General features: G+C 44.2%; 1 protein-coding gene across 1 annotated transcript; it reads left to right on the top strand.

The window, feature by feature from the left end:
• Positions 1-48,450: 48,450 nt before the first annotated feature.
• On the top strand, positions 48,451-179,234 carry ALKBH5 (alkB homolog 5, RNA demethylase). The gene is made up of 5 exons (XM_086940822.1): positions 48,451-49,533; positions 113,996-114,076; positions 162,971-163,120; positions 170,431-174,525; positions 175,342-179,234. The coding sequence occupies exons 1-4, from the start codon at positions 48,836-48,838 to the stop codon at positions 170,627-170,629; spliced, it is 1,128 nt and encodes a 375-aa protein (XP_086796948.1). The 5' UTR covers positions 48,451-48,835; the 3' UTR covers positions 170,630-174,525; positions 175,342-179,234.
• Positions 179,235-288,358: the final 109,124 nt, after the last annotated feature.

Below are 288,358 nucleotides of genomic sequence, written 5' to 3'. Positions count from 1 at the left end.
ACGCTGCTGTATTGCTGCTTGTGGCCCGAGCCATCATCGAATTGAGGCTGTGAGTGGAGATCACCGCCGCTGGCCCGATCCGCACCGTGCCAAAGGATTTCTTGAAGCTATGAAAGCTGCAAGGTGAACGGGATCATGATCATGGTTCACTGAGAGGAATCTGCCCAAGATGGTCAACGACGGAGAAGGCAGCGCCGGAACCCGTCCTATTACAGTGTAGCCTAACAACTGAGCTGAACGTCATCGGGCCATCCAGTAGGACGTCCGACGAGCGGGGAGAGAGAGAGAGCAAGGCAGCGCGCCCCCCAGGTAAGGCTTGGACTTCGGTCAGGAGCCGCAAATGTGTGTGGCCTGGGGAGGCGTGCAGGAGGAGTACAGTAGTGCTCCGGGCTCTCTCCTGCTGCACTGCATTAGAATCGCTGAGTCCCTAATCGGCCCGTACCGGCCCAGCAGTACCGGGGCCGCCCTTGTAAGCTCATGACCGTTGTCTCTGGTGTTAGGGCCTAGTAGGGGCCCGAGTTGACCGTGCCGATGAGCATACGCATTATTCTTGCATTACGAACTGCCTTATTCTTGCATTTTGAATCGCATTATTCTTGCATTACAAACTACCTTATTCATGCATTACGAACTGCCTGATTCTTGCATTATGAATCGCATTATTCTTGCATTACGAAGTGCATTATTCCTGTGTTACACACTGCATTAGTATGTGCATTAAGGACTGTGTTATTACTACATTACGAACTGCATAGCATTGCATTAGGACTGCACTAGATCATTGTGAACTGCTTATTAATACCGCAAGAACCTATAAGTGATTGCTGGCCTAATAACCGGCAAAGTGAAATATTACGAATACGCATATGTTGAGTTTCTATCATTTAGTCTCATCGTATTCCTTTTGATAAGGATACCGCTATTTTTGTAAAAACCAGTGTGTGTCCATTTGTGGTATTATCACTGTGTTACTGGGAGTGTGGTTGAAAATACTTTACACATTGCCTTGGAGATAAGCCTGGCTGCCCATGCCAAGCTACCAGGGGGTGAGCAGGGCTTATCCAAGAGTGTGTCCCTCCTTTCCCTGACTAGAAGCAAGGGTCCCTATTGTAGCGCTGTTGTCCACGAAAGGACGAAAAAGGTACGCAAAATGCGGAAACCGCCGGGGCACTACAACTCCCAGAAGGACCTGGGTGCTGGCAAACCGGAAGTGGTTGTGGGAACAGAGATATATGCAATCCTCCTGCGTAGCTCCGTGCTTATCAATCTTGCCATCGTTTCAAGAGAGAGAGAGCTTGTGCGCGGACGCTTGCCTTCCCGCTCGGAGGACGCCGGATAAAGTGGTGCGCGGACGCTTGCCTTCCCGCTAGGAGGACGCCGGATAAAGTGGTGCGCGGACGCTTGCCTTCCCGCTAGGAGGACGCCGGATAAAGTGGTGCGCGGACGCTTGCCTTCCCGCTAGGAGGACTCCGCATCGTTTCCTTCTCGAACTTTTAGAGGTAGGAACTTGTAAAGCACGGCCGTGCTAGAGAAACTGTGTTTGTTTATCTCCCTTCGTCCAGAGGTGGAGCACCAGTCCGCTGTTGCCATACTTCGTTTAATACCTCTAGTGACAGTAACTAGTAGATGCCATCGAAGCCACCCCTATAATCCTTTTCAGGGTACCTTGAGGTAAAGGAACTCTTGAGTCTCAGAATTACCGACCCGGTACTACAACACCCAGAATCCTTTTTGGGCATCTCCCCTGTTATTCTTTGTAAGTACGGGTTTCCCTTTAAATCCTTTTATTGTCTACGAACTGCAGGCAGGGAATTAATGGTCTGTTCGCTTGTGTTTTCCCAGTATTGTTGTGACCTGAAGACCTCCTTCCCTAGTGACCAGACCAAGAGGGGTACTTCTCAACAACATCCTCCTTCGTTGTTCTCTCCCTTTTTCCTGGAGTGCCTTCTGTCCCTTGCATGTGTATAGTGCAGGGAGAGTGGGCATTATTTGGGAACTGGGATACTATTCTTCGCGCTGTGGTCCCCGCCGGCCAGTACCTGAAGGTTAGTGGCTTATGGTTTCTCTTCGTGGGATATCTGTGGGTTGCTAACCGCTGCACCTATTTGGACTAAGGTACCTACCTCAGCCAACTAGAGACCCCCAGTTCTAACAATTGACAATGAATCATATGTGACAATTTCTGGTTGTGTCAATTGACAATTTGACAATTGACAATTTTATTAATAAACTGCATGATTACTTAAAATCTTTACAGTATAAGATAAAAATAAAAAATAAAAAAAGAAGCTTTATGAACGTCCCAACTCCCCCCTTCACAAGTCCCATCCACACCTAAAAGTGAAAGTCGGGCGTGGCCAAGATGGCGGGCTGAGAGGTCGCACTTGCCGAGAGCTCCCGGACCCCTGAATTCCTGCACCGCTTGTAACCGCTGATTCCCCCCGGATCACGCGGCGACTGAGCCTGGTGCCCACGGTGGAGGTGTGGAGCGACTGCTGAGCCCGGTTTGCGCCGTCGGGGGTGAGATTCTGACCGGTGAAGCCCGGGTCGGGGCCCGCTGAATGGCCCGTGTGCGAGCCGGAAGCCGCGAGTCTCCCGACCCTCGGAGCATGTCGGAGCGCCCAGCCACCTGTGTGTGAAGCCCGCAGCGGTGCATGAACTGTTGGAGTGGGAGTCAGCAGCGGCTTCGCGAACGGCTCGGAGTTGTCCGACGGCGGCTGTACGGAGCGGAGCAGAGCGGAGGTGAAGAGCGGAGGCGGAGTCGACATCGTCTCACTACGCCAGCCCGTGGATTGAAGAGGCCCGCTGGGAGAGGCCGCTCCGGCCAGTTGTCTGAGCGAAGCAGAGGAACGGGGCTCTCGGGGCAGATCTCCCCCTGAGGCTACGGGCCCCGGCGACCATCGCACCGTGACTTTGCCCACTGGCCGGATTTTTGGATCCCGGATCAGAGACGGAGAGGAGTTCTCCATCTTGGGCGTTGGCCCCTCGACATTACAGAGCGGCCATTTTGTGGTCTCCGGCCGGGCAGCTCGGCCTTCCTGGTGCTCTTTGTGTGGCGCTGCCCCCGACTGGCATATAGCTGCTTTCTTTGCTGGACAGTAAGCTTCAACGTCCTCTACTCAGCTGCAATGTCGAACGCTAGAGGACAGCGACGGGGCGAACGAACCTTGCCGGACATGCTGGGACGCGGCGCCCTACGCAGCGGAGGAACCCAACCCGCCATGACCTCCCCGGCCTCGACCAGGGGAGCAGATAGTGGAGAACCCCCGGTGACGAGATCCTTTCTCGAATCGCTCTTTAGCTCCCTTCGGGAGGACTTTCAAACGCTCAAGCGTGAGGTGGCCGGGGAGGTCCGCGAAGTAAGGAGAGAGATGGAATCCCTGGGGGAACGTGTGAACACAGTGGAGGAAGCGGGTCACTCCAGGGATGAAGAGATCACCCATTTGCAGCAGGAGGTCCTGCGACTGCGGGAGCAACAGATTGAGCTACAAGCCCACGCCGAGGACCTTGAAAATCGGTCCAGGCGGAACAACATACGGGTCCGCGGTGTGCCGTCCGGTGAGGAGGGTGGAGACGTGACTGCATATCTGGTGGCCCTCTTTCGTGCGATCCTGGGAGAGTCGGAGGACTTTCGCATCCGCATAGACCGAACACATCGGGTGGGTCGCCCCCGCAGAGCTACGGCGCCCGCCCCGGACATTCTGGCCTTCCTCCCGGACTTTCCCTTGAAGGAGCGGATCCTCCGAGAAGCACGAGGGCAGCAATCTTTCCGATTCCGGGACCACCCTGTGACCCTGTTTCAGGACTTATCTACAGTCACGCTACAGAAGAGGAAATCATTCAAGATCGCCACTGACTTCCTCCGGGAGCGAGGGACACAGTACTCTTGGGGGCATCCCTTCCGTCTGATATTTCGATGGAACGGTGTTTTACATCAGCTTCGGTCCCTCCAGGATGTCTGCGCGGTGTTGGGCCTCACAGCATCGGATACAGATACCCCGGCTCCGCGGCGGAGGCGAAGCACTAGTGACGGATGGCAGCAAGCTGGAGGGGGGGCCTCTCCTCCGTCGGAGCGTCCAGGCTCGCCCATGATCAGGGCGGACATGGCGGCCGCCATCCAGGAGGCCTCCAGAGTGGCGGCGAACGGCGAAGTGGCCCTGACGGCCTGAACTCACTCCGGGGGGAGTCTACTCTAGCTTATTCCTATTGCAGGTGCGGGGATCCGGGGGGTGGGCTGGGAGGAATGGCGAGTGCTGGAGGAGGTGGCTGGACGTCCACTAGACTGATTTACCACGGCCTTGCCCGTTACGGGCCGGACTGGGACAATGTCTTTTTTGGAAAGTTTGAGTAGCGGGGAATGGGGTTGGGACAGGCGGGCAGATGTTTTGATTCTGGGGCCTAGAGGGGGGGTCAGTTGCGGGGGGTGGTGTAGATTTGGTTGTGTGGGGACAAGGGGGGTTTTTCTAGTTGTGGGGGGTTGGGGTTTGGGGACTGTACTGTGCCAGTGGACGGTTCAAAGTTGCTCTGTTTTGAGGCCTCGAGTGGTGCCTTCTGTGTTTGCCTGCGGGGCTTTGCCTCTTGACATGTGCTCCATTGATCCCCCTCCTTGATGGCTCTTAAGGTGCTTACTCTCAATGTGAAAGGGCTGAATAATCCGGTTAAGAGGCGGGCAGTGTTATCCTTGTTGGAAAACTCACAAGCGGATATCTGCCTGTTGCAGGAGACCCATTTGCTGGCTAAGGACTGCTCGAGGATGCGTACCCCTAAGTTCCCCACGCAGCTGTTCTCCTCTAGCGCCTCCAAGACGGCAGGGGTGGCAATCTTGTTTTCTAGGGGGTTCAGGGGAGAGGTCGTGTGCAAGGTAGCAGAACAGAAAGGGAGACTCCTAGTGTACAGGATCAAGATGGGGGGGTTAGCACTGACTGTTGGCACCATCTACTGCCCCAATGATCATCAGGACCAATTCTTACACAGGGCTCTGGAGGACGTAGCATCCACCTCTGATAGGCACATAGTGTTGGGGGGTGATTTGATCCTGGTTTTCGACGCGGCGATGGACAGGTCTGTGCAGCGGCGCCACCAGTTGGGTGAGCTTTCGGGCTCGATTCGAACTCGACTTGAGGAGCTGGATCTGCATGACATGTGGCGCCACCTCCACCCCACCACCCGCGCATACTCTTACTTCTCACATGCCCATAGATCTTATGCGCGGCTAGATCACCTCCTTGTGTCGGGCCCAATGCTTCCTTTGGCTTCGAGTGTGGACATGGGGGTCCTCTCTCTTTCTGACCACGCTCCGGTGGAGGGCGCTTTCACTCTGCCCCCGGTGGTTCGGCCGAGAGGGGTCTGGCGGCTCCGGGACACGCTTTTGCACAGGCGGTCGGTGGTGGATCAGATCCGGGCGGCCATTTTGGATTTTCAGACCATGAATGATACTGGGGATACTTCTCGTGCGACATGGTGGGCAGCCCTGAAGGCGGTGCTCCGAGGCGAGTTTATAGCGATCTCCTCGGCCGAGAATAGGGACCGACAGCTCAAGAGAGATGAGCTCACCCAGCAGGTGAGGGAGCTGGAGCAGGTTCATCATAGGACAGGGGCCCCCAGGGTGTGGAGGCAGCTGAAGGCGGCATGGAAACTCCTGGCGGCCCTTGACACGGACCGGGCGGAGTATGCGATGCTTCGCCTGAAACACAAATATTACACAGAGGGCGATCGGTGTGGGCGGCTCCTGGCTAACAAGCTTAGGGTGCAACACCAGCAGCACCGAGTGAAGGAACTGGTGGACCCGACCGGTGGTAGGGTCACAGCTGATGAGCAAATAGCGGACGTCTTTCGCAGCTTTTATGCTGACCTCTACACCGGGGAGGCCCCTTCGGCCCGGGCTGAGATGGCCTATCTGGACTCGGTCCCGCTCCCGTCGTTGTCTCAGGATCAGGCTCAGTATCTGGAGCGTGACATCCGTATCGAGGAGGTGATCACGGCGATATCCCGGCTTAAATTGGGCAAGGCCCCGGGTCCGGATGGCTTTATCCCGCTGTTCTATAAAACCTTCTGTCAGGAACTGGCGCCTCTACTGACCCGCCTTTTCAACTCCTTCGCAGAGCCGGGAGCCATCCCCTCCGAATTTCTCCAGGCCACGGTTTCCGTGATTCCGAAGCCGGGTAAGGACAGGTCCGCCTGTGGGTCCTACCGTCCCATTTCGCTGCTGAACACAGATCTGAAAGTGTTCACCAGTATATTAGCTGCACGCCTAGCGTTGCACCTCCCGGGCATAGTTGACTCGGACCAAGCGGGCTTCGTGCCCGGTAGGCAAACAGTAGATAACACAAAGAGGGTGACACACATCCTCGAGAAGGCTTCCAGGATCCCTGGGGAGAGGATGCTCATGTCAATAGATGCGGAGAAGGCTTTCGACAGAGTGCACTGGCCCTACTTAGAGAAGGTCCTGAGCAAATTCGGGATTGGGGAGAAGTTCCGTCATCTGATCTTCAATTGTTACCGGTTCCCTTCTACGGTAGTCCGGGTGAACGGCGGTAGCTCTCGACCCTTCCCCATTGAGCGGGGTACGAGACAGGGGTGCCCACTCTCCCCTTTGCTCTTTGCCCTGTACATGGAGCCTTTTGCTCAGAGGGTTAGGTAGAACCCCGACATTGTCGGTGTCAAGATGGGTGAATTCCATCATGCGATCAGCCTGTACGCGGATGATGTCATTCTGACGCTGGATGCCCCGCGGAGATCGCTGCCGGCCTGTGTAGAGGAACTGAACTTATTCGCCGACGTGGCGGGCTTCAAGGTGAACCTGGGGAAGTCGGCCGCCCTTGACATTTCGCTTACGAACGCCACTAGAGCGGAACTACAGAGGCTTTACCCTCTGAGCTGGTCCAGGGACCGGATCCCGTACTTGGGGATCCTATTGGCGCCCTCCCTCTCGGAGATGGTCACAGCCAATTACGCGGCTCTGGGCGCGAAAATCAGGGAGGAATTGGGCCGGTGGGATAAGGGCACGCTGTCGTTACTGGGTAGGGTGGCCGCGGTGAAGATGACCCTCCTGCCTCAGGTGCTTTACCTCTTCAGAGCGTTGCCGCTCCAGCCCCCCGCGGGGTGGCTTGCGGAGACACAGACTGCCATTGCGCGGTTCGTATGGCAGGGCCGCAGGCCGAGGATCAAGAGAAGCATCGCTATGCTGTCACCGGAATCCGGGGGGCTGGGGATACCGGACTTGCGGAAATATTTCCAGGCCGCGCAGCTCCGCTATCTAGTGGAATGGAGCCGGTGGGAGTCTGATAAGCACTGGCTGTTCCAGGATCAGGCGGTGGCGGGTAGGACGCTGCAGGAAGTACCATTCTTGAAGCGGGCCCATCGACCCCCCAATCTCTATGCGTCTCTGGTAACGCGGGTCCCGCTCCGGACGTGGGACTCGGTGGCTGCCAGGTGCGAGCTTACCACCTTCCCCTCTCCCTTTACGCCGCTCATTGGCAACCCGGACTTCGGCCCCGGGATGGAGCAGGGCGCTTATGAGCGCTGGCGGGTGGCCCGCTGCTGCACTCTGTATCACTTGTACTGCCCTGAGGGAGTTGTCCCCTTCCAGGACCTGAGGAGGGATTATGGCCTCCCGGAAACGGAGCGCATGCGATACATGCAGGCGCGCCACTGGGCATTACAACCCCAAGTGCGCGACGCGGCACACCGGGAAATCACGGCGTATGAGCGTTGGCTAATTACTCGCACGTCGGACGCTAAACTGATCTCAGACCTGTATAAAATGCTGCAGCCCCCCTCCTTTCATATTCACAACCCCGGTCGGGAACGTTGGGAGCGAGAGCTCGGGCGCGTGCTGAGCCATAAAGAATGGGAACACATCTCCTTCCGCGCACGTCACTCGGCCTATCACACGGGTCTTACGGAGACCTTCACTAAAATCTCGACCTACTGGTACCGTACTCCGGAGAAACTGCACGAGATGGACAGGACAATACCAGGGACGTGCTGGCGCAACTGTGGCAATACTGGTACACTAACACACATACTATGGGAATGTCCCCTGCTGGCTCCTTACTGGGAAGAGGTCTTGGGCGAGGTGGACAAATGCTTTGGGATAGAACTGCCTAGATTCCCGGCCTATGTTCTGCTAGGGTTGCCGAATGGGCTGATGTATCCCCTTAGATCTAAGAGAGGTAGACAGATCGCGATTGCGCTGGGGTCAGCGGTGCAGAATATTCTCATACACTGGCGCACTACCACACTTCCCTCTGTAGTTGGTTGGCTGCACAGATTATGGCATGTCCTTGGAATGGAGAAGATGTCCTTAGTAGCCTTGGGGGATACTGATACCTTTGAGGAATTGTGGGAGCCCTTTCACAGCCTGTTATGTTCCGAGTTTCGGGAGATCACCTGCCCTAGATACCTTAGGTTGTTGAGGCTGACGCCGCCACCGGACCCGCCTGCTTGATTGGGTGGGGTCGGTACTGTATAGCGGGGATTTTCGGAGAGTTGCATGTAGCGGAGACTGTAGATATTGGCACAGTACAGGGGGTGGGTTGGGGTTAGGTAGTTGGGGGTTCTGTTTGGTTAGGTAGGTTTTTGGAGCGGGGTTGCTTCTCCTCCCTTCACCCCTCCTTTTTTCCCTTCCCCTCTTCCCCTCCCCCCCTTTTTTTTTCTTTTCCTTTTCTCTTTCGTTCTCTCTTGGTCCCCCCCCCCCTGATTTTCTTTCCTCCCCCCCATCCCGTCCCTCCCTCCCTTTCTCCCCCCCCCCTTGTTGTTTGTATGTGACCACAGGTGCGAAAGCTATGCTCCCGAGTCGGATGGAGCCTCTTGCAAAATTGTAACTGCATTGCTGTACTTGCTGTATAATGCGCATTGATGTGCGGTTCCTGTGGTTTACTTGTTCCTTGCCCCTTTGTGTCCTACCCCACCCTGCTTCAATAAAATACTTTAAACCTAAAAGTGAAAGTCACTTTAAGTTAAATATTAACATATTAGTCCTGATTAGCTGTCCAGAGCAGAGTTCTTTTAAAAGGAGTGATGTATAGGTTGTACCAGTGTTTCCCAACTGATAAGGGGAGGCACATGAATGTTCGGTAGAGTCAATTCATGTACCAAGGGCTGTTGACGAAAGATGGATTCTTCGTGGGTCTTTAAACCAGCCCAGGTTGGATAACTGGGGCTGAAGGCTTCCAGTTACTTTGCAGACAATGCCGTTAAGTGGGAGTCGAGTGCCATTTTTACCTGGTGTATAAATTTCCCAACTCTGGCTATCAAACAGGTCGTGGAGACTGAGAGGCACCAGTCCGAAGCCTCTCTGCAAGTTCAATGAATCATATGTGTGTAAATCAATGTACAAAATATGTTACATAAGACAGCGAGGGTTACAAGGTGTAGGAGCCGCCTAAAAATCTGTCATCTGCGTGTTACATAATGTGCTTTGCAGGAGACATATTAACCCCTTGGCTACATTGATTCAAAGCTGGGATTAGACAAAACAGAGGGGCATATTACCAAGCAATAGCGATAATTATCGCTATTGCTTGGTTAGAGACAAAAATTTACCGCAGCGCTGCGGCGATATTTACCGCAAATAAACCTTAGTATTACCAAGGTTTAACGCAAATGCGGTAAAAATCGCCGCAAAGCATGAATATCGCTGAAAAGTCAGCGATATTCATGCATTAGCGAGCTAATGCTCTTAGCCATGTTATCCACCTCCCATTGGATAACATGGCTAAGAACTGCTCAGGGCAGGTGTTAGCTTTTGGAGATATTCCCGCTTAGCGCGAATATCTCCAAAAGTTGGTAATAGGAGATAGCGATGTTAGCGACTGTTTTCAGTCTCTAACATCTTGGAACGCCCACTTTGCATCTCATTAGTGATAAATATCACTGACATGCAAAGTGGGGCCCAAGATGGTCGCTATCTCCTACTAGCTGTCGCTAACTGGTGTTAGCGGCAGCTAGGTAATAGGGAGATAATTTTATCTCCGCTTTCTTGGCTTTTAAAGCCAAAAAAGCGGAGATAAACCCCCTTGATAATATGCCCCACAGATCTCTCCAGCAAATATACTATTCTCCAGAGCTATCTTACCATTATTATTTTTCCCTGAGATTTCGTTGGCACACAAAGATCTCTGCAGCAGGTACATTCACCTCATAAGATATTTTAAATTACAGACTTTGCAACCAATTAAGCATAATGGATTTACTGCCACATTTCTCATTGCCATGTGCGATTTTATGCACTGTCATGATGTCACTTGCATACTACCTAACTTGGTTAGTTCTCCCATTTCTTTTTTTAGGATTTGTGCCCTGTTAATAAATATATACTAGTTGTCATGAAATTTGCTTCTTTCTAGATGAACTTAAAATGTTATGAAAAAAATATACTTATTTTAAATTATAATTAAAATGTTCTACATTTTGTGCAGATAAAAAAACGTTAAACGTTTATGATTATTTAGTGGTACTAAACTCCTTCTCAGATGTTCTGACCCCCCAGCCCCTCCCCCCATTTGTGTAATATGTGAACTGAAGTTAGCAATTACCCGCCACAGCACAGGTAAAAAACCTTGGGGTGAAACTGGACGCAGACATGTCTATGAAGTCCCAGGTCCAATCTGTGGCCGGCACCTGTTTTGGTCTGCTAAAAATGATGAGAAATTTCCTCCCCCTGCTCCCTATTGTGCACAGGAAGACCGTGGTCCAAGCCTTGATCACGTCACGGCTGGACTATGTTAATGTGCTATACCTGGGCCTCCCTGAATACCTACTTGGCCTTCCACAGGTTGTACAAAATGCGGCGGCTTGGGACGTACTTAGGGTTGGCTCCAGGACACACATGGCCCCTTGCCTAAGGTCCTGCACTGGCTCTCAGTGAAAAACAGGGTCAAGTTTAAAGCTCTGGTGCTAGCCTTTAAGGCTCTTCACAATATTGGAGCACCCTACATTAGGAAAAAAATTCAGCCCTATACTCCATCCAGAATTCTACGTTTGTCGACACAGCATCTGACGATTGTGCCAAAGTTCTTTCGGTCCTGAAAGGGGGGGGGGGGGGGGGGGGGGCGCTCATTCCAAGTGGCAGCAACTAAGTTATGGAATAGCTTGCCGCCCTCTTTGAGACAGATGCAGGAGCTCCTTGGTTTGAGGTGACTCCTGAAGACGTGGCTCTTCCTACAGTAGAGGAGATGCATTCTTGTTTTCCATCTACATTGCTTTGTCAAGGGTTTTTGCGACAGCACCGGGGCACCCCTGGAGTAGCCGCGCGCTCTATAAATACCCCTTAACATTAGCATTATTATGGAGTAAGCCAAAGTAGCCAAACAATGGGAGTCTAGGCGTGCCTGTTTTTATACCTTCCTTGAAAAAAATGTTACAAGGCAATGGCCGTAAAGGCTATGGGGGTGTGCCCTTTAATGATGAAAAATATTTGTATGAAAAAATGTGTCGCCCTTAAAACGACAGTTAATGACCTGTAAATTAAAATCACATTTGTCAGGCATCCAGTTAAGCAGCCTTAACGTCACAGGGGTCCTCATAATCGCCACTCGTCATTCTAACTTATGTAGATACATAATATACAGTGGTCGTTTGATGCAAGGTCAAATGAACCAATGGCCTGAGTAAGCGTTCCTTTCTTCGTGACAGCTCGTTGTTGCGGCCAATGGGACTGCAAAGGGGAGAGGTTGGGCTTTGCTGTTTGAAAGTTAGGTTGAGGTGGAGACAGGGATTTGCAGGCTGCGCTACAGCCAGGCACCCTAAAATAACATGTTTTTCGTTGTTTTGGTGGATAGGGGACTACCTACCTCACTCTGCACCCGAAGCCACTGCTCTCCCCGGCAGGCGAAGGCGGTCCTTCATCATGGACACTTCAGCTCGGTGTTGATCTTGCCCTAGTGCCGATTTGCGGAGCTGAGACATGTGTAGCGGCGGCTCCCTGCTGCAGCCGCCTTTGGGTGATGTGAGCCCCGCAGCATGGCCGCCAGGACAAATACGGACCTACAGGAGAAGCTGCCATCCATGATGCCTTACCATAAAGGTCCATGGCCGGGCACCAGGAGAAAGCTGTCACACGGCAAGAACAGCTACCAAGAAAAGGTGCTACTGCCCCCTCTGCCGCCACTCCACTACCACGATGAGGAAGCATGCCAGGGTGAAGCATGGCATCCGAGGACCAGGCTCCACTTCGTAACAAGTACAGGGAGGGCTACACTTATGGAGCGCAGCTGCAGAAGTGCGGGCCCGGCCAGGAGTGGCTATACCCCAAGGGCGACGTGGAAGAGATTATCACCTGGGTGCACCAGCTGGTCATCCACAAACTGAAGCAGCACCAGGTCATCCTCAAGGGCTTCGATAAAAGCGCCGTCATCAACAATTACCAGCCCAGGGGCTGCATCGTCTCGCACATGGACCCCATCCACATCTTCAAACGACCCATCATTTCCGTGTCCTTCTTCAGCGTCTCGGCAATGTGGTTCAGCTGCAAGTTCCAGTTCAAGCCGACGGAGCACTCTGCCAGGGCCTGTTGTGGTTCCCAATCCGGCCCTGGAGGTAAGATGGTATAAAGAACCACTGCACTCTAGTAAAGAAATATAAACTCACTATACACAGGGGGAGGAAGCATAATTCACCACCTTGATTGATAGGAGAGTATGGCGAGTCACCCTCTGAGGGTCGGATCTCCATGCTTACGCACGGATGAGCGTCACGGATACTCCCCTCAAGTAAAGTGGGGCTTTGGCTGAGGGGTGCCTGGCTTACTTTTCTTGGGATGACATGGTCATAGTTATTGCAAGGTGGGAAAAGTATGACCATATCCATGGCGAATGTACTGTGGGGTTTACCTCCACTATAGAGCCGCACCCAGTTGCTTGGTTGTCATTTCCTGGTAATAAGAATACCATTACTATTTACCTAGAATCGACATGTCATTGTTCACTCACAGCTGACTATTTAGATTTGTTTGAAGTAATGCTGCGGTGATGTTTTGCTCATAGTGGCGATAGAGTGACCTGAAATGACTTGAGATAATTCACCGTACACCAATCATTTGGTGGCCCTACCCCAATATGTTGGGTCACTTGCGATCTGAAAGAGAAACCTTTCCATCGCTCTTTTTGGTGTTGATGTTGAATCATGATCGCCGTTCTTGGATAAGGAACGCAGATTCCTGATATACTAGGGTATGGATGGATACCTTCCTACGGTAAGCAATCTCCTAATTCTCCCATATGGTTCATCAGACTGATTTTTCCAGTTGAAAATGTGATAGCAGGGTCAACATAATAAAGCATTTCATCATGGTTCTATGTTCACACTGGGGCAGAGTTAAAATTCATTGGCAAGTGGTTTTATCAGATAACCCCTCAATTTCGACTTGGTAGAAGAGAAGTGATCCTATTGCTTGGTCGAGGGTGATGGAATCCTCTTTCTTTTTGCCACATGTGCGTGGGTAAGTTGCTCCCTTTGATATATCAGTGGGTCATCAAGCTTCGATCTGAAGGATTGACCGCATCCTTGGTGAGGGGCAACGGTAAGCGATCAAAATCGAGGGACGCATAGTGGTAATTACTGCCTGATTATGCATATTCTCTACCGGCACAACTTTACCATTTGTGGTTGCCAAATCATTGTTAATTGTAGTAATGGTGCGTGTATGCTGAGAGAGTGGCTCAAGATACTCTAGTTAGTTTTCCTTCACTGAAGCAAAACTAATGTTGAAAGCATTAGTTACTGTGTTGTAACGTGAAAGCAACATTGTTCTTTGCAGCTGCAGTGGTATGTTTGGTTATGGGTTAAGCCAGCAAACAAATGTTATTGCATTAAATATATTCCTCTCTGATTATAGACGTTTAGATGCTGAAGGAAGTGGCCCGCTTAGGGTCACCCGGATCACTCACGACCACCTCTCAGCCTTCCGTGTCAAATGAATAGTCGGTAGACAGTAGAAAATACAAACCAATATATGTTGCGGAGCGCGGTCTGCCCAGTCTCTTAGGAGTGCTGCAGAGGGACTGACATAAGCAAACATTGAGATATATTATTTACAATTTAGAACCAATGAAGGCATGCCGATAATGGAATTTTCCAGGCAGATGCAGCTAAACAAAGATGTACAGTAGGATAGGTTTCGACTCTAAGGCCGGGCACACACTTTCCCAAAGTCACTCTGTCCGTGCCCGCCACTAGACTAGTGGGAGAAGACCTCTATCTAGTGGGAAAGGTATGTGCTAATAAGAACAGTGTATTCATTAGCAAAACAAGGCCTTGGAGAAATGAAACTCACCAGAAACCGTTTTTCAGAGAGACAGACATTAGTTTCAATCATGGTTCAAAATGGCGGCTAAACATAAAATGGTGCAGCAAATTCTATCTTACATAGAATAATGCGCAAGCAAAGGTAACGGAAACATTTTCATTCCAACAGACCTACCTTTTAGCATGAGCTAACTATTTTAGGAAATGATCAAAGAAAATATAAAATTTTCAAGGAAAAAGGAGCATCGGTATTAGGAGCAGTTCATATATTCAGTATCAAGGATGGAGGCTTAAAGGAAAGATGTAGTGTCAATAATACCTTCATCAATCTGCATCAAATCATTCATATCCTTTTGCATCATAATCGCAGCATTAGTATCATGAGTTGATATTTTCTGTTTCCGAGTGAGGATATTGACACAATAGGAGCAGCAAGTTGGGAAACATTATAAGCAGAAGCAACATTTAAAAAAGATACCAGCAACTACAGCCAATAAAGTGATGATCTACCAACCCCAGGATGTTAGTGTGTTCCAAAACAACCCCAACAGCGTCCAAGTACTTACTTCTCGGTGTATTTCAGCCGATATTCTATGTAACTTTTGTATAGCTGAATAAACATTGGGAGCGTGATCAGGTATATGAACACAACAGCTTCTGCCAATGACGCGACAGGCCCCTCCCCTATCTGCAAATATAACGTCTAGCACCATCCGGTTCTGCAAAGTGACTAATCTCGCAGCCTGGAGCTCAGCAGTGATATTTGTCATTATCCCTGAAGTTGTATTGATAACCCCCTCAACAACTCTTCTTAATTGATGAACTTGAAGGCTATTAGCCATGGTGCCACAAAAAGGTAGGAGGCCCTTCACAGCGTCTCCAAATTGTTGCATGGTGGTGTCTGTCTGATCTATATCATTTGTATCAACAACCCTTTTGACTCAGGTCAAGAATATACTTCTACGTTGCAGCTGATGAGACTTATGATAATTTGACGGGGCAACACATACAGGGGTAAGAAGGATGGAGAGATAACGTGTGCCTGATCATCCCCTCAGGAGCCAGACGTGGGTTTGTGACCCACAGACAAAATAGACATTATGGGGCAGGATCAAAGGCGGACTATCAGTCGTATTCAGCTTGTAGGTGAAATTACATTTACTCTCCCCCACCTTTATCTCACCAGTCCCCTGGAAACAAAGACTAGCTGTCATATTGACCATTGGCACAGGTATCGTTTTATCTTGGTGATATTTTGCACTCGAAAGGATTGAAAACACTCAGAAGTGTTAAACCATTTGAAATCAGCCATTTTAATGCAAACCCAGGCATTATCCTTTACTCTTTGGTACATTTTAAAACATGACTTTGAAGATAGTGTCACTAGAGTCCCTTGCCTGCTGGTCCTAGGAGGGGTAAACCCTTGATAGAAGCGCAAATATTCATTCGCAGTGTGAGAATCAATGGATGTCATACCCAAAGTAGAAAGTTAATATTGGAAATACACCAGTCGAAACAATTCATACCAACCCTCACAGCTGCCAGTATACGACAGTAGCATTGACAACAAATTATCGCTCTTATGAGTGACCGAAGAGAGCAACCCACAAACGCAACAATTAGTAGTGTTGGACACATTATGAGTATGATGCAACATTTGTATGAATTCATTGTCAGTGTAGGACTGCCTATGCACTTTTTTGTGTGGGGCTAGAGTAACAAAAAGGTGTTATGGGGGGAGTGGTAGTAGTACCTACCAAGGAATGTACAAGAATTTCTCCTCTAGAAACCAAGATATTCCAAATATTGTTGCCAGTGCATGCACAATAATTAGTATGCAAACTATTTTACTCTTTGTCGACCAACCCCTCATTGAACGCGGTGGTGCAAATGGCTGTTCCTCCTCAGTAATAGGCTGACAAAAGGGATGCATGATTAAGCAAGGAGAGAAATGTAACAAAAAGGATAATAAAGGTAAAGTGTTCCCCGTGTCCATCAGAGCCTCACTGGTACAGGCTCCTACTGTTCATCAATACGTTGGCGCTTTTAGGCACCGGCGGTGGAGCTTGCTCTGTCCTAAGCTTGTGCTGCCCACGTTGATCAGGATACAGTACCCCTAAGGGATACCTTTTGAGCTATACTGTCAAAAACAGTGCACAGGGGCGTGGCTTGCACGGCGATGTGAGCGGACGCGCTTTGACGGGGCTCCCGCTGTCGACAGCCTGTATAAGCAATTAAAGCAGAGTCGGGGGCCTTGAACTCACCCCCGGAGCTTTTTGAGGGCGTTGCAGGATTGCGAGCAGGGACTTGCCCGGCGGTCCTGACGGGAGATGGCTGGAGTGCGGTGTTCGGCGGCGGCTGGAGGTCTGGAAGCGGTGACCCGCAATTTTAGAGGCCCCGGCCGCTGCGGACCCCGCTCCTGGCAATCGGAAGGAGAGCGCAAGGGGGTGAGCACTGTCTGTGGACTCCTGAGGTGTCCTTGCTGGCGGATCTGGACTGGTGGGCACCTGTGGGCACACCTCTGACCACGGTGAGCAGTTGACGGGAGAAGGCGGTGGACCCCGGCACAGATCGGGAGAAGAGGACCCGTCAATTTATCGTGCCTGGAGGGCTGTCCCGAGGGTCCGGGTGCCTGGACCTGGTTGCTGCGGGTGCTGTCTTTGCCTCGGCACTGTGGCGTGGAGTGGAAGTGCCCTGCAGGTAGACCCCCTGTGGCACGCAATAAGCAGCGGAGGTGGAGGTGTGGTGCCGAGAGACCCCTGAACCGCTGCGACCCGCCATCTTGGGGCCGCGGAAGCGGTTCGTGTGCGACACAGTACTCCGGAGCCCTCGGGGCGCTGCAGGGCAGGTGCTTGGCGCCATTCGGGAGTTGCTGCGCGGACCACTGGCGGACTGCGACGGATCGGGCCCCAGATGAAGACGGCCCTCGACGTGCTGCAGGGTGGTGCCTGGCCGGTGTGAACAGAAACGAGCCTCCCGCTGGGCCTATGCTGGCCTGACATTGTTGGCTGCTGTGGGCGAGAGCTGGCCTTTAGGAGACTCTCTGACGGCGGGCGCGGCTCTGGGGCATCCAGGTGAGCGGTGTTGGCCCGGTGAGTGTGGCAGAAGAGGACGGTGCAGCCCGCCATCTTCAGTCTGACTGTGTGGGCTATCTGGAGAGGCCTGGCGCCCTGAGCAGTGGAATTGTGGGCGGAGTGGGTGTAAACTGCCTTCCACCCTTCATCGGGTCCCTGGTCGTCGCATGCCCTTGACGGTCGGGTGTTTGGAGTGTGGTGGGGGCGTGCTGCGGGGGTATGGTTTCTCTAGAGGCACCTAACGTGACACCCTGCGACTGGGTGGCATGGACTCTACTCTGGGTGCTTGCTGCAATCTCTCTTGCCTGGAACTGTGGGAGAGAGTCGGTGGGGGTGAGGCTCTGGACTGTAAGGCGGCCGGCTGACCATCTCCCTGGGCCCGGCTGCTGGAGGGTGGACTCCTCGCTAACCTGATCTTTGCCTTGCGGGCGGGGGGGTCCTGCTTTGGCGTAGGGTCAAGATATTTGGCAGTGGGTAGTTGCCCTTGTTCCCTTCCCGGACTTGCCCACAGTGGGCTGGCCTCCTCCCCAAGTCAGTGCGGGATTTGTCTGTGTTGCCTGCTCTGAGGAGAACCCAGTGATGACGCGCTCCAATAAAGGAAGCAAGGCCGACCCGGCCGCGGCACTGAAGGACAATACGGTCATGGCCATGTGGGGCAAAGCGGGGGTGCCAGCTGCTGGAGAGGGCCCATCCCAGGTTGCAGGAGACTCCCCGCCGGTCACCCAGGAGTTCATGTCCACCTTTATGGTTGAATTGAAAGCAGAGATAGGTTCCCTGAGGTCCGAGGTGCACAACTGTGTGAAAGTGCAACGGAAGGAGGTGACGGACCTTGGAGACCGAGTGGATGGGCTAGAACGGAAAATGGATACATGCACGGAGGATCAGGAGCACCTATGGCAGCGCCTGACAGCCCTGGAGGAGCAGAACATCGAGCTCCAAGTGAAGCAGGAGGACTTGGAGAATAGAAGCCGATGCAATAATCTCCGAATCCGGGGCATTCCGCTGGGAGAAGAGGGGGAAGACATCATGGGCTACGTGGCGCAGCTTCTGCATGAGGTCTGGGGGGACGAGAACGCATCACCTCTGACTTTGGATTGAGCGCACCGGGTGGCTGGCCCTGCGGGGAGAGGGGCTTTTGCCGGACATCCTGACCAGGGTCCATTTCTTTACCGAAAAGGAGGCAATCTAGAATAATGCACGCGACAACCCGGACCTGATATATAACGGTCACAAGATTCAAATCTTTCAGGACTTGGCGCCCAATACCTTAAAGCGGAGGCGCGCATTCCGCCCTGTGACCAAAAAGCTGTGCAGTATGGACATTGCATATCAGTGGGGCCACCTGTTCTCGCTTATATTTCAAGGGGAGTCAAAGCGCAGAATTATACAATCCTATATGGAGGCGGCGCAGCTCCTCCACATGTCAACGACCCCTCCGCCGAGCCCGTCTCAGCCCCATAGACAGAAGAGGACACCGGCTGGACCCGATTGGACCACAGTGCATCGGCATCGTCGTGCCTCCCCAGCGGTGGGATCTCACCCACTCAGGCCAAACAAGGCATCATAGCCCACACCAGGTCTCTTGAAGAGGACAAGGGAGAGTTAGACGAGAACCCCCTAACACCTTGAAATATGGGCTGTTTCTTTCTCTATTCCTGTTCCGGGGGAGCTACCCCTGAGCCGGCATGGCTCTGTGCGCGACGGTGCGCGGAGGCTCCTCACTTTCTACCCTGACTCCAACTGTGTGGGCTGTGGGGACAGCGGGAGCTCCTTAGCGGTATGCCCTTTGAGACCGTCACACCCCCCCTTACTTGGTCCGCCCCTTAGGGAGTAACATCCCGGAGAGCGTCCGACCCTGCGGGTGCAGGATGCCCTGTAATGGGGTCAGTGTCCTACGGACTGTTGGCCGAGATTGTTCTGTCTTGATGGATGGCTCTTGTGGCCACTAGTTATCTCTTTACCTCTCTATTCTTCCCTTTGTTTCTTGCTGCTCTTTCTTTCCTTTTTCCTTTCTTCTTGCGGGGTCCAGGGGAGGGTGAGCTGGCCGTGGGTTGGGTATGGAGGGGTGCAGCTCCAGGCCGGTGGTGAGTGTGCTAAGAGTGGAATGGCTGTTGTGGGGGTTATGATAGCTGCTGAGAAACCCCAGCATGGCTGTGAACGCACCTAGTCCTCTGAAGGTCCTGACCCTCAATGTAAAGTGGGCTTAACTCGCCCAACAAGCGCAAGCAGGTATGGCACTATCTTCGTCAGAATCCAGACATCATATTCTTGCAGGAGACCCACCTTTTACAGGCTGACATTACGCGCATGGCACACCCTAGGTACCCTCTTCAGTTCTGGGCTGTGGCTGACACGAAGACTGCGGGAGTGGCGATATTGTGCAGGGCTGGCATCAGGCGGGGGAAGACCGACACTTCCGGGGTGGTGATGGGCGCTTTCTCAGAGTAGGTGTAGAGGTGGGACGTCGCCGTTTCACACTGTGCAACATATACACCCCCAACCAAGCGCAGGAACGATACCTCAGAGACCTCTTGCGAGATCATGTGCTGCTGGGCGGGCCCTCGCTTATTATGGGGGGGGGGATCTAAACATGGTCTGGTGTCCGGAGATGGATCGGAGTGAGGGCTCCTTCAGTGTGCTGGGGCGATGTCCTCGGCGCTACGCAAGCAGATTGCAGACTTAGGGCTGTTGGACGCGTGGCGTTATTTCTCCCCGGGCAAGAGGGAGTACTCATTCTAATCGAATGCCCATCGATCCTACTCTCACATCGATTTTTTGTTTATGTCCCATGATCTTTCCCGTGATGTCTTAGGAGTGGAAATGTCCGATATCTCAATTTCTGACCATGCTCATGTGGAATTGATTCTACAACACCCGGACGCCTGTCTTCCCCGGGAACGGAAATGGTGCTTGCCGCCAAGTATCCTCCGGGATGCAGCGGATGTTGAGGACATACGGAGGGCCATTACCTCCTACTTTGAGAGCAACTACTTGCCTGAGACGCCCTTTCCAGTGGTCTGGGATGCTTTTAAGGCCACAATGCGGAGACCTATTACGTCTCTTTTTATCGCGAGGTCGCGAGAGGCGCGAGCAGTGGAAGACAGGCTGACGGACGACCTGAGGAAAGCGGAGGCACAAGATCAGGGCTGCTCTACTCAGCGGACGAGGCGCCACCTCGCAAATCTTCGAGGCCATCTCAGGATGTTGCGCACGAATAGGGCAGAAAGTTCCCTTTTGGCTTTAAAGCAGAAATACTTTGAAGGGGGGGACAAGGAGGGGAGACTTTTGGCGTGGAGAATGAGGGCCAGAGCTGCTAAAGCTCACATAGCGAACGTTCAACTGCCGAATGGGACCAGGGTCGCGACGGCGAAGGATAAATGCCAGGCCTTTAGAGATTACCATACATCGCTTAAGTCTGCGGAGAAACCGCCTCCTGAGCTGGTGGAGGAAGTGTTAGGGCAGTATGGGGGGGTTACACTGCACCCCTACTTTGCGGAGCTCCTGGAGGATTCGATTACACAGGAGGAGGTAACCTCAGCTATCCGAGAGCTCCACCTAGGGAAAACACCGGGGCCGATGGGCTCCCGCTATCCTTCTATCGCATGTTCCAGGCGCAACTGGGACCCTACCTTCTCCAGCTCTTTTACTGAAGAGCAGGGACCTTCCCCAGATATAGGATTGGCCGAAATTGCTTTAATCTGGAAGCCTGGGAAAGACCCCACACTGGGCTCGTCAAACCAGCCGATAGCTTTATTGAACACCGACTTTAAAATATACACCAAGTTGCTGGCGAGGCGGCTAGACCCCCATATGCCTGGCCAGATAGACCCTGACCAGGTGGGTTTCATACGCGACCGGCAGGGGGCTGATAACGTGCGTAGGGTGGCACATCTTGTAGGGAAGGCCCATCACTGGCAGATCCCGGCCTGCCTCCTCTCGCTAGACGCCGAAAAAGTGTTTGACCGGGTGGACTGGTCTTTCCTCCGGGCGGTCCTCCACAAAATTGGGATCGGCCCAAAGATGGTCACTAGGATAATGGCGCCTTACATTGCACCACAGGATAGGATTCGCGTGAATGGGCAGCTCACGGAGCCGTTTAGTATAGGGCGAGGAACCAGGCAGGGCTGCCCACTCTCGCCTGAGGGAGGGAATGCACACCCGCTCTTGGAACAAGGGCAAACGCGAGTAACCTCTAATGATCCGGGTATTCAGGTGATTAATTTATCTGATGAAATATTGTCTGAGGATATGTTATCTGTATTGAGCAAAGGTCTCAGTGTTTGCCCTACTCCGGTACTGGATATGTCTAATGTCAAAATCGACTTGTATAAGTTCATCCGCAATCTAAAATTAAAAAAGTATTTTTCCTCCAATTCTGTGATTAAAGAAAGAGTAACTAAGCAAACCACTGTGGGCAATCAATCTATCCAAGATATTCATGACACTATGTTATTGCTGTCTATCACAGAAAATGAACATGATCCTCTAACCCTGCACCAGGTTCTTGATGATTTGGAAGTTTGTTCGGATGCCAGTGAAGACAGTGGCTTAAAACCAAAATCTAGGTGGTTCCCCCCAATTACCTGTTGGTAATAATATTGAGGTCTTTAATCGTATTGTCATCAATGAACTGGACAAATGTGAGGTGTCAATAAGGAAACAGAGTAAAAATAATATATATTTCCATAATCTTACTAAGGGAGAACAGTTTGCTTTGAAACAACTTAAAACCAATGATAACATTATTGTACGTGAAGCCGACAAGGGTGGAAATATTGTTGTAATGAAAAAATCAATATACGAGGCAGAAATCTTGAATCAACTCTCCAACACTGTCAATTATTCAAAGCTCTCCAACAATCCAATCTTTGAGATAACACGAATTGTTAATAATGAACTGAAATCTTGGCACACTGGTGGATTACTTAATGATGATGAATATGCTTACTTAAAAATTGACAAACCTCGCTATCCTTGTATTTACACTTTACCAAAAGTGCACAAGGATCTGGAGAGGCCACCAGGTAGGCCCATTGTGTCTGGTATAGGGGGCCCGATGGAAAGGATTGCAGAGTTTGTAGACATTTACCTGCAACCCTTTGTGGTAAATCTGGCCTCCTATATCAGGGATACGAAGCACATTCTCAATATTCTTTCTGATGTGATCTGGGATCCCTCAATGACAATGGTTACACTAGATGTCACTTCGTTATATACGAATATACAGCATGAACAAGGATTGGAAATGTTGAAAAAGTTTCTATATAAAAGACCGGCTGAATTACTGGATCATTCAAATATGCTACTGTCGATGTCTAACCTAATTCTCAAACATAATGTTTTCCTATTTGGTAAAGATTGGTATCGCCAACAATGTGGTGTGGCGATGGGATCCAAATTTGCACCTTCATTAGCCTGCCTTTTTATGGGCGGTTTTGAGGCTGAGCATATTTGGGGGCCTTCTGGATCAAGGTGGCATGAATTCATTGTTTACTTTGGTAGATATATTGATGATTGCTTTATAATTTGGACAGGTTCGGATGAAGATTTGTTGAGCTTTTTTGAGCATGTGAATAATAATGATTACAATATGTCATTTACTATGTCATCAAGCAAAGAAAGAATTATATTTCTTGATGTTGAACTGTTTGTTGAGGAAGGAAAAATCAACAGTGTATTATACAGAAAAAGTACTTCATGTAACTCGACACTTTTTGCCACCAGTGCTCACCCAAAGGCGCAGAAACAGGCAATACCCTATGGGGAGCTATATAGAGCACGTAGAAATTGCAGTAAGGATGAAGACTTTTTGATATGTACACAGGATATGGAATCAAGATTCCTAGCTAGGGGTTATGATCCCGAAACCATCAAAAAAGCTAGGGAAAGATCATTTAAACTTAAGAGACAGAATACATTGAAACCTAAAATAAGAACTAATGACAAAATACAGCCTATACGTATGGTGACCAATTATCATCCATGGTCCCATAGAATATACAATATTCTAAAGAAACACTGGCATCTGTTAACATCAGATCAGGCCATCAGCCAATATATTTCCAAACAACCCTGCATTACATACCGCAGGGGTACTACACTTAGGGGAATAATTAGTCCAAGCTATCCGACTAATACAGGTAGGGGTCGGAATTGGTTGAATGACTTGAACTGTGGCTCTTTCAAATGTGGCCGATGCAGTATGTGTAGACTAGCGGAACAAGGTATTAAGGAATTCCAACACAATAACTCGCCAATCTTTAAAATCCACCAACATATTGATTGTGGCACTAAATATGTTGTATATATTATCAAGTGTAAGTGTTCCAAGATTTATGTAGGTAGTACAATTAGATGTCTTCGAGAACGTATTGCTGAACACTTTAGAGCTTTAAAGAATATCGATGGGCGATATCCGTTAGCAATCCATGCATGTGAATGCCCTAGCCAGGGAACCAGTAAATAATTTTCCTTTTATGGCATTGAAAGTATACCAATTGATGTCAGAGGTGGCAATAGAGAATTGCGTTTGCGTCAGTGTGAAGCACGTTGGATACTTAAATTACGTGCGGTTGAACAGGGAATCAACATTGATTCAGAATTGCAATACTTTTTGGGAAGATAATGTGATCTAACTATATTTCTCCTCAGTGCTAACTGTTATAACAAACTTTATGAGGTGATTTATTACATATGTTTCTTCCCAGTACTGCTTTCTATATGGATCAGGTGATCTCAGGTCTACCTCTAATGTATATATGATGATACACATTGACGTGTATGTGTAAGATCAGTTCATGTATTCACATATATACTTATATGAAGAATGTCAAGCTGATTATGTAAATTTGATTACATCTGTCAAACAGTTATGTTGATAAATTTCCTTCCTCTCCCTTTTTTACTTGGGCTTCCTAACAACTGTCCCCTTTTTTCTGTTTCCACTCTCCTCTAATAATCCTCTTCGACTAAGACTGCCTTAATGCTATCCTCTTGTGTGTAGGTATTACTCACAAACAGCCTTTTGCTGGAAACACAGCAGTACTAATGAGGCTTTGAAGTTGTTTTTTTTTTTAAAAAAACAAATATTAATTTGTTTTTTCTAACAAACATAATTTTCTTGTGTATTACCGTTATTAGTATTACTCTATAATGGTGCCGGTACGAATGTACTATTGTATGATATATTATATACTACCCACGATCGAATTTACGATCCAAATTTTTATTGCGTTTTTTTTTTCGCATAGTAACATACAAAGTACCACAAATACAATATGCTTTCTTTTAAATGCAATCTTGATGGCCGTACACATTTACCGTTATTAGTATTACTCTATAATGGTGCCGGTACGAATGTACTATTGTATGATATATTATATACTACCCACAATCGAATTTACGATCCAAATTTTTATTGCGTTTTTTTTTCGCATAGTAACATACAAAGTACCACAAATACAATATGCTTTCTTTTAAATGCAATCTTGATGGCCGTACACATTATCGGCCGCTTTTTCGGCATTATCCGGGGTGAATTTGGGATGTTGTCGAGTCCTTCCTCGACATCCATGCCCCAGTGTTAGTATTTAGTCCCTAACCAAGATGGCGCGGGTGCAACACGCCGTCCAAACGATACAGATCGCATACGGGAGCTCGAGGTGAGTCTAATATGCACTCTATACAATAAGAGTGGCAGCGTATGGCCTCTATGTCGGTAATTTAATACAATGCTCTCTCCTATTGTGGGTAATAGACCAAACAGACCGGGCATTTATTCTTGTTTATTTAGATGTTCTGCGCACACCGAAGGGGTTTTTATAATATAAAACAGCAGTCAGACTGCACTTTTCGACTGCGGGTGATAGAACTAACATATCGGTCGTTTAGACCTGTGGGTTTAGATGGTATCGAGCACACCCAACGGATTTTAATAATACAAAACAGTGTTTTATTTCGGCATAGCATGATAATATGGCATTGGCACCATTACTTGTTAAGCTTTTTTAAGCTTATATTCGACACCTATAGTGTCAAAATATTTTAAAATTGTTGTCTCCACTAGTAAACAATATCTTGCCTGATATTTTATTTCAGACATACTTGATGGTCTCAAGATATACAGGCTTATTTTGCCTATCGTTTTTACAATGAGATTGACAGACTCTTGAAGACACTAGTGAGGAATAAAATTACGATACCACTCTAAGGGTAAGAGAATTCTTGGTTTTACCCAATGTGGCTACTTTAAAAAAAAAAAAAAGTTGTTATTTTCCAATGGATTTTACATTTGAGTTTAGTTCTTAAATATTCTGTGATCTTTATATAATATTTCACAGTGGATTGCTCTATAGAATTTCCTGATACTCAGCCGCTCTTACATCTGCAAGTGATATCATTCTTTTGGTGAGTTTCAGGCTTGAGTGTAATACAAATTATTAGGTCCTTGGTTACTTATATACATCCTAGTGATGGTACTGACATGCACTCAGTGTGTTTTCACTATACTAACTGGACAGCTTAATTGCTCTGACTAGATTTTCGTCCTAAGGTTCTTCACCTTTGTGTCTTTTCTTTCTCTCTTTGGTTCTATGAGCATGTTCTTATTCATATCACATGGTCTATCCGATGGTTATGTTTTGGAATTTATTTTATTTGCCAATTTTTGGCATGTCTTTGCTTTATCCTTTTCCTTTTCCCTTTTTCCTTTTGACTTATAAGATGGCTTTCCTATTGGTATGAGGCTTTTTCTTGGAATGGCTCACTTAGGTGTAATGTTTGGTGGTGGTTTTCGGTATTTTAATTGGCGTTCTCAACTATTGGGATTTACAATAGGGTATAATTTGTTGTTTCAGCCCTGAGGAAGTCATTGAGTGATGCCCCTTGACGAAACACGTGTTGGCGTTTGGCTGTTGTAAATTATATCAGGACTGTACTGCTGTATCCACAAGTCTTCGTGATCATCTGGAAGAGAAATAAAATAAGGACTTTTTTTCAAACTTGGATACATGGATATGGACTTTCATTGTTTGAATTGATATCATCTGTAAATCAAACAGATACACTCACATACTTTTGTGCTCAGGGAACTCTGCAAAACTTGTCACTCTTCCCTTTGTTATTTGCCTTGGCAATTGAGCCACTGGCGGACATGATTCGTCGGGCTCCGGGCATTCATGGCATCCCTTTAGGTGGCCAGGATCACAAAGTGATGCTCTTCGCTGATGATCTCATCCTTACCCTTAGTAGGCCCCGGGAGTCTTTGCCGGCGGTACACTCTACGCTTTGCCTCTTTGAGCGGGTCTCAGGCCTGAAAATTAATCATAGCAAGTCCTGGGCGCTCAACCTTACCATCCCTAAAACAGAAATCCCCCTTCTAGAATAGATATGCCCCTACCTCTGGACGGAGCACCATATCCGGTATCTTGGCTTGCAGCTGACCCCCTCGCTGGATGACTGGTGACGTGTCAACTGGAGAGAATGCAGCAGATCGGTCCTTGAGGACCTGCGGAGATGGAAATTGCTGGTGCCGTCATGGCTGGGTAGAATCAATGCGATAAAGATGTCCATCCTACCCAAACTTCTTTACCTATTCCAGTGACTTCCCACCCCATCCCGCTGCACAATATAAAAAGTTTGCAGAGAGATTTAACCAACTTTATCTGGGGGGGGGGAGGCCTTGTTTCTCCCAGGCACTCCTTATGGCGCCGCGGGATCGAGGGGGGCTGGCATGTCCTAATTTGGTGGAGTACTACTGGGCTGCCCATCTCCGCTTCGTAATTGAATGGGGTGCCACGGAGAGTGAGAAGGGATGGTTCCATATGGACAGAGCTGTGACTGGACGTACCATCTGGGACTTGGCATGGAAACATAAGGCGAGGCGTTCCCCGAGCGCCTACTGGCGGTACTCACGAAAACGGTGTTGGAGATATGGGACAGGATAGCGGTACATAGGGGCCTTACGACTTTTCCGTCTCCGCACACCCCAATTGAAGGGAACCCGTGGTTTCCTCCAGCCCACCGTACTGGAGCCTTCCATAGGTGGTCTCAGGGCGACTGTAGGGTGCTTACAGATCTCTTTGACGGAGGCGCCCTTAAGACTTTCGCCCACTGTAGGGAGGAATTCCGTCTCCCGCCTGAGGCTGAGATGTAATATGTTCAGCTGAGGCATTGGGTGCTGGCGGATGCGACGTACCAGGCGGCTACTCATGCTTTTACCCCGTTCGAGAGGCTAGCCCGCTCTTTTACGGAATCAAAGGGCTTGATATAAAAAATGTATCAGATTTTGCAACACCCTCAAGCGCCGCCTTCCCATGTCTATCAACAACGATGGCACTCTACTTCGGGGGCGGACATCACGTTGGCGCAGTGGCTCCGTCTGTGCAGTGACATACCTAGAGTGTATCGTAGCATATCGCAACAAGAGAACGCATATAAAATGATGACCCAGTGGTACTATACACCTCAACGACTACACAAAATGTTCTTGACCTCTTCTCCTGAGTGCTGGAGGTGTCGGTCTGCGATTGGGGATTTCCTGCATGTCTGGTGGACCTGTCCATCGCTAGCCTTCTTCTGGAAGGAGGTCCTGAGTCACATTAGGGGGGTCCTGAGGTTTCCTCTGCCTGAGGCCGCTAGCACAATGTTACTGGGTGTCAAACCTGCGGGGCTGCTGGCGCTGACCCGGAGTAATTGGACACTAGCGCTTCAAATGCTGGGAGAAGCCAAGCAGCTCATCGCCCTGTACTGGAAGAAGACGGAAGCACCTCCTATTGCTGCGTGGTTCATAAAACTCTGGCACGTCATTACAATGGAGCTCCTTTCAGCTAGATTGCAGGCTCGCTACATGCGCTTTAAGGCGGTGTGGCAACCCCTGGTGAAATATTTATGCAAAGTAGACCATGCGCTACACATGCCCCCTAAGCTAAGGGCACTGCATTTAGTAGAGGATGCTGTGCTCCCCCTACAACAAACAGGCTTTTGCTATAGCAGCCCTAGTGACCCTGGTATAGAGCTTGGCGGGCGCTACTGTTCTCCCCAAGTTTTGGAGCGATACTCTCCCCCCTGTCTCCTCAACTGTACTCTAGGCCCTCTTCCTCCTCTTTTCTAATTCTTTCACATTACTCTCTTCTACTTTCTTTTCTCCTCTGAGGCCTCTCTCTAGGCACTCTGTTACAGTTCGGACCCTTCTGGCCCGATAGTTTCACCAGTTCTAGTTCTTTGATTTCATTCGGCCCTAGGGACCAGGCTATTTTTGGCAGTGACTGCCCGGTATATCCGGGGTATTTTCAGACGCGGCCGGCCCTATTGGGTTGTAGGCAGAACGCTGCGTATAATGCTACTACTTGTGTGCACTGTCAATGTTTTTTCAGGCACTTTCCCTGACGCGGCCGGCCCTTCTAGGGTTGTAGGCTTATCGCTGTGTGCATGTCACTCCTATGCGTACTACCTGTTCCGGGGGTGAAAATAAAAAAGATTTGAACATAAAAACAGTGCACAAGTCTCACATCACCCAAAGCTAATGTAGTTGGTACTATAGCAAAGTACAAATGACTTCCACAGTCAATCCCTATCTAATCTGACTTCTCCTTTTGTGCACCATTCCTCAACTGAGGACGCAAATTGTATCTGGCAGCCCCAGGCACTGTTGGATCAATAAACAGCAGCTCCTTAATAGCTCGTATTTCGGGAGGGACGGCTGCATTCAGCATTTCATCATTTTCCAAATCTGTTTGGGTCCCAGTCAGCCAGGCATCACTGAAGGGGACAAACTGAGGCACCTTTTTGCACTCAGAATCCCCTACACCATCCCTCACCCACTGATAATTGGGCAGAGGTATCCTGCGGCAATGGGTGGTGTGCACCCAGTTCCTTTGGCCAGCGATCTTCACAGCCTTCCATGTAGATAGGAGGACCTGTTCCGGTCCCTTCCACCGCGGCTCCAAACTCTTCTTCGCTGGAAGTTTCTAATGAGCACGTAATCACTGTGTCCGGTCCACTCTGGTGTAGCTAGCATGGCTTCCCGGGCCTGTTGGTGAATAGAACGCAAACTTTCAGTTAACTGACACAGATAGTCTATCAACAATGGATACTCAATATCGGAGAACCTATAAGGTCGTGGGACGCCCCAGATATTTGCCAGACATCCAAACACGATCTCGTACTGTGACAATCCTGACCTAGAATGTGCTGTTGTTCCTATTGACAAAAGTGCTAATGGTAAAGCATCTGGCCACTGTAACCCTGTGGTCTCCTGAATTTCTGCCAACTTTAGTTGAGAGTACCATTGTACTTCTCAACCAAACCTGCTGACTGTGAGAGATTAGCAGCATGAAATTTGTGTTCGATACCCAAGCCATCACAAATTGGCTGTATTATCTTAACATTAAAATTACTTCTGTTATCACTCCAGATCAAACGAGGCAAAACGAAACGAGAAAAGTACTCCTTCAAGAGTACCTTTGCAGTTGTAACAGCTGTATTATCCTTAGTGGGGTAGGCCTCAACCTATTCACTGAAAACACAGACAACCACCAACCCATACTTCAAATTATTACACTGGTCTAGTTCTATGTAGTCCATCTGGAGTACCTCAAAGGGGAAAGTAGGTGGTGCAAAATTACCGGGTGGTGTAGGGGTAGCTTTTCCAGGATTGTGCATCATGCATATCTAGGCTATCTGGTTTTAGGTTTAAACTTATAATAACTGATAACCCCACCAAAAGGAAAATAACCATCACTGGTGTGAACATATAAACACTGAAAAAACACATTTGCAACAACAAACTAAGTGCCATTCAAAGAAAGGAAAAGATGAGTGAAAGTATTTTTTATTTCTTCCTGAAGGGGCCAATACAATGTAACTTTGTTAGACAAGGTAGCATCAAGAAAGACTGGGCTAACATTATTCTGCTTGAGGTTTGTTGTTTAGATATGTCACTAAAACATTGTCTCTTCTTCCTTCTGCTTTTTTCAGTTTTATGGTCTTTGGTCTAAAGATGCTGTATTTAGAAGCATGTTTTAGGTATTATTTAGTTAATTTATAAACTGTAGAGAATCAGGAAAATCAAAATCATATTTGAAATTTTAGCTACATTTGTTTTCACTAATAGGTAAAATGGCTGGTTTCATAAGGATCTTTCCTAATAAGTGGCATCACATTTACTCACAGGCAGAGAATGGGTGAAGTCCTTTGATACATAAGCCCCCTTTTCTAGTGAGTCAGTATTGATTGTAAGTAAATTGCCAAACACCCCAGTCTTTAAACATTCAATGCAAGATGTAGTGACAGGTATATGTGAAAAGAATGTTGTCACCAAGCATCTGAGATAGTGGTGAAAACATGACACCAGGCGTTTGGTAAACATGGAACACAGTGTCACTTGGAATGCTGCTGAAAAAAAGTTCCTACCAAGTTCAATAAAGATTGAAGTGATATTGTTTGTATTTGCAATAAAGCAGCTACGTATATAAAAAGTTGTATGATTACCTGTCAAAATCGACAGCTGAGCTAAGGGCTTCCCTGTAAGAGATCCTTGTCACTTGTTGGATGGTATGCTGAAAGCATCTTTACAATCTTCAGAGTTAATGAAGAATGCTATTGACTTTGTAGTCCATTCTGGTGCAGTAAAAATATATTTGGTCCTCATATACCCTGTGCACACGCTACTTATATACTTGCTCTATCAGTGCAGAAAGCAAGCAATAATTAAAATTACATTAAAATTCCATAAACACCGGAAAAACAATTTTCCCGTTGTTTTTAATGGCGCAAAAACGTGTAACCATCGATAACCACAGTTTTTTTAGGTATTGGAAAAACTAGAAAAAAACCACCAGAATTTACCAAAAATGGAAACTGAAAACAGGAAAGCCTATGCATATCATACAGTACTTCACTAAATGTGCAGCTGTCTTAGGAATATTGTCATTTTGCCATACCTGTTCTAACAACCTGCAAATACCTTTAGCGCTGATATGGGCTAGGCCATGGGCCATTGTGACCACAGGAAGAACATATGCATCTGGCAACATCCATCTCTGTTTACCTGACCTATCAATCCAACATAGATCATTGATCAATTGTGCTGTACTTTCTTGCCATATTGCTAATATTTCTATTGTGGCCTCACTTTGTATCTCCTTCACATGCTCAGGCGTATCCTCAAACATGGTAACTTCAGGCAACCACCTAGCGGGGCCTGCAACAAGCATTCTCTTCATTTTAGTCTGTGCCATTTCCTTAGCTGTCTGATCAGCAAAAGCATTCCCTCTACCCACATTGTCGGTAACCTTCCTATGGGCGCTACTCTTCACTATTTCCAACTTCTTAGGGAGTGTCAAAGCAGACAAAAGCCTCAATTTAAGTGTACCATGTTGGATCTTTGCGCCATGGCAAGTAAGGAACCCTCTCTTAGCCCAGAATCGCCCAAATTTGTGCACGACCCCGAAGGCATACTGGCTGTCAGTATTAATATTGACAACCAGTCCCTTGCTCAATTCACAAGCTCCAATTAGGGAGGCTAACTCAGCTGTTTGGGCTGACTGATAAGGGGCTTGTGATGTCTCTACAACTGTACGCAATGTGGTGATAGCATAAGCAGCAGTTGTAGTGCCTTCTGGTAATTTGAAACAAGAGCCATCAACATATAGTTCCCCTTGTGGTTCAGATAAGGGAACATCAGTCAAGTCTACCAGTCCTTTTGTCTCTTCTTCCGTCCGGAAGATACAATCATGTTTATCAATTTCATCGTTTTCAGAAGAGAGGGGCAGTAATGTGGCTGGATTCAGAGTGGTACATCTTTTGATTGTGATGTGTTTGGCGAACAATGTTAGTATATAACCCATCAAACGTGCACTGGTGAGGTGCTGTGTCTTAGTCTTATTCAAAAGTGTATCCGCAGCATGGGATACCATGACTGTGAGATCAGTATCAAGCACAAATCCAGCCAATTGTCATATTGAGACAGCCACAGCCATGACTGCTCTTAGACAGCTCGAGAGGGGTCTTGCGACAGGGTCAAGATCAGCAGAGAAATAAGCACACAGCCATTGCTTATCTCCAAATTTTTGTGTTAAAACAGATAGCACACAACCAGTCATCTCGTGAACGTACAACACAACCGGCTTGCCATAGTTGGGAGTGCCAAGCACAGGAGCCGAACAAAGCGCAGCCTTTAATTGCTCAAAAGGCTGCTGACATTCAGGCGTCCACGGCAGGGGCTCATGCACATCTTTAGTGATTTGTTCAAGCAAGGGTTTGGTTAGTAAGGAGTAATTAGGTATCCACTGCCTACAGTTGGAAGTAATACCTATGAAAGAGCGCACATCTTTCTGAGTCTGTGGATGGGCATTTTAACGATGGTACTGAGGCACTCAGGAGTCAATCTCCTACCCTCCTTTGACAGCAGGTGACCTAAATAGGTGACCTAAATAGGTGACCTCCTGTCGTCAATACTGAAATTTGGAAACGGAAACTTTATGTCCGTGCTGTGCCAAATGCAACCACAATTTAACTGTACTATCCCTGCAACCTTGTTCTGTGTCAGACGCCATAACAAGGTTTTTAACATACTGAAGTAATACATTACCTGTAGGAAGCATAAGGGAATCCAATTGGGTCTTTAAAGCTTGACTATAGATACTTGGACTCTCAGTATAGCCCTGAGGAGCTCACAAGAATCTAAAGCTTCTGCCAGCTAGCGTAAAACCAAACAAATACCTGCTGTCTGGATAGATAGAAACACTAAAGAATGCATTGTCAATGACAGAAAAGAATTTGGCAGTGGAAGGAATCATTGAGTAGTAATGTCAGGAACTACAGGAAACTGAGGAACTCCTATGTTATTACCTTCACGCAAATCAAATACAAAACGATAAACATCTTCATGATCATCTGAGGAACCCGAAAGTGTCTTTTTAAGAATGGGAAAAATAGGACTATTACAAACAATCACAGTCGTCTCCTCAACCAAACCTTCTCAATCAAATCCTGTACATTTTACAATAAGGCTCGCTCTCCTGCTTGTGGTATTTTATACTGAGGGCTACGAGGCAAAATAGCATTGTCTTTAACCTGGATTGAAACCAGCGGTATCTGTAACAGTCTCACATCTGTGTCGTCTGTTGCCCACTAAGTAGATGGCACATCTTTAAATTCAACAGGAAGGGGCACATCTTTGGACAGACACGATTTAGAGCATACCACATCCGGACCTATTGTCATGTAAACACCTGCCGGGGAGAAATAAATTGTAGCATGCAATTTCTTCAGTAAATCCAAACACACCAAATTTTCTCCACAATTAGATGTCAGTAAGAATGGTGAATCCACAGTGAAAGGACCAATAGTCAATGCAAGAGGTCTTGAAATGGGGCTTACAACCGGTACACCAGAAAAATCTACAGAAACATTATTATGGCCGGACAGAGCCGCCCCAGGAACCAAAGAACAAGCAATAGAACTGTTTGTTGCACCTGTATCCACCAAAAATTCCTTAGCCAAGCCATGCAAATCCGCAGTAACGTAAGGACTGCGCTGACCTACAGGTATCGGAACTGGTCCAGCACTCTGTCCCTGGCTGTCCTAGCTATAAGACATTCCTGTCACCTCATCTGTGTCATAATCATCATGGTTATACTGTCCGCCCGAGGGTCATCAAAGTAATTATTATAAGAACAACCCTGTGAGGCAGCAGCATGTTGAGCACTGTCCGTTCCACGACCCCGTCCACGAGAACCTCGTCTTCTAGGGACTGCCACCTTCTGCAATAACATGGGACACTCGCTACACCAGTGTCCCTCCTCCTTACAATACCCACACTGATTCTGCCCTAAAGGAGTAGTATTCAGCTGCCTGCTAGTGCGTGGAAGCTGTCGGGCCAAATATACCACGTCCTCTACCATTCCCTCTAGAAACCTACTGCAACAACACCTTTGTCTTCAAATCCTTGTGCTTCTTCTCTGTCCTCTCCTTGTCCTCCTTTTCCCTGTGCTCATAATACTGCATCATATTCAAAATAACAGAAGGGGGAGAGGTGGACCAAGTGCTTTCAGAAGCCTGCAATCGAGCCGCAACCTCCGGAAGCAGATTGGAAACAAATCTATTACCAAACACCCGGATACCTCCTTCAATCGACAAATCCTGCCCACTATAATCCAGAAACACATCTTCAAACCGTATGAAAAAATTCAGACACACTCTAATTTTTCTTCTGGCGACAAGCAGTTAACTTGTTCCAATCAACCTTCGTTGGTGGAATGAGAGAATGCTTATACATGATAATGCGACCTGGCAAAGCAAGTATCTCTGCCCTAAGCTTATCACCGGGCTTCCTTTCCTGATCCCATACTTTGATTTGATCCCATGTACCACCCATTTCTGCAAAATGATCTTGAGCGTGCACTTGCCACCAAATATCAACTGGAACCAATAAATTAAATATCATTTCAATATCTGCAAGTGTCATTACAGTTGAAGAGGGAGCTTCAGTTAATTCTTTATAACATGCAGTAGGATTTTTCCTAGGGTCGGGTAATTGGGTCTTAAGAGACAATACTTCACTTCTTTTCCACGGAGTATAAACCCATTGCTCCTGAAACCTGGCCGCCACTGCCGCTTGAGTAACATTACCATGACCATCTGTTACTTCGAGTATCTCTGGGTGATATATAGAATTAACCTCTCTCATTGGAAACTGAGACACTGTAGTGGGGCTTTTCTCAAGCAGCCTTCCCCTAAAAGCAAACCATGCTGTAACGCTGCCAAAAACTTGACCAGGCTCCATATTACTAACATATACATGGTCTTTAATATCATATAAAATCTGTGGTGCTGCATCTTGAAACACTGCTCCCAAAGGCTAATCAGGGTAGCAGACATATGCTTAAGGGCATGTTGTTGTACAAAGGGCTCATAATCTCTCATCACGTTCCACATATCTTCCACACTATAAATGGGGTTTCGGGTCCACTGTACAGCCTGGTTAGCCACTACAATTTTCTCTGCATCTCCCACTTCAGATCGCACATACGGACACAGGCGCTCTTTAAACTTTGACCAATCTCCATCCTCAAACCCATGCTCAGGCGTCCCATCACTCAAGGAAAACAGAGGATGAAAAACCAGGGAAGGAAAGTTCAAGTTCAGAAATTTATATAGCGCACTACTCACCCAGAGGGTCTCAAGACGCTTGGGGAGGCGAGTGCATTTACTTATCGAATATCCAAGTTTTTAGTTCCTTTCTGAAGAAGAGGTGGTTCTGAGTAAGGCGGAGGTGGGTGGGGAGAGAATTCCAGGTCTTGGCCGCTAAGTAGGAGAAGGATCTTCCCACCATGGTGGATCTGTGGATGCGCGGAATTGCGGCGAGGGCTTGATTGGATGATCGTAGTTGGCGGGTGGGGGTGTAGAAGGACAGTCTCGTGTTGAGGCATTCGGGTCCTAGGTCATAGAGGGCTTTGTGTGCGTGGGTGAGGAGACAGAACATTATTCTCTTGTTGACGGGGAGCCAGTGGAGATCTTTCAGGTGACCGGAAATGTGAGCTTGACGAGGGATGTCAAATATGAGTCTGGCTGATGCGTTTTGGATGCGTTGAAGTTTTTTCTGTAGTTTGGCTGTGGTTCCGGCGTAAAGGGTGTTTCCGTAATCCAGTCGGCTGGTGACCAGTGCGTGGGTGACCGTCTTTCTTGTTTCAGTGGGGATCCAACGGAAGACTTTTTTGAGCATGCGTAGGATGTTGAAGCAGGATGATGAGACGGCATTGGCTTGTCTGGTCATCGAGAGGGAGGAGTCCAGGATGAAGCCCAGGTTACGTGCGTGATCCGTAGGTGTGGGTGCGGTTCCCAGGGCTGGTGGCCACCAAGAGTCATCCCAGGCCGAGGGGGATGAGCCTAAGATGAGGACTTCCGTTTTGTCCGAGTTCAGTTTTAAACGGCTGTTCTTCATCCACTCGGCTACTTCTTTCATTCCTTCGTGTAGGTTAGTTTTGGCGGTGTTCGGGTCTTTGGTGAGGGAGAGGATCAGCAGGGTGTCGTCTGCGTAGGAGATGATGTTGAGGTTGTGTTGGCGCCCGATGGATGCGAAGGGACTCATGTATACGTTGAAGATGGTGGGACTGAGTGATGATCCTTGTGGTACCCCGCAGATGACTTCGGTGGCCTCTGATCTAAAAGGGGGGAGGCGGACTCTCTGGGTTCTTCCGGCGAGGAACGAGATGATCCAGTCCAATGCTTTTCCTTGTATTCCGACGTTGCTGAGGCGTTGTATGAGGGTGGTATGACAGACTGTGCCGAAGGCTATGGAGAGGTCAAGTAGAATGAGGGCAACTGTTTCTCCGTTGTCTATTAGTGTTCGAATGTCGTCTGTTGCTGCGATGAGGGCGGTTTCGGTGCTGTGTTTGGCTCGGAAGCCGGACTGTGAGGGGTCGAGGGATTTGTTGGATTCAAGGAAGGCGGCGAGCTGGCTGTTGACGGCTTTCTCAATGACTTTGGCAGGGAATGGGAGGAGCGAGATGGGGCGGTAGTTCTCAAGTTCAGTGGGGTCTGCTGTGGGTTTCTTCAGAAGGGAGCTGAGTTCGGCATGTTTCCAGCTTTCCGGGAAGGTAGCGAAGTTGAAGGAACAGTTGATGACATCGCGGAGATGGGGTGCGATGATCGAGTCTGCTTTGTTGAAAATGTGGGGCGGACATGGGTCGGTTGGCGATCCTGAGTGGATGGAGTTCATCAGGCGGATGGTGTCTTCGGTGGTGATTGGGTTCGAGGCGTAAAGGTTGTTAGAGTGCGGTGTTGGTTCGGGGGTGGGTGGGGTGGGCTGGTCTTCGGACTGGTTTTTGAAGCTGTTATGTATGTCGGCGATTTTGTTGTGGAAGAATGAGGCTAGAGAGTCGCAGAGGTCTTGGGAGGGAGTGATGTCGTTGGTGCCGGCGGTGGGGTTGGTAAATTCTTTGACGATGTTTAATAGTTCCTTGCTGTTTTGGGCGTTGTTGTCAAGTCGAGCCTTGAATGCTGATTTCTTGGTGGATCGGATGAGTTGGTGGTGTTTGCGGGTGGCGTTCTTGAAGGAGGCCAGGTTGTCAACGGTTGAGTTTTTTTCTCCAGGCTTTCTCGAGGGTACGGCAGAGCTTCTTGGATTTCTTAAGGTCGTCGTTGAACCATGGGGCTTTTTTGCTGCCTTGCTTGATTTGATGGTTTTTCAGGGGTGCTAGTTCGTCGGGGCTGTGGGTAATCCATTGTGTGGTGTTGGTGGCTGCTTGGTTTGTGTCCGATGATTTGGCAGGAGGGTTTTGGTGAAGCGATGTGAAGAGCTGGTCGATGGTAATTTTGTTCCAGTTTCTTCGGGGAATAGGTTGTGGGGGGTTGTGGGTCGTGGTCTTTTTGTAGTTGAAGTGAACGCAGCTGTGGTCCGTCCAATGGAGAGCTGTGGTGTGATCGAAGGAGATGTGTTTGCTGGAGGTGAAGAAAGGTTGAGCGTGTGTCCGGCAAGGTGGGTGAGGGTGTCAACAAGTTGTTTGAGTCCGAGATTGGCCAGGTTGTCCAGAAGGGTGGTGGTATTGCTGTCGCTTTTCTTTTCCAGGTGGAAGTTTTGGTCTCCCAGTAGGATGTAGTTCTCGGAGGGGAGGGCATGTGGACTGATGAAGTCAGTGTGTGACAGGTACCAACGATGCTGAGGGCTGCGTCACAGGAGAAAAAGCTGTCGAGAAAGATGCTGAAACATTGGCCGTGAGGGAGGTGCTAAGAGTCACAGTTGAGGCAGACGGCAAGGAAGCAGAAGGAAGAGAAAGAAGAGAAGGAGCTGATGCAACGGCCGTCGAAAAAGCAGCAGTAGATACAGGAACAGAGACAGTGGAAGCAACAGTAATGGGCAACTGTGAGGGCAATGGAACAGGGGGATATATCTTTTGTGGGGCATACAGGGGTGGGGGTCTATTTTCTAATAACTTTTCTTCTTGGGCCACATAAGATTTGCCAATATGTAATCGAAACCTCCTATCTTCACGATCAATCTCTACCTCTTGTTTCTCTCTCTACAGCTTTCAGAGTGAATGCTTGTATTCTCCCCTTTCGTGCCTCCTTTTCCATCTTTAATATTCTCTGTTTAGCCTCCTTCTGCCACACTTGAAGAGAATCAAACATAGACTGCCTACTTCTATTCGCAAAAACGTTTTCCTGTAAAAAAAACAATTTTTTGTTCCTCAAAAGTGCCCGTCAACGGCCACTGCAACTCGGCATTATTCCCCCATATATTTGTGCCATAATGTACTAAACATAATAGGGCCAATACCATGTTTCACATACATATCGAAATTAGGAATACCTTCTGTAGGCGCCGGCTGAGCTTCTTCCAAACGAGCATCTGCAGAACAACGACGACAACAAGAAACCAAGAATTGACTAATTCCAGGCATTTTCAAAAGGGATCCAAATTTGTTATTTTGCTTGGCAAAGCAATTGCAAGTGCTTTGATCCCAAAGACGGTCCTCAGACCGTATCAAATACAAACCAAAATGGTACCATATCCACAAAAAAACTAAATAAACTCACCTGATATATGCAGGTCAAACAAATGTATTCTCCACTGCCGACTCTTCAGACAAAAAAGTCAGATTCAAGGGTTTCGCCTTTCAGGACTCCAGTCAGGATGACCACTGGGCGAGGCAACATCCGGCAGGACAGAAGGGGCAGTTGTGAGTACAATAACTCTCTCATGCAGGGATCCCTCATCCATCCCTCTGACCCGACGATGGCCCCGACCTCCTCACTCGTCCGCGGGAGAGGATGGGTCACTCACCCGGAGGAGTTCCTGTTCGGGCACCAACTGAAGGAAGGGGCCTGCTTAGGGTCACCCGGTTCACTCACAGCCACCTCTCAGCCTTCCATGCCAAATGAATAGTAGGTCAGGCAGTAGAAAATACAAACCAATATGTGTTTATTCAGGTACACTCAGTCTGCTCAGTCTCTTAGGAATGCTGCTGAGGGACTGACATCAGCAAACATTGAGATACATTATGTACAATTCAGAACCAATGAAGGCATGCCCATATTGGAATTTTCCAGGCAGATGCAGCTAAACAAAGAAGTACAGTAAAATAGGTTTCGTCTCTGAGGCCGGGCACACACTATCTCCTACCCAAGGCGACTCTGTCTGTGCCCGCCACTAGACTAGTGGGAGAAGACCTCGATCTAGTGGGAAAGTTATGTACTTTCCGTAGAAAATGATTGTGTATGTCTGCAAACTTCAATAAACTTTGTTTTAAAAAAATTGAGAGATGTATGCATTGGAGCACGAAAAGGCTTAACCTCCTAAGTTTTAGGCTAACAATTACAAAGTTATTAGTACATCAAAACTGTTTGACCCAACCCACCCCTTAACTTGCCTCCGCCTTCATTCGATCTGCATGAAACCTGAACTACCTGCTCTGAGTGTAAATTCATAATTGCCTTAGACCTTTGATGCAGGTTCCTCAAACTGCGCTAAAGTTATAAGCAGGTGAACATTTTATTACCTGCCAATTGATGGATTGGCACAAAACTTGGCATAAACCAATCCTTCAACGCTTCTGCCTAATTTTGTTCATATGTGGTATTCAATGGCAATATTATCAAATGAATACTTTTTTGATCAGATGAATCTGTGCAAACTTTAAAATACCAAGCAATGGTTAAATGTTGTAAGTCTCTACCAGATTTTGTCCACAGTTTCGAATTGGGACAGTTATTAGAAAATCATTATATATATTTTTAATCCGTCACCCTGCGGTTGATTCCTTGGTTACACACACCTATTCCAGCCAGCTCTTTAAGCCTCTCTGCTTCTGAGGTTGATAACATTGATACCATTAGCATGACAACATTAAACATTCATTAGTTTGCGTCCAGAGCTCATTCACAATGAACTTGCAGTCTTCTGTGATTTTTAAAGATGCACAACTGGGTAAGAGAACAGTTTTTTTTAACTAGATGACTCCTTTTAATGGCAGGTTAGGAAACGGTAGTAACACATGCTTGAAGATAAAATTCTGTTATGAGCAGTATAAGTTGGACAAGTATTGCCTAAAAGCACAAATTACCAGAAGTATAGACAAATTACACCATTTTGTTTCCACACTTAGATATATGGAGTGATTTGAGTCTTTCCCCAGACATGAAATATAAACTCACAAAGAAGAGCTTGGAAACCAGGATGCTGGCATCAGGCAGGTTCCAGGCATGAAGGTTCCAAGCCTTAAGAATATCTCCAGTTCTACAGAACCCTCACTGGGAAATTAACTTGCTCGCCCCCGTGGCGGAGTAAAGTGATCAAACCAAATTAACCTCCAGTAAATCTTCCCATCATTAGAAGCGAACGGCTATGTTGAGCCTTGAACTTGTGTTTCTCGCGGGTCTGCAGTTTAGAGGTATGGTGGCTCCTGTTCAGTCCAAACTGTTTCTGGTACCCAGGAGTGGTCATCACTTCCTGTTACACTCCTTTCCATTTCAGTCCCTGCACATTCACTCCATTGAGTAAGGTATGATGCAAAGTTTCCATAACGAAGGTTGTTTATTCAAATCAAGCGATGCTGGGCAGTAAGGAACCTTTTAGCCTGGGCATATATGGTGGACCCTTGCTGTTTTTTAGGTCTCGCCAAGCGTTGCAGCGCATATGCGCAGCTAACTCCGCGAGGGCTTCTTGGAATCAATACGGTTTCAGAAGCTTTCAGAAGCCCCGCCCATCTTTTTCATTTGTAGGCGTTATCCTCCGTGCAAAACGCTGGCTCACAATTGAAAAGGAAGCTTCTTAGTCCCTCCTGGTTACCGCCCTGTCCACTTTTGGCTCCGCCCACCGGGGCTGGATCTGTTACTCCACGGCGTGACACAGTGTCTTCTAATTACTCAGTGAGCACTTTCTTTTTTCATTCCCACAATGGCGTGGCATGGCGACAGCTTTTTAGGTCTCAATGAGGACTGCGCTTGTTTATTTAATTATGGATTTGCTGCGTGATTTATTTTCACTGCGCTTGTTCTGCCTGCCGTGGCTTATTTATTTAATTATTTAGTCGCGCGATTTGCTGCGCAATTTGCTTTCACGGCGCTTGTTCTGCCTGCCTTGTAGACTTGTTTTTGCACCGCGCTTGTTCTGCCTGCCGTGTAGGCTTGTTTTGTGATGGCTGAGTGGCCCCTGTATCACCAGACACACATTTACGCAGACCTGTGCGCTGTCATCAATCCTCACCAAAGCGTCCTCCTAAGCTGCCAGGTACTACTCGAGCCCAGCGCCCCTTCACCATTTAATTAGACCCACTTGTTTACATTTGAACTGAGGGGTCGGCGCCGCAATTACATTTCCTGTTTATTGAAGTGCTGTGCCTGGGTGTTTACCCGGCAAGGCTGATCCGGTGCTATTCGTCACTTGTACGGCATCTGTCTGTGTGTTTTATAGCCATAAGCTTTATATGTAGGTGCCCAGCTGGGCGGAAACCTCTGGCCCTGCCATGGCAACAGGCGTGGGCTTTTCCTAGGCACCTCCGACCCAGCTCCGGCAGAGGGGAGGGTGACCCTTCCATGTCGCAGAACAGATTGGCTGGGATGTGTGGAATCCTATTGGGCAGAGCGTGTCTGTCTACTGTGTGTGTGTGGTGTTTGCTGTGGGGGTGGGTGGGAGTTTCTGCTGCGTGGGCGAGTCCGTTGGTGTCTGCTGTGTGTGTGTGTATGTGTGCTATGTGTTTATCAGTCTGCAGTGCGTGAACAGCGCACTCAGTCAGTGTTGGGGGACCGGTGCAAAGGACCCCTACCCTCCGCTCCACTAGCTTTACTTATAGCTGTGCTTAAAGTCCTGTGGGTGAATCCTGTGAGAGCATCTCAGCCACCCTGGGGAAGCGTGTATGAGGGCAGATGCCTTTGCTCCCAGCCATGCGCTGAGGTCCCTTAGTTTCCACTATAAAGGGGGCTCCTACAACCCCGAACCCTGCCCTACCTACTCCTATATTACTTCCTCATGCCCACTTTAGGACTTAAGGGTGAGGGAGAGCCATGCATCCGAACCCACTCTGCAATGTTGTTATTTTTTTCATTTATATCACATATGTACGCGATTTCAGGCCAGAACCCTGCAAGGTCAGGGCCGAGGCAGGAACTGAGACTCCATCCTGGGGGATACATGGGATCCGGGGACCCTTTCCACTCCCATTTCTCTTCGCTGTTTTTGCTTGTTTTATTTGTATTATTATTGTTCTTTAATCCCACGTTAGCACAATTCAGCTTCCTGCTTAAAAATGTTGCTTGGAGATGAGCATGTGTGAGGCGCACATGGTTAACGTTTCTGCCTCCGCACAATCAAGGGGCATTTAAACTGAGCCACTGCAGAGGGGAGACTCGCTCGTCTCATAATGTTACCTTGTGTCCAGGGCCACACGGCTGAAGATCCTGCATAACCACTCCTGCAAATAGCACCATATATAGTGTTTTACACCCCATGTTTGGTGTGGGATGAGCACGTAGATTTAGAAGAATGCATGGCAGAAATATACCCACATACTGCTTTTACCAGTGTGCATTTGTTAGCGCACTTAAGGTGTTAAATGCCATTTACACGGTTAGATTATATACCGACATGCGTTTAGTTCAAAGATGTATTTCTCTTGAGCACGTTTATGCTGCCTGGACGAATGTCGTCATGTATGCTTGGTGCCATGTTAAACTTTCCAGCAGGGCTTTAAACACGATTGCTACAGAATTCAAGATGAACGCAGCCTATCACTTCTTTCCAGATAGGCTTCCCTGTCAGCCTTGGAGCAAACATCTAATAATCATGTTTGTCCTCTCATGGGAGATATTCACAAGCTGTAAATTGTCCAGACATCACATAGGTTTTGTGTGTGTATGTTTAAAGTGTCTGATGATCTGAAAGTTCCAGAAAAGTGTATTATTTATCAAAGCAAACATTGCGGGATGTTTCTAGGCAAACCAGACCATCCTCCATTTGCATTTCAATGGCTGCATGGAATACCGCAATGCATGTGCAGTCGGAATTAGGAGAGGAGGGGGTGGGGGGATGGGTGAGGGTCACTAGTATGTTGATTTGTGGAAATTCATGGCAAACGTTAGGTCTAACTGGTCAGGGTATGCAGTGAGCGAGACTCCACTGTCCCTGCCTTTGTATTCTGCTGCCGTGATATCCTGCACTGAGCGTACAGTAAAATCATGGTTTGGACGCCAAAAATATAACCTGTGGCTCAGTGAAGAGCTGGAACTTGCACAGCACCAATTAGGAGTTCACTAGTGACATCTCCTTTTTTCCAAGCTATTTTAATATTTATCAACTTTAATTTCTTCTATCGCCTCTAGTGAAATACTACCCTCTGCCTCCCCTTCTCTTTTCCAACTGCTGTGCTTTGCCTTCCTAAGGCGGGAATGTATGTATTTTTGTTAAACTGCTACTCTTTCTCTGAATATTTGCTCCAATTAAAGCCAGCTTTAAAGCAATTGACCCCCCAGAGATCAAGGGGACTCGGGCTGAAGCAGCCAGATGCAAAAGTGGTGCAGATAAGCCTGACAATGCTTTAGCTTTAATCCATGGTTGCACAGCACCCAGGATAATGTGTTGCATGACTAACCACTTATAAGGTCCCAAAGGCAACACCTATTGGTTATGCCAATGCTTGTTGTCCATGTCATGTCATGAAAAAGTTTCCAGGAGTAAAACAAGGACCCACTGGAGCACCAGCCCTGACAGCCCCCTCTTAAACCTTCTCTGGGACACTGAACGTTCATGAATAGCAGTGTGTGTATGCCTGACATGGTTAATATATTGATGATGTAGTGTCTAGTGTTTTTGCTAGAGGTTTGCTGTTCGTTAGTGTGAGAAGTTGGCCCGATATGCAGCGCTCACTATTCTAGTGAACACTATGCATCGGTCCAAATGACCCTTATGGTGTTTGGTTGTAAGTCAACCTTAGACCAGCTATCCTAGTAGCGTGGATACGAGCAGTCTTCGGGCTAAACTCTAGAGGGCACGTTAAGCCAGCTGTTATACCATCACATACCCCTTGAACACCAAGTGAAAGGACACCACACAAGTGTTATGAAAATAAACAGTGTATTTATTAGGATCACAACAGCCCTGTACTCTTTATGAGGACAGGGTACTAAGCACACAACAAAACTCTTAGGAAAATACTTCAAGTGCACAATCAATACAAGTGCCCGAGGGCACGGAAAGTTTAGTGGTCTCGGGCGGACCCGATAAGGCAAGTCGGAAGCGGTAGGAACTCGGGACCCTTAAATAAGGAGGCTATGCGGGCACCGAAATGCCGAAGTTACCTAGCCCAAGGGCTGCGGCTGCACAAGTCTTTACAGACGTCGGGAGTCCTTGCTGACGAGCCAGGAGCCGGAAGGAAGGAGTTGCTGGCCGGCGACCAGTGGAAATAGTTCGTAGAGATCCAAGCCTGGATCAGAGATGGATGACACCTGAAAGCAGAGGGGACCAAGTTCGTAACTACTAGCCAGTAGTCAGAGGGTACCAGGAGGGCACCGGATGATCGTCACCTCGACTAGGTGAGTGGGCGACGCTAGGCTCTGCAGTCTCACGGACCAGGAGGCGTTGTCGGCGACCAGGATGGAGGTGCGAGCTGTCCCACGAAGGTTGATGCTGTCGGCGTCGCTGGGCCCAGGATTGGGGCAACAAGCCTTGGCAAATTTCAGGGCCACGTGGTGGGCCTAAAATGGCGTCTTGAGTGGACCAGGAGGGTCCGGGGTGCTCCTCTCTCAGAAGGGAGCAAAGGCCAGTCTGGAGCAACCAGACCAGCAGCGTTGTTGTCGGGCGTCGTCAAGAAGGTCACAAGCCAGCGGCTAGTAACCAGACAACGTGCTGAACAGCAAAGAGCAGAAGGGCCCCACCCAGATCGTGGAGATGCTGGGAGGCTGCACTTCGATGCTGGAGCTGCTCAGGGTCGGGGCTTCTCGGACCCCAGAGCACTCACCAGAGGATCCCTCGGCGGTCGTGCTGGTTAAGAAATCGTGCAGGTCTTGATGATGGCCGGTCCCTCGAGGTCTCGTCGCACCCACAGATCTCAGCTGAGCTGACGATGTGGATAGAGGTCAGAGGTGCCAGGGAAGCCGGTTCTCGTCGAGCTGGGCAGTCGGATTCCTGAGGAAGGACTTGCAGCAAACTGCAGAGTTCTTAGATGGTGCCTGCGGACGCAGGGTGACTACTCCTTAGCCACAAGGGAGAAATCTTGAGAAGAGTCGAGAGTTCCTTTCGTAGAAAGTATTCTTGATTCAAAGATGATCTAATTTGGAAGGGTCCCCGCTCCTGCCTTTATCTTAAAGAAAGGGGTGGGTACGCGACTAGGTCCTGCCCTAGGGGTGGGACCAGGAAGGGGGGTGGTTACACCCCTCTCCCATGCCGGACTTTCCCCAGGCCAGGGGATGGTGTGCCCCTGGAACTGGTTCTAGCCGACAGATGCGTAGTGAGCACCGGGGTGCCACTCAGCAGTCACCTTCCTGTAAAGCCCTGCCTACCCAGGATACACAAAACCCTGTCTGGGATGGTGCTAGCACCGCCCCTGACAGGAAACCCTTTGTCCAAGCTCTCCTCGCTGGAAGGACTCCCAGCAGCAGGAGGTCAGACTCGTGTCTGTGGTGGCAGCATCCATTTTGTGGAGCTGAGGCTTTAGTTAACTTTAACCGGGGTTCACAGTTACATACATGTTGTGTCCCTCTAGAAGGGTGGAGTGCTAACCCCGTCGCCAGAATTGGCGAGGGGTTAGTATTCCAATTCGTATGACACCTTACTCGACATGTTTTGATAAAGCAATACCAGAGATAGCATTTAACCGCGAGGATTATAATGCACTTAAGAGTATATGGTATGCGTTATCATGGAACAGCTAAAAGGACTTGGTTCCGCAAGCTGCAAACGGGCTCAGCTCATGCCAGAGCACCATCTCATACGATTCCAAGCACTCTGCCTTCAGGATTGTCAATCCTGCCATAGGAGTGACTGATAGGAATCTGTGTGTCCATTTTTAGGGTTAGATATAGGTATACTATATCTAAAGCAAAGGGTGATCACACCACCTTGCCCCAGCTGTTGTGCAGCCAGTTGTGTCAGATTTAGATGGCCATCCAGGGGTGGCATAATACATGCTTCAGCCCCTGGTAGGCCCTGGGTACACCTATGCTCTGAGTTACAGGGTCTGATAAGGTGGCCCAGTACCAATTGGAAATGTACCTAAGGTACATGGAATCCGTTTTAGAGAGAGAGCAGTAGGCCTGGGGTCCTGATTGGCAGGGTCCCAGGCCAACTAAGTCGGAAAACCAGCAAAACACCAGGCAAAAAGTTGGGGGCAACCATAGTCAGGTATCCACCTTCCTACAGTTAGTACAGCAGGATGCTTAAACATTTAGCTATCGTTGAACATCCTAAACAATTCAGGTCAGACTCCAACCAGTCACATTTCCTGAATGTGTCCCTGTTAACAAAGAATCAATTGTTCAGTGGTCCCTCTGTGATTTTGTAATTCAACAACGTTTTTAAATATTAATTGTTTATTTAGTGTCAGGGAATGGTTATTTCTTTCCCTCAGTAGTCAAAGCCTCAAGTTAGAATAGTAAATTATGCAGTCTTATGACTTCTTTGTATGCATTTCGTCCGATATGCAGGGCACGCATAGTAATGCAGCAACAGACTAGGGAGCTTCTGCAGTTAGAATACCAGTAGGATGGCTCAGTGAGATAAACGTTTGCGGCCATTTAATGGAACATGCTGGAATACAGCAAGGAAAGCTGTGCTTCTGTCTTTCTGGGTTCAGTTGGGTTTTAGTAACTGCTGTTATTTCTAAACTTAGAGATTACAGAAACTTTGGTATAAAGCACTGTGTAGTAAACAGGTTATTTTTATGCACAATTATGGAGCAAGCAGGTAAGTGGACGTACTCGCTGGCGCTTGTTGTTTATAATCAACTAACTTACTATTACAATAACACAATCCTTTTCTTTGATCATGCTATATTGTATTGGTTCGTCGACTGGTCTTGTCGTTACTGTCCAATTGGGACGTGATTCCGCACTCCTTTTTGAATTAGGTGTCAGTAATGTACATTAAACTTTCTTGTGGGTCAGTGGTGCGTAGGTAGGTTACCCTACTGAGCTGTTAGGGTACGTACAATGTCTTCTTCATCGTTTTGAAAACCCATGACAATTGCGCAAAGGTTAGTTTCACCATCCCCATTAAGCACGTTTTTAGGACAACAGGGATATAAGGTTTATATTACATTTCACCATACATCAGCTGGTTACACGACAGGAAAATGGGTTATAAGGCAAAGGTTGCATTTAACAATACATTCTGACACATGGAATGAGGGGTCTAAAACTATGTGAAAACTATGCATATGAAATTGTAGCGAGAATGAATGTATACCAGTTTACTAAACGACTACAGATTAACTGTTTCAGACAAGGATCCCCTGAAGAAGGGCTTTGTGCTTGAAATGCATTGGGAACAATTAAAAATGCATGAAAAATTGTATGGAAATAATACAAGACACAGAAAGTATGACTATTGAAAATACTGAAAATACCTGAAAATAAAATTTCATGAAGCAAACAAACGAACGTTGATTTATTACTCAAGGAAAATTGAAAGGAGCGCGAGGCAGGAGTGATTCTTGATTGCCAGGAACCACACAGGCTACACACTTGTCGTTATCGTGCCAGTGCCTAAGTCTGTTAGCGTGATATGTAAACTGAAGTTAGCACTCTAGCTTTTTCTAAGAGAAATCTCTCGGTTTTGGCCTGTCCCAGTCCATCGTCTACGTCGATTACCCGCCACGGCACAAGCGACGTTTCTTCTGTCACGTATTTCTATGGAGTAAGCCAAAGTATCCAAACAATGGGAGTGTAGGCGCGCCTGTTTTTATACCTTCCTTGAATAAAATGTTACAAGGCAGCGGCCGTAAAGGCTATGGGGGTGTGCCCTTTAATGAAGAAAAATATTTGTATGAAAAATTGTGTCGCCCTTAAAACGACAGTTAATGACCTGTAAATTAAAATCCTGTTTGTCAGGCATCCAGTTAAGCAGCCTTAACGTCACAGGGGTCCTCATAATCGCCACTCGTCATTCTAACTTGTGTAGATACATAATATACTCTGGTGGTTTGATAGAAGGTCGAATGAACCAATGGGTAGAGTCAGCGCTCCTTTCTTCGCCACAGCTCGTTGTCGCGACCAATGGGACTGCGAAGGGGAGAGGTTGGGTCTGGCTGTCTGAAGTTAGGTTGAGGTGGAGACCGGGATTTGCGGGCTGCGCTACAGCCAGCCACCCTAAAATAACCGGGTTTCGTTGTTTTGGTGGATAGGGGACTACCTACCTCACTCTGCCCCCGAAGCCCCTGCTCTCCCGGGCAGGCGAAGGTGGTCCTTCATCATGGACTCTTTAGCTCGATCTTGATCTTGCCCTCGCGCCGATCTGCGGAGCTGAGCCATGCGCGGCAGCGGCTCCCCCTGCTGCAGCCGCCTTTGGGTGATGTGAGCCCCGCAGCATGGCCGCTAGTGGATACACGGACCTACGAGAGAAGCTGCAGTCCATGATGCCTTACCATAAAGGCCCGGAGCCGGGCTCCAAGAGAAAGCTGTCAGACGGCGAGTACAGCGACCATGAGGAGCCGCCACTGCTTGCCCCTCTGCCGCCACTCCACCACCGGGACGAGGAGGCGCGCCTGGTGAAGCACGGCATCCGGCAGATGCGGCTCTTCAGCCCAGAAGAGTGCGCCCGCATCGAGAGCCGCATCGACGAAGTGGTGCACGCCGCCGAGAAGGGGCTCTACAAGGAGCACACCGTGGACCGGGCTCCGCTCCGCAACAAGTACTTTTTCGGGGAGGGCTACACTTACGGAGCGCAGCTGCAGAAGCGCGGGCCCGGCCAGGAGCGGCTGTACCCCAAGGGCGAAGTGGATGAGATTCCCGCCTGGGTGCACCAGCTGGTCATCCGCAAACTGGAGCAGCACCGGGTCATCCCCGAGGGCTTCGTCAACAGCGCCGTCATCAACGATTACCAGCCCGGAGGCTGCATCGTCTCGCACGTGGACCCCATCCACATCTTCGAACGGCCCATCGTGTCCGTGTCCTTCTTCAGCGACTCGGCGCTGTGCTTCGGCTGCAAGTTCCAGTTCAAGCCGATCCGAGTGTCCGAGCCCGTGGTGTTTTTGCCTGTGCGGAGGGGTAGCGTAACAATCCTCAGGTAAGGAAGGATGGGGTTTCTGCCATACTGGTGGAGTGAAAATACCTCTGTGTATGGCGAAAGTGATAGGTAATGTCATTTTAAGTGTCAAAAGGCTAAAACGTTTGCGATCATCGCTATACATCAATGTATGGCCTAATGTAGTCTTTCATTAATATCGAGCCATTTTAAACCCTGAACCTGTAACACTTCTTAATCAGAGCGCGAAATGTAATTATAAGTCTTCTTGGCAGATGGATAGATAGGAGGATGACAGTCCTTGAGGTAAGGTGGTATAAATGCCAACTGCCCTCTAGTAAAGACATATATGCTCACTATCCACAGGGGGAGGAAGCATAATTCACCACCTTGATTGATAGGAGAGTGTGACGAGAGTTACCCTCTGAGGGTCGGTTCTCCATGCTTACGCACGGATGAGCGTCACGGATTCTTCCCTCAAGTTAGGTGGGGCTTTGGCTGAGGGGGGCCTGGCTTACTTTTCTTGGGATGACATGGTCATAGTTATTGCAACGTGGGAAAAGTATGACCGAATCCATGGCGAATGTACTCTGGGGTTTACATCCACTATAGAGTTGCTCCCAGTTGCTTGGTTGTCATTTCCTGGCAATAAGAATACCATTGCTATTTACATAAATAAGGCATGTCCTTGTCCAATCACAGCAGACTATCTAGATTTGTTTGAAGTAACGCTGCAGTGATGTTTTGCTCGTACTGGTAATAGAGTGCTGAGCATTTTGTAGAGCACGATTGGGCTTCGGAGACCTGCTGTTACTTAAGATAATTCACCTTACGCCATCAGTTGGTGGCCCTTTGCCAATCTGTTGGGTCACTTGCGATCTTAAAGAGAAACCTTTCCATCACACTTTTTGCTGTTGACGTTGCATAATGATCCCCGTTCTCGGATAAGGAACGCAGATTCCGGATATATAGGGGTGGACACCTTCCTCCGGTAAGCACTGTCCTAATTTTCCCATATGGTTCTTAAGACTGATTTTTTTCTAGTGAAAACGTGATAGCAGGAGCAACATAAAGGAATTTCATCACCGTTCTACGTTTACACTGGCGCAGAGTTAAAATTCATTGACAAGTGATTTTGGCGGATAACCCCAATTTTGAGCTGGTATAAGAGAAGTGATCCCCTTGCTTGGTCGAGGGTGACGGAATCCTCTTTATTTTTGCCAGATGTGTGTGGGAAAGTTGCTACCTTTGAGATCAGTGGGTCATCAAGCTTGGATCTGAAGGATTGACCGCATCATTGGTGAGGGGCAACGGTTAGCGATCGAAATCGAGGGACACCGAGTGCTAATTATGGTCTAATTATATATATATTCTGTACCGGCATAACTTTACCATTCGTGGTTGCCAAATCATTGTTAATTGTAGTAATGGTGCGTGTTTGCTGAGAGAGTGGCTCAAATTACTCTAGTTTCCCTTCACTGAAGCGAAACTAATGTTGAAAGCATTAGTTACTGTGTTGTAAAGTGAAAGCAACATTGTTCTTTGCAGCTTTTAGCCTAACAATTACAAAGTTATTAGTAAATCAAAACTGTTTGACCCTACTCACCCCTTAACTTGCCTCCACCTCCATTCGATCTGCATGAAACTTGAAGTATCTGCTCTGAGTGTAATTTGATAACTGCCTTAGACCTTTGATGCAGGTTCCTCAAATTGCGCTAAAGTTATAAGCTGTTGAACATTTTATTGCTTGCCACTTGATGGATTGGCACAAAACTCGACATAAACCAATTTGTCAACGCTTATGCCTAATTATGTTCATATGTGGTATTCTATGACAATATTATTATTATTATTATTATCAAATGAATACTTTGTTGTTCAGGTGAATCTGTCCAAACTTTAAATACCAAGCAAAGGGTAAACGTTCTAAGTCTCTACCAGATTTTGTCCACAGTTTCGAATTGGGCCAAAGTTATTAGAAAATAAAAATATTTTTAACCTGTCCACCCTGCGTTTGATTCCTTGGTTACACACACATATTCCAGCCATCTGTTTAAGCCTCTCGGCTTTCTGAGGTTGATAACATCGCTACCATTAGCATGACAACATTAAACATTCATTACTTTGCACCAGGAGACCCTTCACGGTGAACTTGCACTCTTCAGATACCCCTATTCTTTTGGTTTACCTTTATTTTAATACATATGATTCAAAAGTGTTGTCAGGCAATTTGTGTTTATATTTGTAGCGGATCCTCTGACTTTATCACCCTTTAAGGTGAATACTGACACATCACTGATTCTGAACAGCTAGCTTTTAAGATGTGATCCTGACGTCTGACTATTGTCAGCACAGCAGTGATGTCAGTAGTCTGTGCCCATCGTTTCAGACAGAAATATGTCACACAAAAGACTCTCACCCAACCCTACTAGTATTGTACAGGTGATTATCACTCCTGCCACCCTGCCTCTGGTAATACAACAAGACTGTCATCTTTCAGAGATGATTTTGACATGTGTCCCCAGTGCTGCAAAGTTGCCCCAGGTCATTTGTGAGACTTGCAGCCAATCTAGTATTTTCGACACCCACACTACCGTCTGGAATTTGTGCTTTTGATTTTTTTCCATGATAATTGTGCTCTCCCAAATATCTGCTTGGAAAGTGTTCCCTGCTGTCAAACCAAAGCTGGCTGCAGGTGTTGCCAGAAATTGGATCTGTATGGAGATACATTAATGGGGACCCCCACCCCCCAAAACAAAACACATAATTATATCCCTACCAAATGTCCGATGGGGCGTTCAGTGACAGCTGTCAAACTAAGTTTGACCTAGCTATTTGACCGTTGACCGGTGGAGCTACCTGATAGCTATAGAGGAGATGGGCTGGGAACTTCCCCCTCGGCCGTCACTTACCCAGCTGGATTTGGGCAGACTCTCCATCGTCTCTTTATCCTATTTCCCTCCTACCACTTTACCCTACACGCATTCCCTCCTAAGCTCCACTTGCCTCGTGAAATGTTTTTCTAGTAATTGATGTAACTTATGTAATTTTCTAACTTTGTGGAACCTTATGTAAAGCGCTCTGATACCTCCGGGTCTAGCCAGCGCTATATAAAACTCAAACAAATAAGTGTGAAAACCCAAGCAGACAGGATCAAATACATGAACATCCTGGAATGCCTATTGTGGTTTTTAAAGATTCACAACTGGTTTAGAGAACTGTGTTTTTGTTTTGACTTGATGGTTCCTTTTAGCGGTAGGTTGGGAAAAGGCAGTAACGCATGCATTAAAATAAAATTATGTTATGAGCACTCTAAGTTGGACAAGTATTGCCTAAAAGCTCAAATTGCTAAAAGTATACACAAATGACACCATTGCTTTTCCACATTTAGGTATGTCCCGTGATTTGAGTCCTTCACAGGACATGCAATATAAACTTACAAAGAAGAGCTTAGAACCAAGAATCTGGAATCAGGCAGGTTTCAGGCATGAAGGTTGCAAGCAATAAGAATATCTCCAGTTCTACGGGACCCTCGCTGGGAAATTAACTTTCGCGCCTAACTGGCGGAGTAAAGTGATCAAACCAAATTAACCTCCAGTAAATCTTCCCATCATTACGAGCGAACGGCTATGTTGAGCCTTGAACTTTTGTTTCTCGCGGGCCTGCAGTTTAGAGGTATGGTGGCTCCTGTTCAGTCCAAAATGTTCCTGGTACCCAGGAGTGGTCGTCACTTCCTGTTACACTCCTTTCCATTTCAGTCCCTGCACATTCACTCCATTGAGTAAGGTATGATGCAAATTTTCCATAATGAAGGTTGTTCAACACAAGCGTTGCTGGGCAGTAAGGAACCTTTAGCCCCGGGCATCAGTGGTGGCCCCTTGCTCTTTTTCGTCCATGTCATCACATCAAAAAGATACCAAGAGTAAAACAAGGACCCACAGGAGCACCAGCCCTGACAGTCCCCTCTTACACCTTCTTTGGAACTCTGAACGTTCATGAATAGCAGTGTGTTTTGTGCCTGACATGGTTAACATCTCCATGTTGTGTCGTGTGTATTTACTAGAGGTTTGCTGTTCGTTGGTACAGCTGGATGCTTAAACATTTAGCTATCGTTGGACATCCTAAACAATTCAGGTCAGACTCCAACCTGTCACATTTCCTGAATGTGTCGCTCTTAACAAGGCATCAATTGTTCAGTGATCCCTCTGTGATTTTGTAATTCTCCACTTGGTTGCTAGAATCCCTCCCACAACACTTCTTCTCAGGACTTTAGGCGGCATTTCCGTTTCTGTTATCTGAAAAGTGCGCGCGTTTTTCAAGAGGGCTTCAGTATTCTATTGTCACAATGGAGACTCCAAACCTTGTTTTTTGTTGCGTAAGCCTGTTGGTACACTTGTGTGTCCCATCACAAATCGCCTTTTTCCAGTGTGTGATAAAAAGCTTGACTACATAACAAACTGAAACTAATCTTAAGAAATATAAAATATAAATTGTTACATAACAAACAGTCTAGAATTTATAGTATGATCGATGGGTATATTCCCTTGTTCATAATTTCATTTTGTGAAGTCCAACCAATCTGCAGTGAAGTTTCACAATCCAGTGCTGTAAAGGTCACCCAGTACCAAATGGCTGCTGTCGGAGGTAGTGATGTTTGAATTGGACTCTACAGTAGGCAGGTAAGTCCTACGGTAAATGTTGGTAAGGGACTGATGTGGAGACGACAGAATATTCGCATGTCGATCCGATATGAATCCATAGTTAACACTGCTAGGTATTCCTGAATTCAGCAACGATTTTATATATTATTTATTTTGTGTTCGGGAATGGTTAAGTGGAGGTGGGAGTTCCGTTTTCGCAGTGTTTGAATGGCCAGGATGCTGGCTAACCCTGGCTGCTTCCACTTTTCGTGCACATAAGATCATAATGGATGTTTTTGTCTGCTTGCTGCTAGCACCACCTAATTGGAAAGGTCTTGTTTCAGTGTTTTGCTGCAACTTTTTATTTTCACAAGCTTCATGTTTTGCATTCTTGCACCGTTTTTCTTCACAAAAATATATTGTGAAAGCATCATTTTGTGAAATTGCCTTCATAGGAGTCAGGTACGCAATTTTAATGATGCGTACAGTTCTTTCGGTATTTACAGTTTTTTAATTAGGAATCTTCACAGAACTGATAGTGAATGTGAGTTATTTGTTTTTATTATTTTGTTTTTTTTATTTTACTCCCGAGTCTGATGAAATCTTTAGGCTCCTTAAAATAAAGGCAGCATTGTTTGCTGAATTGCAAAAAGGTAGGAAGTTATAATAGGAGCTATGGCGGCTAGCAAGTTGGGTGCACAGCTAGAGCTCCGCATGTTGAAGCTACCTGTCCTTGCAGTACCACCTTCTGAGCATGCTAGTGGTCCTTGACCACCCACAGGCCTGTGTTTTCACACTCTTCTTGCTGAGAGCAAGGCACCAGAATATTTCTTTTCCCCCAATAGTCAAGGCCTCAAGTTAGAATAGTAAATTATGCAGTCTTCTAGACTAGTAGTTGACTTCTTTGTATGCCTTTCGACATATTTACAAAACACGTATAGTAATGCAGCAACAGACTAGAGTTTCTGCATTTAGAATACCAGTAGGATGGCTCAGTGAGATAAACACATGTGTGTGTCCATCTGATGGAACGTGGTGGAATCCAGCAAGGCGAGCTGTGCTTCTGTCTTTCGGAGTTCAGTTGCGTTATAGTAACTGCTGTTGTTATTTCTAAACTTGGAGACTACAGAAACTTTGGGATAAAGCACTGTGTAGTAAATAGGTTATTTGTATTCACAATTGTGTAGCAGGCAGGTGAGTTGACGTACTTGTTGGCGCTTGTTTCTTATCAGCTAACTTGCTATTAAAAGAACAAAATCTTACTCCATGCTGATTTGGTTTGTTGACTGGTCTTGACGTTACCGTGCCATACTCTGTTATAAAGAGACGCACACAAAAACACAATGCAGTGGCATCAATGGGTGTCTTGGTGACCAGGAGCCCACCGTGCTCTCTTTGAGAGCAGGATTCACCCGATTGCTTTGTTTCTCTAGCATACCTTGTGATAAGCTATCTGATGACCAAGAAGTAGAAGGCCGTTTACCATGCTTTGCTGTTCCATTTGTGTGCAAGAGTTTGGTTTACCCAGTGCTTTTGACATCTGTTTGTTTTTCAGGCTCCTCTTCCTTAAATGTTGTCTCTCTGAGTTTACGAGGACGCCATTCACTCCTTGCCCCTATCAGCACAAACTCTTGGGTAATATCTTTAATCTTGCAAGGAGGAGCAGTCGCTATCTCTACTGGTTCCAGTTCGGCTCATGGGATCAGTATCTGCACATCACTCACTGCCTTTTGGCTGTCCGTCATGACAGTGCGAGATCACTATACCCTGAGCTCCAGAGGATAGGTACGAACTGAAGTTTAGATACTTTACCGTTTCATGCATTGACAATTTTAGTTTTGGTGTTAGCCAGGACTTTTTCAATTTACTAGGATTATATGTATAATAATTGGGCTTTCCTGGTAGTCCTCTTTATCCTTTAGTCCGTTATTGTGTCATTCACATTTTTCTTTCGTCCACTACAGCATGAGGCAGTGGGTCATCCTGCTTTAGCCATTGTATAACTTCACTACGAGTGTGCGCATTTTTCCCGTTTTAAAGGGACGCATCCACAGACCACGTGGTTTCTTCACTGCCAGTGACTACTATGCAATTTGCTTGATTTGGGACTCAGCAACTTTCCCAAATATTAATGTTTTATAAAAATCATGACAAAACAAAAAGTGGCAAAACCAAAATAACTGCCCACCACCAGACCTGTTGGTTTTCCCAATGCTTGTTAGCTTCTCTGAACAAACTACCATGCGCAAAGGAAGGGATGGCCTTGCACGTCAGTCCTAAAACTTAGAAAGACAAATAATGAAGATTAGCTCAATACAGTGACGGTAGGTATTCTTAAAAGACAGCTGTGTATGTGTCATCGCAGAAAGAGCTGCAACAGCCACCCAATAGCTAAGAGCATGGTCCCCCATAAGTGAAGAGACTAGTGGACTGCCTAAACTGCAGGCTGGGTGGTTTGATCCAGGGCAGATTTGCAGGTTAATCACTTGCAGCATAAGGGTTCCATCTGGATTACCTGTATGTGTATTTTATTATTTCTGTTGTCGTACGGATCCAACCCTCTTAAACCTACTTTACACAATCCCGATATTGACCTTTGTGCAGGTCATAGAAACTGTCTGTACTGGGGCTCTACAGATATGTACTGCAACTATGCCTGTGCCCTTGTTTGTGGGAATGAAGAAGAGCTCATTAATTCCTCTTGTATACTCTTTTTCTCACCTGGAAGCATCCTCTGTCTTTAATGACGAGCCACAGTTCCTGTACTGGTCACATGCCCACTATGTATCCTTATTTCTGTATTCTCCAGTTAACTGATGTGCAATACTTTACTGAGCACCCTAGGTTGCGATTTGTGGAATTTCCAAGGCCAACTCCTGTTTGTCTTGTTGCTATTTTTCTTATTTTAAGGCATTGAACACTTTATTATAGCGTGTGGTTTATGCACGCCTGTTGTACTATGATTCATATGAAGTTGTAGGGCAGTTAATGCACATCTTGCATTCCTTTTTCTTCTGCGCTTGATCTTGTGTTAGCTTGGGTACCCATAACCAAACACCTCATGAAGGTTAACTCGCCTTATGAGGGTCCAAGCTGCTGAGGTTAAGTGTCTAGTTGTTTTCTGATTCAGTAAACCACGCAGCACAGGTTGCATAAGTGGCTGCTGTGTATGACCACTGAAGAGCAGTTGAGGACATGGGGCTGCTTATAGACGGCGTGGCAAGAACATCTCGCTAGGAGTTCTAGGTGCCTCCGTTTGTTGAGATTGTAAGTTTGATGTTGGCAGTGTCCTACCTGCTTCACCATAACACTGTGTTCTGTTTCCTAACATGATCATGCAAACGCTGTTAAGATGCAGACGGCAAGGATATTGTCAAAAATAGTGCATGTGACACTGCCTGTCGTTTCAGAGTAGCCACCTTTATGGGAGGTTTCGTAACATCTGAAAAGCCTCAGGCCTTTTTACATTTTTTAGGTCTGGTGTTAGCCAATACCTTTTTTGTTTTTAATAACAAATATATATATTATACATGCTCACTTGGCCTTTAGATCTGCCCTCTTCATCCATTGGTCTGCTGCATTGTCTTTCACTCTTGGCTTCCACCCTCCACTGCGTAAAGCATGGGGCACAGGGTCTGCCAACTTCAGCCATTGGTGTATCTAACTTGAGCGTCAGCCTGCTATTCTTGCACAATGAGCAGATCCACACAATAAATCTCCTTCAGTGCCAGGGACTACCAAAAACATTCACAAAGAAAACAAGCACTGGCAAATCAGACAGGCCATCAGCCATGCTTGATTTAATATCGGATTATCCACTTGAAATTACTGAGAATGAAAAAGCTACTAGTAGATTTCTTTAGTACAGATGCAAAACACAACGTGAGGCAGAATTGAGTTTTGGTTCAATTTTCCCCGAGACCTGGGAAAAGCTTTAAGTGCAAGGTTAGAGAGAAGTATTGTACGTTTTATTCTTATACATTGGAATGCCTCTGCATGTGGAAACTCAGACCACTGGTAGACATTTTTTCATATGGTGTGGAGCTCGCGCGGTTCTGGAAAGATGTTCTGATTGTCCTATCTGAAACAACAGGTACAAGATAGGAACATACTGCCGCGTTAATGCTGCTGGGGAAAACGCACTGACCGATGAGAGCAAAACATACCTGTAGGTTCCTAAATGTAGGAATGGTGTTGGCTAAGAGAAACATAGCCATGGCCTGAAAAGCAAGCAGCCCCCGAGCATCATGCCATGGCTATAGGATGTCAAGAAGGGAATCCGGATCTAAAGAGCTGCCATCATGATGCAACACAGATTGCAGTCACATGGCACAGCTCACGCTGAATTGGACACTCTCTTACTAGCAGAAGAGGCCTGAACAGAGGAAAAGTTCCAAAGAAGGTGTTACGTATTCCAACCCAGAAAGCATGCCACAGTAACATATAGTAACATGAAGCACCTCGTTGTTCTCTGCCCCTCCACATTGAAGTCAAGATATCACTGAATAAAAACAGCTCAGAAGGCAGGACGCACGTTGAAACACACATGTAACTGAGGTGGTTGTGTACAGGCTCACAAATGATGAATAGGTAGGTATTGGCAGTTCTGGATCTATAAACAGCATACTTTGGCTCTGTGCACGGGTCATACATGGACATTTTAACATAGTTTGGAATGTCACATAATCCACTAGAAAGCGCTGTCAGGCAGTGCACCATCCAGTGTAGGGGGGGAGGGGGGCGGTCAAGAGACAGTTAACGTTGGTTTACTCAGAGGTACATGTCTACATTTGGAACCAAACCTCAGCTTGGGGAATTCTGCAAAAAGATTAGCACTCAGAGCTTCAGATGCCCTTTTTTACGACCCGTGTATAAAACAGAAGAGCTTTGGTCCACTCTTCCCTGTCTTTCCACAGTTAGGATAGAGCATATTTAATTTGTTTCTGAGATGATTTGGGAGGCCGTGCTAGGTCTTGGCTACGTGGTATGAGAAGCTGCGTCCTCCGCTTCTGTTCTTCTTGATGCGAGGGAGGTGTGCTCTTGCCTGGGACACAGATCGCAGGTGTCTGGTGGATTGGTAGAAGTTGAGGCAGTGGTTGACTTAAGCTGGACCGTTGTTGTAGAGAGCTTTGCAGGCATGGATGAGCTGTTGAACTTGCATCTTTTCTGTACTAGGAGCCCGTGGAGATTGTTGAGGTGTGGAGAGATGTGGTTATTTCGCGGGATGTACAGGATGAATCTGAGTGCGGCGGCGTTCTGGGTGGTTTGGAGTCTGCATAGGACAGGAGTTGAGATTCTGATGTAGAGGGTGTTTCTGTAGTTGAGCCTATTTGTGAGAAGAGCCTGGGTGACAGTTACTCTGGTGTTCTGTGGGATACATTTGAAAATCTTGCATAGCATTCACAGGATGTTAAAAAGCATGATGAGGTGGTGTTGATGTCTCTGCTCATGAAGAGGTTAGTGTCCAGGGTGATCCCAAGGTTCTTGGCATGGTCTGCAGGGCTTGTGGGGGGGGCGAGCTCAGAGGGCCACCAAGAGGCGAACCTGGGGGAAGTGGTTGTTGTCGAACATCAGGACTTTGGTTTTGTCTCTGTTTAGCTGGAGGCAGTTGTTTTTCATCCAAGCAGCCATGTTGCTCAGGCAGATGGTGAAGTTTGCTTTGACGGTGCTGGTTGAGTCAATAAGGGAGAGGATGAGCTGTGTGTTTTCGGTGTATGACACTATGTTGATGCTGCAGGCACTGACTATGTCAGCAAGGGGAGTCCTATAGACTTAGAGTGCTGGGCTGAGTGACCATCCTTGAGGGGCACTGCAGATGAGTTTCTTGGGTTCTGAGGTGTAGGGTGCAAGTCTAACTCCTTGAGTCCTGTCCTTGAGAAAGTAGGATATCCACTTGAGGGCTGGTCTGCAAATACTTAAGAGCTGAAGCTTTCTGATGAGTGACTTGTGGGCGACTGTATTGAAAGCTGCAGAGAGGTTGAGGAGGATGAGTGTGGCTGTTTCTTCTCGGACAAGGATGCCCTGGTGGCCGCAATTAGGTCTGTCTCTGAGTAGCAGTTGGTGCGAAAGCCTCTTTGTGAGCTGTCTAGGAGTTGATGGAGTTGTAGGTGGTCTGCAAGTTCGGTATTGATAGCTTTTACCGTGACTTTAGATGGAAAAGGCAAGAGTAAGATGGGTCTGTAGCTGTTGAGGGTGTTTGAGTCTGCTGTCTGTTTCTTCAATAGTGCGTTGACTTTCCAGAAAGACTGGAAGGTGGTGGTGGTTTTGGATATTTTGATGATGGTGGTTAATGCTCTTCCAAGGTTGTATATGAAGTGGGGTCGTGGGTTTGAGGGGGCTCCTGTGCTTGGCCTGGGATGATGATGGCAGCTGCAGGATTGGAGAACTCCTTGACGATGGTGAAAAGTTCTTTGGTGTTGCTGAAGCTGGCTTAGAGTGTTAGAGTTTGGTCCTTTTCCCAGATGTTTAGCTGCTGTTTTGGCAATGGAGGTATCCAGGCAGTTGGGGGAGTTTGTATCGCTATGCTGCGAGTCAGTTGTGTTGTAGGTCTTAGCAATCTTCTGTTTGAAGAAGTTTGGAGGTCTTTCCAGAGTGCTTGGCCTGGGATGATGATGGCAGCTGCAGGATTGGAGAACTCCTTGACGATGGTGAAAAGTTCTTTGGTGTTGCTGTAGCTGGCTTGGAGTGTTAGAGTTTGGTCCTTTTCCTTTGCATCTTGAAGTTTTGGTGGTAGACTTTGAGGATGGCTTTGTATGTGGATCTTGAAATGGTGTTTTTGTTGAGTCTCAAGGTATTTGCAGTGGCGCTTGGACTTCCTGAGATTATTTGTGTATGAGCTGGGGCGTTTGTGATTTTGTTTGTTTTGCTTCTGGTGGGAGCTGTGCGGTTAGCGCAGTCGGTGGGCCATTTATTGAAGAGTTTGCTGTCAACGTCGAGGTTCCTAGTGTGGTTGGGTGGACGTTCCTGTACACTAATCCAATACTTAATAATATGTTAAACTAGACTGTCTGAGTGCACAGTGGAATCATGAATAATGTAAAACCGTGTATCCATATGCTTTTAACTGGACAAAGATACAGTTTACCTTTGTACAAGGAAAACCCATATAAACTTGTAGTGGCTTCTATTTAATAGGTAGCTTGTTTGAAAAGGGGATTGCATTAAAATCAGTGTACAAAGCGCTATTAATTCTGAAAAGCAAGTGCTCAGCTATAACTTGTCTGGATGCAGCTGTACTGTGCCTAAGTGCAGCCCTCCTTAAATTGGACAGTGTGGGAGATTGACAGCAGTTGCAAAGTTTCACAAAAGATGTAGGTTACATTAGAGAAGTGTTTGTTGGCGTCTTCTGAGTTCCATGTTTACCTGTGTCTGTATTTCACGTGAGAGTTTGAAACAGTATGTAGGATCTATTGGAACATTTAAAAATAAACACCAGCTGTTGACCTGCTCCTGTAACTTGACCATTGCAAAGTGTGACGTCAGTGGGTGAAGAGCGCCTCTTCCTTGTATGTGCAAATTGAAACATTGACTAGCTTAAGAATGTGGATTTACATCCAGATACATTCTTAATTGCAACACATTTTCAGAACTCTGGCTGCATAATGGGAATTTCATTTTTTAGACACCTAAGAAATGTTAGTTGTTAGAAACGTTTTTTAAATAACAGTATGGTCTGGTTTGTGGCTGGGTCTTCTTTGAAAGCTCCAACCACTGTAGAAATTTGAAACCAAGATTTGATGTTTAACCCAGAAATTATTGAATTAAAATTCTGCTCATCTACCTTCTTTTTTTCTATGATAATTTTCTTCAGTCCATCAAAGTATTATTCTTTTTGTATTAACACACATTCACAAAGAGTCATAGTAGTAGGTGGATTGTGGTGGATGTCATGTTGCATTGATTTTTAAAGAGCAAGTAAGCTATTTAAGTTTTTGTACATGTTTCGATCATTTTTCCCCCCCAAATTGTTTTTTTCTTTCTTCTTTAAGCATAAGTGAACAAAGTTTATTTCCTGTTAGGTGCAAGTAGTTTAGCTGAAGTTACTAGCCTTACTGTCCTGCCGTATGCCTGCTCAGCTCCCTCATCTCTGATAAAATGGTGATTGGATCAACATGTTGCGGTTTCTGCTGTTGCACGATTAAAATAGTGGTATACAGGTGTCAGCTAGATTTGACGGGAAGAGTAGTTATTGAGGAAAAACGTGAATGGATCAGCAACTTGGGGGAAGTGAAGGAGGAGCCCGAAGTTATCAAAACTGAAGTTAAAAGTTGCAGGTATCCTATAACCTGTCGTGAGATGCCTCGGATTTAATCAGGACTTTTTTTTTCCTACTAGGTTTTACTGACACTGCAGCTGTTGTTTGAGACACATGATTGTATATTGTGTCTTCGAGAATGCAGCTCTTCAGTAGACGACTGTGCCAGTGATGAATGTGCGCAGGTGGCAGTCAGCAGCACTCTATTTGGGAACCAGCACTTATTTTTCCTCATCCCACATTTCCTCAGAGCGAGAAAAAACACAAATGGGAAAGTAGAACAAGCATTTGCAATGCAATCGGTCTCACCTTTGGGACCTTGTATGTATTTGGCTATGTTGCACATTACCCTGGGTTCTGAAAAATCTACTGTTCTTTAACATTGAGAGAAAGTAAGCACCAAACTGCGTGACATGCCCGGTATGGGAACACCTGGAGAGAAATATTGCCTTTCATCAGGAAATGGTATAGTCCAAAGCTCTACTTTTAAGGTTAAACCAGGTCCTTCGGTGGTCCAATCACTGAAAATACAAGATTTGGGAAAAATATTGTCTACGGGTGCTTGGAAGACAATTTCTATGGACTGGAATCTTGAGAATGCTAAAGTGATTCTGGTATTTTACTGACCCCTGATGGTCGTTTTCTATCAAGACAGTTAAATAGAGGCAGTTGAACAGAAACTAAAGTCCACAAGCGGATGCAGACCAGTCCTAGCGCTAATCTCCAGAGCCCACAAATTACGTATATACTAAAGTATATACAAGAGGTCTCGAATGCTCGACCTATAAACGGATAACTGTCACAAAGGAGAAAGCAGGCACCTGGAAGAGTGAAGAAAGGTGGTGGAAGGGAGTGACTGGTAGTGGATTCAGGACTACGAGCCTTGGTACTCGGCCCGTTCACATTCCTGAGCAGCACGTTGGGTTCCGGCACTCATCATTTTTCAAATTAAACACTTGTCTGAACCTTTATATCTGTCTCGATCTTAGTCCTAATTTTAGTGGGTTGCCTTCTTTTTAGCTTTTCATATTAACCGCCCACAAATCCATATTTTAAAACGTCCATTGATTTCCCTAATTCCCATCCAGTAATATTTACGATCATGTTTTGTGTTCCCCATGTCTGTCTGTAGACCTGCTCACTCCGTGCTTCTTTTCCTGGATATTATCAGTTCTCACCCATTCCTTTTCACTCATCACAATTTTCTTGCCTCCTGTTTTATATAATATATTTTCAGTGTACGCAAGCAGACTGAAGTAACTTATCGTCTTAACTTCTGTTCTTGGCAGCAAAGGCTCTGTGAAACAAAGTAGTATTTCTCGATCGTGCCTATACAGCAGGTAGTGAGTGACTTTACTGCATGATAGACCACATGAGGTGGGGTGGGGTGTGTTGTGTGTTTTAGAAAACCTCTTTCCATAAGCTACACTGCCTTTCCTCATGGCTTTCTCTTCTGTTGCTTTGGACTAGTGAACCCCCTATGTCTTTGCCGAGTTCTCTTTTCTCACAGCATCCTTCACCGCTCTTCTCTCCAGTTAGGGGAAGTGAACGGGGTAGCCATAGACATTTTAGAAGTTTTGTTGTGCATTATTTTTTGATGTTTCTGAACTGCCTGTCTGGGAATGCATCAAATGAGAGACCTATTGCCTTTGTCAGGTCCATTTCCAGTTCGTAACTCGACTTCCCCGCCACCTGTAATTATTCACAGAGCTTTTCTGGTGATGTTGCAAGTTGTCACTTTTCTAATTTTAGAACCTAGCATTTGCGACCCTCCTTCACCCCGCCACCCCAGCACTGGGTTCTTTTATGGTTGTGCAGTCTGATCTGCCATCCAGTTACTAAAGAGCCCAATGATTTGCCCCCCACGTGCACAACTTTGGTGTTGCCTGGGTTGCTGGTAATAATATTCAAGAGTATTTTTAACTCTCCAAAAATAAATAGTCGTACATACTGTAAAAATATACTCTGTACTGGGTGCCTTTTTTAGTCCTCTTTCGATTGAATTTTATATGTTAGCATGTTTCTGCGTTGTAGAAACTCATGTAAGCGGCAGAAGTGCTGAATCAAGTTGCTGTGGAAAAAATTAAATAGTTACTTCAGAATCGGTAGTCCCACCAACACATTCTCGTTTTAATGGAACTAAATCAGTGCCTTTTTGTTAATCTCTTTAGAATCTATTGCATAAGGTAGTTCACTTGTTTCTAACTTGAAGATTTCGTAATGCAACAGAAAGTCTAACTCATGAACAACCCTGTGTGAGCAGAGGTGTTAAAGGACAACTTCCTATAATATTTAACATATTTGAAGATTTAGTTTCTGATCAGTAATGGAGCAGCCTGTTCTCGCGTGACCTTTTTAACAGCTTACGATTCTGAGGTATTTATTTCACATTACAGCAGTGCTGCTGTCTGAGTTTTTGTTGCGCTCTTTGATAACCAAGCTGGTGATTATAACGGATCACAGGTGTAAGCCCAAGTAACTTCAGTAACCTCCTGCACTGGCCTCTGAATCTCTTCAATGGTTCGATGCACAAAGTGCACGATTTACTTGCGGAGATCCATATTGGTTATTCACGAAATTTGAATTTGCACTTGTACAAGGATTTGACCATATGCAAAATTCAACCAGTAAGTCACCATTGTAAGTGAGAGCAATCCTATGGCACTGTTTATTTTTTTTGACGACGCCAACAAACAGGTGGTGAACACCTATAAATTTGCAAGCTTTACAGACACTCTGGGCGATCTTTACAGAGCTGGTGTGCTATTAACATTCCAGGTTCTGGCAGACGACGCCGACTTGCCAGTAGGGCAGTTCTTACTGCACGCCTCTTTAACGAGATCCCTATTGACTCTTTGGGGAGATCTAACGACTGAACCTCCAATGCATTTATTAATACAGTATCTCCATGTTATGGGGGCGGGATCACATATAGTACATTGGCTGGTGACTGCCTTGCTTACGCACACACTGAAACCGATGATATCCCTCCGTGCCCGATGGGAAGCAAGATCGTGGTCAACCCTGGACTGACAAGGAGTTGGACAATGTCCTGGCCAGCCCCATTTATATACCGGGAAGCTCCAAATTCAAATTAATACAAACTTACATCTTACACAGAGCGTATCTCTCTCCCGATAAAATTAACAGATATTTCAAAATCACTACTTCTGAGTGCCCGCTCTGTAGGCGTCCTGATGCGGACCTTCTGCATATGCTAAGGTCCTTTGTTTTGTTTTCCTCCAAAGCTACTGGCACAAAGTCACCACATCCCTAGCGCTCTGCACTGACACATCCCTGCCAACAAAAATGGGAGATTTGTATATTGGGGATTTGCGAGGACCACGAAAAAGAAAGTAACATCACGATTTAGAGACCTAGGATTGATAGTTGCACAATGCTTAATTACAAAGAGACGAAAACATGCAGAACCCCCGGAAATGATTAGCTGGAAAAGATCACTTGCGGTCTGGGCTCAGGCGGAAAGTACAGTACTGCATAGGGAGGAAACGGCAGGGCTGTGCAAGTTTCCCATTGCGCAAAATTGGGACACTATACTCTCAGCCTTCAACAACGAGGGAAATGGGGACGAAAACGATACTCGACCGGTTGACACCTAATATGTACAACAGAGATCCTGGGTCATGGGGGATGCGGTATCAGGGGTTGGGAGTCACCGACTGTTAGAAGCCGCTACATAGTTGTAACCCAAAACGGAGGGCCCCTCACCCCTTCCTACCGGGCTATTCACTGACACACCACTGCCCCTCCGAATTTGAACGAATCCAAGCTCCACCATGGCGAACCACTTCACTGTGAGGGTAGAGATACACTGATCATCGCACAGTCCAGCAAGATTATCACATTTATTTATCAATGGCAGTCCCCTTCTTTTTTCTTTGTTTTCAGTAGGTTGTTGGTAGACGTTCAATAGTTAGTATATGTTTTATTGTTACATTTCCATTTCCTCTATTCTTTTGCGAAACCCCTCTGTTAGGGTATTGAAACAATTGTACATTGACCTCCAGTACGTTACAGACGACATATATACTGTATATCATTGCACTGTTTAGAATACCTCATGCTAATTTATAGAACCAGTGATTTCACTTATGAATTGGCAACAATGGTGCGGAAATCTGGGCAGGCAATCATAACGTGGCATGGTTTACTGCTTGGCGATGCTACTTGTGAGCACTATGACATATCCTGATTACCCTCCTGTAATGTACAGTGATGAACTGCATAGTGATCTAATGAGGTTGTATAACGCAGATTTGTGTTTAAAGGAACCAACTTATGAAAAAGAACATGTATCCATTGCGAAGCAAAGAGGATAAAATCTAGGTAGTATGTTCATGTCCCCGGATACCCAGCCCTCTTCTGTTTCATCAACTCCATGTCCATTGGTACTCAACGTAGGCTGTACACGAGGCAGCACCTCCTGATCCAAGAGCGCAGTTGGCCGCGCCAAAACAATAACCCTATGATTTGCCCATCGTTGCTATATACGTGTATGCTTATGGGGGCACCCCCGGGCCATAAATACCGCTTTCTCTAGTCCCATGCAGAAGTCCAGACCTCGCTTCCAGACCCCCAATAAGGAGGATTTATGGAATTTTTTTAAAGAGGCAAGTCTTCTTTCCAAAATTGGAATAGGATTTGGATATTACTGATCTTTTTTTTTTTTTCTTTTTGAGATGCCTCGTTTTTACGTCAAGCCTACCAGAAGTCTGGTTGAGATGCCTCGTTTTTACGTCAAGCCTACCAGAAGTCTGGTTGCAAAAGACCTTGTGGGCTTACCAAGCACATACAGGGGCTAGGAGCCAACCCATTTCTTACCTGTGGTTCAGTTTGCTGTCACTCATTTGCCTGCTTCTTATTTGTGTTCCAGCTCGCTCGTCTTATGTTTGTCCCTCCCATGAAGCACAGCCTCTTTACCATCTCTTTTGATTGGCTGGCTTCAAGCTTCCATTGCTTGCCTTTCAAGCACGGCTTTTTTTTGGTTTCGACTTGCAATGCAGCTCATGCTCTGCTCGCTTGCCAGACTATTGTCGTCGCTTTTGCTTTGTAAGCATGGGTGGAAGCTCCACCCATGCTTTTCATTGGTGCCCGTCAAAAACGCTCGCTTTTGATAGGAATTAGGAAGGGAGGCATGTTTGTTCCCTTCCTGTCTCCTGTTTGCTGTGCCTGCCCGTACAGCAGATGTGCAAGCGTGCAGCGTCGCTCCATGCATCTACCACAAGCCCGTAATCTTCCCATTTCCGCATATATGCCAACGCTCCCGACTAAAGGTTTACACATCTGTTTATCCAAACCTTTCACTACGGCTTATGTTTTTTTACTTTTCGATGTTTGAGTCGATTGTTTACGGTGATTGAAAACGCGTCTTATATAGCATGTTTCTCATTTGCATTTAGGCTCGTTTTGAATAACTAATCTCAATTACATCTCATGATATTCTAGTCTTTTTTTTTTCTCCATTATCTTGTATTTATTATTTATCTTTGACAGCGGGCCGCCCAACTTCTTTTTTTAAAATGATATTTCATTAAATAATAGCTGCCTGTCAGGTGCACAAGTCGTCACATCAGCTGGAAAGCATTGGAGTTGGGGGGGCATTTGCGATAGTTATTTATTTTTTATTTTTTTATAAACATTTTATTGTGAAACAAGGCAGTTACAATGGCAGGAATACCTTCAGTTATATGGTAACGTTACAATCGCGTCTCTATACTTAGTAGAATAGGTAACACGCATAGTGGCAGTAATACATCTCGATATAGGTCATTTACAATCCTCCCTTCCATCCCAGTTCAAACATCTTCCGTCTCTTTATCCGAACTATCAATATCTCCCTCAGGCAATGGTTCACATATTTCCCCTCTAAAAACGTTCCAAGGAATCCATACCTGCTTCCATTTACGCGGGCGCCCCCTGTTAGCATACACTGAACGTACTGTAATCATTATCAGGTCCATATGTTTACACCAAGCTGATAATGTAGGCCTATCTGCCGTGCCCCATTTCTGTGCAATGTCTCTTAGCAATAATCATTCCTAGTGTTCCCCAAACTTGACCGTGGCGAGTGAGGTCATTCGGGTCCGACACATTAAGGATACATTTTCGCGGTTCAGGCAAGAGGGACACTTTTAGTGTTAGTGAGATGGTGCGCATTACCTGCCGCCTAAATTCAGTTCTCACTGGACAGTCCCATAAAGTAAGAAATAGGGTACCCTCCTCCCCACATCAACGGAGACAGAAGGGGTGTTGCGTGTGCTGAAGCTTATGCAAAGTGGTTCTGGTGTAGTATATGCGATGTAGGATTTTAAGCTGCACTAGTCTAAACTTAGCGGAGATGCCCACTTCCTTAGGAGACGCTAGGGCCTCTAACCATTCAGAATCGTCTAATGCACCCACCTTCTCTACCCATTTTTCACGTAGTTTAAGTGTTGGATCCGGTAGATTGTTAAGGAGCTTCCGGTATGTGAGTGAGGTTGCACTGTGTTGCATATAGCCAGGCTATCTGCTTTAAAATGGATTCCATGTACTCTAGGTGCATAACTAAATTGGCTTGGGTCACCTTATCAGCAGCCCCTGTACAGTGCACTATAGGTGCCCAGGGCATAGGTGCATACAAGGCCTACCAGGGGCTGCAGCATATCTTTTGCCACCCCTGACTGGCTATCCAAATTGACACAACTGGCTGATCACTCAGCTGGGGCAAGGTGGTGTAATCACCCCTTGCTTAGATATAGTATATCTATATCTAAACCTATATCTGGACACCTAAGAACCTATAAGTCACTCCTATGGCAGGCCTTAACAATCCTGGAGGCAGAGTGCTTGGTTTTATGTGAGATGGTGCTCTAGCATGAGCTGAGCCTGTCTGCAGCTGTCGGGACCAACTCCCTTAGCTGTTCCGGGATATTGCCATACCATATACTCTTAAGTGCATTATAATCCTTGCGGTTACTTGCTAACTTTGGTTTGGCTTTATCAAAACATGTCGTGTAAGGTGTCATACGCTTTGCAATACTACCCCCTCGCCAGTCCTGGCGACGGGGATAGCATTCCACCCTTCTAGAGGGAGAAGACATGTTACTTTGCTAAAACGCGGTTAATCCTAACCAGAGCCTCGGCACCACAAAATGGATGCTGCTGCCACAGACACAAGTTTGACCTCCTACTGCTGACCGAAACTTGGCAGGGGAGGCCTGGAACATTGGTTTCCTGTCGCAGGGAGGTGCTACACCTCCCCAGACAGGAGATAGTGGATTGGGGCAGGGTGGGCTGAATGAAACTAAGACACTGCCTGGGGCACACAAGGTGTCCCATGCATAATCCAGTCAAACCGGCTCTGGGGCTCTCCAGCCCCAGTCCCAGCGCGACCCTGGACAAAGGGAAAGGGGTGTAACCACCCCCTTCCTGAGTCTCACCCATAGGAGGGACCTAGCAGGTGATCCAGCCCACAGATTTGGAATAAAGGTGGGAGCAGTGCTAGTGCACGCAGATTATCCTGACTGAAAATTATGAAACGAAACTCCGTACACTTCGACATCCTACTCGACGTAGAAGACTGAAGAATCTCCCTTGTGGTCCAGCAGTGACCACCCTGTGCAAACAGGCACCATCCAGCGTGTCACCGTTTGCTTTGTTGCAGTTCCCGCCGGAACTCGAGCGACAGCGTTCCTGCCTTCCAACAGCCCGATCCAAAGTCCCAGCGAATCGGAAACCCGTGGAGGCGACCTGAAGTGTGGGGCCGGCCATCTTGGAAAAACCACGAAGTGCTGACCGTGCAGCTCCCGAGGCTCCCTCGACGCTGTGCATTGGGGTTTGAGAAGCCCCATCCTTGAGCAGCTTTTGCACCGAAGCTCACCCCTCCACACTCGAGTGCTGCGTGGGGGCCTTTTGCATTTTCCTGCTCAACGCATTGGTCCGGTCGCTTGCCCGTTGGCTAGCGGCCCAAGTACCGACAAACTTTTGAATTTGCTCTGCCAGTCCGGTTGCTCTGGACTGGCCCTCGCTCTCCTGAAAAGGAGCACCCGCTGTGTTCTTCCTGGTTCGAGTAAGAAGCGATCTTCGAATCCTGCGTGGGTTGCGCTTGCCAAGGTTTGTTTGCTCCAATCCGGAAGCCGACACCGCCGACAGCGAGAGCCTGCGTGAGACAGCTCATGATCCACTCCTGGACATCCTCGGTGCCCCAGAGTCCACGTGGCAGCGGAGACCAGCTTCACGACAACCACCTGATTGTGCCCGACATTGCCTCGTTCCTTCCTGGTTCCACCCTGGTCACTGCTGAGTGACCCAGATTCTGTCCCCTCTGCTTTCAGGTACTCTTCATCTTCGATCCACCCTTGGATCGCACCCGACACTTCTCTTCTGGCCGCCTGCAGCATCATCATCTACAGGCTCCATAGATCTACACGACGAAAGCCGACACAACTTTGCACCTGTGCACCCGCTTCCTGTGGGTGAGGTAACACTTGAACGCCGGTGCTCCTGTATTGGTATACACCTCTAGTGTCTTAGTCTAAAGTTTTGTACTTCTAGTCCAGTCGGAAGACTCTTAAAACAGTAACTCGATAACTTTTACGCACCATTGACTTTGCATTGGTGCATATGTGTGCTTTCAGCGCTGCACCCGATTCCCGAGGGCTTTTCCCGACTTCAGCATTGCTAGTCCCGATTGGTCCCAGCGATTCCCCAGGCCCTAGGCCTGACCACTGTTCGATTAGTGATACTTATACCACTTTTTTTTTAATATATGGTTTGCGTGGCCCCCCGGCCTCATCCATAATTGTGCAACTTTTATATGTTTAAATGTGCTTTTGTTTAAACGCTTGTGCCTCTGCACTCATAAAGAGTACAGAGGATTATTCTAGTAATAAATACATATATTTTTATAATATATAACTTGTGTGGTGTCCTTTCATTTGATATTACAGGATTGGGTGTGGTAAAACAGCTGGCTTCATATGCCCTCTTGAGTTAAGGCTGCTTAGTCCATGCTACCCTTAGGATAGCTTGCCTATAAACAGACCCTCCAGGATATAGCGGCATAGATTTGCAAATTTAGCGGCACAATATTAGAAATTTAGCGGCACTAAAGTGGAAATTTAGCGGCATTATTGTGGCACCTTATTTTTTTCGTAATCATTCCTTTTCAGCCTTTAATCATGTATACTGATTTAACAGGGTATTCCACTGTAAAACTGGCATGTTTAAAGTGTCTGCGGCTCTACGGAAGCACAGCTCCAATCTGCACCTCGTGAGAGGGGGCCCCATTTCTCGTTGGGTTGTTCTAGCACTCATGTATGCACCCCTGCCGGGGCACCACTGCTTCCTAGACCCGCCCATTTTAAACAACAGTAATTTCTATCACCCTTTTTTACATTGAAAATATATTGTGAATACAAATATGACCCATAGAGGAAGTCTTGCTTTGCTGCTAGAGCGCTTTACTAAAAAGTAATGCAGCGAATTAAGGGTGGCAATTTAAGTGCCACTCTGTGAGTGGACAAAGACGAGGCAATGCATTTAAAAAAACTATCCTCTTTTCTGAAACCCAATCATCTAAAAGGGGCCTTAAAATATCCCCAGCAGTTCGGAAGCGCTGCTGCAGGGTACATAACTGCCAGGGTTTCAGATTGCTTGCGTGTGCCATTTTCATAAATTCACTGTAAATATGAGTGACTTTCAATGACTATGAGTGACACTTTCTCCTGAACAAAATCAAGCAATGAAGTTAGGGAAAGAGATAAATATCAGAAATTACCCCAATTTGAGCAATTCGAAACTCTAAGAATATCTTGAAACTGCAGCAAAGTACCAGAAATGGAAGGACTCTAGCCTACTGCCTTTGTAACTTGATTCACGTAATTTGTAGCAGGCATAATAATCCTTCGCCCTATTTTATTATATATCACTGAGCTTGAAGTCTGTTGTACAGTCTGGCGAAGTTAGTTACAACGAAGCATGGCTGCGTTGTTAGCATATATGACGTGTGCTTGCTAGTATCAAAATGAAAATGTCCTTTGTTAAAAAGATTCTGACACTTAACATGCAATGGGTCTGTACGATTGGTAACCCCAACAGCAACCAAAAAAAGAATTGCCTCATGATGTGGGATGATGTGATTGGCTCAATGAGTGTGGTGCCAGTGGAACACAGACAGAGGATTTGGCAAAGCGAGATGATTACCTATCCTGGTCCTTTGGAAAGAAATATGAATGACTGATGCAGCACTGGTAAATCTGGAAAAACATATAACTGAAGGTATATTTATGTAGTATAAAGGACAACTATAGTCAGTGGCAGGCGTCTCGTCCTAGGTTGAAGGGGAAACGAGTATATTCTTGAAATGTTTTAAATATATTTTATTTTGATCCAGGACAAAGAGGATGAATACTTTTTGCTTCTCTCACCTACCTCTGAGTACGTGTTAAAAACATAACCTATTTTAACAGCAGAGGAGAGACACTGCCGCACACCCAACTCTTACTACAACAGATAAAACGGCCAAGTACATGTTTTAGTGCTCCCATGTGATTGCTGATTTAGTGCCCGGAGCCACGGCTGGAAACTTAATCCTACAAAAACTTCATTCATTCATTCATAGAATGAGGTGTCTTGCATTCCTCTGGGACCACCGGTAAGAAAGCGCTCCTTCCAAAAGCAGGTGAGATGAAGGATTTGACCTCACTGCGGACGCTGATCTTTTACAGTCTCCCCTGACACGTCATTTTACAGACCCCCACCTACGAATGTGGAATGGAAGCTCCGCCAAGCGCCGGGCCTATATCCGGTGATTAATGATCCTGCACTTCCACAGAGCACCTGGGAGGCTAGAGAAGGCCTGTTCAATGGCAGAAGAGACACGTGGACCCAGCTGGTCCGGGCGCTCGTGCCTTCTGCATGCGTGTCAAAGCCAGCCATGCATCGGTGTTTCCGAATGTTTCCGGTATTTCATTAATGAAGCCTGGCCTCAGCACGCTAATATGGACATACAGGCCCGCCTGCAGAGGATCAGGGATACAAGCGCTGGAACTCTAGAGCAGAGAAGACGTGACAACATAGAAACGGTGGGTTTTGCCAAAGTGGGAGGTTGTGAAAAAGTTTATTAGCCTCAACAAACAGGAGAAATTGGTCAGGAGGAAGCAGGTATTGGACGGCTGGACGGGATCACGTAGTGACGTGTGCACGCACAGCCAATTAACAGGCTTTGTTTGTGTTGCAGACACTTTCTAGCAAATATCGCGGTGATGATTGTAATTATCGCGACCATCGCGCTAAACGGCCGATTTCGCGATTTTTTTCGTGAATCGCGAAACTCTGGAGGGTCTGTATAAATTTGACTTACAACCATCACCATAAGGGATTGTTTGGACTGATACAAGGTGCCCCCAGAATTGGAGACATTCTATATCAGGCCAACTTCTCACACCCCATCATACCAGCTCTTGTTTAATTTAATTTGCTCAATACGGGCCGGGTGATTCCCCCACAACAGGGTCGAGACCAGGGCCGCTACTTGTTTAAAAAATCCTAGCGGGACCGAGTATGGAGTGTTATCAAGTGCATCTAGTTTGAGAAAGGTCTATAACTAGTATACATAACATATAAACAAATAGTGATATTAGAACCCACTATATATAAATGATCATGAACCACTTTGTTTTATTCAAAATTTATTATATTTGTTTGATTTTATAAAGAGTATATACTTTTTGTTTAAAAATTGAATTTTTTTGTATAGAAAGTAACTGATCAGCAATAATTTATCATTGAAGGTGCAAAACATACATATGACAAGACATAAAATTAAACATAAGGAAGATGAATGAACATGATGTAGGCAAAGCGGTAGATACACACTACGCGCGTTTCGACTCGTTAGCCTTCATCAGGTGACCCGTCTTTGACTCTATAATTAAGACACAAAGAATATTCATATAAACATACAGTGCATGAAATGATATAAATGTATATAGTGGGCACATCTATTTAAATTGGTGATATTTGAATTTTCTTTATTTAATTAACATGCATATATATTTCTTATCTATATTATTTACAATTAAAATTTCATATTTTAGTGTACATGTCCTAACATTTCTCAGTCTCAAAAATACGCCACATCAGATAGGTTGAACATTACATGTCATAGAGGTCATGCGTTCTTATCTTGTTCTCTAGATGTAGATATTCTATTGAGGCCACTTGGTATGTGTCACACATTATAACAAGCCTATACCAAAACATGCTCATAACATGCGATATAAAGGAGCCAGGATGTATGACATTAAGCCATATCAGTTAGGTTGAACATTACATTTCATAGAGGTCATGCGTTCATATCTTGTTCTCTGGATGTAGATATTCTATTGGAGTCACTTGGTATGTCTTATATCCTATAACAGGCTTATGCCAAAACATGCTCTTGCCATATGATATAAAGGAGCCAGGATGTATGTCATTAAGCATTTCTGATCCCTATGTACAACCGATATTGTTAGGTGGCTGAGGTAATAAATAAGGAGTAGGTAGCCTAGTAAAAAAAGATTGGGACACATATAGTCATACTGCATTGAAAGTAAGGGGTAGGGGGCATATCAAAGAACATCATGGAGATTGGAACAAATAGTCATCCTGAATTAAGGCCTATTAAAAACACTTAATGTGACATAAAAGAAAAACCGTAATGTACTGGTACTTACAAAAAACAGCTTAAAATGAGTGGACAGCTGGTTAGCTATTATAGCTAGTTGTATATTCAATCTCGTAGCCCTAGTGATATGGTAGGGGAAGTGCTGATGCAGACTTGGTATATGAGCGTATGATTTCCTAAAATAATAAAGACAACGAAAATAGGACCTAATAGGTATATATATAGAATCAAGAATGGTCTAGACAGCGACTCTAGTGGTATAAGAGATCCATGTACCTTAAATGTATATTGATCACACTGCGAAAAATCTCCTGAGTTCTGGAAGTCGATATGGTGCTAATAATGGAAAAGCACTTCTAATATCTTGGCGTTGAGGTTGATAGTTCTAAAAATATAAGGAGCATGGTATTAGAAATGGATAGTGAGGTATACTATCAGATAGACTACTGCAGAATGATGAAATTCAAGGCAAATACCTTAAGGATTGGGCATCTAGAAGAAAAGCCAGATCGATTTTCATGTGGGAATTATAGAGTGATTCTAAGAACACAGAAAGAAAGGGATAGACAGGTGTTACTACTTACTGTCTACGTGAGAGTAATAAGATACTAATGCTCTACTAATGGTATGTGGAGACTATCAATAGTGTGAGCTAGCTAGCGCTGGGTACTGATGGTGATTGATAAAAAATATTTACCCTGACATAATATCATAGCGTTTAAAATAAACAGAAATGTCAGACTATATTTTTTATATATGTATATGGTTATATGGAGTATGTGCTTGTAAGGCAAAGCCATATTACTCCAACACTAGAAACAGCAAATAAAGTCCTAGCATCTACCTAAAGATAGAGAGAATCTAGTCTAATGGGTGATTCCTGACTATCACTGAAATTAACGAGTAGAATGAATGTCTGCTCGAACAAAGCTAACTTGTTGTGGGTAAGACTTGTGCACTCGCCAGTAACAGGACATGGCGAGAAATGCTGCTTCATATTCGGAATAGACTTACTTTATGAGGATAAGTGTGGTCGGTCGTCTGGCTTCTTCAAAGGCTTAGTTGATTAAGGCTCCCGGCGTCTTGTGTCGGAAAACGGGCGGACATAAGGTAGCGCCATATTTAAAGGGGCGTTAATTGGCTATCGGGACATGGACAGAGACGACAGACTAAGAGTAGGACCCGGGAGGTATAGTACTCAAAAACGGACTAATGATGGCTTAGCTGTCCCGGTGTAAGTGAAAAGAACAAACAATGAAAATAGACGAGGGGACATCTAAATAGCGAACTGAGCACAGAGGAATGAAAATTAAGAATTAGATTAGCATTAGCGTAACTACAGTACTCCAGTCGGATATTCAGAAAAATAGAAGACCTAGCATAGAGATCTTGTATTTTGAAAACAATAATGTAAATTACCAAACAAAAAGGGGGGAGGAGGGGGGGGGGGAGGGGGGCCGGGGGCGAGGAGAGAACTTAGGTGCTTTTAAACCTAGTCCAGTATATATACACTGAGCATCTACTTCACTCTCTTCCATGATAGAATGTCAGGGAGGAGGTAGTGGAATGTCCCGGATTGCAGAGTAGGTACTACATGGCATAGATGCATAATGCCAAAGTACTAATCCAGTTACTAAGACATACATTGAAACAAAGATGAAAATTAAAAATAAAATAAAATATAATAAGACACTGGAAGAATGGTGTTCCAATCTGGGTGTTTCAAAGTGTACATATTTTCATGTATATAGATTTAATGCTTAATGAGTATATACATGATGGCTCACTTTATTACAAAATCATATGGCCATTTCCATGAGAGTGATAGCGTACTTATTTTCATATCTGACATTACAGAAAAGCCTGCTCCCACGGAATAACGGCATTGAGTCCTTTATTTACACTGTCCAACATGAAGATATAGTATACTTCACGTTTTTTCCTTATTGCCTCACAGCAGAGCCCTGCTGTGGGCATGATTTTTTCTAGGATAAACCATCTTATATCCTCAGGTTTATGTTGGTGTTCAAGAAAATGGCATACCAAAGGGGCTGTTAGTTTTTTAGTCCTTATTGCCGATCTGTGTTCGGTAAGTCGAACATTCATGGATCGTGCCGTTTCCCCAACGTATGCTTTTTGACAGGGACAGAGTAGCCTACAGGGCTCGACAAATCTGAAAAATTGTACTAGTCCTGCAGGTCTAGTAACTTGGAAAATCCCCTCGACCCAACTGCAACCTTCTTGACCTCTGTCTTTGAAAACGGAGCAAAAGTGACAAGTTAATAAGATTTAAAGGCATCTTTATTGCTTAGTTCCTTTGTGAGCAATAAAAATGCCTTTAAATCTTGTTATCTTGTCACTTTTGCTCCGTTTTCAAAGGCAGAGGAAAAAAGTTAGTTTGTTTCCTACTCGCCAGAAAGGGCGAGTAGGAGCTAAAAATAGCTCGTCCTCATCCATTCTCCCTCGCAAATGCGAGCGGGCGAGTGGATTTGTCGAGCCCTGGCATATATACAATATTTTTAGATTTACAGTTAGTCATACATTTACTTTGGATTGTTACTTTATTGTAGCAGACTGATAGGTTTTCTATAGCTAAGGGGCATGAAACACATGTGCCGCATCTATAGTTGCCTAGGACCGGTGATAGATCCATTATGCTTCGTTGTGACATTTGTTTAGTTAAACGCGTCCGCGATTTAACTATAAGGTCTTTTATGTTTTTGTTTTTTCGATACGCAAACATTGGTTTGTCTAACTGTTCGTTTTTTGACTTATTGATGTTAAGTAAGTGCCAGTTCGAGCATATTATCTGGCGAACTTGTTCATTTAGGGTGGAATGTCTCATGACAAAAACTAGATTTGTATTCTTCTTTTTTGTATTGTTTTCTAGAAGATGTTGGCGGTCATAAAAACGAGCCCGTTTGTATGCATCACGCACAACTTTGTGTGGATAACCACGGTCCAGGAATTTCTTTTTCATATCTTGTGCTCTTATGTCAAAATCTGATAGTTTGGTACAGTTGCGACGAAGTCGCAAGAATTGACCAAATGGGATCGCATTTATTTGTTTCAGAGGGTGGAAGCTGGAGTGGTGTAAAATGGTATTACGAGCTGTAGGCTTTGTGTATAAATCCACATATAGAGTGCCATTATCATGTTTAATCAAGATATCTAGAAATTCGATTTCCTCATTACTGCAGTGTGAGGTAAATCGGAGATTGTGATCACACAGATTGAGCCATTCAATGTATTCTGATAGGGCATCTTCATTGTCATCCCATATGAAGATGACATTGTCTATATATCTAGACCAATTAAGGATGGACTCAAAGAAGGGTGCTTCTTCTTTGAAAACAAAAAGGTGCTCAAAATGGGCAACGTAAATATTTGCTATTGTTGGTGCACATGAAGCGCCCATGCTTACACCCTTTAGTTGTTTATATATGGATCCATGGAACTCAAAGATATTTTCTTTTAGAATGATTTTTAAACAGTCCAGAATGAATTTGGGATTACAGTCAACTTGATATACCTCTATGAACCATTCTACTGCAGTCAAAGCACCTTCACATGGAATGTTGGAATATAGACTCTCTACATCAAGAGTCACTAGCCATTGTTTGTAGTTGTATGGTATTCCTTCTAACGAGTTTATTATTTGACCTGTATCTTTTATGTATCCAGGTATGTTTTCTATATAAGGGCGCAGCATAGCGTCCAGATATTTAGATATGGGCTCTGTGACTGATCCAATGGTGTTAACAATTGGCCTTAATGGAGGGTCTAAGGCGTCTTTATGGGCTATAGGAGTTCCATATACGCAGGGCATTTTAGGGTTCTGCACATTGAGGTACTCATACTCTTTTTTGCAAATAATGTCTTGATTGAATGCTTGAGTGGTAAGGCGGAGTATTTTGGCTTTAGTATTCGCTGTGGTGTTTCTAGTGATCTTTGTATAAAACCTGGAATCAGATAACATTTCTTCAACTTTAGCAATATATTTGTTGGTTTCCATAATAGCTATACCTCCTCCCTTATCACAACTCTTGATGGTCACAGATGTTGAGTTTTTAAGGTCTTGGAGAGCTTGATATTCTTCTGAAGAGATGTTGTAGGGAGTTCTTGGCACATATTGAGCTGCTCTAAGCATTTTGTTATATACAACTTTCTCAAAAATACCAACTTCTGGTGCAATTTCATCAAGGGTTGGTGTAAATATGGATTTAGGTGCTAAGCCTGATTTGTTAATGTCATGGGTATTGGCATTGATTTCAGAAAAAAAGAATTTAAGGCGGATCTTGCGAAGGAAGGACATAAGATCTGTAAATAATTCAAATTTGTTCAACCCTGAGTGGGGAACAAAGGAAAGACCTTTTGATAATAGGGTCAGGCTTGATTGGTTAAGGTTGGTGTCACTGAGATTAAATATAGGTATACATTTTATTGTCTCCAATACCGGGCGTTCCTGGTTTCTAGGAACTGGTTGGGGTTTATCAGTTGAGGGACCTGGTATGGGTGCGCAAATTGTACTGGGGGGTATTGCAATGGTTGTTGGTATTGCATCGGTGATTGATATTGATGATTTTGGTATCGTGGTCTCCATCCTCTCTGTGGATTGCGCCTCCCTAAAAAAGGTCGATTTCCTTGATTGAATCTTGGTGCTTTAGCTCCTCGATAGTCTGAGGAGATTGATCCATCATCACTTTCAGAACCTGATGTATTAGAGAAAGTGGTTGTCTTTTTGTTGTAGTATGGTCTGGTAAATTGTTGATTACCAAAGTCGTCTACATTGCTCTCTTGTGATGACGCATAGAATCCCTCAGCAAGGTAGGGGTAAATTCGCTCCTTGCTAAAATATCTTATATCTTTTTGGAGCTTGTCTGTTTTCCTTTTTGTTAAGTAATCATTATAGGAACTTAGTTCTAGGTCAATATCATCCAAGGCTTTTTTAGCATCAGTTATCGCTGGAGACGACTTAATCTTGCTTTCCAATTCTGCAATTTCTTTTAATAGTTGTATTATGAGATCTTTCGCAGTTTCAACTATTAGCATCATCAGGTCTCGCGAACAGCGATTGGCTATTTGTGACCATTTTATCAGAAAGTCCTTAATGTGGGCAAATAGGCCTGGAATGTTTTTTATTTGTAGGCCTTGGGGAATTATGCCAGCTCTAAGGTATTGTAGCATATATTCTCCGTGTAGCTCTATACGTTTGGTTTTCTTTCTAAGAGCTGTGAGCTTGATCAGTTCCTCATGCGACCCTGTATGATTTGTGGTTCTATTATCAAATGATGCTGACGTGCCAACCATGGACATGAAATCTGCATCACTAAAGCCAAACGTTTGAAAATTGGCCATGTTATCAAGTGCATAAAGAAGTCTTGGCAGTGCCATCATCTTATATAGCGCTGCTCTGCCCAGTAGCGTTAAGGGCAAAGATGCCCAGTGGGTCATATCTCGTCTCAGTCGGTCTAATGGTGGTATCAAATTTTTCTCAAAGAAGTCGACCGCGTTTTTAGTAACATATACCTAAATATTTAAGAGTCGTCACCCAATACTAGTGGGCAGTCAACCGGAAGCAGAGGAGCCAGGCCCTTCAGAACATACAACACTGACTTAGCCCAATTTATGGTGTATCCTGACGCTTTCCCGTGAACGTTACAGAGTGTGAGAAGTCCAGGGATTCCATTTTCTGTGTCCATCAAATACTCCAACATGTCGTCGGCATACAGCGAGAGGCGATCCTCCCAATTCTCCTTCGAACTGATATCCTTCAATAAGGGGGTTCTCGGATTAGGGTAGCCAGAGGTTCCAGAACGAATGCAAACAGCAAGGGTGACAGGGGACAACCCTGGCGTGTCCCTCTGGCCAATGGCACCGTGTGTGATAAATGCCCTTTAGCTGTCACCTGTGCCATTGGGTTAGTATATAAAAGCCTTATCCAGGCCCTAAATTTGGGGCCAAATCCCATTTGTGACAGTACAGTGAAAAGATATTGCCATTCCACCATATCAAATGCCATTTTGGCATCCAATGATAGTATTACCGCCGGGTATGATAATGACGAGGCTCGCACCAACACCCCATGGACTCGCCTGAGATTGAGGGCAGTGTTTCTGTTTGGCATAAAACCCGACTGATCTAGATGGATCAGCTGCTGGAGCTGGGTCATCAACCTGTTGGCTAACAATTTCGCTAGTATGTTAGCTTCCGCGTTTAGCAGTGAAATCCGGCGATATGATGTGCATTCCCATGGGGGCTTGTCGGGCTTTGGAATTGCCACGATTGTCGCAGTACGTTGATCCAATGGGAGTTCCGCAGTCGCCAGACTATCATTAAACATTGCTAACAAAGGTATACTGAGGGCGTCAGACATTATCTTGTACCATTCTATGGGGATGCCATTAGGGCCCATCGCCATCCCAGATTGTATCGCCCCTATAGCCAGTTGTATTTCATCAGCTGTGAGGTCTGCCTCTAGCTTCATGCTAGCTTCATGTGTCAGTGTCTGGGTATCTATGTGGCTTAGTGCTTCCAAAGCAGCTATCTCCTATACTTCCTGCTCCGGAGTATAAACTCCCCGAAAGTATTCTGCGAGTGTGTGTACTATCTCCTGGGGGCGTGAATGAAGTGTTATCTCCCTCGTGCGTAGGGATTGTATTCCCTTGGTGTGTCCCCCTTTCTTGTTCAGCCAGGCCAGCATTTTCCCTGCTTTGTCCCCCACCTTGTATATTCTATGTGTCGTTGTTGTTGTAATACTGTTTATCGTTTGTTTCCGCAGGTGTTCTCCGTGCTGTTGCTGACATATCTGTAGGGCGTGTGCTGTGTCTGATGTAGGGTCCACCATGTGCGTAATGTTCGCCGCGTGCAGGGCCAACTCCAATGTCGATAATTCCTGCTGCTGTGAACGCTTATACCCAGTGATGGAGGCTATTGCCCGACCCGGAGGACTGTCTTGTATGCCTCCCAGAGCACTGAGGGCGACTCTACAGAGGATGTGTTTTCCTCGAAATATTGCCTAGTCGCCACCTTGAGTTCTTTCTTTATACTTGGGATCTTAAAATAGTTGGGATAAATAGGAGATATTCTCTTGCGGGTTGTCTTCTGGCAGGCCAGTGTCAATAATACCGGAGAGTGATCTGATATGCCCCTAGGCTTAATGTCTATATTTTCTACGCATTGTAGTCGGTTCCCCAAGAGCAGGAAATAGTCTATCCGCAATAGACTGTTATGTACCGCGGAGTGAAAAGTATACTGACGAGTCGTGGGGTGTATATGTCTCCAGACATCTATCAGTCCCATTGCCTCGAGGAAGCTCTGGAACCGAGAGAGCCCGGACGGCTGCTTTCTAGTAGGGAATCTATCCCGTGACTCATCTACCGTTGTGTTGAAGTCTCCCCCTATAATTAGATCTCCGTGTGGCAAGGCCAGAACAAATTCTCCCAGTGCAGGCAATGCTATGGAGTGCTGCGCGGGTGGAATGTAGACTGACACTATATTTAAAAGTCGGCCCTCCCATTGTCCCTGTATCGTAGCGAAGCGCCCCTGGTCGTCCACCTTACTTTGTAGTATCATAAACAGTGAGTTTTTTTTTACCAGAATGCCAGTTCCCCTGGAGCCGGACGTGAAATCTGAGTGCACCGCCATTTTGTATCCGCTCCTATCTAGCGCTTGGCATGCCTTCCCCGTGAGGTGTCTCTTGCAGTAGAATTATCGCAGGATTATAGCGTTTTAGGGCCTGCATGACCAGTCACCTAACCCCCTGACATTCCACGTTCGTATTCGCAGGGGGGCTACCAGGGAGTCCCGTGAATCCTCACCGTGCAGGTCCGTTTGTGGGTTGTGTGCCATCAGTGTGGTGTTGAACATGGGGGAGTGACTCTCCCGACCTACACTCAATATAACTGCCATCTTTCGTGCCCCTAGTGTATGTAGTCCTGCACTGCCTGCCTTAATAACCAAAAACTGAAAAACAAAGCCCGTTTCCTCCCAACCAACCCCCTCCCTGCCTCCCTGCTCAACGGACAAAGAACCGCCCGCCACCCCAACTTAGCAGAGTGCTTCTCCCCAACCCAACCCATAGTGCTTGCTCGTTGGGGTAAAAGGTCCGTAAGGCAGTGGCCACCTACGCCACTTCAGGCTCGCCCCTGTCCAAATTCCAGAGCTAGCTGGATGTCCAACTGTTAGTACTGTATTTTGTTCAGTAGGCCGGGAAATCAGAGGTCCTGCCTCTGTTCATGTTCGTCCATTACCAGTCTTGGTGAGCGGTTCAGGTCCTCTCGCTCTGATTCTTGAGATCCTTTGTGAGCTTCTTCCTGATAGTGCCGTTGGGTCTTGTTGGTACGCCGACGTGTTCCCGTCTGCCGCCATCCCTCCAGCCAGTCGTGTGCCGCCTCTGGTGTGTCAAAGAACCATGTTTTACTGTCTGCCACCACTCGGAGCCGGGCCGGGAACAACATGTAATAAGGTAACTCACTCTCCCTCAATGCTTTTTTGACCTCTATAAAGCTCTTCCTGCGCCGGGCCACTTCTGTCGTGTAATCAGGAAAGAAGGCAAGAGTCTAGTTCAGTTCGGTTGAGAAGTTCTCGCCGCCTGAAGGATCGCGTCCCTTTCCCTAAAGTTGAACAGTCTAGCAAGCACCGGCCTTGGGGCTGCTCCCGGTTTAGGTTTACCACCAGGTACCCTATGGGCCCTTTTGACTGAGAAGAAAGTAGATAGTCCCTTGGGTTGCAGTTTGGTTGTGATTAAGTCCTCTATATACAGATCCATGGCTTGCAGTCCTTCTGTTTCCGGAATTCCAAGAATCTGTACGTTGTTCCGTCTAGAGCGCCCTTCCTGGTCATCCAGCGTCTCCTTCAGATGTTTGTTTTCTGTTTCAATCCGAGCCATTGCTATCTGCAACTCAGACGTATCTTCCAACAAAGACTTTGTGACTATTTCTACTTCCTTGATCCTTTCGGTCATCTTGTGAAAGTCCGCCCGTAGCAGAGAAACGTCTGTGGATATTGTCCCTACCATTGTCTGTACGGCCGTTAGAGCCTTCATGATGTCTTCCAATGTGACCTTTTTCGTCTCATCTCCGTCCGGTGTTTTCCCCGTAGAAGGGCGTCCGTCCATGGAGGGCGTATTGTTTTTGTCATACGCATATTTGTCCAACTTGGCCTGTGCTGCGTGGTTCCTTGGACCTGCCCGCCATGTTGCACCCCTCACGCGACCCGCCGCGGCAAGGCAGACTCAGGAAGGGAGAGGTGGTAGCGCCGGGTCAGCAAGTAGAGTGGGAATGTTCGCGTGTCACAATATCAGTAGTGATCAATGGGCAAAGGCTTCCAAGTGGGGTATAGTATTTCTCACTGTCCCTGCCTAAGTTGAAGCTCTAGACACACCAGGGCATGGTGATGATGACACAGTCCCCGCGGACGGAGCCCGGTCAGTCCCTGAGGCGGCGGCCGCGGGGTATCACAGTTATCAGTATGCCAGGCAAGAGAGGGAGGCCCAATGTCGCAGCTCCTCCTTAGTCACAGTCCTGCCCAAGTTAGTACAGTCCACAGGATTTTACAATGGGAGGCCCTGCTGTTTGTCTCTCTCCTGTTGCGTTTTTAACCTTTGTGCCGGCCGATATATGGTGTCTCCCCACTGCCTCAGGGGTTCATTAGCGACACCGGCCCATACGCTGCTGTGCCGTAGGCTCTCGGTCTGAGTTCTCCGGTTTGCGGGGAGCTGTCGCGGCTAAGATCGTTGCCAAGAGCCCCCCGATCTTCTACTGGCGTTGCTGCGATATGGGGAGAGGGAGGGATGTCTGTTTATGCTGATAGCGCCGGGTACAGGCGGCGCGATCAGTCGTGCGGCGCTCACCTCAGGCCCGTCCTCCCGGCTCTATCCCACCTCTTCCTCCACCACCACGGGTCTACCTTAGCCACCGCCTGCACTGGAGCCTCTGCCACCGCCCGCGGACCACAGGTGAGAGCCCTTCAGTTGTTGGCCGTTCGTACCGGCCGAAGCAGGGCGCACTTCCGGTTTCACTGTATCTGGCTTTTCTACACTTCCGCCCGGCACCCAGATCACGGCAGGCTGCGGCTGCGGCCGTCGGGCAGGCCTCCAAAGCTCACCGTTCGCCTTCTCCACTCACAAGTATCGGATCGCCTCCCGAGTCCACCGATCCATGCTGCCTGGTTCTGGACCTTAGCTGCAGCCCCTCGGAGCCTCAAACTATAACGGATTAGTGGTCGGATAGATGTTAGAGGGCGCCTTGCCCACGGAGCTTTTCAGCTATGCGGCCATTACGATCGTCTGCTTGCCACGCCCCCGCATTTGCGATAGTTTAAGCTAATGGCCTTGTAAATGTCTTTTATTTAGGTGTTGCTTTTTAAAACACATAAATAAAAGGCATTCTTATTTACAATGGCAATAGCTCAAACACTTGCAAATGCGAGACCTATTGCATTGGAAATGCTTGTTCTTTTTGGTTAAGCACTTCACAAGAGTGCATATGTTTCCCAGCTGCCACCCTCCTGTACTTCTTACCACCTGCACTCCTTGTTGCCCACTGCCGCCTTTGTGCTTCTCTCCTCGCCTGATTTAATGTTGCTCTCACCTGTTGATTCACCACACCCTCCCTATTGTCTCCCACCCCCTCCTTCTGTCACCCATTGCTTCTTCACCCTGCCTCCACCCTCTGTGGGCCTTTCGTCCCCCTCATCTCTGTGTTGCTTTCTCGCAACCCCACTCTCCTCGGTCACCAATTGCTGTTCATCACTCCACCCTGTGTTGCTTCTCCTCCCACCCGCAGCATTGCTTCCCATCACCAGCAGAAGTCTGTGTTGCCCCATCTGCACCATCTATTTTGCCTCCTTGCACTAGCTTTAAAAAAAATGCTTTTGTGCATTTTTTTTTATTTGCCGATGCAACTCTTTAAAATAACTGCTGCATCATTTCATAGACTCACATGGGCCTTCCTTCAAAATGACCTGGCGTACGCAGCCTAGGTTTTTTTTGTTTTCTTCTTATTTAGCAATGCTGCACAGCATAATTTAAAAAAAAAACACTGACCAAGATAATAGGTCTCAAAAGCGAGACATGGCTAAGACTACTTCTGAAGTTCATAAGCAATCTTCTGAAACGTTGCTTAAAGAGGAGTACTTCTGCAGGAGTACATTTCACAATTTCATTGTGAATTCAACCCATATTTCTTATCTTGGAAGTAATGCAGGGCTTCTACATTTACCAGCAAGAAATGATTTCCTGAATGCTATGTTTCCCCCTAAATGTTTAACTGTAGCATGCATGTGTAAACCTAAAGCAAAATAACTTATTTGTATGTTGTTTCATGCATGACTTGTGCCATTTCTAAGTGCTATAAGTAAACAGCATTACATTTACCCAGCGTATGTTGTTCAGTGAATCCACTTTCAGTCGTTCCAGGTTTTGACCTCTTGAGATACACACCACTGCATGTTTCAGAGGCCAGCATGCGTCTCACTATAATATAAGCCACCCTGGCATTGTCATACTTTTGTTGACGAACATGTGTTCTTGTCTTCCTTAAGTGCTAGAACCTTGCATTACTTAATGGACAGGCAAGCAGTAACGTGAGCTGGCAACAACATCTTCGTAGTTTATATTATCCCTATAAATGCTCATTATTTTTGTTTATATGTTTAAGCAGTGGAATACAGCCAGGTTCTCACTGCTTCTGTGTAGTACTTTGTGTCGACTGAAATGCTGCTCCTAGGTCAGAAATGGCCTGTTTGTTTAGGTTTTGAAATTTAAATTTACCAAATACAATCATCTCTCTTCCGTGTTAAGTCTACCATCGTTTTGTTCTTTCCTTATTCTATCATTCTGCTGATTACAGCACTTTTAGCATAATGTTATTTCATCTGTCCTGTGCATTTTCTTCTCTTCTCTTCTGATTTTGTTTCTTTTGACTTGTAGGGAACTTCTCCAGACGCCTGGGTTATATGGTTACAATATTGTTCTGTATTTTGTTTGTAGTTTGTTGGGGCCACAAACAAGTTGGAGGCAGTATGTTAAGTTTGTGTAACTTATGACTTAGATGAGCTAGATGTTGTTTTTTTTTATCGGTTGGTGGCATATTTTATGCCAGTAACACAATAGGAGCGTTACATTTGCAGCATGAAGGTCCAACTGAATGCACTTTGATGTCAGTCACCAATCAGTCATTGATCGTAAACTTGTTCTTTCCACACTTGTGAGAAAGTATAACTTACACATCAGAGTTAGAGATCTATTTTGATCTAGAAGACCTCCTCTTGGGGCATTACCAAAAGTAAACAAGCACTGGCATATCCATCAGGTCTCGCTTTTGGGACCTTATAAGTGTTTAGCCACAGCTAGTGGCTTTGTTAATGCTCTTTAATCACTCCATCTCGCGGTGATGAAGCGGTCTATGCTTCTCTGAGCGGAGAGTGTCAGCCTCCAGCGCAATAAATTATCAAATACAAACCCGCAAAGGATGGGCCAGACCATAGAGACTATTAACCGCTCTTCCTCGCGGTGATGGAGCTGTTTATGGAGCTAAGTGGAGTGGGGTTATTCATCCGCGGAATGAATGACCGAGCAATGCTATGTTCAGGAGAAAGAGAACTGAAAAAAACTTCACACAGCTGCAATAAGCAGTTTATGTTGGCCGGTGGAAGAAGGGAATCCATCTGAGGGATACACATAGGTAAAATACAGTCAGATGAAGGAAAAAACACTTCATGGTGCTGCTAAAGAGCGGTTTATACTATCTGGAGGAAGTTATCCACTCCCAAAATAAATGATGCTAAGTGTTGCTTTATATCTAGTGTTGCTTTATATCTCAGTGATGAATAGAGCACTTTATATCTGAGTGCTAAAGCGTTTTATGTTGCTCCCTTAGAGGGCAGTGTCAATCACATTGTAAAAATAACGCTGTGTGTGGGTGGTGAACTAGAATGGACTACCCCTTTTTAGGTTTATGTTGTTGAGAGTTGAAAGAAATTTACACAGCAGAATAAGTTAAATGACCATATGGGGACGATACAACGTGGACGTCATATCACGCTCGAAGCGGTTTAAAGTGCTCTGCTGGGTTGGGGTTACTCACTCGCAGCACAAATCATAGTACAATCCGGACAGAAGTTGGGCAGATACCAGAAAGGCACTCGACATTGCGGCAGTGAAGTGGTTTATGCAGCTCTGTTGAGAGAGTTAACCCACATAAATCATAGTACAATCCCAACAGTGGCTCGAGCAGATACAAACCAGAGAAAGCATGGTGCGTTGTGTGTAACCTGACTCACAAGGACTGCAGCTGCCACCCTGCGCGCTGCTGCTCTCTCCCGAGAGCAAAACGCAATCAGAGCGAACATTAAAAAAGAAGGTGGGACATGCACCCACCTTTAGCTATTTGCGTGCTTATATTATTGAAAGACACACGCAAAAGCCGATCCTATGTGTGGGAGGAGTCCAACCCATACGGAGTAGTTTAGAATACTTACAAAAATCTTCGCAGAGCAGTGCATGCGTGCTGGGTCAGGCTCGACCTAAAAAGCACTTTGTAGCATTATTGTGGCGCCACTGATCTGAGAAGGAAACGTGAAATGAGTGAAAACAGACCGGTATCCAGTGTAGCTGTTTAGTGCCCCCAAACTTTTTATTTTTTTATTTAGAAGCAGACACTGGTGTGTTGCTTATTTTGCATTCTAAAATTGAGTTAGAGAGACTTCTAGAAGATACCAAAAAAATATATAATTTACAATGAAAGCCGATTTAGTCAAAAAAACATTTGTATACTACACTATTTAGTTCTCAATGAGTTTGTGTCTCGTCTACCAGACAGCATTTATCTATCTGTTGGCAAATGCCTAATGTTGATGTTACTATAAACTTAGAGTGGACTTTGAGCCATTCCATTGCTTACCTTTGTTTGGCTTTGTTGTCTTTTATTAGCTTACCTTTTATTCATGAATTTCTGGTCTTGTGTTTGTCCCTTCACTGAAGGATACCCTTTTTGCCATCCTTTAGATTGCCTGACTTGTGCCCTTCCATTGCTCACATTTAGAAATCTACTTTATTCTTCTTTAAGGGCTCAGTGAGTGCTTGTTTTTTCTTACCCTTTCTCATGTGCTGTTTTCACCTGATGGAAATATCTGCTCCTGCCTCCAGGTGCTTCCTCTTCACCCACTTCTGGTTGCTTCTTCACCCACCCTGGTTGCTACTTAACCCACTCCTCACCTTGTTCCTTCTCTACTCCTCGCTCTTTGCTCCCTTGCTTCCCTTGAAATACATTCATTTAATTGTTGTGTTTTTTTTTTCGTGGGGCATGCATCTGCCACTCTCTGCTGGGTCTTAGCAAGCGCTTTTGCACACCTCCTTTTCTACCTACCCCCTCAGCAATTTTTTTCCCCCAGAACTTTTTTTTGGGTGGAGGGTCTGGCTGCTGCCGTTTGCTGCCCGATGCTCAGCTACCCAAAAAGGGCTGTACCACACAATTGTTATTTACTGATCTTTTTAAAAGGCATTCGCCAACTTAGACCTGTAAATATTAAAAAAGAAAAAAATACATACGTACATTAGCAGCTGCCTCATTCTGCAGGTGTGAGCATCTGCGGGGACTCATGCACGTGCATATATCTTAAAGCATGCACAGCCTTCAGAATTAACATGGCAGGCAGCGTCGCAACGTCTTTGCACTTTTTTTTTCTCCTCTTACTAGTACTGATCAGCGGCGGTTGAAAGCATTGGTATAACGAATCTGATCTCCACTGTGGTAATCCTCTACCATCATAGACTTCTCCATCCTACTGTATTTTCTTTACATTAATGTCCCGGGCCCCCCTATGATATCCTTCTGATCCCTAAGTAGATTGGTAATCACCACAAACATATTTTCCTCTCTTCCCCCTTCCACCTCCTCATAGAGTAAGTCCTATTGTGTTTTTGTGCTTGTTTGCCTAACCTCGTAAAATTCACCACTAGCAGACTATTGCCTCAACTCCAGGCTGTGACGTGGCTGCCCCTACCCAATAAATGTTCTGCCTTCTCTTCTACCGACCGCTCTTCAGCATTCCTGGTTAAACCTGCTCGCACTGGCAGCCTACAAGAGTATCCACATCAACACAGAACCCAGCAACAGCTTTTTGAGCCTCTGCAGGTCTGAGCACCTACTTCTTCACAACCGTGCTTTGGTACTGAGAGTTCCTGCTATGCTACACCCACTGTCTTGTGCCTCAATCCCAACGAGTGGGCGCCTTCCTCTGCACAGTACTTATTTCCATGGGGACCTTTGTTTTATAAGGTGAGCTACAGGACCTTATCATGGGCTCCTGCACAGTCACACAGCAGCCCCTGTATCTCTGACTCCCATAGATTGTCTGACTTTGGGAAATTGGGGCTGCTTTATAAGCTCCCAAAATTATGGCCATTCAGTACACTGGTTGACTCCTCCCTCTGTAATATTAATTTTAGGTAAGACTATTTAATAAAAAGTATTTAACCAGCTGTTATTAAAACTAAATAGCATTTTCATCTTTTTAGTTTTCTAGAATGCTCATGTCGGCTGATAACGTTTATTTATTGCACTTTGGGGTACCTAATCATGGAGTATGGAATGTGGGCCAAGGACATTCAGTAAGAAATCCTGCTTATTTGCAAACAACCAGCCAAGTCTTGTTGCATTATCAAGCTTATTTTAGCACTTAGCTGTGGGAGTTGCCCTATCCCTCTGCTTGTTGTGTGTTATTCACTGTCCTCAATTACTGTTTTGGCGGCAAGGGAGTTCTCCAGCTCGTGGCTTCTCCCGTAAATAGTTTTTTTTTCTTTTCTTGAAGGAAGACAGTGCTTGGCAGGACTAACCGTTTTATCTGATTCACCTATGCCTGCAAAGCATTCACCTGTTCTACTTTGAATACTAATCCAAATCATAATGGGGCTCCATTTAATACCCTGTACAACATATTTACCACTTTCCCTGATGCCTTGTCTTTGTACGGTTACTTTTTTATAAATTGCTTCACTTTTTTAGCCTTTACAGTGAAATGATGTAGTTATTTGTACATGCAATTTGAAGTCTCTCACCAGGGCCAAAATATGTTGAGATAGATTGACGATGCCTAGAAGCTTACCCTTAAGCAGACTGCTCTGTCCTGTTCCGTCCATTTGGGAAATTGGGGATGTGGGTTTCTGTAATCCAGGGTCCAGTTGGCTGTGTAACATACCGTTTACAAAAACGATCCCATAGCAGTCCTATAACATCATTATTGAATGTCTCTTACTGAAGGAGACGATCGAGAATGAGTAGACCAGTACACAAGTCTCACATGATTCCATTTTCCCTTTGACTGAACACGTTATTTTAAGTCTTAGTTATTTTATTTCTTTTCAGTGATTTTGCTCTATTAAGAAAATTGTGCCTGTGACGTCAAGAAATGCTTGACCATTCAGTGTCTCTTACTGGGTCAAGAAAAAGGCTGTATATCTTTCCCCTAGTTCTATAGGTCTTCTGCTCGTTAATTGTATTGTTGACACCCGATGATCTTGTTGATTTGATATGTGATTAAGTGATGTCCCCTTACTTTCTCAAGTGGGTCTAATAATGAAGTGGTTTCATTATCAGTCTTTGAGGCGAAGCTGAAGCACCGTCACTTGAATTGAGCTGTAGCGTGTGAATGTATAATAGATTTATTTCTCAAAGTATCTCGGCTGCATGACTCCAGGTTCTTATCATAGGCAGGGCGGTTGGAATTGGACGGGATAGTTGCTGGACTTGGTATGGCTCAAGGATACCATAAGAACTTTTAATAGTTATAAGTATCATGATAGATTTTCCATTTCGGGATTATTCACTTTAAAAATAAGGGGACATTTGATTTATGTTTATTAATGGTATATAGAACTTGGACCTGAAGTTTTATATTGGGTTTCAGACAACGATAATTTCACGGTGAAAACTTGGATTGGAAATTGAAAGGAACCGTATATCTGGACGATCGCGAGACTACTTAGAACCCCCTTGTGGGTTGGAAATATCACCACATTGACAGTAGGTTCATTTTTGTTAAATGTAACTGACATATGAACATGATTTGTCCTCAAAAGGCCATCAGAGCTGAATAGCAAGATATTGACTCACTCGCGCTCTTCTTTATTTTAATTACAGATCGCAACACTTGGAAAATATAGGTATTATTTAGTAATTTGTGATACAATTACAGCACGGGGTAGTAATGGGATTGATGAACACCATGTGTGTGACCTACTGACTTGATATTTGATTCTAATGAACTGGCTATTCTAGCCCAGTCATTCGTATTTGCTCCAGTGAATGTTCTCACGTTCATTTATCTCATGGCTCCTTTTCTCATCAATATGTTTGAGCAATAATGTGGCAAGTTCAGTGGCGTTTGGTTATTTTGATTCGTTCTCCGCTCTCTCCGTCGTATATGTTATCTTGATATGTTTTCTCAATTCTGGAGCACCTGTACACATCTTTTAAAGAAATTGAGAATGCTGGACTTCACTTTGTGTTGATTATGATTGGCTAATATTTGTGTAAGATTAACTATGTTGACACTAGCTGATGATGCATTAATAAATACAGTGGAATTCTGTATGCTTGTTTGTACAGCCTTGAGGAAGTCGCAGGATCACGCCCCAATTGTGATGAAACACGTGTTTGCTGTGGCTGAAATCAGCAGTATAAAGCATGAGAAGAGAGAACCAAAAGAAATTGTGTATATTCTGTTTTAAAATTACTGTATATGTTCGTTAATAACAGGGACACCTTGTCATAATTCTAACGTGTGCTTGGGAGAAAAATTAATGTTCTGAGAGCTTTGCTTTGTGGAGGTTAGTGGTTCCCCACACCTTTGAGCACCGTTAACTTAATTCCTTCTACAACGTACAAGTAGTGCAAATCAACCGTGAGGCGCCAAAATCCCTATACATACTACCACGTTCCTTGGGTTTCATATGTTGAAAGTACAGTAGTCTAAATCGAATGATTGAGGGTGCTGTCTTCCTGAGAGACGACATGGAGCGTGGACACAGAGAGCCTGGGAGTGCACACAACAGAAGTAGGTTGAATCCCTTTTAGTCATTTTTGGGGGATTTCAGATCTTCACACTGCAAGAGGCCCGAAGAGCTATCAGGCTGACGCCCTGGTACACCCTGGTCAATTTTGTTTGTTGGACACATTCTGACAAAATTGATACACTTGGACACATTTCACTATCGGTTCGCCTAATTTAGGCACCATTTTCTTCCTTTGCTTGCTTCTTCCTACCCAGCCATTTTGAGGCTTCTGATTTCGTATGAACCAGTGAGACAGAAGAGGTCCTCACCATTGAGATAGAAAGAGGACTAATTGAACTTTTGCAGAGGCCATCTTGGCTTGGGCCAGCACCGCTCTACCGACCTGTCCATTTCAGACAAACGGCTCAAGGTCTTAAAGACCATGCATCCGGTCTTAAACATCGACCGCAGCATCACAGGAAGCCAATGTAGCTGCTTCGTATGTATCACCATGCTCCAGCAGTTGTTTGTAACCATGTAACTGTCACCAAACTACCTACCCCCTACCCTACGCTCTACTCCTCTCCTCTTTTCTACTACTGACCTCTGCCCTCACCTGTCCTGGCCCTAGTCCCCACCCTGTTTACCTGTTAATTTTCCCTCGTCATTTGAGATCTAGCTATTTTGTCTGATGCCCGATGGAGCTTCCTGGCTTAGCTATAGGGGAGACAGGTCGGGGATTCTCTCCTTGGACGTCACCTACCCAGTCGGTCTTTAGCCAGACTTCCTTTTGTCTCTCCTGTCGTCTCTTCCCGCACCCTCCCTCTATTTATGTCTCTCCTTCTCTCCTCTCCCAATGTATTGAGACTGAACTATTTTGTCTGATGCCCGATGGAGCTACCTGGTTTAGCAATTGGGGAGATGGGCCGTGGACTCCCTCCTTGGTCGTCACCTACCCAGTCTGCCTTTAGACAGAATTAATTTCATCTCTCCTTGTTGTCTCTTCCCCTCTCCTCCCTTTCTCACCTTCCCTGTCCCCGCCCCTCTACGTTCCCATGTTTTTTGCCCTCCATGTTCTTTAAATGTTTCCCATTGAGACCCAGCTATTTGGCCAAATCCCGATGGAGCTACCTAATAGCTATAGAGGAGATGGGTTCTGGGACTTCCCCCTCGACTGTCGCCTACCCAGCTGGACTTTGGGCAGACTTTCCTTCGTCTTTCTGCCGTATCTCCCTCCCACCCCTTTACCCTTCCCCCCTTCCCCTCTACCCTTCACTTATCTCACTTTCTATGACCTTATAATTGTTTGTCTAGAAACTATGTAAATTGGAATTGATGTAATCTTGTAATTTTGTGGAACCTCATGTAAAGCACTCCGATACCTCCGGGTCTAGCCAGCGCTATATAAAACTCTTAAAATAAATAAATAAATGTTACCACCTGTAGAGTTCATAAGGTGCAATAGATAGGTCTTTATAACAGCCACTGGAGTAGAAACTTTCATCGGAAAGTGGATTCCAGATTGCTTTTTGGGAAATTCTGAATGTGGCATCTGGACTGTAGTTGGGGGTGACTTGAAATGCGACAGTCTCTGTTGGTTGGGACACTGAAGTTAATAGAGCTGGATTTGCATTGACGTTATGCTAGAGTTGATCCAAATTGGCTTCATGTTGCTGGAAAATATCTTTTGATAAGCTCATCTTGCAGAGATGGAAGATGCTGAAGCTCTGGACTAGAATGTTGTCTTAGAACAGGGAAAGGAACTTTATAGCGTTCAAAACGAGGTGGCTCCTGAGTGACAGTGAAGTGGAGTTCAGGTTTTAGAGAACGGAGAAATCAAAGACAAACCAGTTCAGTTACTGCTAGTCTAGGTTCAAGACTTTGGACAATGCAGCAGAGTTTCAGTAGTATGTGGTAAACCTTCACTTTGAAAGCCAGACCAGAAAGGCTGTAGAATTTGAGGGCCGCAAATCTGAGGCGGAGAGCTTAATTCAATAGATATAAGAAAAGTTGTTGGGCAAAAGTTCTCTCAGAAAATTGTTTAATTCAGTCTTCCAAAAGTCAGATCTAAAATACTTGATCCTATCTTAAAGGCATTCTTTTAAGCATTTGTTCAAACAGTAGTTTTTTTGCTGATACTTAACGCTAGCGAAGTCGCTGTTAGTTAGCTCAATGAAGTTCCGATATAAATATGATTACTTAAGGGAAAGCTAGTCTTTAGGCCCAAAGTTTTAAAGTAAAAATAATTTTATGTCTTACTTTTAGACTTAAAAGTGTAAAAATATTTCATGAGGAGTAAACAAGGGACGTATCTTCCCTGAAAAAAGTAAACAAAAGTCTTTTCCTTACGCCACTATAGAGATCGGGCAGCAACAGTAGACCAGCACCACTTTATGGCACAATGCCACTGAGGTCATTAATCTGGGCATATCACCAGATCACTGCAGAAGAAAAATTTAGACGGATGTGCATCCGTTAACACCTGTTTATCCGTTTACTTTAAATAGGCGGGGTAGAGCTAGTTGGTAGTCTTGATTTTCCATGATGCGTAATATGTGTTGAACAGAACTGCAATAATTCTAACTTTGTATGGTGTTGGAAGTCATGGTGAGAAATTGCTTGTGGAATTGAAAATAAAGTATAAAAAGTGTTTATTGGTTAATACAGTCCGGTTATTTATATTGGACTAGAAGTGCTATAATTACGTGTGAAATAGGTTTAATTTTGATACAAAAACATGTAAAGGTGATGCTATAGATTAGGAGTGGGGAGAATATAAAGATTAAGATGACTAGCCTTTCTATTTAATTCTTTCTACGCTATAGTCTGGGCAACTGGAATTATACGATGACGTGGCATTTTTCAGTTAATTATGTACTCCACACCATCTGTCTCATTTGCAGATTTTAACAAAAAAATTGTTTCTAACTCAAATGGGTTTAAAGTTACTGTGCAGTGAAAGGGCCTTCGAAACAGTTCATTGGTCACCTTTCTATTTCTAATTACTGTATGTGAATGTTAAACTTGTACTAATTAGATGAAACTTTTCCCCGAATTGTATTAAGATGTCGAAATAATAACAACCTTATCAAAAAAGAAGCTGAATTATACCACATATTTCACCTTTTTTGCCACATAATTTAGGGCCTTGCTTTCTGATTCCACTTTAATTCTGAGAAGATTTTGCTGAACAATGCGCTCAAACAGGGAACATATTATCAATCATTAAATATGATATAAATATCTTAATTCAATCTTGAACCAATCTTTGAAAACCGTAAATTCAGAGTCCAGTATAAGTACAAAATGGACACATCATAGGAGAACGCTTTCAGTAGTAGACCAATGCAAGACCGAAAACTAGCAGTCATTAAATCATTTCATGGTTTCCCGTTTCAGTGAGTTGCATCAACATAGCTGCAGCAGCCAGTGGCCTGAATTAATAACTCCGCATAACTTGGTTCTCCTTGTCGTATAATTCCAGTGCATTGACTCGAATTCCCCCAGGATTTCTTTTATTTTGCGGAAATTTCCCATGTAGAATACAATCTTAAGAACTGACTGCCCTTATAGAATTGAAATGGCTTACTTTAGCCCATACGTAATTTTCAGGAAGGTAGTTAGCTGTGTATATATATATATCCAAGGACCTGGACGTGTGTTGTTGATTGCGGCAATTAAAGCTTCGGGGTGCACTGCATTGCTATGTCCTTGCAAGGCCAAGGTGTAAACATATATACCTTTTTTAGTATGTAAGAACTTTAAAAAAAGGAGTAGTCTGTCCCTTTTGATCAAATTACCTTCTTTTCAGTCTATTTTCAGGACTTGTATTGTTTCTGTGCACTATTAAACCTTGCTCTTTTGAACATTTTCTCTAGAAAAAGGCGAGTTATGTGTGGTTATCTTTTTGTAAGAATAATCTATTGTGACTGTCCTAGTCGGCAAAGCTACCAATCTGTAGCAAACGTTTCAATTTCCATAGTCCAAATCCCTGATCAAGCTGCTAAAGGCAGAGTACCTAGATGTTATTCAGAAAGTATTTTGAAGCATAATAAAACTGTCAAGATGTTCTGCTATTTTTATACAATTGAGTTTAGTTTTCTCGAGTAATAGTCTATTTCAGTTGTTAATTCAGGTCAGGGCAGCTATGTCAATGCAGCTTCTTTGAAAAGGGAAACAATGAATGTATTACATTATTTACGCTGCTAGTTTTCTCTTTCTTGAACTGATATACATACTCCTGAAAGCCTTCTCCTATGATGTCTGTTTTGTACTTCTAATTGACTGTGACTTTCAGTTTTCAAAGATGGGTTCAAGATTGAATTAAGATTTTTATACCATATTTAATGATTGATATAATGCTCTTTCTTTGAGGAACTTCGGATCTGGGAAGAGGAAAAGCAGGTGCCATCAGACTGGAAGGTAGGATATCTCTTCAAGGTCCCTATTAAAGGAGACGTAACTAACCATGCAAAGTACAGAAGGATAAATCATCAATCACCCCCCAGCAAAGTGTTAAACAAAGTCATCCTGAACAGAATGAAGGAACAAGTTGACGTTTGGTTGCAAGATCAGCAAACTGGCGTCCGCAAATATAGATCCTACACAGACCCGTTTGCAATACTGTCCATCATAATTGAGCAGGAACAGCCCCCCCCCCCTTCAGTCAGCTTGATCGACTATGAGGAGGCATTCGAACATGTGGGCAGAAAGACCCTTGGGGAACTCCTCCACCACTATAGTGTGCCAGATAAACTTGTAAGAATCATCAGGAACTCTTACAAAGGAATGACCTGCAAGAGAGTCCATGGAGGACAACTCACCGAAGCCTTCAAAGTGAGGACCGGAGTGGGCCAGGGTTGTTTGCTCCCACCTTTTCTATTCCTGCTGGCCATAGACTGGATCATGAAGGCATCCACAGCAAGGAGAAGAAATGGGATCCAGTGGACACCTTGGGTGGAGCTTGACAACCTGGACTTTGCAGATGACCTGGGCCTACTCTCCTCTACCCATCCGCAGATGCAAGAGGAGACCAACAATGTGGCATCCACATCAGCACAACGTGGTCTCAACATTTACAGGGAAAAACCAAGATCCTGAAGGCTAACATGGCCAGCACAACTACAGTCACTCTTGCAGGTGATGCACTGGGAGAGGGGGAGGCCTTCACCTAGCTGGGTAGTGTCATAGATAAGCAGGGTGGCACGTAAGCCAACGTCACAGCAAGAATCAGCTAAGCAAGGGCTGCCTTTCTTCAGTTAAAGAAGATCTGGTGCTCCAAGTACCCAATGCTGCAAACTAAGATCAGGCTTTTTAACACCAACATAAAATCGGTCCTTCTATATTGGGCAAAAACTTGGAGGACAATAGGGACCACCACCAACAAAGTCCAGACCTTCATCGACACCTGCCTGAGAAAAATCCTCCAAATCCACTAGCCAAACGCCAACAGCAGCAATTACCTATGGCAGCAGACTTTCCAACTCCCCGCTCATGAAGAAATCGTGAAAAAATGCTTGCGTTGGGTATGTCCACCCTCTGCAAGCCCGCATCAAACACCACCAAGCAAGTCCTGACTGGAACCCTAGAGGGTAAAGGAATAGAGGAAGGCGAAGAAATACCGGACGCCACGCCTCGAAACTGACTGCAAGGAGATGGGCTACACCTGGAGTCAGATTAAAAGAAAAGCCCAGGGCAGAGAGAGCCTGGGAGTCTGGTTGTTGGCCTGTATCCCAGAAGGGATAGTAGACATAAGTAAGTGTCTCTTTGAGGGCAGTGTTGTCCAAAATGCTTTCTCACAGGATTAAAGTGGCATCATATTGCAAGACACTGGAGGTATTTACTTTTTGAGAAATAAAGCCTAGTGTTACATGTTATAGATCTCCTGGAGTGCCGCCTTCATAGCGCAGTGGTATGCAGTCCTGCTACTATTTCTTAGATATGCTTTCTTTCCCAAGGTATGTTTAGATTTGATATAGGTGTGACTGAATATTGTGTGTCAATGTTATTTCGCAGTGTTAGCTATCCTCTCACTCCTAGTACTAGCGCAAGCTTCATTAGGAAAGGTTTGGAGAAGATGTGTACATCTGTTAAAAATCTAGTCTAGTTTATGATACTTAGAAATTTTTCAAAGACAAGGTGCTGACAGTTGAGTGCATGAGGGTTTGCTACCACCAATACCAGTGAGAAAGCTGCATTATATCCTTTGAAGTTCTCAAAGTGATCCTCGTGTACTTTGCTTGATGGTCAATCATGGCCTCCACTGTCCCGATTTACTCTTGGTAGGGTTTAGGGTTGTATGGGGCTAGGTTTGGGTTATAGGGGGAAGGCTTCATTTTTGGGGATTCTTGTTTGTATGCTACTCCATCTCCTTGCTCCAGCCTACTTCTTCATGCTATGTACTGGTCAATGCGGAGCTTCGGTTGTTGAACCCTTCTGGGCTGAATGGAAAATAAAATTACCCAGTTTCTTATACCATGTATCTTACAGTGGAACAGTTAGACTGCCTACATTTTTACTTTCGATTCAGAGACACAGATGACTTTCTCTCCTTCAAATATCCTTAATTACCCAACAAAACCACATGTATGTGGCTTAACCCCCCAGGCATGACCAATATTAAGGTTGTCTCCCTAAGCAACAAACTGACATCCTGTAAAGTGCTAAAAGATCCCGGACCACTATTCCAGTTTAAGAAGACCTAATTTTCCTACAAGGCAATAGTTTTGTTGTAGGCTAAGTAATCCAGGTGAGACACTGATAGTTTAATGACTTTGCTTGCACGCCTTCATTCAAAAAGAAAAATTAACTAATGACACTGATAGCGGAATACTTATGTCAGAAAGTGATTCTGAATGCAGATGGATCCTTATGAGACTCTAAAAGGATGGCTTCAAGCTTTAGGCCCCATCACAGATAAACCAGATTTTTGGTGTAATAAAACAAAAAACATTCTGTACTTCCCAGGGAAATAAGAATCATCACGGCAAAGGACTTTTTTCCACTGTGGGTGGGACCATGAATGGAATCTTGCCTTGTAATTTTTCACCCAACATATCCCACAAATAAGTGACTAATCTCTGTATGTCGTTTGATCTTAAGGATAGAAGGAGACTTCACAACTCATCCAGGAAAGCCCCCACCATTTATTATCTGGAATTTACCATATTCTGGTGGCTATAGCGCACGTTATGAACACCTCTGCTTCCACAATTACACCTATATTAACTTCAGGCCATGTGTACATCTGAATAACAGGTAGAAAGGGACGGGTTTTAGTATTCAGGAAGAATGGCGCACAAGCAGTATTGACGTAATGTGTGTGTTGCGTAACTTAATGGAATGGTGCAGCAGGAAGGGGACACCCTCACAAACCCCTTAATCTGTATAGAAAACTACACAATTTGCAATTAATATGGAACCTGCACACACATATATAGTCATAGATCTAATGATCTCAATTTTTCTAAGAAGCAATAATACAATCCAGGCGGGGGAATCTTTGTTCTTTATCTTTTCTGTTTTTAATCAAGCGGATGGTGTAGTTGTACAAACAGCCAGCCGACACGTGTTTCGTTGTTGAAAACTGTGTTCAACAATTCTTCAGGGTTCTATGGCTGCATCACAAAACTTTGTTGGGCCTTCTTCCGGTGATAATTCCAACCCGGCGGGGTAACCAAAAAGACTCTTAGCGTTCGAAATGTTGAACACGAGACTGGGAAAGAGACGCCGAGGGGAAAGCCATTTATCTGGAAGAGGCGGGTCTTTCAGGAGGGCACGCACCCGTGCTACACCATGACTCTACCGGTTGTTTTCCTGCCGCATTGATATCGTGATTTCACGTTGAAACTTTACCGATCCTATATATTACCCTACGCGGTTTGGGGATCACTCGGCGTCCATAATATAACTGCCAACATATAGCTGGTACACTTACCTTCAACATTTCGAACGCTAAGAGTCTGTTTGGTTACCCCGCCAGGTTGGAATTATCACCGGAGGAAGGCCCAACAAAGTTTTGTGATCCTGCAATAGAGCCCTGAAGAATTGTTGAACACAGTTTTCAACAACGAAACACGTGTCGGCTGGCTGTTTGTACAATTACACCATTCGCTTGATTAAAAACAGACAAGATAAAGAACAAAGATTCCACCACCTAGATTGCATTATTGCTTCTTAGGAAAATTGTGATCATTGGATGTATGACTATATATGTGTGCGCAGGTTCCATATTAATTACATCTGAATAACGTATAGCTTTAAAAACACAATGAAACTGAATTAGTGGCAGATGAACATACTCTTTAAAATCCTTCGGATCTCGCCCGTCGTTAACTAAAGTTGCAATTTTTGATTTTTGGCTGGCATGTTGAGAGGCGCACACAAACATTGGTCTATTTCAAGTACAGTCAATTAAAGGAAATATGTGGAATATTTTGAACCAGGAATTTGTAAGGCCTTAGTTGAGTCTGCATAGGATAGGTGCCTTTACTTGTTAGAATTTTGCTGTGCCTTACATACTGTTCTGCATTCTGTCCATCAACTGTTGTTTTTGCGTTTGTCACCCCGAGTGGGGCGGGTATGCTCAGACATTAGTCCCGTGCTCTCCACGCCACTGGAGTCAAGCTATCCTGGCTGATAGCCAAAAACCGGTCTAGGATGCTTGATTCCGGTCCAGGGAAGACATGGCTTGGCATTTCGGGCTGGACTGTTCCCATGAGGCACAGGGTCAAGGCTGATTTGCATATGGCCATCTCTGAACTCGGGTGGTGTGGTGACCAAAAAAACGATGGATTTAGGCCCAGATCTCTGTACTGGGGTGAACGTATGACATTGTTCTGCATTCTGTCCATCAACTGTTGTTTTTTCATTTACATACTTCCTATCATGTAGATTAAGTTTGCATCTGTTACCCAATTAATCTGACAATGTATGTGACCACCACCGAGTATCATGTAGATTAAGATAAGGTAAGTGGAACACCTCTTTGAAAATCTGGTGCGAAGCTTGAGTATTGTCAAAATTAACGTTAAGATGAAATATTTTTGTGGAAAGGTCCAATTTGAAGGTGGAATGAGTAAGCCGTCCCTTGATTTAAATCTCAAAAGTGGCAATTTGTTCAGCAGTCTCTAGAATATACTGATGCTTTGGGTAGTATTTACGTGTGGTTTGTGCTCCTTTTTTTGGTGACCGACCGACGGCTGGCTTGCCAGCCGGAAGTCAGAGAATTAATGTCTTCAGTGGGTGCTTTAAACCCGCCTCTCTCCTCGTCTCTCCTCCATTGGTGGCTTCCTAAATGGAGGCCAGCCATTGGAGGAGAGGTGTCCCTCGAAAGAAGCTCCGTCTCTATCGGATTCGGGGGCGTGTTGGTGCTGTTCTTTCCACTTTTAAGCCCCGCCCCTTTTGGGGACTGCAAAACACGCCCCCGAATCCGAAAAATTCAGAAGCTTGTGGCCGCCATTTTTTTCGCAGTGAAGGTGAGCCGTTCCTTTCCTGTCTTCTTCTCCCTTCCTATCCTCTTCTTTTTCTTGTTCTTTTGTACCTGCCGGCCTCTCGCTCGTTCTGCCTGCGGGCGGGGCACAGATGCCCAAGGCTCCCCCTCTAACACCCACCGCAGGATGCCCTCTCACCGGAAAGCAGCATTTCCTCCCACCTCCCGGTAAGTTCTGTTTTTTTTCGGCTTCCTTCGGTGGCTCACCTGTCACCACCAAGTCTCACCGAATTTGCGGGCCTTTTACTCCATGCATTTGTGGCCTCCGTCACCACTCTTGCTCAGAAGACTGGATGCCTCACCTCCTTCTCTCACCCACCGGCAGCCTTCTTCCTCGGTTGTTCAGTTCTCTCCGGGCAGCCAGGGGTTGGCGTACCAGGCACATTGTCTCACTTTGTGGTGTGGCTCACTGGTTAGAGGCGACTGACCCAGAAGCAGAGGACAGCCCGGGACCAGGGTTCAATTCCCGACGCGGCAGGGTCGTGAACCAGGGTCAGCGGACTCGATAATTCTCGCCTCGGTGCCTACTCTAACCAGGGATCACACTCGGCAACTCTGGGCATTAGCTTGCCTCATCTCCACAACGGCCCCCCACAAATGCCGGGGATGCCTGGTTTCACCTTGGAGATACCCAGGAGGGAACATCTCACAGGGAAACCCAGGACGGGTTCCCCAGCGGTCTATAGCGCCAGGACGCCTCCGGGTAGCAGTGCGCTTTACAAGACACACACATTTACTTTCTTTAATGCTGTAACTTTAAGCCTCCACGGCCTCTGGTCACACACTGTCCCTTCGCCTTACTCCCCCTACAGCTGCAGCCTCTCTCTCCTCACTAGCTGCACGGTGGCTGGAGCTGCTACCGGAGACTGCTTGCTTCGTTATGGAGCAGAGTTCATCTTCTTTGGGGTGTGGGAGTGGGCCGCTACTCCGCTCTCTGTCCTCCCCTTAAGCGTCTCTCTTCGCGGACCTGATGTCCCAAACTCAAGGCTCACCTTTCGCCCGATGTCGGATCAGGCATCTCTCACCTCATGGCAGTCTGCGGTGGTGGCCTGCGTCTCAGCAGTCCGACCTCGCATTCATTTTCCTCTGCCATCACAGGGCTTTACATCTCACTGGATGGATTGGCAGCCCAGAAGACTGGATGCCTCACCTCCTTCTCTCACCCACCGGCAGCCTTCTTCCTCAGTTGTTCAGTTCTCTCTGGGCAGCCGGGGGTTGGCGTACCAGGCACATTGTCTCACTTTCCTTAATGCTGTGACTTTACGCCTCCACGGCCTCGGGTCACACACTGTCCCTTCGCCTTACTCCCCCCACCGCTGCAGCATCTCTCTCCTCACTAGCTGCATGGTGGCCGGAGCTGCTACCGGAGACTGCTTGCTTCGTTATGGGGCAGAGTTAATCTACTTCGGGGTGTGGGAGACAAATAGGAGTGCAGACCTGCTCAAAACATGCAACTCCAGACTGTGCTACCATACAGTTCCCTTTCCGACCAAAGACATGCAGAAATGTACACCAATCTATACTCTCTGTAACCTTGAAAGGCCAGAGGACAGAAACAGTTTTACTTTTAAAAAAAATTGCCAAATCTGAAACTACTTTTCACACCGGTCACGTGATCAGCTCCCTCCACATTCACATTATTTACTTGAAGATAAGCTCCTACCAAATCTCTGCTGGGGCCTGGCTAATTTACTGCACAGATAGGGCACGTCTCTTGTAATAAGAGGCGGGATGCACTGGGGTCGGCCATTTATCAGAATTAGCCTTCTTTTCTCAATTCACAGTGAATTATGCGGCCTACACTGCGTCTTCCTCCACAGAGCCCCCATCCCCTTATGGCCGCCGAATGTGGCAGGCAAACAAAATTGACAGTCTCGCCTTATCAATAAGGCGAGGTGGCGCTCTCTGGGGGGGACTTAGCAGCAGGAGTGTGGCATTAGCATGCTTGTCCCACGAATGTTAATCATCGTCAAGCTGCCTCTAACTCCGACATGAGCGAAATCACCAAATTTGTGCACTAAATGAATTGTAACAGGCTCATAAGAGCGTGACATATACGGTGGAGGCAAACAGATGGTTTGTTTACTCCACTTTGCAACTTTATAAACGTTGTAACTCCGGGCCAGTGAGAATTATTTCTTGGCTGCCAGAAGCCGCACGCCTCTTGCATTCTGAATGCAGAGCATGAGTTTCAAAATTGTTTGTCATCACAGCGGAATGAGTAGAAACATGTCACTGCCGTTGGGTGGCATTTGGGACGGCCACGTATCTGCAGGAGCAGTTATTTTTTTCTCCTGGGTGACTTTCCGTGGATGCGGTCGCTTGGGTTTACTCGAAGCTTGGCATGTGCCAGAAAGTGTTTTTAATGCACGAGTCCTGGCACGTTTAATAACCACTGAAATCTCATAAATCATCAGCCAGCAAAGCGCCAACCGCCCCGATACGTGCTCTGGAACAGTTAACTATGACCACGCTTTCTTGCCTTCTGCCCACTAATTTTGCCGTTTTTTCTTGCCTTCTGCCCCCTGATTGTGCCGTTTTTTGTGCCCCTGCCCCTGATGGTATTATCCTTGCCAGTGTTTGTTCGCTGCTCGTATTGCCTTTGCCTGTGTTTCTTTGCTGCAGTTATTTTCTTTGCCAGTGTTTCTTTGCTGCTGGTATTATCTTTGCCAGAGCTGTGTGGGCTGTGAGCTGTGTGGGCTGTGAGAGCTGTGTGGGCTGTGAGAGCTGTGTGGGCTGTGAGAGCTGTGTGGGCTGTGAGAGCTGTGTGGGCTGTGAGAGCTGTGTGGGCTGAGAGCTGTGTGGGCTGAGAGCTGTGTGGGCTGAGAGCTGTGTGGGCTGTGAGAGCTGTGTGGGCTGTGAGAGCTGTGTGGGCTGTGAGAGCTGTGTGGGCTGTGAGAGCTGTGTGGGCTGTGAGAGCTGTGTGAGCTGTGAGAGCTGTGTGGGCTGTGAGAGCTGTGTGGGCTGTGAGAGCTCTGTGGGCTGCGAGCGCCGCGTGGGAAGTGTAAGCTGGGTAAGAAATTTGAGCTGCGAGAGCCGTGTAAGCTGTGAGAGCTGTGTGAGCTGTTTATTTTTAAGAACAATACCCTAGAATAAATTGATTATCTTTGCGTATGTTTTTTTTTATTCGGCTGTTTAATACACATTAGCCTCCGTCGCATCGGTTAACCGTATTGTTTATATTCACTTGGCAGTACCGCTCATAACTCTCTACTAATACTCTCTACTACTCACTCTAATACTGTACTACTTACTCTACAACTCTCTAATACTGCCTACTAGATTTAGTAATGAGAAAACATGCTGTGAGGTACTGACTGTAATACTCTACAAAAAAAGTCTACTACACACAACTTACTACACACTACTACTCACTCTTTACTACTCGCTCTCTAATATTCTCACTACTCATTCTACTAGTTACACGACAAATATCTAATACTCTATACTCACTGTGCTACTCAATATCAACTACTCACTACTACTCACTCTACTACTAAAGTACTTATTCAAAAACTCTCTAATACTCCCTACTCACTTTAGTACACAAATAATACTCTACAGAACTCACTATAACGCTCTATTACACACTACTACACACCCTTTACTACACTCTCTACTACTCACAAATACTCAAACAGTCATTCTATACTACTCACTATCAAATATTATCAATACTCACTCGAATACTTACTATACAACTCAAAAACACTCTACTCACTGTAATACTCAATATCAACTACTAGCTACTACTCACTCTACTAAATAGCATCTAATGTATAGTACTTACTGTAATACTGTATTACACACTCTGCTACACTCTGCTACACTCTACTACTCAACATGTTAGGCGCCATGGAATAATAGAATCTGTGTTGACCATTGGCACAACTTACAGAACAGGCAAACTGAAGGTCAGCATCCTAATTTGATTCATAAGGGCAGAGAGAGTGATCGTTTGTGACTTTTAAAGCAATCGTGAAGGTTGGGCTAGGTTTTTTTTAACCCTCCGCTTTGCTGTTTGTGGATTAGAAGGAATTCAGTAGAATGTTTTTGTTACCATCCAGTTGCAAATTCTTTTTTTTTTTTTGGAAGACCTTTATTGCACATTGTTCATATACACAGCGGTGCGCCTACAACCCACTGCTGGGGCCGGCCGCCATCGGAGTACCACATATATCATACAAGCTTGAGACCATACGCCAGAGGTACGTGTGCCGAAGTCCAGAATTCGTAGCTCATGTAGGCACTACAGTAGATCCATATACAGTAAGTTCAGCACTCCCATTGAGTGCGGTCGTTTCGCCCCCATGTGATCTCGGTCTAATTTTCAGTTTTTATAAAGAAAGATAATGCCAACAAATCCCAACCCCCCCCCCCCCCCCCCCAACTTATCCTGATCATAATAAGTATTCCAAGTCCAAAAGTCATAATGTAATAGGGTAATCAATACTTCAGAGGTCTGACAGGGCATCCCAAGATAGGAAACCTTCACCACCTTCTCAGAACTTCCCAGAAGCCCTAGCGAGGAATAGTAAAGCATACCTGCGTGCCAGTCTCTGCAGACCAAGACACTCCCACTCACACGACCATCGTCTAGCCATTCCACACAATACACAATCTTAACGCCATCTCATAAGGACATCTCACGCAGCTCCATCCCCTCCGTCAGACAAAGCAGTAGCCACCCTCTCGTCGCAGTCGGTTTCAGTCAAAGACAGCATGTAAAGTGTGAACGGAGTCCATACATCCCTCGGGCGGGCCGCAGCAGGCAATTCGTCATAGTAACAGTTCAGTTGGTCCCTGCAATAGGCCATATCCTTCAGCCACAATTGTACCTCAGGCGCTCTCCTCCCTCCCCAAACCATAGCAACCCTCCTCTTGGCCAACTGAAGCGCCAGCACCACCAGTCGGCGCAACGGAGCCGCCACACCAGAAGCGATGCCCAAAAGACACAGGCGCACATCCAGCTTCACCTCAATCGAAGTGATGACAGTTAACCTTTCAGTCACCTCCCTCCAGAAATCGTAGACACGGGGGCACCCCCAGGCCAGGTGTATAAAGTCGGCCTCCTCTGCCCCGCATCGGACACATTGAGCAGTGGACCTAAGGCCATATCTTACCAGTTGGGTAGGTGTATAGTACCATTGTTGCAGAAATTTATAATGTAGAAGGCGGAAGTTGCCCGGAGGGGGATAAACCCCGACTGATCAGGTAAAACCATGACCGGCAGGAGTAGACGCAGTCTTGTGGCTAATACTTTAGCAATGATTTTGACGTCAGTGTTCATAAGCGACAGTGGGCGGTATGACTCACATTTATCCAGAGGTTTACCGGGCTTGGGGAGCGCCACCAAGAGCGCTTCTCTCATGGTCCCTGGAAGCCGTCCGCATTCAAAAGCCTCCTCCAAAACCATTGCCAATCGTGGAATGAGCAAATCTGCAAAAGTTTTATAGAATTCGGCGGGTAAGCCATCTGTGCCAGCCGCCTTTCCGTTCGGGAGTGCTGCAATAGCATCTCTGAATTCGGCCTCAGTGACATGGTGCATTAGGAATTCCTGTTGGCCCCTGGAGAGCCACACTAGGGCCACATCCTCCAAGTACTGCGTTATGTCTGCCTCTTCCGCCGTTTCCCTATGTTCATAGAGTTGTGCATAATGTCTCGAAGCAGGCGAGTATACCACCCGACGTAGTCACCACTTCTCCCTGATCCTCAATTTCCAATACAGTACAGTGCCTTGCCCAAGGATCTCGGATTCTATCAGCAAGCCCCTTACCCGGCCTACCCCCTTCTCCATAGTACCTGGCTGTGGCGCGTTTGGACAGAAATTTCACCTCCTGGTCGGCCAATTCATTATATTCTGTGACCTTCGCCCTAATATCCGCTAACAGTGTGATATCCGCCCCCTCCTCCAGTCGGCGCTCCAGAGCCAACAGCTCCCTTTCTAGTCTGGACATAGAGTCTCTGATGGACGTGAGGACCCCGGACCGCAACCCTATACATGCGCCTCGCACTGAGACCTTAAAGGCCTCCCACACCGTGAGCATGCTATCAACAGATCCCACATTGATCTCAAAAAATTCCTCAATCACCTGCCGCAGGCGTTCACTCAACACTTGATCCGTTAATACTCCAGGGGAGAGTCGCCAAGTAAATGGAGCAGGAGCATGCGTAGGTATCCGCAGCATTAACTCAACAGGAGCATGGTCAGAAAGTGTGCGGGGCAGATGTTCCACATTCAGCACCCATCCGCTCACATCTTGGGTCAATAGCCAATAATCCAGTCTCGACCACGTATCATGCGCTGACGTGTAGCAAGTTCCCTCTCGCCTGCCAGGATTCCGCAGGCGCCAGACATCCAACAGTTGCAATCCATGCATTCCCTCACACACTGCATCCATCGCTCTCTTACAGTCATAGGGCCGGTCGTGCCTCCTGTCCAACTCAGAATCCAGTGTAACATTCCAGTCCCCCCCACAGAGGATAGCCGAAGGCGGTAGGTTATACAGCTTGTTCCAGAGTGCGACGAAAAAATCAGGATCATCTATATTAGGGCCATAGACATTGAGAAGAGTGACCATCGTGCCACACAATTTACCCTGCACAACAATATATCTGCCATCCTGGTCCACCTCCTCATGCAGCACCTCAAACGGAACATTCTTTTTTATCAGAATCATCACCCCACGGGCATAGGAAGAATAGGACGTGGCCCACCTCGCCCCCGCCCACTGTTTGCCCACCATATCTGCTGCCGTGCCCTTGAGATGCGTCTCCTGCAGAAACACCACTTGTGCTCCGTGTCTGTTGAGAAAGGCAAGCATTTGTCGTGTTTTTTGCGGCTTATTCAACCCTCGCACATTCCATGTAACACACTTTAGGTTGCCCCCCCTATCCATCTCGCCAAAGGTGTAAGCAGCCCAGCAGTGATTTCGTCCTCAGCAGCCCCCCCTTATCAGACCATCCCTCCTCCCGCGCCAACCCGGAGACGACACCAGTAATGCTGGTAAGGTTCCCGTATACCCTACTGTGGCCCCACTCGCCTCCCATGAATGTCTCAGACTCATTCTCTTTGATCAGGAATAACAACGACAACCCAACAGGTCTCAACATCCCGTCCCCCAACCCGCCACCCACTTCAGCGCCCCCAATTTGCCAAAGGTTCCCCACGTCCCCCCCCCTTTGCAACCCCCAACAATGCAAACAACCACATTTTGGGGATCTCCCTTATCTGGGGGCGTAGTGGCGCCCCACTCTCGCCAGAACTGACGAGAGCGCAGACCATTGTCGTTAACAACATCCCCAACACCCCCACCCACACCCACGGGCAGAGCATCAGACATGGTATTAATCGTGTAACAGTACATTGCACCGGGCGCCCTCGAAGCGTCCACTCCCAAAGAGCAGTACCAAGAGCCCAGAAGCGCCACTGTATCCAGCGCGGGAACACATAGTGCACAACTGGATCTCAGTCAGCCAAGTCGAACCAGTAGAGAGCCCCCAGTGAGGCGACAAGGTGGCAGCAACAGGAATAGCGGCAGCCTGAGTGTCGCCCTCCCGCAACTTGCAAGGCAACAGTACCAAGTGGATCATGTGCCGAAGCGCCCCTGCAGCTCTCGTTTAGTAAAGAACACACCGTAGTAGAGGCAGCCCAGTGCAATACCACGCAGTTCCCCCTGCACCAGGGCTAGAAGTGCAACTCAATTCAATCCTCCTCTCCCAGTCTTTCGTCATCTCCCTCATGACGCCCCGGCTGTTCCTTAGCACGTTTTTTCAGCTTTTTGGCATAGTCCATGGCCGCCTTGGGTGAGGAGAAGATCTTGTTATCCGAAGGAGGCCCAATCCGAAGGCGCGCAGGGTACAACATGGCATAAGCTATGGTCTCGGCCCTCAGTAACTGTTTCACCGCAGCGAATTCCTTTCTTGCAGTCTGAACAGCCATGGTGAAGTCGGGATAAAACTCCAGCTTATTGCCCTGATATTCAATGGAGCCCTTCTCCCTGGCAAGCCGCAGGATAGTGTCCCGGTCCCTGTAATTCAGGATCCTAGCCACGATAGGCCGCGGCGGCGCACCCGGCGGAGGCTTCTTGGCCAGAGAACGATGTGCACGCTCCACTATGAAGACCCGAGAAAGGTGGTCAGCGCCAAAGATATCGACAATCATGCGTTCCATGTAGTCCTCCTTGCGCCCCACATTTGTGGATTCCGGCAATCCTGTAACGCGAACGTTGTTCCTCCTGGACCTCCCTTCCAACTCCTCATTTTTCGCTTGTATGACCGCCAGAACTCTTTCCATACTGAACACCTTGGACGAGACCATGGCCAGGCCATCCTCCGTGGCTGAAACCCGCTGCTCCACTTCCCCCATCCGTTCGTTCTGGCGGTCAAATTGTGTCGCCATTTGATCAAGACGATGATTGACTGACTCCATAGTGCCCTCAATGGATTGTAGAGTCTTCTGCATTGCCACCAGTGTGGATTCCAAATTAGGCGTACCCCCAGCAGCCCCACCTTGGTCAGAGTCCACGGGCGCCTGGGAGGATGTGTGCGCAGTCTTTTTCGCTTCGAAATTGATTTTAGGCTGGTTTCTTTCGGGCCTGCCCATGGCTGCGATTGAGGTCAAAGCGGTATCGGGCTCAGCTACGCAGGGCAGTGTGTCCAGTGAAGCCTTTCAAAATAATGTTGTAGCCTCCACCTGTCGCTGCACGCCCTGGAGCTCGTCCAGTTCCAGGCCTACAGGCACCCCCAGTCTAGGCCAAATAGATCCTCCACCCCAGCGGGCAAAGCGCGCCAAAACAATGTCAATGCAGCAACACAGTTCAAGTGTAGACAGTTGTGCGCAGAGCCCAAAGGGATGGATCAACAGCACCGGAGGGCCCCCCCACAGCGCCGATGTGAAGACGCTGAAAGAGCGCCAACCGCCAGTGCTCAGTGTTCAGCAGCCATAGAGAAGGGAAGCCCAAGATGGCGGGCGCTCCGCAGGTCCGCGACCTCCAACGCTGTAGGCCCTTCAGGGAACCCGTGTGCCGACAAGCGCTCCTCCAGGTAGCCCAAAGCGCGTTTCCGCCTTTGCTCCTGACCGTCCCAGCCACTCCGTACCCCAGCCGACCCTTCCTCCAGCCCCCCCGGCCCCGGCTCGCGCGGCGCGGGCTAACGCGGCCCAGCACCACCTCCGCAGCACCGAGCTAGCGCAGCGCCTCGCCCCACTCACCGGTACCAGCAGGGCCAAGTCCAGGCCGTCCAGCGCACCGAAGCCGCTCCGGGGGGTCCGCGGTCAGCTCTGCCTCGGCGCTGTAGCGGTCCCAAAGCTCCGCCTCCCAGGCTCCGTTCCCACAGTCAGCTTCGGTGTCCAACGCCCAGGTCTCCTCGAGGTCTCCGCTCCGCAGCCTCCGGGGCCGCCGTCCTCTGCGTCCCCGCCTGGGGTCGGTCCGCTCCAGGCGCCCTCCGCACAGCCACAATTCACTCACAGAGCGTCCCAGGGGGTCACCGACGATAGCGGAGTTAGCTCATCCGGGGTGTGGGACTAGTGCTCTGGGGAAAACAGGATAAATTAGCGGATTTTGTAATGGTCGGGACGGAGCCTCACACAAGTGCGGCCATCTTGTCCTGCGCCCTCTAGCGCCCTCCCCAGTTGCAAATTCTTAAATTGTTCGTTATACCAAATGCTTTGTTTGGATGATAGTGCTGTTGTGAATTGTGCCAATTCTGTGAAAAAACGGGGTGTCTGACCCTAGCTGCTGCTGTTCGCTAGCATGACCTAGGTTCTAGCTTCCAAATTGTAATATGTCGGAAACAATAGATGCTACATCACTTTTATTGCGGCACATTTTTATTCAACAGTTTCACCAATTTAGCTGTTTAACTACTGGCAAAAAATAAAAGTTGTTCATATTTTAGTAGTTGGTTTGGGAAGTTGTAAAGTCACCCAGGGTCTTGGAGTAATCTGAACATGTTGCCATTCTTTGAATAAACGTACTTTCTGATTTCAGTGCCAGACTTTCATATTGAGAAAAACATAAATCTTAAAACATTAAAAAACTAAAAAATGTGTGTAATGTATTTACATATGTCACGGGTGTAAAACTGGGTATACATTTAAATGTAACCAGCCGGTCAAAAAAATTTATTCCTGACATGGTAAGTGCTAATTTGCGTTCTCCGCAGTTTGGGAGAGGAGCATGAGTAAGCACTACTAGTGAACTAGTGCCATCTGGTAGCCTTATATTAGACTTGTCTAGTGCTATTCTAGACTAACTTCTCTTTCAGAGCTGACCACGGATGCATCAGTACAGAAATAGCATTTAAGGAGAGCATCCTGTTCATGACTTCTATGAAGTAACAACTCAGCTCATAAAGTTTAAACTGTGATTTTAGAGAGGATTCCCTTTTTGGGGTTGATCTACATCTTGGACACGTTAGTCTCATAGGCAGAACCAAATTTAAAACCGAAAGGTACATTTTGGGGAAGTTGGAAGTGTGTGCTTCCCTTGGCTGGAACCCCAAGTAAATAAGCTTGAGATGTTACTAAGAACACTGACCATTTGAACTGTTGGCTTAAATAGGATTGATTGTGGCTAAAATTGCGAATTCCCATTGGGCATGTTCTGTTCAAAATATTCTGTTCTACCAGTCTGTTAAAGCGATGAGGTAAAATGGGCCTACCCTTCCGCCAGAAGTTCTTTACTGCTGTATGGTCGAGTAAAATCCGGTACGGTATTTGTCTTTAACCCCTTCGATGCTGACGACGAGCTCAGCTCGTCATCAGCCACGGGTGACGTGTGCGGATGACGAGCTGAGCTCGTCATGTATCGCGGTAATTAGAAAAATGCCGCACAGAGCAAAAATCACTGCAGCAGCGATGCGGTTAAACAAATAACACTTTCCATAATTAAATTGAATATGGATTGATACTTCATTAAATACTGTTATTGTCTGATTTCCTCCATTCTAAGAACTTTATTTTAAATTGTTTTGAAATTAATTTGTGCAGTTCGAGGTTTTTTTTTTTTTTTTTTTAAAGTTGTCTGGTCATTAAAAACCCACGTCTATCCTATTGTGATTCCACTAAATTGCCTTTGCAAAATAAAAACTACTGTCATTTGGTCAAACTGTATATAAAAACAGTATTATCCCAAAATATCACTGCAAAAGAACTGCTGGTTCATTTCTAGTAGTATCTCCAAGTTTAAAACCAACCTGTGGCTTTTTGATGTGGCTCCTCAGTGGCATAAGCTCTATATAAAAACACAAGGAATGTATTCTTGTGCTGGATTTAAGTTGCAAAGTTGTAGCATTCTAGGTGACATTTTTTTTTTATGTGCAGTGAGTAAGCAAAATTTAGTTAAAAATCACTAACATAGATTAGAGATTTCGAATCTTCGAAGTGTGTGCTTTTGGGAGCTAGTAGCTTTTAAGACCCTTTTCATTCATGCGGTTTCTTTTTTATGTTCCCCAGTGGATATGCTGCTGATGAAATTACCCACTGCATTCGACCGCAGGATATCAAAGAAAGAAGAGCTGTCATTATACTACGAAAGTAAGTTTATCTCTACTAAACAGTTTCTGTTCGATTTGTTACAAAAAATGGGCAGACGGTAACTATTGAACTGTCTGCCAGTAAACAGCTATTGTGTACAATGCCAATACTTGGAGTGGGCTTTGGGTCAGACTGTTGCTTCCCATTTTGTGTCTGTCTTGGCAGTCTCATTTGCTTGGTTCTTATTCAATGGCTTTCTTTCCCCTTCTTCCTTGTCTCACCCGAGTAGCATAGCTTCTTTACCAACTTTCTGATTGAATGACTTATATTCTTACGCATTCCACTCCATGAAAGTTTTTGTTTTCTTGCTCTCTTCCCTGTGTGCTGTTCCCCCACACCCCTACTGATCCTGCTTAACTTTTTTTTGTCACTTATTTGCCCACCCCTCTCCATTTTCAACCACATCAGCTCCTCCGAGAAGTGTTCCTCAAATCACCCCCCCCCCTCCCCCCCACTTTCCTGCAGCAGATTAATTCAAAATGTTCTGGATTTTAAGCCCTCGGAAGGAGCACTCCAATTTGTGCCTTATGTAAATTGATTTACCATTTGTTCCTGGGTCACACTGTCTGGTCCATGCCTTCCTGTGTTGTCCAAAGTGTCAGAAGCCACACTTTGAGATGTTTTTTTATAATTGACCCTCACCATTTTCTGTCAATTGCAGCTCCTAGCCCCTGTCTTTCCAGTCCCTGCTTTCTCATATGAGAGCCTGTATTGAGGCTGAAAAAGATTGCATTAAGAGGCAATGGATGCTTGGGATTATGGCCAGAAATATCCTGCCATTCCTCCTCTGTGACTCTCCCACGCCAAGGTTGTGCTTAAGCCATCATCCGTAAAAGCCTATTACTTTTTTCAGAAGTAGTCTGGTAAAAAAGCTTCTTAGGGGAATCTCTCCTCTTCTACTTGGAGGATTGACATCCCGAGCACCCTCCTGAGGCTCTTATTCTTTGCATCACTTTCCACTGGCAGGCTACCTCTTTCTCGTCACCCATACGAAATGCTGTTCTTGACCATCTCAAGTGTCATTTGAAAACAAATTGCAGGGAGAAGTCTCGGCTTGTGTAGGTGGCAACTGCAGACTACAGCTCTCTAGTTGCTGCAGGACAGGTTCCTTGGACTCTGACTTTCTGCTCCATGGTTGGGGTACTGTGTTGCAATTGGTGCCGTAACATGTTTCAGTCCCTTCCACCAGTGTCCCCTCTCTGATGCAGTTCACTTGCTTAGCTATGTCTGCCCTTACTATCGTTCACAAATAGTTCATTACCTTAGACCCATTGGGGCACCAGACTCCTGCAAAGCAAACTTTGGATGGATATGGAGTTGCCACAAATGCATCAATTAAGACCAATTGACATCCAGTGAGCGCTCCTGAGCATCTATTTGCATATTACTTTCCAAATTTGTTTATATATTGTTTCTTTAGTTTCACATGCGTTTTTGGGGAATTGAGAACTAAAAATGGGAAAAATCAGTGCAGTTAGAAAGAGATTCTCTTCTGCATCCCTCAAAGCTCCTCCTTATACTTAAGAACCGGGTTTTAGAACCCAGCAGCGCCAGAGATAACGCTTGAAGTCTTCGGATTCACCTGCCTCGGCAAACAGAGACACGGGACACTTCTTGATGACGTCAAAGACCAAAGTTTATTGGCTGCAACCAGGAACAGAGGTCTACGAAGCATAACATGGGTGGTTCGCTAGAGACTGCACAAATTCAATGAGCGGAGCATAGTCTTTTATGCCAAAAATCACATTCCAGGCTAGCATCGATTACATACAAACTTACCAATCACATGGTGACATTTCAAAAGTAGCGCATGACGACAATCCCATTTTCCGTTGTCCAGCCCACCAGAAATGACCAAGCACATTCCAATATCCTGTTTGATCAGGCCGGACAAACCCATCATAAAACTTCAACCCAATCTGTGATTATGCCATAAAGGAAGGAGCAGAAACAGATGAGAAGCAAGATAGAAGGGTGGGTGCAGTGTACCATAAACTCAGCAATGTCCTGCTCTTTGATCTTTATGTGACCAGCTGCTTAAAAAGTAAGTGGCTCAGCGAGGTCAGCCTCGAGCAAGGGAGTCAGTTCGGCCAGGTCACTCAGAAGTCAGCTAAGGTGTACCTGTCCCAAGGACTCGTTCGGCCACAGTCATCGGCCTATGTGAGGGCAACCACACAAAATGGCTGCCGCACGCAAAATGGAACCCAAGGGTTCAAACGAAATCCCTGAATGCGTAGTGTTCTCATTGATCGATTATTACGAAAACACTCGTACACACCGCACTTGTGATTTGAGGTCCGCTGACACCAAAATCGTCTATTTCCGACGACCTTTATTGAACGGGTTCAGAATCTATGAACCATGGACCCACGAACTACGGAACTACAGACCCTCCCTTTGCCCTTACATAGGCAATAAACTCAAACCCATGTCAGTCTGAATCTAGGTCTATATTCATCAGATCATCGATATGTTGCTGTAGCATCATCCTAGTACTTAGTATCTCTCTCTGGACAGGTCTACTCGCACACGAAGTAGCACGAAGGCCACAAATAGCGGGAGCACACTGTACACAGAGACAGAACAGGAAAAGGATAGCTAAGATCATCCCAATGACCATCAGAATCTTCCATCCCCACGTGGATATCAATCCACAAAACCATCCCATCAACGACCAATCTCCCTTGTCTATATGTACAGAGTCGGAGATCTTATGTAGTCTGGAAATGGCCTGGAAGACTGTCGGAGCGTTGTCTGGAATGAAAACGCAGCAGCTCGATTGAATCAGTTTACATACTCCACCTCTGTCTGCAAGTATGACTTCAAGAGCAACTCTATTCTGAAGTGTCATAAGTCGATCCGACTGGAGCTCAGCAGTCAAGTTACTAAGGGCACCAGCAGTTTTGACTATGGTGGACTCAACCACTCTCGTCAACTGGCGAATGTTCCTGCTGTTAGCCATCGGTCCCCAGAACGGCAGAAAACCCTTAAAAAAATCTCCCAACTCTTGCCCTGCGGTATCTTCCTTACTGAAGACACCTCTAGCAACTCTCATCTTATGGTAATCTGCTGCAGCTGTAAAAGTGGGAGGCAACAGGAAAGAAACAAAACATGTGCCCAAAAAGTCAGGGGGCAACCATGTAGACGCAAATACATATGTCTCAGTGCAGATACTCTTCCCTAACTGAGCTTTCGGATTTTTGCCATTACCCTGCAGACAATAGCGACCCTGATGGGGCACTATCCAAATCGGTGGAGAACTTTTCGCTCGCTGGTTAACACTCAGACTAACTCCATATCCAGTAACGTCCCAACCACTATATGGTTGTCTCTCATCTTTCGGAATAGTCTCATACGAGTTCGTTCCTTTAACAATGTCGTCTATACCCTTAGCCAGAGCACTATTCTTCGGATTATCTTTCGGTGAACGTTGGGGATAGAGACTATGAGCATAAATGAACATCGTTCTATAAGCCCAAATAGAACCATCAAGGCTGAAAGGCAAAACCAAATACCTAATACCTTTATCGGTCGTATGGGGCATTAGGCCACAAATCCAACAATTTGTCGTGTTCATAACTAGCTGGTGTTGGTGTAAAAGTTGAATAAAGGAATTATTAGCAAATTCCAATCTTCTAACTATTTCATGTTCGGGCAGAGGGTGAAAAGAATGAGAAGAAATAGTAGGAGGAGGTATAGGTTGTGTAGTGGGAATGAGCGTCACTTTAAAAGAAAATGTCACATAACCAATTAAAAATATCATTAAGCTCAGTAGCATAAATAAACACAATATTAAAAATCGTTTTCGAGTCATCAATTTGCAAATTCTACTCTTAAAGCTTATTGTCTCATCAGGTCTCTCCATCTCGAAAAACTCCATCCTCAGTAAATATGCTGCTCGCGGTGGTAGGGTGTTCTATGCTAAGGAATGCCTCTGTCAGCCCAGGGCAACTCCCTTAGGCCAACCCGAACCGTCGACCTATTGTCTCAGGCTTGCACTCCAAAGACTTGTCAACCGCGACCCTACAGCTGAACCCGGATGGCGGTTCGAAAAACAAAAAGTAGTTCCTCGGAGGAGAGCTAACCTGCAAACAGAAAAATCATAAAAAACTCGGTCGCAAATTATAACGGTCTTTGCCAGGCAATGTTTGTTCGCGGAACAAGAGTTCAAGTTCAGTAGTGTTCAAACGATTCAATGGAGGCACCGCTTCTTGAAGAATATTGTCACTTTCTTTCTCATTGTTCGTTCCAATCAAACGGGCATCGCTGAACGGCAGAAAACGAGGCACGGTCTCAGTCTCAGAGTCTGGAAGTCCCTTCTGGACCCACCGGTCGTAAGGCAAGGGCAACGAAGCCCTTTTGCAGTGTACGCCGTGGATCCAATTATTTTTGCCGTGCACTTGTACTGCGGAACGTGTAGATAACAAAACAAGGAAAGGTCCTATCCAGCGGGGCTGCTCGTTTTTGGTTCGCTGAAAGTTCTTCACGAACATCCACGCGCCGGGTTCAATGGCGTGACCTGGATCTTCAGAAGGCTGTGGAAGAGTGTCATGAACCTGTTGGTGTAAAACACGCAATTTAGCCGTCAATTCATACAGGTAATCGAGCAACACAGGATGTTCAATCTCACTGAGTTTAGTTGGCCTTGGCACACCCCAAATATTCGCCGGGCGGCCAAAGACGACTTCATATGGACTCAAACCCATTCGCGAATGCACAGTCATTCTAGTGGACAAAAGGGCTAGGGGCAAAGCATCTGGCCATTGCAAACCAGAGCTCGCTTGAATTTTGGCTAACTTTAATTTCAAGGTGCCATTATAGCACTCGACTAAATCAGCTGATTGGGGGTGATTTGCAGCGTGGAACTTTTGCCTTATTCCTAATCCCTCACACACTCTCTTCATCACTTGACCCACAAATTCACTCCCATTGTCACTCCAGATCATTCTCGGCAAACCATACCTAGGGAAGAACTCTTTGATAAGGGCTTTCGCTGTGGACAAGGCAATCCTTCAAAGGTTAAGCTTCCACCCATCTAGAAAAATAGCAAACAACCACTAACACATATTTTAGGTTGTTGCACCTCTCCATGTGGATGAAATCTAGCTGCAAAGCCTCAAACGGATACGTTGGAGGAGCAAAATAACCAGCTGGGGTTGGAGTTCCCTTACCAGGATTGTACATCAAACACACCATACAGTTCTTAACCATATTCTCTGCACATTTGGGAATTCCTGCATTCTGCCAAACCGGAGCCAACAACTTGCAAATCCCTTTCACGCTGATATGTGCCATTCCATGAGCCATTGTAACAACTGGAAGCACATACGCATCAGGTAACAACCATCTTTGATGCTCTGTCAAATCGGTCCAACAACCATTCAAATCCAATCTACCCTTACTGTCTCTCCATTCATTCAACTCTTTCTCTGTAGTTTCAGCTTGGATGGATTTCACACTCTCAATCGTATCTTCACACATACTTCTATCTGGAACCCATCTCGCCGGACCTGCAACATACATTCGGCTCATCACATTTCTCGCAGTTTCTTTCGCGACCTCATCTGCAAACGCATTTCCGCGACCAACATCATCCGTAACTTTCTTATGTGCACTGCATTTCACAATCGCTACTTGCAGTGGCAAAGTAAGTGATTCAAGAAGTTCATTCACTAACTGTCCATGCTGGATTTTCGTCCCATGCGAAGTCAGGAACCCACGCTCTCGCCACAAACGTCCAAAACTATGAGCAACACCAAACGCATACTGACTGTCAGTGTACACATTCACTTGTTTTCCTTTCGCCAACACACACGCTCTCGTTAATGCAATGAACTCTGCTGCTTGCGCTGGATTATGTGGGATAGGTGAAGCTTCAACAATTGTATGCAAAGTCGTAACAGCATATGCCGCAGTGGTGTCACCATTCGGAAACTTGAAGCACGAACCATCAACCCACAAAGTACCATCACACTCTGGACGAGGAGTATTCCTAGGGTCTATCCTCCCTTTCGTTTCTTCCTCGATTCTAAGGAAACAATCATGTTGTTCTTCAACATTATCTGTCTCAGCTGAAATTAGCAACAACGTGGCTGGATTCAACGTGTTGCATCTCTTAATATGCAAATGACTCGCTAACAAGGTCAATTCGTAACCCCACAACCGAGCACTAGTTAAGTGCTGTGTCTTGGTACGATTCAACAAGGTATCCACTGCATGTGGAACCATCACAATCAGTGTATTGTCCATACCCAAACCAGCAGACTGTCGAATCGAAACAGACGCTGCTGCTGTAGCTCTCAAACAACTCGGCAACGCTCTAGCTACCGGATCCAAAGTCGACGAAAAATAAGCACATGGACGCTGCTTATCACCAAACTGATGAGTCAAAACTGACAATGCACATCCCTCTCTCTCGTGGACATACAATGTGAAAGGCTTACTGTAGTCGGGGGTACCCAACACAGGAGCCGAACACAACGCATTGCGTAATTCTGAAAAGCTCTCCTGACATTAGTCAGTCCAAGGAATAGGATTTGGAGTATCCTTAACAGTAAGAGCTATCAAAGGCTTCGCTAACAACGAGAAATTAGGGATCCACTGTCTACAGTACGACGTAATACCCAAAAACGCACGTACTTCTCTCTGTGTCGTAGGCACACTCATTTTCGCGAATTCTTTCTGGGGTCAGTAGTTTCCTTCCCTCCTTCGATAAGAGGTGACCTAAATAGGTTACTTCTTGTCAACAATATTGCAACTTCGAAAGAGAAACCTTGTGAAGACAATCAGACAAATGGCATAGCAACGACCAAGTGGCCTCTCTACAAATCTCTTCATTGTCGGCAGCAACTAACAAGTCGTCAACGTACTTAATAAGAGCAGCACCATCAGGTAAAACCAACAAATCAAGTTGCGTCTTTAGAGCTTGGCTATAGATAGGACTCTCGCAATAGTCTTGAGGAGCGCGCTTAAAGCGGAACCTTCGTCCTCCTAAAGAGAATCCAAAAATATCTCTACTCTCCCCGGCAATCTGGATGCTGAAGAAAGCATTTTTAAAGTCCATCACCGAAAACCACGTGGCTGTAGCCGGGATCAAAGTCAGCAAAGCGGTGATATCAGGCACAACAGGAAATTGCGGAACAACGATCTTATTCACCTCACGGAGATCGATCACGAACCTATATACAGGAGACTGTGAAGAATCTGTTCTCTTCAGAACAGGCAAAACCGGACTATTGCACACATTACCTCTCGTTTCCTCAATCACACCCTTTTCAATCAGATCGTAGATGATCGCCAACAGTGCTCGCTCACCATCGCTCGAGATACGATACTGTTGAATGCGCTGTAACCTAGCATTCGCTTTCAACGTCACAACATATGGCGGAATCTCTAAGAGGCCTACATGGTTCGGACCAGTAGCCCAAAGAGAATCAGGGAGAGAAGACAATTCAGGTGGAAGTCGATCTTTAGATATATACATCGGAGAGATCACTCTCTCACCCAATGTAAGATGTACTCCTGACGGAGAACAATATAGCGTCGCATACGATCTCTTAAACAAGTCCAATCCCAACAAGTTCTCACCACAACCAGTCGTCAGAATAAGGGGTGCTTCGAATTCACGAGGTCCAACAGAAATAGACAACGGAGTAGAAATCTGATTCGTAACCGGAGCGCCAGAAAAACCGACTGAAACATTCTTTAAGCCAGACAAAGGTGCGCCAGGGAGTTTAGAGTGCATGATAGAACTCTTCGCAGCACCAGTATCCAACAGAAAAGGCTCCGACACACCTGATGCAATCACTTCAACATAGGGTCCACTCTGATCTACTGGAACTGAAACAACTCCCTCTCTTTGTCCATGGCTGTCCTAACAATCATTACCATTCACTTCCTCACCTTCGACGTAGTAATCGTCTGCATAGTACTGAGCTGTCCTACCAGACGCACCCTGTTGCTGATCAAAGCTATTCATAGAATTCTGTGGAGGCAAAGAACGCGTATTCTGACCACGACCTCTACCTCTAGGAGCTTGTTGAGCACCTCGACCTCTCACACCAGAAGCACCATTCGTGCGCTGTAACAGAACCGGACAACTACTCTTGAAATGGCCCTCTTCTTTGCAATACGCACACTGATTAGGCCCATACGGAAAACGTTGTTGAGAAGACTCATACCTTTTGCGAGTTTCTCGAATATTGCTGATTCTGCTGATAATCGCGCTGATTATTACGGGGCGGATAAGCTTGTTGTAGAAGAACTTTAGTCTTCAATTCCTTAGTCTTCTTATCCGCTTTCTCTATCTCATCCTTGTTCCTATTTTCATAGTACTGGGCCGTAGCTAAAATCTGCGCTGACGTGGAAACGGCCCAAGCACTCTCAAAATCCTTCAACCTATTGCACAATTCGGGAAGCAAATTATGAACAAATTTGTCGACGAACAATCTCCGACCACCTTCGGTACTCATGTCCTGACCACTGTGGTCTATAAAGGTCTCTTCAAATCGCGTGAAAAATTCGGACACAGTTTCGTCTTTCTTCTGCTTGCACGCAGACAACTTGTCCCAATTAACACGCACTTCGGGCATTAGAGTCTTCATATAATCAATAATTTTACCAGGAATTTCAGTAATCAAATCCTCAGGCTTAGCACCGCCTACTTGTCTATTATCTCTAAGATTAACCCATGTCTCACCTAATTCCTCCGCATGATCCGTATGACGAATCTTACCCCAAATAGGCTGTGGAACAATATTCCCAAACAACATATCTATATCTGCCAAATTCATGATACACAAACCCACTGTCTGAGTTAGCTCCTTATAGTACCCTGCTGGATTTTTGCACGGATCAGGCAAAGTCTGCTTAAGCGCTAAGACTTCAGGACGCTTCCAAGGAGCATGTACCCAGACAAGCTGAAAGTGTGCAGCAATAGGCGGGTTAACAGTTGCATCAGCGGGTCTCCAAACTGGAGGAACCTCACGCATCGGATATTGATGCGCCTTTCTCCTAACTGATGAATCAGGCTCAAACAATCGGTCGGAAGGAGATGCATTCCGTAATGACAACAACGTCACAACTGCTTTCTCAATCTCGAGACCCACAACGGTCCCTTTCGCAAACTCATAACGTATTTGGTACAACTCAGACGGAGCCTGTCCTACTTCTTCTATCCATTGTTCACAAAGGAAAGCACACATCATATCAAAAACGTACAGTTGCTTTGGTGCTTCGCATTGATGGAAAACATCCATAATACCCTCAAGATCATATTGAGTAGGATACGTAATCCATTTACGCGCCATGAGATCCAACACTGTCCGTTCATCAATATTCGGCAATTGACTACGCGATTGTCTACCCAATGATCCCAACAGAGGAGAAAAGTCAGGGCAGCAGTCCTTCGTAGCCGTCGGAAAGCGGAGAACCTCGCAGCAAAGACTTTCGGACCACGACGACATACAGGGGTCGATGAAGTGGCAGGCCTTCCTCCAGAATTTCCACACGAAGCTCCTCACGATTTTCGGGCTTGGACCGGTACCGCTGAAGTCGCCCCACGTGGGCGCCAACTGAAGAACCGGGTTTTAGAACCCAGCAGCGCCAGGGATAACGCTCGAAGTCTTCGGATTCCCCTGCCTCGGCAAACAGAGACACAGGACACTTCTTGATGACGTCAAAGACCAAAGTTTATTGTCTGCAACCAGGAACAGAGGTCTACGAAGCACAACACGGGTGGTTTGCTAGAGACTGCACAAATTCAATGAGCGGAGCATGGTCTTTTATGCCAAAAATCACATTCCAGGCTAGCATCGATTACATACAAACTGACCAATCACATGGTGACATTTCAAAAGTAGCGCATGACGACAATCCCATTTTCCGTTGTCCAGCCCACCAGAAATGACCAAGCACATTCCAATATCCTGTTTGATCAGGCCGGACAAACCCATCATAAAACCTCAACCCAATCAGTGATTATGCCATGAAGGAAGGAGCAGAAACAGATGAGGAGCAAGATAGAAGGGTGGGTTCAGTGTACCATAAACTCAGCAATGTCCTGCTCTTTGATCTTTATCTGACCAGCTGCTTAACAAGGAACTGGCTCAGCGAGGTCAGCCTCGGGCAAGGGAGTCAGTTCGGCCAGGTCACTCAGAAGTCATCCAAGGTGTACGTGTCCCAAGGACTCGTTCGGCCGCAGTCATCTGCCTATGTGAGGGCAACCACACCAAATGGCTGCCGCACACAAAATGGAACCCAAGGGTTCAAACTAAATCCCTGAATACCTAGTGTTCTCATTAATCGATTATTACGAAAACACTCGTACACACCGCACTCGTGATTTGCGGTCCGCTGATACCAAAATCGTCTATTTCCGACGACCTTTATTGAACGGGTTCAGAATCTATGAACCATGGACCCACGAACTACGGAACTACAATACATCCCATTATTCAAAAGAAATGTATCGCACATTTTACAACAAGTTTGTTGTAAATGAAAGTGCTACAAGACATTGTGGATTTCATGCCTTTAAAAAAACTGTCTAAACCTTCACGTTGTAACGCTCAGCGGTCTAAATGCCTTGATATCTTAGTAATGGATAGCCAAGTACACGGAACCCCAAAAATCTTTTTTGTAGCCTTTAAGTGGTAACGTACATTTTTTGTGTGCTTCCTGTTCTCTCAAGCATTCATTTTGTACACTTTCTCAAGGTTTTGGATAGAAGCCTACCAGACAGCGCAGCTGTCTTGTTTGTTAAAAGATGTCTTGGGGACATTCTGGAAGCTGAACTAAGAATGTATTCCACCCATTGCTTACCATTGGCTTTGTGGTTTGTGACTTACATTTGCTTGCTTTTTATTTGCTCTCCTTATTTGTTTAAGGCTGTCCAGTATGTCTTGGTCACTCCCATGGAGCATAGTCTGTTTACTATTTTGTTCCACTAGTGCTTGCTTTCTGTAAACAGGTCTTTAAAATTTGTTCTCATTTTGTCACATTTGCTGTGCATTCAAAGACCGATGTCAAATGTTAGGCTCTGCCTTCCAAGGGAGCTTGGTGTTTACTTTTCTTTCTATTGACGTCAAAGTGAGAGGATTTATTTGACAATCTTAGTGTGTGAAAGGAAAGGATTTTTCTAGAACACAAAAAAATGTAAATGTTTGTAAATGAATTGTACAAATATTTCAGAATATCAGAATCGGGAAAGCACAAATGAAGCACATTTTTTTTTAATTCTAAAGCGTGCTGGAAAGATTTTAACCCCTCCCATGCTCATGACGAGCTGAGCTAGTCATAAGCCACGGCGCTCCGGTGCTCATGGCAAGCTCAGCTCCTCATGGCCCGTGGAACGCTCAAGTGCGGGTAGAATTCCCCTCCTGTGCTGAACGTTCCACGAGAGCCAATGCACCTGTGACGAGCTCAGCTCGTCATGAGCACAGGAGCGCCATGCCTCATGACGAGCTGAGCTCGTCATGAGCATGCGGGCGCTGTGCTTGCCCCTTGCCCCCAGCACAGCAGGTAAATAATCCCCTCAGTGAAGGGGTTAATATGAACAAAACAAATAAATACACTAGATCATTCCATTTCCGCTCCTTATTGTTTGTGTGGTGTTTAGTTTTATCAGTAAAACTGTGTCTATGAAAATGTAATGGTTATTTAAATGGAAAATGCTTTCAGTAATGCAGTGTAATACCACACAATCTACTATGTGCCCCTCTGCTTGCTCTGCGCCCCTCTGCTCGCTCTGTCCCATGATCTGCGCCCCTCTGGCCCATACTCTGCGCCCCTCTGGCCCATACTCTGCGCCCCTCTGGCCCATACTCTGCGCCCCTCTGGCCCCTACTCTGCGCCCCTCTGGCCCCTACTCTGCGCCCCTCTGGCCCATACTCTGCGCCCCTCTGGCCCATACTCTGCGCCCCTCTGGCCCATACTCTGCGCCCCTCTGGCCCATACTCTGCGCCCCTCTGGCCCATACTCTGCGCCCCTCTGGCCCATACTCTGCGCCCCTCTGGCCCATACTCTGTGCCCCACTGCTCGCTCTGGCCGATACTCCTCTCTATGCCCCTCCGCTCTGGACCTTACTCCTCTCTATGCCTCTCTGCTCTGGCCCTTACTCCTCTCTATGCCCCTCTGCTCTATATGATATGCCTCTCTACGCCCCTCTGCTCTATATGATATGCCTCTCTACGCCCCTCTGCTCTATATGATATGCCTCCCTACGCCCCTCTGCCCTATATGATATGCCTCTCTACGCCCCTCTGCCCTATATGATATGCCTCTCTACGCCCCTCTGCTCTATATGATATGCCTCTCTACGCCCCTCTGCTCTATATGATATGCCTCTCTACGCCCCTCTGCTCCATATGATATGCCTCTCTACGCCCCTCTGCTCTATATGATATGCCTCTCTACGCCCCTCTGCTCTATATGATATGCCTCTCTACGCCCCTCCGCTCTGAATGTTACTCCTCTCTACGTCGCTCCACTCCAGACTGACTCTTTGACACTCTACTCCACTCTATGCCCCTTAACCTTTGGCCCCTCTATGCCCCTTAACCTTTGGCCCCTCTATGCCCCTTAACCTTTGGCCCCTCTATGCCCCTTAACCTTTGGCCCCTCTATGCCCCTTAACCTTTGGCCCCTCTATGCCCCTTAACCTTTGGCCCCTCTATGCCCCTTAACCTTTGGCCCCTCTATGCCCCTTAACCTTTGGCCCCTCTATGCCCCTTAACCTTTGGCCCCTCTATGCCCCTTAACCTTTGGCCCCTCTATGCCCCTTAACCTTTGGCCCCTCTATGCCCCTTAACCTTTGGCCCCTCTATGCCCCTTAACTTTATGCCACCCTACTGCATCCTGTGCTACCCCACAAAACGTAACAATGTTCTACGTCCCTATGCTTTCCGCCCATCCACCGCATGCCACTGAACAGCAGCCATGCTGTTGTACAACATGGCTTGGCTAAAAGACATTGGCAAAGCCAATAGCTCTTGCATAGGCAAGACTGTTGGATTTGCCAATGCTTATTTACAGCCAGGCATGTAATTCTGCATTTGTAGGTTTGCACTTGTCACTCTTGGAGCAGTCCATGAGCAGTCTTTGCTTAGTATAGTGAGAGTTGTTTTGTATTGGATACTGGGCCTCGCCTGCAACTGTGCTCAAGAAGGGGTGAGTGCTATGTGCTAGACAACCTTAGGTGAGTGGAAAGTGTTTTTTAGATGGTATCTCCAGAGTGTATTGTAGTGTAGGGCTCACTTGACTATGTGCCTGGGTCCGCTGTTCCAGTAAGTCAGCTTGGGGTCTTAGTTGACTTCGTGCTGTACAGAGTAGATTCCTAGGGGTTACAAAAGTGTCCTGTTTCTATCGAAATACGTAACTATAGAGCAAGTTATTACACTTGAAAACAAGCATTGGCAAAGACAGTAAGCCTTTGGCAAGTTGGTGTGATGGTAGTTTCCCATTTTAAACTTTAAAAATTGTATTATCATTCTTAGAAGTGCCACAAAAATAGAAAGGAAAAAAAGGCCTCCACCTAAACGTTAGATGAGTATAGACACCTCAATTAGCCATGGATCAAATACGAGTTTTGAATAATGCTGGCGTCCAGACTTATTTCTGAAGTATCGCTCTTTATTTCTCAATTACTGAAAACTATTTTTTCAGAATAGTACCCATAGCCACAAATGATATGACCCCAATTATTTTTTAAAGCTTATTAATCTTGAAAGTCATACATTCTCCACTTCCGTATAACACACATCAGCCCCAGTAAACCTAATCCATTGTCGCATTTTGTGTCATAAATAAGGATAGTTGAGAAAAGCAAACCAATTCAAACCTTCATACCCGACTCGGCAGTCACCAATGATACTGTTAATTATCACACATTTGAGGATCAAATAAGTATGGTAATGAGACCCTTCTGGTTTTTGGGGACCAGTTCATATGTAACAATTCACGCTCAAAGTTGTAGGCATCGGGCTAATGCAGTTCATGTAAAATGCACTTTTCTGAAGTGATCCCCGTAAGGCAAGCCTCGAATGGGAATGGGAATGAGAATAAGAATAGGTGGAGGTTAGTGTTAGGGTGAACCAACCTGGGGCGTTGTTTGAAAGTCCATTACTAAAGGGTTGAAGTCCAAGCATACCAGTTTTGCCTTAAGTTCCGACATGAGTTACTTTGTAAGACTGAAACAAAAGAAAGAAGTGATCAAGAGGCCTGATGTTCCAGGAGAGACCCATTCCTACAGTTCTTCCCAGATGGAATAGGAGATAATCTCCTTGGAGAGTATGTCGACGTGGTCTTTTGATGTTTTGTTGTTAAGATAATACGTTATCTGGCACTTCAATGGACACATGCAATGTTATATAGTTTGGAGGAGCTGGAAATGAATGAATCATATAACCCCATATGTCTCCTGTCTGCTTTAGCTGTCTTGCCAGCCTCATGTTATCCAAAAGATTCATAATAAAAGTACATACATTTTTAACCTACATACATTCGCTTTTGCTAACCCCTCTTCATCCATTGGTCTTTTCAAGTGCCCATCACATTTTATGTCCACCGCAGCACACATCATGGGACTGATTTCACCTATTGGCTCTTTTTACTATGAGAGGGATTTTGCTTGTGCACGTAGTCGTAAAGAAAATGGTCCATTTGAGTGCCAGGGTCATTCTCTAACTTTTAAAATTTTTGTGGTAAGTCCTCTCCCTTTTTTCAGTTTTTTCTAACATGGATGCCAACCCACAGCTAACCAAATTTTCACTGTTTGTATTTTTTAAAAGCTTAATGCCTGTTGCGCATTTAATAACAATATGATCACTTGCAAAGGCCCGACCAATTGACTTTGTCAGTGCTTTGTTTGGTTTTATTTATTTATTTTTAAGTCGGGCCTTTAGTGTTTCTCCTCGTTCATGTAACCAAATAAATTCATTATTAAGCAGACTAATACTGGATTATTTAGCAAACTAATACTGGGCAGTGAAAGTATGTCGTCACATACCCGGTTGTAGCGATATCTTGTCCGGGCTGGTGAATTGTGGAGTTATCTATCACAAGACCCTTTTGTATGACTTGATATTAAGTTAACTTGATTTGAAATTGCCTCGCATGTAACGTTTTGAGCCCCAGATATATTTAGACACATACATATTTCACACATAATTACTCTAGATTACCTGTGGCTATCTGCTTTGCACAGCAATCTTTAAAGTAGGATGACGCATGTATTTTTGTATTTGAATTGTGAAAAGGGTGTTGTTGAAGGCTGTTTTCAACTTCAGTCTCTGCTAATCAGTGATTTAACCCCATCAGCGTTGTTTGTTGTACGCAGATGATGCAATAATAATGGATTTAACACCAATTGGGCTGCAAAGAAGATTGAGAGAGCTGGTTAAGTACACAGAGGAGCATTTTTTAAAAATAAACATTTTAAAGAGTAAAGTTATGATTTTTAGCTATCAAGGGTGTAAGGTGAGAGAAAATCTGAGGTGGTTTTTGGAAAGGGAAAACCTTGAAGTTGTGAAATTGTATCCATATTTAGGAAAAATATTCTCAAACAGGTGTTCAGCTAGTAGACATATGGACCATTGCAAAGGGAAAGCAATCTCACAAGCATCGGCAATTAATCGCCTGTATATGCAATGTGGGAACATTTTTCCCACATCATTTCGGTGTACAAAATAAAAATACCGCCGACACTGAACTATGCTAGTGAAACAGTAGATGAGTCTGAATGGGCCAAATTTGAGAAAGTGGAAGGAAAGATTTGGTGCCAAATATGTAATTTGAGTTATGCTGCGCCAATAGCGGCACTTAGGCTCGAATTTGGTCTTCTTTCCACATATGTTATATCAATGGCGGCCTGTTTGAGATGGTGCAATGCTTTGAATAATGGCCCCGATAATTTATTGAGAGCGCCATTGCACAGGGAAATTTTCGTAAATATGAAGGGGAAAAGCGCAATTTTTAGAAACTATATAAAGGCTTTAAGTATGTTCGGTTTAGATGAGGAAGGGGCAGCAGCATTATGTAAAACCTTGTTAAAGCAGATAATTAAGAAGTCAATGTATTTGGTCTCTCGCGAAAGAGATCTGTTACTATGTTCATTGAATGGGAGGATGGACTGTATTGCTGGAAGTTCTATTATAAAGAGCCTCCAGCCATATGTTCTGTGGAACCTGGAACACAGTGTTTGTAGGCTAATTCTGTTGCTAAGATTGAATTTACTACTCCTGAGGGTTGTAACGGGTGCCTGGGAGGGTATTCCCAAAAATTAAAGATATTGTCATCTGTGTAACTGTGGAATACAAGATTTGAATCATGTTTTGATTGTATGTCCCGCACTCCATTCAATACGGCGAAGACATTTAAGGATTGCTTTTTTAAAGTATAATATCTCGACAGCTGAACAGGCCCGTAATTGTCTTCTGTCCCCTCCGTCTGAATTGATGTGTTTTAAAATGTTTCGGTTTTTTAAAGAATTTTTAAATGTATATTAGGTTTGAAATATTTTTAAGTGAGTTGAAAGTCTGAAATACCTCAAAGGTAATTCATCTATTGCTGCTATATCTGTTAAATGAAATTGTACTGAGCACTTGCACTTTTTGTATGACAAGTAAATTGTCGGTTTTAATATTCTGGGGTTAAAATGTTTGCTGCTAGGGGAGTGTTGGTAATAACTCCTCCAAATTTTGCACAGAGCACTTGCACTTTTCTATGTCAATGTATTGCTTTTCCGTTTTCCCTAAACTCTGATTACATCTGGTATTGTTTCCTCTGTATACCTTTTTAAAATCAGGTACTCCTGACGGCCAATAGTGTGTTTTAATGAGAAGTTGTTCATTTAAGTGTATCGAGTATTTATAATATCTCGATGTTAAATCAAATATACTGCTACTAGGGGAGGAGGGAGGCATTTGCCCAATAGGATTGCACAATGCACTTGCACTTTTCGTAGGGGAGCTCTTGGTAGGCACCCCTTAGGAAATTGCCTAGAGCACCTGCACTTTTGTATGATGGGTAGCGCTTTTCTCTCTCCCTAAGGCCCTATTATGATTGTGTTTACCTCTGCTGTGTATCTTTTTTAAACTGGTTTTTCTTGCAGCCCATATTGTCTTGTGTTTTAATTGAAAAAAAGATCTTTTGCATTGATATGTTGAAGGCTGTTTTCAACTTCAGTCTCTGCTAATCAAAGTGATTTAACCCCATCAGCGGTTGAAGTAGCAGTCGTCCCCGCCCCGAAGAACCTGTGGGTCTCAAGAAATAGTACTTGAGCAAAATATCTTGAGGATGAATAGCCCTGACATTATCATTTGAAGCCTTGGGAAATAGGAATTTGTGGCTGTACTTACTCTCCTTCATGCGAAAGGGGAGTGAAGTTGGGGGGTGAGGGTTCTGGCCTAGACAAGTGACTATACTGCTCATCAAGACTCATGATCTTCAGAACTTGTCAGCTGCCCAGGTGTACTGTCATAGGGTTTTTTATAATGATCCTGCAATCGTCTTTTTATTTATTCAAATATATGCATTAGAATGGAAATAAGACTGGTGATTTTATTTTTAAAGCAAACGATGTACCCAAACAATGTTTGTAACATAAAAAGAATGTTTACAGCACTTTTATTAAAAAAATAGTCCATTTATTAAAGCTGACTTTAAATTCTAGTTCTTTAACGTATCCTTTTAATTATGTTTGACGCACAACAATATTTTTTTTTTTTAAAAAGAATGGAGAATCCATTTAAAACCAATATACGTCCTATTTTTAAAGACAGTCATGACGTGCGACTCCAGGTTTGTGACCTTGTATTGCATATATCTTTCAGGAATACACAAGATTTTACAATGTACCTGGGGAAACCGGCATCAGTTGCAGGTTTCCAGGCGTACCTCTAGCAAACTTTTGTGAATACTATTTTTGCATTACCAACTGAACGTGCAATGTGCCTAAAAAATGCCAATTCTCTTCTTAAAAGCTTTATTTTTTCTTCAGAGGCAAATATATTTCCACATGGAGAAACTCCGTTTCTACCCTGGAAAAAGATTTACGCCTACCTTTGTCCGTAATAAATGTTCTATCTTTTCCAGGTGGCAATAGGTTGGAGAGGAATTGGTGAAATCCCTTAAATGTGTAACTTTGTTTAAGTGCATAAATATTTTGCTATTAGACTACCCAGTTCTGTTTTATCTTTTAAGCACTTGACTGTTCACACCCTTCCTAATACCTTGAGTCCAACTTCCATCCTCTGCCTATCCTTTCAAGACGTTCTGCTGAGGATGGAGGATCATATCGTGTAGTGTGTGCAAGAGAACATAAAGAAGTCATTGGAACATTTTTGTGGCATACCTTAAAGGAGTCACCATTGTACCATGTTAATGATTATCATCAGTTTATATCTGTAATTGATTAATAGTGTTTTTTCCGCGGATGTGAATATAACATTTTAATTGATGGAACATGCGCTGGACATAGCAACAAAGACCATGGTAGTCTTTTTTTTTTTTTTTTTTTTTTTTACACCGTTAACGGTTGGTGGGAAAGACAAAATGCCAGAAGTACATAAAAAAATTGTGACACAGTATGTCTAGATTTAACCAAACTTTGCCACAAAAGTACTTGAGCTTAGATGGCACCTCGCAGGGTAGTGGGCTGATCGTCCATCATGCATAGCATTGCAGTTGAAGGACAGGCCTTTAATTTCCGGCTCGTGGAGAGGTCGAGGAAGAAGAAATCTCACATAAGTTTGACCTTCTGATCACCACAGACCTATATCTCTCCATTCTTATAACACTTCCACCATTTGTGGAATTTGTGTGAAACAGGGTCCAGATCTTTTCCATGCTTCCTCTTGTTTTTTTTTTATTATTGCTGTCATTTTCTCCACTACATAAGTATTCCATAGTGTAGACCACCATGGAGCAGTAAGGGGAGAGTCTGGTGTCTTCGAGGTATGGGCTGTAAAAAGGCTAGCAGTTAATAACATTTAGGAAATAAGGATACTAGCCATTGTAGTAAATTAGTGTATGCCCTACGTTTGCAGTTAAGAGTTTAGTATTATTGGGTCCATTTCCAGTTCATTATCGGTAATCTTTTATGTGTGATAGGATTTGGTTCCAAAATGAAGTCACACAAGGGCAGGAGTACAACATGCGCAGCCTTATCCCTGATACAGTGCATCCTTTCAGCATTGGTCAAAAATGTTGCACATATAGACTGGATACCTTCGGGTCAATATTTAGTATTTGTTCTCTTTGAGTTTAGAGCAAGTGGACGTTTTTGCCACTAGTAGCCAGATTGTAGACTATACCCCTTGGTAAACTTTGCAGTTTAATGCTGTTTCCCGATTTATATTGTATATATTCTTATACAGTGCTTTTGGAGTGCTTTGTAATATGTAAAGTGTAGCAATACCCTTTGTAGTTTGTTGTTATAATGAGAAAAACAATTCAGTAGAGGTTATGTCCCGCACAGACTCTTTGATTGTAGGTAGGGTAATAGCTATGTCATTCTGAAAGTATCCGTGGGGGAATATGCCGAGCTCTTCCTGGCAAGGTCGTGCATCTTTGAGTTGGCTATTTCTTTTTTGTAAAACTCACCTAACGTACTAGTTAACAAACTAACTAAATGAAAGTATTACGATAGATGTTCACTATTTGACATACTTCCAACTGATTTGACAAGTTTAAATTCAGGCTTCTACTGCTCCGTGACTAAATGGAATGGAATGTAGAACTACTCGGGCCAAACTGGCAAATCAACTTAGGGCATATGTTTTCTAAATATTTTTGGCCATTCTTCAGCTTTATTAAGTACTACATCCGGTTTAATTTTAGCACATACAGTTTCACTTTTAACTTTGTAAATAAGGGCTCTTAAATCCCAGCATGTGATGTAAATAAGGGCTCATAAATCCCAGCATGTGAAGCTCTGTTGGTTAAATAAAATAATAATAAAACCCAAGACTTGCTGAAGGTGTATTGTGATACCGGACTATTAAACGGCTGTGAATTTACTACATTGCCAAGCCACTAATTAAAATGCAAAATTGTCTCAATCGAGTTTTAGTAACATAATATTTGTTTTACTCCAGTAGACATGACACATTTACCTTTTAAAGCATACCCACCGACTCTTTTTGGTAAGGAGGCTCAGTATATATGCCTGGGTCCAGGATGCCTTTATCTTTTGTGCCAGTGACTCTGAAACGGTGTTGCTGTACATAAGGGTTCTCCAATGCCGGTCCTTGAGGGACGTATTCATGCCAGATTTTCAAGATAACCGCGTTTATCTAAATGTGGCTATGCTTAAAATCTGACATGGATCTGACCCTCCAAGACTGACAGTGAAGAACCTTGCTGTACATAAGCAGGGCAACTGAAAAGAGTCCTACTATGGCAATTTCCATACAAGGATGTTAATAGTGCATGGGGTTAAATGAGGTGAAGTTTCACAAACCTAATTAATTTAAAAAACTGAGATTTTGTGTTGGTCTTAAATATTCCCAACACTACATGTGTTCTTCTAACTCAGTCTTTGCTTAAAAGGATAAGAAGCTATCTTTGTTGTGCTTCTTCTTAGGTTTGCTCTGTATGAAGTAGACCCTAAAGCCTTTTTCCTTCAATCATGCTTATTCATCAGAAACATGCAACACGTCAGCCTTGGTGGTGATCTCCACCTGACACCAGTTTTCTCCACCGCTGCACCTTATACTTCTATGCCTCATCTGTATACATTCTATCTTCCAAGTTCTATAATCAAAAGCCTACTGAAATATAACCCATTCCTGACTCCTCACTAAGAATTATCAGTAAATGTCTTTTACATTCATATAACCAAATCCAATAACCGCTTACCTGACAGTAATACTTAAATGGATACATATTTAATACTTAGTTAAGTAATTAGTGCCATCTGTGAGTGAACCTTTTGGTTGTCCTATGAAATCTTTTTGTGTTTTAAACAAGCCTAAAACTTTTTGTCGTACCACAGTCGCCACTAAACAGCCTTTATGTATACTACCACTCTTCTCAAATTCGTCCTCATTGCAATGGTCCTCCTCATGTTCACATCAGTTCCCCCCTCCACGATCAAAGTTCCCATGAACAGTTTCCATTCGCATCAGCTTTGACCATTTTCGCACCTCCATCTTGTAGGACCTAGTTTTATATGCACCCAGTTGCCCACCTTGCTGACGTCTTCACAACCCAAAACCTGTTATTTTCTCGGGGTATTTCTATTCTTTCAGTTTTACTACGTATGCCAACTTTTCTTTATCCATTACCTTACCTGGGCACCTGTCCATTCATGGTGTAGACACTCCTATGCCTGAGACCCATCCCATAATCGGATTAGATGGTGATTCCTCGGGTAGAAACAAGGAGATGAACTATACATCCACAACATTTTTTTGACTTTTCACTCTATTCCAAAGCATTCTGATGCACCAGCTGTGCACAGTCCTTCACTGTCCTGTTTATCTTTGTATTAATACATTTTCACGAGGATGACAAGCTGAAGTTTTGTAATGCTTACTTCCTTGTTGCTCCATGAACATCTTCATTTCTTCTGATACAAATTCCTACTCACAACCCTCTCTCATGAACATACCTTCAGAGAATTTGATAACATTTTCAGACCTGACGTGTTTCACATAACCTCACTTTGGTCCAATTTTAGAATGAATCTGCCATCTTTATGGCATATTTTCCATCCGGGAAAGGAGTTTATTTTCTGGAAACAATGTTCAATCTTTAGAATATACACAAAATAGTTTGACACAAGCCTGTGCCATACATATCACGAAAAAGAAGAAATAGAGTTAGGGTGAAAGGGGTGTCTTTCAGGCAAAGGAAGCGAGCTAAGACAGGGTACTGTAAGCAAATCAGAAAATAGTAATGACAGTATCGCCTGAAGTGAAGTATACACATTCACATTTACCAATATTGTTAGTGTAACTCCACTTATAAGTGTCGACGTTTCGATCCCTTAAGCTCGACTATACATATGGGATCATCATCAGGACATTTTGATACAACATGCCTGAATGAAAAAGCCTGTTAAGGAGAAAAGAAGAAGAAGACAGAGATTTTTCATTGACTTTAGAGAATTCTGCGCATGTATACCGACTTTGTAACGATTTACCAGTGCGTAACCAAGTGCGTAGTGTTTGTGCCCTGGTGGGAAACATAAAAACAACAGTAATGATACAGTTCTCGGAATCGCGGTGCCATGCGTGAAAAACTGCTCAAGGAAGGTGCTTAGTTTGTTGGAGAGGGAATTTCCAATGTGAGTGATGGTGTCAGGCTTAGTGACTACGGGTAGTGTCCCTAAAGGATTCCTACATAAGGATCGATTTAATCCTACCTCAGTGTGGCGAAACGGACCTCACACGAGGGAGTGGAGGAGGGATGGTCCTATTGCTCAGGTTACAGTATGGGTACTACAAGGGGATGGAAAATAATCAGATTAGGGGTTGTAAATCTGAGGAAGCACAAAAATAGTGGGAAAAGGTTAAATATAAACCTACCACGTAGCTCTTACGTCAAGGAGGTCTTAACGGGGGTCCAGTCGAGAATTAATCAATACAATGAATGATTATGAGGGTCCGTTTAAAACTGCATGATTGGCAGTTCTGGAAACATAAATGGAAACAAAAAATAATAAAATATAATGAGCCCAGTGGGGTGGCGAAGGCAGGGAACCCAAACGCGGTGGTGAGAAAGAGAAAGACATACCATGCTCCGATGTTGCTGTAAACGCGGAGTGGCTTGGGTAATGCAGGCAACAATGGCCATGCACGTGGCTTTCCAACAATGTGGGAATATAGACGCTAAAATAAAACGAGAATCTCATGTCAACGCATGGCTTGTTAGCGTGCCGTCGAACATGCTGATGATTTTGGCAGGAAAGAAACTCACCGAATCTCGCTGGAGACGCGTCTCACCGGGCGCTGCTTGGACAATGCCGGAAGCAGTGGGGCGACTACGGAACGCGGGCAGACTGTGTACAATCTCGCCGGTCACGTGCCTGCTAGAGTGAGCATCATAGTTGATAGTAAAGGCGGGGGCCATATTGGAATGGAAATTGGAAGGCGCTAGAGCTATACATGTGAAGAGGTGCACGTAAATAAAAACAGTGATAAAAATGTGACAGTCCCCAATAGTGACAAGTGTTTAGAAGTTATTAAAATACAATCCCAGGTATTGGAGTTATAATCCCTTTCACTCTGCATACGAGGAATTGCATAGATCACATTGTGACTGTTACAGTTTGTGAAATCCCTCATGCAATTCTATGTCCTTGCCCCATGATGTACGTGGGCCAGACGACCCAAAAAGTAAAGACAAGAATAAGCCAACACCGTAGTCGCATAAGATGTGGAACCCCGAATGCACCCCTTGTCGAACATTTTGCCCAGTTGAACCATACAGCAGATGATCTCCGCTGGACCGTTCTGAAAGCCATCAAACTACCCCAGAGAGGTGGCAACCTGCAACAGATTCTGAACCGTGAGGAACTGAAATCAATCATCCAGTTCAATACAATTCAAAAAGGACTCAATCGTAATGAGGACTGGACTACATTGCTTTGATGTGATCTGGACTGCTTGACAGTAACAGTCCACACCGTCCGAGAACAGAAGTAGAAGTGCATTATATCCTGGTAACGCCACAATCTAGGACTTATGAACTGACTCAAAATATAAGCTAACTATTGTTGGCATCCTCGTATGCAGAGTGAAAGGGATTATAACTCCAATACCTGGGATTGTATTTTAATAACTTCTAAACACTTGTCACTATTGGGGACTGTCACATTTTTATCACTGTTTTTATTTACGTGCACCTCTTCACATGTATAGCTCTAGCGCCTTCCAATTTCCATTCCAATATGGCCCCCGCCTTTACTATCAACTATGATGCTCACTCTAGCAGGCACGTGACCGGCGAGATTGTACACAGTCTGCCCGCGTTCCGTAGTCGCCCCACTGCTTCCGGCATTGTCCAAGCAGCGCCCGGTGAGACGCGTCTCCAGCGAGATTCGGTGAGTTTCTTTCCTGCCAAAATCATCAGCATGTTCGACGGCACGCTAACAAGCCATGCGTTGACATGAGATTCTCGTTTTATTTTAGCGTCTATATTCCCACATTGTTGGAAAGCCACGTGCATGGCCATTGTTGCCTGCATTACCCAAGCCACTCCGCGTTTACAGCAACATCGGAGCATGGTATGTCTTTCTCTTTCTCACCACCGCGTTTGGGTTCCCTGCCTTCGCCACCCCACTGGGCTCATTATATTTTATTATTTTTTGTTTCCATTTATGTTTCCAGAACTGCCAATCATGCAGTTTTAAACGGACCCTCATAATCATTCATTGTATTGATTAATTCTCGACTGGACCCCCGTTAAGACCTCCTTGACGTAAGAGCTACGTGGTAGGTTTATATTTAACCTTTTCCCACTATTTTTGTGCTTCCTCAGATTTACAACCCCTAATCTGATTATTTTCCATCCCCTTGTAGTACCCATACTGTAACCTGAGCAATAGGACCATCCCTCCTCCACTCCCTCGTGTGAGGTCCGTTTCGCCACACTGAGGTAGGATTAAATCGATCCTTATGTAGGAATCCTTTAGGGACACTACCCGTAGTCACTAAGCCTGACACCATCACTCACATTGGAAATTCCCTCTCCAACAAACTAAGCACCTTCCTTGAGCAGTTTTTCACGCATGGCACCGCGATTCCGAGAACTGTATCATTACTGTTGTTTTTATGTTTCCCACCAGGGCACAAACACTACGCACTTGGTTACGCACTGGTAAATCGTTACAAAGTCGGTATACATGCGCAGAATTCTCTAAAGTCAATGAAAAATCTCTGTCTTCTTCTTCTTTTCTCCTTAACAGGCTTTTTCATTCAGGCATGTTGTATCAAAATGTCCTGATGATGATCCCATATGTATAGTCGAGCTTAAGGGATCGAAACGTCGACACTTATAAGTGGAGTTACACTAACAATATTGGTAAATGTGAATGTGTATACTTCACTTCAGGCGATACTGTCATTACTATTTTCTGATTTGCTTACAGTACCCTGTCTTAGCTCGCTTCCTTTGCCTGAAAGACACCCCTTTCACCCTAACTCTATTTCTTCTTTTTCGTGATATGTATGGCACAGGCTTGTGTCAAACTATTTTGTGTATATTCTAAAGATTGAACATTGTTTCCAGAAAATAAACTCCTTTCCCGGCTGGGTTTGGAAATCTTAAATCGTATAGCTTTCCATTGTGTTTCTATACTGCATTATGTTGATTCTTCAAATTAGCTAAGAACCGCTGTTGTTTGATAACTTAGTTATACCCATGGTACTTAGCTATCCGTTGGGTTCCCCCTTGTATTAAATAAAATATTTTCCATCCGACCCTAGTTCATTAAAATGACCACAGATTCCCATTCCTATTTTTTTACATGGACTCTCAGACTTTTATGAGAATAATTATTGGTTCCTTCGCCATGTGTATTTTAATACACCTTGCAGAACTAGAACACCCTCTCACAAATCTCTGTCCAAGTTGTGAATTTGAAAGCCCATTCTTGCCTTCCTGTTCCTTATAGACAAACGACCTTTTCCTTCATAAAGAAAATCCAGTAACCTTGCCAAAGGGACATAGGTACCTGGTACTTGTCTGTCTGCCTGTGTTCTTTTTACACCAGTGTACTCCTATAATTCTGGTCACATGACCTTGTCCTGCAGGTCACTGTTTTTGTCATCTCTCTTGAACCAACCCTTCAATAGTTGTTCTTTCTCTCATCAGAATCTTTGCTTTACCTACTCGTTTCCCCCACTGCTCCTCAGATAGGGCTCCAGCACATTCAGTTTCACCACCCCTTAGTCATCCTTCTATTCCATCACCTATATTTACAGATATAGTAGTAAGGTAATGTGCATTCACTAGGCAGGTTCCTGGCATGTTTGTAATCGCAAATAAATACTCCTGCAATTGGTCTAACCATTGGGTAAATCAGGGGTTGCCCTGCTTGCACCTCCTGTGGTGAAAAGCTGAATCCGCCTATGTGGTCTGGCTTGACTCGAAGTTTGTTCCCTATATGTACATCCAAAGGTATTGTGCTCCTGATCAACATGCTAGGGCTTCTTTCTCTATGACAAAATAAGTCCTGCACACTCTGCTATTACCTTTCAAATACCCCATTACTAAATGCCCCATTGCCTATGTTCAGGCTACGTATTTGATTTTGGCTTGGTCAAATGAAATGTTGTTGATTCAAGCACCAGACTTTACAGTTTAGATAACATTAGAGCCAGGTTTCATAGCATACATTTCAGTGGCATCAAACCTCTTGCACAACATTAGCTGGCTCTGTGGTACCAGGCTCGAGAGCAGGGTGTCTTGTGCGTGATGCCCAAGACACCCTACTTCTTCCAAAAGCATGCTGGTCACCTTTAGATTCAAAGTATTCCCAGCACCTGTGAGGGAAAAAGCGTCCTCAGCACTCCACGGAATCTGCCACCAGCACCAGCGCTGCCGTCATTTTCCAAAACTCTGCGTTTTCCCTCATACTTCGCTTTTTTGATTTGTCCCGGGGCTGCGCCTTCAGCGAGTGAGCACCCAATTCAACGGAGTCTCGTCACTGCATCACCGCCGCGGCAGCTCATCAAAACCGGCCCCCGTGTTCGGCGCCCAGCACTTAGCAGCTAAACAGCCTCAGCAGCCTCGGGGTCAGCGTCCTCCAGCGTCCAGCTTCCAACTTAGCCGACACTCCGGTACGGAGAGAAGAGAAAATACCGCACGATTCTGCTTAATTACTTCCTCGGCTTGTTGAATCTTTCATTTGATAGCCGGGTATTGCACTGGATACTTGAATAAGAAAAGAAACCTATGAGCTGAGTGAGAGTAGAACTCACACGTCCGACACGACTCGGCGTTCGGGCGCCATCTTGCCTCTCCCCTGGTCACCTTTAAAAATGTATATTGTTGCAAGTAGCTTGTGTTTTTTAGGAGACCATTAATTCCTGTCTCGTTTTGGTCCACTGGACTGATGCTGGGAGTGGGAACCACATTCTAAAGATAAATTAAATATGGTATTTTGGTTGGCTATTGGTGCTGACTAGATAGTTTGGACTTGATGACTACATGATAATATGGTGATAAATAAACCACCCATTATCATGACCTCTCGTCATCTGTTCAGGCATCAGTTGACTTGATGAAAGTTTCTCTACCATTCCAGGTCTTTACGTGATCTAGCTACCACTAGATCTTCGTCCTGGCCTCTTCCATGAATGGGACCAGCTCTAAACACTCAAATCCTCGCAAAAATGTGCAGTTTTCAGTCTCTAAATGGCTCAGTAATCAAAAGGTCCTGGAAAAATTCATCTAAATGGATGAGGAGAGAAAATGCACCAGAATGTTCCACAGTTCTCTCCTGATGGCCAACATATTCTATTAGGTTGACGTAATCAGGAAGCCCAGAAAGGTGATGGCCTGACAGGAACTGGGGGAAGGGGCTGACTTCTTACCGCTCACAAACCCAAGTCCGTGAAGCATAGTGAACCATGATCTCAAGTTGAGTAAGCAGATGTTCCAGTAACTGATCTATAAGAAAATTGACATCTAGATACACAATCGCCCTCACTTCCCTTTTTCCTCAAGGACTCTGCCACTGGTCTCTTAAGCTTGGTGCTGAAGAGAGGCTGAAAGGAAGAACCATGAACATGAAAACCTGACTCCACCAAGATAACTGAAGGAAGCCGCTGTATGGACTAAGTATCAGAACTGTAAGGTAGGTATCTTGTAAGTCTAGACTGACTGTAGAAATGGAATTTCTGGTTGGCCGAGGTATGCACCCAAGCCAGGTAGAAACCACCACTCTAGTCAGGGTAAGCGAAGTACACACTAAAAGATAATCCTTGCTCACCCTCTGGTAGCTTGGTATAGAGCAGTCCGGCTTGGAGGCAATGTGTAAAGTATGTATGCAGCACACACAGTAACACAATGAATACACCACAAAAAGACTCCACATAGTTTTATAAAAATAGTTGTCTGTATTAGCAAAATGAGACAAACGATAAAAATCGCATACATTTCTCAAAATATGCACAAATAAAGAATACAAAGAATCACAGTGTTCAGTAGTTCTGGAGTCACTAAGGGACACTCACATTCAAAGCATTTTGATTAAAGTAGGCAAAAATGCAAGATTAGGAAACATTGGAGTGCTGAAGGAACACTTCATTGGATCGAGCTGTCACTGTATCGCTGACCAGTTTACACTACCAGGCGCACACAACAGGTTTTAACAAAATGACCCCGCTACTGAGGCATACTCTGCCAGTGGGAGCACAGAAGCTGCTGGCACCTCCGAGGTCTGCTGTGAATCCGTGCGGGGAGGACGTAGTTGCTGCACTCTGCATTGCCCAGGCAACAAGTTCGAAGGTAATACAGCTAATCCACTCCGAACCCAGCCCGAGGCGCCTTGGTCCGTCCGACTTCTTCACATGAGTCAAAGTATAGACTATCCAAAGATTTAGTGCCTAGTTATGTGTTATGGGGTTACATGGACAAGTGGTTTGCAGCTTCTGAGGTGGCTTTAAAAGTGCACACGGACCCAGAGGAGTTCTGGGGTCGTCGTTTATGGAGATACATGCCCACAGTGGAGAGGAACACTCTTCTTCCACTAGAGGTGCTGACCAAACACGTTGCATTACAAGGAATACCATTTGAACCGTAAGTTTGGGCAGACACCTGAGCAGTACAGACAACGTTTCAGGGCCGGTCACAAACTATCCACACAGAGCTGGACTGATTGCTTAGACTATGCTAGTAAGGCACTGAAGGGCTGGGTGAGTGGCAGCAAAGTAAATGAATATGAAGGGTTGTATAATTTATTTCTGAAGGAGCACATGCTTGATATTTTTTTTACATAGCTGCACCAGCACCTAGTGAATAGTAAGCTTTCGGGGGGGGGGGGGGGGGGGGGGGGGGGGTTCAGGGGTCCAACTAGGAAAAGGAGGGGGGGAGATGAAAAGACAGTTCTCTAAAGTAGTGTGGAGTAACTTAAGTTCTCCAACCCTTACCATCCACAAACCAATGTGCTTGTTGAAAGGTTCATCAAGACCCCGAGGGGCTTGATCACTGGCCCTAGGGAAAAGGTGTGGTACCCTCTTACCATGCCTGTTTGCCTACATGGAGGTTCCACAGAAGGCAGTGGCTTTAGTCCATTTAAACATCTGTTTGGGAACCCTGTTCGAAGACCCCTAAGTTTGGTCAAGGAAGGCTGGGATTAATCTCCCCAGGATGTAGTGACCTACATGCTGGTCTTCAGGACCCAAATGGCTAGGTTATGGAAGCATGCTGCTAGTAACAGAGAAATCAGCCAGGATGTCATGAAGTGGTATGGCGAACATTCTAGCTCTGTGGATTGGCAGCCAGGTCAGAAAGTGTGGGTAATGGAACCAGTGGAGCCCAGCGCTCTCCAGGATCACCTGACTGGCCCCTATGATGTGATTAAGAAGAAGGGGGGAGACCCCTGGGCTAGCCCTCTTTGGGTGGTCGGAGGTCACCATGCTGCTGGTTACAGATGGTGGGGAGGAAGAGCCGAGCGAACCTCTCCATGATCTCTTAGCCTGCGAGGAGAAAGATTGGTCTGTGGAAGGCGTAATCTTTACCCCCACTTCAACTCCTGAACAACAGAGACTGCCATCAAGTATTGGAACAGTATTCCTCTCTGTTCTCACTTATCCCTGGGATACCCACCTGTGTACCGATGATGTGGATACAATGAACAACATCCCTGTCGAGAATAAATCTTACAGGTTGTCAGATAAGGTGAAGTCTAACATTAAGGCTGAAGGGTCTCAAATTCTGTAATCGGATGTGATCAGTCCCTCCTTCAGCCCTTGGTCCAGTCCGTGGTTCTAGTACCCAAAGCTGCCCCAGTGGGGACCACACCTGAACTGAGGTTCTGTGTGGATTATAGGGAGCTGAATTATTTGCCAAAGATGCTCACCCCATTCCCAGGGTTGATGAGCTGATTGATCGTTTAGGGGTGCCTAGTATCTCAGTAACTTTGATCTTACATCAGGGAATTGACAGATTCCCCCCCCCCCCCCCCCTTCCCTAACAGAGGAGAGGTCGGCCTTCTCCTCTCCAAAGGTCCACTACCAGTTCAGAGTGATGCCCTTTGGATTAAAGAATGCCCCTGCCACCTTCCTGAGGCTGATGAACAAGGTCTGTGTTGGTAAGGAGGCCTTCTCTGCTGCTTATCTAGATGATATAGCTGTCCTCAGTAGCAGCTGAAAGGACCACTTTTTTCACCTCCTGCAAGTGTTTTAGGCTCTGCAACAAGCATGCCTGACTGTCAAGGCAAGTAAGTGCCAGATAGGGCAGGGGTCTGTGGTGTACACAGTGCACCTGGTGGGCAGAGGGTAGGTGCAACCCCTTCAGTCCAAGATAGAAACCATCATGCTTTGGCTGCTCCCCAAAATCCAGACTGAATTCAGAGCATTCTTAGGCCTCACTGGGTACTATAGGAGATTGGTCAAGGGAAATGGCACCATTGTTGCCCCGTTGACTGAGCTGACTTCCAAGAAGCAGCCCAGGAATGTGATTTGGACAGAGGAATGCCAAACTGCATTTAACTCCCTGAAGCAAGCCTTGTGCATAGCTCCTGTGCTCAGGACTCCTGACTTCTCCAAGGAGTGTATCGTTCATACAGATGCTTCAGAGCATGGCATTGGTACAGTATTATCCCAACTTAATGATGAGGGCATATACCAACCTGTAGCCTTCATCTTCAGAATGTTACTCCCCAGGGAGCAAAGGAGGAGTGCTTTTGAACGAGAAGCTTTTGCTGTGGTTTGGGCACTGAAGAAGCGGAGACCATACCTGTTCTGCACTCACTTCCTAGCTCAGACTGACCACAGGCCCCTTAGGTGACTCATGCAAATGAGGGGTCAAAATCCAAAACTGTTGAGATGCTCCATTTCCCTACAGGGTATGGATTTTAGGGTGGAACTCGGACCAGGGGTAGACCACTCTAATGCTGATGGTCTATCTAGGTTTTTCCACCTTAGTGAAAAGAGCACCATAGAGACTGGGTAGATCTCACCACTTTCTGCTGAGGGAGGCGGGTAGACTCATGTTAGACCTGGCATCCTTAGGGTTGTTTTCACCCAAACCTTTTGCTTTTAACCTCATTTTGCTGTATCTTTTTGTTGACCATAGAACTCTAAATACTTTACCGCTGCTAATCCGTGCTAAAGTGAATGTGCATCTTCCCTAAACTTGTGCAATTGGTGTATACCTGATTCACATATTTAATTTACTTGTAAGTCCCTTGTAAAGTGGTATACCTTATACCCTGGGCCTGTAAGTTAAATGTTACTAGTTGGCTGTGGCACCGATTGTGCCACCCACAGAAGTAGCCTTTCAAACCTTTCTCAGGCCTGCCACTACAGTGCATGTGTGTGCTGTTTAATGTCATTTTGACTTGGCATTTGAATCGACTTGCCAAGCCTTAAACTCACGTTTTATTACACGTCTCCCCTAAGGTAGGTGCCTATGTAGCCCTAAGGGCAGGGTGCTATGTAAGTAAAAGGTAGGATACTTACTATTGTGTTTTGCTTGTTCTGGTAGTGACAAACAACCGATTTCGTTTTTCACTACTGTGAGGCCCACCCAGCTCTTGGAATTGCCTTATACCTTTTTAAGTAGTAATTCCTGAGGAGTAGCGTTTTGATGTTTCATATGTTTGAATGGGATGGCTAAATCCTACTTACTGGTGAGGTTGGATTTAACTTTACTATTTTTGAAATGCTGCTTTTAGAAAGTGTTTAATAAAGAAAGCAGGAGTTGGGCCAGTGTCTGTCAGCAAGGCTCGACCCCACAAATTGTATTCATGAAGAAGTGCCTGTACTGACGGTCATTTAACACTTTCAAAGACTTTAAATTTCGTAGGCGCACAAATCAATTGATGCGACCCCCATTTACTACTTCTTATATTCTGAAAGAATTAACAGGTCATTTCTATACATGAAAATCATACACAGTAGACGGACACACATTTGGAAACAATCTGTGAATCCTTTAGCAAAAACCTCATACCCGCAAAACATTTCACAGCATATCACATGTAACAAAAAATGTAATTCAATATAATTTCACCTATGTTTAAACATAACAGTACGTCATAGCTCCTGTTTGGAGGGTTTGAAACAGAAGGAGAAAAGAAAAAATGAAATCTGGCACATAACAGGGATATTTTCTTTACGCAATTTACATCATTCGCCCTATAAGCCCAGCTTCACTTTTTTACAATGCTCTCTGGGCTGTGCCCTTATCAATGCGTTTCAAACCGTGAAAGGCTTGAGCGTTCTCCTCAGGACTCCGAACACATGGATGCTCTAAAAGAAAAAATTGGTGTCTTTAATATTTCATACATGCATGTGTGGGATTGAACTTACAATGACTATTAGTTCAATTGGGTTTACCTCCGGCCAAGAAGTTAGTGTTTTGGTCTTCGAATTATTCTCAAAGAAAATGGATCACTAGTCGCTCTATTAAACAATAAAGGTATTTAAGGATGGCCTGCCTTGTCTGTCATGCTCTCTAGCTTTTAATTATTTTCTAAAGATTTAACATGTACTCACTTATCTGTAACCACGCCTGCTAGCCTGTTATTGCTGCATGCCATCTTCTGAGCTCCTTCAAATACAATGAATTCTGTAGAACAACCGAGAGCAAGGAACTAAGTCCCCCCGCCCCCCCCCCCCTCAAAAAGGGTTAGACTTGGCCATCATCTTCCTAGAGTACAGAAGGGAGCACTCTGGAATTGTCAGTTCCTAGGACCCTGGAGAAGTTCTTTACATCTCTGAGGGGAGAGGGTGCAGAGGGTTAGTAAGGGCAGGTGCCAAAACCTGCCATTGTGTGCCCAGGGACAAAAGGGCATCTGACACGGCCTTCTTAACCAAGATGTGGGTGGCCTTCTGGAGGGAGTTATCATGGAGTATGAGTCAAAATTGATGTCCTCATATAGGTCCTTACCAAAGAGCTTTTCTACCAGGATGCTCAGAGCAAGTTTCAGAGAAAGCAACCCACAATCCCTTTGTACCTTAACCAGCCTACACTGTTGACGTTTTAACAGGAACATACCTGCAATCTAGTGGAAATGGAGGAATGATAAACCACCAGCAAGTCATTTTCAGGCAGAAGGGAGAGCCCGGGCCAGTCTCCATGCCTGCTGAGGCAACGATATGCCTCATGCGCCCATTCTTCAACAGAAAACCCACTCTCTTGCACCCCCAGGTTGCTGGAGGGCCACAGCTGCAGTCTCACAGCCAAATCAAAGGGAGCCACTACGAACGTCCACCATTGGAGAAGAATAATGCTGAAAAAAGCATTAAGTGGAACACACCATTCCGATCCGTGGCATTACAATACCAACAGGTAGGGAAGGGAGAGCAGGTCCGCAACCGCCAGGATCCCTAGGAGGCACTTATTCGGCTGCCAGAGCAGGAAGAAAATAGGCTCATTTGGAGAAAACTGCATCAGTTCTGGGCATTCCTGGTTGATAGGCGTTTAGGACCGCTTACCCAGGGTCTGTTCGTCCGTTATAGCGGGGGAGCGCCACCTCACTGAAATGCCCCCAGAGACGAAAAATAAAATTGTATTGAAGTTGATTTATTACTGTTTTATTTTTAGTCATCCTGTCCTGAATGGAGAGTCCGGACAGGGAGGAGTCTGCTGAATGGCGGCAGCAGCAGGGATGAGTTTGGGTTGTCTTTGCACTTGTTTATAGTGCGCATGTCTCTTTGGTCGGCCATCTTGCGACGGCCAGCCAGACTTGCGCACTTTAAACCTCAGCTTGCTTGAGAGTAAGTGCAGGCCTCCAGTTTACCATGGAGCACCTAGACAGGCCGCTCCCTCCGATCAGGGCACTGCTCTCATGCTGGTTAACATGAGAGCAGGCCAGGATTGGCTTGGGAGCTTGCCTCGAGAAGAGATGACGATTGATGATGTTGCAGTCGTAGAAGAAAGGTTTGTAGGTTTTATTTAATTGCTTCTTTTTTGGGGGGGGGTGCGCCACCTGCCTCTCCAGCCTCTGGACATGGCCAGCCGCCACTGATGTTTTCTTTCTCACCACTGCTGTTTGGCAATTGTCTGAATGTTTATTAAGGAGTGTTGCTGTATGTAAGAGGGGGAGTCTTTCAATGTATTTAAGACTGGGCCTTCCCGCACTGTGGAGTGTCCCTTGGCGCTCCTGGGAGTACAGAAAACCAAATTAATCCCCAGAGCATTATGACTGAAGAAAGTTTGAAAACCGAAGTGTTTGCCTCACCGCAGAGTAGCAAGTGTTACGATGATTTGGGGAAATGAATGGAAAACAGGGTGCAAGGACTTTAATAAACCTGTCCAGCATGTGGCAAAATAAAAAGGAATCGACCGGCTTAATGGCGCATGGGGAAAGGCACAGATTGGAATGGAGAATCGCGACTCTTGTTTAATGACTACAATATATATTTTGGTTGGTGAATAAATGAGTGACACAAGTGGGTGTTCCTATGCTTCAAGATCCATTAATTGGCAAGGTTAACTTGCTTGTAGATGAGACAAAATATCACCCTGGAGAAAGAAGTGGAAAAAAATTCTAAATGGAGAGGCCATAAGTGGATAAAACTCTATCGGAAGATAGCCAGCCTTTTACATAAAAGAGCATCCATGGAAGCGGTATTGATTGGAGGCAGTCCAAATATGTGTGCTTAAATCTTTACATTTCTACAGAACTATGATGAAAACTGCAGCGAAAAAAATCGCTCTGGTGCTAAAAATGCGAAAAATACTTAAAGCAGCATTAAATAGTTTATTTTACATTTTTTTTTAGTTTTTAGGAAAGAAGCTATTTGACATATTTAGGATCTCTGTTACTACAGGGCAAATTTCTCTTGCAATATCAATGATATGACAAACCGTAAGTGTCGAAGTTGCTTGTCCGGCACACGTTCTGCCTCAGCTTCACATCTCGGTTCAGTCTTTCTTTGTCGCAATGCCAAGACACCCCACACGTTTGTATGAGACGGCATAAGCATTTTCTGCCTTCAGTTAAAAGGGCTAGGTGTGACTGTTAGGAAGCTGCCCAGAACAAGTTACTCCGAGATTAACTATGGTGCTATCTACGGTACAGCCCAACCTGCAACTCTGCTAAACTGCCATTATCGAGGAGTTTATCTCTGTCGATGCCTGTAATGTTACTACTCTATATTAAAGGCAACTATTGCAACTCAGCCTTGTTGGCCCAAGTCACCCCCCCTCTACCTATCTAATTTTGTCCGCACCTTGGGCATAAAAAAAAATCTGCTGGTTATTTAAAAATCTACTGAAAATGTGCACCTTTCTCAAAAATCTGCATGAACCAAATCTGCTTTTCTGCAGAACAATCTGTATATTTGAATTCCATAGTATTGACTCCCTGCACTCCCCATAACCGTAGTGAGCCTTGTTCAAGGAGCATTTTACCATGGCAGTTGGTTGGTACAGCCTGGTGTCTGTGAAAAGCTACCTGAAAGAAGTTGTCTGCTTTAATTGCCAGGGAAGATTCAGTTTCTTGCACTAGGAGAAAAGTAAAGCTTAACTTGTCTATGCAGTCCAGAATCCCAGCTTAGCTCTGTCCATGGCTACAATATGCTTCATTTTGCAGCCTTACCTTTCACAACCTGGACTGTTCATGCTAACTATGCTCTTTGCTGCTCATGTTTTGTTCTCACTGGATATCTGCAACGAGGGAACCCTATGCCTTTCTTGGGCTTACAGTGTGGATGAAGGATCCTTCAGTCCATGTATCCATAATCCAGATTGATGAGAATTATTTACGGAGGAATATGAAGGACTAGGAATTTTGGAGCTTGTTTAACCACATCCGTGCGGTACGATTTACCACCGGGTGCTGAGCCCTAATGGAAACTGGCGTGGTCATGACGGAACGGTTCCGTCATGAGCACAGCTCAACCGATGCTCATGACTGAACCGTTCCGTCATGAGCATCGAAAGGGTTAAGAGTAGAATGCAATAAAGCCAAATATTTTGCATCACCGCACACAGTGTGCATGCTTTTGGCATGATTCTGAAATAGTTCCATAACTTGTGTCAAAAGGAAGAATGCTATATTTGTATTAAAGATCATATGCGTCAACAAGTTGCATCTTTACAAAGTACTCTGCATAAGAGCGTGAATGCGGGCTAATCTAATCCCTACCCATACTTTCACCCGATGGGCTCTTATCAGTTTATGTACAGCAATGGAAGCACTCTTTTGACATAGCAAGAAGATATTTTTTGTTTAGCATTTATATAGCACATAATCTGCAATTAGTAAGGTATCTCAATGTTTTTGCTAGTATTGTGATGACGTTCCAAAGAAGCAGCTAGCTCCTTCCTCTTCCATTATTGTAATACCATTACAGTGGATTCCACCTAAGTGAAGACGCGTCAAAATGTAAAAAAGAGTTGGGGTCACCCTAAAACCATAACATCTTGCTCGATATATGCTATTCTCCGAAATAAAATTAGTGACACAGACAACCATTAAAAATGCACACATTTGTCATTCATGTGATGGTCATTTTATCACTCCTGGGACCTTAACCCCTTGGATGCAGGTTTATTTCCCACTCTGTGCGGGAGAAATAAACGGCTGGTGGGATTCGGACGGCTCCCAGCCATTGTGCGCACACGCTCACTGTGACGCATGAATGCCGGGAGCCGTCACGAGCATACAAGGGGCTAAAGAGGCTTCAAGGTCATGGAAGGATAAACGTTATCCTATAAAATCATATATATTCATGATGATCCAGTCCCCACAGTGTTGTGCTGACGCCAGGTGCTGGTTCATAGCCTTTGATATTTATAGACCTGTTTCTCTGCAAAACAAAGCATTAGGTTGTTTATATTTCAGCTACTCCCCACGGATGGTTCTGTGGTAAAGGTGTACAGATCCCAAAAACTTCATTTCTGCTGTAAGAGAACCCTTCCTCTCCTGCTAACTCATGTCATACTTTTTCACATAGAATTTACCAAACATCTTTGCCTTGCAACCCTAACCTTTTGATCCTTTTCAAGTCTAATCTCTTCTTCATTCCCCAGATTAACGCTTTTACAAAGAGTGTAATCACACAGCTTTCTCTCTCTGAACCTCATAAAATCATCCCACTTTACACCAACCACAAAGTTCCACTGATTTAGAGTTCTTGTTCTAGCACATTTCAATTATCCATTTACTCAAGTGTCCCAACAAAAGCACCTTACTGGACTCTAAGGATTTCAGAACCCTACCAACAGATTTTGCCTTAACTTTTGTAAGCGGGGCCACTTCAAGACAGCCTTCAAAGCACTCAACTGATCCAAGAAAGGGATTGGAGATGTCTCTTAAGAATTGCCAGGTTAAGCTGCCAGATATCCTTGGGCCATTGGCAAGAGTTTTTGATTTTGTTGAAGATGCTTTTTTGAGAGGCACGAAGGTGGATTTGCTACTCCTGAGACTTTGGTGCCAGAGGGCAATTTGTTTTATGGGTAATGCCAACGCAAGTCTGTTGGTAGGCAAGGGTAGGTCCTCCCTGATGAAGATAGACCCAAAATAAATGAGATGGTGAGGAGAGAAGCTTCTGATGATGCAAAAGGTTTGTTTGGTGATGGATTGGCCAAATCCTTAACTAAGTATGTGAAAACATTTACAATTCTTGATGAGGTGCAATTTTCTATGTACAGCGTTTTTGCGAAAATAAGTTTTTATGGAAGTGCTGGTAGGAGAGAGCAACCTACTGGCCTGGCAGGTTTCAGAGCCCAGTACCAGAACTCAAATTATCAAGGATAAGGTGCATACAGAGGAAACCCTGGCAGTGACCAATTATATTCTTCTAGGGTAAGAAACCAGTGAAGACATGAAGTCCAGGAAAGAGTATATAGCTCTAGTTAGAGGCAAGGACAAGGTGTGTACGAGGGTTGTTTTTGTTTCTATCCCATCAAATGTGGTAGGAAAGTTAAAGTTTTTGAAAAAGCAGCGGGAGACTATAACATCAGATGCATGGGTTTTACAGACAATAAGAGGTTATCTGGTATAGATCGACACAAATCCAGTTCAGTTGGTCGAGGCAAACTAATTGGTGTTCCATACTGAATTAGAAGAGCCAGTTCAGGAGGAGGTGCGGCAGATGTTGGGAGAAGAATGCAATTCTACAGGTGAAGGAAGAAGAGAAAGGGTTTGTAAGTGCTTTATTTCCGGTAGAAAAGAAGTACAAAGGGTGGAGACCAGTAATAATTCTCCGGAATTTTTATCATTATGTACAGTATCGTCATTTCAAAATGAATGAGGTTCATTTGTTGAGCGACTCACTTGAAGATCTCAATTGGATGGTGAAAATAGATTTAAAGGATGCTTATTTCACGATTTATATGGCAGAGGAGAGTCAAAAATATTTACAGTTCTGATGGAAGAATCCTTTGTATCAATGTCAGTGCCTTGCGTTCAGGCTATCAGCAGCACCTTGGTGTTTCAGGAAGGTGATAATCCAATAGTAGGTTATCTATGAAAGAAGGATGAGATTCATAATATATTTGGACGACAGATTATTAATGAATCAAGATATGGCTTAGTTGCTGAAAGAGTTTAAAGTGAAGGTAGATTTGTTGCAAAGCCTGGGTTTTGTGATAAATGTGGACAAGTCTAATGTTGCCGCCTTAGAACTTGGAATTTCAAGTGTTTGTGATGGACACAAAATAGCTGTTTACGTTTGCCGCAAAAGAAGATGAGAAAGCTCAAACAAGAAGTTTATTATATGTCAAAAAGGAATCCTTAAAGTTAAGGGAGTTGGCTTGAGTGATATGCCTTTAATCTTCTTTGATTCAGGTGTTTTTTCCAGACCCGCTTCATTACAGATCCCTTCAACGGTTGAAGGCTCCGAGATTAACAGAAGGTTTTTGGTACGGGGATATGATTTTCTTGATCAAGGAAGCAAAAGAGGAGTTTATTTGGTAGAAGGAAAATATAAAGGTTTGGAAGGGGAAAGCTATTTTTGGAACTAAACCAGATTTTATTTTGGAGAGCGATTCAAGCAATTTTTGGTTGGGGAAGTACATGGCTAAGGAGAAAGACAGGTGATGTTTGGTCTATAACAGAGAGGGAGGAATATATAAATTGTTTAAAGATGCAGGCAGGTTTACTATCTCTATAGGGATTCAAAAAAGACTTGCGGGGGAATGAACAATGTAACAGCAGTAACCTAAATAAACAAGTTGGGAGGAAGCTAATCAAAAAGGTTATCGGAATTAGCAAAGGAGATGTGTACATTTTGTGTGGAACATAAGATAGATTTGAAAGCTGAATATTTGCTATGGAAGATGAATGTAGTAGCAGATTGGTATTCCAGGAATGTGATAGATTACAGCAATTGGAAGTTGAAGGAGAATTTTTTCGAGAAATCATAAAAAGCTTTTGGCCCTTTGGATATGGATTTATGTGCCTCCAGACTGACTTTTTAATTGGCAGAATATGTGAACTGGAGGCCAGATCTCGGAACAATTGCGACTGATGCTTTCTTACACGATTGGAAGGGAATAAGAGGTTATGCTTTTCCTCCTTTCTCGATGATCCAGACAGTGCTGGTCCAAATAAGGATGCAGAGATATCTACTGGTTCTGGTGACTCCTTTTTGGAGGTCTCAACCTTGATTTCCAGCGACAATGGAGTTAGCAGTTGAGGAACCATATTAGAAATGGGTTGTCAAATGTATTTTGTTGGGTGTAGGAGTAGAACATCCTCTAGTGGAATCTCAACCTACTAGTTCAGGATGAATCAAGACTTTCGGAATCAGCTTCTAGCTTACTCGATGAGTTATGGGCTCCAGGAACCTAGGAGAAAGTACACAGGTGCATGGAAGATATGGCTGCGTTGGTGCCTGGAAAAAGATTTGGATCCTGTGGAGGCTGATGTAGAGGTGGCAATTTTTTGGGCACACTTGTTTGAGAGAGGAATTTCTTCTACAACGGCAAATTGTTATAGATTGGCAGTGGCGGCTGGGCATTCTTTGGTTCAAGGTCTTTCAGTGGGAAAAGCTCCTTTGGTACACAGAGTAATGAAGGGTATTCGTTTAAAGAGGCCTCCTATTTCAAAGTGTAAAACTTTGTGTGATGTTGGTTTGGTTTTACAGTTATTTCAAAACTGGCCAAGTAATAAGTATTTGGAGGTGAGAGAGTTATCGTGGAAGCTGGCCACTTTTTTGTGCCTTATTTCTTTTCCAAGGGTTTCGGGTGTTAAAACTTTGGAGGTGTCTAGACCGTTTTTCCTATGGTGTGGTATTTGAAGTTTGTAAACGTTCAAAGATTATGTCTAGATCTATATTCTACCCAAGGTTTGATAACACACCAAAATCTTGTGTGGTACGTTGTGTAAAAGAGTATGAGACACGAATGTTGGATAAGAGTAGGGATGGAGTGGATCGGTTCTTAATTTCATACAGGAGACCTTTTAAAGCGGTAAGTAATGCAAAAATGTGCAAGGTGCTGAAAGCGGTTAAGAAGGAAACTGGTGTGTATATGTCTAAGTTTATGGCTCATTCAGCCACAGGTACGATGGCAAGTAAAGTGTGTTTGATGAGGGGTCGAATTCAGGACATTCTGAAGTCAGCGGATTGGTCCTCGGCTGATACGTTTAGGAAATTTTATTTTAAGGCAGTATATCATGTTCAAAATGTGTTTTGAAAAGCTTTAAATCTGCATAATGCTTGCCTCCTTTCTTGACATAAAATGCAGATTCTTAAAGGTATATTGAATAAAGAATTGAGATTTTTATTAAAGAAAAGTAGGCCAGTATTATCCTACCCACCCTTCCTGTTTTGGATTGAGAGTGGGGAGTGGTAAAGCTTTCATTAAAAAAAAAGAGAAAAATATGACTATTGTAAATAAAATAAAAAAAATTGAGGTTTTTCGTTATTTTGTGTTTTTTTGTAGAATCCTAAGGATTGGGTTCATGTTTTGGTTTTGCTTCATTCTACAGATAATTAGACAAGGATAGAGTTGATATGTAGATTGATTACTACAGAAAGAAGTTTAAACAGATTATATTTGGACTGAACATTATTTTTTGATTGTTATGTTTTTAAGTTCCATTCTAGGAGCTTTAATTGGTTGTTTGCTGCTCAGAATGAGTTAATAAAAGATTATACATTATGCTAGCCTCCTTGTCTTTGATAAAATCTTGATTTTTCTTATTCAAGAAACCTATAAGAATCGTAATTTTAACCACCTCAGGTCCGTGAGGCCTTTGTTTTTACTAATTAGTGCATTCTGCTATGATGGGGCAGAATGTTCTTATTGCCTTATAGTCCACCATATCTGGGCGATAAGGCTATGTTAGAACATTGGAATGTTGAGAGCTCCATTGAATGCAATGGAGTGGCTCTGGCCTTATGATGGCTGGTATAAGCGAGAAGCTCCCAACATTCCAATATTAGTCTTCATGTTTCTCCCTTTAAGCAGGGGTGTGGAATTTATTAAAATATCTACTTGTCCATGGGGCAAGTTGCTTCATAAATCTACTTGTCCTGTAACAAAATCCCCTTGTCCCTTTGGTGCCATGTGGTTCGGCGACAAATTATGGCAGCAATATCCTTATATAAGACCTCTTATATAGCCCCTCTGATTATGCCAGGGCTCATACCATAGTAGCTTTTGAATATTAGCAATCCCTTTAAGTTGCCACGTTTCTGCAGATCTACATACTGGGACTGAAGGTAGTGGTAAGCAATAGTTCCAGGGTTGGAATGCCCTTTAAGTCTGTGCATATCTACTAAGGGTGTTTTTAAGGGTTTTCAAAAAACTCTTCTCTAATCTTTTCCCAGACTGAGAAATGTTGGAAATTTTCTCCTGACAATGGCAGGCATAAACCTTCCAGAGTTGGGAAAAAAGTGGTTGATGGGAAAAGGACCTTGCAAACACTCTGGTTTTCGCACGAGCTATTCTACACATGCATATTTGCTCATGATAAACTGTAGTTCACAAATATTTTCCATGAGTACATTTCTTGTCCTACTTCTATAAATTCTTGTAAATTCACGAAAGCCATATAGCTGCATTTAATGCTAGGACATATACCACAGGTGCACTTTTGAGACTTTCTTTAATAATAGGGCCCCTAATTTGGTCTGGCGTTAACCACAACCTTTTGTGTTTGTTAAAATTCTCTCTCCCTCTCTCTGTATCAGCTGGCTTCACTTTGAGTGGCAGCATAAAGCTCTTTCACAAGGAGTATATTGGCACACAAAGTAGTTTTGTTCAGTGGCAGAAACTAATGTGGCAGTGTCTGCTTTTTTAGACCATTTTTTTTTGTTTGCCAATGTTTGTTATAATGGTAAGGGCCCTTCAGCTCTCACATCAAGAAGGCTTTACAAAAACCATGCCAAAACAAGTCACGTATTGGCAAAACTAAAAAGCTGATCACTAATTTCAGACCTACTGGCTTTGCCAATGCTTGTTTATTTTTGTTTCTCAATCTTATTGAAACTGGTTACACTGATTTTCCAATATGAACATTTTTGCGAAATACTAGCATGCATCAACACATTTTACTAAATGATGCTGCAAAGAAACCGTACCTGAAATTTCACTGTAGTTGGCAAAATATTTTTTTTCCTACTTTCATTTTTTTAGGAACATTTTATATTGAAAGCAAAGACTCATTAATCTTGCTCTCAAGCTTCTGAAAATATTTGCATCTACTCAGAGAGCATTCTGGGAGCATTATGCATAGCCTCATAGGACTAAATTTTGAAACTGTGAGTACAAATTTTTATACTGTAACCACTGTCAGTAGTGCAGTCAGAACTTACATTTACTTAGAGCGCTCACCCTAATAATAAAGGTTTTCAATTAATGAACCATAAATACAAGCTTGAACAGCATTAACATAGGCACACAAATAATAACTTCAGGCAGTGCTCTTCCCTGGCCCTTAATGTGCTACTGCAAACTGGCAGCCAAAGGGTTTGTGCTGCAGGGGGTTGGGCCTACCTGTCCCAAGGACAAAATACACATTAAAACTTGTTGCCCTTGACCCCAAACAATATGTCCTGGGCGTCGGGCTACAGGAATTCCACATCCCTGCCCTTTTTAATTTAGAACATTCTACCCTTAGTGGGTGGAATATACTTGTATCCCTCCTGCCTCAGAATATACCAGTTAATAAAGGCCCTCGCCGCTATAACTCTGGGTCAGGGCCTTTAGAAACCAGCATAGACCTCGGCAGCGGGCTGTAAGGCTATTCAAGAGGCAGAAGAAAAGCCAGCTCTTCAGAATTGCCTTTTAATTGAACTCTACACTAATAAAGTGCATCAGCGAATAATTTCACGCACTGTCAGGCCTCTTCACTCCCTGCTGTTCATTTCTCCACACCCTTTTCTGTTCTGTAGTAACTGAAAGGATACACATAGCATAAAGCACTGTCTTAATAAATAAACCTGCCTACGCTGTTTATTTTACTGGTACAGTGTGGATTTTCATGCACTTCCCCTGACACTGGTGGAGTGCATGTCACCTTTTGGCACTCCAAGTCATATTTGTAGACCATGCAACGTTTGTCTCTTTCTGAACAATGTGTGCTCCTCTCTGACAGTTTGATGGCATTACAATACTGTGTAGGTGTTTTGTTCTCCTCTAGCACACCTTTGGTAAATTGATCGAGAATGGACAACCAATCAAAACTTACAATCACACCGGAAATACATTTGTAAATTGTCATCCTTTCCTATACAAAACTGTATAGGAGGATAAAATAATCCATTCCTGTGTGATTCCTAAATGGAGCGCAGCCACGTGGACCATTGGATAACCCAGTCAGAAAAGCATTTGGGGCTTTGAAACTAGTTCACCTTTTCAATTGGTCCTTAAACACTACCTATTGCAGACCAATGTTATAGCTCAATGCCTTTTTTAGGTCTCGCCTGGCGATGGAGCGCAAAAGCACTATCTCCAGCGAGAGCTATTGTTAGCGACTTGCCTCTCAAGTGGTACAGACCGGACCACGTGCAGGGCTTTGGCGATTGTGGTCTGTGGAGCGCACGTACTGCCACGCGCACATCTCCTGTCCCGCTTTCCATCCCAGGCAAGGCAGCATGCAGTGTCACTTTCGCCCCATTGTTGGAGCGGCCCGCAATAGCTGGTCCGCTCGGCAAATGCACATTGATACTGTGCCTTCATTGGCACAAATGGACAATCTCCCACTCACCCGGTCTGTGGGGGGGATCCTCCTGAACGGTGGCTGGCTGCGGCCAGAGCACTCCAGCTCCTCTACACTTCTGGCTGCACAACGCGGAGCTCTCTCCATAGGCATGGGAGCCCCGCACTGCTATGTGCCACTCTTCTCTGGGTCCCCTCCTAGGACCCGCGACTTCAGTCCCTGCACTTCCTCTCTGGCGCTGGGGCTCTTTCAGCATGGAAGCTCTGGAAGTTGCAGGTACCGCGCATGCGCGGGCAGCCCTCGCCCTCCCAGGTCTCCTTCCCGGGCCGGATGTGAAGCTGCTTTTTGTTTTGCTTTTTCAATCAGGAGACAAGACTTTTAGCCTCAACAAGGTCTGGAAGGCGGCCTGATTAACCCAAGTGAATAGGTAATACATAGTAATAACAAGGGATTTGCGTTTGTAGTGGGACTTCGAGTTGGAGTCCCCAGTGCTGCAGTCATACGAGCCTCCATACCGCCTCCAGGGCTCGTCTGTAATCTTTTACTCTTTACTCTCCTGTTAAGTACGTTCATTGACACCTTTTCTCCGAATGGCCTGTAAGTCCCAGTAGCGAAACCCCATGGTCTCTTGCCACATCTCACTTTGAGGGTGCAGGGATCCCCCTCTGTAAATGGGGGTGGTCTACGTGCTGCGCCTTCCCTTTGCCGCTATGGCCGAGATTCTTACTGTTCTCCTAGCCCTTAATGATTGATACCACTGGCTGTTTTTCTCTCTTTAGGTCTGTCTTTTGCCCTTCACCATAATGTTTGATGTATTTCTGTAGGCCTGGTAGGAATCAAGTTGACAGTTAGTTTTGTATATCTGTTTCTGCCCACGTGAGCACAATGCATTGAATTGTGTGAGATCCTATCTGACGTACCATTGTACTACTTCTCAATGCAGTGCAGAGGCTGGCTATTATGTCCTGCCATGCAATGGCAGGTGATAATATGAGTGATAATGAGTCATTACTTTTGATCTGAACGCACCTCTCACTGGAGAAAGGTACAGGAACTGAGGTAATTTGCACTCATCCTAAGGATGCTATTAGGTTACCTTCCCCCAGGTCATTTATGTTTCTTTCTGCTGCTCAGACTGAGACATGAACAAAGGAAGTCTTGGGTTGTGCTACTTCACATCCTACAGTCTGTTTGGGCCAGGCACAAGAAAGACCAGGGAAGTGCAGGGTGTGAGATAATCACAGAGCGAGGAAGTACTGTTAAGTTTTACATGAAGGTCCAATGCTGGTGTTTGGTTGTTGGTGGAGGAATTAATGAGTACCTGAGTGATGATGGGAAAGCCTGCCCTCTTTTTCACTCAGAACTGCTAGATATGTATCTTGCGCTCGGGTGCAGCTGACTGGTAAATGGTGAAGTAATGTCTCAAATTGTGTGCTTGCTTGATGCTGTTATCTGCTGCACATTTGCAAGCTTTCAGCTGTGGGTAGCGCATATGTTTTACTTTAAAAACTGCACCGTGGCGAGTATTGCAGCAGTTCTAAAAACCAATGCTGTTAGTTATGCTTATCAAATTTTCCTTTCTTTACTTATTGCTTAAAGTAATATATGATGGGGAAACATTCTAGGACGAGGAGATGTACAGATTCCCCTTCTTCGTGTTACTCCTTTCCAGTCACTAGGAAAAGCAGGAGTGAGAGGATGGCTCCTACAGTAGAGAAACCTGTAATGGGAAGTATGAAGGCTCTACAGACCCCAGCTTCTACCAGTCATCTTATGGTATTCAAGCCATTCCATCCTCAAGGTCTAGCTCAGAAGAACGAGTGGTAGAAAACGTTCCATCAGACCAGGGGGGAGCACCTTAAGAAAGAAATTTCACTGGAGATTTTGGGACGGATCAAGGTGAATATGGAATTTGTTGTAGAGTAGCCTTCAAGTACTTCTTCAGATCCAGTGTTGAGGCAGTTCCAAACAGCACCCTTGTTAGACCTTCCCATTCACGAGCATATCGCTGATGTGGTGTCCAGGCAATGGAAGTGCACTGATAAAAACTTCCTTTGCAGTATGGCTGAAGAAAGTATTATTAAAGACCAAACTGATTAAAAAAGAAAAAAAAAGCATTTGCAATGCAATAGGTTTCGCAGTTGTGAAAGTTTGAGCTATTGGCATTGTAAATGGCAATGCCTTTTATTTATGTGTTGGTTTTCAAAACATAAATAAAAGGCATTTTTATGTACAATGCCAATAGCTTAAACTCTCGCAAATGCGAGACCTAGTGCATTGCAAATGCTTGTTAATGTTGACTATTTAGCCTTTGTTTCCACGGTTATCAAGAAGACATGTTTGTGACTCTACTGTTAAACAGTTTTGGGTGAGGAACGTAGTACTCCAGTCTAGACCATGGGGGGGTATTCTGTGGAAGCAATAGTGGTGTAAACAGGACGTTGGGGTGGTAACTGGAAATTCGAACAGCTCCTCAAAAAGAAAGGTATATACTTTTAAAATACAGCTAAAGAAGATATACTGGCTATACAGTACACTCCTGACCAAGCTTATAAATGCCTTTAAATACCACTTCAATATCCGTCATGTAATGCTTTGAGGATATATTAGATCTATGTAGGTTAACGTAGCTGTATCTTAATTTCTACCTACAATTCTTAGACGTGATAAGAAAAATATTAACTTAAACCTAGCATTTGCTGTAACTTCCTCTCTTTCCTGTCTTGCTAACTCACCCTCCATCCCAGAAAGGTACACTTCACCCAAACTTTTCCCACTAGGCTTAATAATACCTGTTATTATTCACATAAGTCATACATGGGTTACTGGCAAGCACAAATGTCTCGCATCCATCAACGTGCCAAAGACTGTCCAATCGAACAGAGCTCTTATCACACCACAGCCAGCTTGTGCGTAGGTGTCTAATATTCCCCAGACACACCCAAGTCCAAATTGCTCCAAATGTTGATTTGTTGAAAGTACTTTGTAACACAGTATATGCGGGGCACATACATGCTTTTCAATCTTACAACATTACGCAGCAAAGCAATATTCTAAAGTATTCCTATTAAAAATGGCATAACTTGCCTACCAAAAGGTGTTTTGTATGGGAATTAACTTCATAAATAGAAGTGAATATTTACAGCAAAAAGAATTTATGGAAGTTGCTGTCCCTTGTTACTTTGGTTAAAACGAGTTGTAGTTTTTAACATTTCCTATTTGTTTGACCAGATAATTGAGTAAGCACTGTAAATACTTAACATTGCAGGACTCGAAAAATGTTATCAGTGCTGCAGGTCCAGTGGCTTGAATGATGTACTCTACCATGTGTAATGCTCTTGCATCTCAAATTTTGGGATCCTTGGCAAATATTTTATTTCACCGTCACTTTTTTTCATTATCACCTACAAGGGCACCTTCAAATATGAGTTCAGCATGTGTGCTGAACAAAAAACTATTCTGTTTGATTTAATAAACGTAACTTTTGCTCCATGTATAATAACGTTTTAGCCCACATGTTGGGTAGCCGATGACCCTGGATTGCATCTTAGTTCCCCAATAGCATTGTCATCAAAGCAGGAATGTTTCTCAGTTCATATTAACCTCTCCTCTTTAGATATATTACCAAATAGTGGAATGGCGCACTGTCATTTCCAGACATTTTCCATTGAACTGGCCCAGACTTTGAGACTGACATTCAATTTGACTGAGAAACTATATAGTGTACAAATGGTATGGGAACCCGGTTGTCTTTTGCATATCACCAAGTAAAGCATTCTCCTTTGTTTTGATCCCTTTACAGTCTTTGTTTCCATCGCACTTAAGAATTACCTAAACAATGCTTTCCTTACTATTGAAATGTATTTTGGAAAATGTGTTCAGTTCATTTACAAACCCGATTGTCAGACATTTCACTTTGTAAAATCTTCTAACTTAGCAATCAGAAAAATATAAAAATGAGCCTCAATTTGTAATAAGACATAAGCTCTTATTTGACCTGTTTTTGCACAGCAAATGTCTCAAGATCAAACAAGATTCAAAGGAATCATTATTACTCATCCACTTTCGCCGGTTGGGGCCAGTGGGCCTATAAATAAAGCTCGCCCTGATAAAATCTGACTCCCCATACCGAATAGATTTCTCGCGATCCACATTGTTGATATTATTTCCAGTGTTCATCTGTTGCTTGTATATTATGCAAGTCTGCTGCAGTAGGTATTTCTTTACGTCTGCACAATCCATGAAATTCTGACATATAAATTAATGTTCACATTGGTGGAGTTTCTCTGGTTTACCACTTATCAGGGTCTGCTAAATCAACCCAATCGAGACTCCCAAAAGCTGTTGTGAGTTTCTTCCTGGCAGACACAAAGATTGTCTTACTGTTAACACTGGCCAGTAGAGACAGTATTTTGCATCACTTAACACACATTTGTCTCCCAGATATCCCTGTAGATGGGGACACATTCAGGAACACATTAAATGCTCGTAACTCCATCACTATTATGATGCAAGTGGTGTGAGCTGAAGCAGGTGTAAGTTGTCCTTTTGGGAAGTTGCTTCTTTGGATATCATTTCCTTTTGCACTGCTGATAAATGTGATAACTATTCTTTTATAAAATTAATGTGAAGGTAAAATTCGTCCTATTTTCCAGAACAAGAACAGAAGCACCAAGGTTGGACATGCATTCACTGACCAGCTCAGTTTCTCCAGAGAACTTTCCTGATCGACTGTCCGGAAACAGGCAGCATATCTTGAAACCAAAGCGATCCCATCGCAAAGCTGACCCTGATGCAGCACACAGGTATGACAAAATCCAATACAGGAATGTGGTTATCTGTCTTCAGTTTTATATTCTTTGCACACAGTGCCCACACCAGATATTGTTAGTGTATTGTATACCTTGGTGTGTAAGGGACACCATAAGCTCCTGCTCTTTCAAAGATTTCCAGTAATGTACACCCTGTTGATTTCTCAGCATTTAAATCTTCTGTGTTTCATCTATAATAATGTTTTCCTTCAAATTGGGTCATAGAACTAAATATAAATGTTCTCTTTTTAACTGTTTATTCAAAAATAAATGCCCTCTTAACAAACGTGTTTGATGCGTTTACTTGCTGTATGGTCTAGCATATGGACTATAAATGTTTTCTTACCAGAATCCTACATTAAACTCTCAATATATTCATAATCATTCCTTTCAGAGTATTCTCCCAGATATCTCAACACCTCTGGAATGTTTCTTCACGTTTGAGGGCTAAAATAAAATCTTCCCAATTATGATTGAGGGTCCAATTCCAATAGTGAGAATAATGGGGCTTCGAACCTGTCGCCCATTCTTCTTAGCTCTGCAAATGCTGGAAAATGAACTGTATGCCAAGTCTATTGTTTGTTTTTTAAAATTCTGTGTCAACCACCGTCCCAATCTTAATTCCGACTGATTGCTTTTTAGGGCGAGCAGACCTAAAAGCAGGCGGAGCCTGCTTTGTCTGCGAAGACAACTGTTGTTGGCGTGTTAGAAGGAATCTGAGACGGAGCCCAAGCGTCGCTGTCTCAGATTCCTCCTCGGGGCCGCGCACAGCACCACACACGCATGCGCATACACAGACACACAAGCGCCCATGCACGCACCCATACATACAGAGAACCCACCCCCGCCGTCGCATACACACACACACACTGCATACACACACTGCATACACACACGCTCCCCCCCCCCCCCCCTCCCTTCACGGCGCTGTGCCCATCTCCTGCCTCGCAAGCACCACACACGCATGCGCATTCACAGAGACACACAAGCGCCCATGCACGCACCCATACATACAGAGAACACATCCCCGCCGTCGCACACAAACACACTGCATACACGCATACACAGAGACACAAGCACGCACGCACCCATACATACAGAGAACACCCCCCCGCCGTCGCATACACACAAGCGCACCAAGACCCCCGCCGCCCCACTCACCAGGTTCTTTGTTCGTGTCCCTCGGCAGCCATCCGGTCATTCTGGGCAACAGGCGGGTGCCGCGCTGAGACGCAGTCACGCAAATCTTCCGGCGGGCACTGGAGCGCGGGGTAGACTCCCGTCTGCTTCCTGTATTTCTCTGGCCCCGCCCCGTCCCAACACAGATTGCCTGGCTTCCTGTTGAAGCCGGGCTGCGGCGTTTCATTATTTTTGTAACATAGTGATGCGCCCTATCTCTGAGCGATTCATGATTCTAATCGTAATGAAAACACAGCATCAGATTAAGGTGCCAGGCAGCACGTCTAATAGAGCATGCCGTTGTTGTACTTTTAAAAGCCACGTACCATGCCTTATTTTATTTACGCTTTGCAAAAGCTTGCATTAGTTATTGGAAAACCGAATAGAACATCTACTGAAAATACGTGTTATAGAACCTCTATTATAATTGTATGTGGTCAGGAGAAATTACAGCTGCGAACAGTGATTTTTAACATTTTTAAATTAGGAAAGTGCTTTTGAATTTAGCTTGTGCTATCACTTTAAGCACGCACGGAATAGGATTTGAGGAAGTTCGAGGAAGCAAAAGATATCAGGGCGCTCTGAGCACCCAGGGTGAGGGAGAGGTTCAGCGAGAACGTAAAGTTTACTCTGTGAGTATTTCTAGAGATCGCCACTCACTCGACATATAGAAGCAACACATTACGGCCACCTTGAATGCAGAAATTGATCTGCTGGGCTATTTCTCCTGGCTCTTGCTTGTTGTGTACTGCTGTTATGTGAAATACATACACATGAAGTTCGACCACATCCCAGGACCTCCGAGGGACAGGTAAGGCCTTTGATAGCTTAACTCTAAGACCGAGAAGGATAGGAGAGGGTCATATGCCTTAGGTGACCACCCAGGATTGTTTCTTAACACCACTGTCTGCAGAGACTAATAGGCGCATGTATGGTACTGAACTGTAGATTAATTGCATTCTTATAGTACTTACGACATCCTTCCCATGCTTTAAATGTGAGGAGTGTAACTGTAAGGCTTTCAATGCAAAATGCTTTAGGCTACAAAATATAAAACTGCAACAAAAACAAGGATTTGCAATGAATAGGTCTCGCTTTTGTGAGTTTAAGCTATTAGCATTGCAAATGACAATGCCTTTTATTTGTTTTAAACACCAACATAAATAAAAGCCATTGTCATTTACAATGCCTATAGCTCAAACTCGTGTAAATGCGAGACCTATTGCATTGTAAATGCTTGTTTTTTTTTTTACTGAATTCTGTGTCTAATTGATGAACCTTCTTTTTTCCCTTTTAATTAATTTTAATAAGAAAATGTTTTTAGTGTAATTTTATGGTTTTCTACGAAAACCGAATAAAGATGGTTTTGATTGAGGGTCAATATCTCTACCCTTCTCGCATATGCCCCATCCCTAAGAACCTCTCCTCATAACATTCTAATGATCCAACAGTGGTTCTGAAGAGAATGCGGACTCTTTGCAGGTGCATCAGTCATCTAGATCACGGCATCACATTCACTAACACTGTTCTCTGTTATCTTCTGCTGTTGAATGCCCCCAAATCTTGTTGGCTCATGGCAAGTCTGAACCTTGCCACACCTCTTCTACCAAGTCCTATATTTTACTTGCTTCTGTATTCTGCAAGTAATACTTTGTGTTGACTCCTACACTGTTCGGAGGAGTCAATAGTGTGTCTAAGAAAACCAGCCCTCCCAACTCCAGAAAGTGTTGGTGGGAGAGTGGTATTCCTAATGTCATCCTAAATGTTGTGACGGCTTATTGAAAAAACCAGCACAAGTATATATTATTCTCTGTAGATGAAACCACTCAAGACATTTCGCTAGATGCTTAGAAAAAGCACTTGGAGGCAAGATGCCCAGATAGGAGCCGAGTTATCTTGAGAAAGGTATGATACTGTTGTGTCCAGTGGTTATTCTGTCTCCTGGATTGTCCCTCAAAATTCCATGGCAAATCAAGGCTGTGGGCAGTTGACTTAAACAGACAAGAGCAATAAAAAATGTATCATCTCCATACATTTCTTAAAGGTTTAAATGTGTGCAACAGCTCTAAAAACTCTCAACCAGTATTAACTTTGGTAATACCAGTTTTAGATGAGGGCCAGCTCGACTTTGAGTGGTTTGGGAGTGTCTAATGAGTGGAACTTCATGACATGGATAAGTAAGTGTGAACATCCTCAATTTTGCTTCATACTGGAATAGCGCTCACTAAAAGGTAAGTACTCTTTCTTTTTCCACCCAATTTTCTGCAAAGGCAAGTTAATTGAGCTTACTTAGACCTCTCTTACAGTGGAGATGTTGCAGAATAGGACGAGGCTATGGAATTTTACTTACCTCCAACATTTCTGGCCTTCCAGTCATTCAGTGTGCTACTGGATGTTTTCTTGCTTGTGCAGCATTTTCTGCCTTAAGGCCGAATCAACTTGTACTCATAGTGTTGATATTCCCTTGTGCACCTGAAACGCTGGTCCATATTAAAGGATGGCAGCATGAAAGTAGCCTTTCTGAAGGTCTACTAAGCACATCCACTTGTTTACCTGTATTGCTGCCAGTTCTAGAGGCCAAGTCACCATCTTGAATTTCTCCGGGAGAGGAAATTGTCACTTCAAACATGATTACTGATTTGATTTTAGATCTATTGGTTCTTTTCAACTCTTTTTTTTAAACAAATGTCTTATTAATATGTTAAAGAAGTATCTACCTTACAAATGCAGGATTATTCAACTGAAAGGAGAGATAGTCGCTGGTTTTCGTCTGAGCTTGTGAAGATAAAGCTTGAGTTATGTTGATTGGAACGTAAATGATGCACATTGTGATCCTGACTCTTACGCTTATAAATGTTCTCAAAGTCAAGGAGTACTACCTTAAAGTAAAATGTGCTAAGAAAATATACTCCTTTAGGTTTACACACATCTCCAACTTAGCTAAGGAACTCTTATCAACTCTTAGAGAGCTTCAAACCCCTACCACCACTCAAAGCGATATCAGACTCCCCTGAAGTTTGTGTGGTCCTATCTATTTAACCAATAAAGAGCAAATGGGTAAGAGTCAACCTTTTTCTTTACAATGTAGATCTGATGATTGTAGTGTGCCCCAACGGGACCGTATAAGTGCCACTGCTTTTCATCCTTTTTATTAGACAATTTACATTTTTGTTACATCAGATGAGTTTTACATTTTATGTGTACACTGATCACACTCAGCTGATCTTTAGTCTTTCTGGTAATTTGGTTGTTGATATACACCAATTTTTTAAAAAAATTTTTAAAACCTTTATTGCTACACTATGAAAGTACAAGTATGGGCCTACAACCGCAGGGGCCGGACGCTAGTCAGAAATGTAACCAAACATAGCACTGTTCAACACAGCTCATCAGCCGGCAGCGATTCAGGATAAAGTTTATCTTGGAGCGCATGAGTAGGGTACAGAACATAATAAAGGTTTCATTTTATATTATAGAAATAGACGGATCAGGTGCCATGCAATCAAGCTAAAGGAGACAGGGGACAGGCCAAGAAACAGGATATACATCAGAAACAACAATATGAGGAACCCTGGCGCCAATACTTATATAGCGAAGTGAACAACAATACAGGAGACAGTTTCATAAGCGCCGGTTCCCAGATCCTGCCCACTCGGACTTTCGATTAACCTAGGAAGCGTAAGCACTAAATTTCAGAACACAGTGTAATCAGAATAATACACAGACGATACTGACCCGAGAGGAAGAAAAAGGGAAGGGAGAAAAAGGCCATAGAAAATAAGAAAGGCAAAATAAAATAAAAAACCCCGTCCAACCCCCCACCCTGCACCCCTGCCGATGGCTATAGCCTAACCCCACTAGCCCTAAAAACTAAAACCCCTAAAAGAAGGGAAAGAAAGAGGGAAAGCGGAGGAGGGCCTAGTAGTACCTGCCCCTAGCCCCTTACTCCCCCCGCCAGAAACAGGCACCCCTTATCGCAAAGAGACGGATGTGGAGCGAGCCTTATGAGAGAAAATAGGGGGAACCATGACACACCGCCCAGCCTCTGAACTCAAATCATCATAAGTCGAACAGTCACAATACCATTTCAAACCGCCCCGAGTTGAGTAATCTCACCCCTGACCCTTCCGGACCAGCACAAGAGCCCTCCCCAACGAGACCCAATGGCATACAAGCAAGTCATAAAGGAGAGGGAAGTCATCGAGAGTCAATCCGTTACCACTTGCAGCAAGTGAGTCCACGGGAGCTTCAGGTACAGAAAGCCTCCCTCTCCCAACAAGACAGTCTTGATGTTTCTCGCCCCGGGATCGCAACGTTTCCAAAAAAGGGGGTGGGCTGGGGAGACGATCACCAGATGGAAAAAGGTCTACAACACAAGTCTCCGGGGCTAGGAAGCCATTCAATACCTCGAGAGTCAACAACAGTGGAAGGTGCAGTGGTATTCTCACGACCTCCAGGACACCATCTTCCAGGGCTACGTCCGGTGATTCCAATACTCTCATCCCCATGGGGTCCTCGCAGTGAGTCAAAATGGCCGCTGGTTGAATGGCTACAGATGGTAGTTCAAATAGTGGGGCAGGGTCCGGTACAATATGCAGAATCCCAGACAGGCTTGCATCCATTTTATTCATGGAGACAGTCATTTGTGATTGAAGCGCCCAGAGTTCTGCCAGTAATGACCTCAGCGATGGCTCGGACACATTCTGATCCATGGTCTCACGCCCGAGACCGATCACAATCACCTTCCGAGTGAATTAGTGTCTCCGGGGGAGACAGACAGGGATCAAAAGAGAGCAAGCGTGGACGGCAGCCCGTCTTTCTCCACAGCCACGATCATCCGGCTCAACGCCGCAGGCCGGGGCCTCGACCCGCCGAGCCCCGGAGGGAGCCGGCAACGGGTCCGCGGGACGGGAACCCCCGCCCACCGTCAGTAGCAAGCAAGGTCACCTCTCCATCAGTGCCGAGCAAAGGGAACAATCACTGCCAATGCCAGGCGCAAAAGAGGCCTCCACTACGATCGGCCGGACTCTGCCTGGGTCTCTCAGCCGTTGTTGTTGCACTACCACTCGGCCACGCAGATGCTCGAGGCCCTGGCTCCACTGCTGGAGTAGGCCACAATCTTCAACACGGTGTAACTCTGTGACACCGGCCGATAAAAATTCCCGGATTTCACCTTCGGAATAAGGAATTGTTCATGTACGCAGGGGCTGGGCGTAAAATCAGGATATTTTGCAGGATCTTGCGGCGGGATACGGAGGTCGACGGAGCCGGGAGCCTAAGCAGCCATCTTGTTTGCCGTCGTAGCTCCTCCCGTACACCAATTTCTTGAAGTTAAATACCAACAAAACGGGAGTACTTCTAACTTCTCCAAAAACTCGGATACGTAATCTAAACAGGCCCAGTGTATTAAATACTCCTCTTGTGGCGGCCACACACGTTTGGAATCCAGGCATTCAAATTAATGCCGACCTTGGACTTCAGTATCATATCACAAAAGGTTAAAATACGTTTTTTCGTATCTAAAATCTCCTAAGTATTTTCTTAAAGAATATTGAATATGGCAGGTCTGTCAAAGACAGACTGCTGAAACTGTTGGTAGTAGAGACTTGAAATCCTCTCCATTTTATCTTGAACTTCTCACTGACTACTCTTGTTTCATTGAGTGACAAAAGTTAAAAGAACACTGTAATTGGAGTATAACTTCAGTGGCTGGAAGTGTATTGAGATAAGCAATGTGAATTGGTATTTTGTCATGGACTTGTCATTAGGTCTAGCTTGATTGAGCTGTTGTCTGCAAGACCTATTTATACTTTATATTAATATATACATAGATTGGACTTCGTCTCCTCGCAGGAATATTTCTTGCTCACCTCATGGTATTGACTGTTTAATTTATTTTGTCTCCTATTGAGTGCTTGCATTACAATGCAGGAGGGATTATTTTACTCCACAAAGGTATATAAAATGTATCTCAAATGTAATTTTCACTGTAGCAGACCGTTTTTAATGTTAAGTTCGCGCACCAATGTATGCCAGGCTTATTGACTTTACAAATTCAAATTATTGAGTTGTGATTGGAGCGGCGTGTTTTAATTTTGTTTTACATGTTGGTTTTCCACCTTTAGGCCCAGAATTTTGGAAATGGATAAAGAAGAGAACAGGCGCTCTGTTCTGCTCCCAAAACACAGCCGAAGAAGCAACTTTAGCTCAGAGAACTATTGGAGAAGGTCTTATGAGTACACGGACGACTACGAGGACGAGGGTCATGAAGAAGTAATCGAGGATGACAGCCCAGCGCGCAAAGTCAAAATGAGGAGACACTGAGAACTAGCTTTGGGACTTCATGCAGTTCCTGTAGTCTGTCTCCTGTCAATGACACTTTTCACGTTGCTCTTGTCCCTTTTCTTCCCCTCCCACTCCCCCAGTTGACAATTTAAAACGGGAAAGATCTGAATGTTGCCTTTTTTCCTGTGAGGAATGAGATGCCCTTGAAATGTGTGAAATGTAACTCGAATTGGAGCTTTGTGCACCTACACAATGCAGATCTTGTGCAGATTGTGTTGATTATGCAAATCCCATGTCCTCTGCCAGTCCTGAGACTTGCCCTTCTTTAGTACTCTTCAACTGACTCAAGTGGGAATCTGCTGCTGCCCAGATTCTGTGCAATTCAGTCCGGGAACACAACCATTTGTAAACGCAATATTTTGGGAGCGCCTGACATGATTATTTGGGTGGGGCAGCAACATAGAGCCTTTTTTTTATTTAAGCAAGAAAAAGAATTAGTTAAGTTTGTCTGTAAATCACTTTTTCCTAAGTTATGCGAAGTTGGATAAAGTATTGCCGCATCATTACCCGTTCTGTGCACTTATTTTGCCCCTGAGAAGCGTGAATTGTAAGTATGCCTCACTTTCAAGCCTAAAGTCACACTGCCAGCAAGGCAGATCCCTTGCATGTTATTGGGGTCGTTCTGGTTCTTCATTTAAATATAGGATTTGCAAGCCACATCGTCGTTTAAGGGTTAGAGGAATGTTTTGCCGCTAAGTGCAAGCTAGTGGATGATAAATTAGTTAGATTTTGTCATCACTCAGTGAAAATGTGTGTAGCAGTGTTATTCTTTATGGTTTGTTGGGTTTTTGCCCTGAAAGAAATGCCTCTCCAGTGCTCCAGTCGTGCAGTTCACAATTATTCTGACACTTGTGTCCCTCCTTCTGTCTGTTTAGTCAATCTTATTTAATAGTAGGTAAGGGGGCAGAGCACAAGATTCGCGAAGACATTTGAAATGGGGGAGAAATGTTCCATCTTTATGGTTTACAGATGTTGCAACAGACACCCACAGCGTTTTTTGATTTGTACTGGATGGGATATCTGTTTTGATGTTTTCTTTCAGAATGCAAATCCAGGATAAATAGGCTGCTTCAAGGGACATTGGGCTATGGTAAGCCACTTGGAGTTCCACGGGATGGAAAGTAGCCTTAATTCAACTGGTGTGTGGGATATTTTCAGGAAGTGCCCTTGTTAGAAAAGGACATTTTCCTTCAATGAAATGCTCAGCACTGCTCCTGGTGTTGGTGGGTATTCTTAACTGTTGTAATGTGATTCAGGGGGATTTAAACAAACCTAGGTAGGTCCTGCTGTAGTGCAAGGGGACGTCAATGAAATGAAGCCTGGAGAATGAGCTGCTGACTTCAGGTTACATCCCATGCGAGCACTTTCCTTGGAGTCATTTTTCTACAAACAAAAAAAAGCAAATCAATATTTTAGCAGGGATCCTAAGCAGTTGCCTTGTTTATCATAATCTGATGCTGTTTCCACTAGAGAGCTAGAGCAACAAGCGTTGACCGGTAACACAATGAGTGCCAAAAAATTAAGCATAACTGTAATGTCCTGAAATACGACCGCTCTTACTCCATAATGTTTGATTAGTACCCGCAGTGGTTGATGGGCCAGTTTGTAATGCGCACTGCGTAATGCTATCCTAACATTGTACATTTACAAATGTTAGCCTTTGGAAAGTCCAGATTGCCTTGCCGCATGTGTGCGTTTTCTGAAGTCTACCGCAGTGTCGTTATCGTTATATACGGCCTGCAGGGATCTAAAAGAAAATGGCTTTCTTGGGACCAGGTTAAGCCAACAAGGATCCGTATACGGAATGCTACTTAAAGCATGACATTCAGGGTGGTTTATCTTTGTTGTAGTAAATACCTCATCGGCGAATGGTCAGAGTCTACACCCAACTTAATATAAAACATATTTCAGTTCTTTTTAATGTATTTTTTTTAAGGCTGCTTTTAAGAAGACACTATTTTACCCCTGTTTTCCATGGCAATGTCCTCCAGCACCCCATACCCTCCCTGTAGCCCCACCACAAAAAAAAACACACATATCCTCTGTACACTATTTCCTTCTATACGATAGTCCCCTAGAATTTTCAAAGGGATGTGAATGATCATCTGGTTTGAGAAGTGCTTTTCATCCTGCACATTATTCCTTGGCGGCCAACAGCGGTGTACAGTTTTCGTCTCTGGTGGCAGGTGTTGAGCACCACGTCTCTGGTGGCAGGTGTTGAGCACCATGTTTTTAAACCCCGCACACATGTACTTTTTGTTCTCCTTCACTCAAACAAACCACACTTCCTATGTAACCGTTTCAGTTGGGCAGACCTGCCTTTATTTTTTCTTGATTATTTTTGGACAAGAATACTGTTCCCCCATTGGAACGTATGAAAAGTTCACAATTTTTTTTAATTGTTCCCGAACTGACCAGTTACTGCTGTTTATAATACCTCTGACTGGCTGTGTTCTCGTTTTTATTAACAACACTGGATTGTCTTCTGTAGTTTCTTGGTCTATTGTTTTACAGTTGCTCGCATTACATAGCATATTGGTTAAAGTCAACCAAAGTCTCGGACAAAATAGTTGTCTCTTTTCTTTGGAGTTGTAGCTTTCTTTTCATGGAGCAGGCTTACTTGCTGGATGCTGCTTGTGGACAAGAGACATCAAGTTGTTTTAATTGTGACCAGCTGCAGTCTCTTCTGGTCCTGACCGCAAGTGACCTACTTTTGTGGCAGTGGTACATATTGAGGTTTTCCATTTCTATGTAGGCAGGATGTCAACATGTTCTATTACAACAAGCTTGCTTACTCCGTGTTGATTTCAAATAGACTTTTATGTGGAATCCTGTGCGATGGCACATGATTAATTCAAGAATAATCTTTAGGTTCCGTCGTTGGCCTGATCAGTTCTAAAACTTTCTGCTTTGTGATAACGTTTGTTGGAACTGCTGCATGAGTTGAACTGATTTTAATCTTCAAAAATTTGAAATCCGTGCACATTTGCCTTCTCATAGCTTCAGCTTGTTTGAAATGTCACGTTGTCGTGTAGACTACTGCAGAGGGGCAGTCTCCTATGTTGGCATCTTGTGCATATTGTTTTATTTTGGACTTTTTTGATCATTTGGAATTAGACTAGCAATTTATGTTGCATTGCATTGCCCTTCAGACAGTTGGTCGTGTATGTGTTAAAAATTGTTTACCATGCTGGGAGAAAGTAAGTATGTAGTGTGATCATTGGGCACAAACATTCTCTTCCAAAAACATAACCTGATGAAATTGCATCATTCAGTTGTTGGCTAGGTCAGCCTATCTTCACCTTAACAGCTGGTGGTAGTGTTTTGGCAGTGGACTTTCATCACCTGCGAAAACTCAAGGGATGGATTTTCTAAATAAAGTTGATTTTAGAAAACAAGATCACTATGAAAATTCTGTCCGTAACTTCGTGTGTGCTGCCACACTTCTTTAGTACTGGTTGTTACTTTGGAGCATGTAATGAGTATATGAGTATCGTCCTTAACACGTTGCCTGCGGCAGGTATTCCAGCCCGATGCTGGACATTCCAATCGCGGGTGGGGTCGTGGCGGAACCCAGCCGTCATGCGCACAGGCCACCCGTGGCTCATGACGGCTGGGTTCCGTCATGAGCATCAAAGGGGTTACAAATGTAGGTGAACTCCACTGCAGGCTGACTTCCCAGACACCTTATCTTGAAGATATGAGACAATGCAAGATTCACTAATGTTTGATAATGGTGTGTGTAGTGGTAATTTTTCGCTCTTAGCTTCAGTAAGCCACTATAGTCTGCACTATTTCCATCTGCTTGCTGGGTTATTACCACCTGTAGCACCAACTGCCGAATCCTTCCCCTTAAGGAACTTGAGCTTTAAAAGGTGTGCAACTCCTGTGAGAACAGAACAGCCCAGACTACTGACATGTTTGGTTCTCTTTTCAAAGCCGGGTGACCTTTCCATGTCTAGAAGATCAGGATGTGCAACTTAAAGCCACTTAGTCAACTTTGATTTTTTTGCTATGGTTGACATCAAAGTCAGCTAAAATAAAACTTGTTCACGTCTTTACTGACGTCTCCGGTTCCAAAAAGGTATTCTTTTGTGTACACATGCTAAAATCCTTCTCCTTTTACTACATCAAGGTCTTTGGTGAATGTTACTATGTTCTGGCTGATGGTGTGCTAGGAGTGGTTTGAGGTTTCAGACATCACGCTAATCCTTGGGTACCAGATCTTTCTCCCCCTCTGACCATACTATAATGAGTTTTTAAAATTTAACTTATGACTACTGTATGGTGAACTGCCAATGCATATGGATTTCCTAGATCTTAATGCTAGAGCCCTAGTCTTGGCTGGGTTACTTGAAATCAGTGTTCTGCTTTTTAGAAAATATTTGTGGTTTGGTTTGCAGAGGATTTCTACTTTTGGAGGTTGCTGGTGAGAACAGATCTGTAATGTGTGATATACAAGTCCTCCAACACAGATGTTTAGATCCTTTAACTCCTAATCCAATTCCATTTGAGAAGAATCACATTGGATTATATTCTAACATTTGTGTTTCTGATTTGAATCTGTAAAACAGGGTAATTAAATTTGAAATCTTGTTCAATGGTGAATGTGGCCACAGTTGACAGTGCTTACTTTCCAGCGCCAACCTCATGCACAACAGCTAGTTCAGGGATTGAAGGGGGGGTAAGAGTCTAAACACACCTGAGAAAGAAAGAAAATAGGCTGAAATCATGAGTGGTCCGCTGAAAATTGGAAGGAATTATTGCTCTGCTGTTGTAGCACAGAACATAATCCTAGAGTGTTCTATATTTAAGATTGCCCCACAATTGCAGGTGCTCAGCTGCAACCATACAAAATCAGTCCCAAAAAAATTTGATTGGAAATCTACTAATCACTAACGGTCAACAAAGCCAGGACTGGTTGATTTAATTTATTCTGCTGGCCTGTTTGGGTCATTTTAGTGGTGCTAACCGCATCAGATTTTTTTTTCTTGTTGAGTGTTGGGTAACTTATATTTTTAAAAAAACTAGAAAATATAAACTTCATTGCTGTTTCAGGGTGTAGAATGGCAACTCTGTGTCTGCAAACGATAGTGGTCATTTCTGTTTTTGTCTGCTCTTCTTTGAACAGTCAGATATTACGAAGTATAAATGTTTTAGAGCTAGGAAGGAGTGGTACGTTTGAACTTTCTTGCTATAGCAACTGAGAAAAGGGAACATTGAGGACCTTTTCCATGTTCGAGCAAACTTGTATATTACCCATGTTTTGCTTATTTTTTTTTTACTATTTTTTTTTGTGTAAAGCAAGACTAGTCTTCCATACAGCAGCCATTCACTAACAAAGTCCAGTTCCTGTGTTTTCATGACATCCTTTGCTAACAATGATAGCCTGGCAATAGATTGAAATGTTATTTGTAGACCATTTTATTTGCGATTCAAAGATGTTTGACTGTTGCCTTGAAGCCACACACCTCTCGCCCTAAATGAAACGTAAGTTAAATCTTCATCACTTGATTTCTGTCTTGTTGGAGCAATTTAACTCTCACCACATACAGTTCCTCGTAGCGGATTTCTCTTCATTCTTGCCTTTGGAGTGAAGTTTTGCACATTGGGAATGTGCAAGCCTGTTGAGGGGTGATCTGAGATGATCAATGCAGCCAGTCTTTTTTTCAAATTAGCATATTTGAGCTAGAAGCTTGTCCAATGCTCTTTTGAAAAGGATTTTCATTTCACCAGTGCTGAAAGCCAAGGTGTTGCTTTCTTTTCTTACTGAAGATCTGTGTGATTTTCCTACCACCTCTGAAAGATTGAGTGGGTGTGGCTGGAACGAGCAACAGGGAGTATAAGGTGCTCAAATAAAAGTACTACTTGGCTGTTGAGGGTTATAGTGGTGACTTGGAGTGTCGATTACTGTTCAAGTATGAACGGGTTCCGTATTTTTAAAATAACATTTGGGGAATGTAGGAATACTTTTTGCCATTTTTCTTTGGTTAGCTGAAAATCATCTTAACTACGTGGGTAAACACTTCTGTTTGTTAAGTTAGATTGCAAGCCATTTTTAGCCTCAGGAGCAGTTCAGTGATGCGTTCCGATTTAATCAGACCCCAACGTACCAAGGACAGCAAAACAAAATAATTAAGGTTCACCTTGCTAATCTCATCCTAATTATTTCCAATTGAAGTACTACCAAGTCTTACCTTTCAAATTTAATACAGTTTTACTACGGATTTGTTTGTATTCTTCTCACCTGCCATTCCGTTTTGTTTCATTCTTAAAATGTTTCCATCTTCAGCTTCAGATTTGTTCCTGGATTGCCATTGAGGCTCCCATTGCTACAGACGTTGTACCACATTTGGTGTCTTGAACACCCAAACAAGTGGTATGTGGTTGTTCAATATTAACTGCCTAATCATGGCAACATGCAAATATTCTGTGTCCTCAGAACATTGGCCGGTAACAGCAGTACATATTGACCTTGAGTGACACTAGAGCTGTTCATTTCTAAGGTTAAGCAACAGAGCAATGCTTCATTGTGTCCTGTGAGAAACCCTGCATAACATTCCTCGACAGCAGGAACAAACCACTGTGAGAAAAGACCTACTGTGGAACAGAGAATGGGCACACCGCTTTCCATCAAAGATGCTAATTACACCAGTCACCCATCACTACCGTGTGGTAGTCAGTTTACAGCTGCTTTTTCTGACCTCCCACCTGAAGGTAATTGCATTTCTTGACCAGAGAACAGCATCTATTAGCCGGTGACCTCCAAACATAGCATTATAGTTGTATTACCTCATAGTATGTCATAACTACATATAGTGACACCTGTCTGGTAGTAGACATCCACAGTTGAAGTTTGTTAGGCTGCTGCTTGTAGGGTAAACCCACAGAGTCTTTAAATGTTTCTTATTTTTCATTTTTGGTTGCTATCTCGCTACATTTCAAGTTCTTGAAGTTGTTTCTTTGTTGTGTTATCTAGGTAACATACAGTCTGTTGCTTGCAAGCTTTTGAACACTGAGAGATACTTTCTGACAATGGCATCTGGAAGGCAAAGGAATTGTGTGTTCTGTAGTCTCCATGGCGCCAAGCACTTTATACTTTCAGTTGTTGAATCTGTGTGGAGCAAACCGTTCTTACTGTCATTTATTTTCCAGGGTCTGCTCAGCTTGCTTTGCCTATAAGCATCTGTGCTCTGAGCTGCTTGACTAGTTTGTATATAGCTTTTTTGGTGGTTTAAAAAAAATCCCATTGTAGAATTTTCACATAGTCTTTTTGTGTGAATGAACGTTGATTGCACAGCTTCTTGGTTCCATGGCATTATCTTACTTTATGGTCTAACAAGATGAAAAAACATCATGTTTAATAGTTTAACATTAACTAACCTTTTTGTAACTTTCAGCCGGGAATCTGAGCTATTCTTGTTCGGCATTTATCTAATTGGCACATGTAAGGACTCTGAATCTTTAAGCAAACACAAGAACATTTGAGTGTTATCAATGGTTTAATATGTAGGAATGTTGGTGGTAACTGCCTCACTTTTCCACTCTTGTGTGCAGTGCCACTCATACTTCTCCTCGAATGATTTAATCACAGATATACCCTAAAATTGAACTTCGCTCATACGTATGCTGAACAAATATGTTGTGTATACCTAATTTACTATTCTTCCCTTTCCCAGCCTGAAATGTCAAAAATATGGGTAATTCATTTGTTTGTGTGTTCTTTCCAGTCAGCAAATCTGCCAGTCTGTATAGTAGACATTTTAAAACCTACTATTCCTATAGACACTGAATGAGCTGTAAGGTAGTTGCAGCCACCTAGTGAACATATTTCAGTGCTGGGTTGTAAGTACCAGATGCCCTTCTCATAATCAAGTATAAAACAAAATTTAGAAGGGAAACAAGCTGTAGACACAGCTTGCTTAGCATTGTGGGAAAATGAAAAAGATGCCTCATTATACTTTTTTCAGAGTATCATATATGCACACCAGGGATTTCTTGGAATTGTAGTTGCGAAATGTCGAAAAAGTGAGTGAGCCCTGCTCCTTTGCCAAAGTTGATTGGTAAAGCATAACCTTCCTCATATGCAGCAGCAATTCTTTCTCCTGGCTGGAGTTATAGGGTCCAGTCCTGTTATCCACCTTTGTCAGGCCAAAACTCTTAAAACGCTTTGTCCGGAAATCTTTGTTTTGCAGAAGGAAGGTTGTTTAATTGCACATTTTTAGCAAATTTGCTGCCATTTTTTTCGTGGGTTGTTTTGCATATTAAGGACTCTCCTGTTTTAAACAAAGTGGCAATATTTTTTCCCGCGATTAAGACTTTTTTTGTCATAGGAAAAAGCCTTGTTTGTAACAAAGTTGTACAGTTCTGAAGTTTAAAATAAAGATGTATTGTACGAATAGATGTAAATGGAGGGCTCTATTTTATGTACAGTAAGGCGGGAGGGTGGGATATTTTAAATTTTCAGTTTCTGAATTGTAAGATTGGTTTCTTCACTGTCAGAGCTGTTGACGTTCATGAATTTTTTTCTTGTATAGAATGCTGCATTTAATTGAATAAAACCGAAAAGCATTGCTGTTTTCAACTTAAATGTGCTTCTTTCGCAGAAAATTCCGTGCCGATTGCGCATATTCATTTTGATTTATAGTAAACACCAATTGTTCAGCTTTATTGGCAGGTGAACTGCAAGTCTTACTTTCCTGCTTTCATGGAAACTACAGTACGTCGCATCACAAACTCTTGAAGTTCCAACTCTGGAATCTGAATTCTAATTGTTGACCCAACTCAAGTGCAGTTATTGTGCGGAGCACACCATAACGTAAACAGGTGTGGGTTTGTATAGAATCTACATGCCCACGAATGCTTCCAAAATATACGCGTCCAGTAACAAAAAAAGTTTCATTTTCTGCCATGTAATGAAGTAAAGAACCATGGCAGCATTCTATTGTACCTGTGCTCTTATGAGGTCAGATTTTACTCTCATCATACACCTTTTGGATTATACTGGACTCTGAACATATCATGGCTCTACATCATTACGGCTAGCGCCCTGCGTTGCACTGCACAGTAAGAGTTCTTTTGTCTGGGGTTTGCAAATGGACCTCGAAATTACACACGCTTGTGCGTGTCATTTTCCATTCGCGGCCTGCTATTGGCCTTCCATTGCTTGCTGTTTTGTAAAGTAGACACCAATAGGCCAGAGGTGGGCGGGGCGTGTAGCTCCGCCGCTGGCCTATTGGTGTCTATTACGTGGATTTCTGCCATATACTTTGAATTATCGTGCCCAGACACAGGAGTGGTGATTGAAAGCATGTGGCAGAAATGCGCGCGAACCACTTGCGTCTTTGTTTGTACTCTCAATACCGGCTTGCAGAGCAGTCCTCAGAGGCACCAGAATCGCGTCAACTTAATTGTCATATATTTCAGGCAAAACATCTCAATACAACACACGGAAAAAGTCACCTAAAAGCGCCGTTTTCACCGGCGAACTACAGGATACATGCAAATGCGCTATTTAAAATACTCCAAGCCACGCAGGAATGTGTAATATTGTCTCCGGACACAGGCATAAAACGCAGCGCATATATAGGTGACTTTTAGGTTTACAACTGCCCCTCGTGCAAACACACTTTTTGCGCACACACACGCGCACACACACACACACACACACACACCTACTAAGTGATACTTGATGCAACACAGAGTGCAGCAATCCTTCTGTAAAAACGACAAACGCTAATAATGGCAATAAAAGCGCTCTGACTATCTCCACGACTACCAATAATATTTTTTTTTGTCACACCTCTCCTTTCTCACAAGTACACACCATCCCTCCATCCCCGTGCCCAAATTTTTGTCACAAAGCCTATGGCGCGTGTAATATTTACAACTGGTAGGTTCCCTTTAACATCCTGGCAATGACCCACAACTGGGGAGGACTGACTCAAGAAACCAAAGAAACAGAAACGTACTATCAGGTAAGTGACGGGCCAGCAGGTTCCAGCTCTGTTGCCCTAAACACAGCTCTTCCAACACAGTGAGCGTCCTGGGGCCTTTTTGACATTCACTGGGCACGGGTACACAACAAACAGCACAAGTGCTCGGTCTCTTTTGTGATGGGATTGGCTTTTGCCTGCTTGTGTTTCAGACACCGACCCCGCAATAGGCCAAAGGCGGACGAGTTGCTCCACCCATGGTCTATTTATGTGTTACCCGCACAGGGTAACATGTGGTTTGCATTATTGTGCGCAGACGCGTGCACGATAATGCAAAACACATGGCTCGCTGCGGCGCGCGCGCGCACCACTCGCGTGCATTCCCCCGTTGCCACTCCTGATGTGGTTCAGGAAGTGCTGGTTAAACTTGCCGAGCCCTGTCAAGCCAAATGCAACCCCTGGGGTGTGATCCTTGCAACTTGAACATCAAGACAGAATTCTGCGCTGTAAATATATTCCGATGTTTTCTCCTCCGGGCTTCCTTTGCAGGGCCGGTCCTTGCCCGAAGTCCCGTGGGTTGGGGTGAACGTGCCCCGTGAAAGGCGCCTCTGCAGGAACATTCTTGCGCCAGGCAGCATATGGCATACATTGGTGCAAAGGGTGCAACTTTTGTGAGGATGGCTCGAAGCAATAGTTTGCTCAGTTCTCCCGAGATGCCTTGAGGCGCACACAGCACAAGGAGGCGCTAGATATAAAATCAGGACTATTCTCTGGCAGTCGGGAGGGGAGTATTGCTTTAAGTTGAGCAGTGAGCAGGGTCTGGTGCGGGGGGCTGCGATGGAGGGAGGGAGCAGTAGCATGGGGGTGCACTGCTCCAGTTCAGGGTGCAGAGGACTGATGCCAGGGGGTGCAGGGGTGATGACAGTACTGAAGTATGGTCCCAGGGGTGCATGGCTGGTGTCCGTGCTCAGGTCCGGTGCCAGGGAACTTCAGTCTGGCACTGGCCGGAGCTGCCGCCTCTCAATCAAGACTGAGGTTACATGATACTGCAGCCTGCACTGAACTCCCGCCGGCCGTAGACACTGTCCGTCGAACAAACAATTCAACTATTGATCATTGGTGGGGAAATTGGAGCAATGAGTTAGGCCAGGCGGGCACCTCACCGAAATCCGTGGAAGAGCAGGGGGAGGAAGGTTGGCTAGATGACATAGAATAGGAAAAAGGTACGCCACATAGCTTAAGATTAGCCTCCTGGAATATAAATGGGCTAGGAGATGATGAAAAGCAAAAAAAGTAAGGCAACTTGTAGAAAATATAGGGATCATGTGTATCCAGGAGACTTGGTTATGTGGCAAGACCCCAATTTTCGATGGATTCTGCCAGCTAAACCAACTCGCCAAGAAGTATAGATTTGGGCATCCAGCTGGTGGAATAATGACCTTGGTGTCAACAAAAATTATGAAAAAAGTTACCGAAATAACTGTAAAATGTAAATGGCTGCTAGTCTGTAGAATACTGTGATCAGGGTGCATAAATATGGATACAATGTTGACTATAAATGTGTATATGCAATGGGCCTCTATTGAGAAATATGCGGAGGAAATGCTTCTTTTTAAAGAGAAAATTGACTTTTTTTGTGAAAAGTATTGAAAGGACATGATTATACTACTTGGCGACTTTAATCATAAACTACATCCTAAGAATATAGATTGCTGGTTCCAAGAAATACTAGAGGCTTATGAGATACCACAAGCGACTTTCCCAGAATGTATAATAGGAGCAAAAGATACACAGTTGGTTTATTTCCTGGGAGCTAAAAATCTCTTTTGCCTAAATGGAAGACGCCACTTAGGCTGTCCTGCTAAAAGAACCTTTAAGCTGGGTGCACAAAGCTGCCCTATTGATTTTGTTTTTTTTGGCACCCTGTAACTTCCATCTAATCTCTGGGTTTAGGCTCATGAATAGAGAAGGAAGTGACCACAATGTGTTAACCCTGGAGTTCCTCGATGCGCAGTTAGAACTCCGCCCACAAATGATGGAACAACAGATGGATTATCCCAGACGTTGCACAACTAGGCTAACAGAAGAATATGTCTCAGGATTAATAAAGTTACAACAAAATCTAGATTTGGATACAGTTAGTGGCCAAACTCTTGATTGGTACGTAAGAAAAATCGAGGAGGTGGTCCAAATACTCAGTAAGGGACTGAAAGATGGAAATGGGGGAAAAAATAAAACTAAAGTGAGTAATAGAAAGATGGGGAAATTATCTGGCTGGTTCACAAGGGAATGTCAGGAGAAGAAAAGAGAAGTCAGGAGAATGGCACGCTGTAATGCCTGAAACAGGGATCAGGAGAGTGGAAACGCTTTAGTGGCCCTAAAAAGAGAGTACAATATGTTAACTAGGAGGGTAAAAAGAGAATTTAAAGAAGGTTGTTGGTTAAAGATTCTTGAGGCGATTGAAACAAGGAACCTACGCCAGTTCTGGAAATTAGTGCATTCAGTAGCAGATTGCCAGCCAGGGGCAATCAATTGTATAGTGGAAGAAGCTGCTTGGGAGGAATACTTACAGGACTTGTATAGCCCACGAACAGATCGGGAAGAGAATCTGTACACAGACTGGAGCGGTCTGGTAGTAGATATGAAACTCGATTTTTCAGTCACTGAGGTTAGAAAAACGATAAAGAGCTTGAACCTAACGAGCGGCAGGCCCAGATAACCTCCCGGCACAGATAATAAAAACACAATCAGACTGGTGGGCAAAATTCTTCGTCAATATGTTCCAAATTATTCTACACACTGGGAGACTCCCTGATACCTGGAAAGGGGCTATAATGCGGCCCATAGATAAGAAAGGGGATATGCATAGCCCGAAAAACTATAGACTAATTAATCTACTCGACATTGGGGAAAAGATTTTCGCTAAAATAGGGCTAGGCAAATTAAAAAACTGAGTAGAAGCGAACCTAATTAAAAACGGTGGAACAGGGGGGATTTAAGGAAGGGCACTCCACGGTGGACCACTGTTATGCCCTCTGGGCTTTGGCCCGGAAGTCGATAGAGCAAAGGGGAAATACGTTCTGTTGCTTTGTCGACTTCCGGGCAGCCTTCGACTCGGTGGACAGTGTGAAACTTTGGGAGTGCCTGATTAAATACGATATCCCAGCCTACCTACTAGAAATACTAAAAGAACTACATAGAGGGAACAGGGCCCAAGTAATAAAGACACCCAGGGGGCACTTACAAGGAAAATAGATATAGGTAACGGGCTAAGACAGGGCTGTGTCTTGGCCCCCTTCTCTTTTCAATCTTTTTAGCAGACCTGCCAGCAGCGTTGGAGGTGGAAAAAAAGGGCTAGTCCCAGAATGAGTGGAAGAGAAGTCTCATGCTTGTTGTATGCAGAGGATCTAGCCATTACCGCCCAGACAGAGCTAGGGTTACAGAGGAAATTAAAAGCTTTTAATGAATACTGCAAGAGTAAATTGTTAATAGTAAATATGGAAAAAACAAAGGTCATGTGCTTTGGGAAAAGGCCAAACCGGTTTTGCTGGTATCTAGATAAAACCAAATTAGAAATGGTAAAAGAATATAAATATCTGGGTCTATGGTTCGAATCCTCCTTAAAATGGGACAAACATGTGGAAAACCAAAATGCAAAAGCTTCTTCCTCCATTTGCGGTTTGAAAAAATGTAACCAGAATTATGGAGATATGTCACACAAACCCTTGCTAAAAGATTTTACAGCCATGTTTCCCCCCCAAGTATTGTATGGTGCAGAGGTGCTCCTCTTTCGTGGCAAAGGGGGTTGGGATCGGGAGGAAGGTAAGGCTTTAAAAATGTTTCTGTCCTTGCCAAAGTCAGCAATGTTACTGGCTATCAGACTTTAAACCGGAATGATAGGGTGGAATACCCAGGCCAAAACGGCGGTGCCAAGATTCTGGAAACTCCAATCCCAAGGGGAAGCCCAAAAGGTCTCACATTGGTGCAGCAAGGAAATCTGACATAGTAGCCTAAGATGGGCAACTGAGGCAAAAAAGAAAATAAAGGAGATCATTTGTTGCCTAAACGTGGGTGTAACTCAAAATCCCTTAGATGTAGACTTTACAAAAAGTGCAGTTAGAGCACAAGGAAGGAACACAGGATACTTAAGAAATAAAAAATCGGTACAAAACATGATAGAAGCATGGGAAGCCGATGCAGGGTATCCTTACTTAGAAGCCCTGCCGAATTATGGATTCAGGTGGGTAATCTTAAAAATGAGAATCGGCATCATCCCCTGGCGATTGAAGGGGAGAGTTATGGCAGAAATGATGCACCCTGATGGTACATGCAAGTGTGGTTTGGGGACTAAGTGTGAAATAATGCACATATTACTCGATTGCCTCATGTGTGTAGAAGTGAGGAAACGGTTTTTGCAACCTTTATTTATAAAATGACATAAGATTGAGAGCCCAAGCAATTAATATACTGTTAAGAATGGAACACCTAGAAATAGCAATTGCACTTAGTTGCTATCTGAAAGGGGTTAATCAACTGGCGAGGGAAAATCTCAAGGAAGCACAGTGAGGAACCCCCCTTTACATTATATATAGTAAAAGCGAAGGATAAAAGAGGTGAAGCAAGCTCAAAGGGTCTTAATATTTTTACAGCAAAGGAATAATGTAGAATGTAAAGAACTTGCTATTATTTTAAAAAGTCTTATATGGTCTCGTTTTTTTTTTAGAATGTATAGAAGGTTTTTATATGTTTTAAAGATTTAAAAAATTTGAATATTGATGAAATTGATTTTTGTATAGAAGTAGCTAGGTAGAGTGTATAGAAGAAACTGTTAGATTTTAAAAGTTGTGCATTGTCTTGCTAATAATTGGTTTTGTATAGTGTTCCGAATTTTATTCGATTTTGTTTAAAGACTAAGGTCTAAATAAAGAGTTTTTCACTCTCTCACTGTCCGTCGACACAGCTTGCCATGGAGTGGGTGCAGGTGGGCACGACGTCCAGAGCCCCTCCTTTAAGATGATGATCGCGCACAGCGCCTCTGCTGCCAAAGCGCGCCCAGTGCTAGCGCTGGCACAGCACGCCTGGCACTTGCAGCGTGGACGTCATACTGCCGGGAAATACAGCAGTTGGGGGGGGGGGGGGGGTAGATGCATTATTCATCGACCGGTGCCGGCAAGCCTGCCACCAGGGCCCCCGTGGAGCACACACTAGAGCTTTACTTCAAGCATCTGTCGGCCACTAAACGACTGCCGAGGCGCTAGAAGTGTGCAAGCCAGTCGTTCACGCACCCGCAGCCACGATTGGGCCACCTTTTAGATAAAAAATAATCGAATGCGGTCCTCAGAACTTTGCACATGCTGTCACAGATGACATTACGCATTACATCATTGATGACATCACTAGTGACATCACGACTAGAGCCTACTGCGGCGAAGATGTGGACTTTGGTCACTTCTTGCACCCAGTACCCTTGGCAGCAGAACCTGCTGCATTTAAGGAGACTGTAATTGGTGCCACCCAGCAGACATTGCAGCAGTCAGCCCCTTGGCACCTTAGTAATTGGCGCCACCCAGCACAGACTGCAGTAGTCCCACGACAAGGCACTCCAAGTTCCAGGTGAACCCTTTAGAGCTGTTGCATCCATTACATGGTGAATTGGCCTGGGAGAGAGTGGAGTCCCAAAGAGATGCCACCAAAGCCTGGGAGGGGGGGGGGGGTTAAAGAGAGTGCATTCTCAAAGAGATGCCACCATAGACTTGTGGTCTGAAAGAGGAGAGAGCGAGATAGATAGATATGAGAGAGAGAGAGACTCTCTCGAAGGACTCTGATCTGAGGTGATGCATGTTAGTTCATCCCTTGGTTTAGGTAGCTGTTAATTTTGAGGACATCTTTGATGCCATGTTAGGCACACGTGGGCATTTACATTAACTTCTAGATGGTTGATCTGTAGATTAGTGATACAATAAAGATGTGCTCGAGGTTTGGAGCCGTGCTGTGTGCAGGGTTGTGCCAGAGATCGGTGATAAGGTGTACAGATGCTGCAGGGAGCGGTAGGAATAAACCCTGATATCAATGTGCTGTTGTGACAGTAAATGCCCTGCACTGAGCTGTGCTACAGCTGACCACGCCCCCAGAAAATCGATGCAAACACTAAAAGGTCCCTGCAGTAAACACACGTCATCTCGCTCCACATGCACGAAGATACAACAAATCTCTCTGAAACAGATGCAGTGTCTCTCGGACCACGTGCACCTAGAACTGAACACAGAAGCCCCAGGCCTTCTTCACTCAGGGTGATGTTCCCAGGGTCTTTGCAAAGCGCACAGAGTTCTCAAAGCAAGTCACCACCTATGGAATTCCCAACACCTTACTACAAATGCACCAGCACTCATCTAGGGTGGTGAGGTGGGAGTAAAACAAGAATAAAACAAGCATTTACCATGCAATAGGTCTCGCATTATTAAAGTTTGAGCTATTGGCATTGTAAATGACAATGCCTTTTATTCATTTGCATCGGTGCGTAAACAAGCACTTCGTACATATAGTCCATGGTTATGAGAAGCAAGGCTGGCAGTCTCTTTTACTGCCAGCCTTGCTCATCGTAAGCAAGGACTATACGTTCAAAGTGAGTGTTTATGCACTGATTGCAGGTTTTAAAAACAAATGAATAAAAGGCATTGCCATTTACAATGCCAATAGCTCAAACTTTAATAATGCGAGACCTATTGCACTGTAAATGCTTGTTTAATATTGAAATATGCCCTCTATGCAAACCTTCTAATTACTAAGTATGCCGAAATTCAATTATGGTACTTCTAAACATACCAGGGGAATGAAAAAAACACTAGGGACCTGTGGTATATTTGGCTTGCTTAATAGGTTGCTTTGATAATTGTATTAGAAATCACTATTTCTTAACTTCCTGAGTTCTAAGTAAAGCAGAGGACAGAATATATCACGGTTCTGTTTCTTATGTTCGTTTCTGAGGAAGTGTCCTGTGAATTTTTCTGGCAAATTTACTCTTTAAGCATTCACATAATATCACAAAATGTTACATTAAAGAAAAGGAGCTTGCCCCCTGTCTGACATTCTGCACGTCATCAAATTGCGAAATTCTTAGACCGAATACTCCTCGCTGTGCCACAGATCTTTTTTTTTTTTTTTTTTTGTATAATTGTGACCACATACTAAATGCTGCATCAGTGACTGGGCATTTATATTTTAAAGCTATATAAACAATGGAAAGTCTTATCAAATGTTATGGACTAGGTGCACATGTAAGGTTGGTTTACACGCAGTTGTTTTTTCACTCTTACAAAAAAAGATTTACTGGCATGAAAGTTTTTGCGTGAACAAATCGACTCGCAGTATCTGGAAGTAGGTGGCAAGTGGTTGTTCCAATGTTGGGATGCCCTGCGAGCTTGTGCACACTCAGACCTGCCTGCTTATGGGTATTCAGCGTATGTAGTTACGTGAAAATAGAATTCACAAAAGTTGCCAGTACGATGCCTGTAAATCAGCAACTGTCACAGGTTTCCAGGCCTGCTTCTGCTAACTATAGTACATTTCTGACAGTCCTATCTCTGCTCCAACGCGAGGTCCTAAACCTTGCTTTGGTGCAGATTTAAGAATGAAGTTATTAAAGATTGGTGCCCATATTACTTTTACACTGATTCGCCGTTATTTTATTTTTAATATTCCTTTTCACTAAACCCATTTAATTAAATATTGCTTTAGAGAAGTGATATTTAACAATGTTCTAAAAAAAAAAAACACACTGTAGTAGTTTAGTAACACTTTTTCTCTAACCATTTTTTTTTTAAAGTAAAATGTTTATGGTACATTTTATTATGAAAGCAAATAATTTGCACATTCGATTAATCCTCTTCAATCTTCATGCGGTTTTGCTTACGTTCTTCTGCATGCATTGACATTTAATAAAGGGTCATACTGGTAGTATTATAAATATTAAAATTTGCAAACACATATTTGAACCACTGTCATTGATGCAAGCTGAGCTTACAACTTGGTGTATTTCTTACAGCTCTCACCCTAACATTAAAGGTGTTGCACGATTGAAACTTGTATACATACCATCTTAAACATCTTATACATTTGGATGTATAACTTGCCTTAGCAACTGACACTCCTTGTCCTGTAGACAAAATAAACATTTGGATTTGTTCATGAGCACAAACAATATGTCCTGCGTTGGCCATTCCACACCCCTACAAAAAAAGGTGAGATTCTAGGGAGGATGTGCGTGAACCAATTTACTTTTGGCACTACCTGAGCGTTAACCTATATCATAAGTCAAACTTCCCTTTCGTCCAAAACTGTTAAGTGTCCCCAAGGTAGTCATCTCAGCCCAGCAGTCCATTTAACTTGCAGGTAATTTCTAATTACTGGTCAATGTTTGGTGCTAGGGAAATGGCCTTCATTGTTTGCGATATAACCCCTTCACATTTCTGGGTTGTTTTCATGAACCATCCTTGTATTTCTTGCTTTTAGCACTATGGTCCCAGGATAAAATATTTTATATAAAATAAAACATAATATTATGCATTTGAAAAGAATATGAAATATAATTCATAAAGTGGACTGTGAAAATGCTGCTTCCATGCATGCTACGAATATTTGTCTATAGCATGTCATTGACTTCCACTATTTTACACGGGCAGCCTGGTATCCTTACATTTCATTTTGTAGAAATATTTTATTTAGTTTCATTTGTAATACTCTACATACTGATTGCATTAATAGTGTGCATTATCTTTTCGAATCTGTAACATATTCTCCTGCTGCTCACAAAGTTGTTTACCAACCACATCCCTGATGGTCCGTTCACTGCCACTCCATCTCACTCACCCAATTCATGGTTATGATTTTCATGCTAAAGTTTTTTAAGGGTATGGCTTCTTGGATATTGGGCGGGACATTATCACACAATGCTGGATTCTAGAGCTTGATCTCGAAAGCTTGATGAGAACTATAAAACATACTCTAGGGGAACTGATTTTGAGGATCAGTGGGAGGCGCAAACTCTCCACGGCATTGGATACCTCCCCCATGACCATCTTTTTCGTTGTCTTCAGGTTTCTTGGTGCGCTATCTCACCTAGTCTCAGACAGTGATATGATTATTCAAAAATATTAGCTTTATAGTACCAGGGTTTGAGAATCCAAAATGTTTCAAAAGCTATTTAACAAGGAATGAATAAAGGTTTCATCTGAATACAACATCGACTCCTCTTTGAAATAACTCTGCTCTTTGATTATCACATCATTGTTATATTTCATGTACAAAAGTGTGCTGGGCCATTTTGCATGTTTGGTTTTGTGTAAGCTGGTTTTGACCTGCTTCCCAATTTTGGGGGGTATAGGGAATTGTGCCTCCAGCCCGTGTTTTGCTTTTTTTTCACGCTACTAAAGAAATCATTTTGGGACTTGTGCAGGCACTTATGCTTTGATTCCCTTTCTTGTGCTGTTTGAGAATCCAAAATGTCACTGATGGTCTCCCTGGGGCAGAGATCTACTTCAAGCGTGTTCCATAGCTGTTCATTATGTGACGCAGCATTGTACTGTGCTCTCATAGTTTATAAATCCACCTGAGACATGAAACCAACGCCTCCAGACCTTGTCTGAGCTGTTACCAGTCTCTGCTTTTCAGCTAGATTAGCTCTGCCTATGGTTCCAGGGAGTTGACCTTGGTTCCAAGGCCAAGATTTTTGACGTTGTTGCAATCTTTGAAGGGACGAGTACCGCTGGATGGTTCATCCCTGGTGCCACCTGGTTCCAAACTGGTGCTGATCCCGAAGTCACCGGCGCCGCGTCTGATGCTGCCAACGCCTACTCCAAGATTGAGATCTTGGAGAGAAGCACAAAGACTATTGGAGTAAGAAGAGTACTAGGAGAAGCATGGATAATCTGAGGAAGGAGAGAATGTGGATCCTGACCTAGGATTTTGAGGGTTTACAGGAGACTAGCGGCCTGGATACCTCTCCGGAATGGGAGCTTTCATCTCCAGAGTGTCTGCCAACGCAGGAGGTGGCTACTTATTACGCAGTGATCAGGAAGGCTGTGTGTCTCTTGGAATTGCTTCTTTGAATTGCCTCTTCTTACAATTCAGTTAAAGTCTAATATCCTGACCGAGGTGCTCCATTCTCCTTCCTCTATTTCTGATCCTTTACTTCCCTTTAAAGAAGTTTTGACAGAGCTCATTTTCAGTGTCTGGCAGAAGTCTGTTTGCCACGGACCTGGAAACTGCTGGAGCAAAGAGGAATCTGCTTTTCTGTTCCCTATCCTTTTCCAGAAAGCTTAGTAGTCAAGGCTTCATGCTCCTCAAGGCAGTCTGTAGGTTCCTTCCCATTTTCCGAAACCGGTCCCAGGATGCTTGTTTCCGGTCCAGGGAAGACATGGCTTGGCAGTTCGGGCTGGACTGTTCCCATGAGGCACAGGGACAGACTGATTTGCATATGGCCATGTCTGAACTGGGGTGGCTGAGTGAGCTAAAGAATGGTGATGGATTAAACCCAGATCAGTTGACTGGGGGTGAGTGTTTGATTTTCTCAAACGCTCCGTCCATCATCCCCTTTGGTATCGCTTTGTTCGCCCTAAGTTGGCAGGGTATGCTCAGACGTGAGTCCCTTGCTCACTTGGCCACTGGATTCAAGATAGCCTGGCTGATGAGGATTATGAATCCGAAACCGGTCCCAGGATTCTTGTTTCTGGTCCAGGGAAGACATGGCTTGGCAGTTTGGGCTGTACTGTTCCCATGAGGCACAGGGTCAGACTGATTTGCATATGGCCATGTCTGAACTGGGGTGGCTGAGTGAGCTACAGAATGGTGATGGATTAAACCCAGATCAGTTGACTGGGGGTGAGTGTTTGGTTTGCTCACACGCTCCGTCCATCATCCCCTATTGTATAGCTTCCTTCCCATTTACGGCTGCAGATAGGGAGTCCAAGCACGTGAAGCAATCTGCAAAGCAGGTGTTCTAGTCGGGGAGTATGGCCCTCAAGTCAATGAATGCCACATGCGACTCTGGTCCTGGGCTCCGGACCATCAGATTTGCGTGATCGCCAATCATGTGGCAGGAGAACTGAATGTACGTGCACACAGTCTCAATCAGCAGCAGTTGGCCGATCACGAGTTGGGTCTCCATCGGAAGTGTCCTTCACATTTTTGGGATGTGGGTTTTTCCTCAGTTGAACCGGTTTGCCACTCATGAGAATGCGCACTGCCCGGCATTCTGCAGTCTCAAGTATCCAATGCGGGGATCGTTGGGGGATGCATTTCCGTTAGATTGGGGCTCACAGCTGCATTATGCATTTCCTCCCATACCCTTGATTCCTCGAGTTCTGAGGAAGATTCGCCAAGACCAGGCCCAAGTCATATTGATGGCCCTGGATTGGCCGCGAAGGGTGTGGTACACAGACCTTCTTTACCTCTAATTGCACCATACGCTCTGTCTCCCTATGAGGGCAGACCTTCTCTCGCAGGGGAAGGTGTTACACTCCCACCTCCAGAGCCTGCACCTTCATGCCTTGAGATTGAACGGGCAGCCTGAGCTCTTTCTCTCTCCCACCGGATGTGGTGGATATTGTTTTATTGGCCAGAAGACATTCCACCTATTCTGGTAGGTTGGCCAAGTTTGTTAAGTTGTGTGGAGAGAGATCAATTTATCCTTTGCAGGCCCATTGTTTGATGATCTGTGTTGCTCTCTTTCCCGTGCACAACAGGGTTGGGCAGTAGCTACTGTAAGGGCTACTTGTCTACCTTTCTCTTTTTACCAGATCAACCCTCGTTGTTTAAATATCTCATAGTTATAAGATTCATTAAGTGTCGAACAAATAGGTATCCTCCCATTCATTTATATCATGCCTCAGTGGAATTTGAATTTAGTTCTCACTTTCTTGATGGTTTCACCCTTAGAACCATTACATAGTTGTCCCTTAAGGTTCCTATCGTTTTAAACTATATTTTTGGTTGCAATCACTTCCGCTAGGAGGGTGAGTGAGTTGCAGGTTTTTAGATCCAAGCCTCCTTTTACATCATTCCCTGCGAATAAAATTGTTCTTGGGGCCAGAGCTGCTTTTTTGCCTAAGATGGTCACTCCTTTCCACTTAGGACAGTTCATCACTTTACCCACTTACTAGCCTCCCCCTCGCCCTTCTCGGCAGGAGAGATTTCATTGCCTGGACCCCAAGAGGGATGTCAGCTTATACTTGGACAGAACCAAGGACTTCAGTTTGGACGATCAACTCTTCATTGGTTATTTGGGCAAAATGAAGGGCAAGGCTGTCCACAAAAGAACGCTGTCCAGTGGATCATCCTCTGTATCAAGATCTGCTACACCTTCTCCAAGAAGGAGCCTCCTGAAGGTATCTGCGCTCACTCTACCAGAGCTAAGTCTTCTTCTGCTTTAGCTGGTGTTGTCCCTGTGGTGGATCTCTGCAAGGAGGCAACTTGGACCTCTCGCCACGCTTTTGCGAAGCACTATTGCTTGGATTTGGAGGTGAGGAGGGTAAGAAGACCTTGGCCAGATGCTAACGATGGTTCCCTTTTTTTTTTTTTTTTAGCTCAGTTGACGCGTAGTGGCTTTTCCCAAACTATTTCTTCTATTCTGTTGTTGCAAATTTGTTGCTGTTGTAGAGGTCTCCACTGAGGAAGTCTGGTTTTAAACCATGTAGGTAATGCGTTCGTCAGATGTCCATCACTGACCCCGTGCAGACTGTCTATGGTGTTTTTTGCCGGACCATGGCTTTGAAGCTTGCTTGTCGTGTCGCCTAATGAACCTGAAGGCCTTGAAAGAAAGAGAAGCAAAGCTATTCATGACTAAGTCTAAGCAGCAGAAGAGAGGTCGTTGGAAGTCTCGACCTCGTAAGGAGTTGCGTTCACCCCACACTTTGAGGTCTTTTAAAAAGAAGCATAAGAAGAAGCAGCACCATTGGTATTAACGTCGTTCTTTGAATGATGGTTTGCTGAGGTCGTTATCCCCAGATCCAGAACCTCTGGCACATAGAGAAAAGTTGTTACCAATTCCATCACCAAGGATTTCTACAGGTTCATCCCGGAACAGAAGCAAATGATGACTCCTCCGAGGCCGAAGACACAGATAGGGCAGCCAGTACAGCAGCTTGATTCGGTGGTCCTCATATGGCGGCAGTGCCCTCGATCCAGGATATTGGACATTCCTGACTCCAGGTTTGGATCCTTCCAACCTTTTGAATACATTGGTCACCATTTTTACAAGGGCTGTGCCTCATCTGGTGCGCCTTTGGGTCCCATGGATCTGCAGTCTTATTCTCTTGGAGGGTTTCCGGACCTATACCAGCAAGCACTCTTTATGCCATTCATTCCCATGACTCTGATGGCCTAGCCTCCGCCAGCGTCTAGACAGTCTATGCGATACCATGTCAGGAAGGCATGATTTCTAAGTGTCTCACAAGACATCTCCGGCGCAGTCTGAATCTGCACTGGTTCACCCGGAGCAGACCTCACCAACTGCCACCATCGGATCGACCTTCTACTCCAATACCCATGCCACTAGCATCACAGATGCTAAAGATTAGATTCCGTAGAGAAGCTCAAAGATTACTGGAGGAAGAAAAGTATCAAGAGGAGCATGGATGTGTGACAAAAGGAGATAATATAGAGTTGGATCCAGACATTGAGGGATTAGAGATGGTTAGCAGTCTGGATACCTGTCCTGAGTAGGAGTTGCTATCTCCTAAAGGCTTGGTACCTCCAGATGTAACTTTTTATGCAGTGATAAGAAAGGCTGCAGACATATTGGACTTGCCTCTGCCTTCTGATGAATTGAAGTCCAATATTCTCACAGAGGTGCTTCATTCCACTGTTCTTCAGAGCCGTTATTACCTTTCAGTGAGGCTTTGACGGAGTCTATACTTGAAATCTTACGAAAAACAAAAACCGGAGTAAACCCGTTGACCCAGTTGAGACTGGGTAAGTATTACAACAATAAAACAGCGTCTCAACAGGTATATCAAGTTTGGGGACTGTTCAAAGGGTGTATCAATCACATAGCACAGGAAAGGAACAAGGGAGACCAGATGAGAGTGGAAGGGTTGTGATTTGCATATAGAGGCACAAAATACAACTAAATTGCAGTAACCATAACCACCAGATGTGCACTGAAAGTGTTGTAGTGAATAAACAGGGTAGTGGCACATGATTAAAAAGCAAAGTGAGGTGGCGTAAAATTATAATGGTAATCAGTGAGGGTCAAAAAAAGTATTTACAAACATAATTTCATTATTTGTTAATCACCCCTTGGTTGCCGCAATTGGCATTGTAGAGTCAACGGTGTTTTGACCTCTCAAACTCTAGGTCATCATCAGGGCGATGGTTACAAGATTCAATTTAAGTGCTCTGGTGGCACTAGGTGGGGAGGGGGAAGGAACAATCCAGAAGGTGATTTCTACACGTCTGGGGCTACGGAGCCGTGTGACTTGGGGAAGTGTTCAGTATCTGGGATGTGGTCAATTGTGGAAGGTCCAACGTCAAGGGGGAAGAGTGTGCGGAAAGCTGGGCAGCTCTCGGAGGAATCAGTCAAATGGCAGCGGTGTAAAATATAACTCAAGATTGATTAAATTCTCATGAGATTAATTTCATCAAGGACAGATCATTAATAGTATCTTTCCTGCAACAAATATTGACAACTACACCATAGGCATCATTTTTCCTTATTTGATGTTTTATACCCAGATGCCACATGGTTTATTGGGTTTCCCCTGTTATATTGATGGTTATTTTGAAATCTGGCACCAGCTGATATCCTTTGCAGAAGTGTCTAGAACAGTGGCCAGAAGATATAAGCCGGCTCCTGGGGATCCTGCATGATCATCACACCCCACGCATGAGAGCTTGGTGGTTCAGGATTCTTGCTTCTCAGAGTTGTCATCTGATCATTCTCTCCTACTCCTGCAAATAGGGAGTGCAAGAGGATGAGGCAGTTGGCAAAGAAAATCTTTTCTTCTGGGAGTATGACCTTGAAGACTACAAATGCTACATGCTAGTTGGGTTGTTTTTACATGCCTTGATGGACTTGGGAAGGGAAGTTGTCCCAAAGTTGCAGTCAGATATCCAAGGTCATTTCTCCAAGCTGTTGACTGACGCTCAGGCGGCGGTCCGCCAAGTTATTCAACCAGGGCTAGACACTGCAGACTCAGTGACAAGAGCCATGGGTTTTTCTGTAACGACAAGCAGACCTGCCTGGTTGAGGGAATTAGGCTTCTTACCAGAGGTTCAGGCCACTCTTTTGGATTTGCCATTCAATGGATCTCGTTTGTTTGGGGACAAAGGTGATTCTGTGCTGCAGAGATTTAAAGGCAGCTAGGCAACTGCAAGATCCTTAGGTCTCCAGTCCCGACCTAAGGACTATAGACAATATTGCACGTTTTGATGCTTTTCAAGGAACCGGTCTGTAGGAAAGTGCCCCTTTTTGCATGGTTAACACACACTCTCACTCATTCTCACACCCACTCTTTTTACCTGTCATCTGATGCAACCTGACTTGATGTGCCCTGGGTCCCTGCCAATCAGGCTCCCAGGGCCTGTGTCTTTTCCCAAAACTGTACCTTTGTACTGCCAATTGGCACGTCTCTGGCCACAGGTAAGCCCCTTGTAAAATGTACCAAGGGCACTAGGACCAGGGAAGGCATCGAAGTTCTGCAGCACCTATTGAGCCACCCTCAGAGACCCTGTACCTTGACACCCCTACCCTGCTATTGCAGGCTGCCTGTTTTGGTGCAGAGAAAACTGAAGAGTCTACATGGCACATAGCCTTGTGTGCCCTGCCTAAACCCCACTGCCTGAGGCCTAGGTAAGCCACCCCTCTAGCAGGGTGCACTAGCCCTCCGGTGAAGGTACAGTGGCATGTGCCCTGTACCCCTACAGTATCTAAGTCCATTCTTAGACACTGTAATTATAGTAAAGCCATATATGGTCTTTGAGGTGGTCATTACGAACTTTGCAGCTCCATAATTATCCACCGCTCCATAATTAATGTACAGCACTTGAAAGCCAGAGTTTATTTAATGTGTCTTTAATCTACATATATCTAGGTTTATGCATCGATATACCTTTCATGGACCCCTTCGCCATCCTTCTGAATCCAAATAACTGACTAACATCTCCACCACTCAAATTACTTTCATATATCACTATACTAATTCACCACTAACACTGTATGGGTTCCAGAGTAGTGTGGTACTTGCCAAAAAAGCACTTCAACACCCCATCAGGTGTAGCAAACACCACTATATAAAGGCAAACCTTCTCTTTCCCTCCACTATCCATCTCAATCCAAATAATTGACAAACATATCCACCACTCAAATAAATTTCATATTTTCACTACACTAATTCACCACTAATTGTTTATGGGCTCCGAAATAGCGTGCTACTCTCTGAAAAGGTGCTTCAACACCCCATCAAAGGTAGCAAGCGCTATATGCCAATACAATACAAGGATGGCTTTACTCACTGATGCCAATGTTAGATTTAATGTGAAATGCACTCCAAGGGCATCGTAGAGATGCCCCCTGAAAAACGACCAGCCCTGTTGTGGTTCCTGAATGACTGCCTGCCATTTGCCACGACCAGACCGGTTTCTCGACCCTTGGGTAGAGAGCTTCCAGTCTCTGGGTCCAGAAAGAAAGCCCATCTTGGGACGAGGTGTATTGTCTCCTCCCACAGGATGGGCTGGGTCCACTAGGGGGAAGCTTCAAAGGCCTGCTGCCTTTGTGAGCTGTCCCTGCCTTTTGCTGCCCCAGCAATTGGCCCCACCAGTTCTGCCCCCCCCCCCATTTTGGGAGGGAGAATTGTTGGGAAAACCAAGCTAGGTGGAGAGGTGTTCCCACCTTTGCCATCCCAACCCATCAGGTGGGGGGAAGTGAGGTGAAGCACACATCTCAGTCTCCTCCATCTTGAAGATGAGGGGACCCAACCAATCAGGAAGAGGCTCATGTCCCCTCCCACTGGAGGGTGGCATAATAGGGGGTGTACCCACCCCAGGAAAGATAACAATTGATCCCGACTTGCACACCACTTTTAATGTCCGTAAATGTATTATTTAGGTGCCACCCTGAATCTTGCCACCTCAGATTTGAGGAAGAAGGACTGAAGATCAGTGCTGACCCAGGAAAACGAGGACACATACTGCTTTGGCCCCTGCCATACCGGCCTGTCTGCCCAACCATCCTACAGCGAAGAGCCTGTCATATCCAGCAGCCCCCCAGAGCCCGGAGGACCTGTCCTGAACTCACCTTACACTGTCTCCCGTGAGCACCAGATTTGCTCAACAAAGACTCCAAAACCAGAATGCAGTTGGTAGTGACTCTGCACCCAACGCCCACCCCAGAGTTCGAGTGGCCCAGCTCCACAAGGAGGTCTCCACAGAGATCCTGACCTGGGATCTGGTGGTCATCAACCTGCCTCAAGTAGGCGTCTGCAGCCTCAACCTAATGCGTCCCCTGGACTGTGACAGGAGCTGGTAAGAGAACCCAATGCCAGAAAACACCCCTGCACCTGACACCCCTTGGCCTTGGGTAGCTCAACCGACAGTGTCCAGGGCTCCCCCAAGAATTCAACTCCCCTCTCCAGCCAGTGGTCACCTTCAGGAAGCTTCCCTGCCTGAGCCTGCAGCACCTTTGCTGAACCAAGGACTCCATTGAAAAGCACAGGGCCCAACGTCTCCTTGGCACCCTGTATCTGGTCGTCCTAGTGCCGTTGGTGGTGCAGCTCCTGTGCTGACCTTAACTACAGGAGCTTTGCTCCCATACCCGAGTGGCCTGCTCGTAAGCAGACCCTAATCAAAGGCCCCCTTAGCCCCATTGGTTAACATTGGCCCCCAGCACTCTGCATCCGGCCGCCCCAGTGCTGTTGGTGGTGCGGTCGAGTGCCAACCTAGACCTTTGGGAACCTTGTCCTAACCCCCAAATCTCCCACTTGTAAAACATTTACTTACTTGTGAAACAGATAACCATTTTTCCCCATAGAAACCCATGTGAGACTTTGGGCCTAAAATGTTCTCAGTGTTGAACTGTTGTTTTGTATAGGAAAACAGTAACTTTAACTCAAGCCAAGAAAAGTCTTACTTACCTTGTATTGTGAGATCCTTGGGTATCTAGGCATACCACCCCCAGTACTCGAAGTAATCTAAAAGTAAAAGTAATTATTGTGCTTTTTTAACCAAAACCAACCTGTAACTATTGCGAATTCAACCACAACTGCATTTCCTTGTGAAGTCCTGCATTTGAGAGTATATTTTACTTACCTGTGCAGAGTCCTGCTTGGTTCTAAAAAAGAAAAAACATAAGTATACAATTTTTTTTTTATATACTTTGCCAAGTGTTCTGGATTCCGTCTCGGAGTGTGTGCCTTCAGTCTTGATTGAGTGAATACAATAAATGCTTAACACACGGTCTGGATAAACCTAACTGCTCGCCCACACTACCACAAAGAGAGCTGATCGTACTTACCTTATTTAACCTCTGCTATACCTCTGGGGACTCCGAGGGCTCTGCACACTATACCTTACCTTTATATATTATTATTATTACTTTGGTATAGTATATACAGAACCAGCTTTCTACACTGTTGTTTCGAGAGAGAAATTTGCAGCAGTCACTGCATGGCTCAGATCCCCTTCATAAGAACTACAGGGGAAGAAGCAGAGGTTGTCAGCGTGGTTCTGCCCATCAACCAGCGTCCCCCAGTCATTGCCACAGGAAAGCAACTCTAGCTGCACCATCGTAGAGCATGCCTGCCCTGTGTGAGGATGGGTGACCTATTTTCTGCCTCACTAAAGGTCTGTCACTACGGGCCTCTGGGTCTTAGACATCATAGAAAATGGATATGTTGCCCTTCCAGGAGTGATCCCCTTCTCCCCTCCCCCGACAGGGTTTTTGTTCGGAAAGCTTCTTTGGCTCCTCCAACAGGAAGGTACAATAGAGTTGATTCCAGAGGAACTGGATCAGGGAAGCTAATCTCAGAGTACTTCCTGATTCCCAAAAAGAGCGGTAGTTTGCGGCTGATCGTAGACCTCAGGATTTTAAATTTGTTCCTCAAACAAGAGAAGTTCAATATGTTGACCCTTGCACAGGTTCTTCTTGTGTTGGAGAAGGAAGATTGGATGGTATTGGTTGATTTACAGCATACGTATTTTTTACTTCCCCAAACTGAAATTGCATTGGAAGTATCTCCGTTTTACGGTGGGATCTCAGCATTATCAGTTTGCAGTCCTTCCATTCAGTCTTACTTCCGCACCTCTGGTCTTTTACTTCTGCACCTCAGGTCTTCACAAAGGTGATGACATGGTGGCAGCACATCTCAGAAGCTCAGGGATTCCGGTGTTCCCCTATTTTGACAATTGGCTGCCCAAAGGAAAATTGCCGGAGATGGTTTTGCGCCATTTGCAGGTGACAATGCAACTGTTGTTCAACTTGGGATTTTCAATGTGTCCAAACCTCACCTGGAGCCCTCTCAATGCAATCAGTTCATAGGGGCAGTACTGGACTCTTCAGTGAGTCATGGCTTCCCACCTCCTCGGAGGATTCAGGCTATGATTCTGCTGTTTCAGAATGGAGCTATGGTTCCGGTCCTGAGGATCTTGTGTCTGCTCGGTCTGTTAGCTTCCTGCATTCTTTTGGTCACCCATGAATGCTGGCATTTGAGGGCTCTTCAGTGGTGCCTCCACAGGCAGTGGTTTCAACACACCAGAGATCTTGAGGAGTTAGTCAGGATCTCCAGAAATACTGCAGTGGATCTGCAATGGTGGGGTGTGTCCGGCAACTTGTCTCCAGGGAAGCCGTTTCACTCTCCTCCGGTGGCTACAGCGATAATGGATGCCCCCACCCTAGGGTAGAGAGCTCATCTGGGGGATCTGGAGGTCAAAGGTCTTTCGTCTACAGAGAAAAGATTGTTACACATCAATCTTCCGGAATTGCGGGCAATACATTTTGTCTCTCAAGGCCTTCCTCCCTTCCCTTAGCGGTCAGTCAGTCAGGTCTTAACATACACTGCTACTGCGATGTGGTACATCAACAAGAGGGAGGAGTAGAGTTGTATCTTCTCTGCGGAGAAGCTCTACGACTTTGGATCTTGGCTCAGGACCAACAGGTTTGTGTCAATGCAAATCACTTGGCCTGAGTTCTGAATGTATGTGCGGACAGTTTCAGTCGGCAATATTCAGCCGACAACGAGTTGCGACTCCATTCGAAAGTGGTACATCCCATTTTCAGGGTGTCCTCAGATTGTTTGCCACTCAAGAGAATGTGCACTCCCTGTCTTTCTGCAGCCTCCAGTAGTCGTTGCAGGGAGAGTTGGGGGACGCGTTTCAGTTTGATTGGGGCGTCTATCTTCTTTACATGTTTGCCCCATCCCCCACCATACCCTTGATTCCTCAAGTTCTGAGGAAGATTCGTCAAGACTGGGCCCAAGTCATATTAATAGCCCTTGATTGGTCTTGATGGGTGTGGTACATGGACCTTATTGACCTCTTATTGTGCCTTCTGCTCCGTCTGCCTCAGGGCAGACCTCCTCTCGCAATTGAGGGGGCAGGTTCTCCACTCTTACCTCCAGAGCCTGCGCCTTCATGCCTGGAGATTGAACAGGGCAACCTGAGTTCTTTCTCCCACCTGATGTGGTGGATGTTATTTTATCAGCCAGAAGACACTCCACCTAGACGTCTATGCTGGCAGATGGGTAAAATTTGTTAAAGGGTGTGGAGACAAGTCAATTGACTCTTTGAAAGTCATTGTATTGATGTTTGTGCTATCCCTGGCGCAGCAAGGTTGTGCTGTTAAAGGATGTTTATGTGCCTTATCAGCATTTCCTTGTTTGCCGGATTACCCTTCACTTTTTAAGTCTCCTATAGTTATGAGATTTATTAAAGTTCTCACTTATAAAGTTCCTTCCACTCAGTTTATAATGCCTCTGCGGAATCTTAATAATTTACTTTAGTTTTTGATGGGTTCTCCTTTTGAGCTCTTGTATAAGTTGTCCGTTGAGGTTTCTCATCTATAAAACTATATTTTTCGTTCTATTACATCTTCTAGAAGGGTGAGTGAATGGCAGGCCCTTACTTCCAAGCCTCTGTTCACATCTTTCAATGAAGATAAGATGGTGCTTAGGACCAGAGCTGCTTTCCTGCCTAAGGTGGTCACTCCATTCCACTTGGGGCAATCCATTACCTTGCCTACTTTCTGTCCTCCCCCACATCCATCTAAGGAGGAGGAAAGACTTAATTGTTTGGACGCTTGTATATGTACATATTTTTCGTATATATGTTTCTTATGAGGTTTTCTATAAAACTTTTGAAGATGCTATTGAGTTTGCAATTTGATTGCATGTTATTATTTCCTTACTATGTCATGTACTGCATATGGGCTGGAAATGTTGTTCGTTCACCTGTTCGCCTCAAAGGCACGGTTAAAATGGGTGAAACTCACGTCAGCACGCTGACGAGGTCTTTTTATGGCTCTGATGATGTCACACGGAGTTACGGCATTATGATGTCCTCGTCGACATGGGAGAGCTATGGGGAAATGTTTTTGTGGAATGCTGCGCATGGGGTATATTCAAAAGGTGAGGAATCCACAGATAGATATTGTATCCACTAGAAAAAGCGTTACTGAAGGTAAGTAACTTGTTCATTGTGCTGGTAAGCATAGTCCCTGTACACACGTTTGCTTTAGAAGTAGTGCAGATAAGGGTGTCATTACCTCTGCTTGAATCCTAATCTGGTTAAGGATATGTCACTTACCTGGGTATCAATCAGTTGCACATGGACCTAAAAGGAATTATGGTGAGGATTAGTGGCCCACTGAAGGGGCCACCCCATTGTGAATTTGGTGATTGACACCATAGCTGCAGAATAGCTCCTAGGTAAACATAAGCAATGGGACCCCCTCAAACATGTAAATTATGGCCCTGGAACCGAGGGGAAAAAGAATACACAAAGCTAGAAGGGTGTTCCTACAGTGGCCGTATCATTCAATAATGTGTGTACATCTCTAAATAATCAACAGAATAGTGACAGAAGGAGATAAAGTGCAAACAAAGTTCATTCAAAAAATATATATTTATTTATTTATTCTTTTTTATTTTTATATGGATATAAATACATATGAATTTAATTCTTGATCAACGAATCTTCTTTCTTTTAAATTCATTGGTAATGCATGGATTATTTGAAAAGATTCATAAAGAACACAAAACAGTTCTAAAATCAATAACAAATTAGTAGTAGTTCCCCTGAAAAGCAATCATACACAGCAGCTCGCTCACGTGCTAACATTCATTCTACATACACACTACATACAAAGATGAAAAAGGAACTGGATTCCAATTAGCAAGATGACTACGCTAATGTGGTCCAAGGGCACCAAGGTGTAGTTGTTGGCCCTTGTGGCGGGTCTACGCGCGTTTCGGTGGGCAAGCCACCTTCATCAGGACCTTGTACATCAAATTGTGCAGATAGCTGGGGATCAGACAAAAAGGAAGTTGGCCTAAAAATGAAAAGACAAATCTGTCACTGTCACATGCACAAAAAATCTATATACAAAAGAGCATTAATACATTCACTGTTGGGTAAAACCCAGGGTTCATTACTGTAGTAAGAGAGAGTCTACCTTTAGGAGAAGAAAGCAGGAGAGTCTAATAATGCTAGAGCAAAGTACTGACACAGTGTGACAAGTCACACTACCAATTAATGAGGGACCAATTGTACAATGAGATATCTATTCTGCAAAAGCTGTTTGAGGGGGTATTCCATACAAAGACATATACAATCATGTAGCCATACTTACAAGGTGATAGGTCAGCTATCATTAAAACGAGTTCTCTTTAAGAATAGGAGGGTAGGGTCACTTGAGTTGCACCGCATCTATAAAGGGGCCAGGGGAGACTGTTAGGGTAAGTTATGGTATAAAAGTTTCGATGGTATGCATGCATGATCCCTAATAATTAGGCTTACCCATAATGCCAAGTCAGATGTGCTAGGAAAACCTCAAAGCTTCATCTTGGTATCTTAGATATCAGATTCTGTGTGGGAAGCTAAAAGAGAAATGTATAGAAACCCCATGTCAAGGTCAGTCCTGAGGGGACCTTAATACTATGACTTAGCTGGACTGCCTGTAAATAGCGTTTTAAAAAGACATACCGGAATGAACGAGTTGTTTCCGTTATGGTGTGGGTTCTGAGGAGATACTCCTATTGTATAAAATCAAGGAGAGGGTCTCAGGATACTGAAGTCCGCGTAGAGAGTTAATTCTTGTGTTATTTCAGTCTCTAATGTAATAAAGAGATACCAACACGTCTATTCGAGGAACCATTGGGTATTGTTGAGCTGTAGAAGCACATGAAAAGCTAGAGGTACTATATGGTAACTTACATTTGTCAATCGTGATCATTTGTCGCAAAAAAGGCATCATGTGAGGTGATTTAGTACTGTTAAGCCACCGCGACCCTGCAAGACACAAGTGGTATGTATATATTCAGGTCCTGAGGTATAGTAGTGGTACAGGATGATATGCACTGAATTAGTCATGTCGGTAAAAGGTTAAGAAGAGGACGCATATACCAGAAAAACTAGTGTTTGCTACTTAGAATCGGTGTTATTTATAATAACTCCCATAGTATAAAAACAGCCGTGTGGGAGTACTTCGAATATGCTCATGGGTTCAAACTCGCTGAGTAAATAGTCGGCGCCACCACGTCAAAGAGAATTACGTCTTTAAGTCTAAGAAGGGAACTGCTATACACCCCTCTGACTAAGATCGATCCCTATTCCGTTTACCTGTGAATCCGGCGTGCAGCGTAAAGGCATCTACGCGTCCCCGAAACCCTCCGTCTGACATAGTTTGTGTCCGCGCGTTCTTATACTCTGATGTCTGGGTTGAAGTATCGCGGAAGAAAAGAGAAAAACCGCGAGAGTATTGTGGCATAGTAATAGACGAGGGACTACATAGTGGCGGCCATATTATGTATACCCAGCCAACCGAACTCATTTGTTTACGATATCTGGGCAGTAAAATGGTATATCTGAGTGTAATAAGAGAGAGGCTACGCATTAGAGGTCGTGACTACAATAGGGTTTCTATTGCGGGGTGTATTTTAAATTAAAAGCCCATCAGAGATTATGTATGAATAAAGTGGTTCCAGCTGGTGAAATAATGCCGTCTGGAAAGGGCCGGCTAGACGATAATATGCAAAGTACAGAGAGCCCCATACAAAAAGTCCAGATGAGGTAGAAATTCTCATATAGACTGCAACACGGGACATAAGCCCGGAATAGATCATATAAATGCACAGTTTATGGGAGGTAGAGCAAGGACAAGAGATCAGAATTCTTTACTTGGTAACATACCAAGATATCTCTTCGTTAAGTCCTCGCTTGACACTATCAAGTAAAAAAATCCAGAAAGTTTCACGTTTTTTCCGCGTGATTTCAATGGGCTGACCCATTTTAGGAGTGACCTTTTCCAGGATGGACCATCTGATCTCATCCTCTTTGTGTAACTTCTCAATGCAGTGTTCTACTAATGGGGCTGAGAGTTTCTTAGTCCTAATGGCGGACTTATGTTCGCTGAAACGGACGCGAAACTCGCGTCCTGTTTCGCCAACATAGGCTAGGCCACAGTCACAGAACAAGATGTATACTATATTGCTACTACGACAGTTGGTAAGGTGGCGTAGTTTGATCTTTTTTTCATTATAGATTACCATGTCAGAAATAAGGGCTGAGTCGCAAGCATGGCAGCCGCCACACCTGTGGTTCCCCACTACTGCAGGGAGACCAGTGATTGAGAGTTGGTTGTTGAAATGGGCGTTTCTGGTCAAGGGTCTCGCATGAACCAGCATGTCCCTTAGGTTTTTGTTTCTTCTGTAAGCTAACATGGGAAGAGGGAGCACAGTGCCACTTTCATCCACGTTTAGGATTTTCCAATTTTTATTAATGATATTTCTCAGTTTATGATTCAGGGTAGAATGATTAATCACACAGGTGATCCGTTCGTGTTTGTTTTGGGGTTTGCCTTGAAGAAGTGCGGATCTATTGAAATATTTGGCCCGTTTATAGGCTTGTCGCACTAGGCGGTGTGGGTAGCCTCTTTTGAGTAACCGTTCTTTCAGGGCATCTCCGTGTCGATGGAATGAACTGATATCCGTACAATTCCGGCGAATCCGGAGGAATTCGCCGAAAGGTATGGATTCCCTTTGGCAATTAGGGTGGAAGCTTGCGAATTCCAGAATGGTATTTTTGGCAGTACTTTTTCTGAAGAGGCTAACCGATAGCTGTCCGTCAGTGCCTGAGATGCTAATATCTAGAAAATCTACCTGTTGGGTGCTAAGATTCATCGTGAACCTTAAGTTCGTATCACTGGCATTAAGCCAAAGGTAGAAGGTCTGTAGTTCCTCTTCCGACCCTTTCCAAATAAAAAAAATATCATCAATAAAGCGCTTCCAGACAAAAATATTCTCAAAAAAAGGTGCTAATTCATTGAAGATGTTTTTCAGTTCCCACTCCCCCATGAAGGTATTAGCTACACTGGGGGCACAAGAAGCCCCCATAGATGTCCCTTTGATCTGCTTATAGGTTTTCCCATTATAATCAAAGTAGTTGTTCATTAGGACAATCTCTAAGCACTGGAGAATGAAGGCATCGGGGCGGTCAGATGGGTATCTCCTGAGGAGGGTGGATACTGCCTGTAACGCTCGACATTGAGGGATATTAGTGTAAAGCGCCTCAATGTCGAGCGTTACCAGGATGTCTGTGTCGGGGTTGAAGGGTAAGCCTTCTATTTTGTTAATGATATCCCCGGTGTCCCGGATATATGAAGTATATTTCTGGGTTAATGGACACAGAAATCGATCCACATATTTAGATAGTGGCTCAGTACACGAACCAATGGTCGAAATGATAGGACGCATAGGTGGATTATTCTCTGATTTGTGTGTCTTGGGAAGACCATATAGAACAGAAGTGGTAGGGGTAGTTTTGTTGAGAAAGGCAAGCTCATCTTCGCAGATAAAGCCATCTGTGAAGGCCACCTGAGTTATTTCTTGAATATATTTATTCAAGCGATCTAATTCTTTACGCTGGGCAGGTCTATAATGTTCAGTCACAGCTAGCATTTCTAACATCTTCTCATCATACTTCGTTCTATCAAAGACCGCGATGCCCCCACCTTTATCGCAAGGTTTGATGACTATGGCGGGATTGGTTTTTAGCTCATTCAAGGAGTTTCTTTCAGAATGAGAGAGATTTGAGGGAGGAGTATAAGTGTGTTTAATGACCTTTGCAACATCTTGGAGGACGCTCTGTTCAAAAATGCGTACCTCTGCACCTACCATATCCAGGGTCGGTGTGAATGTAGATGCTGGTTTGCAACCCGAAAGGTTGTTTATTTCCTCACAGGGTGGACGGTCCTGGAAAAATTTGTTCAATCTAATTTTGCGAAAAAAGGCAAACAGGTCTTCGTGCAGTTTGAATTTATTGACATAACTACTAGGAACAAATGATAGACCTCTACTGAGTACTTTTATGTCCTCTGGTTGAAGATTGGCCGAGGACAGGTTATACACAGGTAAGTCATTTGTAGCTTTAGGTTCGTTGTCTGTCTCTACCACCAGTACTGCTGGTTGCGAGTCCTCACGTATTGCTGAGGAGGTGGAGGGTTCATTTTGGCATGGGTCGCTTGGTCTTGCCAGCGAACATTCCTCCCTCTGTATTGGCCTCGGTGTAAAAAACCCCTCCCATTGAATGGACGTTGGTTCGGTCTTCCCCTAGAGGGTCCTGGATTTGGCTGACCATAGTTCGTCTCCTGGTAGTTGTCTCCATCAGAGCCCGAGGACCCTGTGTTGGAGAAGTTGGTGTATCGTCTCCTTTGATACCCATTATAATTGGGATTATAGTTGCCTTGTGATGTCTCTTGGTGAAAGTTAGGGGTGAGGTAGGGATAGATTTTCTCTTTGGTAAACCACCTCACATCTTTTTTAAGTTTATCCATTTTTTTGTTGGTGAGGTAGGTTTCAAAGTCCTTCATCTCTGATTTAATTTTTTCCAAGCAGATCTTACCATCTTCCACAGCTGTGGATGTACTCAGTTTCTCTTCAAGGTCATTAATTTCCCGCAGGAGGGTAGATGCTACATCCTTCGCAGTTTCAATAATGAGCATCATCCAGTCCCTGGAGCAGCGGTTGGAGATAAGTGACCACCGCTCCAGGAACTTTTTGATGTCAATAAAGAGGGCTGGGGCGTTACGTACTCTCAAACCTGTGGGGATAACACCTGCTTTTAAGTATTCGAACATGTAGAAAGCGTGTGATTCAATACGTTTAAGTCTCTTACGCATATTCAGGAGATTCTGCCATTCACTATTCCCTAGTTGTTGGGGAGGGGTGGGAGTGCTATCACCTGCTAGTTTTCCCATTAAGGTGTTAAAATCATCATCTGTGAAACCAAATGTCTGAAAAGAATCCATTGTAAGGAGGAGGAGCAGAGAAGTTAAGTAAAGCAAAAAAGTCAAATCTATGTAAGATAATGAAATATCATAAACGACTCAAAGCATAGAAGAAATATCAAGGAAGAGTGCTCTAGACAAGTAAGAACCAACCAGGAAAGACCACAACAGTGAAAATATTTTGAAACTAGGACAAAAAGAGTAATTCTCAAAGTTACAAATGCAAATCCCACGGTTGAAAAACCGCGAATATGTTAAACATAAGCAATGGGACCCCCTCAAACATGTAAATTATGGCCCTGGAACCGAGGGGAAAAAGAATACACAAAGCTAGAAGGGTGTTCCTACAGTGGCCGTATCATTCAATAATGTGTGTACATCTCTAAATAATCAACAGAATAGTGACAGAAGGAGATAAAGTGCAAACAAAGTTCATTCAAAAAATATATATTTATTTATTTATTCTTTTTTATTTTTATATGGATATAAATACATATGAATTTAATTCTTGATCAACGAATCTTCTTTCTTTTAAATTCATTGGTAATGCATGGATTATTTGAAAAGATTCATAAAGAACACAAAACAGTTCTAAAATCAATAACAAATTAGTAGTAGTTCCCCTGAAAAGCAATCATACACAGCAGCTCGCTCACGTGCTAACATTCATTCTACATACACACTACATACAAAGATGAAAAAGGAACTGGATTCCAATTAGCAAGATGACTACGCTAATGTGGTCCAAGGGCACCAAGGTGTAGTTGTTGGCCCTTGTGGCGGGTCTACGCGCGTTTCGGTGGGCAAGCCACCTTCATCAGGACCTTGTACATCAAATTGTGCAGATAGCAGGGGATCAGACAAAAAGGAAGTTGGCCTAAAAATGAAAAGACAAATCTGTCACTGTCACATGCACAAAAAATCTATATACAAAAGAGCATTAATACATTCACTGTTGGGTAAAACCCAGGGTTCATTACTGTAGTAAGAGAGAGTCTACCTTTAGGAGAAGAAAGCAGGAGAGTCTAATAATGCTAGAGCAAAGTACTGACACAGTGTGACAAGTCACACTACCAATTAATGAGGGACCAATTGTACAATGAGATATCTATTCTGCAAAAGCTGTTTGAGGGGGTATTCCATACAAAGACATATACAATCATGTAGCCATACTTACAAGGTGATAGGTCAGCTATCATTAAAACGAGTTCTCTTTAAGAATAGGAGGGTAGGGTCACTTGAGTTGCACCGCATCTATAAAGGGGCCAGGGGAGACTGTTAGGGTAAGTTATGGTATAAAAGTTTCGATGGTATGCATGCATGATCCCTAATAATTAGGCTTACCCATAATGCCAAGTCAGATGTGCTAGGAAAACCTCAAAGCTTCATCTTGGTATCTTAGATATCAGATTCTGTGTGGGAAGCTAAAAGAGAAATGTATAGAAACCCCATGTCAAGGTCAGTCCTGAGGGGACCTTAATACTATGACTTAGCTGGACTGCCTGTAAATAGCGTTTTAAAAAGACATACCGGAATGAACGAGTTGTTTCCGTTACGGTGTGGGTTCTGAGGAGATACTCCTATTGTATAAAATCAAGGAGAGGGTCTCAGGATACTGAAGTCCGCGTAGAGAGTTAATTCTTGTGTTATTTCAGTCTCTAATGTAATAAAGAGATACCAACACGTCTATTCGAGGACAACATGGGTATTGTTGAGCTGTAGAAGCACATGAAAAGCTAGAGGTACTATATGGTAACTTACATTTGTCAATCGTGATCATTTGTCGCAAAAAAGGCATCATGTGAGGTGATTTAGTACTGTTAAGCCACCGCGACCCTGCAAGACACAAGTGGTATGTATATATTCAGGTCCTGAGGTATAGTAGTGGTACAGGATGATATGCACTGAATTAGTCATGTCGGTAAAAGGTTAAGAAGAGGACGCATATACCAGAAAAACTAGTGTTTGCTACTTAGAATCGGTGTTATTTATAATAACTCCCATAGTATAAAAACAGCCGTGTGGGAGTACTTCGAATATGCTCATGGGTTCAAACTCGCTGAGTAAATAGTCGGCGCCACCACGTCAAAGAGAATTACGTCTTTAAGTCTAAGAAGGGAACTGCTCTACACCCCTCTGACTAAGATCGATCCCTATTCCGTTTACCTGTGAATCCGGCGTGCAGCGTACAGGCATCTACGCGTCCCCGAAACCCTCCGTCTGACATAGTTTGTGTCCGCGCGTTCTTATACTCTGATGTCTGGGTTGAAGTATCGCGGAAGAAAAGAGAAAAACCGCGAGAGTATTGTGGCATAGTAATAGACGAGGGACTACATAGTGGCGGCCATATTATGTATACCCAGCCAACCGAACTCATTTGTTTACGATATCTGGGCAGTAAAATGGTATATCTAAGTGTAATAAGAGAGAGGCTACGCATTAGAGGTCGTGACTACAATAGGGTTTCTATTGCGGGGTGTATTTTAAATTAAAAGCCCATCAGAGATTATGTATGAATAAAGTGGTTCCAGCTGGTGAAATAATGCCGTCTGGAAAGGGCCGGCTAGACGATAATATGCAAAGTACAGAGAGCCCCATACAAAAAGTCCAAATGAGGTAGAAATTCTCATATAGACTGCAACACGGGACATAAGCCCGGAATAGATCATATAAATGCACAGTTTATGGGAGGTAGAGCAAGGACAAGAGATCAGAATTCTTTACTTGGTAACATACCAAGATATCTCTTCGTTAAGTCCTCGCTTGACACTATCAAGTAAAAAAATCCAGAAAGTTTCACGTTTTTTCCGCGTGATTTCAATGGGCTGACCCATTTTAGGAGTGACCTTTTCCAGGATGGACCATCTGATCTCATCCTCTTTGTGTAACTTCTCAATGCAGTGTTCTACTAATGGGGCTGAGAGTTTCTTAGTCCTAATGGCGGACTTATGTTCGCTGAAACGGACGCGAAACTCGCGTCCTGTTTCGCCAACATAGGCTAGGCCACAGTCACAGAACAAGATGTATACTATATTGCTACTACGACAGTTGGTAAGGTGGCGTAGTTTGATCTTTTTTTCATTATAGATTACCATGTCAGAAATAAGGGCTGAGTCGCAAGCATGGCAGCCGCCACACCTGTGGTTCCCCACTACTGCAGGGAGACCAGTGATTGAGAGTTGGTTGTTGAAATGGGCGTTTCTGGTCAAGGGTCTCGCATGAACCAGCATGTCCCTTAGGTTTTTGTTTCTTCTGTAAGCTAACATGGGAAGAGGGAGCACAGTGCCACTTTCATCCACGTTTAGGATTTTCCAATTTTTATTAATGATATTTCTCAGTTTATGATTCAGGGTAGAATGATTAATCACACAGGTGATCCGTTCGTGTTTGTTTTGGGGTTTGCCTTGTAGAAGTGCGGATCTATTGAAATATTTGGCCCGTTTATAGGCTTGTCGCACTAGGCGGTGTGGGTAGCCTCTTTTGAGTAACCGTTCTTTCAGGGCATCTCCGTGTCGATGGAATGAACTGATATCCGTACAATTCCGGCGAATCCGGAGGAATTCGCCGAAAGGTATGGATTCCCTTTGGCAATTAGGGTGGAAGCTTGCGAATTCCAGAATGGTATTTTTGGCAGTACTTTTTCTGAAGAGGCTAACCGATAGCTGTCCGTCAGTGCCTGAGATGCTAATATCTAGAAAATCTACCTGTTGGGTGCTAAGATTCATCGTGAACCTTAAGTTCGTATCACTGGCATTAAGCCAAAGGTAGAAGGTCTGTAGTTCCTCTTCCGACCCTTTCCAAATAAAAAAAATATCATCAATAAAGCGCTTCCAGACAAAAATATTCTCAAAAAAAGGTGCTAATTCATTGAAGATGTTTTTCAGTTCCCACTCCCCCATGAAGGTATTAGCTACACTGGGGGCACAAGAAGCCCCCATAGATGTCCCTTTGATCTGCTTATAGGTTTTCCCATTATAATCAAAGTAGTTGTTCATTAGGACAATCTCTAAGCACTGGAGAATGAAGGCATCGGGGCGGTCAGATGGGTATCTCCTGAGGAGGGTGGATACTGCCTGATACGCTCGACATTGAGGGATATTAGTGTAAAGCGCCTCAATGTCGAGCGTTACCAGGATGTCTGTGTCGGGGTTGAAGGGTAAGCCTTCTATTTTGTTAATGATATCCCCGGTGTCCCGGATATATGAAGTATATTTCTGGGTTAATGGACACAGAAATCGATCCACATATTTAGATAGTGGCTCAGTACACGAACCAATGGTCGAAATGATAGGACGCATAGGTGGATTATTCTCTGATTTGTGTGTCTTGGGAAGACCATATAGAACAGAAGTGGTAGGGGTAGTTTTGTTGAGAAAGGCAAGCTCATCTTCGCAGATAAAGCCATCTGTGAAGGCCACCTGAGTTATTTCTTGAATATATTTATTCAAGCGATCTAATTCTTTACGCTGGGCAGGTCTATAATGTTCAGTCACAGCTAGCATTTCTAACATCTTCTCATCATACTTCGTTCTATCAAAGACCGCGATGCCCCCACCTTTATCGCAAGGTTTGATGACTATGGCGGGATTGGTTTTTAGCTCATTCAAGGAGTTTCTTTCAGAATGAGAGAGATTTGAGGGAGGAGTATAAGTGTGTTTAATGACCTTTGCAACATCTTGGAGGACGCTCTGTTCAAAAATGCGTACCTCTGCACCTACCATATCCAGGGTCGGTGTGAATGTAGATGCTGGTTTGCAACCCGAAAGGTTGTTTACTTCCTCACAGGGTGGACGGTCCTGGAAAAATTTGTTCAATCTAATTTTGCGAAAAAAGGCAAACAGGTCTTCGTGCAGTTTGAATTTATTGACATAACTACTAGGAACAAATGATAGACCTCTACTGAGTACTTTTATGTCCTCTGGTTGAAGATTGGCCGAGGACAGGTTATACACAGGTAAGTCATTTGTAGCTTTAGGTTCGTTGTCTGTCTCTACCACCAGTACTGCTGGTTGCGAGTCCTCACGTATTGCTGAGGAGGTGGAGGGTTCATTTGGGCATTGGTCTTGCCAGCGAACATTCCTCCCTCTGTATTGGCCTCGGTGTAAAAAACCCCTCCCATTGAATGGACGTTGGTTCGGTCTTCCCCTAGAGGGTCCTGGATTTGGCTGACCATAGTTCGTCTCCTGGTAGTTGTCTCCATCAGAGCCCGAGGACCCTGTGTCGGAGAAGTTGGTGTATCGTCTCCTTTGATACCCATTATAATTGGGATTATAGTTGCCTTGTGATGTCTCTTGGTAAAAGTTAGGGGTGAGGTAGGGATAGATTTTCTCTTTGGTAAACCACCTCACATCTTTTTTAAGTTTATCCATTTTTTTGTTGGTGAGGTAGGTTTCAAAGTCCTTCATCTCTGATTTAATTTTTTCCAAGCAGATCTTACCATCTTCCACAGCTGTGGATGTACTCAGTTTCTCTTCAAGGTCATTAATTTCCCGCAGGAGGGTAGATGCTACATCCTTCGCAGTTTCAATAATGAGCATCATCCAGTCCCTGGAGCAGCGGTTGGAGATAAGTGACCACCGCTCCAGGAACTTTTTGATGTCAATAAAGAGGGCTGGGGCGTTACGTACTCTCAAACCTGTGGGGATAACACCTGCTTTTAAGTATTCGAACATGTAGAAAGCGTGTGATTCAATACGTTTAAGTCTCTTACGCATATTCAGGAGATTCTGCCATTCACTATTCCCTAGTTGTTGGGGAGGGGTGGGAGTGCTATCACCTGCTAGTTTTCCCATTAAGGTGTTAAAATCATCATCTGTGAAACCAAATGTCTGAAAAGAATCCATTGTAAGGAGGAGGAGCAGAGAAGTTAAGTAAAGCAAAAAAGTCAAATCTATGTAAGATAATGAAATATCATAAACGACTCAAAGCATAGAAGAAATATCAAGGAAGAGTGCTCTAGACAAGTAAGAACCAACCAGGAAAGACCACAACAGTGAAAATATTTTGAAACTAGGACAAAAAGAGTAATTCTCAAAGTTACAAATGCAAATCCCACGGTTGAAAAACCGCGAATATGTTAAACATAAGCAATGGGACCCCCTCAAACATGTAAATTATGGCCCTGGAACCGAGGGGAAAAAGAATACACAAAGCTAGAAGGGTGTTCCTACAGTGGCCGTATCATTCAATAATGTGTGTACATCTCTAAATAATCAACAGAATAGTGACAGAAGGAGATAAAGTGCAAACAAAGTTCATTCAAAAAATATATATTTATTTATTTATTCTTTTTTATTTTTATATGGATATAAATACATATGAATTTAATTCTTGATCAACGAATCTTCTTTCTTTTAAATTCATTGGTAATGCATGGATTATTTGAAAAGATTCATAAAGAACACAAAACAGTTCTAAAATCAATAACAAATTAGTAGTAGTTCCCCTGAAAAGCAATCATACACAGCAGCTCGCTCACGTGCTAACATTCATTCTACATACACACTACATACAAAGATGAAAAAGGAACTGGATTCCAATTAGCAAGATGACTACGCTAATGTGGTCCAAGGGCACCAAGGTGTAGTTGTTGGCCCTTGTGGCGGGTCTACGCGCGTTTCGGTGGGCAAGCCACCTTCATCAGGACCTTGTACATCAAATTGTGCAGATAGCAGGGGATCAGACAAAAAGGAAGTTGGCCTAAAAATGAAAAGACAAATCTGTCACTGTCACATGCACAAAAAATCTATATACAAAAGAGCATTAATACATTCACTGTTGGGTAAAACCCAGGGTTCATTACTGTAGTAAGAGAGAGTCTACCTTTAGGAGAAGAAAGCAGGAGAGTCTAATAATGCTAGAGCAAAGTACTGACACAGTGTGACAAGTCACACTACCAATTAATGAGGGACCAATTGTACAATGAGATATCTATTCTGCAAAAGCTGTTTGAGGGGGTATTCCATACAAAGACATATACAATCATGTAGCCATACTTACAAGGTGATAGGTCAGCTATCATTAAAACGAGTTCTCTTTAAGAATAGGAGGGTAGGGTCACTTGAGTTGCACCGCATCTATAAAGGGGCCAGGGGAGACTGTTAGGGTAAGTTATGGTATAAAAGTTTCGATGGTATGCATGCATGATCCCTAATAATTAGGCTTACCCATAATGCCAAGTCAGATGTGCTAGGAAAACCTCAAAGCTTCATCTTGGTATCTTAGATATCAGATTCTGTGTGGGAAGCTAAAAGAGAAATGTATAGAAACCCCATGTCAAGGTCAGTCCTGAGGGGACGTTAATACTATGACTTAGCTGGACTGCCTGTAAATAGCGTTTTAAAAAGACATACCGGAATGAACGAGTTGTTTCCGTTACGGTGTGGGTTCTGAGGAGATACTCCTATTGTATAAAATCAAGGAGAGGGTCTCAGGATACTGAAGTCCGCGTAGAGAGTTAATTCTTGTGTTATTTCAGTGTCTAATGTAATAAAGAGATACCAACACGTCTATTCGAGGACAACATGGGTATTGTTGAGCTGTAGAAGCACATGAAAAGCTAGAGGTACTATATGGTAACTTACATTTGTCAATCGTGATCATTTGTCGCAAAAAAGGCATCATGTGAGGTGATTTAGTACTGTTAAGCCACCGCGACCCTGCAAGACACAAGTGGTATGTATATATTCAGGTCCTGAGGTATAGTAGTGGTACAGGATGATATGCACTGAATTAGTCATGTCGGTAAAAGGTTAAGAAGAGGACGCATATACCAGAAAAACTAGTGTTTGCTACTTAGAATCGGTGTTATTTATAATAACTCCCATAGTATAAAAACAGCCGTGTGGGAGTACTTCGAATATGCTCATGGGTTCAAACTCGCTGAGTAAATAGTCGGCGCCACCACGTCAAAGAGAATTACGTCTTTAAGTCTAAGAAGGGAACTGCTCTACACCCCTCTGACTAAGATCGATCCCTATTCCGTTTACCTGTGAATCCGGCGTGCAGCGTACAGGCATCTACGCGTCCCCGAAACCCTCCGTCTGACATAGTTTGTGTCCGCGCGTTCTTATACTCTGATGTCTGGGTTGAAGTATCGCGGAAGAAAAGAGAAAAACCGCGAGAGTATTGTGGCATAGTAATAGACGAGGGACTACATAGTGGCGGCCATATTATGTATACCCAGCCAACCGAACTCATTTGTTTACGATATCTGGGCAGTAAAATGGTATATCTAAGTGTAATAAGAGAGAGGCTACGCATTAGAGGTCGTGACTACAATAGGGTTTCTATTGCGGGGTGTATTTTAAATTAAAAGCCCATCAGAGATTATGTATGAATAAAGTGGTTCCAGCTGGTGAAATAATGCCGTCTGGAAAGGGCCGGCTAGACGATAATATGCAAAGTACAGAGAGCCCCATACAAAAAGTCCAGATGAGGTAGAAATTCTCATATAGACTGCAACACGGGACATAAGCCCGGAATAGATCATATAAATGCACAGTTTATGGGAGGTAGAGCAAGGACAAGAGATCAGAATTCTTTACTTGGTAACATACCAAGATATCTCTTCGTTAAGTCCTCGCTTGACACTATCAAGTAAAAAAATCCAGAAAGTTTCACGTTTTTTCCGCGTGATTTCAATGGGCTGACCCATTTTAGGAGTGACCTTTTCCAGGATGGACCATCTGATCTCATCCTCTTTGTGTAACTTCTCAATGCAGTGTTCTACTAATGGGGCTGAGAGTTTCTTAGTCCTAATGGTGGACTTATGTTCGCTGAAACGGACGCGAAACTCGCGTCCTGTTTCGCCAACATAGGCTAGGCCACAGTCACAGAACAAGATGTATACTATATTGCTACTACGACAGTTGGTAAGGTGGCGTAGTTTGATCTTTTTTTCATTATAGATTACCATGTCAGAAATAAGGGCTGAGTCGCAAGCATGGCAGCCGCCACACCTGTGGTTCCCCACTACTGCAGGGAGACCAGTGATTGAGAGTTGGTTGTTGAAATGGGCGTTTCTGGTCAAGGGTCTCGCATGAACCAGCATGTCCCTTAGGTTTTTGTTTCTTCTGTAAGCTAACATGGGAAGAGGGAGCACAGTGCCACTTTCATCCACGTTTAGGATTTTCCAATTTTTATTAATGATATTTCTCAGTTTATGATTCAGGGTAGAATGATTAATCACACAGGTGATCCGTTCGTGTTTGTTTTGGGGTTTGCCTTGTAGAAGTGCGGATCTATTGAAATATTTGGCCCGTTTATAGGCTTGTCGCACTAGGCGGTGTGGGTAGCCTCTTTTGAGTAACCGTTCTTTCAGGGCATCTCCGTGTCGATGGAATGAACTGATATCCGTACAATTCCGGCGAATCCGGAGGAATTCGCCGAAAGGTATGGATTCCCTTTGGCAATTAGGGTGGAAGCTTGCGAATTCCAGAATGGTATTTTTGGCAGTACTTTTTCTGAAGAGGCTAACCGATAGCTGTCCGTCAGTGCCTGAGATGCTAATATCTAGAAAATCTACCTGTTGGGTGCTAAGATTCATCGTGAACCTTAAGTTCGTATCACTGGCATTAAGCCAAAGGTAGAAGGTCTGTAGTTCCTCTTCCGACCCTTTCCAAATAAAAAAAATATCATCAATAAAGCGCTTCCAGACAAAAATATTCTCAAAAAAAGGTGCTAATTCATTGAAGATGTTTTTCAGTTCCCACTCCCCCATGAAGGTATTAGCTACACTGGGGGCACAAGAAGCCCCCATAGATGTCCCTTTGATCTGCTTATAGGTTTTCCCATTATAATCAAAGTAGTTGTTCATTAGGACAATCTCTAAGCACTGGAGAATGAAGGCATCGGGGCGGTCAGATGGGTATCTCCTGAGGAGGGTGGATACTGCCTGTAACGCTCGACATTGAGGGATATTAGTGTAAAGCGCCTCAATGTCGAGCGTTACCAGGATGTCTGTGTCGGGGTTGAAGGGTAATTAAATCAGAGATGAAGGACTTTGAAACCTACCTCACCAACAAAAAAATGGATAAACTTAAAAAAGATGTGAGGTGGTTTACCAAAGAGAAAATCTATCCCTACCTCACCCCTAACTTTTACCAAGAGACATCACAAGGCAACTATAATCCCAATTATAATGGGTATCAAAGGAGACGATACACCAACTTCTCCGACACAGGGTCCTCGGGCTCTGATGGAGACAACTACCAGGAGACGAACTATGGTCAGCCAAATCCAGGACCCTCTAGGGGAAGACCGAACCAACGTCCATTCAATGGGAGGGGTTTTTTACACCGAGGCCAATACAGAGGGAGGAATGTTCGCTGGCAAGACCAAGCGACCCATGCCCAAATGAACCCTCCACCTCCTCAGCAATACGTGAGGACTCGCAACCAGCAGTACTGGTGGTAGAGACAGACAACGAACCTAAAGCTACAAATGACTTACCTGTGTATAACCTGTCCTCGGCCAATCTTCAACCAGAGGACATAAAAGTACTCAGTAGAGGTCTATCATTTGTTCCTAGTAGTTATGTCAATAAATTCAAACTGCACGAAGACCTGTTTGCCTTTTTTCGCAAAATTAGATTGAACAAATTTTTCCAGGACCGTCCACCCTGTGAGGAAGTAAACAACCTTTCGGGTTGCAAACCAGCATCTACATTCACACCGACCCTGGATATGGTAGGTGCAGAGGTACGCATTTTTGAACAGAGCGTCCTCCAAGATGTTGCAAAGGTCATTAAACACACTTATACTCCTCCCTCAAATCTCTCTCATTCTGAAAGAAACTCCTTGAATGAGCTAAAAACCAATCCCGCCATAGTCATCAAACCTTGCGATAAAGGTGGGGGCATCGCGGTCTTTGATAGAACGAAGTATGATGAGAAGATGTTAGAAATGCTAGCTGTGACTGAACATTATAGACCTGCCCAGCGTAAAGAATTAGATCGCTTGAATAAATATATTCAAGAAATAACTCAGGTGGCCTTCACAGATGGCTTTATCTGCGAAGATGAGCTTGCCTTTCTCAACAAAACTACCCCTACCACTTCTGTTCTATATGGTCTTCCCAAGACACACAAATCAGAGAATAATCCACCTATGCGTCCTATCATTTCGACCATTGGTTCGTGTACTGAGCCACTATCTAAATATGTGGATCGATTTCTGTGTCCATTAACCCAGAAATATACTTCATATATCCGGGACACCGGGGATATCATTAACAAAATAGAAGGCTTACCCTTCAACCCCGACACAGACATCCTGGTAACGCTCGACATTGAGGCGCTTTACACTAATATCCCTCAATGTCGAGCGTTACAGGCAGTATCCATCCTCCTCAGGAGATACCCATCTGACCGCCCCGATGCCTTCATTCTCCAGTGCTTAGAGATTGTCCTAATGAACAACTACTTTGATTATAATGGGAAAACCTATAAGCAGATCAAAGGGACATCTATGGGGGCTTCTTGTGCCCCCAGTGTAGCTAATACCTTCATGGGGGAGTGGGAACTGAAAAACATCTTCAATGAATTAGCACCTTTTTTTGAGAATATTTTTGTCTGGAAGCGCTTTATTGATGATATTTTTTTTATTTGGAAAGGGTCGGAAGAGGAACTACAGACCTTCTACCTTTGGCTTAATGCCAGTGATACGAACTTAAGGTTCACGATGAATCTTAGCACCCAACAGGTAGATTTTCTAGATATTAGCATCTCAGGCACTGACGGACAGCTATCGGTTAGCCTCTTCAGAAAAAGTACTGCCAAAAATACCATTCTGGAATTCGCAAGCTTCCACCCTAATTGCCAAAGGGAATCCATACCTTTCGGCGAATTCCTCCGGATTCGCCGGAATTGTACGGATATCAGTTCATTCCATCGACACGGAGATGCCCTGAAAGAACGGTTACTCAAAAGAGGCTACCCACACCGCCTAGTGCGACAAGCCTATAAACGGGCCAAATATTTCAATAGATCCGCACTTCTACAAGGCAAACCCCAAAACAAACACGAACGGATCACCTGTGTGATTAATCATTCTACCCTGAATCATAAACTGAGAAATATCATTAATAAAAATTGGAAAATCCTAAACGTGGATGAAAGTGGCACTGTGCTCCCTCTTCCCATGTTAGCTTACAGAAGAAACAAAAACCTAAGGGACATGCTGGTTCATGCGAGACCCTTGACCAGAAACGCCCATTTCAACAACCAACTCTCAATCACTGGTCTCCCTGCAGTAGTGGGGAACCACAGGTGTGGCGGCTGCCATGCTTGCGACTCAGCCCTTATTTCTGACATGGTAATCTATAATGAAAAAAAGATCAAACTACGCCACCTTACCAACTGTCGTAGTAGCAATATAGTATACATCTTGTTCTGTGACTGTGGCCTAGCCTATGTTGGCGAAACAGGACGCGAGTTTCGCGTACGTTTCAGCGAACATAAGTCCGCCATTAGGACTAAGAAACTCTCAGCCCCATTAGTAGAACACTGCATTGAGAAGTTACACAAAGAGGATGAGATCAGATGGTCCATCCTGGAAAAGGTCACTCCTAAAATGGGTCAGCCCATTGAAATCACGCGGAAAAAACGTGAAACTTTCTGGATTTTTTTACTTGATAGTGTCAAGCGAGGACTTAACGAAGAGATATCTTGGTATGTTACCAAGTAAAGAATTCTGATCTCTTGTCCTTGCTCTACCTCCCATAAACTGTGCATTTATATGATCTATTCCGGGCTTATGTCCCGTGTTGCAGTCTATATGAGAATTTCTACCTCATCTGGACTTTTTGTATGGGGCTCTCTGTACTTTGCATATTATCGTCTAGCCGGCCCTTTCCAGACGGCATTATTTCACCAGCTGGAACCACTTTATTCATACATAATCTCTGATGGGCTTTTAATTTAAAATACACCCCGCAATAGAAACCCTATTGTAGTCACGACCTCTAATGCGTAGCCTCTCTCTTATTACACTTAGATATACCATTTTTCTGCCCAGATATCGTAAACAAATGAGTTCGGTTGGCTGGGTATACATAATATGGCCGCCACTATGTAGTCCCTCGTCTATTACTATGCCACAATACTCTCGCGGTTTTTCTCTTTTCTTCCGCGATACTTCAACCCAGACATCAGAGTATAAGAACGCGCGGACACAAACTATGTCAGACGGAGGGTTTCGGGGACGCGTAGATGCCTGTACGCTGCACGCCGGATTCACAGGTAAACGGAATAGGGATCGATCTTAGTCAGAGGGGTGTAGAGCAGTTCCCTTCTTAGACTTAAAGACGTAATTCTCTTTGACGTGGTGGCGCCGACTATTTACTCAGCGAGTTTGAACCCATGAGCATATTCGAAGTACTCCCACACGGCTGTTTTTATACTATGGGAGTTATTATAAATAACACCGATTCTAAGTAGCAAACACTAGTTTTTCTGGTATATGCGTCCTCTTCTTAACCTTTTACCGACATGACTAATTCAGTGCATATCATCCTGTACCACTACTATACCTCAGGACCTGAATATATACATACCACTTGTGTCTTGCAGGGTCGCGGTGGCTTAACAGTACTAAATCACCTCACATGATGCCTTTTTTGCGACAAATGATCACGATTGACAAATGTAAGTTACCATATAGTACCTCTAGCTTTTCATGTGCTTCTACAGCTCAACAATACCCATGTTGTCCTCGAATAGACGTGTTGGTATCTCTTTATTACATTAGACACTGAAATAACACAAGAATTAACTCTCTACGCGGACTTCAGTATCCTGAGACCCTCTCCTTGATTTTATACAATAGGAGTATCTCCTCAGAACCCACACCGTAACGGAAACAACTCGTTCATTCCGGTATGTCTTTTTAAAACGCTATTTACAGGCAGTCCAGCTAAGTCATAGTATTAAGGTCCCCTCAGGACTGACCTTGACATGGGGTTTCTATACATTTCTCTTTTAGCTTCCCACACAGAATCTGATATCTAAGATACCAAGATGAAGCTTTGAGGTTTTCCTAGCACATCTGACTTGGCATTATGGGTAAGCCTAATTATTAGGGATCATGCATGCATACCATCGAAACTTTTATACCATAACTTACCCTAACAGTCTCCCCTGGCCCCTTTATAGATGCGGTGCAACTCAAGTGACCCTACCCTCCTATTCTTAAAGAGAACTCGTTTTAATGATAGCTGACCTATCACCTTGTAAGTATGGCTACATGATTGTATATGTATTTGTATGGAATACCCCCTCAAACAGCTTTTGCAGAATAGATATCTCATTGTACAATTGGTCCCTCATTAATTGGTAGTGTGACTTGTCACACTGTGTCAGTACTTTGCTCTAGCATTATTAGACTCTCCTGCTTTCTTCTCCTAAAGGTAGACTCTCTCTTACTACAGTAATGAACCCTGGGTTTTACCCAACAGTGAATGTATTAATGCTCTTTTGTATATAGATTTTTTGTGCATGTGACAGTGACAGATTTGTCTTTTCATTTTTAGGCCAACTTCCTTTTTGTCTGATCCCCTGCTATCTGCACAATTTGATGTACAAGGTCCTGATGAAGGTGGCTTGCCCACCGAAACGCGCGTAGACCCGCCACAAGGGCCAACAACTACACCTTGGTGCCCTTGGACCACATTAGCGTAGTCATCTTGCTAATTGGAATCCAGTTCCTTTTTCATCTTTGTATGTAGTGTGTATGTAGAATGAATGTTAGCACGTGAGCGAGCTGCTGTGTATGATTGCTTTTCAGGGGAACTACTACTAATTTGTTATTGATTTTAGAACTGTTTTGTGTTCTTTATGAATCTTTTCAAATAATCCATGCATTACCAATGAATTTAAAAGAAAGAAGATTCGTTGATCAAGAATTAAATTCATATGTATTTATATCCATATAAAAATAAAAAAGAATAAATAAATAAATATATATTTTTTGAATGAACTTTGTTTGCACTTTATCTCCTTCTGTCACTATTCTGTTGATTATTTAGAGATGTACACACATTATTGAATGATACGGCCACTGTAGGAACACCCTTCTAGCTTTGTGTATTCTTTTTCCCCTCGGTTCCAGGGCCATAATTTACATGTTTGAGGGGGTCCCATTGCTTATGTTTAACATATTCGCGGTTTTTCAACCGTGGGATTTGCATTTGTAACTTTGAGAATTACTCTTTTTGTCCTAGTTTCAAAATATTTTCACTGTTGTGGTCTTTCCTGGTTGGTTCTTACTTGTCTAGAGCACTCTTCCTTGATATTTCTTCTATGCTTTGAGTCGTTTATGATATTTCATTATCTTACATAGATTTGACTTTTTTGCTTTACTTAACTTCTCTGCTCCTCCTCCTTACAATGGATTCTTTTCAGACATTTGGTTTCACAGATGATGATTTTAACACCTTAATGGGAAAACTAGCAGGTGATAGCACTCCCACCCCTCCCCAACAACTAGGGAATAGTGAATGGCAGAATCTCCTGAATATGCGTAAGAGACTTAAACGTATTGAATCACACGTTTTCTACATGTTCGAATACTTAAAAGCAGGTGTTATCCCCACAGGTTTGAGAGTACGTAACGCCCCAGCCCTCTTTATTGACATCAAAAAGTTCCTGGAGCGGTGGTCACTTAGCTCCTAGGTAAAGACAGTTAAAAGCTAGAGGATTTGTGGTGACTGGCCTACACTATGTCTTCCATCTCACTTAGAATTGAATTGCAAATCTAGCACTCTTGGATGGACAAATTTGCAGAAATAGCTGACCATGGAGGCAAAAATTATGAAGCAATATCCAAACGTAATGTGACGGTTTGGCAGAGTCTGTGATGAAAATAGATTTCAAGTGTGCTGTTTGTGCATGACCAGGAAATGTAGTACCTACATTCCTTTAAAAAGGTGAGAAAATATCTAGGAACTGCCTAGTGGAAGATGGTGGCTGTTTGACAGCCAGGCACTTCTACCCAGATGTGAAGTTTATAACGTTCAGTGATGCATACACAATGTTTGAAGTAGGCCAAGGGCAGTTTTTAAAATATGTGGGACTGCCAGAGGGATCTGGACAAAATTAGAGTCGCCAGAGGCAACGGAGACTAGCAACATCATATATGCAGCACTGAGCTAAGGCGGTGGGTAGGGAATGTTCCAAAACTAGAGAGCATTTCTTCAGGTGAAGGCGATATCAAACTATGCTAGGTTCAAGAAGATCTGAAGTAGTGTGCTTCGTGTTATTCCCAAATCCAGATAAGTCAAATTGTGATACAAGTTTTTCCATGATTACAAAAAGTTGCATTGCAATGCATAAGTTTAGAGCCAGGAAATCTGAACCAATAAGCTTGATAAGGGACATGTCGCAGTAGGCATTAGTGAGGAGAGTCACAAGAAGTTCCCAAGGACGTATGATAATTTAACCTAAGTTCTAGCTGAGGGCCATGATGGTGCTGGATTTGACCGACTAGCACATTTCTATTAAAGAGGTCAGTGATGGGTGCTGGTCGAAGGCCTGCGCTCCACCACCGAAAGAAAAAATGGGGGTTGGGGAGAAAGGCTGCTGTGTGGACCTAGAGTGAAAGGATAACCAGCCCTGGGAAGAGGAATGAGAACAAAAATACGAGGAGGAATTCTCTGTGTTTCTGGAGCCTTCCATTGATTGTTAAAGGCGTACGGGGAAGTGAACTTCAAGAGAGGATTGTCTGAATGCGTTTAGACCCTAAACTTCATATATTTTTTTCTGCTGCATGATTGTAAATGTACCAAGTTGCTTTCCTAGTTTTCTTCCTTTAGGTGGGAAAAAATTCAAAAGTAAAGCTGTTAAATGAAATGATTGCGCTTGTAATTGCCCTCTTTTTCTAATAAAGGGCAATGGGGTAAATGTAAAAGCTCATGGAATGTCCAACAAGAAAGTAAAAGGTATACTAAAGGGTGGAAAAAAATGGAGTGCAAGAAATTATGTCACCCAACAAATTGTTGCACATTGCACACTGAAAGACCACTCTAGATTGCCAGTTTTAGGTTTAAGGCCCAAGGTGCAAGCACATGCCCTTACCTTGCCAACACCCTGTTTGTGACTCGAGTGGATAATGACCAGAAGCAGCTTACAACATAGACCAGTAGTATCCTGCAGGATATGATTTAATGGAAACATGTATTTGTTTACTCACTCGTTCAGAATATATGTCATCAGGCCCACCTCTGGCTACTCTATAGTAGAAACTCCCAATGAGGAACCTTCTGTGGCAAACAAGGCGGATGAGGAGGGGGGTATATTAAACATCCGACATACCCCAGTTATTTACTGATCTTAATTAAGGAGAAGAATGTGATCTCAGTGACAAACAAATGGGCAAGAGATGCAGTCCCCACCAGCTACTGTTCCCAGTTCGGCATGAACTAGAACAAATAGACCAGAAAAGCATCAATCTGAAATTCCCAACACTCAAGTAAGTGGTGTTGGTCACACTGTCTGAGAACGTGGCAATTTTCCCACTCTGGCACCAAAAAAACAGCTCGTAGAAGACCTTGCGGTTTAAGAAGGACCACAATTAAGAATTCATCAAAATCAAATTAAAAGATATGGAATTTCAAATCTCCATATACTCAAAGTACTGTTACTAAGCTATCAACACAACCCTGTAGCAATTCAATGTACTCATTTTCAGGATAAAATGAACACTTGGGCCTGCAGGAATTTCGCTCGGGTGGTTGCAGTGTAATTAAAGAAGTTAAGATAAGCTGATCATAGGCTTTTGTTTACATATTTCATCACTCTCCATGATCTTACGGGAAGGGCTTAAAATAAACTTTTCCAACATGGATTTGATAATCTTTTTCAATATGAAAGCACTACAAGGGAGATACAAATTTAATCATACAGTCATCTAACTTTGCCAACCAAACTTGTCATATAGATTATGCCCAAGAAGCCAATGTACGAATTCAACCTAAAATTGATGTACTGAAAATGTTTATTTTTATTTGCCATCCCGCTGTCATGCCAAATCAACAAAATCCACGACCTTTTAGTAGATCAACCATATACCAAATTCCACCGAACTAAAGATTGAGCTAAAATTGCAAACTTTGTGTATTCTACTGTTAGTGGAAATCAGAATTTCAATTTAATCAGACCATGCAACTATCAGTTTATTTCCAACGTTTATTTCCAAAGACCCAGGACACTTATAAAAATATCTTTTACAAGGAGCTAAGAAATTACCTACAGCTTTGACACCCAGGACTACAAGAACGCTTGTTTGTAGCCACTAGACCTCCTTAGGATAATATCTTATTTAAGTTGAATTTAGCTGAATAGGTTGTAGAATGCTAAAAGAAATGCTATCAACATTCATGGTCAACAATGACGTGAACTGTGAGGGCCGGTTCTCTCCAAGGTAAGGATTGTCCGAGCCTATGTAGGGCTCCTAGTCCCACGAGACATATGTAAGAGGTTTTATTCAGTTTTGTGCACACTTTCTTGTGCCATCTATATCTTGATTTGAATGCCAGAATAAATGTGCAAGTGGGGAGGCGCAGATTTTCTTTTTTAATAGCCCTGTTCTGAACTGGTTTCCTAGACTGATCCTCCATAAGGGACAATATTTGGAGTTCTAGGGACAGTACTTGAATCTTTCCTAGACTGATCCTCCATAAGGGGCAATATTTGGAGTTATAGGGACAGTACTTGAATCTGCAATTGATTCATATGGCAAAAGCAACTACTTCTGTAGTAGGGGATCTCTGTGTATAGTCATAATCTAGTGAATAGTCCCGCCCATGTGCGTGGACCCCGGCAATCAAAAATAATCTCTTAAGTTGTCAAATCATGCAGAAACTGCAAAGACACTTAAGAGAGAATTTAAAGACAAATAATGCAGCCTATATCCACAGGCTACACTGTCCCGTACTTCAACTAGACACCCCACCCAACAAAACCACACACAACACAGCCTGCCCAGTTTCTACCATAGAGAAACTTGCCTCCACCAGTAAAAGACTCTGGAATGATAGAGAGGAAGGCATGGACAGACAAGCCCCATAGGCTGCCATTATGTGGCTTAAATAGGATACTGTGCCTTTAAGAGAACTTTCCAGAACTTTCTCCCAGTATCCCAGAATGCATAGCAGGTCCCTCTTACTTTCAGTTCTTTTTTCCGGCTCCTGCTAACAGGACCCTGGCATTGAGCTCTCCCTTGTTTCAAGGGTTTATTGGATTTTTGTCACTTTTTCTGTATAAAAGTGTTTGAGTATATCTTTCTTGGTGCTTCTCTTCTCTCCTGTGTGTTGGTTCAGGCTTTTTAGGGCTTTAAAATGCCTGGTCTTTTCAACAAATGCCCAGCATGTGGAAGGAAGAAGACCAAGAGTGATCCACACGACGTCTGCATCGTCTGTCTCCCTGACACACATGTCCCTGAAGACTGTGACATCTGCCAGCAATTTTCAGCAAGGACCCTGAGGGACAGGCTGAAGATTAGGCTTTCAGGCATTGAGGAGAGATGTCTGCAGGCTGCAGGTGGGTCTGGGCAGGCTGGGAAGGTTCCCTCTGCCTCTGCTGAGGCCTCTGGGGGGGCTCCCCAGAGGCAGGAAGGCCAGCAAACGGTCCCGGTCTCCGTCGGCGTCGATTGCATCGACGACAACGTCGAGAGGGATGACGACGGTGTGTTCCCCATCTCCCCGGGGCTCCGGGTCGAGCCTGCGTGAAGATTCGACGTCGAAGGGTCTGGATAGGCCGCCGTCGAAGCCACCGTCGACGGCATCTTCATCGTCATCGTCGATGTCGGAGTCGACCTATCGACATCGAAGACGGATCGACAAGCATTGGCGCTTGCCGTCAAAGCGACACCGCCGATCGCCGTCGAGACAACGGTCGGCGTCGAGGGGCTCCTCGACGTCGAGGACCTCGAGAAGGAGGAGTCGACGGAAAGTATGTGGAACATCGGCGACCTCTATGAAGGCTGCGAGTGCCAAGGCTTTGTTGGGACGCTACGACCGCGCCCTCTGGGACTCCCTCCAGCAGTTTGCGGAACACTTGACTCGCGAGAAGCGGGAAGACTTCCAGGAGGTGCTGAATGAAGGGATGCTGGTAGCGAATCAGATTATCAGCGCTGCAGCAGACTCATCCCTATTAGCGGCACATGGTTTTTGCCATGGGGTTAACCAGCGACGTCACGCCTGGCTCCGCCTTACGTCACTAAAACCGGACGCACAGCAAAGGGTAGCCAACCTTCCTTTCTCTGGCGAGACCCTTTTTGGGAAGCATGCGGATGACGAAATGGCCCGCATGAAGGCGCAGGACAAAACGCTCACGGCTGTGGGCCTGGAAAAGCCCAAAGAAGTAAGGAAATCGTACCGCCCGTTCCAACGGCGGTTCGGTGGGCAGGGCAGAGGACGTGGCCAACCTTCGGGACAGTCACAGCAACATCAACAGTTCCGTAAGCCGTTCCAGAAACGCCAGAAGGGCAGAGGAGGCCAACAGTCGGCTCCAGCGACCAAAGGCCCGGCCGGGTCTAGGCCCTGAGCACTTACTTCCCCCAGATCTGTTACCCACTCCGGTAGGGGGAAGCATTCAATTTCTTCTGGCAGAGTGGAGAAAAATTACTCAGGACAAGTGGGTCCTGAATATTGTTTGCAATGGATTCAGTCTTCGGTTCACCAGCCCGCCTCCAGCAATTCCACCGGTCAGCTCGCAGTTTCAGCTGCGCGAGCTTCAGGCGGAGGCAGATATCCTGTTAAGGAAAAGGGCGATAGAAGACGTACCTCTGTCTCAGAGAGGAAGAGGTCTGTACTCCCGGTTCTTCCTGGTTCGCAAGAAGGACAAGAACGAGTTCAGGCCCATTCTGGACTTGCAACAGGCAAACAGATGGATTCGCAGGGAAAAGTTTCGCATGCTGTCGTTGCATCAGATTTATCCTCAGTTGCAACAGGAAGACTGGCTATGTGCTATAGACCTACAGGATGCGTACTTCCATATGCCCATTGCACACAAACACAGGAAGTTCCTGCGGTTCCAAGTCGGCGCCAATCATTATCAATACACAGTACTCCCATTCGGACTAAAGTCTGCGCCGAGAACATTCTCGAAGTGCATGGCGGTGGTAGCAGCGCACCTACGGAAGAACAAGGTGTTTGTCTACCCGTACCTGGACGATTGGTTGATCAAGGCATCCTCCTTCTCGGAAGCGCGAGCACACTTCCAGATGACGTGCGTTCTGCTGAACAAGCTGGGATTGCACATCAACATGTCCAAGTCTGTCCCGACTCCAGTCCAATGCATACAGTACGTGGGAGCCTCCATCAATACGCTGTCAGCAAGCGTGTCTCCTTCGGAAGGCTCAGGCTCTTATGACCACTCCATCTACAACAGTGAGGACGGTGTCTTCTCTACTGGGATCGATGGCCTCTTGTATCTTCCTGACGCCACACGCACGTCTGCACATAAGACCGCTGCAGGAGTGCTTGGAAGACCAGTGGGATCAGAAGAAAGGATCTTGGGACGACAAGATACAACTGTCTCTGCATGCTCTTCAGTCTCTGAAGTGGTGGTGTTCAGCGGAGAATCTCCTCAGAGGGGTTCCCTTCCACAAGGACATTCCCACGCAGACTGTCGTGACGGATGCTTCTCTCCTGGGGTGGGGAGCGTACTCGGGAAACTTACAGATTCAAGGAACGTGGTCCCCGATGGAGGCCACGTATCACATCAATTTCCTGGAACTCAGAGCTGTTCACTTGGCACTGAAGGCCTTTCTTCCGTCCTTTCAGACCAACTCTCTGCTTGTACAGACGGACAATACCACCACGATGTATTACCTCAACAAGCAGGGGGGCTCGAGATCACGCACTCTGTCGCAGGAGGCGCAGACGATCTGGCACTGGCTCCTGGCCAGAGGACTGACGATAACGGCTACCCATCTGCCAGGTGTGCAGAATGTTCAGGCAGACGCACTGATCAGACTGGTTCAGGAAAACCACAAATGGTTCATAAACTACAAAGTACTAGGAGAGGTCTTCGCAAGGTGGGGAACTCCAGACGTAGATCTGTTCGCCACAGCCGAAAACAGCAAATGCCGAGACTTCGCCTCCAGGTACTACCAGCAGGGGACGCTGGGGAATGCGTTATGGATCAACTGGTCGAACAGCTTTCTATACGCTTTTCCACCCATTCCCCTGATTCCGGCGGTGCTCTTCAAGCTGGCCCGATCCAGGGCTCGGATGATACTCATTGCCCCGGAATGGCCCAGACAGTGGTGGTTCACGGATCTGCTTCACCGGTCTCTCCTTCCTCACATTCGGCTGCCGTGCAGGCCGGACCGTCTCACGAAGTTCGGGGGACAGATGTTACACCCCAACCTCTCGTCTTTGAGTTTGGCGGCATGGCTCCCGAGATAGTGCAATATGGCAATCTGAATCTGCCCGATGATTGTATGGACATACTGAAGGAGTGTAAGAGACCTTCCACTCGGACTTCCTATGCTTACAAGTGGAAGAGGTTCTGTATCTGGTGCTAGTCTAAGAACCATGACCCTACGACGTGCAAGGAAGATGTCATCCTTCCTTACCTTCTACATTTGGCGCAGTCTGGACTTAATGTTCATTCCATTAAGGTTCATCTCGCTGCATTGACTGCCTACAGGAAATGCCCTTCACAGACTTCCTTCTTCCAGATCCCTGTGATCAAAGATTTTTTGGAAGGCTTGAAGAAAGTATTCCCTCCTGTCAGGCTTCCTTCGCCTTCATGGGAACTGAATGTGGTGCTGTCCAGGTTGATGAAGGAGCCTTTTGAACCCATTCATAAGGCTTCGTTGCAGCACCTGTCCTCGAAGGCGGCGTTCCTCGTGGCCATTACATCGGCCCGCAGGGTGAGTGAAATTCAGGCGTTGTGTTGCCAAGAACCTTATACTGTATTTCATGCTGCTAAGGTTGTTATGCGTACTCACCCTAAATTTCTTCCCAAGGTTATTTCTGATTTTCATGTTAACCAGACCATAACGTTGCCTACGTTTTTCAGAATCCTTCACCTCCAGCGGAAAGGTCTCTACATTCCCTGGATGTTAGGAAGGTGTTGAAATTTCATCTGGATAAAACCAAAGATATTCGTAGGTCTGACCAGTTGTTTATCAATTATGGATCAGTCAGGACGGGTCTTGCTACCTCTAAGCAGTCCATTTCTAGGTGGATTGTGCCCTGCATACAATTGTGTTACCAAAAAGCTAATAAGACCTTAGGAGGTAAGCCTAAGGCTCATTCCACCAGGGGCAAAGCTGCCACGACAGCCTTGCTCCGTAACGTGCCGATTGCTGAAATCTGCAAGGCAGCCACTTGGAAGTCGGTTCATACCTTTGCTAAGCATTACTGCCTGGACACTGATGCAAGGGCAGATGCTCAGGTTGGGCAGGCTTCGCTGCGGAATTTGTTCGCACAGTAGTGGTGAGGTTCCGTGACAATTGTAAGTGGTGTTTTCGACTCGCACGTATATGGTCGAGTCTGGTATCTATGAACCGCAAATGACGAGTTTAGTAAGTATGCGCAGTTTCGCTGTGCTAACTTAAACCGTTCGTTTGTTATGTGGGTTTTTCCTCTGTACCCACGGGTTCCATCTTAGATACGGCATCCATTTTGTCTCTTGCCCTCAAGTAGCCAGCGAACGGACGCTGTCCGCTTCGCGACCCTGGGACTCCCAAGATATTTGCGGAAGACACATGTTCTTTGAAAGTGTCTTTATGACGAGGGGGTTGCTACTGTAAGGCAGCTGGTGCCGCTCGAGGCTCATCTTGCCGCACGGACTTATTGTCTCAGCCGTGCATCTCATTAGGCACGTCCCTTTGATGCCTGTATCTCGTGCTTTCCGACACCTCCCCTTTTACACCCTTTCCGATCTCCCCACTGTCTCCGTCTTCCTCTGCACCTGTCTTTGTGCCTATTCCCGATCTACTTTACTGCTGATTGGAATTTGCTAATGATGGGAAGATGGGTTTTTACAGTTGGGAACCGCCAAATGATTCCGCACTTATGATCCGGACCTCATGTGTTTGAAAGCGACCAAAGCGACCCCTCTGGGGGATGATGGTGGGAACCGGGTTGTAAACCTTTGTGTATCATGTTGTCGTATGGGTAAAAACTGTATAAAAGGAGCGACTCCACAGAACCAATTTGAAGCAGTCTCCCCGAACTACACTCGATGTACTTCCTGTGACTTCTGTGTTCCCTGCAGCAAATAAACCTTGAATCTTTGACGTCAGAGGAAGTGTCCCGTGTCTCTGTGACTTGTACGCCGGAGCAGGTTACCCACGAAGGTTTCAGGTGTTGTGCCCTGGCACCGCTGGGTCCAAAAGAACCCAGTCCTTCAGTTGGCGCCCAACGTGGGGCTGCATCAGTGGTACCGGTCCAAGCCCGACGATCGTGAGGAACTTCGTGTGAAATCTCCAAGGGAAGGTGCACCCCGCTTCATCGATCCTGTTGTCGAAATAAGTGGCCCGAAGACTTTTCCCGCGAAGATTCCCGCCTCCTGACGGCTGCGACGGACTGCTGCCCTGACTGTAGACCTGTTTTGGCGCCTGGCGTAGACCTTGGTATAGCGAGACGATAGACGGGCCTTCCTGGTGACGCCATCGATCTTTGAGTTAAGTATTTGTGGGTCGCTCCCATAGTCCTTGGTTGTTGACACTTTAGCGAGTGTCTTTGTTGTAAACACTAGTGTTTTTGTTGTGCACGCTGTGTGAGTGTTTTTGTCGGTGACACTTTGCTAGCGTACTTTGTTGTTGTATTTGTTTGACGACTGCAGCCGCCAAAGACCGAGGGTTTTGTTCTTGCTGGGACTTGGTAAATCCCGTAACCCTTGAAGTTTGTGAAACTCGGCTAGTGTGCAAGATGCCTGGTCGCAGTACTTTGTTTAGTTGTTTCAGACCTTGTGGTGCGGATTCCCTGCTGGAGGACTCGTGTCCGATACCTCCGGTTGGAACTCCTACTTATGACTTATATAGCAAACATGGGCTAGGCCCGATTGCTTTTAACGATTACTGGATAAAATATACAAAGAAAGACGGCGATCTTCGTTGGCCACCTCACGGTAGCTTCGAAGCGTCGATCTTAGATAATTTGGAAATAAAGTTGTTCGAACGTAAATCTAGGCCGGCCATGTTTGATGCCTTTCGGTTGTGGCGCAAAGAAGCCCGACAGAAAGAGATCAGACAGAATAAACGTAGTGAGCGAGATAATGTTGCTACTATAGTGAAGAAAGCTGAGCAGTTTCAGCGTGATAAGGAGGATAAGGATAAGGAAGTGTTTGAGAGGCTACAACGTATGACCATAGATAAATGCTATCCTGCTTTGCCTACGGAGTCGGATAAGAAGGAAGAGGCAGTTGAGGATCCTTTAATGTCCTATCTTATGAAGTCGCCACCTCCGTACGTACAGGGTACCGCAGCTCCTGTGGTCCCTGCCGTACCTGTTCCTCCACTTGTTATTCCTCCACCCGTTCCTCAACCTGCACCCGCTCTTCCGACTGTTCCTGCTCCTGTGCCTGTTTCTATTCCTACTGCTCCTCCGCTTCCACATACTCCTGCTCCCGCTACTGCTCCTGTTTTGTTAACCCCTGTTGCCGCTACTGTTTCTACTCCTTCTCTTGTTAGTCCTGTGTCTTACTCTTGTCCCTCTACTCGTAACCGTAATTCTCCCATTGCGGCTAGCTTCTTTCAGTCGCTCGGACCTGTTTTTGGGTCCGCTGGTTCTGATGGTCCACCGCAGAGGCGTAGTCAGCTTCCTGGTAATAGGGAACGCGCTGCGCTATACAATATGGCGATGGGTTGGATGGACAACCCGCAGAGAAATCCACCCCGAGTTGTTCTTGAAACATTTAGTCAATTCAACATACCGACTCAGAGATATGTGTTTGACGAAATGTGTAAACTCCTACATGATCAGATAGCGGCCGTTGCGCCTGACGAGGTGCTGACCGCCCTGTCTAATCTTCGGCTTCAGTTCGCAACTGGATTGATAGTCGATACTAATGTCCGACGTGCTATTGAGCAGTTGTTGTCTTTTCGTCTCGCTCCTATTCCTCACGCATTGTTTGTTGAGGATCTTGAACGCCAACAAGCCGAGTCTGGCCAATATCCTATGCGTGAAGTTCCGCCGGTTTGGATACCAGCTGATAATACTAATGTTAATGCTCCAGTGGCAGCACATTTTCAGAGAGTGTGGATACATCTCCCATGGAAACGATCGGAAGTGCTTCAGGTGAAACAATCTTTGCCCGATCCTCGCAAGAATCCTGCTGGGTATTATAAGGAATTATCGCAGCTCGTAGATGCTACGGTAATGAATCTTGCCGATATCGACATGTTGTTTGGCAACGTCGTACCACAACCGGTATGGGCTAAGATTCGTCACCAAGATCACGCAAATGAATTAGGTGGTGATTGGAATGCCATTACAGCGGCAGACGCTGGACAAGCGGCTGCTACTAAACCCGATCAGTTGATTGAACTTCTTCCTCAGCGGATCATTACATTAATGAAAACGCTTATGCCAGCTATGAGGGTAAATTGGGACAAGTTGTCAGCCTGTAAACAGAAGAAAGATGAGAGCGTATCAGACTTCTTTACGAGGTTTGAGGAAGCATTTGTTGATCATAGTGGACAGGATATGGGTACCGAGGGTGGACAGAGGTTGTTTGTGGATAAATTCGTGTCGAATTTGTTGCCCGATTTGAGCAATAAATTGAAGAATTCAGAAAGTGCATGGGCCGTTTCTACTTCAGCTCAGATACTGGCTACGGCACAATATTATGAAAATAGAGAGAAAGAAGAAAATGACCGAGCTGATAAAAAGACAAAAGAGCTGAAAACTAAAGTGTTGTTACAACAAGCGTATCCGCCGCGTTCTAATCAGAATGCGTCTCAGCAGAATAGATCACCGTCGCAATCGAATCGATCGCAGTCGCGTAACGATTCCTCTTTCCAAAGATCTTCGTTGGGGTACAATCAATGTGCTTACTGTAGACAAGAGGGACACATCAAATTCAATTGTCCTGCTCTGAATGAACGTAATAGTGGTAATTCGTCCAAAGGAGGCCGTGGTGGTGCACAGCAGGCATCACGCGGTAGAGGTCGTGGTGCTCAGAATGATTGCTCTGACAATTCATCAAATTCTAATAATTGTTTCGATCAACGTGGATCATCGCAAGGACGATCTGCGCAGTACAATGTCGACGATTATTACGTCGATCAGGGGACTGACGACAGTAATTACTAGGACAGCCAAAGACAAAAGGAGGGAGTGGTATCAGTTCCGGTTGATCAGAGAGGGCCTTACGTCGCAGTTGCTACATCGGGCGTCGTTGAGCCTTTTCTGTTGGACACTGGTGCAGCGAAAAGTTCCATTATGCATTCGAAACTCCCTGGCGCACCTTTGTCTGGCTTAACAAATGTTTCCGTTGGATTCTCTGGCGCCCCCGTTAGCAATCCAGTTTCACGCCCTTTGCCCCTTCAAATTGGGCCACGTGAGCTCGAAGCTCCGTTGATTTTGACCACTGGTTGTGGCGAAAATCTTTTGGGTCTGGATTTGCTTAAACGTTTGTATGCAACATTGTATTGTTCTCCTGCGGGTGTAAAGCTTACGTTAGGTGAGAGGGTTGTCTCTCCTATGTATTTGTCTCTCGATAAGCTTCCACCGGAATTGGATTCTCTTCCTGCATCTTTGTGGGCGACGGGTCCAAATGATGTGGGCCTCCTTGATATCTCCCCTTATGTTGTTCAGTTGAAAGCTAATGTGCGGCTGCCACGTATTCCCCAATATCGTATCTCCCTTGATGGTGAACGAGCACTGTTAGCGATTATTTATGATTTGATCGAGAAAGATGTTATTGAGGAGACTCGGGGAAACGTGTGCAATAGCCCTGTACTACCCATTCTTAAACGTACTGATCCTACCAAACCGCCTGTTTATCGTTTTGTTATCGATTTACGGGAGGTAAATAAAATTGTGGTTCCTCAATTTCCTGTTGTGCCTGACATCACGGCGCTACTGACTCTGATTCCAGCTACTTCATCATGGTTTTCGGTGATTGATTTGAAAAATGCCTTTTTCAGCATCCCGATTGCCGAAGAGAGCAGGGACCTTTTCGGTTTCTCTCTTGGTGGACGTAGCTTTCGGTTCAAACGCGCTCCTCAGGGCTACTGTGAAAGTCCGTCTATTTACAGTCAAGCCTTGAAGGGTCAACTGGATGCGTTTAGGTTGCCGGTTGGTGCGGCCTTAATCCAATACGTCGACGACTTATTGGTGGCTGCTGATACTCAGGACATTTGCAAAATTGCTACGGTGTCGTTGCTGCAACATCTCTGTGAGTTAAATCACAAGGTGTTACCTTCTAAACTCCAATATTGTTGTCAAGAAGTAACCTATCTAGGTCACTTATTGTCAAAGGAGGGAAGGAGATTGACCCCGGAGAGAATTGCAGCGATTGCGCGAATGGCTGTGCCAAAAACCCAAAGAGATGTGCGTGCCTTTCTAGGTATCACGTCGTACTGCAGGCAATGGATTCCAAATTTTTCATTGCTAGCGAAACCATTGGTGGCTCTTACGTGCAAGGATGTTTCAACTCCTTTACCATGGACGGAAGAATGTCAGAAAAGTTTTTCTGAACTACGTGATTCATTGTGTTCGGCTCCTGTGTTAGGTACCCCTGACTACAGTAAGCCGTTTACGTTATATGTTCACGAGAGGGAAGGTTGTGCTTTGAGTGTCTTAACGCAACCTTTTGGTGGTAAGCAGCGTCCATGTGCATATTTTTCCTCGACCTTAGACCCAGTAGCTAGAGCATTGCCGAGTTGTTTGAGAGCAACTGCGGCAGCTGCGGTCTCTATCCGACAATCAGCAGGATTGGTCATGGATAATATGCTTACGGTGATGGTTCCGCATGCAGTCGATACTCTTTTGAATCGAACGAAAACTCAGCACTTGACGAGTGCGAGGTTGTCTGGGTACGAATTGACGCTCTTGGCAAGCCACATTCAGATAAAACGTTGTAATGTCCTAAATCCGGCAACTTTGTTACCAATTAGTGCAGAGTCAGATGAAGTAACAGAACATGACTGTTACTTGCGGACGGAAGAGGAAACAAAGGGTCGAGTGGACCTTAAAAACACCCCATTGGAAAATCCGGACGGCACTTTGTATGTGGATGGGTCATGTTTTAAGTTGCCGAATGGCGATGTGACTACTGCTTATGCTGTGGTAACATTGAATACTGTTGTTGAGACTGCGAGATTGAATCAGAATTCTGCCCAGGCTGCAGAATTGATTGCTCTTACTAGAGCATGTGTGTTAGCAAAAGGGAAACGTGTGAATGTGTACACCGATAGCCAGTATGCCTTCGGTGTAGCGCATAGTTTTGGACGATTGTGGCGAGAGCGTGGTTTCTTGACGTCGCATGGTACGAAGATACAGCATGGCCAGCTTGTGAACGATCTTTTGGATGCATTGACTTTGCCTGCACAAGTTGCGATTGTTAAGTGTAGTGCGCATCGTAAAGTGACGGATGACGTTGGTCGTGGTAATGCGTTTGCAGATGAGATTGCTAAGGAGACTGCTCGGAACCTTAGTACTCGAATGTATGTGACGAGTTCGGTTAGGTGGCCTACAGAATCAAGTATGTGTGTAGATACTGTTGAGAGCGTGAAAGCAATTCAGAATGAGGCCACTGAGACTGAAAAGATGAAGTGGAAAGAAAGTACGGGAAAGTTGGATGTGAATGGTTGTTGGATTGATTTGTCAGATCAGAAAAGATGGATGTTGCCCGATGCGTATGTGCTGGCCGTTGTGACAATGGCACATGGGTTAGCACATATTAGCGCGAAAGGTATTTGTAAGTTGTTGTCGCCTGTGTGGAAGAATGATGGAATTACAAAATGTGCTGAACGTCTGGTGAAGAATTGTATGGTGTGTATAATGTACAATCCTGGCAAAGGAACCCCGACTCCCCCTGGCAGTTTTGCTCCTCCTTCGTATCCCTTTGAGGTGATCCAATTGGACTTCATCCATATGGAGCGATGCAATAACCTGAAATACGTTTTGGTTGTGGTGTGCGCATTCTCCCGATGGATCGAGGCCTATCCCCTCAAAGATAATACTGCTTTGTCTACTGCGAAAATCCTACTGAAGGAATATTTTCCTCGGTATGGAATGCCTAGAGTTGTGTGGTCAGATAATGGAAGTGAATTCGTTGGAAGTGTGATGAAAAGCGTGTGTAAGGGCCTTGGAATTAATCAGAAATTCCATAGCGCCAATCATCCCCAGTCAGCTGGATTGGTTGAAGGGTACAACGGCACCCTTAAACTAAAGTTAGCGAAGATTCAGGCTACGACTGGTCTTTCGTGGCCTGACGCTTTGCCTCTAGCACTACTGTCAACTAGGGCGACTGTACACTCCCGAATAGGGCTTAGTCCCTATGAGATAGTGTTCGGCCGTCCTGCGAATGTGTGGGGGGTTCCTAGGCCAGGAATATTCTCTGATCTTGAGTACCCGATGTTGATTGACTACTTACATGACTTGACTGCTAAACTGAGGTTAATTCACCAACAGGTTTACGACGCCTTGCCAACGCAGACGGAGGGTCCAGGCCACCAGCTCCAGCCCGGGGATTGGGTGGTTACCCGCAACTTCTCACGCAAGAATAATCTGGACCCCCGATTCGTCGGACCGTACCAGGTACTCCTGGCCACGAGGACTGCCGTTCGTCTCGAGGGACGGAAAAATTGGGTACATGCTACCCATTGTAAGCGAGTCCCTATTCCTCTGCCGGCAGACCCGTGGATAAGGAAAGGCATTGCGTCAACAGAAACAGAAACATTGCCGGCGTTTGTACCTTTTAGCGACGCACAGCTTGTTGGAGAACACTCAGCGCAGCAGAAAGCCACTGTTGAACATTTATCAGCAAAAGACTCAAGACCAGAACAACGAACTGATCAGCAGGACGCTGTCTCTTCAACAGATCCTTTGTTCGACGAGCAGACACGTCCTGGGAAACATCGATATTCTTTGCGATCTCACACTAAGGACAAATAAATTTTTTTGCTTTGCTGTAATTGACAACTGCAATATCCTCGTTTCCCATGATCAATTTTGAACATTCATATCATTGAATTTTTTTGTATGTATGTCGAGTTTTGTTGTATCTTTTTCCTTCCACAGCTGAGAAATATTGTGCTAATATATATACATATTGTGTATTAAAGGCCGTAGGGCCGCGCGCGTACTTCCTTCTGGACAGTAGGTCTTGACGTTAGGTTAAAGGCCGTCGGTTCCTAGGAACTCCTGGGGATTGACTATTGCTGCACGGAACGAAGTGCGTCAAGAAACGTTGCGGACGGTCGTAGGGAATGGCATTTTCGAAGCTAAATGATTTGGAAGGAGCCCAGGCATACAGATTCAAGCTGCAGCAACTCAGTCGTACCAAATGTTTTATATTTCAATTGTTTATGTTATTTTTGACTGCTTCTGCATTTTTGACGGGTGGGGTGTATTACACTATGTCTCACTTCTTACTTGCTACCCCTACTCCTACTGCTTACCATAACCTTACTTTTACTACTACTACTGCTTCTCCCCATTCCTTTCATATTTTACCGGAACACGAACAGGCTAGACGTGTAGAATTCCGCAACAATTCCTTTATCCAGCTTCTCCATCAGCATCAGTTAGTGGTTAACACTACTAATTGTTGGGTGTGTGGGTTGATGCCACATACTACGGGTAAGGGAATCCCATATCTGGTGTTACCGTATAGTTCCCAAGGGTCAGCTCGAGCATTCCAAACAATGTTTCGAAGCGCACTGGGTTTCCACCCCAATCGAGAACCGCGTTCCCCCAACTCTGGTCCTACCTCGTATCAGAAGCTGCTATCAATGGCAATAGAGGATATGGAGGATGAGATCCATGATCCTTTTCTTATCCCTGAAGAAGAGGTACGAGCTTATAAGGTCCTAAGTAGAGGGGAATACAGTTTGTTCACTAGTGAAAAGCAGCTTAAAAGCTCGCCTCCAATATGGGTCGTACCCCACACTGGTAATTTGTGTCTCATGGGTCGTGGCCAAAGTCCGCAAGCCCGATTTGGAGACAGTGCTTGCACTGAGACCTACGTTGTGCCGATGACCCCGTCCCCTGTGTTTCTGGCTGCCAAGGGTACTTACTTTATCTGTAATGATCGTGCATACACATGGTTGCCCACAGACTTTATGGGTACATGTTTTGTTGCAAATCTGTTGCCTCCGACGTTCACTGTAGATGCCGATTATCATAAGACTAGAATTGTACGAGGCATAATTAGCGAAGAAGATACTGCCGGTCAAGAGGCAGGAGACTTTTTCAAGGGTTTCCTCCCGTTTTGGGGACCTATGGTTAATAGTAGGAACCTGAGACAGTTGACTCGAGTGGTAGAATCGACAGCTAATGTTACTGCCAGTGCCCTTGGTAATATCACCAAAGAACTTCAGGCGGAGAGACTTATGACGTTACAAAACCGTATGGTTTTAGATGTCGTCTTAGCAGATCGCGGTGGGGTATGTAAGGTGATCCATTCGAGCTGCTGCATTTTCATCCCAGATAATGCTCCTACTGTTTATCAAGCCATCTCGAAGTTGCATAAGATCTCCGAATCCATACACGTGGATGTAGGGGATTGGACGCTACTTGGATGGTTTTGGGGCCTGATGTCGACTTGGGGTTGGAAGATTCTGATGATCATCGGAGTTGTGGTAGTGTTCCTGTTCACGTGTTGCCTTTGTGTGCAGGGTGGTCCTGCCTTATGTGGCCTCTGTGCTACAACGTGTATGAGACAACCATCTGCTACCAAGGGGACTCGGTTGGACAGAGCTATGCTACAACGACATCTTGATGGTCTGATGAATATCGAATATGATTCCGACTAGTGCTTGCCTACATGAGGGCAAAAGGAGCGTCTGAGGTTCCGTGACAATTGTAAGTGGTGTTTTCGACTCGCACGTATATGGTCGAGTCTGGTATCTATGAACCGCAAATGACGAGTTTAGTAAGTATGCGCAGTTTCGCTGTGCTAACTTAAACCGTTCGTTTGTTATGTGGGTTTTTCCTCTGTACCCACGGGTTCCATCTTAGATACGGCATCCATTTTGTCTCTTGCCCTCAAGTAGCCAGCGAACGGACGCTGTCCGCTTCGCGACCCTGGGACTCCCAAGATATTTGCGGAAGACACATGTTCTTTGAAAGTGTCTTTATGACGAGGGGGTTGCTACTGTAAGGCAGCTGGTGCCGCTCGAGGCTCATCTTGCCGCACGGACTTATTGTCTCAGCCGTGCATCTCATTAGGCACGTCCCTTTGATGCCTGTATCTCGTGCTTTCCGACACCTCCCCTTTTACACCCTTTCCGATCTCCCCACTGTCTCCGTCTTCCTCTGCACCTGTCTTTGTGCCTATTCCCGATCTACTTTACTGCTGATTGGAATTTGCTAATGGTGGGAAGATGGGTTTTTACAGTTGGGAACCGCCAAATGATTCCGCACTTATGATCCGGACCTCATGTGTTTGAAAGCGACCAAAGCGACCCCTCTGGGGGATGATGGTGGGAACCGGGTTGTAAACCTTTGTGTATCATGTTGTCGTATGGGTAAAAACTGTATAAAAGGAGCGACTCCACAGAACCAATTTGAAGCAGTCTCCCCGAACTACACTCGATGTACTTCCTGTGACTTCTGTGTTCCCTGCAGCAAATAAACCTTGAATCTTTGACGTCAGAGGAAGTGTCCCGTGTCTCTGTGACTTGTACGCCGGAGCAGGTTACCCACGAAGGTTTCAGGTGTTGTGCCCTGGCACCGCTGGGTCCAAAAGAACCCAGTCCTTCAGTGGTGTTCATTTGTTTCTCCACCGCTGCTTTGGTGTGGGGATGGGCTTGCCATTCTATTCACTAGATTATGACTATACACAGAGATCCCCTACTACAGAAGGAGTAGTTTCTGTCCTGTAACTCCAGTTCTGTAGTAGGGGTATCTGTTATAGTCATAAGCGCCCGCCCTCCTCCCCGGTGGAGATATTTCTTCATGTAAGGAATGCTACAGGTCTGGCGTGCTACGCCTTCAAAAAGAACTGAAAGTAAGAGGGACCTGTTATGCATTCTGGGATACTGGGAGAAAGTTCTGGAAAGTTCTCTTAAAGGCACAGTATCCTATTTAAGCCACATAATGGCAGCCTATGGGGCTTGTCTGTCCATGCCTTCCTCTCTATCATTTCAGAGTCTTTTACTGGTGGAGGCAAGTTTCTCTATGGTAGAAACTGGGCAGGCTGTGTTGCGTGTGGTTTTGTTTGGTGGAATTTCTAGTTGAAGTACTGGACAGTGTAGCCTGTGGATATAGGCTGCATTATTTGTCTTTAAATTCTCTCGTAAGTGTCTTTGCAGTTTCTGCATGATTTGACAATTTAAGAGATTATTTTTGATTGCCGGGGTCCACGCACATGGGCGGGACTATTCACTAGATTATGACTATAACAGAGATACCCCTACTACAGAACTGGAGTTACAGGACAGAAACTACTCCTTCCCTACACAGTAGTTCAGTTTGTTGCTATTGTTGCAGATTCACATTTCATCCCACCTACCTCCTCTGGAGATGAAAGAAAAGTTTAATATAAAGATGGCACCAGTTTTTAGCGCTCTGCTTGATGTCATTTGGATATGTCTACCAATGGACCGCAAGTTTCAAGCTGATTTGGTCGATATTTTCTAGGGGCTGTAAAGCAGACTCCAGGCCAGGACATCTGTGTCTGTAAGTTAAGTTCTGTGTGTTTTTTTGTCTAACATAATACCCACTAGCTGTGTGGCTTTTCTCATTGAAGGTACAGTGAAGTAATGCTTTATGTGCATTACAAACCTGCACTGAATGGATTCAAGGAAGCTTTCCCCATGTGCTGTTAAATTATGATTAAATATGGGCAATTCTAAATTGTAGCTATGTATTGAGAATCTTCTTTACAGGTTTTCAGAAAAAATAGGAATGTTTTGTCTTCAAAGTATGAAATTGTAATCGGCCTTTGGGTTGGAGTTATCATGATCTTGTCATTAACAAGCTGTTAAAATGTGCAAGTATTTCATGTTCATTCCAGAAAATCCCATAATTGGCGAAAAGTAAAATTTTATGTAGCTCAACTTAGGTAGAATATTAGCCTTATGCATATTCCAATCCTCATGGACTACATGTTTATTTATCATAATGTCTGGGTGAGTTCATCGACTAATCCACAAAAGTGGTTCAAGTGCTGCAAGGTTAACAATGTTGTGAACCTTCAATTAACCAATTGAGTGGCAGCTTTTCATTAAATGCAGATACATTCTGTAGAACCATATATCAGCTGGTCAAAGTAGATGTTTTGGAGCAACCAAGTTGGCAAAAGCCTTTAATAATTGCGGTTTCTGCTGCTGTTTTTCGGTTGGGCCTACCAGAGCATGCGCTTGTGCATGCACTCTCGTTTGCAAGGCTTTGGTATTCAATAATGGCCTTGGAAACCACCCATTGCATACCATTGGTTAGCATCATGGCCACTCTTTACTGCCTTCTAATTGGGGAGCGCTTGCCCCACATTATGTCCTTTTCTTTTTGTGGCTCATGGACGAAGCACAGAGAAATTACATTTTGTTAGTGTCCCTCAACTGCTCACACTGTGAATCTGGTGCTATTTGTTTTATCCCTCCCACATCCTGTTTTGCTTTTACCCATAACCCCTTATCTTCTGCTGGTCCTTTTTTGGGGGGCAGATTTCAATAGCGCAGACATGGCCCGAGGGCCGTATAGAGCTTCACAAGAACATCGTCCCCCTTACACAACTCTTTTTAAGCATGAAGTAATTAAGAGATTTGCAGTGAATCACAAGATGTTGTGCCAAAGCTGTGATTCGAACCTAGGTACCCAGTTCTAATGTTTGCAGCACTTACCGCTACACCACATACCCAGAAATTCCCAAGAACTAATCACGAGTGAGATTAGGATATTGGGAGACATACGCCTGCCACGTTTGCACATCACAATGAATATCGGCAGTGAGTGCATAACGGGCAAAGCTATTTTCCAGTCTCACCTAATAGTGCGCATGTGCTATTGCTGCGACAGGTATTGTATGCAGTAAAGGGCTTTGAGCCCTTATGAGAAAAGAGAGTTCTCCCAAATATTTTGAGGCCCAGAGGGGGGAGACAAACCAAGCAAAAAGGAGACAGAACCTCTAGGGGGGCCTATATTTCTTTCAACATTGAATATATCCTAAATGATTAGTCAAAAGATGCCAAAGAGAGATCTTTGAAATATTATTCAAACATGGAAAAAATTTTATTAGACTATTTTGTCATTTTTAAAAAAATTTTAAAGACTCATATATAAAAAATACATTGCATTATCATTTCGCAAATCAACATTTTACATACATTTGGTGATAGTCCTATCATTCAAAAGTGCCCTCTAGTAGCAATTGATCCTATTGATCAGAGACACAGAGACACACATTCATCACACAGTATCAAAATACAATAATGGACATACCTAACATAAACAGCTAAGCAAAATTATACAAGACATTGACTGACATAAGTGGTAGCTCTAAGGTGTATTTGAGAGGGTACGTATAGGAACCTAGATGGAGTGGTTCTGTTGGTTATGATGTACTTGACCAAAACGTATCCAAGACAGGGGTGTTGGGCCGACGTACGTTTCGGTGGAAAGCCACCTTCCTCAGGGCCAGAGACAAAAGACTAACAGACAAGTGACACAAAATCTTTAAAATATGAGGGCAACATTCAAAATTCTGAAAAAACAGAGAATGGGAAAAATATAAGTATCATGAACTCTTTTACTTTTTACATTTTTACATCTTAGTTTTTATGGCATCATGCAAGTACACACATTTGCTTTACATATTTTAGGAGTTTACTGAAAGCTCATAGCTAGCTAGCACTCTTGCTAAGTATGGTTCGGTAGACCTAAGAACATGGTTGGTCCACATAGTAGGAAGATAGAAGGAGAAGAAGAAATCAGAACCGATGAGCCCACTAGGTCTAGAGCACCTAGAGTGATTGGCAAAATGCCTAAAGCATGCAGTGCTTTTAGGGTCTGTGGTAGTGCGCTGTTACCCTTATTTGAGAAATATATATATACATAAGTATAGGGGTTACCTATGATTTGAAGAGGCTGCATATATAAATGTTTACGATTCTGGCTGGACTTTTTTGGAGTGTGTGCTGAAAATTAGAGTACAGAGAGTTTATGTAGTTTTATGGGCCAAACGGTGTCATATTAATAATGCTGGTTTAATTTATTGTCAATTACCTCAGAATGAGCAACAGGTAATGCAACCACAATTTATTATAATTTTACGTTAAGCACGGTTCCAGCCCACTGTTTACCTTCGTTTATTGCATCTATACAGAAAACTCCTCTCTGCCCTGAGAAAACGCCCCGGGTGGCTCTAAAAAATTAAGGAAACCTCGAGGCATGGGCCTCTCATTCTGAGGTAATTGACAATAAATTAAACCAGCATTATTAATATGACACCGTTTGGCCCATAAAACTACAGAAACTCTCTGTACTCTAATTTTCAGCACACACTCCAAAAAAGTCCAGCCAGAATCGTAAACATTTATATATGCAGCCTCTTCAAATCATAGGTAACCCCTATACTTATGTATATATATATTTCTCAAATAAGGGTAACAGCGCACTACCACAGACCCTAAAAGCACTGCATGCTTTAGGCATTTTGCCAATCACTCTAGGTGCTCTAGACCTAGTGGGCTCATCGGTTCTGATTTCTTCTTCTCCTTCTATCTTCCTACTATGTGGACCAACCATGTTCTTAGGTCTACCTAACCATACTTAGCAAGAGTGCTAGCTAGCTATGAGCTTTCAGTAAACTCCTAAAATATGTAAAGCAAATGTGTGTACTTGCATGATGCCATAAAAACTAAGATGTAAAAATGTAAAAAGTAAAAGAGTTCATGATACTTATATTTTTCCCATTCTCTGTTTTTTCAGAATTTTGAATGTTGCCCTCATATTTTAAAGATTTTGTGTCACTTGTCTGTTAGTCTTTTGTCTCTGGCCCTGAGGAAGGTGGCTTTCCACCGAAACGTACGTCGGCCCAACACCCCTGTCTTGGATACGTTTTGGTCAAGTACATCATAACCAACAAACCCACTCCATCTAGGTTCCTATACGTACCCTCTCAAATACACCTTAGAGCTACCACTTATGTCAGTCAATGTCTTGTATAATTTTGCTTAGCTGTTTATGTTAGGTATGTCCATTATTGTATTTTGATACTGTGTGATGAATGTGTGTCTCTGTGTCTCTGATCAATAGGATCAATTGCTACTAGAGGGCACTTTTGAATGATAGGACTATCACCAAATGTATGTAAAATGTTGATTTGCGAAATGATAATGCAATGTATTTTTTATATATGAGTCTTTAAAAATTTTTAAAAAATGACAAAATAGTCTAATAAAATTTTTTCCATGTTTGAATAATATTTCAAAGATCTCTCTTTGGCATCTTTTGACTAATCATTTAGAATATATTCAATGTTGAAAGAAATATAGGCCCCCCTAGAGGTTCTGTCTCCTTTTTGCAAGGGCTTTGAGCCCTGCCATCACTTACCATTTGCATGCTTGATTGTCAGTCTTCGTAGCTGCCTCCTCATTGGCTACCACACATACATCTGAAATAAATTCCTTTCACCTGTCTGGTGTGCGACAGTCATGAGTGGGAAGAGTGTTGGAATAATAAAAACGTATTAAAAATATCTTCTCTCCTATGTAGTTTGATTTTATTTTCATTGGGGAGAGATAAGGTTACAAAAGTGGGCGGTGCTTAATTAGATAATTATAGGTCCAAAGCACCTGGTGAGTGGTCGGTCGACATGTTTCTGCCTGTGTCGCCCAAAAGGGTCGGATGGCTTTCTTCAGGACCAAAGGATCCAGCCTTCTCAAAGGTTGATGGGCTGTGTATGTGCTATGAAAGGTGAGTGGATTCGCTCACCCTATTTGGGCAAAAGGTTGTATTTAATGCCTGTTATGAACATGTGGTCATAGGCCTTAATTTGGTTAATTGCTGTGGAGGACAAAAAGAAAATAAGGATGGAGTTTAAGGCTTACTTCCTATGCAAAGACAAAAATATACATAGGCTTACACGTTATCGAAACAAATGTAAAAAAGTTCTATTTCTTGCTTAATGTAATTCTGATGCTTAAACATTTCGCAGTGCTGGCTTTCTGTTGTTGGTTGTGGTAAAGTATCACAAGCCAGAGTGAACTTCCAGGTTTAAAAAAAAGAACAAGTGCAGAAAAGCTGATGTATAGCATTATCCTGGTAAATTACCAAATGTGCATTTGTGTGCCTCTATGAGGATAAATGTGCCTAGTGAAAGTGAGGGAGCTTAAGGAAAAATAGATTTGGTTAGTTTTACCTGGAATCTATGCGGGTGTTTCAGTTCCATGAAGCAGGCACTGCAGTTTGTAATCCTGCTGTGTGGGATTCATAAGACATGTGCTGTCACTGTCTTATTTGCCCTGGAACAGGAAGTAGATACGGAGGGCTGGCCTTTGCTGTTTGCCCTCCCGCATGTGCTCAGATTGGTTTCAATTTCCTATGGCTAATAGTGCTCAGCAACAAACGTTCTTTATGTCTGCGCAAGGGCCAAGAGAACTCTTAATGTTCATATAGGAAGTGTTAAAGTGCAGATTTTTTGGGTAGCAAATGTAATTGCCACTTGGGGGAGGGAATGTCTAATAATGCAGCTTTATAGGTATTGTAGTTTGGATGGGAACTGGTAATGAGGCACTATATTTCTCAGGATCGTGGAGGATAAGATGCGATGTTGCACGCAAAAAGTTTTCAGATTTGTTTAGTGAAAAGTTTATTAATGTACTTAATCGCACATATTATTGTTGTTCTATATTCAGCAGGTGATTTTCGTTCCTGGTGATTCATGGCATACGTTCATTACTGGAATGATAATAATGGGGTAGTGTCATTATTTCCCTGGTTATAAGTTCCCAAGCGGTACACCCACCTATTTATTTTATTTATAATGTTTATATAGCACGAACAAGATCCCGAAGGATATCAGAGCGCTTTACAAAAGGATGGAAGTAAGGTAATAAATACAGTAACAACATCAGGTACGAGTAGAAACATGAATAATAGCATAATTGCTCTACGAATGGGTCAAAGGAGAGCAATACAATAAACAGGTAAATATCGGACGACAGGGGGAAATATTGTGCAGTAAAGAATAGCAATATCCAATGATGGTCAAGTGGTTGTAGGGGCAATGGCTTTGAGCAGGTGAGCCACATTAAGGTAGGAATTTGTTCATTAGGAATCTTTAGACTTCCAGTTTGAAGTCAATCGTTAAGGAGATTCTGCGTACTTCCGGTGACAGAGAGTCCCAAATCTTTGGAGTGGCGCAGGAGAAGGCTCAGTGACAAGTTATCTTTTTGTTAAAGATTTGTGGTTTCAGGAGGAAAGTGTTAGTGCTTCTTGAGGCTTTAGCACCACAGGATAATTCAAGATGTTGCGCTAGATACCTGGGGGTTTTGAAGTGAGGGGCTTTGTGCACCAGAACCGCAATCTTTAACTGGATTCGAGCTTCGAAGGGCAACCATTTGAGAGATTTGAGGACTGGGGATATATGCATATTTCATTTGGTACCTGTAACCAGTCTAGCTGCAGTGTTCAGTGATGCCCTTAGAGGATCCAGGGTGTGTTTGGGAGGCCACAGAGCGTAGCGCTGCCATAGTCTAATCTCGGTAAGACGAACGCTTGGACCACATGCTTCAAATCAAGTTGCAGAAGGAATGGTTTAATATTTCTAAGTGTCCTCATAAAGTGATTTGTTCCCTTACACACATTGCTGATATGATTCTTCATGTTTCAGGTGCTTGTCCAAGGTGATTCATAGAGATTTGGCTGAGTCTATAATGTGGGGGGTGCAGTTGAAAGCCGTGAGGTGATTTAACCAAAGGTTTGGCTTAGGGATGTGGGTTGTAGGCAAGATGAGAAGGAATTTAGTTTTGGAGGTGTTGAGCAGGAGATGGTTCTCAGTTAACCAATTCTGAGTAGATGTTAGGGTAGTGTTGAGTTAAATGATGTTATCTGGGCGGAGAATTTTAAATAAAGTTGCCTATTGTCCGCATACATATGGAAAAGAATGTTCATGGAATTTAATGAGTTACCTAATGTTTCCAGGAAAAGGTTGAAGAGTATGGGAGTTAGGGCAGATCCTAGGGGTACCCCCATGAGAACTGGGGAGGGTTGTCAGAGAGTGGTTCGCCTTGACTCTTTGTGATCTGTGGTGGAGGAAGGACGAGAACCATTGTAATACCCGACCAGAGAAATCCATCCTGTTCTTCAGGATGGATAAGAGGTTGGCGTGATTGACCGTGTCAAATGCGGAGGAAAGGTCAAGGAGGATTAGGAGGTGTTGCTAAGTCATCCTGTGCCCTGGGCACCCCCAACTTTTTGCTGACTGGAACTGGTGTTAACTGACTCTGACTGACCCTGGGCTCTGTTTAACCAGGCAGAGGGCCAGTGCCAAGCTAAAAGGAACACAGAATGCAGTTAAGACACCCAACATACACTAAGGTACACTATGGTATGTTGGGGTACCCCTGTAATTGGCATGACCTACCCCATAAGCCCCTAGTATATAATAGGGCAGGGGATTGAAACTACCTAGAACTCTCCAGTATCCTGGGGCATGGCAGTTTAGAGGCCAGCAGATGTTCTGCACTAGCATGTGTGCAGTGCTGAAGCCTGAGGATAGTTTAAAAGCATCCCTGGTGGCCAGGACAGCTGTTAAACCTTAAATTGTGCCCAAACTCGACTTTGGCGGTAGGGGCCCTTAATAATGAAAAACATACCATGTTGTTTGCATATTAGGGACCCCCAGGGTCACCCCTAGGTATCCCAGGGGTGGGGGGTCAGTTATCTATAAGGTGCGCCCTTATAAAATGAGTTTTTATATGCCTGGGTAAAGTGAAATTTTACATTTCACTCCCCATATTGTGTTAAAGAGCTGCTCAAATTCGACTTTGATGCTAGAAGAATTGGGTAAGGATAATCTTCATGATTTCTGCAGATTCAGAACCCCTGAAGTCTCCCCTAGTTGTACAGGGGGTGGGGGTCCTGTAGAAATTAGGGAAATACTTATTAAATATGGTTTTATAAGCCCTGGTTCTTGAAAAGTGGCCCAAGTCATTTTCCCCATTGCAAACCCCATGGCCCATAGGTTAACATTGTAGGAAGTGATTGATTAATAAATATTGATAGGAGAGGACTAGCCGGACCATTCAAAGACTTCCCAGAATGGTAGTAGTAAATCCAACAATATTATATTATTGAATTTCTCCTAAAGTGTACATACAAGAAGTTATGAGACTTTCGTGTTTGTAAGTCCAAATTCAGCCTTTCGTTGGTCTGTCCTGATTGGTCAGAGTTAAGTGGATTAGCCAGGCTGCTGGGAAGGCAGTGTGCTGATCTGTAGGAATGCCAAGTCGGGAGGTGGCGTTGTAAACTATACTCTTCAAAGGCAGAGGGGAGGCCTGGGTTTCAGTCCACTCTGACAGTCTTGACCCAGAGTCAGGGCTAGGCTTAAGGAAGGTATGTGCAGATGGTAGGGGGAGAGTCCATGGAAATAAGCCATCCCAGGGGGTGTGTTTAGCCAGCTCTTACCGCCTTGCTGGAAAATCAGCCAATATGGATTTGGAAGAATGATGCACTCTGGGACAAACTAATGCCACACTCTACAGGATGTGGTCATAACTATAAGGAGTTGCCCTGCTCTCATTGGTCAGCAGTGACCTGGTGCTTGACCCAGAGAATTTTGAATAAGAATCTGAGAGGGGCAGAGCCCTCCAGATCTGCTGCTTGAAACTTACTGAAGCAAGAAGTGCCCTGCTGAAAAAGATTTTGCTGTGCAAGTAACTCTAAGGCCTGACCTCTGAAGACTGCACCAAGTAGAACTGCAGCCCTGTGGATTACCTTGCTGCCAAAAGACTCAAGAGTGGAACTCCCTGCAAGCTACAGGTTAATAGAGCTCACCTGGACAGCCCCACAAAGAATTCAAAGCCTGGAGTACCAGTGGATTTGTAAGGGCTTTGTTCAAGTGGATTGCGGAGTTGAAGTTTCACACTTTCAAGGACCCTCTTGGAGATTCCAGAACCTTGGATTGTGTGTTGGATACTTTAGGACCCGCAAACAGAGCGCCAGGAAAGTGTTCTAACTGGACCCCGCTTGCTGAAGAAGGTGGCCCACTACAGTGGTGAGAATTCTTCAGAACAATTTATAAAGGTGTGTCCCTGACAGAGAAAACGAAGTGACTCAAAGGGGTGCTGTTGGTTTCTAAGCACTAGAAAGTGACTAATCTTTAAAAATTCATATCTCTGGTTCTCTACAGTGGATTATTTTCGTTTTGGTGTCATTTAAAAGATAAAAATATTACCTATTTTTATAAATTGGTGTTGGATTTTTATTTTGTGTTGTGTCTTAATTATTTACTGAAATGGTGTTTTTGAATGCTTTACATACCTGTCTTTGAAGTTAAGCCTGTCTGCTCGCAGCCACGTTACCAAGGGTTGAGCAAAGGAATAATTTTCTAAGACCTATGCTGAGTCCTATCATGTGTTAGTGGCCTTATTGCCAGTGGCAGACCTACATTTGCCCCTACCAATAACCCACTTTCCAACAGGAGGCATGATTCGTTTTAGTCAAGCATTTTTAAAATGTCATCCATAACATGAGTCAGCGCCGATTCAGTACGGTGCCCCTTCTGAAAACCAGATTGATGCTGGTCAAGGAGTTGGAAATTCTCAATGTGTGCACAAAGTTGGGATTGTATGAATTTTTCTAGTAGTTTGGCAAGGGTCGGAATGTTGGACATAGGGCGAAAGTTATTGAGGTTGACTCTATCTGCGTTAGTTTCTTTTAGTATAGGTGATACCTGAGCTGCCTTTAAGCAGTCTGGGATCGTGCCTTGTGACAGAGAAGCATTTACAATCCTTGTTCAGGTGGGGATGAGAGCATTCTGGATTTCTTTGAAGATGGCCAGGGGCAGGGGGTCGTTGAAGTGGTTAGAAGCGTTGATATTTTGGAGAATCTTTTTGCTGTCTTGTTCACTGAATGGGTTAAAGGTGTCCCACGATGCATTGTTCTTGGTGTTCATGCTGATAGGTTTACAGTTGTCTTTGAGATCAAAGGGTCGTGCGGACCCGTAGGATGGCAGTAGAGCCTTCTTAGAGGAGAGCTCAATGGAGATGAGTCTTAATTTCTCAGTGAAGAAGGCCACCAGTTCATCACAAGAGGGAGGGCTGCCAGTTATTTGGAGCTACCACTAATTGTTGCTTGACCAATTCGAAAAGTTTCTTGGGGCTGTTTACAGCTTGATCCAGTTGGTGTCCAAAAAATTTTGCCTTAGTGGTCTTGATTTGTTTGTTGAAGAAGCTCCTAACATCTCTAAGGAGTTTTAGTTGTTCCGTGGAGGGTTTGGATCTTCAGGCGCGTTCAGCAGCCCTAAGGTTGTGACGTTCTGTATTTAAGTTGTTGTTGCACCACGGTTTATATGTTTTTGAAGAGGCATTTTTTTGTTGGAGTGGTGCAATGTCATCCATGATGTTGGAGAGGTTAGAGTTGTAGGAATCGGTGAGTAACTGCACCTCGACCAGGTCAGCTTGGGAGGAGAGGGCAGATTTACAGTGGGCTGCTAGTTCATCTGCATTTATTGATCTGAGGTCCCTTTTCCATATCTTTGATTTTGTTGGTTGAGCCTTCCTCAAAGAAACCTTCCTGTTAATATAAAAAAGGACGCTATGGTGGTCATACCAGTCGCAAGGGGTAATGGAGTCCAATGTGATGGTCTGTTCTTTCGAGATGATGAGGTCTAGAATTTCTTCTTTATTATGAGTTGTTTGGTCACAGTGCTGAATCAATTCTTGATCATTTAAAAATGATTTAAGGCAGGTCACAGCGTTGTCATTGGGGTTAGACCAATGACGGTTGAAGTCACCAAGGAAGATATGGGACACTGCTGAGTCAACATTGCCAGAGATTAGTTCAATTAGTTGCTTGATGAAGGGGAGATTGTCACAAGAAGGGTGATAAAAAAGTGTGAAGTTTACAAACCGGCACATTATTATGTGAAATGCTTGAGACCAAGGTATTCACAGGATGAAGGCGCAGAGGACTCCATGAGAGAAATCGAGAGTGAGTTCCTATGAATACAGGCTAGCTTCCGAGCTCTGTCTAGCCTAATTATGTCATGTGTAGGAGGAACCTGGATGTCTAGGATGGGAGTGGAGGCGCGATTTAGCCAAGTTTAAGTGAGAATGATGACTTAATCATTGTCTTGGATGAAGTAAACATATCGGAGGCATGTTTACTGGCTGACCTGCAATTGAGTAGTACACATTTAAGTCGTACCGGTTTTAAGGGGGACGGAGTCTGGATGACATTCACTCTCGTGAGGTTGTCTTTATTGATGACTCTAGGATTATGAGGGGGTTCTCTGTTTGGGTTAGAGTGGATATATTGTATTTGTCCAGGAGGGATCATGTTGGTGTTGTACCTAGGCGAGTAAGTGTTGTGCAAGTCCTTGAGTTCATCGGACGTCAGGTAGGTCTTAAATCTTCTTGGCAGGAAGGGGCGTTAGGTAGAGGTATGGTTTTCAGGACTGTGGGGGCAAAAAACAGACCCATCTGTTCTGGGCAAATTCACCTCTGTTCTTTCTCGAAAAGGATGTGTTCCGCATTCTCTTGTGCAGTGTCTAATTTCTCTAGAATGACCCATCGTAGGTCATCCCTTGAGTGTTCAGTTATGCAGTGGCTGCTCATCTTGGTGGTAGATGTTTTGCACCGGATATTACTACAGTCCTCCCCCATGCGTTTTGACATTTTGGCCAGTCATTCCGATGTAATTTAGGTTACAGGGCATGTGATCATATAGATTACGTGGCTTGTGTTACAGTTAGTGTGGCGTTTCAGAGTCTACTATCTTTGGTGATTTGTAATTAGTTGTGTGAGATGGCAGATTGAGCATGACCCACAAGGATAGTGGCCTGTGACGGGGGTCAAGCCCCATGAGGAAAGTACATTGTCTCCAACTGTAATAAATGTGACTTCTCACCAATAAGCCACACCCAGAACCTGAACTCCCACTTTGAAGGCAAATATACCACTGCACCTTTAAATAATACACTTTAAGCAGCACTCTCTAAAGACGAGGAAAAGATGCAGCACTCCCTTTGGGCGAGGCAAGAAAACAAATCCAGGTGCATGTAAAATAATACACACAAGTTTATTAATGCAACATTTTGAACGGTAGGCCAAATATATCAGTAAATGCAGATTCCTAAGTATCAAGTGACTAAAATGAACAATTAGAATAAAATGCAGTATATTCAAGTAGCAAAGAGTAGAAAATATATACAAAATGGTTAGAACACTTCACCGATCGATTAAGCAACATCCTTGCCAACTCAAGCTGGGAGAGACCTTCACCAGCCCAGGAAGGAGTTTGATCAGGACTCAAATTCCGTCACCTCCACAGCAATACGTCTATTCTGTGGCGAGCTTCCACCTGGCCCTCGAAGGTTCCCAGCTAAATACCATTACTAAACGTGAGAAGAAGCTTCTAGAAAACCTTGCCCCCTTCTGATTAGAAAAGACCGAGCTGGCCGTATCAGTCTGCGTCAAAGCCAAGACAGAGGCTGGCCAAGCTCCCGTATTTTAACTCAGAGGCAGAGTTGTACATTCCACAGATAATATCCAGTTCACTCTTGTCAGTGAAGAGCAAAAAACAAGTGAGGAGCAGAAACATGCCCTCCTCACTTTGCAGCCACGTGCCAGCACAGAAAATAGCGTCAGTTCAGAAAATGGAGTCAGTAAAAAGGATGACATGAGGCCATGTCAAAGTCAATAGTAAGCACCTAACCCAAACAACTTGCAAGCACTGCTGTGCACGCACAAAAGCTGCAGCAAGGCAAAGTCAGAAAACAAGATGACATGAGGCCATGTCAAAGCCAATAGTAAGCACTTCATAATTCTCATAACCCAAACAACTTGCAAGCACTGCTGTGCACGCACAAAAGCTGAAGCAAGGCAAAGTCAGAAAACAAGATGACATGAGGCCATGTCAAAGCCAAAGGTAAGACCTTCATAATTCTCACCAATGTACAACACAATGCACATTTCTGCACAACTGCTTATAGCATCACATAATTTATCACTCAATGTCCTATAGCATCACATACTTTATCTCTCAATGTACAACACCAACCGCATGTGTGCATCACTGCTCACAACACTGCTCTTCGAAACCAAAAAGCACATACCATACCTCTCTCTCCCTCTCACGCTTTCAAATGCACATCTTACACCTTCTATTCTTGGCAAGACTGTTCTACTCCGTGACAGCTCCCACTGAAAGACAACAAAATTACAAGAAAGAAGAGAAGCAGGCATATGCAGGTCCGTCTCATATCTCCAGGCTAGGGTAAAATAACACACTAAAGTCAATTAAAATGATGGTAGTCGACGGTCATCATAGGGTGCCAAACCACAAGAGTGCCTCTTTCACTACACCAACTTTTTCACTAGGTCTAGTGTGAACTAGTATATCACAGATATTTTTACTTCTTCTGTTGGCAAATCTCAGTTTGGCGACTTCAGAGTGCCTGAGGTCAGAATGCACCAGTGTTTGTTCATGGTTTGTTTTACTCGATTTGTGCAGCTGTTATATGAGGCATGGACCATTAAAATCCAAAATAGTGAGGCAAATCTGGAGACCTCTGTACATATTTCTGTCTACATAAAAAGATTAGAGGAAATCAACAAAGAAGTGAATGAAACCAGCGAATCAATTACCCAAAGCAAAATCCAAAAGCTGAGTAAAGATTGGAGTAGGGGGGATAAAAACAAGCACCAAGGAAGAGGACGAGTCAGAAGTCTTACACGGGGACTTTTCTCCACCTGGAGAAAGTCACAATTTGAGGATCCAGCGAGATCTTTCTTCCAATCGTATGTACCTCAGTACATGGGATGGATCTATCCCTTCCAACAAGGCCCTCACAATAACTTCTCCACTTACAGCCCTCCTTTTTTAGGGAAAGGTCAGAACCCCTTACGCCAAAAGAAAAAAGAAGTGAGGTGGGAGGACGAAGATCAGTGAGTTCTAACCAAGAGCATGTGAAAGGACCCAGATCAACCAGGAACAAGCAACCCAATTGCTAGTCTTTAACCGTACAGACATCAACCTTACAGAAGATCAACACCAACTCCTGAATAAAGGATTTGGCTTTGTTCCCACACAACCCATAGACAAATTCAAGCTCCACTGTGAAGTTGCTGAATTTTGCCGCAAAATAAAACTTAAGGCATTTTTCCAAAATACAACAGACATACCAACAGAAGAAGACACTTATCTCAAAAGAAAATCAACTTTCTGTCCTCCCCACACTTCCACACGAGATCCTTGCCTTCGAGCAAGCCCTTTCCAAAGAAATTGAGTGTCTGGACACTACCAACAAGCCATTTGTCAATATAACAAAATAGAACTTATAGCACTGGATCAACTAAAAGAAGACAACAACCTGATCATAAAACCTATGGACAAAGGCAGTGGCATAGTACTATAAACACCAGAAAATGATAATCAACAATGTATCAACCTTCTGTCTGATGACAAATTCTGCTGAAATTTACCCACAGATCCCACCGAAAGACTAAAAAACACTATCAATAAAATGGTGGAAGAAGCAGAAACTAATTTGTGGATTAGTAAGAAGGAATCAGGCTTCCTACGAGCAAAAAACCCAAGAACATCATTCTTCTATTCTTTACCAAAGATGCCCAAAAATAGAACCTCTCTTCCGGGCATCCGATCGTCTTAGGGATCCACTCAATGCGAGAAATCGTGTCACAATGCGCAGATTTCTTCCTCAGACCCATTGTGCAAAAGACCCCTACTTACCTCGAGGATACTCAAGACCTACTGAACCAACTTGAATGAATTGAATATGACCTGGAACAGAACTACAAGTTGGCTTGGATGTCGAAAGTCTTTACACCAGCCTTCCCCAAGAAGCCACACTAAAACCCATTGAGGAAGTTCTTTTAAAAGAAAACTGGACTTTTCAAACCCCCAGGCATTTCATTCTTGAACGCTGTTGTCTCACTCTCACAGAAAATATATTTGAGTATAAAGGTACACTATAGCTACATACCCACAGGCCTTGTATGGGCAAAACCTTCACCCCAAGTCTGGCAGGATTATACGTCAGCACTTTCGAAGAAAAAATTGTCCTTAACAATCTCAACCCACACAGATGTCTGATACTATTCTGGAAAAGATACATAGACGTCATGATTTGGAAAGCCACAGAAGAGAGTTTATCAGATTTACAAACTTGCCTCAATTCTTGTGACTAATTTTTAAAATTCACCTACACAACCAACCGTACTACCTTAGACTTCTTAGACAACACCATTTTTGCTGAAGATAACAATCTGAAAACTAAAACCTATTGCAAATCGACAGCTAAAAACAGCCTATTATCTTTCAACATTTTCCAACTCCGCACTTTGAGAGAAAATCTTTCCTTTAGCCAATTTCTCTGCATTAAGAGAAATTGCAGTGAAAAAGAGGACAAAGCAGCAAGCATAAGCCCTCAGCATAAAACTGCGAGGAAGAAACTATCCAGACCAAATAATATCCAAAATTTAAAAAAAGAACCCTCAATCAGACCATGACAGCCTCCTAGAAACTGTCACAAAAAAACACAAAAAATATGTCCTTTCCAGTGTAACCACATATAACAGCTGCACAAATCGAGTAAAGCAAGCCATTACCAAACACTGGTGCATACTGACCTCAGACACTCTGAAGTGGCCAAAACCGAGATTCGCCTGTAGAAGAAGTAAAAATATCCGTGACATACTAGTTCACACTAGACCTCAAGAAAAAAAGAAAGTTTGAGAAAATGTACTTTCCTCATGGGGCCTGAACCGCGTCACAGGCTACTATCCTTGTGGGTCATGCTCAGTCTGTCATCTCACTCAACTGACTAAGTCATTACAACTCACCAAAGATTTGAAGTGGACTCTGAGATGCCACACAAACTAACACAAGTCACTTAATCATGGTGTCCCTGTCACGGTCTGTCAGCACCACAGCGTTCAGCTTCAGGAGTTGCATGCAATCGACTGCCGATTGGATGACGCTCAATTCCTTGAAGCTGAATGGCGACAAGACCGAGGTGCTGATATTCGGAAAGGACAGGGACGCCTGGTCGAGTGAATGGTGGCCGCCATCACTGGGAACCTGTCCGACCCCTTCACAGTCGGCAAGAAACCTGGGGGTCATCTTTGACATTGAGCTGGCCATGAACCTACAGATCAATAGAACTGTAGCTACCTGCTGGGGAGTTCTAAAAATCCTTCGCAGAATAGCTCACTACTTATCCCCGCAGGCAAGAAAACAAACAGTGGTAGCATTGGTTGGATCTCGCTTAGATTATTGCAATGCGCTATACACTGAGATTAACAAGGGATTGGTACATCGCCTGCAAGTAACACAGAATGCAGCAGCGAGATTTGTTCTGGACCTTCCTTGCTCCGCCTCCGCCACATTAGCCAGGAAGAATCTTCATTGGCTACCCATTGAGCAACGCATCTCTTTTAAAATTACTTGCCTAGTCCATAAGGCTCTTACAGCAGGACCGGCCGACGGACTGGGATCTCTGCTTTCTAACTATGTACCCAGCAGATGTCTCAGATCTTCTCAACAGAACCTCCTTGTTATCCCTCGCACTAAAAAGACAAGATGGGGAGGTAGAGCCTTTGCATCAGTGGCCCCTCGACTATGGAATGCTCTCCCCTGCGAGCTCAAGGCCCTTTCATCCTTGCCCCTCTTTAAGAGAGCTCTCAAGACCTGGTATTTTGGGAAAGCCTATTATTAAGCATTGCATGGTTATTCTATATATTATGTTAGGCGCCTTGATGCCCATTGGGCTTAGTTCTGCGCGTTATAAATTTATTTTCATTTCATTCATTTCAATCTATATGATTACATGTCTCTGTAACCTTAATTGCATCGGAATGACCTGCCAAAAAGTCAAACAACACATCAGGGAGGACTGTAGTAATATCCATTGCAAAAAATCACTAAGATGAGCAGCCACTACATAAATGAACAACATTTAACAGATGACCTACGATGGGTCATTCTGGAGACTTTAGACACTGTGCAAAAGGATGCGGAACGCATCCTTTCCCAGAAAGAACAGAGGTAGGTGTACCGCTTGGGAACTTATAACCAAGGATTAGACACTATTACATGGTTATCATTCCAGTAATAAATGTATGCCATGAATCACTAAGGGCACGTAAGAACGAAAATCACCTGCTGAACAAAGAACAACAATGTTTGATTAAGTACATTAATAAACTTTACACTGAACAAATCGGGAACATTTTTGAGTGCAACATTGCATCTTATCCTCCACAATCCTGAGAAATATAGTGCCTCATTACCAGTCCACATCCAAACTACATTACCCATAAGGCAGCATTATAAGGCATTTCCTTGCTCAAGTGGCTCTACAATCTGCTACCACTTTAACACTTCCTATAGTAACATTAAGAGCTCTCTTGGCTCTTGCGCAGATATAAAGAACGTTTGTTGCTGAGCACTATTAGCCATAGGAAATTAAAACCAATCAGACCACATGCGGGAGGGCAAACAACAGTCCCGCCCTCCAAATCTAATTCCTGTTCCAAGGCCAATAAAACAGCGACAGCACATGTCTTATGAATCTCACACGGCAGGATTACAAGCTGCAGTGCTGGTCTCATGGAACTGAAACGCCTGCATAGATTCCAGGTAAAACGAACCAAATCTATTTTTCCTAGAGCTCTCTTATTTTCACTTTGCACTTTTATCCTCATTGACGCACACAATTGCACCTTCTTTAATTTACCAGGAATACACTGTACGTCAGCTTTTGTGTAGTTTTTCTCTATTTTTCTCTTCTTTTGAAAACCTGGAAGTTCACTCTGGCTTGTGATACCAACAACAGGAAGCAAGCACTGCAAAATGTATTACAGCATCTAAATCACATTAAGGAAGAAATAGAAATTTTTGACATTTGTGTGGATAAAGTGTAAGCCTGTGTATATTTAAGCCTTTTACTCCTTCCTTCTTTTCTCTTTATGCTCCACAGCAATAGACCAAATTAAGGCCTATTACCACTTGTCTATAACAGGCATTAAATACAAGCTGTTGCCCCAATAGGGTGAGCAAATCCACTCACTTTACATAGCACATACACAGCCCCTCAACTTTTGAGATGGCTGGAGCGTTGGGTCCTGAAGAAAGCCATCCAAAGCTTTTGGGGGACACAGGCTTAAACATGCCGACCGACCACTCGCCAGGTGCTTTGGACCTATATTCCTGCAAAGAAGCACCACCCACTTTTTAAAAAAACGTATCCCCTCCCTGTGAAAATAAAAACAAACTACACCGGAGAGAAGATATTTGTAAGATAATTTTTTTATTATTCCAACACTCTTCCTACTCACGACTGTTGCACACCATACAGTCTCCCTCCTGATGCGAGGATGATGAACACCTGGAGAACGGAACACTCAGGTGCTAAGACCCTATGATGATTCATCCCCCTTAATCAAACGAGCGGAGACCAAGATATACCACTGCCATGAAAGTGTGGCTATGGGTCGTCGTCAGAAAATATCCAAGAGACTCTGGAAAAAGACTTAAGTGATTCATTATTTTTTATTATTTAAGTATTGGCTCTGGAAGCTGCACGAATCTCTGCTTCTCTCTTCCTCTTCCTGTTCTTTGGAACTTTTGTTTGCAGACGCTTTTATTTTGGATCACCATTTTTTTTCATTGGTATTTTTAAAGTTTCTACATTTCACTTTGTAGTACATCACTTTCTACCAATGGCACAAATTATTAAAGCAGTCTGTGTGCGTGCATATGTTTGTTTTTCTGTCTTTTTGTATTGGCATTCTTTGTGATCGACATTTTGTTCTACGTGACTCTCTTCAGATGACACGGACTACTCATCAGGCCACTTTGTTAATTCTCTGATTCTGAGCAAATCTATTAAACTCCCTGGACCTCTGACACAAATTCATTTAATATTATATTTAACCCCTTCGGTGCTCGTGACGAGACCAGCTCCTCATGAGTCATGGTGGAGGGTAAGCAGACATAATATCGAAATTTTTATATCGATGTGACCTAATATCGAAGTTATTATATCGATGGTAAAGTACATCGAATAATAAAATATCGACTACAAAAATATCGTTTTAAGTATGTGTAATATTATATCGGAAGCAAAAATATAGTAAGTCAAAATATCGTAGTATAAAAATATCGATATATACTAATTATTAGTAAAAAAAGATAATTTTTTAGAAATGTTTTGTGTTCATTAATAATTAGTAATTTCAATCTGTTATTTAAATGTAATCTTTTTTTTTTAATTATATATAATTTTAGAAGCGGGATGTTGGGTTTATAGGGGATAAAGGTGGGGAGTGTTTTAAAATTTTAAATATTTGAAGTAATATTTGTGAACAAAAAAAAATAATACATTTAGTAGCAGGATGTTGAGTTTATAGGGGATAAGGGTGGGGAGTGTTTTAAAATTTTAAATATTTGAAGAATTATTTGTAAAAAAAATTCATAAAATTAAAAAAAATAATAATAATTAGTAGCGGGATGTTGGGTTTATAGGGGATAAGGGAGGGGGGTGTTTTAAAATTTTTAATATTTTAACTAATACTTTTTTTAAAAATTAAAAAAAAATCGTAGTGGAATGTAGGGTTTATAGGGGATAAGGGTGGGGAGTGTTTTAAAAATGTAAATATTTGAAATAATTTTTTTTTTAAATGTAGTAGCGGGATGTCGAATTTATAGGGGATAAGGGTGGGGAGTGTTTTACAATTTTTAATATTTGTAGTAATATTTTTTTTTAATTAAAAAAAAATTGTAGTGGGATGTTGGGTTTATAGGGGATAAGGGTGGGGAGTGTTTTAAAATTTTAAATATTTGAAGTAATATTTTTTCAAAAAGTTTAAAAAATAAAAAATGTAAAAATCAATTTAGTAGTGGGATGGTGGGTTTATAGGGGATAATATTGGGGAGTGTTTTAAAAAATTATAAACATTTTTTATATTTAAAAAATCATTTAAAATAAATTTACAAATCCAATTTGTTTAATATTTTATAATAAAATTGTGCATATATTTTAAATTTTCAAAATAATATTTGTTTAGAAAACACATTTTATTACAATATTGTTTTTTTTAAATACAAATTTTGTTGGATGTATTATAAATATTTTATTGGTTTACAGCTACTACTTAAAATTAATGTAGAATGGAGTGGGAATAGTAAATAATTTTAATTTAGTGTCCAGCACCTACCCAAATTTAATGTAGACTGGAGTGGGAATAGTAATTTATAATTAATTAGTGTCCAGCACCTACCCACATTTTATGTAGACTGGAGTGGGAATAGTACATTATAATTAATTAGTGTCCAGCACATACCCCAATTTTAAGTAGACTGGAGTGGGAATAGTAAATTAAAATTAATTAGTGTCCAGCACCTACCCCAATTTAATGTAGACTGGAGTGGGAATAGTTATTTATATTTAATTAGTGTCCAGCGTCTACCGAATTGTATGTAAACTGGAGTGGGAATAGTAAATTATAATTAATTAGTGTCCAGCACCTACCCCAATTTAATGTAGACTGGAGTGGGAATAGGTATTTATATTTAATTAGTGTCCAGCATCTACCCCAATTTAATGTAGATTGGAGTGGGAATAGTACATTATTATTAATTAGTGTCCAGCACTTACCCCAATTTAATGTAGATTGGCGTGGGAATAGTTAATTATATTTAATTAGTGTCCAGCACCTACCCCAATTTAATGTAGATTGGAGTGGGAATAGTAAATTATAATTAATTATTGTCCAGCACCTACCCCAATTTAATGTACACAGGAGTGGGAGTAGTAAATTATAATTAATTATTGTCCAGCACTTACACCAATTTAATGTAGACTGGAGTGGGAATAGTACTTTATAATTAATTAGTGTCCAGCACCTACCTCAATTTAATGTAGAGTGGACTGGGAATAGTAAATTATAATTAATTAGTGTCCAGCACATACCACAATTTTATGTAGACTGGAGTGGGAATAGTAAATTAAAATTAATTAGTGTCCAGCACCTACCCCAATTTAATGTAGACTGGAGTGGGAATAGTTAATTATATTTAATTAGTGTCCAGCATCTACCTAAAGTTTATGTAAACTGGAGTGGGAATAGTACATTATAATTAAATAGTGTCCAGCACCTACCCCAATTTAATGTAGACTGGAGTGGGAATAGTTATTTATATTTAATTGGTGTCCAGCATCTACCCCAATTTAATGTATACTGGAGTGAGAATAGTAAATTATAATTAAATTGTGTCCACCCCTTACCCCAATTTAATGTAGATTGGAGTGGGAATAGTAAATTATTATTAATAGGTGTCCAGCACGTACCCCAATTTAATATAGATTGGAGTGGGAATAGTTCATTATATTTAATTAGTGTCCAGCACCTACCCCAATTTAATGTATATTGGAGTGGGAATAGTAAATTATAATTAATTATTGTCCAGCACCTACCCCAATTTAATGTAGACTGGAATGGGAATAGTAATTTATAATTAATTAGTGTCCAGCACCTACCCCAATTTAATGTAGACTGGAGTGGGAATAGTAATTTAAAATGAATGTGGGAATAGTAATTTAAAATTAATTAGTGTCCAGCACCTACCTTAATTTAATGTAGACTGGAGTGGGAATAGTACATTATTTATGATTAAAAATAAATGTATACAATTTGTTTGCAGTTTGATTTTTTTATTTTTTTAATAACATGAAAAAAACAGAAAACCTTAGTATTACATTTTTAATTAATACTAATTAATGTTGTTACATATATGAGACAAAAAAGGTTCAGTTCAATTTAAATTTTTAGATTTCTTTGAAATTGTACATTTTATTTAAAAAACATTTTTAATACAGTTGTACATATGGTTTAAAATGGTAACAAAAAAGTACACATTTTTCACATAATATATAACATTTTTATATTGTTATACATGTTGGTTGTACATATAAATTTTAAATTAATATTAATATTAAAATTATTAATATTAATTTTGTGAACAATATATTGACATGAAAAAAATATTTTAACACAGGTATATTTATATACAAATTACAATTTTTTTTCACATATTTTCGTACATTTTTTCCATGTATTAATAATTATAAGAATAAGTATTATGTATTTTATAATATTTATTTTTATAATTTTACAAACTATATACATTTTGTTAAGTTTTTTAATACAAATAACAAAAACTGATTTTTTTGACATTGTATTTATTTTTAATTTACTAAAGGAATATTTAAGAAAAAGAAATAATGTGTTTGTAAGGTTAATCTATTTTATTATTTTTGGGTCTTTTATTTTGTAACCGCTTTAGGTCGTTTTGTGTCATTTGGATGAAGACTAGCTCGCGGTTGAGAGACACTTCACGTCCCTAAAGGTAAGGTTTGTTTTATATGTTTAAAGTGTGTTTTAAAGTAATTTTGATAGTAGTGTGGTACTATTTAGTGTTGTTAGAAGTAAATTAGTTACATTAAACTGTTTGATATGTTGTATTTACGTATGGTGGATGTACGTATTTTTAGCTTGTTCTAGGCTTTGTTTGTATGGTTAGTATTTCAATGTTAAAAGTATGTTTAGGTGAAATATAATGTTACTAGTGATGTTAGTATGTGTTTGTGTAATTTTATGTGGGTGGGAATGTATGTGTTATATATTTTTGTTGCAGGTGTTCGTGATATCGAAAGCAGTCTTTTTTTTTTAAAGAAGTGTTTGTTAGTTTTATTAAGTAATGGAGTTTGAACACTTCTTTAAAATTTTCGGGTTTCCTGGAGCGTTTGTTCTATATTTTACAAATTTTCGGGTTTGTTATGGTTATTTGAAGGATATTCGTATATTGGATTATTCAGTTTTGGGACAGTTGTATTTTTACATTTTTTGGGGGGTAACATTTTTCCTAACTGGATTGTTTTGGTGAAGATGGATTCTACAGCAATTGGAATATGCTTGGTAAGTTTTTTAAATTTTATTTATTGTGGGTGGGTAATGTTATTATTATAATTGTTATGTTTTATTTCTTTCACATTTAATTAATGTGTGTATATATATTTAATAACATTTTACATATATTGCACACATTAATTTATTTGAAATAAAATATATTATTGTTAATTATATTTTATTGGTTTTATTTTTTAGGACTGGTTTGTTCTTCACAGTAATTTAGAGTCGTTTTTGGCTATTATGTTGAGGTATTCAATGCCTTTTGTGCTAGGGTACAACTTTACTTGTTCTTCTAGGTATTTGTGCATTTGTTTGGTTTGTTTAGATGTTTTTGGAGTTAGTTCAGTAATGGATTGTTCCATTCTGAATTCTTGATAGCTTTGTTCTTTTTGTAGGCATTTTATGAATTTTTCTAAACTTGGTTTAATTCGGCCAGTTGATTGTAGGAAGGCATTGTGCCAGCCTTCAACAGCGTAGTTTGTTTTTGATTCACCATTTAAGGTGCTTCGGTAAACGTTCCGCCAGGGTATTAGGAATTTAGGATTTCTTCTGTGGCCAGATCTGTGGAGTCTGCCTACCCAGGTATCTTCAAAGTAGTTTGTTTATAATAGGTGCTATCAATTAAAAGGTTGTAGTGTTCTACTACGTCTGTTTCTGGAACGTAAGCCAGTGCTGTAAGTTTTTTATTTGATATGCAAAAGATGAGTTTGTTGCATATTCTATACTTAAAGTTGTCTTTTGTAAATGTCTCCATAGACACTGGTTAAAGTGATAGTAGCAGCCTTGAATACAGGTATGTGGGTGTATTTTTTTTTTTGTGGAAAACCTTTATTGTTACTTCAACCAGTTACAAATATGGGCCTACAACCCCCAGGGCCGGCCGCTAATCAGTTTCATCACAGCAAATCAGTTAGGACACGACTCAGCAGCCCGGGAAGCGAAAGTACCCCAAATTCGGTTAAAACTGGCTATTAGGCATACCATGCGAATGACAGGATTCTAAAGGCTCCATTTTACAATATTTTACAATATAAAAAAAGAAGGATCAGGTGCCATACAATATCACAGAGTCGCATAAAGGGCGGGCAAAATAGTAGGAGTTCCACAGTTAGATCGATCTCATTTAGGACAGTGGCGCTAAGGCATACAATTCAGGATAAACAAGCATAAAATCACAGTTTGCACCAGTTAAGCGCCCGCACAATAATACTGAAATACCGTGAAAAGTATAGGCACAGATAAGAGAAATTCGATAAATGACAAAAGAGTGGACCCACTACGCTGACCCAAAAAAGGAAGAAAGGAAAGAAAAGGCAAAAGGAAAGATACGAAAGAGAAAAAAGGCCATAGAAACAATAAAGACAAAACAAAAAAAATCCCCTCCCCCCACCCTGCACCCCTGCAGAGGACTACGGCCTACCCCCCTAGCAGCGTGCCTGTCGCCCCAAATAACCGAAACCCGAAATATAGAAAGAACAAAGAGAAATAAAGAAGAACTAAACCCCTACACTAAAAGTAGAAATGGAGGAGGGCTTATCGTACGCATTCCCGGTCTCCCCCCACCGCCTTAACAAAGAATCCCCCACAGAGCTGACACAATCGAGCAGAACACAATAGAAAATTACACCGGAGGAAACTATAAATCCCGCCCGGTCTCCGTTAACCTAGTAAAGCAATCCCGTTACCGATGAAACCACAGTGTGAAACCCAAAACAACAGTCTCAGCCTTGACCCCGTCGATCAAATTTGCTGATTCCCTCCGATAAGTAAAGCCCCATCGTCAAATTGTCAAAATATACACAGAAGTTGCCGAAATATAGTCTGTTAGATGGAGAAAGGATGGCAAATCCCAAAGTAGATGGCCGGTTCCAACGATGCCCCCCCCCCGACTCCAAGGCCAGACACTGTCCCATTCGCCATCTTGTTGGACCAGCTGGGAAGGGGGTGCAACACAATCCAAAACAGTTCACAGTTCCGACCAAAAGTTTCCAGAGTGGGAACAGCAGTTAAGTGTTCCGCTGGTAGCGAAACCAAAGATTCCGACCATATAGTTGATACGCAGATCTCAGCATGTTCAATCGGTTCCACTTCTGTAGGGGCAGGCACAGCTCCATGCACCGGGTCTGAATGCACCGCTGGGGTGTCTATCGGGAGTAGAGCTGGCCGCCGGATCCCGGGCCACGAGTCAGGGTTCGGCCCGATCTTCTAATTCCATCCGCTGCCGACATCAGTTTCCAAACCTGGGCCTCCATAGTCACCTGAAGTGCAACGAGGGCTGCCAGCACTAACCGCAATGACGGGCCGCACTTAGCCCGCTCCGCCGGGTTTTGCATAACATCAGGAATAGTGATCCCCTCGGAGAGTCGCCCTCCCCGGGGGAAGATTAGTCGGAGCAGGAATGAACCGTGAGGGACAGATCATCAGCATGCGTTCGTGCGCGCCAAGTCTCCAACCCAAAGGCATCGGCGATGCAAATGCTAGGCCTCCGGGTCAGGGACCCCCGCCACACCGCCTCGGGCGTCACTCGTCTCCTCACCTTCGATACAAGACCAGGCAGTAGATCGGCAGCAAAGCAATCAAAAAGATGCCGAAAGTTCCATGGACCGGACCCTGCCGCCTGCACCGGTCCGCTGTTGTTCAACTAGTACCCGGCTGGACCAGCACTCGAGACCCCGGCTTCCAGACTGGGTTAGGCCTCAAGTCAAACCTCGACATTACTCCACTCCACAATGTCGGAAAAGTCTCGGGATTGCTCCATCGGACTGCAGATTAGTTCATAGACACGGATATGGGGCGGAATATCAGGATAAATGACAGGATCTTCGAGCGAAAGACGGAGGTCAGCGGAGCCGGGAGACTATGCGGCCATCTTGCTTGCTGTCGTAGCTCCTCCATGTGGGTGTATTTTTAAAATACTTGAAAGCATTGCTTGTTCAAAATCAAGTATTATTTTTTTAGGGGAATAGTCTTTAGTTTTTTGTTTGATTGTGTTTAATAATTCCATATATGTGGAATTAGTTTTATTTGGTAGTAGTGCATAAAGTAGAGGTATGTTGCAGTTTTGATATAGGCCATGTATTGTATATAATTGGAAAAAAGGTTTGGGACAGATGTTAAAAGTCCCATCCATCATCCAATATTGGCTTTGCTGAAGTTTTATGAGGTTTATATTTGTGCCAAAAATTATGAGTCTTTTATCATTGCTTTCATTGTCGTAAATGACAAATGGTCGTTTGTTTAAAGTTATAGTTTGGTTAGGATTTAAATGTATATCGCTATATGTTCTAGGAGGTGGAGTGGTAGTAGTAGTTGTTCTTTTTGTTCGGGCTATTGTTCTTTTTAGGGGATTAATATTTGGCATCTGAGTAGTCTCTGTGTTAGGTATTTTTGGAATTTGTTCTTTTAAGATGGTGCTAGTTGGTTTTTGGGAACCTGTGCTTGCCTCTTTTATGTTTTCCCTTTTTTATTTTTTATTTTTTATTTTAGTTCCACACTTCCAAAACATGGTAGACATTTAGCAATACATACTTTACTTATATGGTTTTTACACAGTAATCATACATTATTTAATCCGCCTATCACACTGGGTCATATCATGAAACTTCCCCATCAAAAAAAATAGCCCTGAAAAGACACAACTGTAGGTCTTTTTAACATTAATTAAGCAATGGTGTAGCTGGTAAAGTGCATTACTACTACAGTTATTAGTCCATATACATCAATCAAGAAAATAAATCATCATTAATTATTCAAATAAGTCAAAAATTGTTCCCAGATCATAAGACCCAATTGCGGTTTTTTGCCCCCTTCAATGAATATAGACTAAATTCCAAACTTGCAATTCTGTATAACTTGGCCCTCCACACCTCCAATCTTGGAGGTTCCTGGCAAAGCCAGTCACCAGCTATACATAAACGAGCTACAGTCATTGCTACAAACAAAAAGTATCTGAACTTGTATAAGCTACCCCCCTTGGAAACCTCTTGACCCATCCCTAGCAACATCAATGCAATGGTTATCCGAACAGGTATTTCTAAAACATCTGATAAAATTTTTTCCATAGCTTGTATGGAGGGAAGCAGTTTATCGCAAGTATAAAAAAATGTGATCTATATCTGCTTCGGGTGAAGCACATCGAAAACATTTACCATCATACCTAATACCCCAGTTTTTCATTCGTGCCGGCGTGTAGTATAACCTAAATACAGTTTTATAGTATTGTACTTGCAAATTTGCTGACATAAGTGCTTCCCTTGCTCTTCCAATTGCTTCCTCTATTGCTGTATCTATTTCATTCTCGCCAAGGGTTTCCACCCAGTACAACATATGTTTTTCCAGGTCATCCTTCTTTCTTGAATTTAGGATTTTATATAATCCACCAATTTCACTATGAGCCTTTAGAGCCTCCATCAAAGGGTTCGATATTAATTTGATATGCTTTTTAACTAAATAATCCCTAATTTGCAAAAATTTGAAAAACTGCGTTTGAGGTATACCATAGACCTGTGTCAATAAAGAAAACTGCTTAAGATTACCAATTTGATCATACAGATCCCCTAACGTCTCAATCCCTTAGACCTGCCAAGGCTTCACCACACTGTCATGGCAAATAGCCGGGAGCAGTTTTTTCGCATTTATTGGGGTATAATACGTTATGTTTCCTAGACCAATTATTTTACGTACTTTCTTCCATGCTTTGCTAGCTGCTGCTACCGTCTTAAATTTTGTTTTTTTGTAGTAGCTCCATTCTATCTCCCTAAAGAGACTCCGATTTGCTGTTATTCCCAAGGTCAAGTGATACATCGAAATATTTAGACTCGATGTTATAGCATTGTTTCCCTCTTCACCTCCCATTAGTAAGATATACATCTTTTGCAAAAAGCAGGCATAATAATACAATAGAAAGTCAGGGACTGATAGTCCCCCTCTATCTTTTGGTAGCGTCATAAGCCGCATAGGTCTCCGTGGTTTACCAGGATTCCATATAAATCTAGAACACAATGCCTGTAGTTTTTGAATTTGGGCCGGTAATATCTCTAGTGGTGTAGATCTAAAAAGGTATAACACCCTTGGTAGTATATTCATTTTCAGTATGTTAGTTCTCCCAATTAAGATAAAATGTAGTCTCCCCCACCTATCTAAAGATTCTGCTATATTTCTATATAGCGAAACCCAGTTGGCTGACACTACCTCCTCCATAGCTGCCCTTATCTTGACCCCCAAGTAAGTTGCTTCCACCACTACTCTGGGATCATCAACCTTCACTGCTAGAGAACACACTAACTGTGTCTTTGCTGCATTTAACTTGTAGCCAGACAGTTGGCCAAAACTCTTAGCTAAACGTTCAATTTCTACCACTCCAAGAGCCGGGTCTTTTGTAGTCACTGCAATATCGTCTGCAAAGGCAAACGCTGTATGAGGGATACCGTGGACAAAAAAAGGTTTAATCGCCTCACTACTTTTTAACATACCAATAAAAGGATTTATATACAGCGCGAATAAAAGAGGCGAGCAGGGACATCCCTGCCTCGTTCCTCTAGTTATCTGCACTGCATCAGAAGTCATACCCATTGCCGCAATCCTAGCATTCGGTGCCACATAAGCGTTTGTACTGCTATCATAAACTTATTTGGAAACCCCATGTTCTCCATCAGCATCCATAGATAATTCCATTCTACACGATCAAATGCTTTTTCAGCATCTAGTAAGATCAGCCTTAGGCGGCGTTTCTCTACCTCTGCTATATCAAACAAAGTAATAACTTTATTGATATGTGCTACTGTTCCTCTCCCTGGAATAAATCCATGTTGATCTTCAGATACTAATGAGGTAATGACTTTTGATATCCGATTTGCTAGGATTTTGGAGTAGATCTTTCCATCACAATTTAAAAGTGATATAGGGCGATAAGAACCCGGCTGATCGATCTCCTTTCCTTTCTTACTAAAAACCACAATTATGGCTTCATCCCATGATTTCGGTGGTGTTCCTTCTTGGGCAGCCCTAAATGTAGCTAACATCAGTTCTTTAAGTTCCTAAAAAAAACTTATATATCTCCCCTGGTAATTGATCGGGCCCTGCTGCTTTACCCATTGCCAACGTTTTTACAGAAAAAGCTACATCCTCCTTTGTTAGCGGGGCCTCCAGTAAATCAACCATTAATGGGTCTAATTTTACAATTGATCCTAAAGAAGTCAGATCAAGTTCCTCCGCATTGATTTGTTCTGTTTTATACAATTCTGAGTAAAAGTCATGAAAAATTGCCAATATATTTTGAGGCCCCGTTTTTAGAATCTCTGTTTTATCTTTCATAGCAGGTATATTCCGACTAGCCTCCTTCATACGTAATTTCAATGCCAAGGGTCGTCCAATGGCTTCACCATACTCATGGCAGATCTTGCGATGCGCCAAGTACTTCCTGGCATTTTCGTTATCCCATATACTCAGTATCTTTACTCTTTGTTTTGCCACCTCTACCTCTAATAATTTCACATCTCCCTGGGCAGCTATCCCTCTCGTTAAATCCTCCTCTGCCAATTGTAGTCCCCTATATAGCTTCTTCATCTCTGTTTTTAACTTTTTTTGCCGAGCAAGCCCAAAGCTTAAAACCTCTCCCCTAAAACAGGCCTTAAATGTGTCCCAAACAATATTAACTGAGGCCGAATTTATATTCGTTTTAAGAAATTCTCCTATCCACTTCTTCATATAAACTATAAATTCTTCATTATAGCATAATTTTCGATCTAAAGTGAATTTCCATGGTGCAACCGGAGACCCCCACCCTCGAACTGAAAGAACAATAGGTGTATGATCGGACGAAATGTTGGGATACATATACATCTTTACCTCAGATAGATGAGGTACTTCCACAAAGAAATAGTCCAATCTAACCTTTTTCTGGTGGGGATAGGAATAATAAGTAAAGCCAGGATCCGCTGGAAACAGGGCACTCCAAACATCCACCAATCCATAATCCTTTAACAAATTAAGGAGAGCTCTGCACACCTGCGGCTTCCTACCTTTATAGATCTTCATCCCCCCATCAATTTCGTATTTCGTTAAACTAATGTTCATATCCCCACAAATAATCAGGGGGGTGGCCCATGTTGCCAGCTCTTCATGTACTCGATCCAACACCCCAGAATCATCAATATTGGAGCCATAAATATTGCATATTGTGAAATTACCATGTTGTCCCACACACTCAACCATCGCCCACCTTCCATTTGTGTCTGTTGCTTTCCGGTGTATCACAACCAAATATTTTTTAGCTAAGATAGCTACCCCTGCGTCATACCGGATTGCTGTGAGGAAACTAAAGTAATAAATCCCAATTCAGCTAATGCTCGATGTTTATTCCATGGAAGATGGGTTTCTAGTAGGCAAACCACATATGCGGCAACATGGCGCAGCTCGGCCGCTACTCTTCTTCTTTTATTGAAATTATTCAACCTAGAGACATTTAGCGAGCATATTCGAAGATCTCTATTCATAGACATACCGTTCAACTAGTGTTTCCACAAGACTTGGCCCATTTACCGTTCTAAAGACCATATAATATCTCTTATCCATTTGTCTACCTTTTTGAAGTGTGGATTTTTTAACCCCTTTTAACCCCTCCACCAAACCCTTCCCCCTCCTCATCCCTCCCCCTCCCCTTACCCCGCTCCCCCCTTGCCCACCTCCCACCCTTCCCAATAACGAAGTATTCGGACTTATGGTCCTGTAGATGTAGCTGACAATCCCCCGCTCACCCCCGCAAAACTACACTTATGTACTCTGTCATTCATAAGAGGTAGGTCAAGTCAAGTCAAAATGTATGTTTATTATGACCATAGTCTTTAAACAAAGCAGTGAGCATAACGCAATATGGAGTATGTACAATAAATTCATAAACCTATTTTTAAAAATTAGTCCGTTAAAAAGCAATCCTACACACCGTTATCAAAAATACAAAATACAAAATACCCAAAAAAATTACAATTACCTTAAAACTTATGTTTGTAAGTTAAAACCTATTCACTTTCTTACCACCATAGCAATTTCCGTCAGCTAAAATTCATACAGTACTACATATTATTCCTTGGTTCTCAATGCACTCAGGGCCACCTTTAAAAATTTCCCGAGGGCAATTACAATATCAATGAAGGGGATTTCTGTTAAAAGGCAGGCTGCCTGCGACCTTGTTTTTATATAATATTTTAGGAAAACCGGGCGCAGCCACAGTTTTCTCTGCTCTAGGAGTGACAAACAATCCAACAGGATATGTAGCAGATCTCCCTTAGTTCCCAACTTACATCTGCATCGACCTTCTTGATCTAACATTTTTGTTTTAAGGTCTTTGTTTATTAGCCACGGGTTAATCCCAATTCGAAACCTCAGGATCTCTTGCCTGTACCCGCGGTTGGGTAATCTATCAAGGTAGGGGAACCAATTTCCATAGGGCCAAGCATTTAGCATATGCGCCACTGATTTTTTCTTTGTTAAATACCCTATGTCAATCGATTTAGAAACTTCTTTCCCCCTTTGCTTCAGCTCCCCTTTGGTACTTAGGACTTGAAACGTTTCCTGGTCCCAGTCGATCTCTAATGAGTTACAGATTCCCTTCAGTTTTTCCCTACTGACTTTTGCCCATTTTAGCTCACTTCTCAGAATTTCTTTGTGACACCAGTGTGCTACTTTTTGGCTTTTGGGATCTTCCAATCTCTTCCAGAATCTAATCACAGCCATCTGGGTTTGTATTGCCCAGGACTTTGTGCCTATTTCTGTTCTGATGGCTTGTATCATAGAAGATTGAGGAAGGGATAGGAGCCTTTTTATGCAATTCCCCTCTATCACGTCCCAGGATCCCTTACCGCTCAAATAAAGGATCTCAGCACCATATAAAACTTGAGAGGGGATCATTGCTTCAAAAGCTCTCAGCATAGGTCGGTGTGACATCTCTCCATAGTCCCCATTAAACCTTTTTAGACCACATATGGAAGAGAGTGCCTTTGCTTTTTGAGTTTCCTGGTGGGAATTCCAATTTAAAGCCTTATCGAACCATATACCCAGGTATCGATACTCATTAACTGTCTCCAATTTGAGATCACGTATATACGAAGTGAATTTGCTTATCTTTTTCCCGAAGCATAGGGTTTTAGTTTTATCCAGATTGATGGTTAAGAATTTACTGGCACAGTATGTATTGAAGGCGTTAAGCTTCCTTTGGAGGCCCCTCTCAGTCTGATCTACTATTACCAGATCGTCCGCGTACAATAGGCAGGGTATTTTATTACCATCCATTTTAGGACTGGCACTACCCTCCACCTCTAAATATGCCGGGAGATCTGACAGGAAGATCGAAAAAAGCTGTGGGGCCAGCACGCAGCCCTGTCTTAATCCGTTGGCAATGGGTATTTTCGGGGTCAGAGAACCCACCTTATCCTTAATTACTTGCCCCCAGTTTTCCCTGTGTAGTTCTTTTATTATTGTAAGGAGATCTTTAGGAATATTTAACCTCTCTAAGATCTCCCATAGGCAGGCCCGGTCCACAGAATCAAAGGCTGCTCTGAAGTCGACGAAACAGCAGCATAGCTTGCCGTTCTGTTCCGTCGACTTCCTCGCCATCGCCCATAGAGCAAATCCATGATCTATTGTCGAGTGGCCTGCTCTAAATCCACCCTGTTCTGTGGGTATTATTTGAAACTCGTCTACCCATGCATTCAGTTGTTTCAGTACAATTTTGGAAAACACTTTCTCACCTATATCTAGGAGATTAATCAGCCGGTAGTTTTGTGGCGCCTCTTTACTCCCTTTCTTGTGGATTGGCCTGATTATGGCCCCCTTCCAGGTTGGTGGCATTACACCTTCTTTTAGGACTACCTGGAACATCTTGGCAAGAAATCGTGCCCACCATTTAACCTCGGATTTCAGGATTATAGCAGGAAGATTGTCTGGTCCTGCTGCCCGAGTTAGCTTAAGTTCTTTTATTGTGAGCTCAACTTGTTCTTCGTTAAATTTAAGTAATAGGTCATCTGAGATTTCTTGCCATATTTTGGTCTCCACTTCCTCTCTGAGAGTTCCCTTATGTACCCTTCCCATGCGGCCTCACTCACCACACAGTTTAATTCTCCATCGGAGGTTCCCGCTACCGCCTTTACTAATTTCCAAAATTGCCTTAGATTTTTATTCTCTATGGCTTCTAATAGTTCTAACCAGCATTTTTCTTTATATATCCTTTTTGCATTGGTTACCATTAGCTTGAATTCTTTTTTCTGCTTAACTAGCAGATCCTGTCTCTCTTGTGTAAAGTTCTTTTTTTGTCTTCTTTGTGCTGCTCGTATCTCCTTTTTCTTATTTTGGCACGCCACAGAGAACCCTTTACCTCGGTTTATTTGTTTTACCCTTGTGGGTTTATTCCCTTTTAATTTTATCTTTAGGCATTGAACCACCTCTTCTAATTTCCCTATAAACCATTCCAGTTTTTTATTCTCACAGTTTTCAGGTGCCATTTTTATTTGCATGGCCTTCAGTTTTTCCATGTATTCCTCAGTTAGACGTGTCGTCACCCGTTTGGGGTACTCGACCTCCTGGGTGATCACTGTTTCTCTCTGTAATTCCCTTCCCCCCGATATTATTATATGTAGGAGTTTGTGATCACTCACTTCTTTTTGTTCTAACCTAAAATCCCTAATCTGGGTGAAATTCCAGGCCTGCAAGAATATATAATCAATTGGGCAGTTCTGTTGCCCTTGGGTGAACGTCTTTCCTGCTGGTGAGTCTGTCTCTATTCTCCCATTTACGCAGTGAAAGCCCCTACCTCCTAAGGTATGGACTAGATCTAGATCTTGTTTCGAGGTTTCCCCAGTTGGGAACTTAGCCGGGTTTATTCCGTACACCTCTAACTGTTCCCTATTCCAAAGGTCTGCCTTTTTTGGGTTTAGTTTATGGTTAAAATCCCCCATTATTATTATTATATCTGCGGGATATTTTTCTAGAGTACTGTCTACATCCTCTTTAAAACACCTCATTTCCCTTTCATACTCCTCCCCATTATCCCACTGCATGTATACATTCATTAAAATCATCATTTTATAGATCTGTTCCACTGTCAAAAGTTCAATTCTGCATGATTGTACCCATTTACATTTTGTATTCAACAGTTCTATTTCCCTCATTACTTTTGATGATACCAATGTCAGCAGCCCCCCCGAGGGCCGTCCATGATTTTTCTTTATGGCTGGCTGATGTATCTGGACGTATCCATCAAAGGTAGGGGTGTTGTCGCATAACCAGGTCTCTTGCAGGCAGGCAATGTCCGCTTTATTTATAACTTCCTTTATATATTCCCGTTTTTGCTCATTGCCTAGCCCATTTATATTCCAGGTTAAGAGACCTAGTTCTTGCGACCCCCCTCCATCCTATTCAACATCACTCAAACCACCTTCTTCTTCCGTATCCAACGAATTACTTTCATTACCTTCTCCCATTGGATTGCTAGGTAACGACCAGTTGCCCCATGAGGAGTCGTTCCCTGTGTTATCTATTACGACGTTCAGACAGCTTAGATCCTTTTCAGTTTCTCTATAGAGAATCACTTGTCTCTTCTGTAGCCCGGCATGCTGTTTTAAGAAATTATTATCTTTGGAGGTTTTTATTTCTCTCTCTGGGATTATCCTTATTCCCTGTTGAGTTATCTCATTTGAGGCTTTCTGGATTGCCCTTTTTACCTTGTCTGAGTGAAGGGTGATTTTTGTTATTTCCTTTCCGTCCCCTATTTTCTACAAAACCAACATGCTGGAGGTCTTTTGTGCCGATCCCTCTCAGACTGCTGCATTTTTCAAATGCGGTCAGAATCAGTGCTCTATTTAGGGGTCTAGGTTTCCTTGTCGGCTTCTCTTTCCTCCCAGCTGGTACCAGGTCCAGAAATAACCATTTGTTATTGTCTCTCTCATATAGATTCGTGATTGGTACCTGCGCCTGTTGACTGGCGATTGTTCTCCCTGTTTGTCGTCCATTCTTTCTCATATTGGGTTCTTCGTGTGCCTGAGGTCTTACTGACCTTTGTTCAGTTACTCGTTCATCCATTAACCTTACTTTCTGTTTCGTCGTACGGATGGAGGGGGGGATCTAAATTGCCTCCTTGCATCTCTGCTTTCTCCTTGGTTCAATCGGGGTCTTTGGGGTTTTTGCCTCTACATGAGTGGATCTATGTGTTGTAAAAGACGGAGCTGAGGCATTTAAACCTGACTGCACCCCCCCCCGTCGTTGTTTCCTTCCCTTTTCTCTTCCCTACTTGTTTCAATTGCCTGATTTTTCCTGTCCTGTTCGTGGCCCCAAGTGTGACATACCCTCCGCGCCTTTTTACCAGCATAGGTCTTTTTGATATGTATACGTTGTCTGCAGGCTCTTCTGCATTCTTTGCTGTTTGTTCTATGGGTTGGGGAGCTCTTTCCAAAGTTACCATACTTTCTTCTTCTAGTATCATCATGTCACTTTTCTCAATTGATGGGGTTGTATCCATTGGCATTACCCTGCTTGGCATTTTGCTCTTTATTTCTCCTAGTTCTTCTTCTATTTTCTTTAAATGTTGTTTCTGAGCTTTCATCAGTCCGTTGTTTGAGAGACTTACTTCCAGGATTCCTTGTAATGCCTTCTGAAGTAACAAGATTAAATCCATCAACGAAGATGTAGGAGTTCCAGAGAGCACCGAATCCTGTGTAGTGTTTCTGACTGGGTTTGCTGGATAGCTAGACCTTATGCTCTCTTGATGTATTGGGGTTTTTTGCTGTGGATGGTGCTGCTGGAATTGATCTGGCGCGCCTCCCCAGATAACGCTCTGGTTCTGGCCTTCATTTCCCCTGTGACCTTCGTTCCCTTGTGACAGCAGTGAGAACATCTTAGGTGATGATGATAATCGAGGCGCCGAGATTTGGTGATTTTGGCTCTGCAGAGTCAGGTTTAAAGAATTGTGGTTCACCCCTTCCTCTTCGATATCAAGATTGACTTCTTCATGGTATTCTCCCTTATCTAACTGACTTTGACTTTCGTCCGGCTTGCCTGAATTTTCACCAATTTCTCCGCCAATTTCCACTATTTCTCCATCTATCTCCGATGTTATCGCTGGGTTTAATGATTTATAGTGTTTACCCACAAACTCCTTTATGGACTTTGTCACTACCGTGTTCTCTTTCTGTTTATTAGTTGTTTGATTGCCACCTCTTTTTGCCTTCTGGGCGTTCTTCGTTGCTCTTTTACCTTTTCTTTTCTTTCTTTTCCCCTTACTATTATCCAAGGATAAAATAAGACTTTCCTGGCTCTCTTCCAGAGATTTTGAGCCCTCCATTGATTTACTCCTCCCTTGTTCGTCCCCTGTACGTAATTTTGTCCCTTTTTTAGGTACAATTTCTAGGTACAAACTGTAGTTCAATTATATGTGGAACTCTTAATTATTACATTTTTACTTTGTTAAAAGTTATTCACTTACCTCTGTTCTGCCTTTATTGCCTTCCGCCTGCTTTCCTTGCCACGATTATACTTTCTGTCGTGTTTGGTAAAGCTCCGACTTCTCTGTGGAGCTTCGTCTTCTTTGGGCTGGTGCTTAAATTACACGGCTCTTCTTTAGTGCCACTTGCACATTTAAGAACCTCCGTTATTTCACACAATTATTTCCCACAGTTATTTCACACTGTTTCCCCTTGCAGACTCTGCTGATTCACTGGTCCAGCTAGAGGTCCGAGTCTGCTGATTGGGGCTGAACGGGGGCTGGGTGGGGGCTAGCGGACGTTGGCGTTCTCCGCTTCAGGTGCATACACGCGTTTCTCGTAACGCTCGGCAACCCTCCAGCTCGCGTCTCCTCTCCCCCGAGGGCTCCGATATAATCCGAGGCTGGGGAGAGATCTGCAGCAGTATACCCGCTTACCGCTGGTGAATGACCGCGTCCTCGTCCGGCGGTCGTCCAGCGCTCGTAGGCGGTCTCCGTATCCTTCCCGCTCCTGCTCCTTACTCCTGCTCCTGCTCGGTGCTCGCTGCACTCGGTCTGACGGGGCGTGGCGTGGCGTGGCTAAGGCTCGTCTAGGCGAACAGAGGGATTAATATACATCCTTCCTCTATTAGTATGACCTAACTGGAATATAGATTAGATACCCACAGAGCCTCCTTTACCCTCCTTTTTTTTTTATACCCCTTTTTTTCCCCCTTCCCTGTTTTGAGAAAAAATTTCAACCTTGTGGAAAGCTCACAAAAAATAAAGAACATTCATATTACCATCTTTCTGATTTCTGCCCCATGTTTAGTGCTTACTCGGTTGCTCTAGTAATCTTACTCAAACTCCTTAGCTTGCCCACATTGGAAAAAAAGTGAGTTCTCTCCCTATAAATAATCTTCAATTTTGCAGGATTAAGAAGGAACACTTGGGCACCCTTAGCCTGTAATGGGGTTATTAACTGTCGTAGTTGCCATCTATTATCAACCGTATACTTGCAAAAATCAGGGGTTACAAAAAACTCAAACTCAGGGCCAGGTCGTTTCTTGTTAGGTCTAGCAAGCCTAAATACCTCTTCCCGGGCCAAAAAGCTGTTGAAAGAGATTAGCAGAGCCCTGGGTCTATCTAAATTTCTTTCTCTTGCCTTCTCCATCACTAGCCCAGGAGCCCCTTTCAAATTAAATGGGAAGCGATGCGCCCTCTCGACCTCCCTGTCCCAATCCCACTTTGTTAATTCAGGGAAGGCATTCTTAAAAAGATTAACTATGAATTTGCGTGGATCTTGGCCTTCTTTTCCTTCAGGGCTTTGGAGGACCCTCAAATTGTTCCGACGAGCCCTGTTTTCAAAATCCGCTAACTTCCAGAGGTTATCCTCCTTTAACCCTTGTAGAGCTTCTGTAGTACCTTTTTTTTTTTTTTTTTTAATTTTTGAAAACCTTTATTGCACAATGTCATGAAACAAATACGGGCCTACAACCATCCGGCCGGCCTCGACAATGTATAGAGCACATCCGTACACATTACGACACCACAGTAGTTCGTCAAACAAATTACAGTCGACTTAAGTTACACTGGAGGAAATACGTACTACTGGGGAGGAGGAGAAGTGAAGGTTTATTTTTAAAAGTTTTTTATGAAGAATAATAACTAGAGAGTCTAGATAGGATCAAGGACCAGGCATACCAACCAAACTGAAGTGGGTTATGCGTAGCAAAGAAATCCAGCGAGCAAGGAGACAACATCAAAATGGCGGCACCAAAACAATACACAAGGATATACAGTCTCAGAATACGTTGCGTGCCAATTGCTACCCACCCCCTTACAACCGACGCCATTGACCCAAGAAAAGGGGGAAGAAAAAGGAACGTAGAAATAAGAAAAAACCAAGGCCCATGGAAACAAAAGCGGACAAAATAATATCCCCCCCCCCACCCCCCACCCTACACGCATGCAGAGGCTACGGCCTACCCCCCCCTAGCAGTGTGCCTGTCGCCCAAAAAAGAGTACCCGAAATAAAGAAGAAAGAGAAGAAAGGAAAGAAAAAGGAAACATATATTACCGGAGGAGGGCCAACCATGTGCACCCGAAACAACCAACAGGGGTATTATCGACCACCACATCCCCGACCCCTAATCAAACCATAGCCAACGTCCAGCATCCCCGTCCGTCCATCACAGTCTTAGTAATGCAAACAACGGTAGTAAGGCAGGAAAAAAGGCAAAATTAACCCTGACCCCTACGATCCAGTGCGCCAGCGAGGTGCAGTAGCAGAGTAGCCTTGCGGAGCAGGAGAAGCAGCCGGAATGACCACCTCGAGATAGGGCACCGTCCATCCATATCCATCCGAAACAGGACAATGTGATCCGTAAAAGTACAGTACAGGCAAGCACCCAGCAGTAGTTCGCCAAAGTTAGGTAACCCAGTCCCAAGCAACATGCCCAGAATAAGCGGATCAATCTCGCCAATAAATCCCGCTGGAGGTATTAGATATGGCGTCCAACGGCGATCTTCCAGTATCTGCACAAGTACAGAAAGCATACTTTCCTCCATTGCCGCAACAGGCAGTGTCGCGGTGATGTTAAGCTCACTCACATTCAGCACCTCCACGTTTCTCCGAAGAGGCAGCTCGCAACAGCCGAGCCCAGGGCGCGGCGATATGCTCCGCACACAGGCGCCAGCTCGGCCAGTCGAGGAGAGCGGGGGCAAAATGTCGTCCATTCGGCACTCCAGGTCCCGGGCGTTGTAACACAAGGCATCTCGCAGATCAGCCAAAGCACCCAGAATATCACCGATACTCAAGGGCGTCACGGGAGAGGATGATATTGCAGCTCCCTGCACATGGGGCTCGCAAGCATGTGGCAACCCTCAATCCCGATCTTCGGCAACCATTCCCAGCTGCCGGTCATCAAAGCGGCTCCCCAACAAGCACAGCCAGGGCGCAGGGACCAGGGCAGCACCCGCCATTCCAGCGCCTCGTACGGGGACAACACAGTGATGGTCTTAACAGGCGCCTACGGCAACGATCGGCGCGTCCTATGCAAGCGCTAATCACTCAGCCCAAAATGGCCCCCTCCATTCCGCTGGGTAGCAAGAAAACTCACAGGATCGGCCGGGGAGAGGGATACATTTGTTGCAGCGGCGGTGATGAAGCCATGTAGCATGAAAACTCCAAAAAGAAACTGTTGCGCCACTTCAGAAGACCCAGAACGTCTGCCGCGTCTGCCGGCGGATTCAGCACCTCCCTCAATGGCCGACGTTGTTGTCGTCCGGCCGGACGCAGCCGAGAACAAAGGACCGGTCTCACTCAGCAGCCACCAGCAGGAGAACCGGGCGTCCCGTCACTCCCGTCGCAGGGAGACCGACGGGGAACACATCATTAGATCCAGCGTCGCTTCCCGAACCCGTTACAGCACCACAGATACGAATCAGCACACAGGAGAAGAAGCGGTACGGGAGGGAAGCGGACGGGTCGGCGGAGCCGAGGGCTCAGGCGGCCATCGCGGTTGCTGGCTAGGCTCCTCCCCCCCTGTAGTTCCTTTTTGATCAACTGCGTCTTCCAAACGAGATACGAGTCTCCGCCTCGTTGAACCTGTTAGCTGTATCGGCTTGTGATTTAGCAAGCCTTCGAACTGAGTTTTGGAGTTTGCAACACATATTCTGAACTCTGTGGCTCTCCTCCCTGGTCTCATCACGCAATGAAATTATCGATTCATATATCAATGCTAGCAAAATCTCATTATGCCCCTGATCAGTAATCTCCTCTATAACTGTCTCAGTTCTAATATGGTCTGAGGCTTCAATGTTTAAGTCTCGTACAGTAGAGGGGCTATCTTCTGTATTATCAATAGAATCGTCCTGGCATAAGCTACTAGCCGGGCTCCCACCTTCCAAACTCATTTGCAATGCATAGTGCGATACCAGATCTTCACAAGACGAGGGTAGGGACGCTTCGGACATAGAGTAAAAGTCTCCGGACTCTCCATCCAGCTGAGTCTGTTCCTACCCCTGTCCCTCTCCGCCAATGGCGCCGAGGTCGGTGACAATATCATCACCCTCCGAAGGTGCAACAAGAGTTATAGTCTTTACACCGTCCCCCTTGGCTCTCTCTTTTCCTGTTGCTGCTGCCGCTGTTGCTGCTGCTGCTGTGAAGATAGACAGGATCACCACATTCTTATCCGTGCCTCCCATAGTTGAACCGGCATTAGCCCCTACTTCTGTGCGGTCCTTCGCTGTCTCCACTGGTGTTTTGGGCTGAGTTTTCTCACCCATGGCGGATTTAGCCCCTTCTTTGGAAGCTCAGTTTCCCCCTTAATCTTCTGCAACTTTCTGCTTCCCCCTTATACCCTTAGGCACCATATCTTCACCTTTCAAGGCAATTTGAACAATTCCGTGCTTATAGTCAATGTTTTTATTATATTAGCAGTTAGCAATTAATAGCAATTAATAGCAGAAGCTGAATAATCCCAATGCTTCACTCGGTGGGTAATTTAATTATTATTTATTGCCTTTGCCTGTACCTTGCAGTGGTACAATTCTCTGTACGCTGTATTCGCCACTTCACGACTCTCCTGCTAACATGTGAGCAATCCCTCACTCAGTTTTCATCGTCTTTCAGGTTACCACTCCAGCAGTCCTCGCTCCCAACACCACCCGAGGCAACAAGAGACCAAAGCGGAACACCGCAGCTCAACCGCCACCACACCACTGCCAATCAGTTTTCCGCCGAAGATTCCGCTGCTCCTATCCTCCGGCAACAGGGAAACCCATAGAACTTCAAAGCAGGACTGCCTGCCTTCAAAACGAAGCCGAGTGTGAGTGTTTCGGCGTCTTTCAATGTCTTGGGCTTTCTTCCCCCAGTGCTCCTGACTCCTTGCTCCGCCTCAGCCTCTGCTCCTATCCTCCATCAACACGGCAGCACACCGAGTTTCCAAACGCTGAGACAGCCTGCCTTCAAAAACGCTGCCGAGTATTAGTGTTTCGGCGTCTTCGGTGTCTTCGGATTTTTTTTCTCCGCTGCTCCTCACTCCTTACTCCGCCTCAGCCACAGGTGTAAAAGATCAGGAGCCCGCTGTGGATCGCCGTGACCCTGCCAACACCTACTGCCGGCGTTATTCTTTAAGCGGACACCATCTGCCGCTTTCGCGAAGCACTATGATGCCGGTATACCGCCAAGAACTCTCCCGGTCCGGTCTTCTCAAACAGCTTGCAGGGGCGCGAGGAGTGGTCAGCTTACACGTCCACTTGCGCGTACGCCATCTTGCTTCTCTTTTATGTTTTCCAATGCTGTTCTAACTTCTATTTCTGTTATGTTTGGTGGGTGGTTGTGTTTCCTAGTATAAAGTACTGTTGCTTCTCTAGTTGTTGCCCTTCCGTAACATTTGTTGGAGTAATATTTGCAACATTTCCAATTAACTTTCATGCCAAATTGTTTTTCTTGGGTATAAGTGTAACCCATGTTGGCAGAGTAATAGTTTTCCTTTCTGGGTGGTAACACATTCAGCTCCTTCAGTCATTTTGTTTGTTATTCTACAAGAAATATATATTGTAGTTATTAAAAAAATTATGTATGTATTTTAAGTTAATTTAAAAAACATTCCTATACTATATACTTACATTTTCAGAAAATCTGTCTTTGATTTTGATGTACTTGACTGTTTAGTTGTGGCCTTTAGTTTCTGTGTTTTCTTGATCTATTAGAAAAAATGCATTTATTTGTGTTAATTGTTCAGAGATATTTTTTAGGTTGCAATTACAGTTTTTTTGATACATTTAGCTTAAACTAATTTAATGTGTTTCAGACAATATTATAATATACTTACTTAGTTAGTTGTATCTTTGTTTTCAGATGGTTGTTCTCTGTTCTTTGTCAGTAGAGTAGGTAGGAGAAAATAAAAAGTAGATATGTATTAGTAATTTGAACATGTTTTTAATTTTTAACATTTTAGCACTTGGTTTAATGTTTGACATACTTACTTTGTTAGCTGTATCTTGGTTTTCAGAAGTTTGTTTTCTGTTCTTTGTTAGTAAAGTATTCTGTAGTGGTAGGAGAAAATAAAAAGTAGATATGCATTAGTAATTAGATTATGTTTGTAATTTATCACATTTTAGCAGTTACTTTTATTTACTTCATTTTAGTTACTTGCTTTTAATCCATAGCATTTTCAGTCCATTCTTGATGTTCTTGTAGGTTTCCTCGATTTTATCCAATGTATTTTCTCCTGTCTTTTTTTTCTTCAGGTGGTTTGTGTTTAGTGTGTAATTGTTTATATAGTGGTTTGGAGTTAGTAATTACTTTGCTATTGGTTAATTAATATTTTCAGTGTTTTCATTGGTCAGTTTGTATTTTTGAATATTTGTTAGGGTATTTATTAAAATATAAGGCAAATGTAAAATAATCATTTAGCGTCTTAATTGTATATAATTAAATTAAAAACTTTCATTACAATTTGTAAATTTATTAGATGTTTAATAAATCAGAAATGTAATTATATTTATAGTTTGTTATGAGAGATGTGTATTTTAGTGTTAATGTAATTTTTATATGTTGGAAAGTCTTTTTATATATATATAAATAATGTCGATATATATAAAATAACGATAATATTGATGTCGATAAGTGTTTCAGATAATTTTGACTTAGGGTATACATTTTAATGTAGCCGATATTTAAAACTTTCGATATGTATGTTGTCGATTTTTTTGAGATCGAAGTTTATGTAGGTCGATATTGTGTATCCAATATTTTTGTATGTTTTTAGTTATGTATAGGATGTCGATATTATTGTGTTCGATAATTTTGTAGGACGATATTGTGTCTATCGATAATATGTCAGTGATTCATGGTAGAGCTGTGCTCATGATGAGCGGGTCTCGTCATAACGGCGCCACTCTGCCCACGCGTGATGTATTCCCCGCCTGAGCGGGCGAATAAATCAGTGGGCGGGGTCGTGACAAGACCAGCTCGTCCTGAGTACAGCTCCACCGTGACTCATGATGAGCTGGTCTTGTCACAAGCACCGCAGCGCCGCGCTCACCCCCTTCCCCGCGCACCGTGGGGAAACTACCCCCACAGGGAACGGGTTAAATGTACAGATCAAGTGCAATACGTTTATTTGTTGTAAAAAATTCATTCCAAAACGCTGTCCACTGTTGTCTGGATTTAAATGCTTCTGTTATGCCATCATATGTTCTCTGCCTTTGTTGCAACGTAATCTATGGAAAGCACTTTAGAGCAACATTCAGTTCACAGCACTACTACTGCATATACAATATATTTACTTTTCTGAAGATGCTTCACCCACACACTTACTAGGTACACGGTGAACTTTAATAAGGCAATAAACTGCAAACATTATTTTTTGCCACACAGTAGCCAAGGATTATTAGCTCAGTCCATGGCTGCACCTGTTTGGTAGCTGTGCTCTTCTCTGCACGTACAAAACATGTGTTTAAAGCATACAATAGTCTAAAACACAGTCTTTTCACACAAACAGTCCAGGCACATGCTTCCATTAACTAAGTCTCTGTTATAATACAGTACATCCGAAAACACAATATTCAAAACATGATTATTTATGCCACTCCCACTACACCCTTGTATATTAGTTTGATAGGTGATTAATAAAATAAAAATGGTTCTATTTTTGGCATACAGGCATATCAACACAATTGTCTTATAGAAAAAAAAAGTTCGCAGTTCAAATTCCAAATTAAGGTACGTCCTTCAAGGCCCAGCCTCTGTGTGGACTTTCATTAACATATTAAAGAACCATTCTGCCGTTAACAGACTCTTAACAAGTGACACCGCATACTTTTAGCATTTGTGCTTTGATGTGCAATGAACATTATAGAAAATTAACACATATGTGACAAACAAAATCAAATGCAAGGTTACTTTAAGGGCTCCACTGTATCTATAACTTCGAACCTTGGTGTGTTTGTTGTCTTTACACAAACAGTCCAGTCACATGCTTTAGGCCAGGCTGCTACTTTTAAAGCAGTCCATCTGACTGCATCTGTTTGTAGGCTGTGTTTGTTAGTTTTTTAGGTCGAAGGCTACCAGGCAGTGCAGCTCTCTGGTTTGCTGACGGCATCTAGGGAACATTCTGAAAGCTTCCTTGGGAATGCATTCTTCCCATTGGCCTTGTGGTTTGTATCTCACATCTGCTTGCTTTCTATTTGCTGGCTTTATTTGTTTTAGGCTATCCAGCTTGAGTTTGTCCCTTCTGTTGCCCAAACCCTATTTACTGTATTCGTCCACCAGGACTGAATTTCTGTAAACAGCCCTCTAAATCTTGTTCTTATCTTCTCACATTTGCTGTGCATTCAAAGACAGAGGTCAAATGGCAGGCTTTGTCTTCCAAGTAGCTTGGTGTTTACTTTATCTTGTCTGACTTCAAAGTGAGAGAATTTAAGTGACAATCAGGCTGGCTACTGAGGTTGCGCTTGAGGAAGGTTGTACTATGTTATTTTCTTTCTAGCGTACAGCAAAATGTGAATATCTGTAAATGAAGCAGCTATTTCAGAAAATGTAAGATTTAGAAAAGCTCAAATTAAGCACATTTTTTGGAAATCAATTTTAATGCGATCAAAAAAAATCAATACATCGGGTGATGCCAATTTCCACACTTTATCGTTTGTGCACTGTATACTTTTACCAGTAAAAATGTATGTCTGTGCAAATGTAATGGTCAGTTTATTTGAAGATTTGTTGCCGGTAATGGCAGTACGCTACTGCACCATGCATACTTCCCTTTACTCCACCCTGCACCACTCCACACAATGCCACTCCACTCCACACTGTCACTGCACTCTAATCTGCCCCACTCAACTCTGCGCCACTTCATGCCTCTATACTTTACACCAACGCTACTCCATGCCAATGCACTCTGCCCCACACTACTCTACGGCACTGCACCACTGTATGCCAATGTACTCTACACTGTAACACTCCACTCTACTCTACCATGCACCACTCTACTTTGAAACAATCTACGCCAATCTACTCTGCGCCACTGCACTTTACGCCACTATACTGCATAACAATTTATGACACTGCACTCTTGGCCATTTTACCCTGTCACTGCACTCTACACCTCTAATCTACTCTGCACCACTGCTCACTATTTTACATACCAATGAAATGGAAACAGTGCTTGGGTGATGGTGCACTCTCCAGTTGGGTTATTAGATGTCCTAATACAATACAAAATTGTATTTTTGGTGCTTCAGGAGGAAGGAGAGCTACCTAGTCTCCCACAAAACAGAAGAAGATCTGAGTCTTCTCCTTACACAATTTCTTAAACAAGCTCCAAGGACTCAATAATACACTGACAAATGTAATTTCAGTAATTAATGTCCAATGCTTTTATTCAAACATACGTTCTTTTTCCTTTATAATTTTCATCTGTACCAAAAATCTTGGTCAACAGTAACTTCAAGCCATGCCAACACGTGTTTCGTCCGTTTAGTTACAACTGGACTTCATCAGAGCTGAAATTAACAGAATAATAAAATGCGGGAATGAAAAAAGTC

This window comes from Lissotriton vulgaris, chromosome 10 (genome assembly GCF_964263255.1).
Source record: "Lissotriton vulgaris chromosome 10, aLisVul1.2, whole genome shotgun sequence".
Lineage (NCBI taxonomy): Eukaryota > Metazoa > Chordata > Amphibia > Caudata > Salamandridae > Lissotriton > Lissotriton vulgaris.
Note: the sequence above shows the minus strand (reverse complement) of the source record. Positions and strands in the feature narration are given on the sequence as shown.

Bases quoted from the DNA above. Each gene is read 5' to 3' on its own strand.
- ALKBH5 (XM_086940822.1), top strand. From the start codon at position 48,836: ATGGCCGCTAGTGGATACACGGACCTACGAGAGAAGCTGCAGTCCATG. The intron at 49,534-113,995 runs GTAAGGAAGGAT...TATGTTCCCCAG, and splicing joins GGTAGCGTAACAATCCTCAG to TGGATATGCTGCTGATGAAA. The intron at 114,077-162,970 runs GTAAGTTTATCT...CCTATTTTCCAG, and splicing joins GCTGTCATTATACTACGAAA to AACAAGAACAGAAGCACCAA.